At 38.6% G+C, this 285,257-nt stretch overlaps 22 protein-coding genes, 1 long non-coding RNA gene and 1 other non-coding gene across 45 annotated transcripts; 15 read left to right on the forward strand and 9 right to left on the reverse strand.

Annotated features, from left to right (window-relative positions):
* Positions 1–16,438: 16,438 nt before the first annotated feature.
* LOC116258167 (GDP-mannose 3,5-epimerase 2-like) lies at positions 16,439–19,677 on the reverse strand. Its single transcript, XM_031635318.2, has 7 exons — positions 19,249–19,677; positions 18,312–18,728; positions 18,071–18,164; positions 17,865–17,994; positions 17,628–17,760; positions 17,060–17,267; positions 16,439–16,917 (listed from the first exon to the last, which is right to left on the reverse strand). The coding sequence occupies exons 2-7, from the start codon at positions 18,725–18,727 to the stop codon at positions 16,762–16,764; spliced, it is 1,137 nt and encodes a 378-aa protein (XP_031491178.1). The 5' UTR covers position 18,728; positions 19,249–19,677; the 3' UTR covers positions 16,439–16,761.
* A 13,074-nt stretch (positions 19,678–32,751) lies between these two features.
* Positions 32,752–43,883, forward strand: LOC116257420 (xylose isomerase). 3 transcript variants are annotated; one of them, XM_031634147.2, is made up of 22 exons: positions 32,753–33,037; positions 35,349–35,450; positions 37,272–37,357; positions 37,449–37,562; positions 37,822–37,896; positions 37,982–38,111; positions 38,195–38,286; positions 38,958–39,008; positions 39,181–39,260; positions 39,341–39,395; positions 39,492–39,593; positions 39,918–39,969; positions 40,349–40,394; positions 40,473–40,528; positions 41,533–41,584; positions 41,710–41,789; positions 41,877–41,947; positions 42,064–42,104; positions 42,346–42,445; positions 42,738–42,809; positions 42,889–42,966; positions 43,289–43,883. In XM_031634147.2, the coding sequence occupies exons 3-22, from the start codon at positions 37,283–37,285 to the stop codon at positions 43,322–43,324; spliced, it is 1,458 nt and encodes a 485-aa protein (XP_031490007.1). In that variant the 5' UTR covers positions 32,753–33,037; positions 35,349–35,450; positions 37,272–37,282; the 3' UTR covers positions 43,325–43,883. The 3 variants fall into 3 exon arrangements, with proteins under 3 accessions (XP_031490009.1, XP_031490007.1, XP_031490008.1); XM_031634148.1 differs by lacking the exon at positions 32,753–33,037 and adding an exon at positions 33,047–33,159; XM_031634149.2 differs by lacking the exon at positions 35,349–35,450 and having other exon boundaries at positions 32,752–33,037.
* Positions 43,884–45,261: 1,378 nt separating this feature from the next.
* On the forward strand, positions 45,262–48,711 carry LOC116257422 (probable carboxylesterase 18). The gene is made up of 2 exons (XM_031634150.2): positions 45,262–46,420; positions 48,482–48,711. Exon 1 carries the CDS (start codon positions 45,369–45,371, stop codon positions 46,386–46,388), a length of 1,020 nt encoding a protein of 339 aa, XP_031490010.1. The 5' UTR covers positions 45,262–45,368; the 3' UTR covers positions 46,389–46,420; positions 48,482–48,711.
* Positions 48,712–50,155: 1,444 nt separating this feature from the next.
* On the forward strand, positions 50,156–53,814 carry LOC116257975 (immune-associated nucleotide-binding protein 9-like). Of its 3 annotated transcripts, XM_031635018.1 has the most exons (6): positions 50,307–50,377; positions 51,033–51,262; positions 51,640–51,914; positions 52,011–52,175; positions 52,487–52,612; positions 53,234–53,814. In XM_031635018.1, exons 2-6 carry the CDS (start codon positions 51,061–51,063, stop codon positions 53,735–53,737), a joined length of 1,272 nt encoding a protein of 423 aa, XP_031490878.1. In that variant the 5' UTR covers positions 50,307–50,377; positions 51,033–51,060; the 3' UTR covers positions 53,738–53,814. The 3 variants fall into 3 exon arrangements, with proteins under 3 accessions (XP_031490876.1, XP_031490878.1, XP_031490875.1); XM_031635016.2 differs by lacking the exon at positions 50,307–50,377 and adding an exon at positions 50,156–50,247 and having other exon boundaries at positions 51,640–52,175; XM_031635015.1 differs by having other exon boundaries at positions 51,640–52,175.
* Positions 53,815–55,039: 1,225 nt separating this feature from the next.
* Positions 55,040–55,887, forward strand: LOC116257622 (17.8 kDa class I heat shock protein-like). The gene has a single exon (XM_031634567.2). It carries the CDS (start codon positions 55,081–55,083, stop codon positions 55,603–55,605), a length of 525 nt encoding a protein of 174 aa, XP_031490427.1. The 5' UTR covers positions 55,040–55,080; the 3' UTR covers positions 55,606–55,887.
* Positions 55,888–58,212: 2,325 nt separating this feature from the next.
* On the forward strand, positions 58,213–63,692 carry LOC116257621 (immune-associated nucleotide-binding protein 9-like). 2 transcript variants are annotated; one of them, XM_031634566.2, is made up of 6 exons: positions 58,213–58,356; positions 59,997–60,263; positions 61,087–61,364; positions 62,207–62,371; positions 62,470–62,604; positions 63,320–63,692. In XM_031634566.2, exons 2-6 carry the CDS (start codon positions 60,017–60,019, stop codon positions 63,527–63,529), a joined length of 1,035 nt encoding a protein of 344 aa, XP_031490426.1. In that variant the 5' UTR covers positions 58,213–58,356; positions 59,997–60,016; the 3' UTR covers positions 63,530–63,692. The 2 variants fall into 2 exon arrangements, with proteins under 2 accessions (XP_031490426.1, XP_031490425.1); XM_031634565.2 differs by having other exon boundaries at positions 58,319–58,457.
* Positions 63,693–65,215: 1,523 nt separating this feature from the next.
* LOC116257012 (pentatricopeptide repeat-containing protein At1g08070, chloroplastic-like) lies at positions 65,216–68,166 on the forward strand. The gene has a single exon (XM_031633598.2). The coding sequence runs from the start codon at positions 65,469–65,471 to the stop codon at positions 67,509–67,511; it is 2,043 nt and encodes a 680-aa protein (XP_031489458.1). The 5' UTR covers positions 65,216–65,468; the 3' UTR covers positions 67,512–68,166.
* Positions 68,167–76,609: 8,443 nt separating this feature from the next.
* LOC116257740 (KH domain-containing protein At1g09660/At1g09670-like) lies at positions 76,610–84,734 on the forward strand. 3 transcript variants are annotated; one of them, XR_004173459.2, is made up of 8 exons: positions 76,610–77,165; positions 77,816–77,907; positions 78,766–78,908; positions 81,224–81,358; positions 81,483–81,599; positions 82,072–82,215; positions 83,059–83,446; positions 84,327–84,734. XR_004173459.2 is itself a non-coding variant. In XM_031634709.2 (7 exons), the coding sequence occupies exons 1-7, from the start codon at positions 77,050–77,052 to the stop codon at positions 83,203–83,205; spliced, it is 894 nt and encodes a 297-aa protein (XP_031490569.1). In that variant the 5' UTR covers positions 76,610–77,049; the 3' UTR covers positions 83,206–83,714. The 3 variants fall into 3 exon arrangements, 1 of the variants encoding a protein (XP_031490569.1); XR_004173458.2 differs by lacking the exon at positions 84,327–84,734 and adding an exon at positions 83,781–84,083; XM_031634709.2 differs by lacking the exon at positions 84,327–84,734 and having other exon boundaries at positions 83,059–83,714.
* A 2,880-nt stretch (positions 84,735–87,614) lies between these two features.
* Positions 87,615–103,815, reverse strand: LOC116258051 (agamous-like MADS-box protein AGL11). The gene is made up of 8 exons (XM_031635129.2): positions 103,427–103,815; positions 92,677–92,758; positions 91,970–92,031; positions 91,652–91,751; positions 90,714–90,755; positions 90,161–90,202; positions 89,476–89,625; positions 87,615–88,002 (listed from the first exon to the last, which is right to left on the reverse strand). The coding sequence occupies exons 1-7, from the start codon at positions 103,606–103,608 to the stop codon at positions 89,479–89,481; spliced, it is 657 nt and encodes a 218-aa protein (XP_031490989.1). The 5' UTR covers positions 103,609–103,815; the 3' UTR covers positions 87,615–88,002; positions 89,476–89,478.
* A 5,708-nt stretch (positions 103,816–109,523) lies between these two features.
* Positions 109,524–132,780, forward strand: LOC116257455 (prolycopene isomerase, chloroplastic). 2 transcript variants are annotated; one of them, XR_004173401.2, is made up of 11 exons: positions 109,524–109,916; positions 112,707–112,930; positions 113,270–113,380; positions 116,176–116,229; positions 118,351–118,638; positions 127,174–127,365; positions 127,449–127,607; positions 127,957–128,193; positions 131,352–131,719; positions 131,834–131,985; positions 132,627–132,780. XR_004173401.2 is itself a non-coding variant. In XM_031634226.2 (9 exons), the coding sequence occupies exons 1-9, from the start codon at positions 109,778–109,780 to the stop codon at positions 131,664–131,666; spliced, it is 1,719 nt and encodes a 572-aa protein (XP_031490086.1). In that variant the 5' UTR covers positions 109,525–109,777; the 3' UTR covers positions 131,667–131,818. The 2 variants fall into 2 exon arrangements, 1 of the variants encoding a protein (XP_031490086.1); XM_031634226.2 differs by lacking the exons at positions 131,834–131,985; positions 132,627–132,780 and having other exon boundaries at positions 109,525–109,916; positions 131,352–131,818.
* An 18,467-nt stretch (positions 132,781–151,247) lies between these two features.
* LOC116258048 (shaggy-related protein kinase kappa-like) lies at positions 151,248–159,043 on the forward strand. The gene is made up of 13 exons (XM_031635119.2): positions 151,248–151,495; positions 153,422–153,659; positions 153,743–153,835; positions 153,964–154,023; positions 154,105–154,377; positions 155,246–155,320; positions 155,890–155,946; positions 156,029–156,169; positions 156,285–156,335; positions 156,436–156,531; positions 157,860–157,943; positions 158,024–158,126; positions 158,611–159,043. The coding sequence occupies exons 2-13, from the start codon at positions 153,510–153,512 to the stop codon at positions 158,697–158,699; spliced, it is 1,272 nt and encodes a 423-aa protein (XP_031490979.1). The 5' UTR covers positions 151,248–151,495; positions 153,422–153,509; the 3' UTR covers positions 158,700–159,043.
* Positions 159,044–159,384: 341 nt separating this feature from the next.
* On the reverse strand, positions 159,385–162,927 carry LOC116258049 (uncharacterized). The gene is made up of 4 exons (XM_031635120.2): positions 162,180–162,927; positions 161,521–161,573; positions 160,599–160,775; positions 159,385–160,502 (listed from the first exon to the last, which is right to left on the reverse strand). The coding sequence occupies exons 1-4, from the start codon at positions 162,432–162,434 to the stop codon at positions 160,265–160,267; spliced, it is 723 nt and encodes a 240-aa protein (XP_031490980.1). The 5' UTR covers positions 162,435–162,927; the 3' UTR covers positions 159,385–160,264.
* Positions 162,928–167,016: 4,089 nt separating this feature from the next.
* LOC116257538 (stromal 70 kDa heat shock-related protein, chloroplastic-like) lies at positions 167,017–172,319 on the forward strand. Its single transcript, XM_031634387.2, has 9 exons — positions 167,017–167,351; positions 167,440–168,011; positions 168,513–168,765; positions 169,164–169,243; positions 169,368–169,510; positions 169,597–169,695; positions 169,934–170,123; positions 171,045–171,443; positions 171,750–172,319. Exons 2-9 carry the CDS (start codon positions 167,463–167,465, stop codon positions 172,149–172,151), a joined length of 2,115 nt encoding a protein of 704 aa, XP_031490247.1. The 5' UTR covers positions 167,017–167,351; positions 167,440–167,462; the 3' UTR covers positions 172,152–172,319.
* A 996-nt stretch (positions 172,320–173,315) lies between these two features.
* On the reverse strand, positions 173,316–176,325 carry LOC116257812 (uncharacterized). The gene is made up of 3 exons (XM_031634803.2): positions 176,088–176,325; positions 174,711–175,207; positions 173,316–174,360 (listed from the first exon to the last, which is right to left on the reverse strand). Exons 2-3 carry the CDS (start codon positions 174,898–174,900, stop codon positions 173,588–173,590), a joined length of 963 nt encoding a protein of 320 aa, XP_031490663.1. The 5' UTR covers positions 174,901–175,207; positions 176,088–176,325; the 3' UTR covers positions 173,316–173,587.
* Positions 176,326–181,530: 5,205 nt separating this feature from the next.
* LOC116258129 (GDP-fucose transporter 1-like) lies at positions 181,531–183,776 on the forward strand. 2 transcript variants are annotated; one of them, XM_031635256.2, is made up of 2 exons: positions 181,531–181,939; positions 182,420–183,776. In XM_031635256.2, exon 2 carries the CDS (start codon positions 182,481–182,483, stop codon positions 183,549–183,551), a length of 1,071 nt encoding a protein of 356 aa, XP_031491116.1. In that variant the 5' UTR covers positions 181,531–181,939; positions 182,420–182,480; the 3' UTR covers positions 183,552–183,776. The 2 variants fall into 2 exon arrangements, with proteins under 2 accessions (XP_031491116.1, XP_031491117.1); XM_031635257.2 differs by having other exon boundaries at positions 181,531–181,839.
* A 1,911-nt stretch (positions 183,777–185,687) lies between these two features.
* On the forward strand, positions 185,688–185,759 carry TRNAD-GUC (transfer RNA aspartic acid (anticodon GUC)). Its single transcript has one exon. It is a non-coding gene; the product is annotated as a tRNA-Asp (tRNA).
* Positions 185,760–199,033: 13,274 nt separating this feature from the next.
* Positions 199,034–206,924, forward strand: LOC116257047 (uncharacterized). 10 transcript variants are annotated; one of them, XM_031633656.2, is made up of 5 exons: positions 199,034–199,168; positions 200,713–200,876; positions 202,415–203,012; positions 203,585–203,702; positions 206,413–206,924. In XM_031633656.2, the coding sequence occupies exons 3-5, from the start codon at positions 202,719–202,721 to the stop codon at positions 206,532–206,534; spliced, it is 534 nt and encodes a 177-aa protein (XP_031489516.1). In that variant the 5' UTR covers positions 199,034–199,168; positions 200,713–200,876; positions 202,415–202,718; the 3' UTR covers positions 206,535–206,924. The 10 variants fall into 10 exon arrangements, with proteins under 10 accessions (XP_031489516.1, XP_049934881.1, XP_031489515.1 ...); XM_050078924.1 differs by lacking the exon at positions 199,034–199,168 and adding an exon at positions 199,248–199,264; XM_031633655.2 differs by lacking the exon at positions 199,034–199,168 and adding an exon at positions 199,422–199,546.
* A 512-nt stretch (positions 206,925–207,436) lies between these two features.
* Positions 207,437–210,773, reverse strand: LOC126410198 (uncharacterized). Its single transcript, XR_007573773.1, has 2 exons — positions 210,438–210,773; positions 207,437–207,913 (listed from the first exon to the last, which is right to left on the reverse strand). It is a non-coding gene; the product is annotated as an uncharacterized LOC126410198 (long non-coding RNA).
* A 2,066-nt stretch (positions 210,774–212,839) lies between these two features.
* LOC116257743 (uncharacterized) lies at positions 212,840–218,744 on the forward strand. Of its 2 annotated transcripts, none has more exons than XM_031634712.2 (10): positions 212,840–212,979; positions 213,962–214,085; positions 215,052–215,196; positions 215,443–215,570; positions 216,270–216,341; positions 216,433–216,559; positions 216,707–216,795; positions 216,907–216,948; positions 217,997–218,209; positions 218,375–218,744. In XM_031634712.2, the coding sequence occupies exons 2-10, from the start codon at positions 213,975–213,977 to the stop codon at positions 218,441–218,443; spliced, it is 996 nt and encodes a 331-aa protein (XP_031490572.1). In that variant the 5' UTR covers positions 212,840–212,979; positions 213,962–213,974; the 3' UTR covers positions 218,444–218,744. The 2 variants fall into 2 exon arrangements, with proteins under 2 accessions (XP_031490572.1, XP_049934783.1); XM_050078826.1 differs by lacking the exon at positions 212,840–212,979 and adding an exon at positions 213,600–213,877.
* A 268-nt stretch (positions 218,745–219,012) lies between these two features.
* On the reverse strand, positions 219,013–227,696 carry LOC116257679 (uncharacterized). The gene is made up of 15 exons (XM_050078834.1): positions 227,392–227,696; positions 226,657–226,719; positions 225,732–225,848; positions 224,271–224,514; positions 223,661–223,819; positions 223,272–223,423; positions 222,718–222,934; positions 222,023–222,121; positions 221,023–221,279; positions 220,657–220,719; positions 220,398–220,514; positions 220,038–220,200; positions 219,760–219,918; positions 219,524–219,675; positions 219,013–219,381 (listed from the first exon to the last, which is right to left on the reverse strand). Exons 1-15 carry the CDS (start codon positions 227,595–227,597, stop codon positions 219,246–219,248), a joined length of 2,304 nt encoding a protein of 767 aa, XP_049934791.1. The 5' UTR covers positions 227,598–227,696; the 3' UTR covers positions 219,013–219,245.
* A 2,884-nt stretch (positions 227,697–230,580) lies between these two features.
* On the reverse strand, positions 230,581–232,983 carry LOC116257680 (WAT1-related protein At1g68170-like). The gene is made up of 5 exons (XM_031634634.1): positions 232,907–232,983; positions 232,128–232,344; positions 231,861–232,019; positions 231,022–231,173; positions 230,581–230,806 (listed from the first exon to the last, which is right to left on the reverse strand). Exons 1-5 carry the CDS (start codon positions 232,981–232,983, stop codon positions 230,581–230,583), a joined length of 831 nt encoding a protein of 276 aa, XP_031490494.1.
* A 644-nt stretch (positions 232,984–233,627) lies between these two features.
* LOC126410243 (WAT1-related protein At1g09380-like) lies at positions 233,628–234,802 on the reverse strand. The gene is made up of 2 exons (XM_050078835.1): positions 234,374–234,802; positions 233,628–233,694 (listed from the first exon to the last, which is right to left on the reverse strand). The coding sequence occupies exons 1-2, from the start codon at positions 234,571–234,573 to the stop codon at positions 233,628–233,630; spliced, it is 267 nt and encodes an 88-aa protein (XP_049934792.1). The 5' UTR covers positions 234,574–234,802.
* A 24,548-nt stretch (positions 234,803–259,350) lies between these two features.
* On the reverse strand, positions 259,351–264,166 carry LOC116257831 (WAT1-related protein At1g09380-like). 3 transcript variants are annotated; one of them, XM_031634825.2, is made up of 7 exons: positions 263,979–264,166; positions 263,221–263,283; positions 262,743–262,859; positions 261,915–262,152; positions 261,651–261,809; positions 259,936–260,087; positions 259,351–259,720 (listed from the first exon to the last, which is right to left on the reverse strand). In XM_031634825.2, exons 1-7 carry the CDS (start codon positions 264,143–264,145, stop codon positions 259,495–259,497), a joined length of 1,122 nt encoding a protein of 373 aa, XP_031490685.2. In that variant the 5' UTR covers positions 264,146–264,166; the 3' UTR covers positions 259,351–259,494. The 3 variants fall into 3 exon arrangements, with proteins under 3 accessions (XP_031490685.2, XP_031490686.2, XP_031490687.2); XM_031634827.2 differs by having other exon boundaries at positions 259,597–259,771; XM_031634826.2 differs by lacking the exon at positions 263,221–263,283.
* Positions 264,167–273,390: 9,224 nt separating this feature from the next.
* LOC116257681 (uncharacterized) lies at positions 273,391–276,282 on the forward strand. Its single transcript, XM_031634635.1, has 2 exons — positions 273,391–274,457; positions 274,734–276,282. Exons 1-2 carry the CDS (start codon positions 273,391–273,393, stop codon positions 276,280–276,282), a joined length of 2,616 nt encoding a protein of 871 aa, XP_031490495.1.
* Positions 276,283–285,257: the final 8,975 nt, after the last annotated feature.

Consider the following 285,257-nt stretch of genomic DNA (forward strand, 5'->3'; position numbering starts at 1 on the left):
GCACCAATAGTGTAATGTCTTTTTCTTGAAGGCATTACTGCTGTCTTGGAAATGGTTGAATAAAGACCTAAGAGTGAAGAACAAAATTCATGTCCTTGAGGGAATATTTATGAGGCCGTTAGTGAGTCTTCCTTTTTAAGTCAGGACGATTCAAAAAGCACCTTCCAGAAAAAGAAAAAGTGAACAGAAACATTAAAAAAATTAAAAAGTTTATTTGTAGAACATCACAAATTTTCGGACAGGGAGAGTTTGTTGGCCTGAAGAACTTATTCAGGGCACCCTTATCCTGGATAACGACTTCAAGTTTAAAAGGTTAGAACCCTTTAAGTTTGACTTTTCCCCCTTATTTTTCAGCCAAAACCCCCTTATCACAAAGAAGTTATCCTGGATAAGTCCATCCACGCTTAATGGCCTGATGCAAATTTGGAACATTCTTCTTCTGAAGTGAAGAATATTGCACGATGAACACACTTTCAGTAGAATCCATGCATGAATGATGCTCCTAATGATGTCAATTTAAATAAACACATGTAATCTATCACCAGGTACCGATGGCGGGATAACGGTTCAGGATTTGGGACTATTCACAATCAAACTGCTATATTGATTGGCTATTTATTTGTAAGAACTGACAATGACATAGAGGGGAAACTTGCAATCTGAGGACAATGTACAAACTACCTTCCTCACCTAAACAACCAATTAAAATAATAATACTCCTTAAGCAAAGAATGTCCTGTGATTAAACATACCCTTAAGTTGAAATAATCACACCCTTTAAGCGACCAGTTGGGATAACGATGTTAAATAGATATAAAATCTGTACAGGACCTGGTAGCTGGATAAGGGTTTAGATTTTGGAAGTATTCATAGACAAACAATACATTAATTGGCTATTTGTGAGAACTCAAAATGATATTGAGGGGGAGTTTGCAACTTAAGGACAATGAATATACTATTTTTCTTGCCTACAAAAAAATTAAAATAATATACTAGTTACAGATAATCAAATGTAGTAGGCCCTCGTGGGGATTGGTAGCTCGGAGAGGAGGCTTGTGGGTTTATATAGGGTAAAAGTACTATCATGGTGGCAACTCATAGCCTGCATTCCATGTCTTCCACTTTTGTCCTGTTAGGTCTTTAAATGGTCATTCATTTAGCGGTTATCGATTCTTTTTCACATCTTTCAAGATGCTCATGCTAGTTCTGCACAAGTTCTGCCCCCACCCACATATTTTGGATAGTTCCAATTATTACATTTGACAAGCACAAGCAGTAGATGCTTCCATGACACACTGACCAGGATTTTTTCATTACTCCAACATCCTGATGTGCATTCACAAGCATTCCCAGCCTATTCATATGCTGGTAGATTAAATCGGCCTTGGCCTTTTGAGCATGCATGCCAAATGTACATACTTGCCCAAGTAGGGATGCAGTACAAGCACCAGTGTGAACAAGAGGGCCTTCTTTTCCCAAAGCAAGGGCACCTCCTGTAGAACCAAACTCCCAAAGATCTGTAGATTCCAAAGCAGCAAAAGAAGGAAAAGGTCATTAAAAACATACTGAGAGAGTGAACACTTCAAGTTCAGAAAAAAGAACTGAAGAAACAAACAAATAAACTTGAGCATACTTTTCCAATCAAAGTCCTGAAAAGGAGGATGCCAGGTGCATCAACCCCTGCACAAGTATGGACGTAAAAAAAAAACCATCAGAATAGTTATGTCTGATTCATACTCACTCAAACTATAAATAAGCCCAAACTCAAGAACAAAAATAGCTGACCATTCAAGTAACCCTTGATTTCTGGAATACCAGATCCCGTAGCTGCAGGTGCAAATCTTGTGACAATATAAACAAAGGAGCCAAATTAAATAACATGTAGACTAAAAAACCAGCAAGTTGTATTATGGAAAAAGTAGCAACAAACATCCAGAGAAATTCTGGACAACAAGATTGATGAAAAATGCAGCCAACCCTCTGCCTGAAATTATAAAAAGATTGAAACAACACAAAATAAGACGCATCAGTAGATGAAAAGGAGAAATTTGAAATAGAATTCAAGTGATGGAACATGAAAAAGCAAAAAAGTAACAAAGCCAAATTTGCTAGTCCAAGCAAAAGAAACACAAGTTTTCTCTTTGAAGAAAGTCCATAACTACCCATAGTGCCCCTTCCCTTTGTAAATCTCAGCATATCAAGGTACCATACTATAATAGTCACAAAAGATGCATATAATAATAAAAAGGCACTAAGGTTAAGTGGAGAAGAATAATACTCATTCAATAAAATATATGAACGCTGTAAAACACAGCTTACATTGTACAAGGGGGAGCTCAACTATTTATACAAGAAGGGAGAGTGAAGAGAAGGACTTACGGAAGGCTGTTCTAGCCGTTGGAGGTTCCAACGGCTCATAAAAGAGCCGTTGGAACTCCCAACAGCTAGAGCATTAGGTTACAAGAAAATAATAAAAAATAGAAAATAAATGAATAAATAAATAAAATACAATAAAACAGAAAAATAAAACCTAACCTAAATATAATATCCTAACATATCTTATTTTCTAACACCCCCCCTTAAACTTACGGTGCTATCACCGAAAGTTTATCTAAAAGAAAGTTGAATCTGGGAGAGCATAGGGGCTTCGTGAAGAAATCAGCCAGCTGGAACTCGGAGGAAACATATGGAAGCTTGATAGTCTTCTTCAAAAATTCTTCACGAACATAGTGACAATCCATCTCTATATGCTTTGTTCGTTCATGGAAGGTTTGATTCTTGGCAATGTAGATAGAACTCTTGTTGTCGCAACATAGATCAGTGGGTTCTTCTATTCTTGTTCCTATATCAAGAATCATTTGACGGAGCCAGACAATTTCCATAGTTGTAAAAGCCATGACGCGATATTCAGCTTCAGTAGAGGATAAAGAGACTTTCTATTGCTTCTTGCACTTCCATGAGACGAGTGATTCCCCTAGAAAAACACAAAATCTAGTAGTTGAGTGTCTATCATTTGGATCTCCTCCCCAATTAGCATCAGTATAAGCAATCAAGTTCAAGGAGAAAGAGGAAAATATAAATACTCCCTTATTTATTGTTCCTTTAATGTATATGATACGAAGAACAGCTCCCATATGAACAGTTGATGGAGCATGTTGAAATTGACTCACGGTATGAACTGCATGAGTAATGTCAGGCCGAGTGATACTGAGATATATTAAGGATCCCACAAGTTGTCGGTAAGGAGTAGGATTGGCAAGTGGAACTTCATCATCAATCTTCATTTTGGTTCCTACTGCTTCAGGAGTTTCAGTGACCTTATCATCTGTTATGTCTGATTTAGCAATGATCTTTGCAGCAAACTTAGTCTGTGACAAAAAATATCCTTTAGTAAAATATGCAACCTCAAAGCCTAAATATTTCATTTCAAAGATTTTTTGAAGAAATTTCTTACATTCTCTAATACCTTCCTTATCACTACCTGTAATGATCATGTCATCAACATACAATAGAAGAATTATGATACCTGCAGCAGTATTATTAACAAACAAGGCAGTGTCAGTTAAACATGAATGAAACCCATAATCAGAAATAACATAGTTAAAGCGGTCAAACCAAGCTTTGGGAGCTTGTTTGAGCCTATAAAGAGCCTTCTTAAGTCTAAGAATTTTTTCTTGAGGAACAGACAACCATGATGGTACTTCCATATAAACCTCTTCCATAAGATCTCCATTCAAAAAGGTATTTTTAACATCCATTTGATAAATATTCTAGCTTTTAACAAAAACCAAAGCAATAAGGGTCCTAACAGTAGTCATTCTAGCTATAGGGGCAAAGGTTTCCTCATAGTCAATACCATATTGTTGAGTGTAACCTTTGGCAACAAGTCTTGCTTTATATCTTTCTAGGGATCCATCACTTTTAGTTTTCACCTTGTATACTCACTTGCATCCAATAGTCTTTTTTCCTATAGGTAAATCTTGTATTTCCCAAGTTTGAGATTTTCTCAAGGCATCCAATTCTTCTAACATGACATTCTTCCACTCAATATATTTGGATGCTTCATTAAAAGTAGAACGTTCAAAGTGAGAATGAATGACATTAATTCTAGCTCTATGTGATGGAGTAAAAGTTTCGTAAGACACAAACCTATTGGGTTGTCTTATATTTCTAGAGGATCTCCTATGGTTTTCTTCACTTCGAGTTGGTTGAAGATCAATAGCCTCATGATGTTCTTCTTCACCAACTTCTTGTTGCTGGTTTCTTCTATGATAAGTGATTATATCCTTGGTTACTCCACTATCATTAACATTAATGTTACTATCATCAACATTATGCATTTCATCATCATATTGAGAAATGAACTTAAATAAAAAGAAATAATCATTATTATGTTGTGACTCACCACAATTTTTAAATCCACTTTCATTTTCACAAAACCTTACATTCTTTGAGACGATAATCTTGTCTTTAATTGAGTCATAACATTTGTAGCCTTTTTGAGTTTCAGAATAACCAATAAAAGCACATTCAACAACTTTTGAACTTAGCTTGTCAGCCTTGTCATTAAGAACAAAACATTTGCATCCAAAAATACGAAGTCTATTGAAATTGGGTTCATACTTAAACAATTTTTCAAACGGAGTAGTATTATTTAAAACTTTTGAAGGCATTTTGTTTATAAGATAAACAGAGGCAAGGGCTGTTTCAGCCCAAAAGTTTTTAGGCACATTTTTGGAAATAAGAAGAGTTCTTGTTGTTTCAATTATGTGCCTATGTTTTCTTTCGGAAAGTCCATTTTGTTGAGGCGTTCTAGGACATGATTTTTGATGGACTATCCCATAATTTTCCAAATATCTTTTGAACTCATTTGAAATATATTCACCCTCGGAATCAGTCCTTAAAATTTTTAATTTAGCATTGAACTGTGTTTGTACCAACATGTGAAAATTTTTGAATATCTCAAAAACTTCGGATTTATATTTTAGGAAATATATCCAACAATACCTAGTGAAGTCATCAACAAAGATCACATAATATGATAACCCTCCTTTTAATATGATAGGAGAGGGTCCCCATACATCGGAATGAACAAACTCAAAAGACAAAGAAGAGAAAAAGTTTCTTTCTCCAAAAGATAAAGATTTCATTTTTCTATGTATACAATCATTACATTTAAAGTTTTCAATACAAATATTCTTGCTCATTATAGACAATTTTCTAATGTTTGGATGCTCTAGTCTTTGGTGCCAAACATTGATGTCCACTTTTTCAACATAGTGACAAAACTTTTCTTTGGGGATGCATAAATTATCCATGTAATAAAGGTCCCCTTTTCTAAAACCTTCCCCAATCAATCTCCTGGTTTGGTGATCCTGCACCAAACATTTATTTGATGAGAAAACATCAAATCCAAGATCTGAGATTTGTGACACAGAAAGTAAGTTAAGATTAAGTTTAGGGACATAATTAACTTTTGGAACGAAAAATTTTTGTTTTCCAAATTCTTTTTCAAAATTCTCAATCCCTTTAACACTTAAAAAAGTTCCATCGATGGTAACAACATTTTATTCTTTTCTTGTTTATTCAAAATTGGTCAAAGATGATATGTTTGGTGTCATATGAAAAGATGCACCAGAATTTAAAAGCCAAGAAAACATACCAGGAGTGTTGGAGATGTATGTCGTTGTTGCTAGTGCTCCTAAATTTGACTTCTTAATCATGGGTTGAAGGGCCGTCATGATTTGATTCAACGTTGTGGATATAGATGAGAGATCACATCCTTCATTTGCGACGTTTGCGCCTTTCTTTGATCAAATTGTCTAATGTTATAATGTCCACCTTGAGGATATGAAATTCCCCGGTTGTGTTGTCCTCCTTGAGGATATGAAGTTCCTCATTTGATAAAATCTCCTCCAAGATTCCGTGATTGTCCTTCATTATTGTTCAACTTTGGACAACTAGGTCTTATGTGACCCGGTTCGTGACAAAAGTGACAAATAACTTTATATTCTCCTCTAATTTGATTCTTAAAATGAGGAGGTTTAAAAGATTTGATGTTGTTTCCAGGTCTAGAGGCGGCTAAGGCTCTTTCTTCTTCTTGTTTTGAGATAAAAACACTATCCTTATCCATTTCTTTGGATAGTTTCATTCTAGTTTCTTCTCCACTTAGTTTTGTTAGAAGTTCATGAATGGGTGGAGGAGAGTCAAGTGAAAGAAGGGCTGACCTTATTTGTTCAAATTCGGGTCGTAGCCCTTGAAGGAATTGAAAAAACCGAAATTCATCCACTTCAATTCTCCTAATCTCATGGCATTTGCAATCCTTCCCTAGTTCGGGATTTAGTTGATCTAACTCATTCCATACACTAGACATTTCCACGAAAAATTATCTAACATTTTTCTCTCCTTGCTTGATACTTTGGGCCTTTTTTGATTACTTTCACGCCATATCTTTTTGGGTGAACATTCCCTTGAGATATTCCCAAACTTCACTAGCCTTTTCATAACACATAAGGTTTTGGGCAATTCTAGGTTCAATGTTTCCATAAATCCATTCTTTAATCCTAGAATTCTTAGCTTCCCAATCATCTAATTTTTTGTAATATTCATTCATGGCATTTTGTCTTTCCACTTCATCAATTTGTTTCTCAATCCCATTTTCTATTTTGGTCAACTTAAGAGTGGGAGGGATAGACATACCTCTTATGAAGCCCCATAAATATTTTCCTTTGATATGCATTTCCAAACATTTTGCCCGTAGTGTATAATTGGTTCCGTCGAGCTTGTATGGGGCATAATAACTTCCTCCTTCGATTGAAACTTTGGAGTCCTCCATGAGAGCAATTTTTGAAACAATAATCTCCAAGGAAGTCAAGAAAAAACTCTTCTATAAATTTCACCAAACAGTTGGTGAGCGGCCACAGCAAAGAGCCTTCAAGAAATGATATCCACCAGCAAAAAATCTCTTCAATCGAACCAGCAACATAAAATCGCAGCAGCAGCCTTTAATAAGCTTCAAAAATCAGCCCAATGGCTCTGATACCATGTGAAAAGTGGCTATAATAGTCACAAAAGATGCATATAATTTTAAAAAGGCACTAAGGCCAAGTGGAGAAGAATAATACTCATTCAATAAAATATAAGAAGGCTGTAAAACACAGCTTACATTGTACAAGGGGGAGCTCAACTATTTATACAAGAAGGGAGAGTAATGAGAAGGACTTAGGGAAGGCTGTTCTAGCCGTTGGAGGTTTGAGTCGTTGGAACTCCCAACAGCTAGAGCATTAGGTTACAAGAAAATAATAAAAAATAGAAAATAAATGAATAAATGAATAAAATACAATAAAACAGAAAAATAAAACCTAACCTAAATATGATATCCTAACATATCTTATTTTCTAACACTGTCAAACAGCTAAAATGAAATGCCACTCAGGAACACGTCAAAATGAGTAAAAACCTGCTAACAAATGGGCAAAATGTCAAAGTTTGCATATAGGTGCTGCCTTGGAACACGGTGTTATAGGGGTTTGGAAGAACTAGTGTTAGAAGCACATTACATTAGAGATGGAGTTGACAACACAACTCCATCCTCAGACCATAAATCAACACCATCCCAAATGAGTCATTGTTGATACTATTTTCAGAGGTGGCTTGAACATCTATACATGTTTCATCACCAATTCTCGGAAATAACAGAACTGCGTGAAACTAAAACATGCTTCCAAATAACTTGTAGAATTTGCAATTCCATAAATTTAAAAGTCATGCTTTGTCAGTAAACTGAAATCACGTTTCCAACTGACTCCCAACGACAGTCACACATGTACGCCATGAAATAATACCAAATATTCCCTTAACTTGAGACCAAAGGAACAACCACGTCTAATTTTAGCTGCCAGTAATCGGAACATTATTCAGTTCTTCAAATGATGACAACCAATTTCAGGGGCAGCACGTATTTCTCATTCTTCGGCTCATCCTCCTCACTTTCCTGAATTGAAAGTAAACCAAATCACTGTAAATAAATCACTTTGTCTAGTTCCTCGAAAGACAATAACTAGTTCTGGGAGCAGCTTATATTTGTCAGATTTACACTCAACCTCCCTTTATCTCTAGCCGTCCAGCAAACGCCTAAATTGCACAGTGCTATTCATAAAAAAATGCCACCAAATCATGCTGCATCCATTGACAGAAGCAGTTTCAATCTGATCTGTCTGCTTCAAATATCTTCCTATTAAAGTCATTTGTCTCATCATGAACTAACCACTTGATAGCAACAACGCAAATTACCCCGTGAAACACAAGCACACTTCCACGAAGCAATCTACATCTCAAAACATGGACCGAAAACCCAAATAAATGAACTGAAAGAAGAAAATAATACAATTATTCGATAAAACCTTCAAATTCTGCTTAACATATTGACTTACCAATTCCAATAAGAAAAGAGAAGAACCACTTCACCACCATTATGTGGTAACATCGATATAACTTCCCCCTTTGTGCCTAAAAAAACATATATAATAAATAAATAAATAATAAACGATATCATTTTTCCACAGCTCCATTCTTTTGAGTAATATGGGGACACAAAATTCTGGACCAAATGCCATTAGTAAGAAGAATTATTGGAATATTGAGTTAGCCTTTTATGAATCTTAATTGGGTTGAAATCCTTGAAATAGACAAAATAGAGCTAATATGTATGCAGTGGATTAAGGTAGTTAAAAACAAAGGAAAGTTGTAGTATAGATTTGTGGACTTGTGAGGGAGGTCCATACATAAATCTGGTATCTACTTGCATGTTTTTTTTTACATAACGTGGCTGCACACAACAAAGGTGTGCCCAGACGCACTACTGAGTAGAGCAGTTCTTTCTTTCTTTTTGTGGTGACCGACTTTTATAGAGCTATGCATACTCGTTTATGCTTGACCTTAACTTCTCTAAGAATGCCAAATGACTGATATTGATTTCTAATTTTGTTTTAATATTACATACGTGTGAGTTCAATGCATGTTGTTCACATAATCTTATATAAGGAGTTAATAATGGTTTATGATATGGAATAAAATCTAAAATGGAGAGCTAAAGAGTTATGCAACAACGGAAATTTAAAGGGAACTACCTATATAACACTTCAGCACATTTTATTGTGACTAACTAAGGTGATTGTCTATCATTGTGACTATTAAGTATATTTGTGCCTCTTAACACTCGTTCAAAGTCTAGAAATCAGAGGTAAACAAATAAAACACTTTCTAACATTCTTTTGAAGTTTAGAAAGTGGGGTTGAATTCATCGTAAACCTCCTAACACTCTTTCAGAGTCCAGAAATTGAATGTGAATATATATTAAACTTTCCTAATGCTCCTCTCGAGTTTAGAAACTAGAGGTAAAGTTGCCACTAGCCACAAGATTACCAAATAAATGAACATTTCAAGAATAAAACTTTCATGGCTGTGAGTAAAATAACCCTTCAGCTTTGAAAGAATGAAAGACAACTAAGTCCCAATTGGAAAATGTTGATAGATTGTGGGTTTCGGGTCCGGATCCATACCCGACCCGCCTTGTAGCCCGTTTTGGGCTCTACTTAAGTCATGTAACCCTAATCCTTAAGTGTTAATGATAATCTTAAGAGAGAGAGAGTCTGGCTGCTAGTGGGCACCAACTCCTCCTCATTCGTGGTTTTTTCTCCCTCGTGTTGAGGGTTTTCCACGTTACATCGTGATCATTGCTTCTCTTCCTCTTCTTCTTGTTCGTATCTCTACATGGTATCAGAGCCGTGAAGTTCCGGCGTTTTTCGTTGTCTTTTGCCCGTGTTAGAGGAGAATCGCCCGACACTGTTCATCGTCTCGCCCGTGCCCGACGCTCGTGCCCGAGCGTCGTCTGTCGTCCCGCCGCCGTCTCCGCCCAGCGCCGCCCTGATCAACGCCGATCAGGATTCCGCCGTCTCCGCCTAGCGACAACCGGCCCAGCGACGCCCTGATTAGCGCAGCCGCTTCCGCCCAGCGTCGGCCTGCCCAGCGGCGTTCCCGTTCTGCCGCTTCCGCCCAGCGTCGGCCTGCCCAAACGACGACCTGTCCAGCGGCGGTCTTTTTCCGCCCAACGCCGTGTCCTTTTCCGGCGCCGTGCCGCTCTGCCTGGTCTGTTTCCGCCCAGCGCCGCGCCGACTGCCTGGTCTGTTCCCGCCCAGCGCCGCGCCGCTTTGCCTGGTTCTGTTTCCTGCTCTCTGTCCGTTTTTTGGTGTTGTATCGTGTGATTGCTTCTTGCTGCCCTTGCTGCCTACTGGTCTGTGATTATGGCAGCCTCTTCCTCGTCAACCGTCAACACCAATCCCACTGAAATAGGGGCTTTTAGAACGGAGAATGTTCCCATGCAGGTCATCACTCTTCGCCTCACCAAGGATAATTATTTCTCGTGGTCGCCTGCTATGACCATGGGGATTGCTGGCCGTGGTCGCATGGCCTATATTGATGGGAGCAACCCCGAACCAGCAAGAACAAGTGATGTGTGGCATACTTGGTTTCTTGAGGATAATCAAGTGAAAACTTGGATTGTCAATTCCGTTTCCGCCGATATTCAGCCCCTTATCCTTCGGAAGAAGACTGCTAGAGACATGTGGGTGGTCCTCGAGCAAATGTATGGCCAAAAGAAGACCGCAATTCGTACTTACCAAGTAATGAAGACAGTCTATGGCATTCGACAAGGGACCTCGTCTGTTGCAGAGTACTATGGGGCTTTGAAAGCCAAGTGGGAAGAGCTTGACTATCATTCTGATATTCCTTGGCATTGTCCCCATGATCAGGCGCTCTATGTTGCTCATGAATGGGAAAACAGGGTGTTCCTATTTTTAGCAGGTTTAAATGATGAGTTTGAAGGTGTTCGAAGTCAGATTTTGAATTCAGGGGAGGTGTCCAGTATTGAAGATGTGTACTCCTGTGTTGAAGCGGAAGAACAGCGAAGGCTTGTTACAAAAGAAGGGAAGAGGGAACTTGTGCCCTATAACGAGAGATCTGCTCTCGTGAGTCGTGGTCCTGGCGGCCCATCTAGGTCTCTTCGCCGGTGCACTCACTGCAAGAAGACAGGTCACACTGTGGATTATTGCTGGGATCTTCATCCAGAAAAGAAGGGGAACAGAGGGAGATCTTTGACTGGGAGAACGCCCGTGTCTGAGGTGCAAGCCTCTAGTGGAGAAAAAGTCTCCATTTCTGCTGACCAGCTTCGTGAACTAAGGGCTTATTTGGGCAGGCTCGATGTCAACAAGACTGAGACCTCAGAGGGAACTACAGCTAATCATGCTCTTGCAGCTATTGGCAATCAAGGTAACTCTTCTGTGGGGGAATGGATTGTCGATAGTGGTGCTACTCATCACATGACAGGTAATCCAAAATTGTTTCATGAGTATAAGTTGTCCTCGGGAAGGGAACGTGTTTCTCTTGCAGATGGTTCCTCTACCTGTGTGGCAGGCGAAGGCACTCTGTCCTTGTTGGACAAATTTCATGTGCAGGGCGCTTTACATGTTCCCCAGTTTCCTTTAAATCTCTTATCAGTCAGTAGACTTACTAAAGAATTGAATTGTGAACTTATATTCTCTGCCGATCGTTGTGTTTTGCAGGACTTGGTGACAGGGAAGAGGATTGGGATTGGTTTAGCTTCTGATGGATTATATCGTCTTCCCATACGTGTGGCTACTGCTCTGTTGACAGCGATCCGCAAGACAGATAAGAGAAGAGAAGATTGTCTTCAGTCTTTTATGTACTGGCATGAACGTTTTGGGCATTTACCTTTTGGGATTTTGAAACATTTGTTTCCAGACTTGTGTTCCTCCTTTGATGTGTCTTCCATTTCTTGTGATGTTTGTCAGTTTGCCAAACATGTGAGGGCTTCGTACCCTCTTTCTTCTAGTTGTGCTAATGAAGCTTTTTCTCTGATTCACTCTGATGTATGGGGACCTTCGGGCATTCATACCCGTCAAGGTTTCCAGTATTTTATCACTTTCATTGATGATTTCTCTCGTGCTACATTTATATACTTGTTAAAAGACCGCAGCGAGGTTCCTCGAATCATCGAGACATTTATTCTTCTTGTGCATACCCAGTATGGTGCGAATGTTAAAACTTTCAGGTCCGATAATGCCCGTGAGTACATGTGTCGGCCTGTTGAGGAGTTTCTTAGACAACGGGGGATTGTTCACGAGACATCCTGTAGTTACACCCCCCCTCAAAATGGGATAGCTGAAAGGAAAAATCGTCAACTTCTTAATGTCACCAGGGCTCTTTTGTTTCAGAGAAATCTTCCTAAACACTATTGGGGTGATGCAGTTCTTACTAGTGCCTATCTTATTAACCGCATGCCCAGTCGTGTTTTGAATGGTAGGACTCCCCACTCGTTGCTTCCTGGCAGTCGTCCACCATTTCCTCTTCCTCCTCGTGTTTTTGGTTGTGTATGTTTTATCCATGATCACAGTCCAAATGTCAAGAAACTTGATCCTAGGTCTATCAAAGGTGTCTTTGTTGGATACTCCCCTACGCAAAAAGGATACAAATGTATTGATCCTATTACTGGTCGAGCTTATGTTACGAGGGATGTTACCTTCTTGGAACATGTCTCTTACTTTGGTGCGAATCCTCTTCAGGGGGAGCAGTCTGTGGGCAGGGAAGAGTATTCTCAGAGACAGGAACTTCAGTTTATAGATTTTTTGGACTACAAGAAAACAGAATCACTTAATATTGTTGATGTGCCTGAGAAGGAGGAAAGGGGTGACAATAGCATTGAGAAGGAAGGCCCTCAGTTGTTTGGACAGTTCTACTCTAGACGAGGTACTCGGACAGAGGTGATGACTTGTGATGCTAGATCTACTTCCAATCCCAATGCCACTCCTTCCCTGGATGAACCAAGTCCTACCGAGGAGACCGTGGAGACCCATGATAGGTTGAAAAGAAGAATGACGATCTTCCCATTGCCCTGAGAAAGGGTGTCAGGTCATGTACTCAACACCCCATTGGTAATTTTGTTTCTTATTCCAGACTTGGGAAAGATTATAAGTGTTTTGTTTCTACTCTTTCTTTGGCTGTGATTCCCAGGACTGTCGCTGAAGCTCAAAGTGACTCCAAGTGGGCCGATGCAATGAAAGAAGAAATAGATGCCCTAAGAAGAAACTTGACATGGGAAGTGGTGAAGATTCCTGAAGCCGCTCACCTAGTTGGATCCAAATGGGTGTATACCATCAAGTACAAACCAGATGGGAGTGTTGAAAGATATAAAGCTCGACTTGTGGCCAAGGGGTTTAGCCAGAAATATGGAATTGATTACTTGGAAACCTTTGCTCCTGTTGCGAAAATGAAGACTGTGAGGGTGGTTATATCCCTAGCTGTGATGAAGGAGTGGAAGATGTATCAACTGGATGTTAAGAATGCATTCCTCAATGGTGACCTCGAAGAAGAAGTATATATGCATATGCCTCCAGGATATGAAGAACCAGAAATGTGTTGTAAGCTGAAAAAGGCATTGTATGGCCTTAAGCAATCGCCCAGAGCGTGGTTTGAACGACTGAGAAGAGTGATGATACGTCATGGATACAAACAAGGAAATGGAGATCACACTCTGTTTGTGAAGAAGAAGGAGAGCAAGGTTACTCTCCTGCTCGTCTACGTAGATGACATGATTGTTACTGGAGATGATGAGGAGGAGATTATCAAGCTAAAAGGGTTACTGGCTACAGAATTCGACCTCAAAGATCTTGGAAAACTAAGGTATTTTCTTGGTATGAAGGTTGCTAGGTCTAGTACTGGTCTTGTACTAAACCAAAGGAAATATACATTAGACCTGCTGGAAGAAACTGGTAAATTGGGATGTAGACCTACTCCTACCCCTTTTGACACTGGGCACAAGTTGAGTCTCAGAGATGGAGAGCCTCTCTGTGAAGAAGACAAGGGAAGATATCAACGTTTGGTTGGGAAGCTAATTTATCTTACCCTCACGAGACCTGATATCACCTTTGCGGTGAATGTTTTGAGCCAATTCATGCATGCGCCAACCGATGCACATCTGAAGGCTGTGGACAGAGTGCTATGCTACCTGAAGAAAAATCCTGGTAAGGGACTCCTGTATGTGAAACAAGAGACTGTGGAAATCGAGGGCTATTCTGATGCGGATTGGGCAGGTTGTGGTGATACCAGACGATCCACTACAGGGTACTGTGTCTACTTGGGAGGAAACCTTGTTGTATGGAGGAGCAAGAGACAGGATGTTTGCTCTAGATCCAGTGCAGAGGCAGAATATAGGGCAGTTGCTATGGGAGTGTCAGAGTTATTATGGTTGAAGATATTGTTGACTGACATTGGAATAGAGATTGAAGGACATATGAAGATGTATTGTGATAACAAGTCTGCAATCAACTTAGCCAACAATCCTGTACTTCACGACAGAACAAAACATGTTGAAATTGATCGTCACTTCATTCGGGAAAGGATTGATGCGAAAGAGTTGATCTTACCTTACATGAAGTCTGAAGACCAAACTGCTGATGTTCTGACGAAAGCTCTTCCTTCAGCTTCATTTGAGAGGAATGTATCCAAGTTGGGCATGTTTGATATGTACGCCCAACTTGAGGGGGAGTGTTGATAGATTGTGGGTTTCGGGTCCGGATCCATACCCGACCCGCCTTGTAGCCCGTTTTGGGCTCTACTTAAGTCATGTAACCCTAATCCTTAAGTGTTAATGATAATCTTAAGAGAGAGAGAGTCTGGCTGCTAGTGGGCACCAACTCCTCCTCATTCGTGGTTTTTTCTCCCTCGTGTTGAGGGTTTTCCACGTTACATCGTGATCATTGCTTCTCTTCCTCTTCTTCTTGTTCGTATCTCTACAGAAAATAAATGCAAGCAATCATCTCACAGCGGGTTTGCATCAGAACAAGAACATATTAGTCAAAGCTGTTGAGTATCAGCTTGCCTTCAACATAAAAGTCAGGCATGGATGTTCTAACTTCTTTTAGAGTCGTCAATTTATTGTTTGTTTTCTTTTTCAAGTAAGTATGCATGGGTTAGACAATGAAAAGCATTTGAAACTAAAATAAACAAGCTATTTCGTGTTTCCCGAATAACAAAACTGCGAATAAAATGAGAAAATGAGATATAGCAAAACATCACATCTCCTTTGTTCATGTGACACCATAGACAAAAATCATAAAATGAATAACTGTGTGCTCATTCTCTGTGGTATTCATGCCTAGACATTGCAAAGTGGGTCCCCAAGTTAGTTACTTTATGGAATGATTGCAAGAAAAGAATTTACCCATGGAATAGGCTACTTGATGCCACTGCAAGCCGACAACTACTCAACTGGATAATTTTGTGAGCAACAAAAAATTACTAGATGCTGACAAGGACTGTACATTCATTACTTAAGGGTGTCTCTTGCCACAAGGCTGAAGCAACGCGTACAGAAACTCTTGTAAAGAACAAGAATGAGGTAACCCAAGTTTTTAAACCGAAGGACAAATATGTACCTCCACAGTAACTAAATAGTTTTTCTCTAGTAATAAGGAAAAATTAACTTTCCTAGGCATCAAGGCTATAGTGAAAATATGTTCTCGGCTAAAATCTCTTGGTATTTTGTCTTCCCAAAAACCTTGAAAGAAAATAACAAATAAATATAGAGTCAATTTTCAAGATCCCAGGACCAAGGTGGCCATCACCCACATCGCTTTTACTGCATTCAACTTTGTTGGGCCTGCAGAAGTCTGCGACAGATGAGGAATTATGGACATCCTATCCCTATCTTATCAAGTAGGGTAATGGTTCTGCACCACAGCAAAAGTCTACCACATTTCTCGCGCTGCAGGAAAAGCATCCTGCATTTTCAAACTCATTAATGAAGAGGAACAAAAAGACAAGGGCCTGCAAAAAATAGAAGAAGATATCCCCGATCAGCCGTCCATCTCACAAGGTTATCATATCTACACAGTCAACTTGCAAGGTCCCACGATGATATCTGCAACACCATCCAACCACATTGCCATGGTCTAAAGATTCAGAAGCCAATCGCACATCTAAGAAATTAATGGAGAGCGGGCTAGGGAAAATACGGATAAACTGGTGAATATGAGGAAGACATGAGAAGGAGGCTCTTTGGTATCCTCACTCACCCAAACGTCACTACCCATGAAATATATGTTGTAATGCATCAATATTTTAAATCATCTTTGGGTGTTTACGTTCTCTAGCTGCTGACAAGCACAAGTCACTCAAGTGAAGCCCGAGGAAGGAAAAGAATATCATGTGAATCTGTAAATAATCCAACAGCCTCAACCTGCCGTACTAGATGCAAGATTCAGAGGTTCACCCACTTCTCTTTGTTACTGTTAAAACGATTCCAGGATCGTGCTAATATTATTGAAAACCTGAGAAACATGCAGAAGATGAAGCGCTCAAAGGATAGATAGAAATAAGATATCTGCTTGCTAATATTCAATATAAATATAACATGATATCTCAAGGGCATCAGAGAAAACATAGGGTGCCAGCACAGAACAATACATGGTAATAGTGGCATAAGCACCGCCACTTCTACAATGAAAAAAATACCATGCACCTCCTAAGAAAAACTAGAAATACATTGCGGCCAGGAGAATGCTCACTGCGCAATAACATGATCAAGAAAGCACACAGCAACCTGGAAGTTCAACAGTGGCTTTTAAATTCAAGTTCCTCCACCGAGACCGAATAATATTAAAGATTGGTTAAACTTGATCTACAGCTTCACTCTTTTCCATCAGCAGCACGAAGTGAACCAAGTTGAACTGGGGCTTGGGTGCCAACCACTTTAGATGTTCCATAAATTGATAAATCGACCCCTTGTGCCTTTTCTTTCTCAATCTGGTCTTTTATCCAAAAGTACGTGATCCTCAAACCATCCTGGTGCATTCAAACAGAACAGAACAGAAAGAATTAGTTCTGAAACTAGTAAACCGTAAAGGATAAAGATAGATGACCAACATTGAATTGCAATTGATTTTGTTAATAAAAAGGGGAAGAAGAGAAACCATTGGTTTCCAACCTTCAGTTTCATTGTTGGTGCCCAACCCAGCTTCTCCTTTATCAGTGTGTTGTCCGAGTTGCGACCACGGACGCCCTCTGGACCAGGGATATGATGGATGGGGAGATTCTTGTCCTCAAAACTGAGCACAATTTCTGCCATCTCGTTCATGCTGACCATTTCATCGCTACCAATGTTCAAGGGCTCCCGGAAATCTGACTTCGTCAATCTAAGCCAAAGACAAATATGCTGATGAGAATTCAACAGTAGAACCAAGTTTACTAAAGTACAAACAAAATGAATATCTAACAAGTTAACAAGCACATCGTTAACAGCTTATACGGCAAAATTTTGTGTCATAGAAATTGCAGTTTAGTACAAAAGGACTAGCTGCGAGCTTTCAAGCAAAAATTAGCTTTCCATTCTAGACTTATAAGAATTTTCCATTTTGAACTGTTTGTATCTTTCGTTATGTAAGAGTTCAAAAAGTAGACTAATAACTAAATTTTGATCAAATCCAAGCAAAAATCAGATGGTGGACAGAGTAGGACATAAACAAATTAAAACCAGCACAGCAGCAAGTTATTACCTCAAGACACCTTCAACACATTCATCAATGAAAGTGAAAGATCGTGTTTGCAGGCCATCACCCCACATCTCAAACCTGTCAGTTGAAGTAATTGCCTTCCTACAGAAAGCAGCAGGAGCCTTCTCCCTTCCACCTAGACAACAAGGACGTAGCATAAATTGTTAACAAAGTGAGGAAACTTTAACATGAAACAAGACTTCGCACTTATGCTGTGAGGATTACCAAACAGTGACCTACCTTTCCATGTTCCAAAGGGTCCATAGATATTATGGAAACGACCAACTCTGCATTCAATCCCAAAGTCCTTATTGTAGTGCTTGCATAGCTCCTCTGTTGCAAGTTTCTCTAAGCCGTATGCATCTTGAGGCTGACAAAAGGACAACAAAGAGAAGTCAGAATCCAAAGGGCAAAATTGAGGAAACTAACAGTTTTCTAGCCCATACTTCTGCAGGCCAGGCGTCAGACTCCTTGAGGCTAACATTAGTATCCAACTGTTTAAATTCTGGGTATATGCAAGCACTAGATGCATAAAAAAGCCTGCGGATCAAAACAATAAATAGTTAAGGCCAACCTGAAGTATGTAAAGCTTGAGAATGAAAGATTATAAACTAGCCAAGAGAATACATTAACTCATTAAAGAAGAGATTTGAACTTGTGTAAGGAAACAACTTGAAGCTTCCCTACCTCTTAACGCCATTAATCCTGGAAGCCTCGAGCATGTTGAAGCTGATCATCGTGTTATTGTACATAATCACTGAATGGTTAGACTGGATAAAGCCCATCCCTCCCATATCTGCAGCCAGATTAAAAACATGGTCGACGCCAGTGGTAACCTTGAGGCAGTTATCCATCACCCTTAGGTCCACAAGATGAAACTCATGGCAGAACATGTCCTCTGTCATGTGCTCATTTTTCTTCCAATCGGAGGCAATGATGTAATGACCCTCGCTCTTCAAGCGCCTAGCGATATGGGAAGCAATGAACCCGCCGGCACCAGTGATGGAAATCCTCAGTTTCTCAGAAGGCCAGTAAGGTTCCCTTTCCAAATTATCGTATGTGTATTCACCATAGATGGTTCCAGTATTACCAGCACTCCCCATTCTGTAAAACCCATATCGCCAAAAAATTTAATTAATGTACCATCAGCTTAATACTGAATTACATCAGTAAAGAAAAAGAAGCTACTGAAAGAAAAACAAAAGGCTCTTTGTCAACACATAAATGATAAAACCAAGACACGACTCTCAGGTTTTTCACTTTTTATATCTAATGGAAGGGCCGCAAAAGATCTTGAACTTAAATCAATTGCATAGGATAACCGAAGAGAAAAAGGCAAATCAGGCATCAAACTCACAAGAATGAACGGCAAATGAAATATAATAACTAGAAAGTGGCGGTTTCATTAACACATTTTAAGAGCTAACGAACAGTACTCTTGCTTGAAGAATTAAACAGAAGCTAGATGTTCACATAAGCCAAGTATATATACATAGCTATGCTGCCTGCGGCAGAGAAAGGCGAGACAGAACAGAGAGAAATCACAACCGGAGATCGATATCAGAATCAAACAACAAAAAGAAACAAACACACTGCTGCAAAGAGTGAGAGAGAGAGAGTTCACCTTCCTAAAATGCAGTTTCGTTCGTGAGTGAAGAAGAAGTGGAAAGGTGTGAAAGAAGAATAGAGCAGGGGAGCAGTCAGCAATCCGATCGTTCTTCTGAGGACAACCACCGGCGATTAAACTATTTCACGACGGAGATGATGCAGCCGGTGGAGGTAGAAATCGGAGAGAGAGCAGCGGACGCCGGACGGAGAGGATGCCGCCGGTGGGGGACACGATCGATCAGAAGATGGAGAGAGAGCAGCTGACGCCGGACGGAGATGATGCCGCGGGTGGAGTTAGAAATCGGAGAGAGAGCAGAGCAGTGGACGTCGGGCGAAGAGGATGCCCCCGGTGGAGGACACGATCGATTAGAGAGAGCAGCGGACGGGCAGAAAGCAGAACAGAACAGCGACGGGTTCTCTGGCCCTGCTGTTGGGATGGAGCAACAGAATTATTAAAGATAAGGTCACGGGCGGAGGAGACGTTTATGATCATCGATTTTCTTTAAAAATAAAAATTTAAAAAAAGGCTCAAAAAATGGATCAAAAATGTCCATGGTAAATGCCTCCATTAAGTCGTCATTAGAAGGAATCAAGTATAATATATAGTACATATTGGTATAATATACATGTTACATACTACATTATATAATATATGTCTTCATTGTTATACCATATATATGCTATATTATACTATATATAAAATTACATAATATATACAATATTATATATTACCATTATATACATATACTATATTGTATATATGGTATATGTATAATATAGTTATGTAATAGTAAATAATTTATATAATAACACATACTATATTTTAAAATTATAGTATGGTTATATGGTGGATGGTTCATGTATATGCGAGTGACGATTTAGCATTTATCCAGATGGTATTGCTTATTACTGGATGTAAAAAGACAAGGAATGAGCTGGAGCTCTTGCAGGCTTGCAGCAACATAACTCCTGCTAGATCATGTAATGAGTTGCACAAAATCCATTATAATGCTGCCTTATTCGACCTAGATCAAAATCATTGACATGCTAATATGTGACATGAAAGATATTACAAAAACACTAGAAAAAGAGTTTCATAATTAGCAATATCTAGTTTATAGTACAATTATATTGTTAGCAACTATTCTTTGTTATCATCAGACTCAAGAATGTGGACTTCATATGGCATTCAATAATAATAGAGAAAGTTGAAAATTGTTGATTAGGAGATCATGGTTTCAGAAAAATAAGAAAGAAACAAAAGGAAAGATGTCATGAGACTACTCCTTGTACATATATAGAACTGCCATAAATATCTGTTTGTCATATTTAGCTGTAATGTTCAACAAGAGAGAGAGAGAGGCTGAAATTTCATCGAGAGGCTGAAATTTCATCGATAACGTAAAAGGACGGAAGTTTCCTAATGTTATACCTTCAGAGGTCAATTTGAAAGCTTTTCTGGAAAAAACTAGTTAAATAAATGGACTTCAACATCATAGACCAACACCTAGAAACCAAAGATTCTTGAGTCACTTTATTCGGGTTTGTAAAAAATTTATAACCCAGTTTTTCAAAAATTTCAACATGTTTAGTCCACTGAATTTCCAATTCCAGTAAATCTTATGTACACCATGACCATGACTGCATAAACTGATCCAGATTAAAAGTTCCAGGCCGTGAAGATTACGTCCATACAGTTAGATTTTCAAAAAAAATCTTCAAAACTGCAATTTCTGAAGTGCAATTGCATGAAATTCGAGTGAGCAACTGCAGAATTAAATCCCCAGCAATTGGACGGAACGCGACGTGTGCTCTTAGAGCTGGCTGTTCATGAGCGAGTTTGAGCCGTTTGTTTTGAAGGGAACTCAAACTCGGCTCGACTCGAGTTCGATTTCATTTGCTTGAGCTCGACTCGAGCTTGAGTTCTTAAAACTCGATCTCGGCTCGATTTAGCTCGAGTCGAAGAATGGCTTGGCTTGAGCTGAGCCAAACATTTCATTAGAAAATTTTATTTTTTTAAAGGAGGCAGCATATAGAATCACATGTATATCCATGTAAGCAATCTACTTCTTTTGATAATTTAATGAGACGTATTTTTATTTCTCGAGCTTAAGCGAGTTTATTTGCTTCCTCTCTCTACTTTTATTTGCTTCCTCTCTATTCTAGTCCTTTCTTGTTACATCTGCCATGTTTGGGCCTAATGATGATGCCTTCCTAGTTAGTAATCAGGTCATCTCCTTGGGTTTGCCTTGCGTACACATGAGCTACATGTTAGGCGCCTCGTGTACACACGAGCTACATGTTAGGCACCAAGAGATTTACGCTCTGTACTATTATTGTACACGTACTATTATATTACACATATACTATTATTGTATTATATATGTAATATTATATGTATTCATAGTAATACTACGCGTTAGTATATGTATACTATATACAATACATGTAATACTATTATATATATACGTGCTATATATTACACTAATTTATATGTATACATTAATAGATATACTAATAGATATAATATGGTATAGTATACATACTATATATAGTACTATGTATATTATATATGTATATTACATTAGATATGCTATATATGTATACTACGTTATAATGTACTAGATATTACTATAATATACTATATTGATAATATCATATACATATAATTGTAGTAGTGTATATAGTATAGTATATACTATATGGTATACAATATATAGTATAATGTATACTATATTGTATAGATATATACAATATACGCATACTATATATAGGTACTATATTATATACATATAATATTGTATGTATACGTTTATGCTATGTATATACAATATATGCATACTATATATAGGTACTATATTATATACATATAATATGGTATGTATACGTTTATGCTATGCATTACAATAATACATAGCATATATGCTATTATATACAACATACGTATAATGCATAGTATTATACGTATATTGGTATATATTATAATAGTACTAGTATTATAATATTTTACAATATATAGTGTGCTATATATAATATTATACTACTATATATTATACATAATATATACTAGTATTATACGTATAATACTATAATATCATGCTATTACATATTATTGTATTACTATATAGGCTACATGATAAAAAGACTGATCAGCCTTTTGAGCGACTAGGACCAGAATCAACGGGCTCCTCTGTCCCTTTTATATCATTTGTGATGTCTGTCTTTTGCTGCATCAATCATTTGACGAGGTGATGGTCAGGACATGCAGGGCCCAGAAAAGTTAGAGGTAGGCACGGGCACTGACGAAGAACGCCGCTGAACAGGATCTGCAAAGCATAACACATGTAACTGTACACCGTCTCCATATCACAAAACCTTGAGCGCCGCTTCCTATAACAAAAAATCAACAAGGCAGAAGCCAGAGGAACAAAAGTAGGGTGTGGGCAAGCACAAACAGCAGCATAGGCCATCCCTGCGGACATTTCTCTTAAGCAGCTAGCAAGAGCCGGTTGAAAAAATATAAAAGAAGCAGAACAAGCAATATGAAAAACTTATTTTCATTAAATTCTTTACTATTTAAAGTCATCATGAGCCTTCATTACACAATGTAGTAAAGAAAGTGTTTAAATAGGTGACGTTGTCATAATCTTGAAAGCGATAAACATGAAAAACTAAATCTAATTTTTTGGAAAGATTTTATTCTTCTTTCTTATTAATTTTGATGGGATTTTTTCCTTAAATCTCTTTAAAAACGTTTGCATTTCAACCTTACCATTAACAGAGCCAGCACAAGCAAAAGGGGCAACTATAAAGACCTAGTTGTTTTGCTCCTCTCAAACCCGCCACCAGTAAGCGGCGCGGCTATATGAGAATTACTTGTCTAGAAATTGAATGCTTGTTTATCCAATTTTAAAAGTTTAGCCGTAATTTTTATTTGCCCAAGCTTTAACCACTCCTTTATATATATATATATATATATAAAGTAAAAAATAGGAAACTATTCCGGTGGCAATCGTGGTTGCCCATGTCAGGCAACCTTGGCCACTCCTTTTTCAGCTGGTATATATAAAATGAAAAGAACTAAAAGAAAACTTCAATCGGTGCAGAGATTTTGAATGGCGGGCGCAGGCTGGATTTGGATCATGACAAAAATTTGGTAATTTTTCAGTTAGCGCGTTAAAGATGTCAATGTTTCAATGGATCATATGTATTCTTAACTATATCCATTTTTCAGATATTTATAATGTTTTGGATTCAAATTCATATTCAAATATGAATGAAGAAAAGTCACATCTAGATCTGAATCTGAATCTAAAATTCATTTTAAGACAATTCAAAAATGATCCCTATTCAATTTTTATATTGACATCCCAACCCAAGTTTTGAAGCAAATTTAACTAATTTCAATTTTTATATTGTGGCCTTGGAATATAGGACATCTCTTTAAACCTGAACTTCAATTCAAAACCCAATATGATCGGATGTTTATGTATATTCTAATCCAAATTCAATTAGTTGTCATTTCTTAAAACTGCATTTGATCCAATTTCTTGATAAAGTATCAAAGTTTTTTTTCATATCTTTTTTCTCAGAAAAGTAATTCATACAACAACTGAGAAGAGTGTACTTTTAGCGGAGTCAAGAATTTTTTATGAGGGGCCGAATTAAAGTTTCTAAATTTTAACCAACGCCACGTTTTTTAAAGTTTTTATATAAACAATTGAGTTGGCGACGAGATTTATTTGGTTGGCACTTTTATTTATTTGGCTGACGATGGGGCCGGGATATATTGTGTATGCTCTTACCTGACCAACTTATAGATATTCCTTTTTCGGTTCTTTTTTTTTTCAAGTTTTCGCTTTAATAAATTAGCCAAACAATTTCACCCATTATTTACAAACTAAGAGAACAACCTTTTCCTAGTAAATTTATACTTCCAGTTCATCATTCAATGTATCTTTTTTTCTCAAATAAGATGAGAGAAAGTTTTTACTTAATTAAGAGTTTTATAAATGCAAGATGGGACGAAAAAATTTGATCGGATTGCCATTCGATCTGGGGTTTTCATTAACGCTGGGTATTAGGCCAAGCCGGTTAGGCTGGTCGGCCCAGTAAGGGGTCGGGCTTAAACTGGGCCAAGGGTATAACTTAAAATTTTAAAATATATATTTAATATAAAATAATATATAAACATAATTATTAATAATAATATATATAAATTAATAAAATAATATTAAAAATAAGTTATTGGATCAGTCTGGGCCTGAGTTGGGCGAGATAGGTCGGACACCCAACCCAAGACCGGGTCTTGGTTTTTATTAATACGAAACCCTTCAAAAGCTCTTCTTATTACCTTTAAGGAACACTCATATGTAAAAAACTGAAAATTAATTAAATTTTTGTATATAAATAAAATAAATTTTATGGGCTGAAGTAGGCAATTGCCACACCAGCTACAAGTGATAGCCCAAATCTACAAAGCATCAGTGTTCAAACACAAGTCCACAATTAGTAAGAAAATGATAATAGGTATATAAACAGCTGATGTATAAATGTGCAAAGAGAACCAGCAGATAAGACAATCTGAAATTTTTGAAAGAATGTTTTAACAACAAACCAAAGAAATAAATAGACTTCAGATACATAAGATACATATCAATAAGATGTAAGAAGAAAGAAAATAAGAAAGGGTAATTGAGGGTGAATCAGCTTGATCTTTTACAAGCTATTTGAAGACTAGCATTCCTAAAATAAATACACAGTTTTTGAAATCAAATATGCCCTTACTGAAGTATGTTCAAGATTATACACCATAAAATCAGATACAACAATCAAAATTTAGTGATTCATAGACTTTAAAAAATTATATCACCAATTTTACATAGAAAACAATAAGCCAACTTTAGTAGTTCCTCATGTGAATGAAGGCAGGTTGGCAACACTAAAATCAATCCACATTCCATAGATATGGTCTTAACTTTTAAGACTGATAGGCAAGCATTGGAATATGCATTGTGGCTTCCAGTGAAGGTGCATTGCAGTGCTCTAATGCAAGGACATTTAGAAGAAAAACATAGAATTCTCCATCCTGCAACAAAATGGCATGATATAGCAACTATTCAAAGAACAATTACTCTAAAATGGCAGGAATAAGAGATATGATTGTTTTGATATCAAAATGGAAACAGCCATTAACTTATCAAAATGGAAACAACCATTAACTCACCTTGCATTTTGCAGAAGTTGAGACTGATCTAAAGCTAAGGAGACATTTTGACCTAAATAATCCTAACAAACTAAGGAGATACTCAAGGCATACAAGGAGGCAAGAGGAAGCCATTCAAGGCACTCATGTGCATACAACTGCTGAGATCCTTAACATAGACAAAGATTCAAGGTTTTTGTTTAGTTAGGCATGACAGTATGTGCGATTAGAGTACAAGAATCTGTGGCAAAACACAGATTTGAGACAACTTAAATGCATCTAGGAATGCTTTATCACTTTTATAATGACTGTTTTCTTTTCTTTTCTTTTTTTATTTTAGAGGCATTTCAAATAAAAACATTAGTCCTACTAAAAAAGACTCGAACTAGTTCTATTCGGGCTAATTGTTTGAATATATTTTGAAGAAATGATTTGCTTCAAAAATAAAACTTCATGATATCAGTCCCAATAAGGCTGGTTTTCCAAATGCCAAAAATCCCATGAGGAATGAGAATTTTATTGCTATATGTGATTGTCGTCATCAAGCAGTTATGTGACTTTCAATAGAATTTTCTTCCTGCTCATCTTTCTATCTTATATATATAAAAAAAAAGTTAACCTTTTCGTACAAGATGATAAGGGAAATCAATGCTCTTACCAGTTCAAAAATATAAAATAGCAGCAAGAATGCAAAAACGAAACATGCATTAACGACAATTGTATAATATCTTCAACTCTTAGCATATGTGCTTCTTGTTGTTGATGATATGGCTTCAGGTGATCTCGAATGGCAATTGTGAGCGAAAGTTAGATAATTGGTTGAAAGTTGAAACTAGCTTATAACTTTTGTAAAAGGAAGATTATTGGAGGAATCTCTCAGCTAAAACACCATTTAGCCTGCACATCGGTCTGCCAACGGCTATGAAATATTAATATACTCAATCGATACTTTAAAAGCCAAAAAAATTAGAAAAGGAAATCAGACATGTTGAAGTAAGGCCTGAGAAGTGGAGAATGATGATAATATTGAGCTTTCTATATCCGACCCTACTGATGCTAGTAACATATCAAAAGTAGCTAGTTCAAGGAGAAATGAGAAGGGGTTCAAGAAAGCAGTTATAGCAGAAATAAAAGCGGAGAAAATGGTAGGTGTTACAGCAGAGCATCCGGTGGTTGGTTGAATGCTTCTTGCATATACAAACAGAGAAAGAGAAAGAGAGAAGAAAGTAAGTGAGAGAGAGATAGAGCATCGTCAGTCACAATGTTATACGACTGATTTCTTTACAGGCAAGCCTTGCTGCCTGAGTGGCAGCCCCTCATCCACAATCTGCACAACAGCTTGTGATGGTCGCTGAATGGAGTACCATTCTGCAAAAACTAGTTGAAAACCCTGAAAGTTAATTTTTATTGACATAGTGGGGAAACATCAGTGAAAAATATTAACCATATTACCTTTATTGTCATTCATAAGAAAACATTAGTACAAAATTTATTAACATTTTGCTTATTGTTATTGATGTTTTTCTCAAGTTGATAAAAACCTCCACTTTTTTTTTTTAGTGCTACCATCTACTTGTGCTGCCTTGCCTTGATGAAGACTTTCATGGAAAGCCAGCCCCAACTTTCATGAGTTTTAAATAAATCATCAAACCACATGTGCTATCATCTTCATATTTGACCAACACAATGACAGAAAGCTGAAATGAAGTAGAAGAGAATAGGATTGCAAAAAGTTGTTAGAAGAAACCAATAGAGAAACAAAGCTAGAAAGCTTTTAATGGATTGCTTTGCCGAGGGTTGCTTTGCTGCTTGTACTTCGGCCATCGTATTCATAGATCATGGATTGGTCGGGATGATATTTGTCCTCACGGAAGCCCAACCCTTGAATATGAGATCAGAGCAAATATTTAAGCCGCTTCTTTCGTTGATCTATATATGTGGCATAGTCATCTTATTAATTTGGACAATGATATCGAGTCTTCGTGATAATATCCTTATTTTGAAAGATCATTTTCTATGAAAGTGATCGATTGGACTTTGGAGGCATGAATTCAATCTTCTTCTCTAAGACATTCTTCTAAAGAGATGATTTCCTATATAACATGGATCTTCATTTGAAGAGTCATCTATGACTCACCACCTTGCAAAGGAAAGGTCTTTGGAATTATGGTGAGATTTCTAGAAGAACTTCCTATCTGTTATGCATAATACCAATAAAATATAAAGTTTGGTTACCATGACTTGGTGTGAGCCATCTTCATCACAAGGTTAGATATGCTCTTTCAGGAGATACATGAACGGAGTGACTACTATGATTTTGGCCTTTTCATGAATACAAATGAAATTTTAAGGACTTCCAAGAATGTTGTTATTATCAATCTTGAGATTTTTGTTGATGAATTCTTTAATGATATTCTTGAAGACAAATCGATCCTCAGTGTCATAATTGGGGTGCGATGAAACTTGCATAGTTTATCTTTCTTCCATCATTTTTTGTGGTTTTGAAACTTTTGATAGGACAATAGTTCTTTTGGCGAAGAGATACTTCAAAATCTTCTCACGAGGTTGACTAAGGGGAGTGAACTTCCAATCATAACTTCAACATGAATGCTTATTCTTTCCTTCACCATTTTCCTTGAGTGGTTGCATGTTCTTCTTATGATTTACTTCTTCTCCATGCTTATAATTGTTGTTGTTGTCTTATTGAGCACCTGTATTTGCTATGAAGTGGACAGAGAGCTGAATTTTACCTCATCCTTAACGTGTTCACGTATTTGGGTGCAATGATTCAATCAAAATCACCACCACATTCAATTCTTTCTTCTATTAAATCTGCTTGTTCGATCAAATCAACAAAAGTCTTAATTAAAGCATTGTGGATGAGACTTTTCAATGGTTGAACACAATTTTTTCTGATGAGTGACAGAATATGTGTTTCTGAGATAGGCTTTTTCATCTTGTTGCATTGAATTCTCCACCTAAATTCTTGAGCACTTTCTCTTTTTTTTTTCTACTTAAGGCTACAAAGGGTATCGAGAGTTGAAGCAATTGTGACATTTTGCTCAAACCTCTCAATGAACATGTTGACCAATGTATTAAATTTTTTGAATTTGATTAGATTTATGTTTTCTTTATACCATTGTGCAGTGATGCCTTCAAGAATTTTTTGTCAGTAATGAAACAATGTTTTATTTTTTGTCCAGATCTTGTAGCAATTGAAAAATGTTAAGGGATGAATATGCGGCCAGGTATTTCCATCATACTTGATAAAGTCTTAAGGCAAACCCTTCACGTTCTCGTCTCCTTCAATGCCTACGTAGTAGTTTCCACATGAGTACGAGAATTTTTCCTTTCTTTTAAGTTAAATGTTGTTCATTCTTTTCTCCATTTGATAAAACTTGCATTCGAGTGGACTTTAGTCATTACTTAATTCACCTGAATCTGATTTTATCTTTTTCTTTTTGCCTTTAATTTCTTTTCCTTTTTCTCAAAACTTTTGTTATCCGAAGTGTTACTTGAGGTATATTTCCTTACCTTTGCCCTCATCTTTGAATGTTTTCTTTCCTTTTTCCGCTTTTCCTCCAAACTTTCACTTTAGATAGGGCTAGGTGAACTGCTATCTTCTAGGAATTCTTTCCTTTCTTGCTCTTTTCTACATTTTTTTTTTGTAGGAGAAATTCAGGTTTTTCTTTCCTATTAGTTGTTGAGTCACAATCTAGATTATCTTTATCCTAGTTTGTAGGAGAAGGTTTGTTGTTCTTTTTACTTATTTATTTATTTGCTTGGTAGGCTTTTCATTAGTTGGTTTTGGAGTAACTATTAGACCCTTTTGTGCTTCTTGCTCCCTCATAAAACGTTCCATAAATAATCGAAAATTTAATAACCTTCTGGTTCAATTGCTAGGAAGCCACTTGTTTCTCGCACAATACTAGAAGAAGAGGCTTCATTATGAGGGGCTTGCTTAGCTTGTGCTCGTATTTTAACATCTTATTGGTTTCAAATATTCACCTTATGAGACAAGAAACTGAAGGATTTACATTGTATTAAGAATTTAAAGATTGCATCTAAAGAAAAATATTAACTAATTAAATATGTGAACGACTAATGACAGTAGGAAAGAGGGGTATAGGGTTGACAACAGAAACTACTAAGGGGCACTGAGTGGTGGTCGGTTGACATCTTACCATTCAGCATATTCATTCTTTATTATCGGGCCTGTGAACAAATGTAGGCTATCTATGTCTCCCATTCTCGTGAAGCTACTGCAAATAATGATGCTCATTGAGAAGTGCTGAGGTCGAATTTTGGAATAGGTCCGATTGGTATATGCATGGAAACCTCTTTACACCTTTGAGAGAATTGTCGCATGCATTCATCGACACAGTAATCAACTATGAAATAGGGCCTCAAAGTATAGTACAACAATTATAGTGGTGAGTGTTCTAACTAGAGATGATCATAATAATTCCAAATGATCACTTTTTCATCTAGTTGTTCAATCAAGTGGTGGTATTGCTTCAAGTGTTAGAGCTCCATTAGCATTTTTGAACAAATTGACTCGGACCCCGTATGCTTGAAACCACAACTACAAGACATATTGCAACCTTCTACATAATATATATTTCCAATGGTAAAACAAGTGAGCCCATGGTAAAGGTTGGTCGAAGCCATCATTCACACTAGGTGTACATGTTATATACTTATATATATGATCATTTATAGAAGATGATTTCAAGTCAAAAGAGTGGGAGAAAGGAAGAGATTTTTAGAAAGAAAAAGAGAACAAGATAGAGATTCTACAACGAGTGACACACATACATGAAAGTTTATGAAATAAGATTTTAAATAAAAAAAGAGAGATGTCAGTCGGACAGGAACTTGTGTTCAAGCAAGATCCAATCCAATACGTTCATCATCTCCGACCGTTCATGAATATTCCCTATTCTGTTAAATTTCAATTGCCAGCCTTTTAGAAATAGAGTGCCATTGATTATCGAGAAGTTTTTTGTTTTTGTTTAAATAGCATTTTTATCTTTTTCAAAAAATGCCTTTTCACCTTTTTTTTTATTTTTTTTGTCAAGTGCCTTCTTATTTTTTTATCTTTTTTTTTTTTTTACCTGAAAGGTATTTTAATCGTTTAGAGCACATGCATTAATTAACATGTACAGGCACTCTTAGTTCTCTATGGTGCATTAATCAGCAGATAGTTGTGAGAAAACCATAAAAAATTGACATAACTTTTGAACAAATAATAAATTATTGCTCCAGGTTTTGGTATCAACGTAGAGAGCCTCGCTACTATAAACAAATGGTTCGAAAAGCGATTTCGAAAGAAAGAAACCTTATGGCAGCGTTTGATCTATCTGACTAAATCTCATATACGACATTGAATAGCTTTTTTTGTTAAACAAGGCATAGTAGATCCACCAGCTGAGTCAGAAATTTTGGTTTGGTTGGTGGGGTCACTAGTTCAATAATCTTAATGTTTAAGGAGCACCTATATATACAAACAACTGAAATATGAAATTATTAACATAAGTGAAGTTTGTGAAGCTGGTGTGGGCAACTGCCCACACTAGCCACCATGTGGCTCCGCCGCTGAGTAGATCTTAGCAGCAAGCCATGGTGAGAATCAGCTGGCATTTACCGATGAGTTTCGTTATTTTGAGCCAAAACCAGAGAAATAGATAGGAAGTGACACTACTCCACCAGCCAGAAGAGAGAGAGATAAGTGGCTGAGACTTGGAGGGACATCAGAGGGAGAAGATAGGGGAAAGTCCACTTAGAGATGTCAATTACATCCTATTTACATTGAATATCAAACAAGGATCAATTCAGATATAAAAAATGACATCTGTTCGTATTTGGATAAACATAAATATGTGATCGGATTAGATTTTGGATTCAAATCGATTTAGTTTTAAATAAAATATCCAATAATTAATGCTCTTACGTTTGAATTTTGTGTGTCCCTCTAGGTTGCACAACAAGTTAAGCCAGCTCGAGCTCGACTGGAACTCGCTTAATTATACAGCAACTAAACAAGTTAAAAGAAACGGGACATGCTTAACATAAACGAGTTAAACAAGTCGAGTTCGAGCTCAGCAGCTCAGCAGAAGGCAACATTCATGTCTATCCCTCCTTCTTATGAGATGCATATAACCTTCTCTCTGCACAACAAATCTCCGCCAATTGGACGTCCATCTGGTTTTAAGGACACCAGAAAGAAGTATTTGAAGTAACAAACATGAATATTATGGAGTAATGCCAATCAATTGTGTATCAAATTGTTTTACTCATTATCAATATCCCAAAAATAATCATCCTAATTGACGGCATAATTCTAAAAATTACCGGTGATCGAATTCAGAAAAGTGGTTTTTAAAAAGGAAATATTAATTGACAAAAGAGGCATAAAAGTTCAGCGGTGATTCATGCTCAAAAGATAAACGGTTTCTGTAATAAAAAAAAAAAAATCCTTCTACCTTTTCTTGCGTATGATAAAAAAAAATGCTAGACGCATAAACTGATAGCGTTAGTTAAATATTACGAGATTCTGGCTAAACGGACTAATTTAAATAAAAAACGATAACATGTCTATTTGATATTTTGGTCCATTGTTACATACACGGTGCAAAAACCATATGTTGTTTATTCATATAATTTTAAAATAACTATTATTTAATTGGTCATGTTAAATTTATTTCGATAAATAAGATATATATTTTTTACCAAGTAATCTGATGAGCCAATTCAGAAGTAGAGATACTTTGAAGAGGCCGAAACGGCTTCGTCTTTTCTCTCTAACTTGAATGGAGAGTGGTACTCGGTCTCATTAAGTTCTAATAATGATCACCCACTTAGAAGCAAAGAAGAGATATTTAAAAGTTTTTAAATGTAAAGGATTACCTGCATGAGAAATGAGTGAGAGCAGTAAATTTGATCAGACGTCACATATTTTTACGATCTTTTCGTAAAGCTGAATTGTGCGCACAATTAGAAATATAAAACCTAAAAATATAATTTTATGTATTGGAATAAATCTATTAACAAAAAATTAAAGTCATGAACTTTTACCTTAGTAAAATTTCGGCAACTTTTTAACTTCCGACCTATCTTTTTTGCCTACAATAACAAAACATTGCATCGTTAACTGATAATAACGTAGTTTAGTTGTACAACATAATACGGAAAAAAATCCGGTAACGTTTCGCGTTTCTTACGGCGACCATGATTCGTTTTGGATGTTTATTTGACAGTTTTCATGGAGAACCTGTTCTCCTAAAACAATCATAAAAAGGTCGTTCACTTTACGCTTTCCTGTAAACCTTCCGAAGTTTCAACATTCAAATATTAATTAAAGAGCCCAATTTAGACGGACGACTTTGTCTCCATCTTAAATCCTCCGACGCGCCTTTCTGTCATCTTGATCCTTATCTTTCCCTCTCTATATCTATTTGTTTTCGTTTCTCTTTCTTGTGGGTAACTTTCTCCATCTCTGTATATATTTGTTTCCCTCGCTCTTTCTTGTGGGTAACTTTCTCCAGGCGGGAGGAGGAACTAGAAACTCTCTGCAGTGTCCTGTTCTGGAGGCTCTAAGGTTGGTTCTGTTTCCTTTTCCTTCTTCCCCATTACTTTCACTTGGTGGTACTCAGAGGCGGAAGTCGGAAGAGAAGAGGAGAGAGAAAAATGTGAGAAAAAATAAGGACACAGCAGCAGTGGGTAAAATCGTTTGAGATTTTCAATTTTCACTTTTGATTTTTTTTTTTTTTTGGATTAATGGTTTCGACGATTAGAGCATGGCTCATCGTGCTAGGGTTTCACTTTCTGCTGGGGTTCTCCTGATTAATTCCTTTTTAGGGAGAATTAGTTTCTTGTCATTGTAGAGATGTATGTGTGCTGTTTTTTTTTTTTGGTTCTGTTGTTTGTACGATGTTCTCTCCTGATTAATTCCTTTTTAGGGCGAATTAGTTTCTTGTCATTGTAGAGATGTACGTGTGCTGTTTTTTTTTTTTTTTTTGGTTCTGTTGTTTGTACGATGTTCAATTTTTTGTAAAGACATCGATTCTTTGTACTTCGTACGATGTTCAATTGTTTGTACTTTGTATTTTTTTTTGTTGGAATTTCCTTTTAATCTCTTAGGAGCGTTATGCCATTTTGGCTTTATGTGTCTTCTCTTGTAAGAACCTGTGATATTCTCTGCATTACTGCATATATGCAAAGTTCGTTGCACAGCGTCTGAATCTTCCATCTTGTCGTGGCCGTGAGATGGCAGAAACTTTTCTTTCTCGTTCTCTTACCAATTTCTGGTCGTCGAATAGGCAATTGTTCCTAGAAAAGCTTCTGGAGTCCTTCACGTGGAGGAAGACCCAAAACCAGAATGTAACCTCAGCACGCCAGGTTCACATGTTATCTCTCTCACCCTCTGATCCATAAGAAGCAGTTGGTACCTATGGAGGAAAATGTGAAGTTGATCCAGACACTAAGAGGAGGTTTTGCCATAGAAAAATTGTTGTGCAACGCTTATTCCAGCTTAACAAACTTTGGTCTTTGATCATTTTGTTAACTTGACATTCTTAACTAACGCTCAATGACGATGTCATTTGCTAAACGAACTGAAGCCAGTCTTTTTGAGCACATGAAATGAACTGAATTTAAAGAAATAGTGCCTTACAGGCTGGACATGAAATGTGCTGACTTTCGCTTGTCAGGTTTCTGACGGTGGGGCTTTAGCTTTATAAGGGGAGTGAACCTTCACTTCACCTACTCTTATCTAACTCTCTTCTTATCTGTTACACAATTACCCATCAGTTCCATAGTAGCCAGATATCAGATTTTTGTTTCTGTAACTGTACACATCCATTTATAGCGAGTAGATTGTCTTTCACATAGATAATTGCTCCAGATTTTGGTTCCAGCAGTCACTTAGAGATATGTAATGTTTTATCTACTGCCTTTTTCTTTATTGGGTGATCTGTGGTGCCTGTAATTAGGATTTGGGCTTATACCCAGAAAATGATATGTGTAAGTGCTATTCAGCCACTAAATTCTTGAAATATAATTCAGGAAAACAAGGAAACCTTTTTCATCTTTCATTTGATGAACAAGTTCTGTGCCACTGATGCAGGTACTACTAAACTTAGGTACAACAACAGCGAGAACAATTAAAATTTTCACTTATGTGACCAATAAGAGCAGCTTCACGTATGCCAGTACTGCATAATTTCTAAGATCTTATTGACATGTTGACATGTCATTCAGTTTATAATTTCCATACTTCCAATGAGTTTGATTTGCGGTATAAAGTTGGACAAGTCAACATATGAAAGCTGTAATTCATTTCAAGTTCTGAACTGCAATGACCATTTGCAACTTTGCTAGGGTTCTGTCACAGTTAAGGCATGGTGTTGGACAAGTCAACATATGAAAAGGCTTGGTTCACTAGTTCATTAAAGTCAATGCAGTACTTGGGATGTGATCCTGGTCGCCCATATATTGTTTCTGAAACACTTGCATAACAAGCAAGAAAATGGATGGTATTACAGTGCATGCTTTCACTAAAAAATATCAAGTGAACATACACTGAAAGCATCAAATCCAGTTCTTAAAGTATGCTAGACAGACAAATTTTCTTCATAATAAATAAATAATGCATGTCTATAATGAGTTGCTTGAGGGTCACCTCTTGGTATGGGGAACTCATTAGCTGCATAACTGAAACCACTGCATAACAAGCACATTGATTTTAGGAGGGGCATTTTCTTAGACTCACAAAACTGTTAGGCATTCTCTTTGTTTTCCAGTCTATAGCCTGCCCCTGCATCCTCACATCCTTTTCCTAGCTTTATTCTGACTATTTGAATGTCTTGTGATTAGATGTTGACTTTGAGAGTCTGAACCCGTATTTGCAGGGCCTATCCACTGGTGGTAATTTGAAAAGCAAGACAGCATCATCCACAAGGAGGAGAGAAAACAACTTTTCACTGTTCTACAGAGTGCAAGAGGTTCAACAGGTGAATGTTGTCTTCTTTATCTGTTGTTTACAAGGTGGTTGGTTCTATATTCCTGTTTCATAAATTAAAATTTTAGTATCTTTCTCCAATATGTTTAAATCTTATTGTCTATTTTAAAATTTAGATTTTTCGTGTTAACTTATTGTGTTACATAGAAAGAATACAAAACTGCTTGTTTTAGGTAAGTAACATTTATTTTTTTTTTGTTTCGAAGTTTATAGATGTATATGTTTGCTACATTTTGGGTTGTGATATTTGTCTGTCCACCTAATGCTCACACCTACGTCCAATGTTGTAATAGGTGTAGAGTAACTCGTATCCGTCGGGCCGACCTATACGCCGTATCGTGACGTACCGCATACATAACATAGCGCATTGTAAAATTAAAATTTTAATTTAAAAAAATTTGAAAAGTCAGAAAAAATAAATAAAATCATAAAAAATCCGAAAAAATAAACCAAAAAATCAGAAATCAAGAAAAATGTATTCAATATAAAAAAGATCATCTTACATAAGGAACATTCATGTGTATCAACAACATATTCAAAAATAAGAAATCAGAGATTCAAAACAATATAATATGCATCCATCACAATTTTAAACTTGAAAATTTTGTAGAATCTTAGGACTTAGAGTCTTAGGAATTGGAGTCTTAGGCATCACAATTTCATAAGTTCAAAACATATAGTTATCATCTTTTCAACATTCAATGATAAATATCTCCCAAATCAATGAATCGTCAATGATTTGTGATGAAAATAGGCAAAATCTCTCCCTCTCACGTCTCTTGGAGTCTTTAGACACAAGAAGAGAGAGAGGGAGGAGTGTTTAAACTTTAAAACATAACACAAAAAGGGGTTGTCGGCCCCTTTTTTGTGTTTTTCCCCATATCGTATGATACAGAGGTGTATCACCCGTATCGTACAATACAACGCCCGTACGGATGATACGCTTACGATGCACGAGCGTATCGTGTATCGTAAGAATACCGTATAGGTTTTCTAAACCTGTACGGTAGTAACGGTACGTATTGTACGATACGCATGTATATTGTATGATACAGATAACATTGCCTACGTCACTCTAATAGAAATAGAACACCTTATCTGTTTTGGACAGATTGCGATTTGCGCTAATGACAAGCAATTATTAAAATGTGCCGTAGGACAGCTTGCAGGTCGCGCTTCACGTTCATGAAGTGGGCTGTATAGTGTATACGACATATGTTCACTTCTACTATACTGTGGTTTGCAAATACTATCTAAAGTGTATGTGTGTGTGTGTGTGTGTATATATATATATATATATATATTATAATATATATATATATATATATATATTATAATATATTACAATTCATTGGACTGTTTGGCCTGCCCCCGAAAAATCCTGGCTTCGCCCTAGTGGTACTATTGTTTGACATTGATAGGCAAGAACATGCTTGAATGGGTGATCCTAGCTATTTGTTGGCTCTTGGGTTCATTTCATTCATCTTCAATATAATGAACGGCCACAAAAAATAACCAAAAAGCATCTTTCCTTTTAAGCATTCAGTCTATCTTCTTCGTGGAACTGATGGTTGTAGTTTTCTTTTTTCAATAGTGTAGCTTTTCCATGATTGCTCCTGTTGTTCCAATTAGTTCATCGACTCTTTTCAAAATTTTTGTTTTTGGTTATTGTTTGATCTTTCAAATTAGATAATGGGGTTTCAGGTAACCATACCGTAGAGATAAGTTTGCTCTTGAGTCATTAAGTTCAGTCTGCTTATGATGATGATCTGCTAGTTTCATTTGGTCCTCTTTTTCTGGTATTCTCTTTCAGTGCCTACTCACATGATCGCGTTTGGGGTCGTCAATATGAAGCATATTTTGAACATCCTTTGTTTTTCTTCCGTTCTTCTCGCAGTTGTAAGTGGTCTACACTTGCTGGTCGTAGTTGTTGGAGTATTAGCGAGTGCATGTTTGTAAGTCACATGTATATGTGTTATTTGTGAATCAGATTGCTGTCGGCCCACCAACTTGTCCGGTAGACGTTGAAGCCGAATGCACCGTTGGCGGCTCAGACAACTGGAAAGGGGAGTTTTTCCCTGGTGTTCCGCAAATTCAATATGAGGTAAAAGGTTTCGACGTACTTATTTTCTTCTATCAAATGTAATGTAACCCTCATGGTGTCTGGTGCAAGGGACTAGGCTAGGCGTCTTCAATTGGTATCTTACGTGGTGGTGTTAGATTTAGACTTTTAGTTGTTAAGGCTAAAGAATGGTGGTTCTGTTTGACTCTTCGTTCCACAGGCAACTAGATGTTTTATGTTTCCACATTGGTGCTTTGATCACTTGCTCATTTGGGTTTTTGCATGTGATTTTTTTGGTTAGGGCCCGTCAAGCAAAAATCCTTTAGCATTCAAGTGGTACAATGCAGATGAAGAGATTCTTGGAAAGAAGATGAAGGTTGGTCTGTTCTTTATGGGGGCTTTAGATCTTAAGTCTCTCATCATTGGTTCACTGTATATGAGAGTATGTTCCATCGTTTTAGGACTGGCTGAGATTTAGTGTTGCCTTTTGGCATACATTTCGTGGTACTGGTGGAGATCCTTTTGGAATGCCTACAAAGAATTGGCCTTGGGAGGACGGTACTAATTCGCTGGCAATGGCCAAAAGAAGGAGTATGATCAACTGCACTGCATGCCTTTTAATACTGGCATGTTTGCAGATTGGCACTAAAAAATTTGGTTTCCTTTTGCTGCAGTGAGGGCAAATTTTGAGTTCATCAAGAAACTTGGTGTTGAGAGGTGGTGCTTTCATGACCGGGACATTGCCCCAGATGGGAAGACACTTGCAGTAAGCTCATCACAGGGAGATTAGTTCATTTTATCTGCAGTTTGCATAAATGCATATTTTGCAACTAGGCCTGCTGATAATTTCAAGTCTTGAACAATCATTATGTTCCCACATACACTGTATTTTGTGGTATATATTGATGATAGAATTTACTATGCAACTTTTGTGCTTCTAATCAGGATTTTGATCCAAGTCAAAGGACAAAGATGACATGAGAATTACACCATTTAGTTTCAGTACCTTGTGTAAAAGGAGCATGAATTTAATCAAGGTTCATCAAATCTTAAAAATGTTAATATAGTTGCTTAAGTTAGAAAGTGAGAAGCACTTAGTCAGGTGATATGAATTTGCTGGTACTTATGGTCATTCTTTTCCAGAATTTCCCCTTCCATCTGTCTGAGCACACTAATAGCATTGCCTAAAACAATTAGTCATACGTATCATACTGAACTATGATATCAATTGTTCCTTAACTCATTGAGCTACTTTTTGTTCCTATTTTTTTCATTTCTATATGTTCATTGGGATTTCTTAAGTTGTATGGTGTTGGTAAAACTTTTTTGTTTTTTATTCAAATTGATGTCCATTGGTAATTACTACTAAATTTTGTATTTGGAACAAGTTGTCTATTTTATTTTTATCACTGCAATCTAACTTAATTTTTTCGTTAGGAGTCAAATGCTAACTTGGAGGAGGTGATAGCTGTTGCAAAGCAACTGCAGGTTTGTTGTGTATCTAGTGTATATGCGGGAGCACTTAGCTTCATGACTCACCTTTGTAGGAATTGTCCCATTTTTTTTTGCGTGTTTGTCAAAGGCATATGAACTCTACATCCTCCATTGATTGGATTTGACAATAATGAACTTTTCTTGTCCTTTTTTGTCTGGCCCTCAGGAAGGAACTAGCATTCGCCCTTTGTGGGGCACTGCTCAGTTGTTCATGCATCCCCGATATATGCATGGAGCAGCTACAAGGTTGCGGTTTGCTTCTTTTCCTTTGTTTCTTTTTTTTGGGATTAAATATGATCATTTGTTAAACCAAATGCAACGTACAGCCCTGAGATTGGTGTTTATGCCTATGCTGCAGCTCAAGTCAAGAAAGCCATGGAGGTTAGTGTGCTTCAAGATTGCAAAAACTATGTTTTTAACAATATACTATATTGTTGTATAATTGAAAATAATAACAGTAGCATACTAATTTTGAAGGTGACACATTATCTTGGAGGTGAAAACTTTGTATTTTGGGGTGGGCGAGAGGGCTACCAGTCTCTTTTAAACACTGACATGAAAAAGGAGCTTGATCACATGGTAAGTCAGTTTGATTGCTTCAGTCAATTCGTTTCTTGATGAAGTTCAAGGTGCACATATACATGCTCATTCTATTATAACAAAAGAAAAAATATTGAAATGTCATTTTGATTCCAATTTCATTCTTTTATTATTGAGCTTTTTTTAAAGTCCTTTTCTTTTCTCAACTGTTACTTGTTGATGTGAAATTTGTCGAGACTTTCTTCACAGTTTAGTCAAGCCTTGGCAGTATTACTGTAAGAATTTTTCTGTCTCGTGTGTCTGTGTACCTGTTGGTGCAGGGATGTCCATATATTTTACATATTGATTGTTGAATTACTGCAGGCAAGCTTTCTCCAAGCAGCATCAGATTGGAAGAAAAAGATTGGTTTCAATGGTATGTAAATTATGTGCAATTCCTTTACATTGTTCTGGCTTTGGTTCATAGACCTGACCAGTCTGAGTCCAAGATTATTACCCTGGAAGGCATGGTCTGGTTTGAAAGTAAACCTGATCTCAGCCTGCTCTTGAATTGAGCGTGCAATAGCAAATTATGAGCTATTTAGGTAATGGTTGCATTTTGCGCCTTTGGTTTGGCAAAAATTATCTGAATTATGTATTAGTACCTTGGACTGCACAAATGGACTTCTATATCAAGCTCAGTTGCTTCCTTACTTATCTCATCCCACCTCATCCTATTTGTCACTATTACCAATCATCAACAGTTTTCCTTATTTAAACTATGCTTTTGAAGAAAAAGTTCTGGCTTTTTGCAGGAACCTTGCTTATAGAGCCAAAGCCTCAAGAGCCTACAAAGCACCAGTATGTATCTTGTTTGATTATCTAGATAGAATGAATTCTTCAATTGGCTTGAGCATTTATAGTTGCCTTACATTTCAGGTATGATTGGGATGCTGCGACAACAATAGGCTTTCTTCAAAAGTATGGTCTTACAGGTAGTACATCAACTCTATCAAATAGACTTATTCAATGGTAAATTTTATGTGTATTAAACAGCTCTTTGTTTGAATCTTGATCATTTAATTAACTAGTTTGAATCTCTTTGGCTGTGCTACCATGACTTGCACACAGAGTCATAAGCTACTGAATTTGTAGCTTCAGCTAGCTCAAGAAACCTATTGAGACTTCTGCACTATTTTTGGTTTAGTGATTTTTTTTTTTTGCCTTTCGTATTATTACTGTTTTTTTGAACTTGGGTATCTGTTGTTTTCAATGAACCTTTTTGAATCAAATCTTTATGTTTATCTCTTAGCTATGTAGAGATACCCTGATTAGTGAACTATTGTTGAATGTTTATAAATTAGTCAGTTGAAAGTACAACCATAAGATTTTTGTAAAATCAGTGATTGCTCTAACTGCTGGTGAAGTGCAAATTGGAAAGTTCATGTTATATTTTGGTTGTTCTGTTGTAACTTGTTGATTACCACATTTATGAGAAGTGAAACTTCATGAAAGCAAATGCGGAATTCAGTTGCATATGGGGTTGACAGAGAATCTGACTTATATCAGGAGATTGGTAGTATAAATAGAAGCATTATTTTCTCTGGGTTTTGTTTTTTTAGTTGTTGAGCTTAGCGTATTTGTAGCATCAAAATGGTGAATCAGTGTGCGAACCTAGAAATTTGTTTTTCATATTTATGCCACATAAATGGCATCTGTACTTTTTTAGTTTCAACCTACCCTAGCAAGTGAGGAGTTTTAACCAGTTAGGATTTTCATGTATCTTTGACATATCTGCTTGTAATCTGATTCTACTGTATTGTCTTAATTCTTCATAACTTGAATGTGATACCTATTAATTTTTGCAGAAGAATCATATGTTGTGGTTTTGATCTTCATGTGATGTCCGTGATTTTTTTTCACGAGTCCATGATAATCTTTATTGTCCAGGTCTTTAACTTAATTGCATGTCTGATGTCTTTTGAATGTTTCCGTACAGGAGAGTTCAAATTAAACATCGAATGCAACCATGCAACACTCTCTGGTCACAGGTCTCTCTCTCTCTCTCTCTAGATATATATATATATATATATATATATATATAATATATATATATATATTATATATATATATATATGTGTTGTGTGTTTTGCTTGCTGATAATTATTTCTTCCAGCTGCCACCATGAGCTTGAGACAGCAAGAATAAATGACATGCTTGGAAACATTGATGCGAACACTGGGGATCCTCAAATAGGCATGAATGCTTTCCTTTTCAATTTGTGATAATGTTGCTGGAAAATTGATTCGTAGATGAAATTTGAATGACTGTTTTCCTTTATAGGGTGGGACACTGACCAATTTCTTACTGATATTGGAGAGGCTACCTTGGTCATGTTGAGTGTAGTTCGAAATGTATGTATCGCCTTGTCTTATCTATCCCATTTTTCTTAACAAATGAAGCAGAAAAAAGAATGTAAAAAAGATATACCATTCCAGCAGCCTTTCTTTTACATTCCAAATATTTGCAGGGAGGACTTGCTCCTGGTGGCTTCAATTTTGATGCGAAACTGTAAGTTTTTCTTTTCTGTCCTCAGATTCAGTCACATGTGCCTTTTAAGAATTCCAAGTAGGAACTTGGTTTTTAACTCATCAATTCTCTATAGGTATATTGACTTTGAGTTAAACGACTATGGGTGTTGTTTGGCATGAAGGACTTCCGAACTTCAGTGTTCGACATGCCTGTCATTGTTTGTCACGGAAGTTTCACATTTATGTCAAGTATGGACTGAAATTTCTTCTTTTATGTAAAGGCGCCGAGAAAGCATAGATGTTGAGGACCTGTTTATTGCCCATATCTCTGGCATGGATACTCTAGCTCGTGGCCTCCGCAATGTTGCTAAACTGCTAGAGGTAAAGGCTGGAAATGTGATGGATCAAACCTTTCACTTTTATGTGCTTGTAACTATGTAATCCAAAACATAAATATGTAAAAATAGCATATGAGATCTTAGCAGTTCTTTGTGCCAGATTGACTTGCATGGCCTAACAAAGACCCATAATTCAACTAATCCAACTTGTGTATTCATTCTGCATCATAAATTTGTAAAAGTTAGCATCTGAGATCTTATCCAACTTGTGTATTCATTCTGCATCCTAAAATTTTGCATCTCACCCCTGTTTTATATATTTTCCATTTCTGAAGGATGGTGCGTTGGCTGAGCTAGTGGAGAAGCGATATTCAAGTTTTAATTCAGAACTTGGAGATCTGATTGAGGTTTACATTTGCAAATGACTTTCTATATACAAAGGATTCAGTTCATGAATTTGCTTTTAAAACCCTGCAATTGCAACAGGGAGGAAAAGGTGATTTTGAGATGCTTGAGAAGGTGGCCCTGGAATCGGGTGAACCATCAGTCCCTTCTGCAAAGCAGGTAAGTGAAAAATGCCCAACGTGTTGTGATCCAATGTCCAGTTCCCATGTCTTCATGAGCTGACAGCTTGAGCAGAAAGTAATGATCTTACTGTATTGTTGGCACAAAGGAAAGACTACTATTGGGCTTCCTCCTAAGGCTGTCGCACTTTGGACAGCCTTTTGGTACTTGCCCATCCTAGGTTGAAGATGCACAAATCCTTGCTGTTACTGATGTTCACTTCTTTCCTTCTTTCCTCTTCTATGACAGGCATGTCGTTTCTTATTATGCTCTCCTATTATATATAAAACTTACTGGAAATCTTCTGTTGCTGTCTTTGCAGGAGCTTGCTGAGATGATCTTTCAGTCGGCATTATAATTGAAGTGGTGTGGGCTTGTCCTGTGGCTGACAGGAAAATGTGCATAAAGTTTTACTTTTGTTCTCATTTGGGCAAGATATAGAGAATAGAACCAGTTAGTATTAGTTTAGCACCTTTATGTTCATCCCAACCTTTTGAATTGTTATCCAGAATAAAGCATGACCACAACACAGAGTGTGAAGTCTTGTTTGAGTGAGTCCGAGTTATTTCTCTGTTTATCTTCTCTTTTTCTCTGTTTGCCTTCTCTGTCCTGAGTTTGTAGGCACATTTGATAGGGTCCACCGCTCTGTCCAACACTGGCATAAAGGGAGAGTACTCAGGAGTGGTGAATGCAGATTATGTCACTTGGTGTGGTAGCTTTGTAATGCCGTCAAGACTACTCATTTCCTGGTTAATGTATTACTTTCAGCAGTGCACTTGAATGATTGCTGGGGGCACGTGGGTCCTTAGTGGATTTTGTATGCGGTTCCCTTTAGTTGTTAAACTGCTGCTTCCTGGTTTCACCAGCCATGGCTTACTGTCTGAGAGTGAATGGCCTAGTTGGGCACAGATTGCTTATATTGTTATGTGCTCCTTGAAAGTCCCATGCTTATCTTTCTTCACTGGAAAGAGAAAAAAGACAACAGATCTTCTGCAAATGTCAATTGGAAATGGTTGGGGTTGCAGTTTGATTTGTTAACATAATACATGGTAGGTGTGGATCTGTCAAAGGCTAATGCTGGCACCTAAACCAAGTAACCCGTTTACTTGAATCGGTTCATCTCATGCAAGCTTGTTCGACTCAGCCCAATAAGTTCATAAGCTAAGCATCATGTCACTCTGTAGAACTAGTAACCCAAAACGAACAAAGTTGTATTTGTTCAACCTCGACTCATTGGCGCTCGCCATTTTGAAGATGCTCGTAAGGAATATGCTTCCCTGATTTAGGAGTGGAAGTTTTGTTTATCAAATATACAGCCCTTGGAATGCTTTCTCCCCAAAAAAAATATTGGACTGGTTGGCGTGAAGTTGAACAAAAAAAATTTAGGAATATGGATTTGAAAGTTGCCGATCTCAAAACTGCGGTTTCTTTAAACAGTAGACTTGTCTCGACTCAAGTCTCACATCGACTTGAAGTCTGAAATCCTAACGATCCGGGTGAGCAGGATGAACCCCGTTGCTCTGGTAAGAAGCCAAACCTCATTTGCTTCTCCTTGTTTATGGGGTCCAAGACTTCTTTGGATCCTAAATGAACTTACAATATGTACGTTTATCAAGGGGATCGGAACTGATGCGTATAGGACTTATTGCTATGACCGCTTGACTAGTTATGGTTATGGTAAGTCCTTTAGGAGGTTGTTTGGCAGTTCAAATACCGTGAATGTTTAATGAATCTACTTTAGAGCAGGTTCATGAAACATTAAAAGTAGGTATCCATAAATCTTTGAGCAGATTTATTTAATTCATTTGCTTTAACTTTTTTTTTTAGCAGATTCTCCCTCCAAGCTATCTCTTGGGGTGCATTTGTTTCACCCTATATCTGAGATATATCTGCTAATTCATGAATTTAAGATCGACCCATCTCCCGAATCCATTCTTAAATCCATGATTTTTAACAAAATTCATGCTACTGAAAGTTCTTCAGCTGATGGTTTTTCAATTTCAAAACACAACTTTGTTTTTTTTATGCAGTTTCGGATGAAGAGTATCAATCAAAAGCGGCACCAATGTTGGATGACAAGTGGCAACGTCTTTAAATACTATTCAACGAAATTTGGTGGAGAGCCACCGCGCATATTCAAATCGCAAGCTGGCCATCATATTAATACGTCCTTCCTTTGAGTCAGGAGTTTTAATGGCGTCACCTGTCAAGGTGTTTACTCAACATAGGAAAAAGACTTATCTACCCACCCTGCATGGGAGCATACCCTTTTCCAGATCTCTCAATTCGGCAGCCTGGATCCGACTGTATATCTTAGACCTCAGCCTCTTGATCGACTCGGGGGCCTGGGTGCCAGTGGCACGAGATTCTCAGCAAAGAACGAGAGAGACGGAGTGAGAGTTATGGGAACGTCTGAAGCAGCTTACAGGAGCCTCCCATGGCAAACCAAGCTCTTCTGTTCAATCATGGGCGTTTTCACGGACATGTCCCTTAGGAAGGACGGCACGATCAACCGCAGGCTTTTTGGAACCATCGACTTCACGTCACCGGCTTGCGGTCGGCCGACAAATGGTGTCTCCACTGCCGATTTCACAGTGGACTCTTCCACCGGCCTCTGGTTTCGACTCTTTACCCCTACCGGAACCCCCGCCGGGAAGAAACTCCCGATTATCGTCTTCTTCCACGGCGGAGGGTTCGCTTTTTTGGCGGCCAACTCGAAAGCATACGACGCTGTCTGCCGGCGGTTCGCTCGGCGTCTCCAAGCCTTGGTCATCTCGGTGAACTACCGCCTTGCGCCGGAGCACAAGTTCCCGACGCCCTACGACGATGCGGAGGCTACTCTCCGCTGGATCTCTAAGCCCGGGCGTCTGCCTGAATCAGCCAACCTCGGTAGGTGCTTCCTAGCCGGCGACAGCGCGGGCGCGAACATCGTCCACCACGTCGGCTCTCGCGTAGCAGCTGCCAGGTCGTTGAAGGAGGATGACTTCTGGCCCCTGAGGATCGTAGGGCACGTGATCATCCAGCCGTTCTTCGGCGGCGAGGAGAGAGTCCTGTCGGAGCTCCGCCTGAGAAACGTCCCCATAGTGTCCATCGAGCGCACGGACTTCCTATGGCGCGCTTTCCTGCCGGAAGGAGCGAACCGCGACCATCCGGCGGCGAACGTCACGGGGCCTCACGCGCCGCCCCTGGCGGAGATTGGGCTCCCGCGGACCCTCGTGGTCGTCGGGGGTTATGATCCTCTCCAAGACCGGCAGAGGCTGTACTACGACGACCTGAAGGAAGCTGGCATTCAGGCGAGGCTGCTCGAGTACCCGGACGCCATCCACGCCTTTTACGCGTTCCCGGAGCTTCGCGAATCCGGCGAGCTCATAGCTGAGATCAAGTCCTTCATCGAGGAGCAGGCTCCGTCCGGCGAACTCTGATCCGCCACGTTCCTCCCGGGCGTTGCCGCACGGTAAGAATGAGCTCCACAAGTCCTTCAAAATTCTCTCATTGCCAAGGAACTGCAACTTTCTGGTTCATTTTCCAAATCCGTTCTTCGATTTTCATTTAACTCAAGCCACTTGCGAAAGGAGTCAACTGTTGAAACTGAAAGTCACGCTTAATTCGTGCTCTTTCATTGGTAGTTTACCAAAAATAGCACTATAGAAGCACGATTTTGGGAAATAAAGAAAAGTTGAGCTTGGGTATGGCAATATACTAAAAGAACAGGCCTACCAATAAATTACTTTGTTTTCGCTCCTCTTGCCTAGTCTTTAAATTGTAGAAACCGCCGATGATGGGTAGGAATGAACCGAACAGAACAGTTTTTGGACTTAGTAAGGATGGAACTCCACTGCTGGTTATCGTTGCTGTTGTATTCTTGTCCATCATCTTCAAGCTCATTATAAGCCTTATCTTTTATACTTCTTTTTCTGTGTATATTTAATGTACATTTTTGTTAAAACTTGTTTAGCTTGCATCATTACCGGCCCTCACCACCATCATCAAGTCCGATAGCATCATCGTCAACATGATGTTGGTCATTAGTAATGGTCTTAATTTAAACTCAACTGAACCCATAGTTGGGCATCTAGACCTGGTCACCGTTAAGCTGATTCTATAGGGCCTACCTAAATAGTTATTTAGACTGATTCTATATGTCCATCCTAAATAATTATTGAGACTTCTTCCAATCATACACAGACCATTATGGGCTAATTGTAAGTATCTTATCAACATGATTCATAGTTTACAACGAATAAAATCTACGTGAAATTAATTTTTTGGGAAGGTAAATATCTACTAATGCTACTTTCTAAAAACCAGTTTTTCAAACTGGCATCTTAAACCATCCATCAAGTAAGTCAAACAATTAATAATTAATACTCATTGTTTTATGCTTAATAGTTACATAGCTCCGATATTCTACATATATATATGTGTGTGTGTGTGTGCGTGTGTGTAAAGGTTATTAAGTACGGACAATGAGTAAACGTGAAGACTGTAGGAATCGATTTATCAACCACCATATCAGTTGATTATGATTAATAAGGTGAGACATGTTACCCTTTTAAAGTCAAATATGAGTTGTCATTTATCTTTTTAGAAAAATAATTTGCATGCGAAATTTTATGGACAATCAAAACAAGTTCGATTCAGTAGTGTTTCTATATATATATATATATATATATATATATATATACACACACACACAACAAGAACAACAACCACCACACATTCATTTCGTAAATATCAAGTTTCCATTCGTAGATTGGAGCTTTGACACATTTGTCGCAGATCCTGGCTTATTGACGCCTGTGATAAGCGAACTAAAATGAATTCATTTAGTAAGAAAAGCAAAGAGTATAATTAAGGGGTATTGTGGCTTTCCACCTATAAGTTCAATTAGTAAATGCTTCGAGCCTCAAGAACGTCGTTTTATAAAATATCTTTTTCGGTGAGTGGTGGAGCCACGGATAAGCCAGCGTGCCATGTATTAGTTCAACAACCTTGGTCGGTGCCCCTTCAACTACAAATTTGCATATTTGAGTTGAGCCTCTTACCGGATCTTCTTGCCATGCCAAAATCAGCAGTCACTTGAGCACCAAGTGTTGTGCAACTAACATCTTAGAGAATGATCAAACAAGGTTGGCATATGATGTTTGAATCAGCATACTTAGGATGCAGTTCCAGAATTGAAGCGAGAAGCATTCAGGTGAAAGTCTAGTGTAGAATCAGCATATCATTTAAACTTGGGAAGCTCGTCGCTTTTCTTGCCTCAGTTTTGGAAGCGGCTGCAGCAAAGATGCATATTAAAAAGAGTGGATGCATTATGCTATTCTCTATTATGATTAGTTTCATATATATGTACATTGAAGTACTCCATGGATACATGTATATTCGTAGTTAGTACAAATTTTGCATTGTGATATCATGGATTTCATGTATGCCTTGTTTGTGTGTGCATTATGGCTACCTGCATAAGTTTTTGTGTTCTAACCTTGTTAGCGTTTCTTTTTGTTTTTAATTTTAGGTGATATCTTTTAAGTTTGTCGGGCATTTGGACAGTTTGGAGGTGATGAATGGCTAATTATGTGAAACCGTATAATTTGGAAATGTTGGGATTTGGAGAATAAGGCATACATGTGATCATGACTTAAAAGTTTACAATTTTTTTTTTGTCCCTGTAACACTTCAAGATTATTACTATGTGTTAAAAAAGTGTATGCTTCTCCTAAGTATTCGAAGGTGAATATTATGTCATGATTTGCATTGCTTGAGCACTTCATAACAATTACCTTTCGTTTTTTTAGAAAAAATCGTTTTTGGTTATAGAAGGTCCGAAACCTTTACTAATGTTGGATGGCATTAAAAAAATATTAATATCCATCAATAACGTAAATGCGCGTACTATATATAAGTTGAAGATATTATCGTATAATTTAAAACAATCTCCTTGTCAATGTATTTAACTTTTCCTACGGATATATTGAAATTGAACATGTACCTATCATTTGTCATGGTTGTGCTGACGCTTTCAATGCAGTGTCAGATTTAAGATGACATACAATAAATGATAACCAATTGATAACTAAGACCATGAAAGAGTTCAAACTTTGAAATGGAAAACATGGACGAGATATCTTAGTAAAGTAAAATTTATCAGAGACAAAGCGTCTAATCTTTTAACATACATTGGACTATCTAACACAGTAATCTTTGGTCCGCTGAGAGAAAAGTTGCACGGCCAGAATTTTTTCTTTTCCGAGGATATTGTGGGGAGCAGTCCATATCTCCCACAAATTTGAAGGAGACGAGTATTTTACACGAAAAAATCATAAATTTTTTAAAAATGCGGGGTAGCTTGTGCCCTCTCCCTGTTCCAAATCGCCCTGCCCCGAGAAGAATATGCATTCATCAATGACACTATGGTCAAAATATTGAAGTCACGTTGCCTCTCAAGACTAGTATTAGTCTAACTCCTACTCATGTATGAGTAAGGACATTTCTCTTTTAAGGGTGTTTGAGTACGCCAGTTTTAAGATCCATAAATATGATGTGGATCTAATGTGGCATGTTTTTGTTGATGCATCAAAAGATCTACGGAAAAATTTATGGTTTATTAAACTAAGGTTTTTATGTTACACCTAAAATCCATACTTGAAATCATTATAAAAAAAAAGTGTCTTGTTCAAATAATCAAAAGGGAAAGGGTCCGATAGTAAATATATGGATTTCAAATCTCGAACATTTTAGATAAGGGGCAGTCAAACACCCTCGTATGCTAGAAGGCCTTTTAGAGTTTGGGCCTTCTAGCATACGAGGGAACTTTTGGTTCGCCGAAAATCCGGAACTTCTGCGCAGGGAACTGAACAGGCCTTAGAGAACGCCGGAAATAAAGACATAAGATATGAAATTGCGATCAATATCTAATTCATCAAACAGCTTAAAGTATAGAAATCTAAACACCTAAAATATGATTTTGAGATTTTATTTTTGGTTGTTACCATGTTGAAGCAAACCAATTTTTTTTTTTTTTGTTATAGATTATCCAAATCCTAACCGTTTACATCTTTAAGCATGGAGCTGAAAACCGTCAGTATTGTTGAACGGATTCAACAAAATATCCACTCACTTGCGGGTGGAACCAGTTCAAAGTGTTATCGAAAAATCCCCAAAATTGAGAGATTGTAAACCGATTATATGGGGAAGACGAAAAATCTCTTGGGTTGTTAAGGAAAGAGGAGAGAAATGATAAAGGTAGCTTTATGGTTGATCATCGGTTCCTACTGAAGGGAGGTAGCCTTTCTCATTGTCTGCTTTCATTTTTTCTTTTTTTCGTTTTTCTCTCTCCAGAGTTTGAAATATTTTAGCCCTAACAACACTTTGGTCATCATTTAGACGGCCAATTTTCTTTCTGTTCATAAGTGTAAGCGTAATTTGGAACCATTTACGTCTTAGGTTTAGTTGGTTCTTTCCATTTTTGTCATCTTGCTTGCAGTTAAATCTTGTTCTTTATTTGTTCATAAAGGTAAGCATGTTGTTGAACCTTTTTTGCTTTTTCGCTTTCAGCATTTTATGCTTTCGCATTGCTGTTTAAACATCGTTTCGTTTGTATGGTTTTGTCGAGAGATAGGGTGAATGTCAATGATCAGTTTCATCTGTCTATCTCATTAAATGCTTATCCTCGAACATGAAACGACTTGAGAGAGAGAAGAAACAGTTTAAGCTGTTTTAACAAATTGTCAAGATTGTGTAGAGTTTGATTTAGTTCTTCTGTTTACTGGAAGTTGTTTTCAGTGATGTCAACCATATGCATGTGTTCAAAATGTGCAAAAACTACAAGATTAGGGGAAAAACCGCAAAAAGAGAAGAGTTTAAGGAACAGTTGGCTCATCAAATCTAATTTACAGATCAGATTTCTTTTCGATTCCATAACTTTGAACATCTAGAGCACCTTGGTGCGATTGAAGCCAGTATAGACCAGCTCAAGTAGCAAGAAAAATGGAGAGAACTTAAGGACAAAGACATTCACTTTTCTTTCGTGTGTCTCTTAATTGGCTTTGGCTTTTCGTACATGCCAGGATTTGGAGAAAAATTGGAGAGGAAGACATGGGTGGTGGCATGATCGAGGGGGAAAGGACATTGGTTCTGGTGGGAAGGACCGGAAATGGGAAAAGTGCCATCGGCAACAGCATCCTTGGAAGAAACAAGTTCCTCTCAAAGAGCAGCTTCTCCTCTGTCACCACCAGCTGCCAATTGGGGAGCACCGTTTTAGAGGACGGCCTTCTTATTAATATAATTGATACACCAGGTCTCCCTCCCTCTTTCTCTCTCTCTCTAAACAAGGCTATGCTCTAGCGGAGCTGATTTGAAACTGGTTGCCTTGGTTTCCAATAATCTTTAGCTAAGGCCCATGGCATTGCTTTCTCTCTCTCTCTCTCTCTCTCACACACACACACACACACATCTGTTTCATTCATGTCACAAATATCGATGTTCAGTTTTCTTGGGTATTAACTGAGCAACTTGTCCCTTTGAACGAAGATATTTGTGATAATGGAGACTTTGGAGTCTGGAGATAACCAGTTTATATGGCATACCATTCTCAAGTTTCATGTATTTGGTGACTCCACAGCCTTAAGGCTAAAACTTAAAGGTTCAACTAATCAGTGTTGTGGTAATTGGCAGGGCTGTTCAATTCCTCTGCGTCGCTTGAGTTTGTTGCAGACAATGTTGCCAACTCCACCGCGTTGTTCAAAGATGGTATTCATGCCATCGTTCTTGTGGTGTCTCTGAGAAGTCGATTCACAGCAGAGGAGCTTGGTGCTTATCAGAACTTGACCAACTTGTTTGGGCAGAATTTCGCCGAATACACGATCATTGCATTTACTGGAGGCGATGAACTAGAGGATGATGAGACTCTAGAAGACTACTTGGAAGAGGGATGCCCCCAATCTTTGAAGGTTAAGCTACTTCACGTTCACTCTCTAATGTCGAGTTCTTCTTCTGTACGTTCCATGCAAAAAGTTTCTGTGGCCTTCGTTATTACATTCTTACAGGACTTGATCGATTCCTGCAATAAAAGAGTGGTGCTCTTCGACAACACAACTGAGGATGAAATGAAGAGAGATTCCCAAGTGAAAGAGTTGATGTTTCTGGTAAACGAAGTTCTAATTGAAAATGGGGACCTAACATACACCAATCAAATGTGCCACACGGTGAAGGTATGCGAGATTGACAGATATAGAATAAGGTGTTTAACTGCAAAATATTCTCCACTGGTGAATCTATATTTGCCTAGTTTAGATCATTTTATGATGCCACCTTTTTGTTTTTCAAGTTTGAAACTACAGAAAATGGAGCTAATGGAAATAAAAACACGACGTTTTGATACATAAAAATGAAACTACGCCACTCTTTTCTGCATTCTTTTCATGGTTTTTCAATTTTTCAAAAAATTGTTTTTAATATATTTGAAATTTGGGACCATGGTTTAAATGGACATGCACATCTGGTGCTCCTTTGACAAATGCAGAAAAACATGTTGCCTGCGTCAAAGGAACGTCAGAATGAAGAGCTGAGCAGAGAAGGACCGACCCAGCTGAATCGAAACCTTGAAACACCACGCAAGACTGAAACAGAGAAAGCCATATTGGAAAGAGTAAGCCATTTTTCCCGAACGATGCATACTGTCTGTCTCTGGTAAAAACAGATCATTGAGAGTGTGCTTGATGGAAAAAAGTAAGTTTTTGAGGTGTACTTTGTTGGAGAAATTTGTCTCTTCCATAAACCCATACATCAATTTTTTTCCCCTTCTTAAACGTGAGATATGTACGTTTTTTCTAATTTCTGTCCTACTAAATTATGAGATATGTACATCATAAATATATATAATTGACCGCATTATGTTTGCCAGATGCCACTTATAGACTGAGAACACAACGTATTGCCATCAAAATCTTAATCGGCAATTTGATGTTGTTCTGACGCTTCTCAAAGGTCACATGGATTTAATTTATTGCTCAGCCTGAAATTTTTTCAAGACGAAATCATTTGATTTCTATTTTCTTGTATACTCCTTAATGTACTTACGGTACACTTTTCTCTATAATGTAATAATCCTTTTCCAGATTTGCAGAGAGAAAAAGTTATTTTTTAGATGTCGGACTTCTCTTCTTAGTGCATGTTACAGAATCATGTTTTCATTTCCTTGCTTCCCATTATTCTTTCTATATATATATATACTGATCAATCTGCTCAAGTACCATTGTTGCTTGGCTAGCCTCTCCCCATCCTTCCGGAGAAGAAGGGAAGAGAAAGAGATAACACATCTATTCTCCAAGCAAAACTTCAACCAGAGAAGCTGGCTGGAAGGAAGAGCGTCGAAGAGATCCTAGCAGAAGCAAAATCAAAAGGGAAAGAAGTGGCCCGGAAGCTCCTAGCGAGTGAAGCAGCAGCGCAGCTTCGGGCAGCGAGGAAGCGCGTCGTAGAGGCGGGACCACGGCAAAATCCATTGGCAGCGAACATGGCTAGAACCATGGTGGAAAAGAAAGGCAGGGAGAAGTTTGAAGAAATCCAGAGACTGGGAGAGATGTTTCTGGCGACATTTGCGCAAGCGGCTCCGGTGGTGAGGAGAGCTTCAGTGGAGTCTGCACCGATGGGAGAGCGGAAGAAGGCGGAAGAGCTTTCGAGAAAGGCAAAAGCCAAGGCCAACGGCAAGCTTCGAAAGGCACAGAGGGTGCTCAGCGGTCGGACGGCGACTTTCACGCCCGAGTTCTCGGTCTGATCAGATCATCTTTGATGGAGGGTTGAAATATGAAGTGAAGTGAACGAACCTAATTGGCTCGTTAGTCATGAACTCAATTTCTGTCGGCAATTTGTTTAGTTGGACAGGTTCGATTCTATAAATGATTTCTCGAAAAACCAATTTCTCTCTCTCTCTCTCTCTCTCTCTCTCTATATATATATATATATATATATATATATAAGCTGAATTCTTCAAACTGCCGCTTAAGTGGTATAGAGGTCAAGATTTTTCCATTCAATTTACATGAAAACATCACAGAAACCATTATTATAGTAATAAATAATCACTTGTGCACTTATAGTAACTTTTTTTAGTAATAAATTTTTAAGTCTTACTTACACGGCAGATTTTATATAAATAAATAAATGAATAAATTGATATTTGTATAGTTAATTAGTTGGTAACATAACTGAATTAACAGCAAATATCATTAGACTTCTACTTACATAAGTCGAGCTCGGTGGGATCCGACTAAACACAAAACATAGAATTTCATGAATATTCCTTAATTTTTGGACAAACTCCTTCAATAATGTGTTAATGTTCTCATTGTCAAATGCCGAGTGAATTTGCAAGATTTGAGATCCACATATTCAAAGCCCAACATTTCTTTTTCGGATTTGTAAACTGAATGCATGCCATATTATACTCAAGAAATGAAATGACTAAAATGCCCTTCAATTTTGTAGAGGAGGAGGACAACAAACGAAAAAAAGTTTAACAAAAAAGTTCCGTTTTACTTTGAAATGATCAAAATACCCTTCTCATTATGTATGTTGAAGATCCAAATGGCTAAAATACCCTTCACATTATGTACGTTGAAGATTCGAAATGGCCTCATCACCAGTTTGGAAGCAAACTTGGAGAGAGAAAGGCTTCCCTCTTGCAAAACAATGGAAATATTCATTATCTTATAGGACGAAAACAGTTTCTTTTTTAATAAACAATAAAAAAGATTCACAACAAAAGAATTGATTTTTGTATTACTTTTTTAAAAATGACAAAAAATACCCCTAACTTTGTGGAGGGTGGAGACAAAAAGTCTTTCGGAGTTTGGTGATACACAACAACAGACAGTTTGAGAAGCGACTGGAAAGGTGGGAGGACTCCAGCGTCTTCCATTCCATTATTATATTATGGCCTTGCTTCTAGAGCATATAGCATGCAGTCGCAGCCGCTACCTCAATGCAAAGGACGACGAGAAGGATGTAGAGAAAGCGAGAAATCGACAAGAGTAAGATGCCAAGAGATCTAGAGCCGACGAGTCATCACCGCAACCTCCACGGCTTCTCTTCCTCCTATAAATACGCCTCCCACCATCGATGAAGAGCCGAGCAATTCCAGAGAAAGAAAGCGTCAAGCAACTTCTTCAAAGATTACCAACAACGCCAATGTCGATCATTCCCAATTTCTTTGGCCGAAGAAGCAACATCTTCGACCCGTTCTCCCTCGACGTATGGGACCCTTTTGATCTTGGCGCTCCCTCAGGAGCCGGCCGCGAGGTCAGCGCCTTTGCCAATGCTCAGGTCGACTGGAAGGAGACGCCTCAGGCCCACGTGTTCAAGGCCGACCTCCCGGGCCTCAAGAGGGAGGAGGTGAAGGTGGAGCTGGAGGAAGGGAGGGTGCTGAAGATAAGCGGGGAGAGGAGCAGGGAGACTGAGGAGAAGGGCGAGAAGTGGCACCGCGTCGAGAGGAGCAGCGGCAAGTTTCTCCGGCGGTTCCGCCTGCCGGAGAATGCCAAAGTGGAGGAGGTGAAGGCTTCCATGGAGAACGGCGTGCTCACGGTGACGGTGCCCAAGATGGAGGAAAAGAAGCCGGAGGTTAGGTCCATCGAGATCTCAGGCTGATCTGAAGCCGGAAGGACGGGGGACATTCCTACTGGATATGGAAAGCCCCCTCTGCTTGCTTATGTTAAAGGGTCCGAATGTTGTGGTTTACATGTATCGATCCGTATCGTTGTGGACTGCCTGTAGTCAGTTTGTTTCTCATGGATCGCCATGAACGACGTACTCTGTCTTCTCCTGTTTTGAGGAAATAAAAGTGTGTTGTGAGGGAAGGTCACCGTGCCTCCCTCTACTGTACGTGTACTGGTTCTACTTTAAAAGTTTAAAAAGAAAAAAAAAAAATTGTTACCGAAAATGTTTTCTGAGTTGTGTTAGCCATGGCAGGTTATGTATGGATCAAGTAGCCAGGTGCTATTGATCTCGAAAAGTTTATTGCAGAATCGAGTGCATTCAAGGAGTTTTCTTCATCGGTCGTTCATAAATCTCAATAAGAAATGCTTCGCTTAGATAACATGTCATTGGAAACAGATCAGAACTGAAATTTTGGCGTGGCACGGAGATAAACTCACCGGTTCAGGGATGACAAGTTGAGAATACTTATTAAAAAAAACAAGTTCATACAATTATGTTATAGCATTATGAGCATTCTCAAATATAAATTTCATCAAAAGTCTTAAATAATTGGACAACCTTACATATGTCATCTTATCTTATCAAAACTGAGTTTTGGATGAAAAATCTAAGGGGTCCAAGTTGTTTATCACCATATCAAAATTCAGTTTTGTGAAAGCTAGGTTTGCAAGAATCTCAGTTTTTATGTCATCTAAACACCACCAAAACTTGGTTTTGCTTTCAAAACCAGGTTTTAGAGGGAACAGCCCCCACGAATTTTCTACTAAATCTTCCACAAATGATACAAACACAAGTGATTGGTTCCCTAAGGCTGATGCTTAGCAAATATGGCAATGATAATTTTGGAAACGATGGTTTCCAACCCAAGTCCTATAAGTCGTTCGCATGTATGAGACTAAACTGTATCATTTTTTGTAAATCTGGGCAGACTGATTTTAGATCGAACGGCTCAAATTTGATGTCTCTAGCTGTATAAGTAAAGTAGAGTAATGAAATCTGTCTCATTAATTTATTCAGAAAACTTTACTACATGTGTTTGGTTCTAATTGACGGCCGCCCACCGATCCTTGTCCTGTCCTGTCTGTTATGCCAACCTCCTAGAAGATCCTTTTAAGTTTCATAAATGTTTTTTTAAAATATACTTACCAGCTCGTATCTGAATACAATCTAGGGTCACGTATGTGTTAATATGTTTTACCTTGGTTCCCCACTACAAAAGGGGGGTACCTCGTAGCGGTTGCATTTATTTCATCGTAGATCCCAATTCTGCTGACTGACATCACTAAGATCTGATAGATTTAAAGTCACACCCCCTCCCCCAATCCCAACTTAAATCCATGGTTTTTAAAATGTAAAATCCAATCTGGAGTTAGGTTCTCCTAACACACTTTTTAATACAACATGAGATCTAAGGTCCAAAGCTTATCAAACACAACCTAGATTATTTTCTTAAACTTAGCAAAACATCATAATACAACTGATCTTTTATCATTTTTTTAGTAAACGAATGAACAAATTCTTTACACATACGATATAACTTTGTTTTTTTTTTTGTTAGTTATGAGTTTTCTATTTTTTTTTTATTTTAAAGCCATGTCCAATAATTTCTAACTTCAAATATGAAGCTATTTGGGTTTTGCTCTGCTGTGAAATTCATTGTTTAAACAAACAATAGATTTCATATGGTGGATTTTAGATTTTACACTTAGATGCCAAACTCCTAAATCTGCAGTCCGACGGCAAAAAATCCACACAATGCACTAATCTTAAATCACCTTGAGTCTTACTTTTTAGATGATGAACCTGACGTGAAAGAATTTAACCTCTCATTTCGCTCATCTTTCCATACTCATTAGGTTTTTGAACTGAACTCGGAGTGTGACATACCTGTGCTTAAAAGTTCTGTCGTTAGCTTGATTCTGATTACTATTACTTTTTTGAACTGTGCACAACACTCTAGTTAACGGGAACTCCAGTTGACATTAGAGAGTCTTAAGGGGTGGGGGTGTAACATACCTGATCAAATCAATGGCTTAGTAAAAATTTTGCCGTTAGTTTGATTCTTGTTACTACTACTTTTTTTCAATTGTAAATTGTAGATGCACAACACACTCTAGTTAACACGAACTCCATTTGACACTCGAAAGTCTTGAAGTGTGTAACATACATGATCAAATTGATGGCTTAGTAAAAGTTCTGCCGTTAGTTAGTTTGATTTCGATTACTGTTACTTTTTTGATTTGCAAATGATAGATGCATAACACTCTAGTTAACGGCACACGGATTCAGCCCTGAATCTCGGAAACATGGGTAAAGGTAATGGAGCTTTGGGAACTTGACAGGTCGGTCCAGACACACTATGAGACCCGAGTCCGGCCCTTGAACTACTAGTCAAGCCCTTTTGCACGTTTGGTTCCAAGCTTTGAAATCTGGATTTGGATCGTCGACTGGATTCGAATTTTAGTAATAACTTGGGCTAAATCCGAGCGGCTCAAGACTGGAAAATGACAAAAACACCCATCACATTTCTTCGGAGACGATTATCGCGAGCACAGAGTATTACCCTTCGCGTAAAAAGCCAACCGTACGGGTTCGCGGAAGATTTGCTCTTGGGTGTTTCCATGACTCGCATCTAGTCTTCGCTCCAAAGCCAACTCCCCTCTCTGGTTCCTTCAGCTCTAGGTAAGCGTTCCTTTTGTACCTTTATTTGCTGGATTCTCACGTCGGATTGCTTATTGCGATTGTTTTATGGCGATTTGATCTGAAGATTGTAACCTTTTCAAGTATGTGCTTTTTCTTATTGTTGATCCTTTCTTATTGCTCTTTCTTTATGTCTTATAGATGACCCATCTTCTTCCGTTTTGGGGTTTGTTTGAAGGTTTTGCTGTTTAGTTTGTTTTGTTTTTTTAACTGAGTTTTTGCCTTTCGATGGGTTAGCAGCATGTGTGAATTGCAATTAGTGTTAGGGTTTGCTGGATTGGATGGAATTGAAAATCGATTTCTTCACTGTCCTTTTCCCTTTTGTGAACGGGTTCTGATGTCTTTCCGTCCTTTTTTCACACATCCTGTTGCGAATTTAAGCGCTTCCCTTGCCTTTTTTGCTTTTCTTTTTCTCCCATGGGCTTCTTGTATTAATCTCTGGTTTTTGTATGAATTAGCATATGGGAGCAAGTTTTTTGGTGTATTTAGTGTTCTGTTCATTTCATTGCACTTGAATTTTTTCCAACATAAAATATAGAAGTATCTTTGGCACTAAATAGGACATTAAATCGAGTATTTTGGTTGTGTGCAGTCGTCAACATGGCACTTCTTGGTACGTCCTTTTGTTTTAGGAAATCTTTTTTTGTTTCCTTTTCTCCTTTTGTTGTTCAAGAATGAAGAACATGGTGTGTGTGTGTATAGCGAGAGAGAGAGAGATGCGTATGACCGGTCGACTGTTCTGTCCAGTTACATGTTCTTATCTTCTTTTTGAAAAACTTGTTAGGTAAATACGTTATTTATGTCTAAAATTAGGATGACTGGTCGACCGCTCTGTCCAGTTACGTATTCTTATATTCCTTTTGGAAAACTAATCACGTAAATGCATTCTTTATGTCTAAAATTATGAAAATCAACATAAAAATCATATATTCTTTTTTAGACATACAAGATGGCCTTATAAGGTCAAAAATTGGGAACGTTGATTATTAAATTTGATAAAAAGCTTTGTTACACACTTAAGAAATGTCGTTTTATATGGATTTATAATGCATTATGAGTTGATTTAGTGAAAGTTATATGTAAAAACTAGTTGTGACTTGTTTGTACAGTAAAAAATGGCGACTTGTTCATAACTTCACACACACACACACACACACACACACACACACGCAGACACACACATATATATGTATTCACTGGCACACACCAACTCACAGGTATGCACATACAAAAGATGTATATACATGTGCTAGTACTACAATTATAATAAATATATTCTCAAATTTTTTTATTGTATATCTATATATACATTATTATAAGTATTTTATATAATAAATGCCAGTGGTATAATGCATCAAAAACAACATTTCTATTTTATACATATGTTAACATATTTTATGTGAAAAATGAAGTCAAAAACCAGGCTGAGTCACCTAGTTTCACAATGCCTAGTCAATTTCTAAGTTACTGGGTTTTGAAACCTTGTTTTTATGGGCATTCTAGTTCTCTTTGTTGTCTTTAATGAAGCCATTCTTTCATAAAATATTTTTTCACATTTACCGTAAAAGTATTTCCATTAAACAGTTTGACAAGAACTGGATGCCTTGTTTTCCGTCTGACAGTGTCACGATTCAGTTGCAACATGGGTGGAAGCACAATTGAAGAGGATTGGGAATTTACAAGTTCGGAATTTGAAAGCTCATCAGTTTCAGCTAGTACTTTGGTTCTAGTTGGACGAACTGGAAATGGAAAGAGTGCCACTGGAAACAGCATTCTTGGAGAAAAGAAATTTATATCCAGAAAGAGTTTGTCTTCAGTGACAACAACTTGTCAATTGGAGAGAACTGTTCTAGAGAATGGACAGATTGTAAATGTAATTGATACACCTGGTGAGCTCTCTCTCTCTCTCTCTCTCTCTCTCTCTCTCTCTCCCTCCCCTTCCCTCCCTCTCTCTCTCTCTCTCTCACACACACACATCTATATATACATGCTCTATGTCTCTCACACACACCCTGTCACCCACACGTTTGGTGATATTGTAACTACACAGGGTAAAGTGAAGAAATAAGATGGTAAAATGGACTTTGGATAAGCATGTGTTATATTGAAAACAAAACACTGAGGCCCTGTACCTAATTTTATATGTAAATCTTATTTATTTTCGGTCATGGACATGCAAACATGGCGTCGTGAAAATCCCATAAAATATTCAAGGTCTGTCAGATGAAAGGATTCATTTTTTTGGATTTGTGCTTTTCGTTTGTATGTTTTCAATGTTCAAATGCAACAGTTCCTTTGTACAGTTAATTGTGTTATTTATAATATCAGTAGTAGTTGTTGCTCTCCTATAGTTATTAACTTTCCATGCATTTTTAATGTTGAAGTGTTACTTAAGTACTGCAGCATTTTCTTGAACGTGCTATCATTTAGGTGTTTGCATTCTATCTCCCAGCTTGCCTTAGAAAAGTTAAAAAGGTATAGAAAAAGGATATATTTTTCACTATATTTGTGTGACTATGCTGTTCTTATAGAGTATTCCTTCTTAAGTAACTTTTTCTTGTGCAAGTAAAGCTATCATATAAGAGAAAAAGAATTTGACGGACTTCTAGTATAGTCAGCATTTATGTTGTTTGTTTGCTATTTGAATAGGGATATTCTTCTGACCATTTACTATGTGAAAGCTTAGCATGTAATTTTGGCGATCATCAACAGGGTTATTTGATTCATCGGTGGCACCTGAATTTGTTGTAAAAGAGATCGTGAGGTGCATTACATTGTCCAAAGATGGCATTCATGCAGTCCTCGTTGTGGTTTCACTGAGGAACCGGTTCACAATAGAAGAAATGGTTGCATATCAAAGTTTGAGAAATTTGTTTGGAGAGAGAATTGTCAATTACATGATTGTTGTGCTTACTGGAGGAGATGAACTCGAGGAAGATGGTGAGACTTTAGAGGAATACTTGGGACAGGGGTGTCCCCAATGCTTAAAGGTTAGACTTCTTATCAGTTACTCCTATTATTCCATCCTTTAGCGATTCTTTTTATGCTTATCAAGAATGGAATTACCTGATCGTTGAACTCAGCTTTGTCCCTGTGTTCATGATGAAATTACTTTGTCAGATTGGAGTCTGCAGTTTACCATTTGTGTGTATGCATGTAACATGCACATTTGCACTGCAGTTGTGTGTCTTTACCTCTCAGTGACGAGGTTGAATGCACAATAGTTTTGCAATTTACTTGTTTTTCACAAATTTTCCATTTTACTATCAAGGTAACATCTCATGCATTGGCCCAAGGGATTAGACCTACCTTCATACATTGTGGATGTCCAGGTGGATTTTGCGTATATGTGCTTAAAGCCTTAAAGGTTACTTTTACTACCATGATTTTTATTAAAAATTTAGAACTCTGCAACGACAGGTCCAGGCCTCTCATTAAATCTAATAGTCTAAACTCTGAAGTAACTTGTAATTCTTGTGGAGAACAGAAGGACTTGTTTTTCGAGAATTTTTTGAAGGAAAAAATAGAGTTTCTTTACATAGATGAATAAGGTTTATGTGGCCTTTTGTTATTGCCTCCTAATCAATATTCATCTGTGTAGTCTTTAAGGAATTATTGCCTTTTGTAACATAAAGATAGTGCATACACAGGTTTATGGATTTAGGCATTAAATATTTCTTCATTCATAGATCAAAGAAAGTTCCACAATTGGAATTTGGAACACTTTCATTTTTTATGGAAAAAAATATCACTTCATTTTGTTTAATGAATTTGAGATTCTGAAACCATGTTCCCATTTTTGTTCTTTTGGTTGCGTTTGCTTGTGTTACAGGATCTTATTCATTTATGCAATAATAGAATGGTAGTTTTCGATAACAAAACGAAGGATGAGAAGAAAAAAGCTTATCAAGTGAAGAAGTTGCTTTCTTTGGTGGATGGTGTTGTGGTTGAAAATGGTGGTCAACCCTACACTGATGAGATGTTCCACAGGCTTAAGGTAAACATGGTTGCAGTTCTTATGAATTATGTCTATGGATATCATATTCTTATAGTTGGATAACACATGATTCACTAAGAACATAGCTTGCTTCATAGGAAAGGGAAGCTGTATTGCAAACTCACATGGAGACATTCAAGTCATCGTCGGACTCTCGGAAGGAAGAACTGCTCCAGCTGAAGCAAGATATTGAAAGATCATATAAAGAACAACTAGAGAGGATGATTGAGATAGTATGTTTTCTCCTCTTTTTTTTTTTTGATTTACTTTTTCCTCTTCCTTTTTTGCTTTTATATTTTTTGGATACGAAGGCTAGGGTTTTGCATATCCCTGCTAGATTATGCCAACAAAGATGCAAATGTGCTTGTTGAATTCTTGCTCAATTGATGGAGCTTGTATGATTAAGTTTTCTTGATTCTCTGATTGGCTGTCTGTGTCCATGTTATCTCTGTAATGTGTATTATCATCATGGGCGTTACATTTTTGAAGGATATGGTATCTATGCAAATTTGCAAGTTCTCGGGATCCAAGTTGAAGTAGGTTACTGATAGTGTAATCTATGAATTTATTAGGAACTTAATTTTGTAGAAGTCCGCTGAAAATGAAGGGCAGAAATCATTTCTGCGTCGTCTCATCCTAATGGTAAATTGATGACAGTAAACGACAACAATCGGTGAAGATGGTTGTCTTGGTATAAATGTTTCTTTCCACACTTTGCATTTGGCTCAATTGAAATTGATTTTTATCAATGATTTTCGTTGCATTATTTTAAGAAAATTGGCATATTATCCTGAGTGGTTTCCATTCCGGTCCACAGATTGCTTGTGGGGCTCAACTGTGTTTTAATTTGTAGTGACGATTGCCATGGCATTAGTTTTAGGAAATTGTCATGGAAATGTTCTAAGTAGTTACTTTTGTGCGGTAATCTCCAAAACGTTTTTCGAGCAGATGGAAGGGAAGCTGAGAGATACTACTTCAAGACTTGAAGCAAGACTTGCACTGGAGGAGTCGGCAAGAAAGCAGGCTGAACAGTTTGCACGAGAAGCACAGAAGCACTCAGATGAGGAAATTCGCAGGCTTAGAGAAAGTCTAGAAGCTGCAAGGAACGAGACAGAAAGCCTTCGCAGGCAGGCTGAAAGGGTGTGCTCAATTTTATGAGATTATTTGACTTCATCGACTCAAATATATCTTGGTGTTAATAGTTATTTTCACGAGAGCTACATATTACATAAATATGCACAGGCCTATTTAACTTTGGCAAGACCAATCTGGTTTTATTTGTAAATATTTATAGATGGATATCTATATCATTCTGTGTCCATTTTTCTGCGTTCTGTTAACTAGTCCGACAACAACCTGTGGTAATCGGACTAATGGACCGTACATGCCATGGAATTGATGGGCCAGTGGGCTGGGCTGGTCAATGGCCAAATTCATGAACTTAGTGCCCATTAGCTTAAGGGTCTAAGCTAGGCTTTGTTTGTTCTGACTTGTTACTGCAATGGGCTTAGTTGGGTCCGGTTGGGGAAAAAGTTGCCAATATGGATGTTGGGTGATTGGGAAACCTAATGGACTATTCATATGTTGTTGGATTGAACAGGCAACCTGGATCCTGCATATTTGGTCAGGGACTATCCATCCATTGGATCCATCCAGCCCGACGTTCTGTGATGGTCTGTGAGGAGCCCAGACGGATGGATGGATGGATGGATGGATGGAGGAATCAGACACCAGACCGCTAGGTCAGGGGCTAAAACCAGACCCCTTGAAAGCGATTGTCAAAACACTTGTTTTCTACGATCTTACGGTAAGATCTTAAAAGTGTTTTCACAGGAAATATATATTAACTATAACTTTTTTTTTTTAGTTTAATACTTTTTTTTTAGTTTAATAATGTTTGTACAGTAATAGGTAAAAATTAATGGCTTTTATGACATCCAAATTTTACTAGTAACAGAAATGTATATTAAAAAAAAAACAATTTGAATTAAAACTTTTATTTTATGACAAAGTATTTCTAAACAATCTAGAATGTTTATATTTTGTTTAAAATATATGGTAGTTTAAAATACATTGTAGCAAAAAATTAAGAGGTCTGGTTTTCCTTTCGGACTTGAATGATCTGGACATGCCAATTGCTATCTTATAGGCATGGGACTGCTATAGTTGGATAAAAAGTAGTAGTTAGGGCGTAGGGTTTCAAATAGTGTGGGTTTTACATCTACTTAGGTTTGGAGGCAGATAAGGATCGGTAGATCATACCTGAAATTGGTTGCCTTATGAATTTATAAGGATAATCTCGTCTGGAGTCAAAACCAAAACAAAAATCAAGTTGGGCGAACTAAATGTCACATTTGAAGTCGGATTTAACTTGAAACCCTAGCAATGTTAGTACACTCATGAAAAAAGGCTAACGCTTTGATACGAATTATGAATTTGAAAAGCAGCAAACTTTTGTTTCCTTGCTATAAAAAAATGTCAAACGTATTCCAAAACAACAAAAATTTGGCAAATGAATTATAGAAAATTGATGTAGTGATTTTTTTTAGATCATTTTTGATACTTTATTCTGAGAAAGATTTTATAGAATGATAATGTACAAAAGTTCAACAAGTATCCAACATTCAAATGATCAGATTCTTTTAGAGTGAATTTCTGATTTCAAAGCGTGTTTTTTGGATTTCAAAGATTTCTCATCTCCATACGTCAAATTGGTTTCAGAATTGAGATTTCAGGTTATTTTTATTTTGAATTTTCGGATCGTCAACTTTATGTCATGTACAAATTAAAATATGCAAGAGCGTCAAAGCAAGCTGTGGGGATGGACGGAATTCGGCCCTCTGGTTTGATTGTAGGATAAATACCCCTTCTCACCCAAGAAGAGACGAAAATCCATTAAAATTAACCAGACAAGGTTTGAAGTTAAATGCGAAGCAGAGTTGAATCAGAACCCGATCCCGACACCATGGTTGGGGGAAATGGGAACTGCATGGAAGTAGGCCAGACCACGCAAGGGCCGCCATGTCTGCGCCTGCGAGAAAGAAAGCATGACCATGTCCTTCGTCTGTGAATCATAAAGATTGATGCTATCTACTCTATGCATAGCCAGCTCTCTAGGTGCTCCCTTCTTGATCTCTTGCTTCGCCATCCACCCAACCGCCGCTACCGCCCTCTGACGCTCAAGCAGTTGCAGCAAACCCACTCCCAGATCCTCACAAACGGACTCCAGACCGACCACTCGGTGATCAGGAGCTTCTTAGCTCTCTGCGTTCATTCAGGACGCGTTGATTACTGCGCTTCATTCCTGAGAGAGAACGGACCACCATGTTCCGATCTTTGGAACTCGACCATAAAGGCTACTGCAGAGGCGGGTTGGGAGCAGGAGGCCCTCTCTTGCTACGTGAAGATGCTGCAACAGGGTGCGTGCCCGCAAAAATCAACCTTTTTGCTGGTTCTTCGTCTCTGCGTGGCGTCTCTCGCCGTTGGCTTCGGGGAGGGAGTCCATTGCCGGATTCTGAAGATGGGTTTTGGATTTGATGCGTACCTTCTAACTGGGTTGCTCGATTTTTACGCAAAGAATGGTGAGCTGCGGTCGGCGGAGACAGTGTTCGAAGAAATGCCTCAGAGAGATGTCGTTGCGTGGAACTCCATGCTTGCCGCGTATTCGCGGCACGGTCGTGTCGAAGATGCGAGAAAAATGTTTGATCAAATGCCTGAGAGGAACACCGTGTCCTGGAATACCATAATCTATTGCTACTGGAGGTGCGAGGATGATGTTGAAGCCCGCCGCTTGTTCGAACAGGCTACCCTTAAGGATGTCGCCACTTGGAACTCAATGATCTCGGGGTACTGTAAATCCGGCGACTTGGGTTCTGCTTGGGAGCTGTTTGAACGGATGGACACGAAGAACTCCATTTCGTGGAACACCATGATTTCAGGCTGCGTGCAGAGTAGGGAGTTCCGCAAGGCACTTTCAGTTTTCAACAGGATGCAGGCAGAGAATGTGAGAGCTACTGAAGTCACCATGATTAGTTTGTTGTCAGCGTGTGCTCATTTGGGCGCTTTGGATGTTGGCAGATGGATCCATGCTTATATTGAAAAGGAAAGGTTGAAGGTTGATGTAGTTTTGGGAACTGCACTCATAGACATGTACATGAAGTGCGGCAGTATTGGCGCTGCTATGCAAATTTTCCATTCCATCCGTAGAAGGAACATTTTTTGTTGGAATGCAGTTATATCAGGGTTGGCCATGAATGGTCTGGGGGAAGAAGCCATTGATGTGTTCTTGAGGATGGAGAAGGAGAACATGAGGCCTGACCATGTTACCTTTGTTGGGTTGTTGAGTGGGTGTAGTCATTTGGGCTTAGTTGAGGAAGGTCTGCATTTTTTTTATCAAATGCCAAAAAAATATGGGATTGAACCTAGGATAGAGCACTATGGATGTGTAGTTGATCTTCTCGGCCGCGCTGGACTGTTAGACAGAGCACAAGAGTTTGTGGAGACAATGCCAATGACTCCAAATGGTGTAACTTTAGGCAGCTTGCTTCGTGCTTGCCGCGGCAGCAGAAACAACCTGTTGAAGGAGAAAATTATCAAGCAGATGATGGATTTAGATCCTAGCGATGGAGCAAACTATGTCCTATTGTCAAATCTTTATGCATCGGCAAATCGATGGGCGGATGTTGAAGTGATCCGTGAAATGATGAGAGAAAGAGGTGTCCAGAAAACTCCAGGATGTAGCTCTATAGAGTTGAACAATATGGTTCATGAATTTGTTGTTGGTGATTCTTCTCATCCACAGTTCGAGAGGATCAGCAAGTTCCTGGATGAGGTTTCTAAAAAATTGAGGTTGCTTGGGCATGAATCAGATACAGGCCCTGTTTTGCATGATATTGATGAGGAGGAGAAGGAGAGTTCTGTTAGATATCACAGTGAGAAAGTGGCAATTGCTTTTGGGATCATGAACACCAGCCCTGGTTCTGTGGTGAGGGTGGTGAAGAATCTGAGGATGTGCAGTGATTGCCATGCTGCTACCAAACTAATCGCCAAGTTGTTTGGCAGGAAAATCATTGTAAGAGACAGGAGCCGATTTCACCATTTTAGTGAAGATGGATCGTGCTCTTGCAAGGATTATTGGTAAGAGTGCGTGGGGACAAACAAATGCTCTTTCTTTTGATTCATCAATTTGTTCATTTGAAGTACAGTTTGAACTTGTTTGGGAGATTCTTAAAATCATTTCATCGGGTTGGCTACGGGAGTCATTTGTTAGCACAGCGTCTACAGACATTGAATTATTCAGTTATTTGGAGTATAGACCGTTGGTTCAAGATTTGCTTCAAAATGTGTGGCGTCCAAAGTGTGATAATGATGGAAAGTTTTAACATATTATTTGAAGGTTCATAGTAGACGTGCTTTTGATCACTCGAAAGTGTAAATAAGTTACAGATTTTGAGAAAATCTGATGGCCATATATACCCCAGCGACCCAGCCTCATACTAACTTGTATTTTGGTGTCTAGTCCTTTAAGATGTGAACTGAAACTGGCCGTGAGGCGAGTTGAGGGAAGGAAGACTGCGCATGAGGTTCACTGTTGGGTTGGATCAGTCTAAAAAATGATTCACTTGTTGGCTGTTTAAGTGAGTCTATTGATTTCCTGAATTGTTTTAGAAATGTTGGCAATCATTGTATGTTTTTATTAGTATTACTCTTGAATATGAAGCAGGTCTGAGTGGACTTGGCTGGTGCTGGCTACTCTTGCTAGTCCTTGGCTGGCGTAGCCGCTGATTTCTTCTGCATGGCCTGTTCCATGGCTTGAGTTGACTTGGGTGGCAGAATCCAAATACCTGACTAGGTTCTGATAAACATTGTACCTGATCGCGGATGAACATCAGATCTTATTTTAGTTGGATCCGAATTCAGTTTTCAAAATGGGTCTAAATCTTAATGCAGAATAGAATATGATTGAAGAGAATCCGATTCAAGTCAAATTCGAAAGCGACCCAAATCTGAACCGTTCATATCAGTAACGATTTAAAAACTTTCCTTCTGAAAATTTTGCTAGAAAGCAGCTGCAAACTTGAGGAATCTGCGTCCATGATGAAGAAAAATAAGCAGCACATAATTTTACGTAGTTAGACTCCTTTGGAAGAGTCTACGTCCATGATGAAGAGCACTCTCCAACTCGTTCTGTTTTTCACGCAGAGATAAGAACCATCGGATCTGTTATTTTACTGATGGGTCATTGTACATTGGATCCTTGATTTCAGATTTACAGTTATCATTTACAATCACAATCTTTGGCAGGTTGAGTATTGATCAGTTTTTCTTCTTCATCTTGACATATTTAATTGAGATCCTCAACAGCTGCTTGATTGTGTGCAGTTTTGTTGTGATCTTCACAGTTGGGAAGATTGCCGAGACTTTCCTTAACAGGCAGAATTCGATTCTGAAGGGCACAGAGATGAAACTGGTTTTTTACTGCAACTATGAAACAAAAGGTAGAAGCGATAAATGCCACTTTCATCGTTATCAAACTCTATCATCATTGTCATCGTCATCATTATCTTTGACATCATTTTGACTGAAATCGTCGTCACCAACTTCAAGAAGTTCGTTTCAGGTCCATTACAAAGGGGCGCCCACATTAACAGGTCAAACACAGACAAGTTTTATTGAACAAAATATCAGATGAACAGTGCAATTTTGGTTCTAGAAGTATAGTCGACTGTAATAAATAGTAAACGCCTAGACTGTAAAACTTCATGAAAATTTACTTATTTCATTGTAAAACCTGTCATCTCTCTGAACTCAAGTGCTTTGTCTGTTAGCTGAAGACTGACCATCCAGATCTGGAAAGAATCCGCTTATCTTAAATGCAATTCAGACGCCATTCCTTGTTGCAGCTCACCATGGCCCAAGAGGAAAATGGCAGCTTGGTGTGTATTATCTGAGATCAGGTTACGACCTATTTCAGTCAACCAGTAACCTGGACCACTCAAACAGGGAGGCGAAGATTGTCAGAATACTGATGAAAGCACGCTACCAATTGCGGCCGCTCAGGCCTATCACTTGACTACAGCTGTTGTATAGGCTGGTGGTCGGGCAGGCTGCGTCTGAGGCTGCCATGAAAGCAGCTGCATGTCGGACTTCTAGTCATGTCACTGTTTTCGCAAGCTGAAGCTATAGGTGTCTGTTTTGATGACGAAGAGTGTGCATATGAGGGGGCTTATAAGCATATAAAATGTATTGTCATATTTAATATCACACCAGTGACTAATTATACAGAAAAGTACGTAAGCACCTCGGAAGCTTTACACCGGCCGACATGGGTACCGGAAAAAACAACAAGAAATTCTCCTGCCAGATTGAGGACTGCCTAATAATAAGGTAGTTAAGTAGTCCCATCAACTTGTTTGTTTCAGAACCAAAAAAGACTTGCCGAATCCAAGCATATTCTGCGTTGGTGGAGAATTTCACTTTTTTTTGGTGAAGGGCCACAGAAAAGGAATGAAAGCTTTTTTAAAAGAAGAAAAAAACAGAAGATAGGTAAGGCTGCACAACCGACGAGCTCAACTCATTTCGAGTTTAACTGAAAACTTGAGCTTATAAACAAGTCGAATTTGAGTTACTTTGTGATTAAACTCGGATAAGACCAAAAAAAGAGATCAAGTGAAATGAGTAGTTGGTAAACAAGCTTAAACAAAGCGAACATTCATGCTACTTGAACTAAGGACCAGCCGCCTACTAATTAACTGACCCAAGCCGATTTTCCGATACATCCTTTGGGGCAAAATGCTGCTATTCTTCAAAATAGCAATTCTGAAGGGGGCTGAGAATTGAATTGGCTGAATCGGTTATGAATAAACAACAAATATCAAAAAAATATTTTACAAAGAATAAATGAGAAAATAAAAATCAATAAAAACAAAGCTCTTTAAACTACTAAAAAATAACTAAAAAGACGACATACGATGTTTTTGAATCGGCTAACAAATCGACTCGTTTCGCGACACAATTGGCTTTGTTCTGGTAACAATGTGCTGCAGGTTTTACTCACACACTCAAGAAAACAAAAATGAAAGTATTGCATGAGGAGGTGATGAATTTATTTATGTTGTTCATAAGAAACAATTTTCTTTTTCATGAAAAATGATTGGACATCACCAAAGAAATTAGGAAAAAAAAAAGTTCATACGCATTCATATTCGTCAATGTGCTCGAAATCTTGCCTGCTTGCCTCATCATTGATGCAATCCGAAAATATTCTATATATCCCCATGGCGTAGGCTAAATTTAATAAAACGTTAGTCATGGACATAAAAATAGCAAAAGAAGAATGACTTAAGTAGGATGGTATTAGTAATATACTTCAAAAAGTAGCATAACACAAAGAATGATCTGAAATAGCACTTTTTAAATGAAACTACATATAATAAAAGTATCATGGCATTGTTTATCTAGCGTGGAGTTGGCCAATCACAATCACCAAAAAATTGACTGAGCAGTTTCCTTATAAAATCAGAGACGAGTTAGGAAGAAGCCCAAAAAATCATTCGTTAAATCCAACAGCATCAAGGGCCAAATCCATGACCAAGCGGGATGTAATTAGAATTTAGAAGTAATGACAAAAATTAGCGAGACCGTCATTAGTTGAAACATCAATCCTTCTATTAATTTTTGTTATCTCAGCGCCCCTCTTTAGATAAGAAGTAGAATAGACGTGTCATCACCTACAGCCCTCGCCAAAGTGATGGCAACCGCGAATCGCATCCACGCAGGGGTAGAGCTAGAAAAGGGGTTGAATTAAAGTTTCTAAATTTTGAACTGAATAGAAATATCATTTTTCAAAATTTTTATATAGAACAAGTAAAAGTTTCTAAAATTTACATATAATTTTTTTTTTTTTAAAGTGGGGCTAAGGCTCAAGCAGGCCTTACCTTGGCTTCGCTCCTGCCTTCATGGCATAGGTAGTCGCCGCATAAGTGGAGTAACACCCCCAAACCCCTGGAATTCGATGTATCACTCTAAAAGAGTCTTGCATGCAGACTTGGACCTGGGTTTAAGTACGTGGGTTAAATAGGAAAAGTGGTACTTTGAAGCGGAAGCGCTATTGGACTTCACAGTTGGCGAAGCAGAAGTCCCATAAGCACTCTCGAGATTGAGTGGCGTGTACACCTTTATGCACGCAACAAATATACACCAACAAAGAAAAAGAAAAGAAGAGGCAGTGACATTTAAAAAAAAAAATTAAAAGTTATGTACATTTTAAACTTTTTAATATTTTCATAATTCTCATTTTATCCTTTCAAAAGACTTCCTTTTTCACTTTAACAAAGACATTTTAATGATTATGAGCGGGGGTGTGTATGTAACCAGCTTGACATCCATGGCTGTCGTGATGATGAAGTTGAGTGTTCATTCGATCCACTTTCTTATGGATCAAAAAAAAAAAAAATCATTTTTCCCTCCACGGAGGCTTCTGAGAGCACTGAATAAGAATGAGAGGTTGCTAACTGCCACAATGAGAGCTCGCTGGATTCGCAAATTGGTCCGACTCATGCATTACTCTCATTGAATGATGAACAAATCAAAAGTGAAGATACAACAATAGCACTAGAGAGCTCTCAACAGTTTCATTCTATGTCCTCTGGTAAACCGGATCAAATCATACATAGTACAAGCATGAGTGACCATCTTCATCAATTTTGAATCACCATATTGCTTGTGACGTGACATGCAATTCAAAGTTGCAAGTTCCTTAACACAATGAAATGCCTTAGACTCCACACTAAGAAGGAGGCAGCATGAAGAAAGGGACAAAGGCGGCTGCCTGCAAGTAGGGTTGTCCCCTTTTGGCCTATCATTTCCATAAGCACCTTGCTTTTCAAAGAATTTGTTAATAATAATCAATTTGAATTGAATGCCATTAGTGATTACCAAAAGAAAAGTAATTGTCGTTTTTCTCTAGGAATACTACGCAAAGGGTGAGTCAGATGAGGTTGAAAGGCATAGTCGATGGAGAACAGGTGAATATTCTTATACCACCCCTTGTTGTACTAGCACAAGGACGAGCAGAAAATGGAACCCCTCGAGCTTGCATGGAGGATGGATTTAGAATGTTGTCGCTCAGGCCCCCGGTTATAGTACTAACTACTAACCTACTCGAGCAGAAGATGGAATCCCTCGAGCTTGCCTGTTCGCCAAGCAGACATGTACTCGCAAGTATCGGGGTTTTGATGTGAAGGGATTCCGTTTTTTTTTTTTTTTCTTTTTCAACATTTGCAGGTTGATTAAAAAAACAAGTAATATTACACATGGCACCCCTTTAGTAGCCAACGAATCGGATGGATTTTTACCAATTCAATTCCAATTGGCTCGGTCCAACTCTTATGACCGGTCTACAGAGCTAAATCCGAGACATTTGCTTATCAGTACAAAATAAACGAACCGGAATTTAATCCAATTACGGACAGCAAAAAAAAAAAAACAAAAAAGGCCAAAACCTCACCTACCAACTGGTTGATGGGATGACAGGGCTGATCCCCTGTTGCTAGTTGCAGAAGAAGACATGGACACATTGAAGTGCCGAGAATGAAGCTGGTGCTCGTCCTTTCCTTCTTTATGCAGCCCCCAACCAAGTCAGAGGATGTAATTTGGCACCTGTGAGCATGTTGGCCATGCTAAGGCGGTGCCCGCATGCACATACGTGCACATATATATTAGTTTTCATATGATTATTATACATGTCAATTTGTTTCATGTGGGTTATTTTACAATCTCAATCGTGATACATGTAGTTTTGCTCTTAAAGAGTTAGCTTTATGAAAGCTAAAAACGAATCCTTTATTTTAGCTTTATCTAGCAGCATAGTTTATAACAGAATAGTTTATTTGATGTAAATGCGTCTATATGATCTCTAGATACGAAGCTAATCTCGTTCTAATTGACGTAGAGAACAACAAACATAATCGTGTGTCAATATTAATACTACATGAACCCATGAACCTGAGGTTACCAACATGAGTTTCACATCAGTTGGGAAGAGAATCTTCCTTATCTGTGCTTCATCTGCAGCGAAGATCGCCTACATAGGATTGAAGATAAAGGCACAAAAAATTGGTCGACCTTCGCGCTTTTGTCATTTGCTTATATACACGTCGAGGAGGGAATAGCCACCTTCTGCTCTCTTTCGTTTCGAGGTTGGTGGTAAGTGGTAACAACTGGCTTGGCTAAACTGAGAACTTCCACGACCGCCGCGGCGCCGCCCACGAGCTGCAGCCCGCTCCTGCTTTCTCCGTTCAGGGCCCTGGCTGCATAATATTTTGACCCTTCCCTGCTGCTGCCTCGATGATGTGAGGAACTTTGTGTTACCCCCTCTACGACTCTGCATACCTGAGCGAAGGAAGGCCTGCATCCCCTGCCAGCCCCGTCCTCCAAAGAACGCCACCATCGAGATTCATTACGGCCTCTCCCGTGATTGCATGTTCGGTGCAACAGAGAGAGTTATGCATGAGGAACTAGATGATGCCATGGTCACTTGAGATGGAAGGCAGCTATACTTTGTTGTTTGACCAACTAGCTGCTTGAAGAATAGTACTCTCACCTACTCGCCAGCCCAGCTAGCTATGCTACACTTCTCACAACATTGTTTCACTAACTGACATTTGCATTATTATCAAGCATTAGTACCACCGCGGATAAAGAGCATAAAACTTACTAACTAGATGTCAAAATCATATATATTTTTTCATGGTATTACGAAACAAAATGTTGGGTAAGTCAATTAAACAAAATGTTGAGGGGTTTACACCTAAGGTTACTTCCCCAAAGTAAACATTAAAGAGAAAAGGAATCTATGGTCTCAATTAAGTAATGAATGACATGAACCTCTCTTTCTCTTTCTTAATTCATTGATATCAGCAACTGCTCCATTACTCCCTTGTCAAGAAATCTAATTAGCATGTCCTTCACCCCTTCTTTTTTTTAATGGGCTAGTGACGTATACCATTCTTGATGCAGGAGCTTTATGTTAGTTGATGTATATTGAGCCCACACTAAGCACAGGAGCAGTCGCCAATAGATTTTAGCCTTCTCTTTTCTTAATCTTGAAGAGCTTACACCAAGAACTTTGTAAATTGATTGGTAATATAAAACCCTCATATTAGTACTAGTACCTCATTCCTAAAGCTGATACATGCTTAACTAGGGCTTAAGCAATGGTTGATGCCAATGGAAATCAAACCAACAACTGAGCTAAGCCCCTCTAGCTACGGCAGACTCGTTGAGGCTACGAGAGATTTCCTCTTAACACAAAGCCATTATTGAAAGGCCAAAAACTTTTGAAGCAAGATATGTATGCCCTACTGGTGCACCAGTATAGTTAACGATAAAAATGCTCTTAATTAATAGAAAAAGAAAACTTTTTGTAAGGACAAAAAAATATAAAAAAAAAAAGTGAAAAGACTAAAAAAAATTCTTCTTTTTAAATCATTTCCAAAATATCCCACCTCCCTACCCTTTTTCTTTTGGCGTACATGTGTGCACGGAACGGCACACACAACTCATTGTCAAAAAATTTGATATGTTTCTCCACACAATGCACATCTGTTTTTCATGTTACTAATTGATTTGTGAATCGATGTGTAATCGCTTTGACCAGAAAAAGGTGGTTGCACTTAGTCTTGATCAGCGTAAAGTCATATTAAACATGAGAACTTCATGTCCACACGAAATTAGGTTGTGGACTTCCATCAGATCCACCCTTATCTGATTTGATTTACTTGGATACAAATTAATTAAGGCTCTAATGTGAGCTAAGTGAGTTTTGGATTCTCTAATATCCCTCGTTTTGGGTTAGGACTATTGGGGTATCTAGTCTCGTTTGCTTCCTAGCATTTTCCAAAACCAATATGAATGTTTTGGCATTGCTCGAGCTAAAAGGATGAGTAGGGATGCACAATGAGTTGAACCAGCTCGAGCTTGACTTAAAACTGAGTTACAAATGAGTAGAGTTCAAGTTATACGAACTCGACTTGGCTCGTGTCTTTCCTATTTTTAAACTTCAAAAGCATGTCAATAAATTTTAATACCCTTTTTGTGGTTTTTATTTTCACTTTAAAAAATGTATATATATATGAATCAAGTGATAAAGCTTAAATGAGTCGAGCTCCAACTGAGTTTACCGAGTAGAACTTGCCTCATAAATCTTGCTCAACCTTCAGCCAAGCGAGCAATATGTGGGTCGAATCAAGTTCGAGCGAGGTGCCGAGGGGACCTCGGTTGACCTGATTCCATCAATTTCTCATCGAACGAAAAGATACAATATCAATTAGATTGATTTTATTATTATTATTAATTTCTTTTTTTTATGTAACGAAGTTGGATCTTTATGGCATTTCAGTCGAATATCGGATTTGAATTTGGATTCGGATTCAAATTCGTATCCAACTGATAAAAAGCCAATGTTTTTCTTTTTCATTTATTTGTTTTTATTTATTTTACATCCATAACTAAGGAAGAAGTGGACCCGTATGGGAACCGAGGGGCCGAGCTAAGCTTAAGTGGGCGCCGAAGTGGATGGATGCTGTATGCCGAGTGACCACATCCTACGCCTTGAGATAGACATCCATTACATGACATCATCACCATTGATTATGGCATGCATGATGGTATGTTTCTTGCATAATGACATCATCACTATTTGTTACGGCTGTATGGAGTATGTTGGCGCATGGCATGCATGATTTGCTTCAACACCATGTACCAATGAAAGGCTGCATGTTGGCGCATGGCGTGCATGGTGGCATGCTTCAACACCATGTGCCAATGAAAGGCTGCATGTTGGCGCACGGCATGCATGATTTCATGCTTCAACACCATGTACCAATGAAAGGCTGCATGTCGGCGCATGGCATGCATGATGGCATGCTTCAACACCATGTGCCAATGAAAGGCTGCATGTCGGCGCATGGCATGCATGGTGGCATGCTTCAACACCATGTACCAATGAAAGGCTGCATGTCGGCGCATGGCATGCATGATGGCATGCTTCAACACCATGTGCCAATGAAAGATAGGCTCTTGAACCGTTGGGTATCATCGTCACCAATGATTGTGGTGGGCATGGGCATGGAGTATGGTGGCGCATGGCATGCATGATGGCAAGCTTCTGCGCCATGCAGAAGGGCCTTCTTTTCCGGGTACCGCCAATATCTTTGCTCCATAATTAAGTGCGGAAACGTATCCAAGGGGCCTCTTTTGGAGGGCAGTGTACCTGTCCAGGCAGGCGGAGGAGAGGCACAGAGAGAGAGAGAGAGAAAGAGTGGGGAGTCAAGTGCCCTATATGTGCTTAGCTCTCTCTGTCTCTCTCTCTTTCTCTCTCACGGCGCTGTGGAGTCTGTCCTTCCTCTCTCTCTAAGATGTGGAAAAGGAAGGGAAAGGAAAGTAATTTGTAAAAGACGGCCATAGGATAGAAGCGGAGAGAGTTTGGTGGTGCCTGAGAAAGTCTAGGGTTGGTCTGGATACTGTGCTGGTTATTTCCATCGTTGTGGTCGGCGAATTTTTCTTCCTCTCTCGACGGCCCACTGGTGTAGAGAGAGAGAGAGAGAGAGAGAGTGGGAAAGGGAGACGAGGGAATTACAGTGACTGTGAGAGTGGGCAGGCATCAGAGGCGGAAAGGCATGGCTATGAATGACAGAATCCAGCCGGGCACTTACTTCCAGTACTCCCCTTCCGGGATTCAATCATCGCCGTACAACACAATGAGGCCGTCGACGGCGTCGATGGATCGAGATGGGTCAGTGTATTCTCGAGTCGCTCTCTCTTTGGAATTGAGTTTCTGGGTGTTAGCTTTTTCTAATTAATTTGGGCTTTTCTGGTTGGTGTTTGTTATTTAAACAATTGTTTGGGCACACGTTTGGGGTTTTGTCGACAATTTTGTGTAATCTGATCATGGAGGCTTGTTTTGCATCGTTAATTAATTCTTTTGTTTTGGGCGGTTCTAATGATCTTGTTCTCTGGGTGTTTCGGATTTGTTTCATGGTTTTTTGTTTTTTGTTTTTTTTTCTTTTGTCTACCATGTTCTTGTATTCGAGCTGATACTCTTGTTTTTTCTATCTTTCTGGTTGCGCTGATCGTTTCCATCAATTTACATGGTTTCTAGTGTCGGTTTTCGAACTGTTTTTGTTTCAGTTATTAAGGTCATTCATGTTATCTTCTTTTGCGACTGGGAAGTTATTCATTGACTGATTTTGGTTAGTTTCTTTGGTTCTGTTGTTCAAGCGGATTGGTGCCTGCATCTTCTTTACTTTTTAGTTCAAAATTGAACGATTTGGAATTATTTATTATTGGTCATCCTTCTCTACCCTTGTGAATATCTTCTGCTTACAGTCGTCTAATTATATTTAGTTCACGTTGGTTTTTGTGTCTTCTCATTGGGTGAAGCAGCAACAGATATTTGACCGAATTGTTGGCTGAGAGACAGAAACTGGGGCCATTTGTGCAAGTTCTCCCTCTTTGCAGTCGCTTGCTGAATCAAGGTATGTTCTCACAGTCATCTGCTTTATGTTCCCCCTTAAATTATCTTATCATCACATCTTGTTTGTACTAGTCAGTTGCATAGCTAACTTCTATTTATATAATGCTTCTAGCGGCAGTGGTGGATGTAGAGGTTAGCCAAATGGTAAGGCATTCATATGTTGCATCAATAGCATCGTATTGGTATCAATTAGATTAAATTGTTAATCTTTTCCTTTTGATGAACTTAGGCTCTCTGACCTTTTCAGGTGCACATTTGTGTTTTATTTATGACATTTTGGGACCTTTCTTTGGACGTGGGAGTTACATATGGGTCTTTTTTATTTACTTTCAGGATCCTTTTAGCTTAGGGAGTTTTTCTTCCAACTTAGGTGTCATTTTATCATCTCTAGTAATATGTATGCTAACAGTTAGTTCAGATAGCATTAAGTGCTTGTAAAAAAAAAGTGTCAAGTATTTCCATTGTTGACAGTCTATACCCATCTTGCTGTGTCAGCATACCCACATACCAACACGTGCACTTGGGCCTTTCACATGTAACCGTGTGACATAGCTATTGTCTTATTTTGTTCTCTTATTAGTGACTTTAGAAATTAGAACTCATCTATCACGGTCTTGTTTATTCCATGCACTGAATATTCTTAATCATATGAGAACAATATTTAGTCTTTTAGTTTCGTTATCTTGGACTATTTGATTTTCATAATATGCTTGGATTGATATATTTTATTTTTATTTTTAAATAGTTTTGTTTTATTCCTTCTAGACTATCATTACTTAGGTTACCATCTCCAGAGATTGATGAATCGTGGTTGCTCTTTATGCAAAGGGATTATCAGTAACCTGTTTCATTACTGCAGAAATTGTTCGTGCATCTGGACTGGCATCAAATCAGGGCTTTGGTGATGAAAGGTTTGAACATGGAAGTCCCTTGCGATCAGGAGGCTTGCTCTCAAATGGGGCCCCAATGGACTTAGAGGGATGGTCAGGCATGCAGACAGAGGTATTGATAATAGACAATATCCTTTCGTGTTGTAATTGTTTTTTTAAGAGAAGGAATATGGCATTACAATGATTAACAAGAAGTTGTCGGAAGGATATAATCTTGTAAGGAGGTTGATCATCAAGAAGTTGTTGTGGTTGTGGCTGGTTGTTAGCTGGTGAAAACGCAGGAAGGGCTTACTGTTAAGAAATTAAGATATCCACATTTCTCATACCCACAAGATGGGGCATTAACTGTGTCACATAAAGACAGCATTTAGGGTGCCATACCCATGTGGATGCGGCACAGGTGTTGATGCAGCAAGCAAGAAGAAGAAGAAGAAGAGGAAGAAGCAGGAGGAGGAAAACTTACATGGGAAGGGGGAAAGCAGAAGCAGCCATAGTGGGATGGAGATCCTCTCCAGCAGAGAGAGAGGGAGGGAGGGGAGAGAGAGAGAGATATCCTTTGTTTACTTAAACCTTCTCCTTTATTGTAAATTACAAAGATGACCTTTTACAATTTACAAAAAACTTCTCTTGACTCACACAAACACATATTATATGTACTGTAAATTACAAAGAAGTCCTTTAACAATTTACAAAAACTTCTTTCCACGCACAAGAATATGTATTACGTGTATACCCTTGGCCACAACTGCACCCCACACCCTTGTTCCATGGGGCATCAAGTAGCTGGATTTGGGCAGCAGAGATGGGTGATAGGTGGAAATTGGCATGGTGAATCATGGCTTGTGGGTTTAGAGGGTGTGCAAAAGAATGAAGGGAGGATCTTGGTGTTCATTTGTGTTAATATGTGTTAGTGTGTTTGTGACTGTGTGTGCATCCCTTGTTCTCAAGCGACACCCATGTGACATTGGGTATCAAGTAGCTGGATTACAGCAGTAGGACTAAGAGATAGGTGGAAATTGGCATGGTGGAGCTGGCCTATTGGTCAATTACAAATATCTCTCTTTATTTTCAGAATGTAGAAACAAGGGAAAATGAGGAAACGTGAAAAATGATTCGAAAATATTGTCAAATGAAAATGTCACGTTTTTATTGTGAATGATTTGAAATTTTGAGTTTATTTTAACATTTTAATGGGTATTTTGAATTTGTATGAGTGTTTCTTTGTAAGAAAATTATTAGAAAACGAAAAATTTTTATAAATATTTTTATTTTATAATTCTTTGAATTCGTGAGACTTTTTTGAGAAAAACAAACCTTTGAAATAGTATCCAACAAAAGCCTTGTCGATAAGAAGCCGAAAATGTTCGTGAAAATGGTAAGAGGTTGGGTAAACCATAAAAGAATGAAGAGAGGATTTTGGTGATGGTTGTGAAGGAGCTAGGATGTGACGCTAGTGCTTAGTTTGAGGGAGCAGAAAATCCAGAGCCTGCATACTGTGGAATTTTGTCTGATTTTTTCATTTTTGAATTTGAAAAAATGCCTTTTTATAGGTTGGATTTTGTAGATATTTGAATTTTACTTACATAGGAGCAAAAGAATCCACTAATAGATAATTTAGAAACAATGTTGTCTATATATCTGCATACTGTGATCTTTTGTATGATTTTGTCCTTTTGAGTTTGAAAAAATGTCTTTCTATAGGTTGGATTTTACTTGGATAGGAGCAAAAGAATCCACTAATTAGAAAAATTTAGAAACACAATATAGTGTGTGTGTGTATATTTGCACTGGTGGACACTATATCTGATCTTTTTCAATTGGAGGTAATGAAGGCTGCAGCCTCAAGAAAGAGAGTTAGGTTGCCTTCTGCTCAAACAAGTGCTGTGATTTACCTTTCAGAAGCTACTTAGGTGTTCATTTGTGAGCCATTTGCTCATGTTGATCAGATAGCCCATGGTGGTACACTCTAGTGCTCATATCTCGAAAACTCATATGCGTGTGTGTGTGTGCAGAATAAGTTCATTGACTCCAAATAATATCGTTAGTCATCTAGCTTGTTGTAGCAAGGGGGAAAAAATCAGATTTCCCTCAATGTATGTACTGCTGAGCAATATCTTATTTAAGAGGTATTTGCTTGAATCTTTCTTCGTGCAGTATAGCTATTAAACTGGATGCTGCCCCTTACATGTATGAGTCAATGATGTAGCCTCTAGTATTTTTTGCAATACCTAATGCCGCCATCCTCATTGTTTGGATTCTTTATTGCGGTCTGATCTCTCGAACCTGCCATAGCTATAAATGTGGAATCTTCTCATAGTACCAAGATGTTTTTTCCCTTTTCCTGTTGTGCATAATCCTTCTTTTTTTATTATGTTTATGATAATATAAAATTATTTTATTGAATATATTTACACCTATACTTTATAGGAAAATGGATCCCTTCAGAGGATGAACATGTTGCAAGCTTCACCCATGGGCTGGCATGGAGCGCCTGGGGTCCCTACCACCCCTGTTGTAACAAAGGTTATACGATTGGACGTTCCTGTTGATAAGTTCCCCAGTGTATGTATAAGAAACAAAAAATTAATGTAGAAGTACTTAATCTATTCTTTTTCTCCTTGTTTGGCTGATGTTTTTCTTTCTTCCTTTTCCCCTTGTGTCTGCTGCTGATCTCTTCTCCTGCCAGTATAATTTTGTGGGTCGACTACTAGGACCAAGGGGGAACTCCTTGAAAAGGGTTGAAGCTACAACACAGTGTAGAGTGTACATAAGGGGAAGAGGTTCAGTCAAGGATTCTGTAAAGGTACTATTGTTTGAAATTTTCTGAGTTGTATTTTTGGGGAAATAGATCAGACATTTGACACAGCATTGCTTCGTATCCTCGAGTCATGAATCATCTTTTCTTACCTGCTTTCCATTTCCATATTCATCTTACATGCAAAATCAGATGCAAATGCTGGTTTTATGGTGGCTGAAACGTACTAATTAACCAATCATTCGAGTTGGACTCTCATGTATGATGGGAATTGAGCCTAACGTCTGTTGACTGTCTGTTGCTTTGGTTCCTATAACTAGTCCAGCATTTGCCATTGCTATATCCAATGTCTAACCATTCTACTGCAATTTTAGGTTCATCTACTTCTAGTCAATTCTAATTTTTATTTTTTCCATCAGCATAGAACAAAACATTTACTTAGTTTTGGCTATATCTCTGTAAATCCATACTCTTAGATGTTTATATTTTCACTTTCTAACAGATCTATTTGTATACGCAGGAAGAAAAACTGAGAGATAAACCTGGCTACGAACACCTTAATGAGCCATTACATGTTCTCGTGGAGGCTAAGTTGCCCGCTAATGTGATTGATTCACGACTAAATCAAGCTGTTGCAATATTGGAAGATCTCTTAAAGCCAGTGGTACTAAAGATCAATAGTTTTCTGTTTTTTAACTGTGCTAAATTATCTTTTCCTGCTTTTTTAACTAATTTAAATTAACTCAAGGCACGTAGCAGTTCAGGAGGTTCTATTTCATTAAATTGGCTGGACACCTGAAAGCGGTCCTCGTTACAGTCCATTGGCAATGTCATGTGACACAGGTGTGGGGTTCCCCATTTTCAAAAAAGCATGGGTGCAGGTGCAGCGAGTATTTAATATATATATATATTATATCAATTAACAAGCTATGGTTCTTTCAATGATCTAATGTAAAAGAAAGGAAAATGTTTTTTGCCACACCCACACTTGAATGACTTTGCTGTGGCAACTTTTTTTGAAGAACCTGTTTTACTTTGGCAATATAACTGGGTAACTTGTTTGTTGCCTGATTTTTCTGCCTTGAGTTGAAACCAAGGTTGGGTGAGCTCAACAAACTTAGGATGAGTTCCTCACACTCTGGTGCTGGTTTCCAGGTGCCTGGGTAACTCTTAGTGAATTCTACAACTGTGATGAGTCTATACAAGCTAGGAATTTTGACAATGATCTGGTTTAGATTAAGATGGGCTGTGTTGATTTTGGTTGTCTCTCATTCACACGTTTCAACTACGAAACACTTTCTTCATGCTCATGGGAATTAGAAGCATAGCATTTCTCTGCTTTATGCATGTCAAGGCATCTAAGCAAGTTGCAAGTCTAGAAGCTTAGTTTCAGACTATTCATATGGGGCTCTGTTGATTTCTCATTGTCTATGCTCTCTTGCTGTCTCTCCACAAACACCAGCTTTTTTTATGTACGTATTTGATTATTTTACCTGATTGTTCACAGGATGAGTCCTTGGATTATTACAAGAAGCAGCAATTGAGAGAACTTGCTTTGCTGAATGGGACCCTAAGAGAGGAGAGCCCGCACATGAGTCCCAGCGCCTCCCCCTTTAACAGCTCTGGCATGAAACGTGCTAAAACTGGACGTTGACTTTACAATGTTCTTTCAGTAACAACTGCACATTGTCTGTGGTGTTTGCTGTTCAATGGCTGGAATTATTTGGCATAGGAATAGGATAGTGCTTTCTGCGCTGACATGCATGAACTGAAAGGCCGCATCAGGATATCTCTCACCAGAAAATGTGCTGAACACAAGTGGTTTGGCATGGCTTGCTATGTCAGTGGAAGAAGTTGCTGGACATGGTGGGAGCCAAGAAGTATGAAAGATTCTGGTACGTGCTTCCGAGTTTGTTGCAGCTTTTCCTCTGTTACACATGGAACCTCCCTGTGTTTGGCTTTCTCCTCAGTTCATCCATTGTTATTCTTTCTGTATCCTCAGGTCTCGATTGCATTATTATCTGATATTGGGAGACTTTCACACTGCACTCCCTTTAGCACACTAGTCTTGGTTGAATGGGATGATCTCTGATATTATTTAATATTTATTATTAGTTAACTTATATGTTTTGGAGATCATAATCAAAGTTCTAATTCTGTTTATTATTATGAGTAAAATGAACGCTTGTTTATGCTTTATGTTTTCAAGCCTGTTCTTTTATATGCCAGATGATCAGCCTGGGAACGGCATTGCAATTGGTTGAGTTAGGTGGCTTCAGGAACATCTTTGGTTTGTACTGTGCAACTCCACGTTTATTTTCACGTGTATTTTGCATCAAAACGATCACTTTTTAAGAAAAACTCCAAGTTGTTGCTCTACTCTCTGTGCTAGTTTTGTTGGTTTATTTATTAATTATTTTTTGCGAAGCAGCAGATTTGTGGACTGTATTTTAAACAGGGTTTCTAGGGATCAAACCTGGTCCTTTTTCATGTTGGGTGGCATCTAAGTAATAAATAGGATTTGTTCCTGGCTGCCTTATGTCTGGAATCTGGATGAAACTATTTGGTCTGCTTTGAATTAGTAACAAATTTGGGAACTTTGTTCTGATTTTGGGATGGGATATGTCAGGTAATGTTAATTTCATTATTCACACTACAATATATAATAACATGGTTCCTTTGGCTTCTTATGGGTTTAGTCATTGTTTGCTTCTGGCATATGATTACCTGGACAAGATAGGGCCTCACTTCTGGAATTTGGATTTGGTTGTTTAGATGGGAAGACCCTATGTGAGGAATCCGTGAAGGCAGATAAGTTCCAACTGATGTTAGTTTTGTTTAGGAGCCTTAAATGGCGTGCTAGGGGCTTGTTCAACTTATTGAATGCAGTCTCTTGCCAAAGCAGTCGATGAAAATAAAGCTGGCAACTTCAGAGGTGCATTTCTTGGCAAATTTACTGGATAGAAATGGGGAGGTGCTAGACTTGTAAGGAACGATCTTACCTTTTGATTTAGTTCACATGGACGGTTTGAAGAAAAAGAAGGAAAAAAGGAAAAAAAATAGATAGGACATATTTGTCATTTAGTATTAATTTGCCAATCTTTTTCTTTTTTCTTTTTCCTTTGTGTGTGGAAACTATGAAAGGCCAAATTTATTTCTTATATATATATATAAGTGAGTGAATGATGACTGGCTATCTAGAGGTATCAAGCTATCTAACCAAGATCGCTCATCTAAAGTATACAAAAAAAAATGTGAACTAATACTGGATGACAAAAATGTCTTATCATATTTTTTTCATTGTTTTTTGAACTGTTTGTCATGTTTGGATAAGATGGTGCTGGTTAGATGGCTGGGTGACTATGAAAATTTAGGGTCACCATTCAATTATATATATATATATATATATATATATATATATATATATATATATATATATATATTATTGACATATCATGATACCTCCAAATTGATCACGGAAGCACCTCAAAAGTGGGTGTCGCCTACCATGAAATAGAGAGCGAGCTTCCACTAAATGGGATGCAAGGTTCCTATCCTTTGGGAGATTCATAAATTGGAAATTCTGGGTAAGTAGACCTTTTGTGCTTCACAATTTCTATTGCACTTGCCTGTCAGCGTTGCGACTTGCTTATTTCGTTTTGGCTTTTGGTTTTGATTTTGTTCTTCGTTCACTTGTAGTTTGCTTCTCTTACCTCTCCCCGTATAATCTTTAACAGTCTCTCTCCCTGCTTCACATTTTTCATACTGCGGTTGTGCTCCTGATTCTGAAGTCGGTAATTCTGGTTAAAATTAAGATGCCTGCATTTGTTTAATTTTGGTAAGCTAATTATTTGGTCATGGGGATCACATTTCGTGGGTTTTACGCTATCAAGATGGTGACTAAGTCTCACATTTAATGTGAGATTTCCTTGTGTTGGAAACCAAAAAAAAAAAATGAATATACAGTGTCTTACATCAAAATTCGATGACTGACTAAAAAATGTGGATGGATTGACAATGGTTTTTGTGCATTGAATAATACATTTGCTTTTAAAAGAAAATTTACTAGGATGTGTGGACTAACCGTCGAAGTTGCAATTTTCTTGTTTAAGGCATGGACGAATACTTCGACGTGATTTTTTTATGTTGTATCGTACCAAGTAATGAAATATCTTTATGTTTTTCATAGTAATGAGATGTCTTTATGTTTTTCACTTTGCATGTAAAACCACTTCTTTACAATAAAGGATGCAAGTAAAACATACCTTCTTCACAGTAAAGGAGAATAGCCTTATGCAGATTCGGACTGGAGAAAGTTTAACCATGAGTTATGGCCCTTGGGACTTGACATGTGAACTTTTACGAAGAAAGTTGGAACTAAAAATTGTTCTGTAATGAGCTTGTTTTATGTGAACTGCGTCACAAATAGCGAGATCTTTATGTTCTTCAAGTTGAATGTAAGACCCATATTTCTTACGATAAAAAAGCATCCCCCGTCTACCCATCTGAGTTATATACCCCTGGGACGTGGACTTGACATGTGAACTTTTACCAAGAGAATTGGAACTAAAATTTGTTCGGTAATGAGCTTGTTTCATATGAACTGCGATCAAGTCACTGGCCACACTAATGGTCGTACAACCCTTGGTAGGTTCCTGGCGATGGTCCACTAGTGGTGCTTCACTTTTTTTTTTAAATACAAACAGGGTGCGACTTCATCCATTATACAAAGAGAATATTTCTATGCAATCATGCAACCCATTTGGCACTTCATCATAGACATCTTCTATCATCAGTTTTTTATTTGTCCTTTTCATTCTTTTGTCGCCAGGTTAGGGTTAGTTAGTGTGGTATTTCATGTATACAAACAACTCAGTAGTGCTACATTAAAAATTTTGAGATGAAATGCATCGGTGTTTGGTGTCCCGGTTTAGTAGTCCTATTTCCAAGCTGAGCCAATTTGTTTGAAGTTTGAGTTCTTGTAGCCAACCTTAGACTTGGTTGCTTAGATTCGGGAATGGGTAGATAGATCAATCACTGGAGTAACTCCTGCACCGCGCTTCTTCTCCTTTGCTGCGCTACTCTTTCATCAGCAAACTGGAGTTACACCAAGCGCATGGCCTAAGTACTAATTCTTTTTCAGCATCAAGGCATTTCATTAGCTCCTCAGTGGATGGCTTAAACTGGTTGGAATTTCACAACCTCCCTGTCTCAAATTTCTTGGGGAATTTCATGTGGGAAGATATAATTTGAGGTTCAGGTGTTGGAATTCACCTAGTTCAGATCTATCGATTTGTATGCTTGGATTATATGGTCTTGATTCACCAATTGCTAAATGTGAATCAAATGGAAGATAAGGGATTCAGGCATTCATCGCGTCTACTATTTGTTTTCACTCTATGTCAAACATAACATGTCAGTTCCTGTGAACAAAATCAGAAAATTTTTGCACAAAAAGAGGACAAATACGCAAAAGAACACCTAATGAAACATGCCAAAGTTTGAAATATGTTTATTAACCATCAACTTTATGTAATACAGACCTTACGTCAGGTGGACAAATATGGAACATTTAAAGTTAAACATGCGATTATTTTTTTCATTATTCCCTAAAGCACATTTTCTTGTGACATATTTATAGAGGAAGGGTGCAACTTTTTCTTGGAAGGAAAACCGATGCCAAACAACCATGCACGTCTACATAAGTTGTACTGCGATTAATAGTATTTGAAACTCTTTACAATCTTCTAAATTTGACATGTACTTGAAGAAAGTACCGTTCTTTCAAGCGCGACCAGTATTTCTAAAAAAAGAAAAAAACTTCTATGAAAATTTAAAACTTACAATCGCTAACTTTTTCTTTGACGATGATCCAAGAGCCTGCTCTCTTGAATTATAGACCATAGATGGAATCAGGACGCTTTACTTAAAAAAAAAAAAAAAAACAGACGAAGAGAGAACCACCAACTCCCGCCCCCTGTGTCTCCTACCAACATCGCCAAAAGTAGGCGAGAAAATCTCACCTGTCCAAAGGACATTGATGATTCATAAAAAAGTCGAATAAGAAAATCATGGAATGACCTCATAAGATAACAAAGTCTGCCAGCTTTATTGTTACAAGTGGATACTAAAAGCCAACAACATTAAATAGCATCAACAGAGCGTTAAAGTTAAGACGCCAAGATATGTTGAAATATGCACCCTTACTTGGTAAGGTATACAACGCACTCGGATGTGCCCCTATCATCCCAACCCCTTTTTTTTTTTTTATCTTTTTTTGCCTCTTCTTGTTCACATTCTTTTCACACTGATGGAGCATATAATTCAGACAACACCATATCATATTGTGCATTATTAATACAATATGAGACATTATATGGCAATACACTTACATAAACACACCATCACCGTCGTTGCAGCCAACCGTCAATGACTCCTTGGAATATATTATCTGCATATTAAAAAGCAAATAAGTTCATGCTTTGAAGAAGTAAAAGACAAAGTGCTTAAAAGGACCGCCAGGTAGAGCAGAGTAACATGGGTTGTTGATGAGAACATTCTTTTATCTCACATAATGACGATATAAACATCAATGTTTTGATATCTTGACAAAACAGCCTTCAATTTGCGTCGAGCTGAGGTGCTCAATGCACGTTATTGAAAGAACTTTGGTTCTCGCTCTAGCTGGGCAAGGGTGGGTGTTTGAGGCACTCGCCTATATCTTCATTAGCCGCCCACTTGGGTGGGTATAAGGTAAAAGGACGGCGCTAGACCGAACCCAGACTCCATGTACATTGTCTCCACGGGCTGCATGCCATGTTAAGGGGAGGCTCTGCAAACTTGATATCAGATTGGATGGGTGCGGACACAGTAATTTTAAAAATTATGGATACACGGGTACATAACTTATATTTTTAAAAAAGATAAAATGAAAAAGAAAGCATTAATAGTCTTATAATCTACAATAAAATTTCAAAATTAAAGAAAAATGAGAGGAAAATATAGAATCTTACTAGAAGGAAATAATAAAAGAAGAGGAAATAAAAAGTTAAAGAAAAAATTAAGTTTGAAAATATAATTTAAAATTTTTTTAAATGCAGTCGTATACCAGCCATACCCATACACATGTCGCTGTACCCACATACCAACGCAGGTACTTGGGTAAAACTGGCATACCCGTCAGATAGATATAATCTGCTCTACAGCCTCGTTTCAACCACAATCACAAAAAATGTGCAGCCTCGTTTCAACCACAATCACAAAAAATGTTTTTGCATTTTAAATGGTCAGGTTTTTCTTAGGTATAATTTAACAAAAAAAATACAGTGAATTTTTAAAAATTTACAAAAATCCAGAAAAATTATGAAAGAATAAAATAAATTAGAAACTAACCATTTAAACATCAAAATAAATAAGCAACGAATAAAAATTAAAAAAAAATAAAAACAAGTGGTTTGACATTAAAAACGTGAAAAAAATGCATTAAAAACATGTTTTTTTTTCGCTTCGGCATTTTCTCTGAAAAACATTTTTTAGAAGTTTTATATGACTGACTTATTACTAACGTTTTCTACATGTTTTTTCTTTTCTTTTTTTTGAAAAAAGAAAAGGTATTTTTTGTGACTATGACTTTCAACACATACATGGTCAAGGATTCAAGGTTTGAGATGCAGAACCACATGTAATGAGGACGCCTGTGCTCCTTTTGGACCCAGAAAAAAAATGGTAAGCTTGTTCGACCAACTTTTATGCACCAGACTCCCCAGGCATTTACTTGGTTCTGAACAAAATTGACTGGTTCGACAGCACCCAAATGAAGGAAGCAGGGTCAAACAAAACAATCCCCTACTCGGAAACTAAAAGTTTGGATCCTTCTCTCACAAGCTCTACCCTGTAACGTAAAGTGTCATTGAGCAAAGCGTACTTGCTACCCGAGGTGCAGAGCAGTTTGGTCCTGGCTGGAGTACTGGAGCATGTTCACCGGAAAGAAGTTGCGGGAATCAAACGTCTGCATCGTTTCGTAGTCAGGTCCCTGCAACATGTTGGAATGCTGTGCTCGCTCGCTCTCAGCAACCTGAGATCAGTATCATGGAACTCATCAGGCCACCACTGTAGCAGAAAGAGTGAAATTGAGACAACGCGTGCATATCAGTTGATCTGGGATGCTAATTAATAACCGACCAAATCATCTCTCTCTAAATCTACCAGTTTCAGAAATGCTGCAGCAGGCTTTATGAGCTCTAAGACCATCTGTCTTGGCTCTAGGCTTCACAAGCCCAGGCCGTAACAGTCACACGTACCTACTCCCCTTTCAAGTTGGTATGAAGTAAATGGAAGTTTGGCACCACGGCGACTAGTAGGGCATCCCATGCAACTTGCAGCAAGAGCCCTGTTATGCGACTACAACCGGTCTGCACTGTTCATAACCCTAATCACGATTCTTCTAGCTTATTTGTGACTAATTATAACCGACCAAATCATCTCTCTAAATCCACCAGTTTCAGATCTTAATACAGAGCTTACGTAACAAAATTTGATTGCTCTGAGGTACTTATGTGACATATAATGTTCCCGCTGAAAGAAACGAAGAAAGTTAAGGTCATGCACACCTTAGCTCGAAGATACATATTATCACTTTGTAGTTCCAGTTCCTGCAGAAGAATTACATGAAGTAGTGAACAATGGCATGGCTTAACTAAAATTAGTGAAAGAAACACAGGCACATAGTTTTACGCTTGAAAAGTGTTCGTTTTCTTAATAGAAAAAGATGTATTGCCATCTTTCGTTTGACAAGCCAGGTAGTCACACATTTGACAGTCTAACAAAATTAATGCTCGTATCACTAAATTTTTATGACAAAGAAAGTGTATGATGACGCATAATAAAAAGAACCGAACGTATAATCTCTCTTCAGTAGCACGTAACAAACGCCGCAAAATACACGTGAAGGGTTACAAGTTGAAGGCCTGACTCCGCCACTCGCCGAATCAAGTGTCAATCCCTGTGATTCGGTTGCTAGAGGAAGAAAAACGATACTGACTTCGGCTGGGTGGCTTCTTCCGTTAAGATCACATCGGAAGGAAAACCTTTCTAAAATGACGAAGCTTGACATTCTTGGAAAGAGAGCTGACGAAATTGGAGCAAAAGAAAGAAAAAATTTACCCGTTTCTGCATGTACTCGATTTCCGCAAACAGCAGTTCGTTCTGCACAGAGCCGAGTAGAAAACTAAGCATCCGCGTAGGCATTGTTGTAACAAGTGCTAAATAATTACCAAGAGATCGCCGAATTATGTAGCATGAATGCAGTTTCATTCCTAGGTATCTTCCAAGCCTATTGTGTTCAAGAAGCGCTACATCAAATTTTACTGTTGCAATTGCGTGATTATCAGCTCTCTAGATTGTTTTACTTTTCAAGTAAAACAGTTTTCGTAGACAGATTAATCATGGCTTGGTAAGTTATAAGCTTACATGGTAAGCATATGGTTTTAATAAAGGTTTGGGTTTTAATCTTCAATTTCATGTACCAACTTTAGATATTGTGATGTGATTGAAATTTCAATTATTTTGCACCCACAAGCAGAAGCATTTGAGGTAGGCCTCACGTTAGAACCTTGCAAAAGACGTTTATCTTCTCTGGGTACTCTTTTTATTGACGTAAAATGTTGGATGTGTTTATCATGGATTCCTTCATGGGAAACATGGGTTCAACATCGATTCTTGTTCTTGTGGGAGGCAAAATAAATAGTTTGTATTTAGCTAGAATTCTGGTGCTCAAAGTTTGAAGATTTTCCACAGAATTAATTCAATTCAACACCTGCTCTTGATCAGCTAGATGATAAAAACGCATCTAACCGTATAGATAAAGGATACAATATCTGGTATGCATCATCTAAGGGCTTAAATGTGTGCGTGTGAGCGTGTCTGTGCGTGTTTATCATGAAGATTCGACTGTTCAGGCTTCCTTCTTTTAAACTTTTATCACTATCCGTGTGTCCATGTTAGAGCTTTTGGTAGCTTCCCCCTATTTTCTTTTAAGGAGGCCTATGGACCAGTTTGCATATCCATCTCGATCAGGATCACTTTTCGGAAAGGAAGCATACCTTCTTCGATCTGATCCTGGTTATGCCCCGCTCTATTTTATTCTCCAACTGCTTTAGCTCCTTCACACTGAGGTTACTCAAAGATTCACCCATCAAATGCCTGCAGGCAACGAGAGGAAAGAACAAGAAGTTGGGAACATGCAACCAAAGGCACTTTAGCAATTTTCAACCAAGAAGGGATCCCAAATATTGTTTGTCGTCCTTTTTTTTTTCTTTTTGTTTCTATTTCTTCCCAACTGCACATGCCCCATGATTCTTCTTTTTATTTTTCTTTCTAAAGCAACATGTAATAAGCCAGTACTGCATCCTGCACCATACCTGTTTGCATTCTGTAGAATTTGTATCTGCTGCCTCAACTTGGTGGACTCTTGTTGATAATACTGCAGATGAGGACACAAGAACACAAAGAAATTAAATATCATATGGGTCGAACGCCAATTATGCTTTTCAAACGTAAACTGGGCCTGTAGTTTTGCTTGTTAAACACTAATTATTCTAGGGGTTCTCGAGACCAGTACTATCAAAGTCAATTTGCATATACTTGGCACCTGTTCGACAGGAGCCAGAAAAGGAATCGAAGCAAACATTAAGCTTATTTTGTTATTTTTACTATTTGAACTCACGGTTATTATTCAATATCTTTATCAATTCTTTAATTTCTTAATTAAAAATCTTATAATTTGTTATCATTTTCGTGCTTTTTTTTACATTCCTTGAATTATTCAATAAATTCAACCATTTAACTGTTTTGATCCGAACACAATTCTGATTCGATTTAGTTCTGCAGATTTCTGAGCTGTTTTTTGCAAAACAATAAATGAATTTAAAACCAATTTGAACATCACCTGAAACCCGCCACCTCTAGGACACATTGAGGTGGAGTACTCGGTTACTCGATCAGAGTAGTTGAGTTGGCCTCAGATAACTACTGGGTTCCGAAGCGGCTGAATTACAAAGCATGGAAATACGTAGGTTCCTTACATATATTGATGCAACTCTTGAGATGCTGTAATTAAAGTACTTACCTGGGCGTTGGCCTCGGTTACCGAGTTTGCGTTTGAGCTTTCAGCGCACGCCTTCTTGTACCTATCAATGGTGGCCTTGATGCTGCATGCCAATCATTCGCAACACGAAAAGATCAGCTAGCTAGCATTCTCAATTACAGACGAAACCTTACATAATTATTCTCCAGGCTGTAGTAGGATGCAAACAAAATCTCCGATTCAGACTATCACGATTATATATATATATATATATATATATATATATATATAGAGAGAGAGAGAGAGAGAGAGAGAGAGAGAGAGCTGTGATCGATTTGATGAGAAACATAAACAGGACCGATGAAAATTAAATATTGAAGTGTTGTTTTTGCAATCTAACATTATAGATGTGATCGATTTGATGAAAATATACATTAACTTAGTCCTTTTTTGCTTCAATAATATTGTTTTAATAATTCAAACATGAACGGCTCATATAGCAACAAAATTTTGATAGTCAAAAAATCAAATTAACTTTTTACAAAAGTAACTTGAACCAAAACATAAAGGCTGCTTTTAAGTGCGTGGGTAAATGTTTGACTTCAACAACATGCGTCCAGTTGCTTTTAACCGATGTCCTACAAAAAAACATCGGTAAAAATTCATACTTACACACATTTGGCTCGGTAAAAGTCAACTTTCACCGACATTACATTTTGCACGCATTGGTGAAACATCCTTTTTTGGAGTGAAACTTTAAAAAAAAAAAAACTTGAACCAAAACATGATTTTTATTAAGTTTGTTTATGAACATATTAAGATATTCACATTTTGTTTAAAATATTTTTTATTATAAATTGCCTATTTTTCACCCCTTACCTAAGCGATCTGCTATTTACCAATCTCTCTCTCTCTCTCTCTCTCTCTATATATATATATATATATATATATATATATGTGTGTGTGTGTGTGTGTGTGTGTGTGTGTGTGTGTGTTTTATAGAAGCCCACCCTTTGGCTGTATTTGAAGGCACAAGCCTTACCTGATTTCGTAGTATGGTTTTTCCTTTTGCTGGCATCTGCTAAAATAAAGGCTATGGTTGAATAATGTAATGATGCCAAAACCTTCAAGTTTTTTGGTATTTTCCTCTTGTTTTGTAAGATTTTTCTACTTCTGTACAAACAAAAGGCTTTCATGCACATGCCATTTTCTTGTGTAACAGTTGAAATAAAGTAAAGATCCTAGTCAATGTAGGTCATTGTTTGGCAGTGTTTGTCTAAGTTAAAGCGTTATATTAGTAGAATTATGAAATTTGGGACTCCTATTCTAGATTACGGTACAAAGGTGCTTCTCCAAATAGAAATTTCCTTTGTTAATTTTGGAGACTGTAGTTTCTCAAACGTCCTTCAACCTATACTAAAAAAAAGAACCATACATTTATTTCATAAGAGCGGCTGGGACGACATTGTAAAACAGAAGTGGTCCATCGGCAGCTCATGATCACTTTAATAAGACTACAACAAGACTATATGTTATAACGTTTCTCTTAAAAAATTCAACAATGTGAGATCTTTTGTGAGATAACAGCAGGCTTCTCTAACCGTATGTCTAGAAATGCACGTTTCTCTTGAATGAACAATATTAAATTATCCTTATCAAACAATCACAGAAATGCGAAAGAAAAAAATGCATAACAAGTATAACAAACCTACAGAAACATTAGAAATTAAACATTACAAGAGATATTCAGGTTAATTATTTCCATGCATCTGTTATGAAAAGAATCATATGTCAACGAATCTAAATATGATCTTTTTTTAAGGGAAGCAAATTGCAGGACCTGCTGTGAATACCCTACAGAAACATTAGAAATTAAACATTACAAGAGATATTCAGGTTAATTATTTCCATGCATCTGTTACGAAAAGAATCGTATGTCAACGAACCTAAATGTGATCTTTTTTTTTCAAGGAAGCACACTGCAGGGTCTGCTGTGAATACCTAACATTTGTTTGAGTCTTTTAAGCAAAAAGTTAGTTGCAGAGATCTTCACTACCCTCCTCCGTAAGAAGGTCAACTACATGTACTTTCAGAACAGAGAGTTGATCATCTAAACCCTATCTCCTTACGTTCTGCACCATCAATCAGACTTGACCATTTTGTCAGTCCTACCATCAATTTTAAGGACCCCACATCAGCTTCTTCTCACGTAGTCTAGGGATAGTGGAGGAGAACGTCAGGTGTAGATGCTTCATCCATACTCTCCCGTGCAAACACGGTGAAGGACGTCGGTGATATCCTCCAACAAACCATATTAAAATTGTCTCTTTTCCACAAACTTCCATGGTGGGATAGGAACAGTGAAAATGCTTCTGCTCGAATCATTCTCCTCCATGCTCTCAAACACGCCTTTAGGATGCTAGAGAAACATTTCTGTACTTGCATGGGTGTTTGTGAGAGAGGGGAGAATATGAAGCAAATTAGTCTATATGTGAATCTTATTTCTGTATGTGTGTGCATACGTGTGTGTGTGTGTGTGTGTGTGAGAGAGAGAGAGAGAGAGAGAGAGAGAGAGAAGGGTATTCTATATAAGCGCAAATACTAATGCAGCCGAAAATTTGTGTGTGTGTGTGTGTGTGTGTGTGTGTGTGTGTGTGAGAGAGAGAGAGAGAGAGAGAGAGAGAGAGAGAAGGGTATTCTATATAAGCGCAAATACTAATGCAGCCGAAAATTAGCATCAGGTCCATCAAGGCACTTACCAAAACGATATCTGTCACATTCAATGCAAAACAAAATTAAAATATTTGAACCTCAAGTAAGTACACTGACAACGCAATCAAAAGGGAAAATCCTGAACACTAAAGTTGGCTATCCTAATTTCATAGTTGTGAGAACAATAAAACGGAGTGCCATATATCATTGTAAAAGATACAATTTTGAGTTTCTCCGGAATCTCCACCATGGTCTCATATTTAAAGTTCAGCTGAAGTTTTGATCATCAACTCTTAAGTGCTTTGAGGTTCCAGTAACTTAATTGGAGCACTACCATCATCATGAAAACTATGTTCAAGAATCTTTGAGAGACATGCGCATCCAGGAGCGGCATAAAAGAGAAGGGATAACGTACAAGCAGAAAAGGACTCCTACCATATCTGCTGCTTTCCCAGACTTTATGGTTGATCATGCAAGATTCTCTGGAATTGCTCTAAATTTATATTAAGATCAGAATCAAGTCTTCGATCCCATGCAGAATTTATGCATAAATATAGATGGTCACAGCCCAGATTGTATTGGGAGTACAAGAATTGAACGAAAATGAGTTAGAATGTGGCAGAATTTCCACGTGAAGATGGTTAAATGGTAGACACGCGAGACTCAAAATCTGTGTAGCCTACCAAGGCCAACCAACTCTTAAGGCCGTCCATCTTATTTTAAGGGCCAACCAATGGGAGGATCTCTATCCATTTAAGCACATAGTGACCTAGTATCTCATTGCTATTAAGTTGCATTTGCTTTCATAGCTACTTGGTCTCAAGGCCTTTCACCTTATTTTTAGGGCCAATCAACGGGAGAGTGCATTTTTTTTCGTCTCTCTCTTTCACTATATATATATACATATATATATATATATATATATATATATATATATATATATATATATATATATGACTATCTTGAGTCATCCAACCATCTAGGGCTATATGAACTAAATAAATAGTTGAAAAAAACAATAAAAAAAATATGAACTAATGCTATACAATAAAAATGTCTATCACAATTTTCTTATTATTTTTTAACAACTTGAGTGAGGTTGTTGATTGAGGTTGTGTAATTTTGAAAAGTCAAGTTATCATTTAATTTTATATATATATATATATATATATATATATAACTTCTGTAACTGAACAGGTCGTTTTCCGAAGTATCAGGCGACAATATGTGTTGATATTTCCAAAAGATTTTCTGAAACCGGAACATTCAATTTTTGTCTGCCCCGCTCACTGCATCGTTGTTCACCACTGATTGGTCACATCCAGCAGTATCCGGAAAGGAACTTCTTCACTGTTGGCGGGGCGTGCAGCTGCTCGCCCAAACGGTGAAGTCCCAGTCGTAAACTTACGGCGCGTCCCATAGCCACGGTCCGCTAACCCCTCCACATGACATGGGCGGCACGAATGATCCCTTGGACTGCACTGCAGCAGTTAAGCGTACACTGCAATCGTATGGCTAGCAAAGAGCCTATAGTAGCGGGCCTCTCAGTCTGACTCCTGCCGCCAGGTGCCAGCTTCTGTGTTCCACCACCTGAGGAGCCACCAGAAGATACCATTATTCGCCGGATCTCCACCATCCGAGAACGGCCGCATGACAGATAGACACGTAACAGTCATCTTTTCACTGCACGAGGGACGGTACAAAGAGGAGGAGGTTGATGCGAATGCCAAGTTGCCAACGGCGAAGGTAGGAGTCTCAGAAGTGTCGTCAGTAACGAAAATTCTCTGTTCCCTACTATGGAAAACCGAGATGACAACGGTTCCACGACTGAAAGAGGTAAATCAACAGTGAGCTACCGATCAGTCTGACTCTCGAGGATCATTCAAAGTGGCAGGACTGACTGAATTTAAGATCGAAATCTCATCACCACTTACAACTTTTCTCTTCACAGTTCAGCTCACTCCGTCCTCTCCACGACCAAACCTGATGGGTGAAGGGGCGAGAATGGACGTTAGACCAGGCCAAGCTGGGATGGATGGTCCGAGCCACGTAGAGAATAAGCTCGAGAAGGAGGGGCCTTGGTGGATAGACCAGGTTCAGGGGCATTGTTCGGTCATGGCTGCTGAGTGAAAGTATAGAAGGGTACCAACTTCTATTCATTCTGCCCTCCATCAAAACATCTGGGGCATGTTCTGGATGTACTGCATCCCAGGGCCTACTTTCACCTTAAAATTGAGCGACGAACTTGCCTTCCTCCGACTTTCTTCCCTTGATTTCAAGCCTTCAAGGCTAATTAAAACACAGTAGCAGAATGAAGAAACCTAAAAACCTGTGTGCCCTGTGTTTGACTTCCCTTGGATGGCAACAACAAACTTGCGCTTAGTTCTGAGATGAGAATGTATAGATGAAAGATGGAATTGGGAAGAAAAATAAATAAAAGATAATTTGTTCAATAATATTGCTGATGAAGAAATGGGGATGAGATCATGAGAGTAGACATGGCTAATTTGAGTGTTTACTAAACCAGCCTAGTGTTCTGCGTGTATCAGTGTGTGTGCGTGCACGGACACCCGCATGCTTATGCTTTAGGATAAGAGAAGTGAAGACTTGCACATTCCCCTAGAAACTGGAATTTTCAGTATCATTCTTTGAAAACTTCCCACTTCAGATTGTAGGCCTACCGGAGAAACTGAATAGGCAAGACAAGGGCAACGATGAAGGAAATGATCAAATCCATGTATTCTGTTCTATTCAAGAAGGGCGGCATGAAGATAAAGGACAACGGCAAGGTCAAAGACAATCAAAACCCATTATGGCAGCGGCAATATGGAGCAGGTTGAGGCAAGTAATAAACGCATGGATAAAAAAATGTAAATGAGGTTTTCAGTGACGAGCAAATCTAACAATGGCGCAGGCTGGATCTAGTTATATTGATATGTAGCAGGCATTGTCTCATTCATTGAGCGTAACTGTTCTACTGTCCCAAAAGGAATCTCCCGGCGTCTCAAGGAAATATGGAAGATTGAGAGGGAGAGGTCGTAGGTCTGTCTGCACCGAACCTCTCTAAAAGTGTTCCAGTTTTTCCTTCTTTTTTTTTTCTGCTATAGTTATTTCCTTTCCCAGATATAGATGTGCTCCCATCGCACGCTCTTAGGTCGAAACAGAATCTTTGACCATTCAATTCCACTGCTAAGGCAACTCATCCTAGTTCATTCTCATAATTCCCCAATATGCAGTTCTTGGAAAATCAAATGCATCAGGAAAAAAAAGGATTGGAGTCTCATCAGTGTTAATGAAATATAAACACACAACACTCACATATGTGAAGTTTCTGCATGTTTTGTGCAAATCTAACTCCAATGAACAATGCATTTTTATCAATTTGACTTTGGAACATGTTGTTATATATATATATATATATATATATATATATATATATATATATATATATATATATATATATATATATATATATATATATATCTTAAATGAGAGTAGTTGTGAAAATGGATAGGCCATTGAGGTAAATTTTATGAATGAGATTCATTTCTTGCAAAATGATTGATAAAGTAGCCTCAAGAATTGGTTATATTTCAACGCATGCTTCAAGTGTCGAGAGAGGCAATTATGATTACAGAAATATGTCAGTTGAATGAGACAGTTGACATGTTTTGCAGTTCCATCTCTATTACCCGGAAGCAACAGCTATGGTGTGATAAACATGTCTAGATTTGTGACATTCAGTTACTTTATGTTCTCAAGTTTTTTCTAATTTTTTAAAGTCAACAGCATATAACAAGATGATTTTGTAATAAAAGTCGATTTTATACGAAAATTATTTTTTCGTTACTTTGACAGATGGACCATGATGAGTGCATCGAACGTCCTAACATGATTCTTTAAGTATTCTATATTCATGAAATGTGATAACTGAAATTAGATATCATCGAATGCACCATATGGTACATTCAAGTGCACTATACATGGTGATTTGTCGGATAAATAGGCAAACGTCCACATGGCTGAAGAAAATCATTGTAGCTATGCCATGAGACATGTTCTGCTGCAATAAAGCACTTTTTATTTGAATTTTTACTGTTAAATCATTTTAAGATATTTGACACTATTTTTAAAATAAAAAATAAGAAACAGAGCAATATTGATACGAAACGATACTTATCAGCTGATGCGAAGCAAACCAATATAAGTGTGTGTGTGCAGAGAGACTGAGTTTCGTAACTAAATGATATATATATATATATATATATATATATATAAACAACGAAAGTACCTTAAGATTTTGTTCTCCTAGACACATCGACTCTGTGGTTTTAAGAATACATATAACCATGAAAGTGCATCAGTAACCTAAGTACCAAACCGTCCTATATGGTAAGTTATATAGAAGAGAGAGAGAAAAACAGATACATACAGAGAGAGAGAGAGAGTTATAAAGGAGCACAAACCATCACCAAGAAAATGTTGTGCACAGAACCAAAGCAAAGACCAGATGCTTTAAGTATGCATGAACAGAGTACTGCTAATACGCCACGAGTTGCCCCAACGAGAAGTGACAATATTGTAGTTACTGTGAAGTAGTATGTTCAGAGCCAATTGGCAGAAGGAAATAGATTGTTCCCTACACACGAGATCATTCCTAGCACACGCACGCGCGTGCGCGCGCGCGCATATATATATGCAGAGAGAGAGTGTGTGTGTGTGTGTGTGAAGATTCCGGGCAGTCGATCTCTTCGTCCTTTCACACAAGTTCTCGAATAACTCTGAAATTTCCGGACAGCCGATCTCTTCGTCCTTTCACGCAAGATCTAATATAACTCAATGAAAAGAAGTTTCCTTTCTGAGAATTTAATCTTTGCGTGTCGAGTCCTCGACAATCAGAACAGTTAGAGTTTAGAAGCATCCACTACCCTGACATTCAGATTTCCTTTTTTTCTCTTTCCTTTCTGAAGTCTTTAACCACCTAGAGTTGAAAGTTATCCAGCAGAACGATCACAAACTTTATGGGAGCTTACGTGAACTAAAGATTAAATGCGGAGATGCAGGGACAAAATTAGTTCAAGAGAAAATCACAAGCTGCGGCTCTAAGGGTACCCATCGAAGAAGATGTACGTTACTTCTGCATGCAGGATCCTCGATGTCCGTTACTTCTGCATGCAGGAAAATTTATTGTGGGCTAATGTACATAAAGACAAGTCTCCTTCCTATCTTTCATTACTGTACACAAAGAGAAGTTCTCAAATCCTAGCCATGCGATGTACAAAAGGTTTGAAAAGATTATCATTCTGTTATCTATCAATCGAGAAACAGTTGCTTGTAGACGACGGATAGAAAGGAAATAGAAGATCCATAAGCCCATGAGCATGAAGAAGAGGAAAGAAGAAAAAGCTGGGTGCTGGGGTTCTTGGTCCTGCAATTTTTTTGAAAAGCGGGGGATTCCTTTGAGGAAGGGGTTTATAGGCATGAAGGAGTGGAACATTTGGGCTCTGATCACCATTCGCCATCACGTACGGCCGAAACTGTCTGATTTCGCGCTTGGAATTACGAGGGCGTACCACATCTCCCTACCTTCTGCATGCTTGAGAACGGAGGAAAGAGGAGCAAAAGAAAAGAACGGAGCGAACACTGGGATGAAAAAGGTGGACGCCCCATAACATCATTTTCATCATTCAGGTGATCAAGTGCTTAACACCAGAAAAGAACAAAGGACAGACCTGGCTGCTGCAGACCATTGAGAAAAGGGGAAAACTTTTTCTGAGAAGGGAGAGGAAGGCAGACGAGTTTTGCGCAAAAAGCATGTGATAGGGTACTACTAATGAGATCTTGTTCCCCATCCTATCATTATGCATCAGGAGAAAATGGTTCGGCTTAAAGGTTTCACAGGAGCTGCATTGAATGCAGAACCTTGGAAATCATGAATACTGTTTTACTTGGGCTAGGACATCAGAGAAATGGTCTAAGTACTCTTCAAGAGCCCTATCTCGACGTAAAAGTATGCCATGATGGCTGATAAAAACAGGGAAAAGGGACTGATGCAAAAGAGTTTTTTTTTTTACTCTCACCCGGTGAAAAGAACAACAGATGATGTGTAAGGTACATAGACTACGTTTGGAGTGTCAAACTTCATCGTCTTCCGGAAAATGAGGCTTTCCTTAGATCATGAGCGAGAGGGAAAGGAAGGTACTATGGAGAACGGGAATGGATAGACCAATGCAGAGCGATAGGAAATTAGGATGACCATGACTCGAATGTGAACCATTGAAGAACAGAAAAGAAACGCCGACTCCTTTTCCCTCTATATAAATAAGAAATCAGAAGGATAAACTCCAGAAAATGAAACGATGTGATTCTCGTCGGGAGATGTTCGTGGAAGGATAAAAAAAAAAGTTCAAACGCGAAAGCAGCTCACTCCTTCCGCAGGTCAATCCAACTACCAAGGCTTTGGGGCTGGAAACTAGCGCCAGAAAAATGGTAACTTCAGCTCCTCTTTCTACAATCCAAAGGTAGCGAATAATGCATAAGAGAAATTTTGAAAATATGGCGCATTTAAAGTTGTGTTAGTTCAAGACATCTCAGTTAACAAGGAGAAAGAAGCAGCGAAATTCAAATGATTAAAAGCAGAAGTATAAAAATCCATGAACTCCTTCATATACTTGGGAAACTATGAATTTTGAAGAAGCTGAAAGAAATGTGCATGCGTGTAACGTATTTAACAATGACAAACAAAAACGTGATAACATGAAGAGTCCACCGAGGATGAAGTGACTTCCAATGGCGAAAACAAGTAAATAAAAAATAAAAGATAAGAAACTACAAGTAAAAATTAAAAAATGTACTACTGACGAAAAGATCAGAAGAGGGTTGCAGGATCCGGTAGTGACCAAAAGACGAAAGGAAAATTTAACGTTTCTCGGCATTTTTCAGCTTGTTAAAAATCAAACTAAAAAAAGCGCCTGAAGACAGCAGTAATAAATGCATCAAATTGTTACTGCGCAATAATTAATCCTTATTCGAACAATCTGCCTTCAAATATTAATTCCTGAAAAGCGAAAAATAAAGGTGGAACAAAAACATTCTCGAGAGAGTAAAGAAAGGACACACCAATGAATTCACACACACGCACACGCACACACACACACAGAGAGAGAGAGAGAGAGAGAGTGAAGATTTGGCTTTGTAGACCACCTCGCAGTGATGCCTTATTTTCTAGCTATTATTTTACGAAAGTGTTTTAGTAATCAATTATCGCATAGAACAGAGAAACTTCTTTTCTCTGTCAATAGGGTATATCTCAAATAGCAGTCAATTTCGTCTCAAGAAACCGGAAAAAAGAAAGACCACAAAAACCCTTTGAAACGTATTTGAGGATCATAATCAAACATAATGCTACGAAGTAGGAAAAGCACCAATAACAAGAAAATCTTCAATATAACACTTCCATATCTTCTAGTATTTCTATTCTTCTTAATTTAGTCTAATTACTAACGTTAATAATGTTGTTAGATCGACATTTCTTTTTCATTTAACACAACTTCTCAGTCTGATATCAATTTTATTTCTAAGACCCTAACAATGAGGAAGCTACAAACTTTCCTTCCTCTCATCGGTTCATTCGTCCGAAGGTTACATGTAATTTTACGCTCGAAGAAAAATACTGTAAAGTTTCCTCAAGCAAATTTTTTGTTGATGACTTCAATATGTCTAATCAAAATGGATAAGATCACAAAATATATTTCACGCAAATCCACACATATCCAAGGTAGCAAACTACGTTACTAACTTTAGATTTAAGATTTTCTACTGTGCAACATCTCGCTCTCTCGCTCTCTCTCTCTGTCAGAATCACCGGAATCTTGAGCTACACATCGTTTAGGATGGACAAAAAAAAAGGATCGGGAGGACACCGTTGCATGCAAAACTTATCATTTGCGCGAGAGTTGCAGCAATGACCAAATATTCTCTCCAAGGAAGGACCAGGTAAAGAGAATAAGCACAAAGTTTTCCAGTAAAGAAGGGATAGACTAGACGGATCTGCATCGACCCGTCTGGAAGATTTACTCACTTGTTGTTCGCGTACTCGAAGAGTCGGCCTCGGCTCGAGAAGACGATGAGCGCGACCTCGGCATCGCACAGCACAGACAGCTCGTACGCCTTCTTCAGCAGTCCATTCCTCCGCTTGCAGAAGGTCACCTGACGATTCGTCGTGTTCTCGATTCGCTTGATCTCGATCTTTCCTCTTCCCATGACGATCGGCTCGGAAACTGCCGACTGAGACTTTTCTCTTCTTTCCGGAGGAGGAGTCGAAACAGACAATGTCGCCGAAGAGTCTCTCAAGACGAAAGACGATGTACTGCTCAAAGGGTTTCCCGGCGTTAAGTTCCGGCCGTTTCCGGTGGCTTCTCGGCGTCGCGCTGGATGTTGAAGTGCAGATTAGTGGACGTAGAAAGAGAGAGGAGGTAGAAGAGGAAACGACGGAAAAGAACATTTATATGAAATCATTTCGGGAATATTAAATTTTTGGAGAACATAAAAAGAGGGAATTTTACTTTTTTGGCGGGGTTTGGGTTTGGGGAGAGGGAAAAAGGGAGGTGAACGCAAAAATCAAGTCCCTTCTTCGCCACGTGAACAGGGGGGCTGTAGTTTGCCTAATTAACGCAAGGGTACTCACTAGTAAACGAGTGGCGAATTCGGATCTGGAGTCGAATTTGGATATGGACGTGAAATATGAATCCAGGTCCCACTAATTCAAGATCCGATATGTAGACGCGCGTCCAGTTCCACCCTAACATTTGAAATTGGTCACAAAATTGCACTTCACATCTATTTCATCGATTAAAGAAACGCAAAAACTTTGATTCGAGTTGATAATAGAACTAATACATGATGACATCCGCATCCACCTTGTAATGAATGGATTTAAGTATAGAAAACTTGAATTTTAGGTAGCACTTTTTTTGAGTCACATATTTCAATCACATCATGTGCTTTTTGTTTAATATTATGCCGTATAGCACGTAGAAAACATAGTGTGATCATTAATATTTTTATAAGTCTTAACAATGAAGGATAGAGCTAATTAATTACATCGTGTTCTATGAAATAATAACATGGTCCTTTTATGGTATGTAGTAAACATGTATTCTAACGATATAAAGTTTATGCACACTCGGTCACAAGGAAGCCAGCCGTATGATGACGATGATGATAAGTTGGACACGGAGTGAGAAAACTTGCGAGAATTGTTGTCCTTCATTTATGGGTAAAAAAAGGAAAGGAGAGTGTGAGCAGTGGAGAAGTTAAAAGAACGTGAAGAATTTGAATTGCAGAGAGTTCAGAAAAAAGTTTGGTGCGGTGGAACTCAGAAGTCAGAGCTCTCTCTCTCTCTCTCTCTCTCTCTCTCTAAGGAGGCCATGGCCCCATGTGATGGTCTCTGCAACACCCTCGCCCACTTGAATATTGCACCATTTTCTTGGAAACCTTTGAGAACGACCCAACGTCCCTTTCCATTTGCCATATGCGAGAGAGAGAGAGCGATTTTGCTTGGCATTAAAGAAATCAAATTAAGCTCAATATGCTCTCTCTCTCTCTCTCTCTCTCTCTCTCTCTCTCTCATATATATATATATATATATATATATATATATATATATATATATATATATATATATATATATATATATATATATTCACATTGTCTTTGATTTTTCTCTCTCTTTACTGGTCGGCATTCGAAATCAAAGTGGGACCGCGGACGGATTGTTGGTGAACCATTTGGTTGCCATCATTTATGCAGATTGAATACCACCAGCTTTCTCTTTTCCCAGATTTAGCAAAGTTTCTTCTTCGGGGAGTTCATAAACAAATAGCAGAGAACCAAAGAGGGCAACGGAAGATTTTTCACATCTTCCTCATCGTGTTGCAGGAGAGGAAGGTAAACTCTAGGAAAAAAGTTGCTCTCTCGAATAATTAGTCTATGCAGAACTTGTGCGTATGCTTTTCTTCTTCCCAAGATCAACCATGGCTGCTGGCTTCTTCCTCCTGTCCAATGTATCAAGCAATTTTTTTTTATATGTTAACTGCTACTCCATTTACCAACATTGTTTTTGAAACAAAATAAAAAGGATATCAGAAGTAGGAATTTAGTTTATTTTTTTGGGTAAGTTAGAGGTCAACAACCTATTGCATGGGAAAGTTCGAGGCATTTGGTAATAAGAATACTAACATAATATTTATGAATATATTCCAAAAAATTAGGGAAGATTAATGGTCCGACTGGAAAACCAATACTTTTTCTTCTAGACTAAGCAATTAGAAACAAATATCCAGACAATCAAATCTGCTTTTACTTCCTAACGTGCTTTTGGTAAACACTATGTTAATGCTCCAGGAATCTGTTTGCCAAATGCGCCGTAAAGTATCAAGCAATCACGTATGTGTGCGTCGATATATTCTTTACTTATAATTGTGAAGAACTCGCACTTCATTTGCGGCTTTAATTTTTTAACTAGGTTTTTTTTATAAATATGAATAGTATTTTTTCCAATACCACTACTTGTTATTTTAGTAAGTAGATTATCAGTATCACATTTGCAATTCTTCGGAAAACATAGAAAAGCATGAAAAGTTGTATTTATCGCAACGCTTTTGTAAGGCTGATTATATATCTCATGTGTCCAACTGAAGTGGTCATATTAACATTTACTCTATACTTTTTATCCACCCAATTTTATTTAGTAAGGAGAGAGAGAAGCCAAATCTTAGCTTTTCTCTATCCTTCTTATTTTTAGCATTATTAAATGAAAAAGAGATAAACTCGAAAGTGGTACTCAAGATTGTCATGTATATAACTTAATAGTATTCAATGGCTTTTGCTGGGCTCTTGTGTGTATAATAGTGCAAATCGAATTAATATTAGAGTTGTGCTTTCACAAATCATGCTTAATTTAAAATAGTATAAATCCATTGGCTTAATTGAACTACACTCATTTCGAGGGAGATGAGAAAAGCTACAAAAAATGGTCTTATTTATATATTTATTGATATCTCCATAACTTATTTATATACAAGTATGCACCCTTAAAATTTAAACTAACAGTGCTCCTTAGAAATTTTATATATATATATATATATATATATATATATATATATATATATATATATATATATATATATATATATAAAGAGAGAGAGAGAGAGAGAAGTGGTTGAATGTAATTTGTCAATTTTCCTTATTTAGTCTTATGCCACCCATGTCATTGAAGAAAAAAGACATCAGTCTGGGAAAAACTTTACCCCACATTCACAAGAGTCAATGTCTTCTTTCGTTGAAAATAGCTCCCCTCCCCTCCTGTCGTGTTCCGTGTTCTGTGGCCAACTAAAAATTAACTCTCACGATAAATGCACAAGACCAGTGAAGCTTGTATGTTTGGTCTGTGGAGAGAGAGAGAGAGAGATTATCAGTGGTCTGTTGATCGTTCTGGATGAACGAAATTCAATAAGGAAGTTAGTTATGCTGCTTCCTTCTAGACATGAGAAAGATCTTGCTGAAAGTTGGTCCTTCTCTTCCGCCATTAATATTCAAAATTAGAAGCTTTGGAGCCACAATCTATTTACCATTCCATTACGAAGGGCTGGAAAGTAGCGTTTTCTGTTTAGAGAGGGAGAGTTGGTCAAGTTGAAGAAAGGTGGCGAAGATGCTTTTTTGCAAATTTAGTTACAACATTTAATTCTTGCCAGGTGTTAAAGTATACCACTGAAAATCTTCTTCTCAAATTGGCCCTTGCGTTGAAGAGGGGGAGAGAGAGGGAGAGAATGTGTTCCAAAGAGCATATTGTGGGTGAATTGAAGGAATAATCTTCTTCTCGAAATTGGATTTGCACTTGATATCCAGTTCTATGGTTGAATCTGAATCCAAGTTATGCTAATAATCACATCCAAAACTGATTTTAACAAACGGATCTGAATCTCAATCCTATTTACATAAGTCTGATTACCAGAGGGTGGATCCAACCCAAGTCCGTAGTGGACTATGGACGCAAAGATAAACGAAAAAGAATGCATGTTTAGTATCAACAAAAACTGATATATATATATATATATATCAATGTGGGGATCAATACGCAGAGAGAGAGAGAGAGAGAGAGTCTGTCTCTATCACCTGGCCTTCTCCAAATGCGCAAAGAAGGAAAGACTTTGGCAGAGGAACGGCCATGCTGCTTTTGCTTTTTTCCCTTGCATTTCGCTTTCAGTCTTTGCTGTGTAAACCTTGCGGCCACAGACACTGGCACAGCCATAATGCAGCTCCTTCCCTCTCCTTTTCCCAGTTCATCCTGTCAGCAAGCTGCTTTCAGTGATGAATGGCCTGCAACTATGTCCAAGCATGGCACGAAGAGATAGAGAGAGAGATGACAACTATCTTTTCGCTGCAATATTGAAGGAAATAGTTAAGAATGAACAAGTATTGGGATATAGATGGACAGAAGGATTATTTCCACTGATATATGCCTTTTGGTTATACATGAAAAGATGGATTGCTAACTCATTTTTGTTGGTACCAGTTATGGAGTTTAAGCAGGTCTAGGAAATGTACTTATATATATATATATATATGTATCCAGAATTTTCCCAGCATATGAGCAAATCATTGCACACGAGTGGTCTGCCCCATTTCAAAGGTAGGACGCCGATCTGCGACCTATAGAAAGGGAAGGTACTAGCGGAATCGCAGATTATTTCCCTGTATAAGATCTACAACTCATAAGGTGAGAGGACGATTGCGTGAGAAAATATATATATATATATTCTCACTCTCACTCTCTCTTTTCTTTTTTTATTTTGAACTAACCGTAGATGTGTTCTTCAAATAAAATAATAGACCTTGATAATCAGGCACAATTTGCTTTTACCAAGCCAAGTATGGTTTGAGTGAGAATGTTTCGTGTTCGTTGGGCCATGAAATGGTTAGGAAGATTTTGTAGGTCAAGTCGCTTGACTCGAGCTTCAGTGGCCCTTGGAGCAGTGACCAGAGTCTACTGAAACTGCCCCATATAACTGGAACCAAGTCAAAATTTAACATATAAATTCAAAGTTGCTCCGTGGAACTTACGCGCCCTTGTTTTGGCCACACGACCATGCACAGGGTCGAGCATATGATCAGCATGGAAGCTCTAGCTATCTTGTTAAGAAAACACTTCCAGCAAAGTAAAAAGTTAAGATATTGACATAGACTTAGCCCGACTAGCCAGGGAGAGTCGTCGAGGTCTCGTTATTGGTCTGCCCTGTTTGAGAAAAGACATATTGACCTAGTTGGTGGAGTACAAGTTCTTACCGCCTGCTTCCACCGGTTAGGACACCATATCTTGAATGTGATATTTTTTCTTGGAAATGTGAAGAGATGGTTACTATCCTTGTAGATCAGAAGCATCAACCCGCGTGATCAGGGAAAATGTGGACCCAAATTCATTCTTTTCAATTGTAAATATCTTGGAATTTTATGGTATGACGCCGTTTTGATTGGAGTGAGAAGGAAGTCAGGTGGAACATTTTCCACCTTTGCGGGGCTTCAAGCAACAATGTAACTCAAATGACGTAAAAAAAAAAAAAAACTCCTTCGTGATGTTCGCCTGAATCTTGTGCATGATCAAATTTTTTTCACAATGGGAAAAGATGCTACAACAAGTAGACCATGGGGATTAGTGGCCCATAGTTTCAGAAAACACGTTTTTTTAAAAAAAAATGTGATAAATTAAATAGATGTTTAAAACTAAAAAAAACACGTTTAAAAAAAAACGTTAAAAGTGAATAAAAACGCATTTTTAACTTGTTTTTAAAAGTAAAAAAAATATTAGATTGCTTTGATTAATCTAATATTAGTTTGTACCTTTTTCTTTATGTTTTTACATCCATTTGCTTTAGATAGATTACTTTGGTTAGATTGTTGAGTACCTCTAATTATTTCAATAATTATATTTATTTTTTTACTTATTAGATATATATTATTATTTTGTAAAAAAAAAAAAAAAGGCTGAGAAGAACAAGCGTTCGAAGCTTCTGACGACACTTATTCAAGTTGCGATGTTTTGGTGCGTCATATATTTCCGCCACCATCATCTGGCCACGTCGTACCAGCGACATAACGTCCAAAGGCCAAGGATAACGTCTCCCTGGGAGGAAGAACTAAAGCTCGTCAGCGAGCAGGTGCCCGCTGAGTAAACAGAGGGGAGGCACGTCTACACCTTACATATAATTGGCCGAGCAGATGCTCGCGTGATCCTCTCGAGCACGCTTTCTGCGTTTTATACGAAAGTGGCCCCCCAAGTGCCACGTTCAGCCGATCCTCCCTCCTCTTCTTGGCGGGAAGAACATATTATGCTTCAGACAGGGAGAGAGAGGAACAGAGAGAGTTTGATTTGCCGATGGCGTCCGGAGTCCTCGGCCGTCCGCTGCATCTCCGGGAATTGGGTTTTCAGCGTCGAGAGAGGAAAGGAGGAGTCAGGGCGAGCAGGGCGGCCCAAGGAGTTGCTTCCCCAGATTCCCACGTCAAACGCATCCCAGGTGATTTCTTTGATTACTTCTCTTCCTTTTCAGGAAGCTTGCAATTTTTCCGCTGTTTCTTTCCTTTTTTTTTTTTTTTCTTTTGTAGCCGAACGAAATTATTGTTTACACCCAGAATTGTCTGATGGAGATTTTTTTATTCCTTTTAACACTCTTTTGTCAATCTGTGGATCTAGAAGTGTCGATTTTCTTCGAGATTTCCACGAGAAAAATCCCTAATAAGAAGCAATGCTTGCAGCAAAATTTTCCTCAATAATGAGTTTCTGTAGCGTTGAGATTTGATTTCGCATCCCCGTTTTCCTTTCTCTTTCCCACTCTTCTGTGCGGCTTTTACAGAAATGTAAGGAGCCATGTGGGAAAACAGTCTCTGTCTTGCACAAATTTTGTGAAAATGGTTCTCACAGTATCTCTAACTTTGCAGAACACAACACAGAGTCTAAAAGCGGCAAAGCTCATAAAAGCTGTCCAGGATAATAGAAACCGGTCACATGGACAGAGGTGTTCGAAATCCAACCATATGACTAGATACAACATATCCAAACCTATTTGCGTTAAAAGAATCATCTAAAGGAGATGCGCAGACAAGATATCAAAATCAATGGTTCATATTTTTCCAAAGTAAAGGGTAATAAAATCCCATCTGCACTTCCAATTAGCAAATTCTTTTCACGTTTATAGATTTGGACATTCTCAGTCTCGGACGCCAGTTCTGAGGTCGGATTTGCGAAAAACAGCCTGCAACTGAATGGCCCATGGAGGGCCAAATCCATTTGTATGTTACCGTGTACAGCCATTGTCATATATACACACACATTACGCGTGTGTGTATGCTATTGTTATTATGTTTTTTTTGATAAATTACAAATTTCATGCATAGTGAAGTTTAAAATTGCAGTTTCTTATAATTTTTAGAAAATAGGGTCAAGTGAAAGTTAATTAGCTACGATTGTTTAAACTTAAAGATTAGTAAGCTAGGTCTTATCCTGCCATTAGCTAAAATGGCAAACATTAGAAAAATTAAAATTAGCTACAGATTCCTGATAAAAGCTTTTAAACAGGTACGATTAATTGTGCCTAACTATTATGCCAAAATCTTTATATGCAGAAGGTATTAACGAGAAAGGGAGAGTATTAAATCTGAAAATATAGCATAAATTTGAGAGAAAAAATCTGGCTTATATTCCTTTACCTTTCCTATAAGGAATTTTCAAACACCAACAAAATTTTCAGTAATTTTCAATTTTAACATTTTTAATGAACAAATTGCCCCTATAAAAATACTAAGAATCATTAAGTCTTCACAGAAAGTTGATGTGATTCTGGAAAGACTGGAAAGCAGTCCTGAAAGGTACCAAAGTGCCCCTCATCCAGTTTTAACAAGAAGTGTCAAGTGTGACATCTCACAATCACATGGTAAAAGGAGCTTGAGGGGTTTCAAGGCCCTGTATTAAGTTGCAATCTTGCCAATGTGTTGTCTGGGCTTGGTGGTCCAAGCTTGCCTTAAAAAGGAAAAATGTATCACAGACATAAGTGACAATTTTCCCCCTAGAAGGCGGGGATATGATTTGCAATATGTCGAGAAATTTAACAATTACCATAATTTTTTATTGAACAAATCAAACCAGTGTCTGTCTGTAGGACATGATTATTTTTTAAAAGTAAAACAATTCACTTGGTTCATTTTAAACCTTAAATATCTGACTTGCGCATTGTGTGCATATCTTTTTATGCCAACTCTTGGACATTGAAGTGGAGGGCACTGTCATAGGATCAGTGTCATTATACAGAACTTTAGTATGTCAGTTCCAATGAGGGAGTTAAGATGATAAGGCAGCTAATAGTCTTTCTAAACAAACTAGGGACTATTTTGTCAAAGTACTCAAAATTTGGGAAATTGCAATTATGCTTCAAAAAAGTAAAACAATACTTTGAATGTGCTTAGGAGAAAATGAGACTTTTTCCTTTTTATTTTAAGTTATGCAAAGTTCAGGAATTGGAATTCATAACTCGTATTTGGAAAACAAGGATATGAGTCAACAGTCCTTTTTGCAGTTATCTATACACAACCAAACATTAAGTATGGTTACTTTTAACACGCCTCTAACAGAAAAACCAATGTCCAATAACAATGTGCAGGGAATCATTTGTAAAACCACATAAAGCAAGTTGCCATATAGTCCATAAAGAAGGGATTTTATTATGAAACAGAGCTAATACCGATGTTAATATTACTTACTGTACTGCATTTTCAAAAATTTGGTCTCAGTTATTTGTTATAATGTAATGGGGGTTGTGCTTGTAGACAAAGCTTATGTATGGCTACCACCTGGGAGATTGTATGTTTATTGCATTTGCAGTCTTGAGTTCTGTCGTTTTAAGAATTTCTGGCTGCTTATCGATTGCATAAAATGTGTAGTATATAGATGGATAAACTTGAGGGAAATCTATTGCCAGTTAATTGGATAAAATGCCGTCCACAGTTTATTGTGCAGATTTCCACATTCCCAAATGAAGTTTCACAAAATAAGATGGCCCCAGTTACTGGCTTGTTTTAATTTCCATGTTTTTATTTGCATTTTTCTCAATCATGGTAATTTCCAGAAGTTGTAGATTTATTATGCTGTTCCAAATTCTTTTCACGCGTTGAAATTGATCTTGCCACTTTGATGGTGGCATCAGATCTTCAAATGGTAGTCTGGCCTTCCCTTTGTTTTTCAAGCAACTAATACATGAACATTCAGTACAATGGATATCTGCTTTACACATGTTCTGACCAGCATCAACTAGCAGGAAAATTGGAGGCAGATGTTGTTGTCATAGGAAGTGGTGTTGGTGGACTTTGTTGTGCCGGACTTTTGGCTAAATACGGGCAAGATGTTCTTGTGCTAGAAAGCCATGACCTTCCAGGAGGTGCAGCTCATTCATTTGAGGTTAAAGGTTTCAAATTTGACTCTGGGCCTTCATTATTTTCTGGATTTCAGTCAAGAGGTCTTCAGGCGAATCCTCTTGCACAGGTGACTATGCATTGCATTTTACAAATACCAAAATGTTTGTTGAAATCCTTGTTAAGAAACATATGCCAAACCAGTTTCTACATGAACAAAATAGTAGCAAATTCTTCTCCCTTCTTTAATCTACTTTTTATCTAATTGTACTTTCTTTCCATGCCAAGCCAGTTTCTACAAGAACAAAATAGTAGCAAATTCTTCTCCCTTTTTTAATCTCCCTTTTATCTAATTGTACTTTCTTTCCGCTATTATTCTTTTTTAGTTATAAGCTAAAGCTGTTGAATTATACATTTAAAGCAAGAACTTCTTGTTCTTCAAATGAGTAAATGCTTTGCCTTCATGTAGGTTTTGGATGCATTGGACGAATCTGTCCAATGTGCTTCTTACAACTCGTGGATGGTGTATGTACCTGAAGGTGACTTCCTTTCCCGCATAGGGCCCACAGAATTTATCAGTGTGAGTGTTTCAGTGGCATTTGACTTTTGAATCAAATGAGGATTGGTTCATCCATTAGCAGTATACAATATTTAATATCTGGTGGTGTTAACTACAATGTAGTGAGAAATATACTGTTATTTTGACACTTCTAGAATTTCAAGATGTTAGTGTTCACCCTTTTGGACACTAGCAACAATGCAGACACTTGTTGACACCTCATTGCACTTCACTTTCAACATAGAACTTCCAAAAGGCGCTCAATGTTGCACATGCAGCAGTTGAGTTTCATACATAAATGGTTCAATATCATACATTTTGTGTCTACCATATGTTGTAACAACCTAGCCGCTCTTACGGTAGGCTGGGGCTCTTAGTTTGGCAGATCACGATCCACCCCCTTATAACTTTGGTGTCAGTCTCAAAAGGCTACGAACTGGGATAAAAAGGCCGGGAACTGGGATAACAAATCATTTAGCCAACTCCTTTATAAGCCGTTGAAGATTTCCAACAATCTTCAATATGAGAGTAAACTTTCTACAATGGAATGTTACAATCCCCCATGTCGAGTATTGGACTGTGGTCTGACACTAACTATAATGACCCGCTTACTGCTACACCGAGCTGGGGCTTCTAAATTGGCAGATATCAACCCACCCTCTAGTAGCTTTGGTTCGAGTCCAAAAAGCTAGAAATTAGGACAACATTTCACTTAATCAACTCCCTTGTAAGCCTTTGAAGATTTCCAACAATCTTCAATAAGTGGCTAAACTTTTTACAATGGAGTATTGCATATATAATTCCAATTTTCTTCAATTTTTCTCTTGGGATTTAGTCATAGAACCTGGCCTCTGTTAAAACTGTCGCAGGGACCAAGCATACATAGATTTCTTCTTCTACGCTCTTTTCATAATATCTCTCTGTCTATATATATATGTGTGTGTGTGTGTGTTTGTGTGCATCATGTGTATGTCATGTGTTTATGAATAAAATGCTAAAACATTTTCTTAATGCTACTTAATCATTCTTGTCAGACATTTTATTTTTCTAGAGACAACCTTACAGGTTGACCTGCATGGTTGTTTTAGCAGAGATCAGTTTCTGAATTGCCATGATAAACATGTGCCTTTGATGTTACAAAATTCATTTCTTGAAAATAAATCAAGTATGTAGGCACAGAAGAACATATATGTTTTTTCTGGTTAATAAACACAAACAAAGAGCTGACTCAAGGTGCTAGAGCATGCTGCAAACATCTCAGCCATGGGATAGAATAAGCAGTTCAGGTTATAAAATTCAAACTAGATTGTGTGAACAAATTATACATGCAATCATGCATAAATACACAGACACACACACACACACACATATACACACACACCCTTTCTCTTTTTGTTCCGGTTTAGACTCTACAAAGTCCTTAGATAGAATACTGTCTCTCTCACGCACAGAAACACACATTTTCACAAAGATGCACATGCTCACACAAAGAGGGATACAGGCTTCAAACTATCATTTGAGAGCCGGAAATCAGAATGGGGAATACTGGAACCTTCATTCTTAACAATCTGTATTCCAAGTCAAACATGGAAGGCTTTATGTAGGTCTTGTTTCTTGTTCATTTCACATTGTTGAAAACCTTAGGAGCCAGATTGATGTTGCTTTCACTGTTTCACATTATTGCTTGTACCGGTGTACTGACATAAGATTGTTATAGATACTGATTTACCTCTATAAGAGAAAAGCTGTTATCTACTTCAATAATGTCATGTTATCAGTTAACAAAATTGGTGTCGTATATCATTGAGTTCTACAGTTCTACTATGCAATACTATGTGCAAGCAAATGACTAAACTTTGTTCAATGAATTCTGCACCTTTACAGAGATGTGCATGAGATCCTTAATCATATGTTAAAGTCATAGTCACAAATATCGCAAATATTCTTAAAATATGGCATTCTTGTTGTCATTTCAAGGACAGTTGATATACGAGCAAAATATTGCAATATTTTCAAATATATCTTCATATGATCCCTAGATCTTGTTGATATGTTGCTGAGATTTTTAAAGAAGCCTAATGATGTAATTTCATTCTTTTTTTTCCTACTTATCTTTAAATGATCTTTTACTTGTTTTCTTTATACTTATTCAGAAGTTTTTAAAGCTTCTCATGGTTTTCCAAGTTTTTCTTGAGAAAAGCCATATGTTGAGAAATCCTGCAGAAAACCTTGCTGATAATAATATTTGTGGCTATGCTTGAGCACCTGAGGTAGATTTTTGATGATGTCATTCAAAGTTCTCAAACCATGATATGGATATTAATGTAGATTCTTTTTTTTTTTTTTGGTAGTGGACACTGCCTTATGACATATATATGTTTGTCTTCGTCAATTGTACTTTGGATATGATTTGGATTTCCTAAAATTTGGTTTGTAGTCCTTATTCTGCATTGGACAAGATCCATGCTGTTAATGAGCTATTGGCTTCAACAACCACAGTGTACCATATTGGCTTCAACAACCACAGTGTACCAAACGGCCTCATTGGCTCACTTGTGAAACATTTTATTTCTTCTCTGTGGCATAATTAGCTGCCATTAGTCTGTTTTCAGTTCCCATCTGGGCTTTGCCTTTTTCAGCATTTTACGTAGTTTGAAATCTTGTAAGCCAATTTGCTGTCTTAAAATTTTCTGCAGAAGTTGTTTCAGTGTTCACTGTGCTCTTTAGTTGAAGGCTGTTTTTTATTTACTAGGTGGTGACTAATTGCAGTTTGGCCTTTTGATATTTTTTCCACATGCCTTTTAATCTCAATTCAGGACCTCGCAAAGTACGCTGGTGCAGATGCTGTTCGTGAATGGAAACAACTTCTTGTAAGTATGACTTAGCTTGTCTAACCTAACGTTTTTATGAACTTACTTGTTAAGATTGTAATTTATAATTTTTTTGTGTGGTTAACTTATTTTCTGTACATGTGCGTTTGTCTCTATGTCACATTAATTCTGCACATAGGTTGGAACACCTGAATTGGTTGCACTTGTAAATCAGGCCCGATCTTGAGAATGCAAATGCTTCAAGAGATACACTCTTGAAGATCCCAACAACTTCAATAGATAATACAAAGCCAAACCTCAAACTTGAGGAGAAGATACCAAATATATTAATCTCAAGAGAAGAATACACAAGAGAGGCCTAAAAGCCTTAACAAAAACAAGGGACAGCAGTCCCTTATTTATAGAGCAAAGAAAGGAGGAAAGAAGGGAGGAGTTGGCTGTTGGGCCAGCTCCAACGGCTAGAAATCTAGTCGTTGGAAGCTGGTCCAACAGCTAGTTCCCCTTTTACAATAAAAAAAGGTAAAAACAGAAAAAGGGAAAAAGAAATAAAAAAGGGTACAGAAAATAAACTACATAAACACCTATGCGTACATACATACATATATATATATTTATATATACAAATCATACATGAAATTAAATGTATGATAGTACATATGAAAAATATATATATGTATACTTACATGATGTCTAGGCCTTAATTTCTAACAGCACTGTGGTCGTGGCTATTAATGTTTGATACAATAATGCCTATTATACTTTCTGCAATTATGCTCAAATTGATATACATATATTTCTTTTTTTTTTTTTTGTGTATGTGTGTCTATACATATTATCTCTAGATTGTTTCAACTATTTATTAGTGTCATCTGCGTCAAACCACCCTCCATTTTTACATGAGAGGTGTAGTTGGAATATTCTCAACAGAAAAGGGATCTGCTTTCCTTTTTCAGGGTATTTTTGTCCTTTCATGCTATTTGAAGTTTTCTCAGTATAAATTATGTCTCTGTGTGCTTATTGTGCTCCTTAGGACGCTTCCTTTTTTGCTCCTGTTGCACATTGAACATTTTAACAGGTCTACAAGTCCAGAAATATCTTTATCGGTCTCTTCTTTTATTCCACATCCTGTGACAATGGCCAGACTAGGTTGATCAGGCATCCATCAGATACTAAATGTCCCATATTAGAGCACCTCCTTCAACAATGTATTATGTTGTATTCAGTACTGTTTTCAACTAACATGGACTTCTACCTTGACATTGTCACTCTTCAAGGCCTAGACCTCTCAAATGTGCAGGAAACTAGAGTTGTTAATGGTAGATGAATCATTTTGAAAAATAAGAAGTGTCTTGGCTGGATTATTTGAGCTTACACAATTTTTCACATATGAAATTTGTCAATGACAATCAGACCACCTTGCCTTGAATAGTGGTACTATAATTTTGGTGAATACAAAATTAATTATTAATTTGGAGGTTGATAAGATTATAAGATCCTTCTTACAGGTACAATTGCATCTGCCATAAATTTGTTTGTGTACTTGCTTGCATGACAACCAGAAAAAATAATTTCCATGATGTGGCCAGGTTGGTTAGCTTACTAACATCAGTTATCAGATAAGATCATAAGAATGCTAAGGAATAAGGACATTACAACATAGAGTAAGAATAGTTGGCTAAATTGCCCCAATTCTTCTATTACTTTTATGTGGCAATAACTTGACAAGTTGACATGCTTATCAAACCGCTAATTTCACAAGGTAGTCCATAGGCTACCAATGCCTGTATCTCCTAAATTAATAACATAGCTTATTCCATGTGAATTTGTATACTTGCATCTGGAAGATCATGCTGAGTTTTTCACTTTGGAAGTCTTTTTACTTATGAAACTGCCAGCTGGGAAGAAATATGTTTGATTAAAAATAGAGAATATACTACTTTGGTACAAGGAAAAATTATCCTTGAACTTTCACTTCAGAGTTTTTCTGTACCGTGATTTCAAGTTTTGATGTGTTTGTTCATCAATGTAAATTGGTAGTACAGCAGACAATTATCTGGAGATCATCGAGGAAGTAGATATTTCTGAAAATATTTGATCAATCTGAAGAATCACAAATGATTAAGTGTTATTTTCCTTTCCTATCTTTCTAAATTATTGTAGGATGCAGTGATTCCTATGTCAGCTGCTGCAATGGCTTTACCCCCTCTGGCAATTCGAGGTGACTGGGGCGTTCTTTCTACAGCAGCTGCACGCTATGCACCTTCTCTACTGAAGTCATTTATCCAAATGGGACCTCAAGGTGCCATTGGTGCCACAAAGCTCCTTAGACCATTCTCAGATATCGTTGAATCTTTGAAGCTAAAAGACCCGTTCATCCTTAATTGGTTGGACCTTCTGTCTTTCCTTCTTGCTGGGGTAAAATCTGATGGTGTACTTTCTGCTGAGATGGTAACTTATCTCATAATCCACTTTGATTTTATAGTTCAATTAGTTTTCTTTTTGTCCTCTTTCAGTTGATTTTTCTCCCCAAATGTGTGTTTTGAACTGAATGGTTGACCAGGGCAAATTGCTGTCCTTGGCAGAAATTGCAATTTTCTCAGTACCATTTTTCTTGCTGAAGTCGATTGTAATACTTTTTGTTTGTTTTTTCTAATATACACATTGTCAGGTCATCTTCACTGGATCTGTTGGCTATTTTTTGAATTCCCTTACGTTGTTAGCTATGAGTGACTTTGAACTCTGCACCTTCACATTGATAACCTAGTCAGGTTCTTCCATTTTGTATCCTTTCTGATACTTCCGTAAGATATTTATTATAGTATGCATGTACATGATATTTGTAATTGCGTGGTTAATATTTAACACATAGGTCTATTCATGTAGAATAGGAATTCTTGAATGAGTTGCTTCCATACGTTTGAAATTATAAAATCTACATCAGGCAAATTAATATTAGAGAACATTAGAGAATCCACAAGTTATGTAGAAGAAAAATGAATGCCAGTTTGTTAGATGGCATATGCAAATGTGCTTTTGCATATAGCCGTGCAATGCACTGTTAGAATATATATATATATATATATATATATATATATATATATATCTATATATATATATATATATATATATACACACACACACACATATATATGATTGTATGTATTCAATCACATGATATTGTTTTGAATACATAAGCATATGGGTATGTAGATCTTTCGCATCTGCATTTTTATTTTTATTTGTCTATATTTTTTCTGCACTTTTCTATTTTTCTTGTACTTTTTTTTCTGCTTTGTGCTGCGTTAGATGCAGCTGAACTAGCCGTTGAAACTAGCTGCTCTTATCTCTTTCTTATTTAACTCTATAAAGAATGTGAAGGGTATGGGAGTTCTATGGCCTGAGTGCTTGAAGTTTGTAATTTTCTCTACTTCAATGCAAATCTGTTTTTCAGAATTTGAGAGATTTATTCTGGCTGACTGCTTGAGTCATATGCTGTAACAAAATTCAGACTGTGCGTTTAAGATATTTGTGCAAGTTTGCAGTCAAGTTTACATGGTACCAGAGCCATGGTTGGGCTTGTAAATCTGGTTGCTGTTCACTCTCCAAGTTGGTGTCATCTTGGATTTTTGTTTTCGTGCTGAATCAAGACTACTAACCATCTCTTCAACGAATTTTCTGTAACTGCATATTGCAGTTTTTGGAACTGGAAGAGCTGTCGTTTCTTTCGTAGATCAACACGTGTGGTAGTGACTGGTATTTAAGCAGTTCCAAAAGAGTGTTGCTGAGACTGACCACTGATAGCTCACGCCAAGTGTTCGATGATATTACTGTGACTATGCTGGACTTATTGCTTCATTGCTGGGTCATGAATCATGATCAAAAGCAATATCAGCATTCTTGGGGACAACATATCAAACTATAGTAGCTTTTTTTTTTTCTTTTCAGGTGCTTTGAAAGACTAATTTCATTTAAAAGATAAATCCGTTTTTTAGATATGGAGGAAATGATATCCCATATTCCCTTCCCTAAATTAACTTCTATCAACTATGTTCAATGGTCTAGAACCATAGAGCATTTTATTACACGTCAGGGATCATGAGTCCTGTAAACAAGACAAAAGTTGGGTCCCATCTCATACTAACTAGAGAAATTGATGGTAAAGCTTGTGAATCAGAAGGCTCTGAGAAAGACAAGGCTATTGCTGATTAATGATTATGAGAAAAAATGGGGAAAATGGAAAATAGGGAATCACAAAATTATTACTTGCTATGTCACATAGGTATGGGTATGGGTATATGCACAGGTACAAGTCCGAACCATTTTTAAAATTTGGGTACAGTGGTATGACTGTATACAGTTATAATTATATATATATATATATATATATATATATATATATATATATATATATATAAAATATAATTATATATATATATATATGTATATAACAAAAAATATGAATTCAAACAAACAAAACAATTTTCATGATTTAAAATTTATAGATTATGAAGAAGAAACTAATGAACAAAGTGTCAAAGTAAGAAACATACTAAAATCCCCCAAAAAAATAAAGAAAACCCTGACAAAAGACTGATCAACATTGTCCAAAAAAGATGGATACAGTACCAGGTAGGTTGACCGTACCCGCAGGATGTACCCACAGGCATACTAGTACCGTGCCCATATGGTACAAGTACTACTGCCCCATAAAAACAGTATTTGTGTGACATAGATTATTTGGATCCTTACATGCATCGGTGTTGCCACTATTGGGCAAATTTCCACTTAACTATGCTCGTGAAGCTTGGGATCTCTTGAAAAAGGCTCATACTATTAAAGATGTTGCATATATGTGCAACTTACAAGTCAAGATGGTCAATTTACAACAAGGAGACAAGATCATCAAAGAATATGTGGCTGAAATAGACCAACTTTGGGATGAACTAGCTATGTTAGAACCAAATTGGCATGCTAGAGACATTTCTTTGAGAGAACTCAAAAATGCAAATACAAAGAGAAAATATTTATAAGTTTATTATTAGTTTAAAGCCGAAATTTGGGCAGGGTCAAAACTCAAAACATTGCTTCTTCATAGGCCTAATGTCCCCTTTATGAATGAAGCCATTGCGAAACTTCAAATGGAGAAGAATAAATTGCAATTCACTAAAGAAAGAAGTGATGGTGTCCCCATAGCTCACGTAAGGCCATATAGGCCTCTTTATTTTGACAGGTCCAAAGTTGAAATGAACAAATAAGATCATTTGTTACCATTGTAGAGAAGGACACATTAAACCCAAATGTCCCAAGTTAAAAAGTTCTTTGTTACAAGAGAGAGAGAGAGCCGAAAAGTATTCTTCATTACGTGACCCTAATCTCTATTAAAAGATATTAGGGTTAGAGAATTTACAAAAGTAGTCCAATAAAAATAAGAAAGCATTTAAAGAACTCTTCCCTAACTTCCTAATATTTCAGAAAAACTCTTTTGCATCTTTAACACTCCCCCTCAAGATGGAGCATATATATCAATCATGCTCATCTTGTTACAACATCTCAGGAAATCGCCTATGGGAAGAGCTTTAGTGAGGATATCTACTGCCTGATCTTCTGAGGAGACATGAATAGTGCTAACAATTCCTTCTTGAACTAAGTTTCGAATATAGTGGCAATTCACCTCAATGTGTTTAGTCCTCTCATGGAAGACAGGATTGGTAGCAATATAGGTCGCTGTCTTGTTGTCACAATACATCTTTATTGGGAGATTCACTGAAACACCCAACTCTAGAAGCAATGATCTGACCCATGACATTTCAGCTGCAGTTTGAGCTATAGCCCTATATTCCGATTCAGCACTAGATCAAGCTACCACATTCTGTTTCTTACTCTTCCAAGAAATAAAGTTACCTCCCACAAAGACACAAAAACCTATAGTAGACTTCCTGTCATCTACAGATCCTGCATAATCAGCATCACTATACGCTTCGATGTCAACACCTTCTCCCTTTTTGAACTATAACCCCTTTCCCGGGGCTGATTTCAAGTATCTGACAATCATTAGAGCAGCGTCCCAATGAACCTTTCGGGGTTTTTCCATGAACTGACTTAGCTTATGGAACCATGCACGAGGACTCTGTTTAAGTCCATAAATAACATTCTTTAATTTGCATAATACCTTGGAACACTCCCCCTGTCGCTCAAAACTAGGTGGTTGCTGCATATAGACGGTTTCAGACAGGTCTCCATACAGAAAAACATTTTTCACATCCAGCTGAAATAGAGGCCACTCTCGCTGGACAGCAAGATATATAATCAATCGAATAGTGCCCAACCGAGCCACGGGCGAAAAGGTCTCAAAGAAGTCAACACCATAAGTCTGTGTATATCCTTTAGCAACAAGACGTGCCTTAAACCGTTCAACTGAACCATCAGAATGATACTTGATGGTGAACACCCATTTGGAGCCAACCACATCACAGTGCATCGGTGGATCCACCAAATCCCAAGTCTTCCGAAAGATAAGAGCATCCATTTCCTCCTGCATGGCTTGCCGCCACCTTGAATCTAACAAGGCTTGATGGTGAGAAAACGGGATGATGTGGCTAGACAAAGCTCGATCAAACTGCACCAAACTTGTACTCAAATGGTCAGTAGAGACAGAATTAGAAATCGGATGTAGTGTGCACTGTCGCTTGCCCTTGCGAATGGCAATGGGGAGATCATCTGCAGTGTGATCATCATTTAAACCCGAGTCAGTCTTATCAGTGGAGCTTACCTCTTGAGAAGGCGCTGGTGGGCGGTTGAGAGAGGGACCCAGACAACGAGTGTAAACTAATGGAGGATCAAGGAAACATTCACATGACATAGATTGAGATGGAGGGATCGACTCAAGTGACACTGGTGGAATAGGAAGAGGAATTGGTATAGGCAGCTTAGACGAAGAAGGACTCGAAGAAGAAAAATAAGGACGAGATTCAAAGAATGTAACATCCGCACTGATAATCTCTTTCTTGGTCTGGGGATCAAAGCACTTATATCCTTTTTGATTGGCAGAGTATCCAATGAATACACATTTGATGGCTTGGGCAGCAAGTTTGTTTTTGTCTGGGCTTAGCAGGTGCATCCAAACACTTTGGGAGGTATATGAAATAATGGTCGATCTGGATAAAAAAGTTGAATGGGAATACGTTCTTGGATGGCTGACGAGGGTAATCTATTAATGAGATAGCATGTGGTAAGAATCGCATCGCCCCAAAAATAGGCAGGCATGTGTGAATGCAACATGAGGGTACGGGCCACATTTAGGAGTTGTCGATGTTTTCGTTCGGCAACACCATTTTGTTGGGACGTGTGAGGACAAGTATATTGAGGTCGAATTCCATGATTGGCATAAAATTGAAGTAGCACGGAGGATTTGAATTCAAGAGCATTATCAGTGCGAATATTTTTTGACAATGAAACCAAACTGAGTTTTTATTTCTTTGACAAATTTCGGAAGAATACATGACTTCCGATCTTTTCCGTAACAAGAATACCCAACTGACTCTAGTAAAATCATCAACCAAAACAAGATAATACCGAAAACGTGAGTGAAAAGGAACTCGACTAGGACCCCACACATCCACATGAATGAGATCAAATGGACTTTGACTAGATGGACTCTGACTTGATGGAAAGCTGCTCCGTGTATGTTTGTCTAACTGGCAAGCATCACATAAGAAGGACTCTGATGTAGTAATACCTGGAGACATGCGATGAAGTTTGGACACTGATGGATGACCTAGTCTGAGATGCCACTAGAAAGGAGAAGTCTTCGAGGAGAATGATGATGCAACAACATTTACTGGGACAAACAAGAAATAGAGACCCTCACATTCATGGCCGCCACCAATCACCTTCCCAGTTAGTAAGTCCTGAAAAGAACATGAACCAGAGTAAAAAATGACTCTACACTGTAAGTCAATAGCCAGCTGCTTAACAGATAACAAATTAATAGGAAACTGAGGAGCATAGAGCACGTGAGTAATAGTGCCTAAATGTGGGAGATAAATATCACCGCTGCCCAACACAGGAGATAGCTTGCCATCAGCCAGTCTGACATGCTGTGGTGTAGAGAATCTGACTAAAGATGAAAAAATGTGTGATTGATTACAACAATGCCTGGAGGCGCCAGAATCTATCATCCACATCATATCTGGGCCATCGGTAGGAGCACCAACAGAGAAGGCTGAGTCTATTCCAGTAGTATTGGTATATGAGAAGGAATTTTCAGTCATCTTGTAGTCACTGGAACCCTCGAACACATTACCATCAGCCATAGTAAAATTCCAATCAAAATTTTGGGCACAATATGTATGTATCAGATGCAGCAGTCAACTTCAATCAAGAAATGTATCTTTACGGATCACAGAACTCCAAAAAAAATAATAATAATAATAAGCAGTCCCAACAGTCCCAATGCCAGTTGACCCACATGTGACTGCACACACCCCCAACAGTCCACAATTCTTCTCCACCTGAATATTAGATGGCTGCTACAACACCAGACTTAGTAACTCTGCACACGACTGCACATATGTCTAGCAGTCTACCATTCTGCTCCACATGAACTATGTGATAATCAGATCATGTCTTAATACCACCCACGTATGGCACACAATATATAGGAAGCATCAGTCAGACACCACAGAAAAAAAAATCTCTACTATCCTCAAAGATTATACGAATATCACACGCAATGCAATAAGGGAGAATCTGTAATCACAGAAACTAACCAAATCTGAACCGTATAAAAGGGAGTAGATAACAGATAACAGAGATTTGAATCAATTGCTGCGGATGATAGCAGGCCCACAAACAAAACTCCAAAAGACAGCTGCTAATCTCTGCTACTTACGGCTGACTGTTGTTGTTGCTAAAATAGCCTCCACGATCAGCAGATCATTTCTGCTCCACATGCCAAACTACACCCACAAACAGCAGCTAAAGCCTCCACAATCAGCAGGTCATTTCTGCTCCACATGCCAATCAGCAACCTTCAAAGAGCATGACTCCACACACAACAACAAAAGGGCAAATCTGATATATAACTTCAAAGGGCAGATCTGATACAAGACTTCATAGATTTGCTTCCAACCAATCAGCAGAAAATCAGATCTGATCTTCCACAGCAGCAACGTCATCAAGGTTTCTCCATGTCTTCCACGGCAACAGCAACGCAAGGGTGCTAATCACGTTTAGGTCTGTTTCAGCCGATGACTGAAAAATTGAATCCCCAATTGACTGAAGACGGCTGCGACTTATAACAACAGCTGGTTATCATAAAACTAGCTATCCACGTGTCAAAGGAATCCACGATATCAATAAATCTTGTACTAAGAATCAGCAGCAGTCCTCACGCAACCTTACTTTACTGATTTTGTATCCACGATCTATAGAAAAATTTTGGCTGTTCGCTGGAAAGATTGTCGTCGGAGAAGGTGGTCGCCGAAGAAGAAGGTCACCGGAAAACTCACCCTCCAGTCGACGCCAACCCCTGCTCTGATACCATGTTACAAGAGAGAGAGAGAGTCGAAAAGTATTCTTCATTACGTGACCTTAATCTCTATTAAAAGAGATTAGGGTTAGAGAATTTACAAAAGTAGTCCAATAAAAATAAGAAAGCATTTAAAGAACTCCTCCCTAACTTCCTAATATTTCAGAAAAACTCTTTTTCATCTTTAACATTCTTGAGAATAAAGGAGAAATCATCGGAACACTACAGGAAGAAAGCAACAATGGAGCATCAGTTGATATTGATAAATCAATTGGTGCTCTTCAACCAAGACCTTTATATGGCCTTCAACCTCTTTTCAAGGGAAGAGTCATTCCAACATCCGGCACAACAGTAGCTTCAACTTCCTCAAGTAAGTTTTCATGGATTCTAGACTTGGGTGCATATATATGACTCCTTATGGATCTATACTCACCGAATGCACCAAAAATAGCTCATACCTTTGTCAAAACGGCTGATGGGATCTCTCTTTCGATAGATTTTGTTAGAAACATTAATCAAAGTTTTGATGTATTAATCACCTTCGAAAACAGAAACCTTTTTCATGTAACCCATGTAGAAGTTGGCTTGACAGCTAATTTTTTACCAGATAAAGTAACTTGTTAATTTCACTCATCTGTTAATTGAGAGCTTTGTCAGACTTCCATTTAATGTTCCTATGTTTTGAATGTGCCTAATCTTTGAAGAAGTCATGTGTTGAATGAGAAATATTCAAAGGCCTGTTCAGTTGACATTGCTTGCTATATCAAACAGATGGAACTTATTGAAGCAATGAAGTTGGATCAGTTGAGCTGTAGCAAGCCGACTTATACCTATAATATCGCCATTTGACATAAATCTTGCTTCAGACAGTTTTGAGCAAAATTTTCTTAAAAGGGAAAATAAAGACTAAATCGTGGTTCTTCTGAGACAATAGCAATACTAGTATTTTATTCCCTTCAGTTAAGTCAGAAATGACATTTCTCCATTTGAGTGAAACTTGTAAATGTTAGATTATGACCTTTGTGAGGTGATGCTTTGGTGTTATTATTTCTCTTGCATAAGGCAGTTTTTTTTTTTCATTCTTTTTCTTTCTATTGCACTTTGACTGTCAGAATTAGCAAGGAAGTTCATTAATCTTATGTCCTGTATTTCTGGCTGCAAGGCTACTCCTCTGTATCAGTTCATCTACCCTGAACAAGATATCTAGAAGATATGTTTTAAACATAAGGTTTTCTTCAGAAGTGTAAGTTTAGGTCATTGTTGCATTTTTGACTCCAATAGGCAGGCTTGGGCATTGATTGGGAAGCAAGTGGCACTCAACGGCCTATAACTTCATCTCATGAGAAATTTGTACATTATGTATCTTTAACAAAAATTCATGTATAGTGCATTTGTCCTTTGAGATTGTAAGTTGCTTAAAAATACGCCTACATCTCTTTTCTACAATATTGCAGGTATATATGTTTGCAGAATGGTATAAGCCCGGGAGCTCACTTGAATACCCTCTTCATGGGTCTGGTGCAATAGTTGATGCTCTTGTCCGTGGAATACGAAAATTTGGTGGAAGGCTAGCATTGGGAACCCATGTTGATAGTATTATTGTTGAAAATGGTCGTGCTGTTGGAGTCCAACTCTCAAGTGGCTTGGTCAGTAACTTCCCTTAGTGAAACCTTTACATTAGGAAGATGATATGTGAATTTCTTCAGCAGTTCACATATGTCGGCTGCAGTCTGTTCGTGCTAGGAAGGCTGTTGTCAGCAATGCATCTATGTGGGACACTTTGAACTTGCTACCTGCTGAAAGTGTTCCAAGTTCATACAGAGACAAAGTCAATAAGACCCAACAGTGTGAATCTTTTTTGCATCTTCATCTAGGTTTTGATGCTAAGGTGAGTTTCTGATATTATATGGCTTTTATCCTTGTTTTAAGGGACCAATTTATTGGTGCTTCTATTTTGGAGAAGTAGCAAGGAACAGAGTCCTAAGATGGAAGTGAATTTTGGCGTCACACTTGCACTCATGAATTTGGCTTTTATATCTGCACATGGCCTTCAGATGTATATTCTTGAGCCTGATTTTATATTTGAGAATTGATCTGCATGAGTCCATTTTTAACTATTTTATTTTTATTAGTTTTTGTGCCTCTGAGGTGTATTGTTCCTGGAGTCATGCTTGATGGTATTGTTTGGATATTTAAGCTTTCATTAGTATTTCTTATTGCTGAACTTAATTGTATAGGACATACCAGAAGACTTGGAGATACATCACATTGTTGTAAATGATTGGAAGAGAGGAGTAGATGCAGATCAAAATGTTGTTTTGATATCTATACCAAGTGTCCTTGGTAAGGAACTGGCCCCCACAGGGAAGCATGTATTACATGCATACACTCCTGGAACAGAACCTTATGACATATGGGAAGGACTAGATCGTCGAAGTTCAGAGTATAAAAAGCTGAAGGCTGAAAGATCTGAGGTATCTATACTTTTATTCTCTGTTTTCAGTTTCAGTTGTTCTTGGTGTATGCTTGCCAACATGGGTAGTTCATGATTTTACGCTTTTATCACTTTATTGAGTAATTTTAAGTTCGAAATACAGTGAGAAGTACTGGATATTCATATCAAATTTCATATACTACCTGAAATCTGGCCCACGTCCATGGCTTATTACATGTTTTTTCCAGATCTTGTCCAGCACTAGGAATCACAAAATTGAGATTTGTATTCAGGACCATAGAAACATTTTGCATCCAACTTCAAGTAAATAGGAAGATTTTGTCTGTTTTTATATATCTTCCACCTTGTTTTTTCATCTTTTGCCATCCTGTATTCAATATTCTTTATATGTAAGTGCATTGACCTGTGGGTTCGCCTATTGTCATTCAATAATTTTGCATCAGCTTCCGAAGTTTCATGATTTGGTGCCACAAAATCTCAGGCACTATATTAGAAAGAAATTTATGAGCCTATGGAAAGAAATTGTGATGACAATGTCATTACCTGCTTTCCTATTATCTGTTTAACAAGTCTAGTCTAAGGTAAGGACTGTGATGAAAAACAAGTTTGAACTCAATCTTAAAGCGCCTTTGAGAGAAGGACATCACCTAAGTAGAGGTATCTTCAGTCTTCAGAAGCACATTACTTTGTTTATCCCGCAGGAATCATCTTAGATGCATCAAGCACAATAATGCTGCAGCCCCTTAGTTAAAGTGTTACACAAGCAACGGAAAGATGAGGGACTTCTTGTTAGACTACTCAAGCTCTGCAGAAGTAGGATGTCCTAATCATTTATTTCACACGATCTCTACTAGCATTTCTGTAAAAAGTTTTATGAAGTTATGAAAAATCCATGTGGTCATAATCTCCTTCTTTATGGCCTTCCCCTATGAGCTTCCCTAACTGGCGATCCTGCATAAGAAAACACTCAGATGAGCAGGTGATATTGCAACCATGATGAAAGTTTTTGGTAATAGAAAGAAGTTCAAATTTAATTTTGGAGTGTGTATAACACGAGGAACATCAAATATTGAAGATATAATTATTTTCAATGATTTAATTTAAAGTGGAATCCCTCCTGTCGTGGAAATAGATATAGTATGTGAGCTAGGCTTGCATTCAACTAATATAGATTCATTTGGCATCACATAAAAAGAAGTTTTAAATTCAAGAATCCAAGAAAACTAAACCTGGATATATAGGAGTTCTAGAAACTGTGGCCCTTGGAGTAGATGAAGACGACTTCTTGTACTGTTGAAGTGCCTCCACCAGCTGGAAAATGGATAAGTCCTTGTCCTTCTTTGGTGCTGCTACTTCCAATGGGGCATCAACCGAAACCTGCTTCCTTTTCAACTCTGGGCAATCGGCCAACTTGATATGTCGAGGTACACTGCAACAGTGACATATGGTTCTTCTGTTGTAACATCTCCCACAGTGTCTGTATGGCCTCATATTGTTTGCTTATCTTCATACAAACATCATTGGTGGCCTTTGAATCTCCTTCAATCTTGGGAACTGCGGCTACACTTTCGTTCTTTTTCTCAAATTTAGGCTCATTTCTTCCCCTTTTAATTTATTGACGATTTCATGGAAAGGAAGGGAAGTTGATAGGGCAGGTAAAAAGGCCCTTCTCTGTTCAAATTCTGGTCATAGACCGAGAAGAAACTGAAAAAAGTGGTTCTTTTCTCACTGTTTTTGTCTCATTTGAGTAGCACTGCTTCCCACTGAGACTCGTAGAGATCTTACTCACTCAAAATTGATGAAAGAGCAACATGGTAATCTCTTATGGATTTGCCTCCTTCCTTCAAATTCCGTAGTTTCTCATAAATATAGTATTCATGAGCACAATGTTTGGGGTATACATATCTCTCAGAAATTCCCAAGCTTCACTAGCTTTAATAAAAGATAAAACATTTTCCCGTATCCAATTGTATGGTATTAAGCATCCAATATTTGACTTGAGCATTTTTAATTTCCCATTCCTCTAATTTCTTATGGTAATCTTGGATAGCATTTTTCTTTTTCTCTCCTTGAAGATATTTAATAACGCCATCTAACTTACTTGGTTTAGGCACGGGTTCAGGATTGTACATTTTATAATGCCCCAGAGACCATGGCTTGTAATATGTACCTCTAGCGCTCTAGCCCCGACTCTATACTTGGTACCCTTGAGTTTGAAGGCTAGATGAAAAAGGCCTCCCTGTTCCCCACCTTGTTCTGCATAATTTTCTTGACAAAGCTTTGTCAACTTGATGATCAAGATCTGAAACCCAAACAAGTCCACCAAAAATAACAATCTACGATCTTCCAGTTGGAGTTCCATAGGTAGACATATAAGGCAGAAAAGAACTTTCCATGAAATTACAACCGTAACTGTGATAGCATGTAATGAAAAGCAAGTTAAAGCTCAAAGACACCTTCAGAGGAAGGAAATCACCTTACAAGAGCTATCTTCACGGATGACGACTCAGATGCACAAAATAAACTGGGGTTCCAGCCCCCTATTTATAGTGTTAGACAAGCAGGAGAGATAAGAGGGACCAGCCATTGGAATAGTCCCAACGGCTAGTCCGACTTGGTAAAAGCTAGTTTGACCCAAAAAAATAAAAAAGGAGAAGCGGAAGAAATTATACGAGTATTATATATAAACCACAGGTAGAGCTGTAAACAACATTAATGGACCAAATGATCGTTCTTATCTCTTACTGGTGGAAAACCTCATATTCTCTTACTGCTATGGACCAGAAACATCTTTATCCTTGATACTTATAGCCACTTTTTCCTACCCATCTGATCCCCTCCCTTTTTTTTCAGTAGACTTCCTATCTCTGCATAAGTTTAAACCTCACTTGAAAACGAACCTCAAGATCTACGTATTTCCTGATCTTCATTTTGTCTATAATTATCCTCCATTCTCAAAACTCAGAATGATGTGATCGTGCATTGTCAGTTCCTCCTCTTTTGCTCTCAAGCTGTTTAGCTCTATTACTACTCAAGTTAAAGATCATTTCTGTGAGAGTTTGAGCTAGCACATGTACCCTTAACATGTGCATACATGCTCAATGCACAGTTTAATATTCATCCCATACACGCTACATGGTACGAATCCAAGTTTCTGTGTTTTTCTTTTTCTGTTAGGTCATGTGGCAAGCTGTTGAACGCGTACTTGGACCTGGATTTGACCGCAACAAATGTGAAGTAAAATTAGTCGGTACTCCTTTGACACACCAGAGGTTTTTGAGAAGGAAGAGAGGAACATACGGCCCTGCTATACGCGCAGGTGAGGACGCATTTCCAGGGCATTCAACACCACTTCCACAACTTTTCTGTTGCGGTGATTCCACATTTCCAGGCATTGGGATTCCCGCAGTTGCTGCTAGTGGTGCAATAGTTGCCAATTCTCTGGTCTCGGTTTCTCAACACCAAGAACTTTTGGATGCTATTGGAATTTAATTTCTTGTTCGGCCCAATGTCCGCCATGGAAAACATTCCTCATCTTATATATGGTATGTAAATTGATTCTGTGGTGTCAGTTTGGCGGTTGTCTTCCTGGAGACGCAACTTCCGCTTCATCGTTTGGTGGGATATCTTATTTCAATTCTATATGACCACTCTTGCAGTTTTAAGCTGAACGGTGGCGCACTGTTTTTAGAAATACAAAGCACACGCATCTCGCTGTCTTTTTTCTTCCGAAAAACCATCCTTGGCATCTGGACTTGGCTGGGCTGACATCGTATTGCGCGTACTTTCTCGTCAGAAGAGAGTTCTGCAGGTTTTTGCTTTGATCTTGTGTACCTATATTCACATCTCTCTCTCTCTCTCTCTCAAGATTGAGAAATTTGAATCTACTAGCTGCCGTATGTTGATGAATTTTTTTCTAAAGTCTTCCACTAAAACTGTCGCAGTAAGTGTATTAAACAATAAAACAACCATGAAGAAAAAGCGATTGCTAATGCCTTCATAGTGATCGATTTTTGCTCATGCAGTTGTTGCCATGGTTTTGAACAACAGATTTTTGAAAAAAATCCATCTGGCCACATACGGCTGCCAGCCGGTTTCAATTTTTCTCTCTATTTATATAGGTTCTTGACTCGTGAATAAATCATCTTAGCAATTGATTTTTTCACATGAATGATTGGGAGAAGAAAGAAAAGGAGGCATGGCATTTTAGTCACATAGTTTATATGAATTCACAACTTTTTTCATTCTTTTGCTAGAATTCACAACTTTTTTCATTCTTTTTCTACCAACCATCCATGTGAAAAAAGTTATTCGTCGTGATAATTCTTTATCGATCTAACACCCAAGGGTCAGTCACCTACACATCTGCGCTTTCGTTTTTTAATATCTGTTCTGTAAACTTGGTGACAGCTTGCCCCCCAATTTGTTTAATTGCATTTTCATTTCTTGTAGCCTGGAAACGGCAGACAACTCGTCTTCAGAGACAAATTGCAGTCAGCGTGCCGTAAAGATTAGAAACTCTCTAGTCGATGAGCTTGGGCAGTTGTCGCACTGCATACGTCTCACACATTTAATTAATGTGTCATGCCGCAATAAGCATATTCTTTTTGTTATATATGCAATAAATGCATATAAATAGGGTGCGTACATGTAAAAATTATTAGAATGTACTAACAGCCATATAAACATGAACTGAACTGGGATCGGTCAACAGTGAAGTGAACGCTTGTTAAGAGTTCCAAGTGCTCCTGTTCTCGGCACAACACGATGGGTGAGAACTCTCTGCTCTAGATCATGCCTTCTGTTCGACCAGTCAAAGCAATCTCCTATAATATGCCAAACACGAAGAATGCTTTTTAAGTGTTCAAGTGCTTCTGCTTTACCCATATGAGTGGTCGGAGTGGAACACCCTGTTCTGGGACGACAGGTGCTTCGTTTCGACAGCTGAGTGGTGGGATCTACAAGGGCGGGTCCGATCTACCTTCCAAATGCACAGATGAATCGGCTAGGTGTGATATGTTTCAACCAAGCAAGTGTATATATATATATATATATATAGAGAGAGAGAGAGAGAGAGAGAAAGAGAGAGAGAGAGGAATTTAGCTCAAACCCACCTTCTTTATATTAAGCCTATTTTTAGATCAAGAAGACCAAACCCAACTTGAACACCTTTGTTAATTTGATGTGTTTAACAGCCTTAACCAACAGAATTCCTAACTCATCACTGTAAGAAATTAAGTTTCATCCCTGATGGTATATAGGGTTGCAGGTCCGGACCTGGTTTGAAGACTTTGTCGATTTTTAGTGTATCAAGTCTAGGGATGTCTCGGATATCTGACCAAAACAGTTCTAGAAAAATCGGATATGGAAAAAAATTAATGTCCAAGTAAAAAAAAAAATCAGATCGGATTTGGATTTAAGAAATGGCGTCTAAGTGGATTCAGATTCAGATATACATAAATATACAATCACACTTGGATTCCGATCAGATTTAGTTTTCAATAAGTTTTATATATTCAATGCTCTTACATTTTGAAAACGGCGATTTGGTCCAAAAGTCGGATTCAGAGTTGGATATTAACGTAACTCAAGTCGGATTCGCATGGTGAAATCAAATTTCAGATCCATTCAGATATGATTTTTCTTTGTTTAAATTTGAATTCAAAAAAAAAAAAAGAAACAGTTAAAGGTATATCCAATTTAAATCTAATCCATTGACATCGTTAAGCGAACCTCACTCCGATCTGACCTCAAATGCATTTAGTTGTATTAGATCCAACTGGTTTGTGATCCTAGCCATGAAGCATAATCTTATTCCTTCTTTAAGTGGGTCGGGTCCACCTAGGCTCCTGAAACTTAAGTTGGTCCGATCAAAGCCTGGTCAAACCCATTTTGCACGTCAGCCGAATGAAAGTTTTAAGAACCCAAAATAAGAATTGGAACAGTGGCATGATCTGCTGGTCATTAAAGATATCCCAAATTTAAAGATCATCTTTCCACCATGTAGAAAGCTGAATTATGTGACGGACTGTCGAATTCAATCTATTTTAGTATTCTTCTGTTGCCAAATCTTTGCATGCAACGCCATTGATATTTGAATAATTGACTGATTACCTACCAACCATTGACCAACTTATCACAGTAAAGATTACTTTGGATATTTAAGCCATCACCATGAATACAAAGCTCTTTCTTTGCCATTGCCAAAAAAAAAAGGATTTTGGAGTTTTGCAGAATTGATAAGGACCATAGACATTATTTCCCCGTGAAACTTCACAAGAACATCCATTGAGGAAGCCTTTTTACCAAAATCATGAGAGCCTAAAAATATTCTTCATTCTTCTTCTTTTTCCCCTCTGTAGAAGAGTCAACTGCTGTCCTCCACCATCCCCATGCTGAATTTTCTCATCTTTCCGTTGTCTTCTCTTGCTGGGACCTTTTTCTCTTAGTTTATTCATCGTATTCAACCAAATCCAGAAAAATCACAGAGCAAAATGAAGATCAAAGCTACTGAGTTCTTGAAACAGGTTTGGACCATAACGGGTGAAGTCCTGAAGTCCAAAATTGGTGCAGTGAAGAGCCAAGCAAGTGCTCTTCACACTCTTTGTTACAATGAATTGAAGAATCAAAACAAATCGTTAGGTTATCGACTCTGGAGCTTTTGGCTCTCAAATTACTGATGACCAGCTGATATCAAGTGAATGTATACAAGTGCAGAAAAAGAATTGAGATTACTAATAATAGGTGGTGCAATAAGACTTAATTACACAATAATAAGTTGGATTCTGGAGATTAAGAGAGTTGAGAGGTTTCCAATGAAAAGCTTGTTCATTAGAAAATATTATTTAATTGTTGTCTACATAATTGCAATTAATGTATCATTCCTGCTGACGAAAAGTAATTATTTCTCTTCATCGTTATTCTACCCTTCTTCTTCATCGGCTTGTTCTATTTTTTTGAATTCCTAAGCTTTTAGAACTTGCATCTGCCTTTGACGTTGCATTGCAGCATTTGGGATCTGCTCTTTTCAACATTTTGGTATCAGCACATGATAATCTTCTCGCTGGTCATTTTTTTCTCATGTCATGGTTATCTTTGGGCGCTCGACAAGACAGTGCATCATCAAGATCAGGTTCAGGTGCTTCATCTGGGATCAAAGTTCGTGAATCAATATCATCTACATCACAGCAGTAACTCAGATGCGATTCTTGTTTCAAAACCACTTACTGAAGAAAATGATGCGACTTGGAGCAGATCAAAGATGATGGCCTTAATTACTAATAATAAATAATAACTCTTGAAGGAGAAAACTCAAGTTTCAACGTCTTCTAATTAGATAATGGGGCCTCAAATCATATTTGTTCTTCGTTAAGCCTGCTGACTAATGCTACTAAACTGAAATCAAAATTCTCAATAGGCTCTCTTGCAAAATCCTCTCATGTAGATGACGTTGTTCTTTCACCGCTCATCATCATGAAGAATGTATGCTTTGCTCATAATTTCAGGTACAACGTCATATCTATTACCGAGTTAACTAAGTTGAATAGGTGTATTATGTCATTCATGCATCGCAGGACCCCATCTCCACAACGACAATCAGAGTGGATGATGAGAGATGCGGATTCAACATCTTCTGACTCTTATTAATGATTTGCCTGTCAAATGTGACTCAAATGTTGGAGTGTTGAACCATGTTCGTGAAGTCTGTCAAATAGCTAAACAGACTTGATTGGGTGCAAGTAAGTAGCCAAGAACACAAAAGACTGCAAAAAACAAAGGAAAAGAAGTAGAAACCATAAAACATGGAAAACGCGAAAGAAGAGCAAGAGCTAGTCTGCGGCTGTGTGCGTGTGTTGTGGCCCTTGTTTAAGCATCTCTCTCTAGTTTCTATCTTTGTCACGTTGAAGACGTCAGTCTTAGGCTGAACTTTTAGTTGGAGACATTGATCAGTAAAGATTAATGAAAGTTTCATGTGTTCGTTTTAAATTAAGCTTCAAAAGCAGCAGTTTTTGTAACTAAAAATCTGTTTGGTGCTGAAGCATGCACAAACCTCTCGGAAGGGGAAAAGAACTAAGGAAAGAATATTGGACTGTAAATTACATTTTTCCTATTTTTGCTGGGATTTTGTTTATGACATTGTACAGGAAAAGGTGTATGTACTCACGAAAATGTCATTAGTAACTAAAATAGTGGAAGTTCATTTGCCATTTCAAGTCTGTTGAACGGTTAAAGTGTAAATAGAGAGGTGTGGGGAGGTTCCTAAGGGAGTTGGCACAATGATCGGTGTAACGGTAGACAGGCGGCCAGTCTTTTTCGATCCGGAGGAGCTTCCCCATTCTCTTCTCCTTCTCTAACTCTCTTCTCGAAATGTGAATGCCCAGAGCAAGCGGCCAGTCTTCATTTCAAATCCTCATAGCATTAAAAAGGGGACTACCTGACATGCAAGCTGAACCATGACTGAAGACATTACCTTGAAGCACTAAAAGCAAGGCCATGTACCTTAGAGGGGTTGAATATTTTAAACCCTGCTCACCAAAAATAAAGATAAAAAGAGTAGTGTGGGGTGGGGGAGACCTGAAGAGGCCGAAGCCCCTCCCCCTTTCCTCTACCCTTATGTTTAGGGCTGCTTTGGAATATGACTGAATTTACAGTTACTCTATTCAACTCAGTAATAGTGTCTACCATCGTTTATAGTCCATAAAAATAGCGCCCATAGAAATTGGTTTTGCAACTTAATCTAAATAACGTTCAACCTGTTTAATGCTGGAGCTTGGCCTCTAGATCGAGTCAAGTTGAGCTCGAATTTGCTAACTCGAACTCCAATTGAGTTCAAATAGAGTCTTTTGAGGCTCAAGCCGAGCTCACGCATGCTGGCGAAACTCGGCTCATGAACACACATACTTCTAAAGACCGTGCTTAAAATAGCAAAATCTTAAAGTGGAAATGTTAGGCTTGGATCTGTCAGCCACAATTATGTAAGAACAAATCCTATCTGTGGGTTAATTTGGCTTGCAAATAATGGGTTTGCAGGCAAAGTCTTGTTTCCCCCTGCTTTGATGCGATACATTTCTCGTTAACAAGAGAAGGCTTAATTCTACAGCTTCAAATTAACCTTGTTGGTTTGAGCATCAAGCTAAAAGATTATTCCAAAAGAGAATTTAGCTCAAGCACACCTGTCTTATATTAATCCTGTTTTTAGATCAAGAAGACCAAACCCAACTTGAACACTTTCGTTAATTTGATGTGTTTACCAGCCCTAACCAAAATGATTCCTGACTCACCACTGCAAGTTTTAAGAAATGATGATCAACCAAATTCGGATTCAGATGTACATAAATATTAGATCGGATTTGGATTCAGATCAGATTTAATTTTAAATAAATGTTATACATTCAATGCTCTTGCATTTTGAAGTTGGCCAGATTCGATCAAAAATTCGGGTTCAGATTTGGATGTGAATGTAAAAGTTGGACTCTGACGGATTGTCAAATCAGATTTTGGATTCACATTTGTATGTGGCTCTTCTTTGTTTATATTTGAATATATAATTATCTGAAAAAAACAGATACAATTAAGAGCATATCTGATCGATTTGAATCGGATCCACTAACAACCCTAATCGAACCCCACTCTGATCCGACCTTTAATGCATTTAGCTGTGCTAGATCCAATTGGCTTGCAATCCTAGCCAGTATAAAAGTATTCCTGCTTTCAGCGGCAGGCCCGGTCCAACCCATTTTCCATGTGCCAGTTGAATGAAAGTTTTAAGAAGCCAAAATAAGAATTGGGACAGTGGCATGACCTGTTGGTCATTAAAGATGTCCCAAATTTGAAGGTCATCTTTCCACAGCATACTTTTCTGAATGCCTTTAGGGCGCCATTTGCAGCAGCCACTAAGCATGCCCAAGACAGACAGCATCCTGAGGAGTTCACACTGTCCCATGTGTCTTCTTCTTTGGGTGCATTTCAAAAGAGTCCAGTGTCCTTCATTATACATTGTTTTTTGATTATATATATACATATGATCATATGTATCTGTTTTTTTTTTTTTTTTAATAGTTCTGGTAAAGTTTCTTGAAGGACAATTGCCTCATAGTTAAAGGAGTCTTCAAGCGTCTACTCTTCCCTTAGTTCATGTAATACATGGATTCACAAAAGCATAGTTGGCAAACTCATGGCTCGGACTTGAACTCGGGTATAGTGATGATCAAGTCACCAGGTCAGCGAGTTGACTTGTCGACTCAGTGAGTTGATTTGTCAACTCGATCAAGTCTTAAAATAACCTGAATCGAGAGAGTCAGGATGAGTCTGGGCCAAGTCAGGGGTGAGTATGGTCGATTAAGGGGCGAGTCAGGTCAACCTTGACTCATCGCCAGGTTTTGTAGAGATCCGAGTTGACTCGGGCGATTCCTGAGCCAACTCGTTGAGTCAGCCAACCATGCACAAAAGGATAGTGTATGGTTCGATCTGTCCTAACATAGCAGAAATATAAAAAATATTGCTTGTATAATTGTCAAAGATGGTTAGATGTTCGGGCCTGACAGAAAATTACTTTGGTGCCCTTGAAATCCCCTTCCTATGAAGACAAAATGGGATTCTCAGTTTGTCCTCTTAAAGGGTTAATGTGGTGCGCTGAACATATGGATGTCAATGTATCCGATTTGGATCAGATATTTGACCAATCCATTCTGAAAAATCGGGTGTAGAAAAAAAGAAGTTAATATCCTCATAAGAAATCAGATGGCATTCGGATTTTGGAAATGACATCCAATCGTATTCGGATTTGGATATACATAACTATCGGATCACATTCAGATCAGATTTAATTTTGAATACTGAGACTTTGGAAACAGATCCAGTTCAGTCATCTGCCGATCCGAGTCTGAATCAGGACTGTTGATGAACACTGCAATGTAGGGCACAGTTTCTCCCATTGTTTTTTCAAAACAAAAAGCATCAGGGCTGCTCCGGCAGCCTCTTTTTTTTCCAGTATCAAAAAACAAACAAGGAAAAAAAAAAAAGAACATGCTGTTTCCTATACCCGCCCATTAAAAGTTTTTTATTGGCTTTTGAAAAAATTTATTCTTTTTTTTACATATATGGGTGAACCCCCATATATGAGAATTTCTACGTGAGTGTTCCTCCAACCAATTTTTTTTTTTTGCTCCACCACTGGTCCGAAACCTTCTCTGGTAGGCACAAAGTTAAAGATATACAGAGAGAGAGAGGCAGAGAGAGAGAAAAAATTTGCCATAGATTTTCAAAATAAATCTTCATCCTTTTACAAAATTATGTCAACGCCCTAAACTCTTAGAAATTTTAGGAATAATTAACCATTCTCTTTTATAAAATATTTCAAGATTGCGCCCCTTAGTTGAAAATTTCAAAAAGAAGCTTAAATTCTAATGGTTGGAATACTTGTCCAAGGATGCCCATCAAACACTAGAATGTACTTCCAGGATATCCATTTGCCAAAAACAAACATAATACCATTTTGAGAAATAATTTTGTGTTTCTTATTTCAATGAATCCAAAATTAAGATTATAGAATCCACACTTTAGAATCTTAATTCTAGGGCCTTAAGCACTATCTTAGGGCCTATTTGATGCTTCATTATTAAGATACTGAAATTCTTTTAGATTTTCTTTTGTGGATTTCTCTAGAACCATATTTCTGTGTTTGATGGAACCTAGAAAGGGATATCTGACATTTAGGCGAATGGAAACTTGCAGCTCACAAGCACTAGTAAGAATTGTGCTCAATTCAATAGAGAAAGACGAAAGAAAAAAAAAAAAAAAAAACTGCATAGTGAACAATTTTTTATGCATTACATTTTAAAGAACAAAAGCATGGCAATGTTTTACTGAGAAGTGACATCAATATAAGGAGAAGAAACTTGTTCAAAGCTTCAAACCACATGGCCAATCAAATTATTTGAATTATATGCCCAAATTTTGAGAAGTAATAGGCTCTATACATAAGAAATTCATGTTGCAGTCCACTATTTTCTAGTATGTTTTATGCAGACTTAAAGTTCAATGACAAACATTAGGGGCTACTTGACAATAATAACACTTTGTTATTGCCTTGTGAACCTGTGCTAAAAAATGAGACTGATTCACATAACACACAGGTATTTCATGAATGTGCACAACTTTTTTTAGGCAGATTCATGAGATAATAACAATATATTGTTATTGTTAAACAGCTTTTAGTGACACAAGCCAATGCCCCAAAACCCAAAGAATCAAAAGATGGAAAGAATAAGGAGGAAAGTTTCCAATTAGGCAAACAATAAATACAATTCAATGAAAAAGGAAAAGAAATCTCAAAAATCTCTCACCAAGTCCAGCTTAGGCTGCCCACCAATAATCAACCGACCTACCCAAGTTGATTGCTCTCCACAAAGAAATATAGAGTTTCAAGATACAAAAATCAACTTACAACTAACGCCCTGTTTGGTTGGAGGGAATGGGAGAGATTGAACAATCCCTCCTTTCTTTGGTTGAGTAATTAGAAAGGAGGAAAAATAAGGAAAAGAGAAAAAGTTTGTTTGGCTGTGATGGGAGGGATTGGGAAGGAAAGGAAAGGAAGGGGAGAGCAAGAGTCTTTTTCTGCTCACAATACCCCTTCCTTTCACCCACTTCTTTTTAAACATTTTGATTGTTAGGGGTATTATTGTAAAGTATTATAAATTCTATTCTTTCATTTTCTTTATGTAGTCCAAACAAACATGATTTTAGTGTTTCTTTTCCTTTCTATCCAAACAATCACCTTTTTCATTTTCTTTCAATTTCATTCTTTTTCCTTCCCTTTCTCTTCATTTTCCTTTCCTTTCCCTCCAACCAAACAAGGTGTAAGGGAAAAAAATAAACAACAACGAAGGGGGAAGCCCCCAAATCCCAAATAAACATGAAAAACCTTCCCAATCCACCAATAAGCACAATTCAACAGAAAAGAAAAATGAATCTCAAAAAATCTCTCACCAAGGCTATATTAAGGGAGGTCCAGATGAGACCACCAAGATCAGCAAACCCATCCAACTTAAAACTGTTCACGCCTCAAAGAAATTAGGGTTTCCAGCTGCAAGATCAACCTGGAACTCCATGGTAGGCTGCGCTTGAGGTCCTCATATTGAGATGCCCTAGTTTCTTGGAGAAAGTGGCCCTCTTTTTATCACTTAGTCATTTCTTGTGAGTACTAAAAGGAGAGCATAGGTAAGAATAAAAAAATTCTCTGTCTTCCTTCTCCCAAATAACATTTCAGAGTTTTAAACGGCTAGGTTTTTCTTGAGTATAATACTTTTAAGCTTAAAGAAAACGAGAAAATTTTAAAAAGAGTAAAAATGAGGGGAAAATAAAATAAGTGAGAAACTAATAAGTAATAACACAAATATAAAAAAATAAGTAGATTTGCAACAAATAAAAAATAAAATATAAAAAAAACAAATTGTTTGGCATTAAAAAAGCATGAAAAAATTTTTGGAATTCTTATCCTACATCCAATTCCAAATAGTTGACAAAAGAAACATGTATTTACTAAAAGATCAGGAATGGATGAAAATTTGAATATGAATTCTGATTCAACCAAGTATTTCTAGATTAGTTGTAGCAGCTCTCCATTCCCTGGCTCTCAAGTATGTTTGCCGCTACCATGTTATAGCTCGTAGGTATGATTTCTTATAGTTACCCCGAGAGAGTGGTTTCCTTTTTCTTCATGTCCTTTCCTTTTTGTTCTCATAAGACCCAAGCAGAATGCCCACGTGATCAAAAGAAGACCACCTTTCCGAAGAAGCTATGGCATCTCAATCTAAGGATCTAAAGCACAGTCTACCATGGAGTCTAGGTTGATTTTTCAGCTTGAAACACTAAGTTCTTTTGATGAAATGCTTCTCCTGCTCACCCAAAAAAGTATCATGTTCCAATATCCATAAGCACTTGAAATTGTTAGGTTCATTGCCTCTCTCCATTGGGGAAACCCAGCAGCTTGAGAATAGGTACTATTGGTGAAAGCATTAGGTTTTAGAGATCTTACCATAAAATGGGTATGTCTGACAGGTTGAGTAATGTGTTCAGTGGTGGGTGAGAGAAGAAGAAGACAGTAGTTCATCTGTTATCTGTCTTCTTTTTGTGAAGCCTGTGAGCTTTTTGAGTTCAAGGACATCTGATAAATCCCAGGCATCACAAGTTCAGAAGAGATTTATGGTCTCTTCCCAAGAAAGCTTTTGGACTTCCAATATGGACATTTATGACACCACCTAAATTACTGTTCATCAATTCTTGATCTGTATCAAAAGTTTGGAAAACATTGAGTATTGTTTTCCACAAATTCAATCTTATAATCCCACTCAAAATGTTGAAATTTAAAAGACCTAAGAGATATGAAAAAAGAACCAGATCTACATGTCAGTCAATGTACGAAGGTTTTAAAACGTAGTAGTCGTGTCTTGGTGTAAACCAAGTCTGCACATCATATATTCATTTTCCTTATTCTTATATTTTCATACATTCATATGGTTTGGCTTATGAAAAATGACTTAAAATATTGAGAGATACTCATAAAAGCATATTCAGCCAGAGAGAGAGAGAGAAATCAAAGTCGAGATGAGATTGATAGTTACTTGGGTTCAATTTCCAACAAACTGAAGCTCTGGTATTCAGTGTCAGGTCACATATCCAACATCAATCTGATCAGTGGCAGCTTCAGTACCCTTCAGCAAGTCCTGTACCTCTTGGGAAATACTATCAAAGTGGCACCATTCATCTCTTTAGTGAACAGTTGACATATCTAAATTAATGAACCAAAATAATGCTACACCAGGATTCTCTGTAGCAGTTACATTTTTCTAGAAAAATGGGGCGAAAATCTTTTCAGTTGTCTACAACTTTTGGTGCCCGTCTCAGTAACCTGGGAAAGCCAAAAGCTATATATATATATATATACAGACCACTTGATCAGGGATAAAAATCAAACTTTTTAAAGTAATGTTAAAAAGTGTTTTAAACAAAATATGAACCTTCTAATGTATTTATAAATACTAATGAAATATAAATCATGTTTTAGTACAAGTCATTTTTTTTAAAAAATTGATCTTTATACTACCAAAGTAAAGTTTTGATGTTACAAGAGCCGTTCATTGTTTTACTATTAACAAACATTATTTAAGTAAGAAAACAACTAACATATGTTTCTCATCAATTCACTCTAATATATGTTTCTCATCAATTCACTCTTAAGATTATGTATATATAAGGTTAAATTTTTTTAAAAATATTTTAATAATTAATTTCAATAGGTCTTGTTTTCAAGCCATTGGGTGTGCATCTAAAGTATATGGATGGATGGTTAAGAGAAAAACAAAAAAAATAAGGTGTAAACTAATATTAAATGACTAAAATGTCTGTCTTCTTTTCCATTTTATTTTTATCTTAACCGTCCATAAGATACAGATCTGGGTGACTTTAAAAAGCTAGTCACCATTATATATATATATATAGAGAGAGAGAGAAAATATTGATTTATGTTTTATCCATATATGGGCCTCTACGACTTGTATCGACTGAGAAAGAAGCCTTGTGTTCCTATAATGCATTTGGTGACATATTATGGTGCTTTTCTTTTTCGTTTTATGGGGAAACTGTTGTTAGCGGTGACTTTTTGTTGCGCTCTGAAACCCCCAATGCCTTTTTCTAGCTCCCATATGCATTAGACATGTGTAGACTTGAACAAATTATGTGTGTCCATGAGCAATTAGCTGCCTACTTGGTGCCTCATGTCTCTTAGAGCATACACTTCTCCAATAGTGTTAGTTTGAAATCTTTGTGCTCTCATCATGATGATGACTAAATCGCTGCTGCACGATAGTGCCACATCAGTCTCTTAAAATTAAAATATATGTGATATATATATATATATATATATATATATATATATATATATATATATACCACTAGATATGAGTATTTTTAAACGAGTTCCTTTGTAGCTAATTTTTCTTGCTCACAAGTATTTTTAAACGAGTGCCCTTCCACCAGCCAATTTTTCTTTCTCACAATTAGCATGGACCGAATGGAAGCAAAATGGTTGCTTAAGAGAAATATTTAAATGTAAGTTTAAAAGATATCATCGTTAATGTAATCAGATTTGGTCTTTGCTTACCAACTGCTAAAAAACCAGTGGCTAAAGGTTGGCTCAAGGTTCGACAAACCTGAGCACGAGCTAGCCCGAAGGTCTTGCAGGCACTGCAAGCTTGACTCATTTAGTTATCAACGACACACAAATAATTCTTGAGAGAGCCATTGGTGTCACATGGCCACGAACCAAAAGTTTGTGTGCTCAATATATATATGAAGAGAGAGAGATAAGAAATGTGGAGAAAAGAGTTTCAACTATATATATCGAGCTGAGTTCAGCTTTTAAGTACCGGTCTCGAGTCAGTCTCGCTTGATAAGTTTTTTTTTTTTTATTGGACCAACCTAATTGTCAAATAGCCAGCCCAAGTCCGACTCAAAGCCAGGTAGCCAACTACTTGGTCAGTTGCCCACCAGTGGCTAGACCTGGCTATCGGGCCATCCCGGCCCGATAAGAGTCGTGTCTGAGCCGGCTAAAACCTGAGCTTGAGCCTGACCCGGTTATAATAAAAAAATGATCTTTTAAATATAAAATATAATTTTAATAAAATAAAAATAATTTTTTGTTATCAATCCAAATCGAGCCTCCTCCATGGGGCCAACCCAGGCCGGTTTTTCTAAGCTTGGGCCGGGTATTGGGTATGGGGCCCTGTGCCCAGGTGGCTCATGATATGATATGGTGAAAGTAGTAGAATTGAGGCCGTTTTGAGGATTGAAAGCAAAAGTTATAGATGAACCCATTTGACCAAATAAGCTCCATCGGTATTCAACATATTCTGTCTATTTAATTTGGAAAGGCTGTTGAGTACGTTATTTATTTGCCCTTTCGTAGTCATGATGGAATTGGCAGGCCCCTACCAATAATCATGCCCAGTTTGACCAAAAAGTCTTTACATATACTCTTTCTCACTTAGCCCCACTAAAATTTTTTATACTTTTCATTTCATGTGTAAGTTTTTCCAATAATCAATCTTGCAACTGTAAAATTTTCAAAAAATAATAATTATATCTGTTTTTTTGGGGGTGAAGTTTCAAATCTGTCTGATGGGTAAAATTAAAAGTATATCACTAAAAAAACAGTCCATATAGAGGCATTAATGACAGTTTATGGTACCTTTAGCACAAGTTTATAATGCTTTAAGACATGTTTTAAATTTTTAATATATCTTTTCTTTTTCGGTCTATGCTTGACTTAACTTATAAGAAACTATTTCAACTGATGTTGGCAGACAAAGAGAGAAAAAGAAAATGGAGTATATTCATCATTTATTATTAATTCACAAATGTTCTCCTTTTTCAACTACCAATATGAAAAAAAATAAGCAATCATGCCTAATTGTCCAGCACCTCTCTCTCTCTCTCTCTCTCCTATATATATATATATATGTGTCCATGTTTTTAGGGCAAAAATGAAAACACGAAGAGCCTATTTTTGTAAAATAGCTGAAATATTCCTTTTTTTTTTAAATAGCCAAAATACTCCCTCACAGAAAGACGGTGCGAGAGTTGGAACATATATGTCAGCTTTGCCATTACAGAAAAGTGCAAAGAAAATAAGGTGTGTTTCATCAACCCAAAAAAAAAAAAAAGGATAAATCATTAGTTTTTAGCAAATTAGTAAATTTCAAAGGCCTTAATATCGATGAAAGAACATTGATGCCTCCATATTCTTATCTTTTTCCTTATCCTCTCATCAACTAGTTGCATATAACTCCATACCATAAGGGCCACCATCAATTTCATTCATAGGCCCCAGATAATGTTCTTCCACTCAATTGGTAGAACCAAAGACAAGTGAAGTATCTCCCAAGGGGTTGGTGCAATGACTTGGAATCTTAGTGATTGGTGTCAGCAACTGCCTACACCAGCCTCACAAAATTAGTTTAATATATATGTTCATGTTTTGATATTTGTGATTGTTATACATATAAGTGCCCCAAAGAAATTAAATGTATTGAATGAATGCCCCCACGAGAAATTTTTTTTGGCTCCGTTAGTGGGAGAATGGGGCTTAATCCAATTGGATCCAATATAATTAGATTTGGATTTCAGCATAGAAGATACCTTGAAGAGGATGAAACACATCTCCCTTTCCCTTGGACTCTACGGTCCAGGTCTACTTCAAGACTTGGGTATGGAGAAATACACGCGTCAACTAGAGTGTCGGACATCCACCGTTTGCATTGTAGAGGAGCCCACAACAATCAAATTGGCGACTAAACCCATCATGAGCTCAAGCGTCTGACTAAGTTGTATTGGGATCCATATCCAATTCCAAGGGGACCCTCTCCCATTGTAGCTGCAAATGAAAGAAAAACTTGCATGTGTCGTGATAATGTTTTATGCGTGCCAAATTACTAAGATAACCTTTTCTTTTCCCGGAGTTCCACCTCACGTATGATATCTCTTGCTCGAAACTAAATGGCAGTAACGTAATTGATGATCGTAATGTTGCAATTATTTAGGGTACTGGGGGTGCCAAATGGGTGGATACAAATTTACTGGGCCCGGTCCTAGTAGATACGGATCTTATCAATAATAAGTACCGACCCGGTTCAGGAAAACTTAATTAATGTTTGAGTCATCTGAAGTAGAAGTTTTAGAGAAATGCTCGAAGTTCAACTTATGTAGCCAAATATGACTCCGTCCATATCTTTTTGGATCATGACTCATCCTTTTTTGGGTTCTAACCTGTTCAAACTTCAAAGTTAGGAAAACAAATCCGAATTTGAATCTCCTGGATCCAAATCCGATTTCCAACATTTTCAATTGCATATATGTTTCATTCTAAATAATGAGCTCCAAGTTAAAATGCATGTGAAATCTTGGATGTTGATGATTATCAACTGGGGAACGATCAGCAAGTGAAGGACGATCCATTGACAAGGCCTTCCGCAAATTGAAGCTTCCTATCAAAGCTTCAAACAAAGAGGTTGGGTTGTTCATTGACTTGACTTCACTTTACTTGAGATTTAAGATACAGGCTGGGGCCCGCTGCCGCCGCCTACCGCCGCTTGTTAGCGGAATTAGCCAATGTCTCGACGTCCCGAAGACTAATTCGGACTGGAAGAAGGAGTGGATCTTTGCCCAGATGATAGAGGAATCGTAAATAGGAGGTAAAGTTCATCCTCTTAGCCACCCTAAAAAAAACAAAAAAGAACATTGTGTTCTTGGAATGCATACCTGGGGCAGAGGGTAGGCTCTGCAAGGGCCCTGACCCTACCTCAAAAATAAACAATTTACATGTAAATTTTTAAAAATTTGATTTGTCCTATAAAAAAATTTTGAAAATTGATATTCCGGCCGATGTCAAAATTTAGAAACTTTAACTCCGCCCTAAAATTTTCAAAAAGTTTGAAAAAACATAACATGGTTATGTCTTGCATTTGGTTCTTGGATTTACGAACAATATGCATAGATGCACCATATTTTATAAAATAAGAACAGGATATTCTTGGAACATGGTGTTTAAAGAACATATATATAAAAAAAAAATAATCCATTCTTATCAGACACACCAGCAGAACAAAATTTAGATCCAATTCATTTTTTTTGGTGCTTCTCTAAGGCTAGCAGTACAAAATGTCTAGTCTTTAGTTTGCAATCCTAGACAATGATGTCGAGCACGAGACAAACACGACCTACCTGTTTTTATTCCTTTTTTTTGTATTCTAGCTACCGAGCTTCTAGCTAGATGTTTAACTACATTTGACCAAATCATTGAGTCTATACATAGATAGGAAGTCCTTATGTGAACTAGGTGCCCATCTAGACTGCTGATTATTTATATTTTCATAGCTTTCTTTCCTACATATTCTTACTTTGCATAGACTAGTGATAGGTCTAGAGCAATCAAAGTAACAGTTCAGAAATATGAAATCCAAATTCTTCAAAATTGAGTGCAATTAGAATACTTTTTTTGCACAATCCAACCACTCAAATATGATCTTAAGAATGTCCTCATGAGAAACATGTATCAAGTTAATGCTTGTACAGTAATATAAAACTGAATGGCTGTTATTACATCAAAATTTAACTGAGTAAAAAAATATATATGTTTCTTCAGCTGTACATGGCTCTATCAGCACATTTACCAGCCATGGATTTTACTGATCAAACAATGTGATGCCTTTCTTGTAGGGGTGAACATGAACTGAGTTGAGCCCGAGTTCAGTCAGCTCGAACTCGGCTTGACTAATGAAATCTCGAGCTCAACTCGGCTCGAGCTCGAGAATATCTCGACAAAAGCAACTCGAGTTCGATTCAGCAGTTACGGTATTGAGCTCAAGCTTGACTCGATGAAGGCTCGACAAACTCGTAAACTAGTTTGAATATATCGACTTGATTAAGGCTCGACAAACTCGTAAATTCGTTTGAATATATGAACTTGAATAAGGCTCGACAAACTCGATTAAGGCTCAAGCTCGATTCGGCAGTTATGTGTTGAGCTCAAACTCAACTAGATTATTTAAACGAGACGACTCATGAACTCAAGCTTGACTCGTTAAGCAAATGACTCACTTCGAACTAGGAACACAAGCCAAGCTTTAACGAGTAGAGCTCGAGTAGCTCAACTCATTGTTCACCCCCCACACACACAAATACAAGAAAGGCATCACATTGTACCACCCTGAATTCAAATTTGAATCCCAAAAAAGAAAGGTCCAATAGTGTGGACCGGATAAAACCCAAAAGTACATTCAACATTATTTTGGGACCTGTATTCAACGACAATGTGATGATCCTGAACAAGAGTTCCTATTCTAAAGCAATATCTGATCAAGTAGCCAGGCTCCTAATGCAATCATCTGCATGTCATTCTTACCCAGCTGAGTTCCCAAGAGAGTGGTGATCATGGGTCATAAATGTTTTAGAAAAGAGAAACATCCCATAGTTCAAAAAGTTGAGAAAAAACTCAGCTGGTCAAGCTTTTATCTTTCTCAATAACAAGAGAAAGCACTAGCTTTACTGCACAAATGCTCGACATGCCACCTCAAGAAGTTTCTTGTTTAGCATTCTCTATTTCGGTTGTCTCTCAATGTACAATCTTTGGGCAACACTCTCATTGCCATTGCCAATCTAGTTTGTTAATAAGCACATGCCAACCATAGTACTTTTGCTTTTATCATCTAAAAAAAAAGATGTACTTTGGTTGGCATGTGCATTGTATCTATATCACATCACATTAAGTATTCACATTATTGACTAGACCTCACTGTGGCCTCTTATAGTTAGAGTCCCCCTTGCTTCTTTGGACAATCAACTGTAAAAACATTCAATAAGAAATATTTTATTTGTATATTCTGAAATCCTCCAGACATGTCAAGATTCGTTTAATAAGGCCGAATCCGAATGCATAGAGTGGATGTGATGAAACACATCGCCTCTTATCCATATTGAAACACAAAAAGAGAAACCCACAAATATATAGAAAAGTTGGTTTATACATGCAGCCATGAATTGATTTCTTTGGGTTGGTCCAAAATTTACATAAAATCACCTACACATTGCATTGTTTTCAAGAACACCCCTGCTTCATTAAGAAACTTCCAAAAATATATAAACTTTTTTACAATAATGGAAATTAACCTACACCTAACGTTTTCAAAAAGCTTAGGAGAAAAAACCACATAAGTAGTTCAGATACATTAATGATCATCAATGAGGGGAGGATATGGTGAATTTGATTTAGTATGATCATCTCTTACCAAGACTCATATTTTGATTCTATCCTTTTAAAAACTGAATCCAGATCCGACCAGCTCTCTAATCAAAACTATTTATTTATTGGATTTGAGCCGAGTATCATACTTGAATTCAGATTCAGTTATGAAACTTCATACCGAATCCGAATCCATTAGTGATAATCGGTCTAAATCTTTTCACAGAATCCAACTAAACCCATTTTAACTTGGATCAGTACATGGGCATGTACTGATCCGTGCAAATCTCTATGAAAGATTAAGATATAGCTTGAAGGGATTATAGTAACTCTAATTTATTGATCGATCCCATTGGGTTTTAGACAACAAGTTAGGTTGACATAAACATGAACTTGGTTAATCGTACATATTATTAAATTGGCATAAATAATGACTTCATTGATCCTGCAAACTAAACTTTAGTTTTCATGCCTTAAAATAAAGGAGACAAGATTGAGCCTTTGGGGACAGTTTTTTTTAGAACAATAATTTTTATTTTACATTTATTATGAATAATTTATTTATTTTTGAAAAAAAGGGAAAATAAAGCATGTAATGTTTGGGCATATAACAAATCCCAGCTTAAGTTGTAGGAGTTAATAAACAGGCACTCAACTTTCAAGAGAAATTCTTATAATTTTTATATAACGAAAATATTCCTCTTAAAAACGAAAATATATTTTGTTCTTTATAAGATGTATTATTGTCATCTTATATCAAAGCACTAATGTTTTATATTGATAAGCAGTTTTGAGAGAATATTTCTCAAAAGTTAAGCATTGATTATTTGCTAAATGCTGGATGGATTTTTGTTTTTTGTTTTTTTTGTAAAAAGAAAAACCAATTACAGCAGGCACGAGCTACCTCTGAATATTGTAGAAATTTATTAATTTTTAAAAAATATTTATGATTTTTTGAAAATATAATTGAGCCTCTTTTGGAATTTGTAAAAAGCAAAAGTGGCCCTTGGAATTCTTTCCAAGGCACCGCCGCTGTTTACATTACAACGCCTTGTAGGGATTATCGTCGGCTTAAATGATCGAATGATGGATTTGACCGCTTGCGGTTTCCGTAAATGCGTCGATCGGTCGGTGACATTCTAGTAATTAGACAGTCAGAATATAACAAATCTTGGACGCGACGTGACGGAGGGCGTCGACGTCGCGAGATGCCATTCCGTCGCGGGGGCGTCAAACGCCCTTCTTCCCCCGCGCGTCAATCGTTGACAAGAAGTCTCACAGAAAGGGAAAAAAGAATTGAAAAGGAACAGCGGAGACTCTGGAGAGAGAGAGAGAGAGTGAGTGAGAGAAGGAGAAAGTTTTCCCAAGGCAGAAACCGAAATCAGAAGGCAGAGTGACCAGTGAAGCGTCTCTCGTCACAGTCCACCAGAGGAGAGGAACTCTCTCTTGCTATCTCTCGCTCGCTCTTGCTTCGTCTTTTTGCTGGAGAAGAAACGGTGATGGGCGTCGCCGGCTTGCTCTTCTTGAGGTCAGTGGAAATCTCCCCGATCGCAAGCACGATTTCGGGTTTTCTGGTGCCGATCTGGTGTTTGACGGAGTTTACGGGGGTTAGCGTCGACAAATGGAGGGGAAATCGAGGGGGGTCTTGAGGTGCTCGAGCGGCTTTTAGACTGTAAATGGATGGTTGGAGTTTATAAGTCGAGACCCGAGCTTCTCGGTTGTGCTCTTCTAGCAATCGCGTGTCCGTACTCGAAATTGGAGGAAATGGAAGGTTTTTGGTGCCTTTTCTTCTGTCTTTAGGCGATCGGAGGCACGGGTAGGGGTAGGAATGAGCGGGAGCGGTAGGCTTTCTTTCTTTCGTTTTACCAAACCCCGAGTTTTTGTACTAGTTGTGTCGAAAATTCGAGCGAACTGAAGCCTATGGTCCTTCTTTCTTGGGGGGATCGGAGGAGGTCTGCGAGAAGGAACAAAAGAGAGATAGGTTGCTGTGCTCCCTTTGTCGATCGGAACTTTTAGGTGATTTCTATGAGGAAATGAAAAACTTCTACCTAATCGGGAAAGTATTTTTTTTCTCGTTTTTCTCTTCTGGCTTTTTGTTTGTCAATGATGAATGGCGTTTGGACTTTTCCTGTAAAATATTCTGAAAATATTACAAGGCTTTGTTAAAATACACATTTTCCTAGAACAACTTCTTTCTCTGAATTCCACTTCATTGGACGTTCTCTATGGCCCTGGTTTTCTTCGTTCTCCGGTGTAGAGTTCCGTTCCTTTCCCTTGTAGGCGTCCTTCAGTATCGCTGTGCTGCAGATGGATGCTGATTTTACTTCCTTTGCAGTCCACCTTTTTGTTCATCTTATTTGTTTTCTCTGTTCTTCAAAACTTCATTTGGTTTCTTTCTCTTTTGCATTTTTTTTATTTCTTTGCATTAGAAAATCTCTGTTTTTTAACATTTAAGAAATCAACGAAAACTGGATCGTTATGGGGAAATAAAGAAGAAAAGTATGTCTTTTTTTTTTCAGTGCTACGAATGCTGCAGGAACCCATTTACACCGGTTATTTTTTATTTCGTTTCGGTGCCGTACTAATTGATGGGTCGCTATCTGTCTACTCCTTTTATTGAAGTTAGTTCTTTTCGGCGGTGATTGCGAGAACGCCCTTTAATATAGTGATGAAGTTGTTGCACTGGCCATCATGCCAGAAGCAACTTTTTTATTTTCTCTTCTCCAGTTTGATAATTCTTCGGTGCTGTTGTTGTTCCTTTTGCTTTCTTCTTTCGGGTTTGGATCCTCTTGGATAGGTCTTACCACAATCTGCAACTCGTGGCGTTTAATTTCGTCCTGAGTTCTCGAATAGGTTTCATCAATTTTTTCAAATCGATGGTGTAGAATTCCTTGATCCGGTCTCCTCTTCATGCTTCCTGCCAATCACTGAGATTAATAAGCTCTGTTCGTGCCTGTTTTACTTATTACTGCACGAACTCCTGTTAAGTAATTGGTTACCTGAACTCGAAACCTGTTTTTATTTGAAACGCCATAAGATTTTATTTCTTCATATTAGCCTATACATTTATGCCTAAAGGAGCTTATCTGGTATTTTTGCTGGAGGCGTAGGCGTTCATTTTGAAAAGAACTTTCCTTTGTTGAATATATCCGTCTGATGTTAGTCTTCTAGTGGTCATGTATCATCAGCTGAGATCAAAATACTTTTAGATGAGCTAATTAAGGGAATTTTCATACTTTTACTTTTCTTTTCTCCTCTTTATTAAGATCACTTACCATCAAATTTTTGTCCCTAAATATGTACCAAGTCTCTGTTTTTCCTTAACTGCTTTCTCTGCTCATGGAAGTGTGATCACATTGTTATTTGCGCAATATATTTTAAAATTTTTAATTTCTTTACTTTTCGTATTCTAGTGGTCATTTAATAAATCAGAGATATGTGGCTATTGTTTCAGTGAGAGGTCGACTTCCTGGATGAGATGAAGGCAGGACCACCAACACGATAGCTTTCATCCTTGTTTGGGCTGCTGACTGGATACATTTATGGCATCTGCCAGCTTGGGACATGGGGGTGTAGGGAGCTCCAAGACAGTTAACAATTTGAGGGGATCGTCCCATTCGATTGATAGACTTGGAAGAGATATGCTTGAGATGAGGATTAGGGATCAAAGGTCTGACCAAGATGATGACAGGGTATGCTGTTTTTAAATGCTGAATGATATGCTGGTACATGCCTATGGTGAATTACTCTAATGCTTTTAATTCTGGTACGACAGGATATTGAGCCTGATATAATTGATGGCATGGGTGCTGAGGCAGGACACATAATAACTACAACTATTGGGGGCCGAAATGGCCAACCAAAGCAGGTTCTTGAAAAATCTATCTCTTGATATTTTTTTTATTTCTAATCTCTTTCATAAGTAATAGAATGGCCTCAAATAGATACATATAATGATTGATGTTTTCTATCTTTTTTCTGTGGACGAACCATCAGAAAATCAGCTACATTGCAGAACATGTGGTTGGAACGGGTTCTTTTGGTGTTGTTTATCAGGTGAAGTATTTAATTAAGCTTTTTATCCTTGACAGAGTTGCTATTCTGTCACTTTTTGTAATTCCTGCATTATCTTTTCAGGCAAAATGCCGGGAAACTGGAGAAATTGTGGCCATAAAAAAGGTTCTTCAAGATAAACGTTATAAGAACAGGGAGTTACAGATAATGCACATGCTGGATCATCCAAACATTGTCGCTCTCAAGCACTGTTTCTTCTCTATAACAGACAAAGAAGAGCTATATCTAAATCTTGTTCTTGAATTTGTTCCTGAAACTGTTAATCGCATAGCAAGACAATATACCAAAAATAACCAGAGAATGCCACTCATATATGTCAAGCTGTACACATATCAGGTTCGTGTACCTTTGTTCTTGTGATTTTATGAAGTCAGATGAGGTCTTCCTAATGGAGGAAACACTAACTGTCTGTTTCTTTTGCATCTGCTGCTTATAGTGAAATTATCCATTATTGAATGTGTCAATTCGCAAATGCATTGCAAATGTTTTATGGTAAATTTTTTATTGCTTTGTGATGATAGGATTGCCAATGGACCAGCAGTTTGTCAGAGGTGCTTGCATGTCTAGTTCATATAGAACTTTACATGATCTAGTGCTAGATGCAAATGAAGTTACAATTATTGAAGGATTTTTTTTTTTTTTTTTGCTTCAGTTTGATTAGATTGCTGAATTATGAGTACATATTAGTTTCAACTTCCTGCTTTAAGAAATCTGTGCCAATGTTGTAAATATCGGTTTTCATCTCATATCAGAAACCTTGAAAAGTGAAAACAACATGTAATGCCGATGTACACCAGCATGTACTAGGCTATTTTCTGTATTTTATATTTGAAAATTAATTAATAAATGTTTTAGATTATTTAGTTAAATAAGAAAAGTCTTATTTTTCACCCATTATTTTGGCTAGAATCTTATGAATTTATGACATTTTTTAAAATATTTAATAGAATAAGAAAAGTGTTATTTTTCTACCTGTTGTATTGGCTAGAACATGATCAGTTTACAGCATCATATAGGCCAATAATGCTGACATCCAACTAAATTCTGTTTTTCTTGAGCATTATCACTGTTTTTGAGATAAAGAAAAATATCAAACTAACATAAGCTAATGGCTTTTTCATTGCAACCATTTGGATGAGGTGCTTGCTTGACTTTCCTGAACTGTTCTATTGCTTACAGTTCTAATTTATATTTGTTTTTGCAGATTTGCAGGGCGCTAGCTTATATACATAATTGTGTTGGTATATGTCATCGTGATATCAAGCCCCAGAACTTGCTGGTAATCATTAGGGAAAATAATAATCATTATTTTATTATCTAGTTTCAACCGATAGTGTATCGAACACTCCTCTGACATCAAGGAACAAAATGTGTCCTGTGTGAGCTTTTGGACATTAAATGCATGGAGGACCAGGTCACCCATCCAAAGACCAGATCAAAGGCCTCATTAAGATTAATTTTGTGCACATTGTGATAGAATGAAAGGCTGTTTTCCCGTTCCCTTCTGTACATTTTTGAAACAATCTTTATAGGGTTTGTTGTGTTTGTGTGCGTTACTTCAGTCCACAATTGAGGTTTCATATAGCTCAACCAATCCTCGTGAAAATTGTCCTCAAAAAATATAAGATTGTCCCATGAAAATTGAACGTTGCTAACTTTTTAATGTAAAACATCTTGTTTGAGAATAATTTGATTGCTAATTGCTTTACCAGGAAAGCAATATAATAATGCTTATACTTTCTATTATACTTGCCCCAGCTGGTAATTGTTTCTTAAATAATAGCAGTGCCAATGCTTGATGATTTGAATTGTCTATTTCTATCCTTTGATTTGATCGGTTAATTGCAGGTGAACCCCCACACTCACCAGTTAAAATTATGTGACTTTGGTAGTGCCAAAGTTTTGGTAAGTATTAACATGCATGTTGTGTTGATAGGATCTAAGTTTTTAATTGTGTTCGTGACTTGGGTTTTTATTATCAATTCAGGTCAAGGGAGAACCTAATATCTCTTACATCTGTTCAAGATACTATCGTGCGCCTGAGCTAATATTTGGTGCAACCGAGTATACTACTGCAATTGATATGTGGTCCACAGGCTGTGTGATGGCTGAACTACTCCTTGGGCAGGTTAGCTATATCTTCACAGCAAACCTAAGTCGATCTTCTGTTGTTGTGTTTGAACATTTGAGATGTATGTCTGCTGTCCACTGTTTATTTCTGAATTATTCATTATTCTATGCAGCCCTTATTTCCAGGAGAAAGTGGAGTCGATCAATTGGTTGAAATCATCAAGGTTGTACAGGGAATACACATTATAAATCCGACCAGTTTATGGTTGTCTGTTTTGAAACAGAAGGATGAGGACGTTGTTTAATGGTGAAAACTTGTCGCAGGTTCTAGGAACACCCACGAGGGAGGAAATCAAGTGTATGAATCCAAATTATACAGAGTTTAAATTCCCACAGATAAAAGCTCATCCGTGGCACAAGGTGGGTGGGTAAATTATAAAAGTGATCTCCATTGTTTGTTTGTTTGTTTTTTTCTTTTTTTTTTGTTCAATGGAAATTTGGTGCACATGATTGATGCAGTTACTTTTTGGAGGTCTTGTTCTCTCTCAAAGGTTGTGCTCCACTAACATGGCCTGTGCTCGCGGAGTCAAATTAAGGACACTGTAATTAGCAGTTGTCTGGTACATGACCAATACAACACAGTGCCCTAGGGTGACCTTGGTTCATAAGTTAAAACCCTACACCTCTAGGATTCTGGCATTCTGCCATGCCGCATGACTGACACTCTTGTTGGCTATGTAATAAGGGTGCAAGTACGGTGTCAATGTGGATAAATTTCAGAAAGCTTCGGGTGCGTGGACATGGATGTACACACACACATATAACAGAGAGAGGGAACCATTTTATTCCAAAGAACAAAAAATCTGAACCCGTCCTTTCCCAATGGATGAATGGCCTTCCTCCTTCTTTTCTCTTTTCTTTTACTAATTCCTCCTCTTTTTAGTTTTTATGCCTCTCTGTCTCTCTCTATTAGCCCACCTTTTTTTTCTCTGTTCCTCATTATCTAACCCTTCTTTTTAAAGAACCAATGGGGTGTGTGTGTGTATATTTGATTGATAAAGTTTATAGAATGTAAACATTCACACTCCAAAGGTTTTGAGAGAAGAAAAGAACAATCCGGCCAAATTGAAAGGATGCTAAGAAGTTTTAAAAATTTTTTGAATCGGACTTGATTAAAGTTGGCTAAGTCCAAAGTTGAATTGGTGGCATAGGATGTGTTGTTTGCATTGGCTTTGACGTGTCATAGGCATGTCCTGTGTCGTGAAGTGTTAACATGGCAGGGCTTCATTTTAGCCATGTCCATGTGACCTCTTTCTGGCCCACTGAAAGATGTCTCTTATTCTCTCCTCATTTAGAGGCACTTAAACAACACCTTTAGTTATGCTTTTTAACATTTTATTTCTTAGTGGCTCTCATATTTTCCAGGCGACCTTGTTCACAGGTCATCTCTGAAACTTGAACTCGAGTATTGAGGTTTTTTATGGAACATGTTAACTATCTAAGCAATGATAAAATCCTTAGGGTGATTTTATCGTTAAATAAGGCCATAAACCAGGAGAAAATCCTAACAGCGGAGTTTGCCCATGCTTGTCAGCTGTGGCTACAGAAAATCAGTGTGTAGAAAATTTGTGAAATCAATATCATCAATGTAGTGTAACATCAACTCTGGTGAATTCGATGCTATTCAATTTTACCTTTTTCTGTTTTCAATTTGACGTGTAACTAATGTCAGTTTCATATTGGAATAGGTATTCCAAAAAAGGCTTCCTCCAGAAGCAGTTGACTTGGTCTCAAGATTTTTGCAGTATTCACCAAATCTTAGATGCACAGCCGTAAGTACAGACACTTTTGTGCATTTTTTGTAGTCATGTTGTTTTCTTGATATCTTTCTGACTCTTTTGACTCCCTGCAGTTGGATGCCTGCATTCATCCTTTCTTCGATGAGTTGCGGGACCCAAACACTCGCCTTCCTAATGGTCGACCTCTTCCACCGCTTTTCAATTTCAAACCTCAAGGTAAAGGACCTAATTTTGAGAGTTGAACACAGAAGATTATAATCGTCTTTGCCTTTGGTAACTCAAGCATGTCTAGTAAGGACGTGTTTTTCGCCAAAAAAAATAGTATCCTCATGGTCAATTTTCCAGTGTAAGCATATGAGAATTTTGTGGTCACATCTTCTACACCTTTGTGTTGTACTACTATCTAAAGAGGTGGGGACGCTAATTCTACGCATGAAACTGCCTGTCAATTCTTGTCTATGAAATATGCAAGTGCCAACCCAAAACTCTGGCCAGAGCAAGCTCAGGCTGGAGTTGGAACTGAGGTACTTGGTTACGTCCTAAGCATTAGAAAGTTTAGAAAAGAGAATCCAAGAAGCGGTCCCCAAAACACTGTTAGATCAGAATCACAAACCCATCGGAACTGTCTTTTCGGGCTGATGAGTAACCGACTGAGTCTTACTAACAGTTTCTTCTTACGCTTCTTTTCTTCCATGGACAGAACTAACCGGCATCCCTTCGGAAGTCCTTGAAAGGCTTATCCCTGAACACGCGAGGAAACAGAATCTGTTTATGGCGTTGCACTCCTAGAAAGAAGTGCAACTTTGGTATGTGAGATCTGTAAAGTTTCCTTTTTTCTTTGTTTCTCCCCCTCCATTAACGAGGTCCAGAAACACTGGTACTGGTTGCACGTGGAAGATGAGTTTGTGATCCTTGCTGCTTGAGGCTTGTTGTATTCTCCCTATGCTATTGTAGTGTTTGCCCTGGTTTTGTTACCGGAAGAACCTTTTAATAGTTTCAATGCAAATGAAGAGTAAAGCTGCAAAAACAAATCTTTCCATACATAAGAAATCGTACCTTCACGTGGTATATTTGCCTGCTGTTGAAGTTGCCACCTGGATTCTAATGTCTTAAGCCGGAAGGTGTTCCTTTGAGTGAGCGTTCTTCATAGACATGCACGTTCTTATCATATTCACAAGTAGGGGATGGAACAGCTGTCAAGATTGATAGTCAGAATCTTGTATCGTCCTGATGAAGGCTGTGTGGCACTCAACAGTGCTAGTGGTCACAGTGTCTCTGTGGTGCCTTGGATGCCTTTGAGATGCAGGAGGTGGCTTGGATTTAGTGCCTGCTTGGTTTTTTTCCTTCTACAAAGGCTGTATTTCAAATGGCTTGGGATAGATCTCTATTCATTGTTGGGAGTGAAGGGATATGAATCACAAGTCAAAAAGTGCTACTAGCTTTTACCTTTTTTGTGTTCTAAATGACTATTCTTCCTCTTTTTTTTTTTTTTGTTTCAAATGGATCACACCCTTTAGTTTACCATGCTTGCTCATGCAATGCAACCATTTAGAACTCTGAGATGTTGCTCCCTTTGATAATTCATCTTGCATTACAATGTAATTGGACGGGAAAACACTGAAGATTGTAAGAACAGCATCATCGTCCAATGTGATCGCATTTCCAATTCCCCTCTTTTCTGTTCTGAGATGAAAATGATCGATGCCATCAGAAGCACTTTTTGGCATATGATGTTCGAACAGATTGAAGAGACGGAGCATTCCTGTTGGTCTTCTAAATCTTGTGGGCTCCTAGCTGAAACTTATTGAATAAAATGATCAGAGATGTCATCAATTTAGACAGTTGCAATTTTGGTACCGAATATGTTAAAGTGATGGTGTAGTGAGGGACGGTTTGGCTGGCGTTCTGAGTGGTATGGTGCTCATCTAAAATTTACATTTGATTAAGTAATCGAAGCATTATGAATTAAGATGCTCCAAACTTGTTTCTTTAAGAAACGCCGAGTACAACAACATTAATGTAATGTTTATGCAATTGAACGTTCACTGTACATGTAAGACTAAGTGCAGAATATGATTAGGGTTCATAAACTGTGGCAGACTTTTTTGTTTTTTGGAGATCGGTTTATCATGAAGCACATGTTGGTATCTTTCTCCTGTTATTCGGATAATTTGGAAAAGCTGGCGATAAGGTTTGGAGATGAGAACTTGGCGTTCAATGTGATGAAATAATATAGTCCAAGGGATTCTTGAACTAAACATTATCTGAAATTTCCACCTGAAATGGTTGGAATGCTGAGCATCCAACTTGTTCTGAATTCTATTTGAAGGATGTCATGAAATGCATGATGCGTGTCATGGATTAAGTTCTTGATCTGGAGGCGTTTTCTTGATCATCAAAACTCGCCGCCTTCGGCCGATCCAAGAAGTCATCCATAGAGGGTCCTTCGCCACTACCCTGTAACCTGCTGTGGAGTATAGTTTTCGTGCACCCACATCGTCCTCGTATGCCCGGAGTACCAGGTAGTCGAACTTCCACAGCATGGCAACCAAGTCACAGGCTTTGAGCAGCACTGTCGCGACTTTTCTTCGTCTGTTCAGATAGCAGTTTCCATGGTGTTGAATGCATTGATGAAGCTTCAAGGTGAACCAAAACTAATGGCTGGTAACCTTGGAAATGTGCAGTTACCTGAACGCTGTGAGCACTGCTATGCCTGAAACATAGAGATACTCATCTGCGTCGTCAAGGAACTGAAGTACAGAATCATCCCGCAAAACCGTAACATCCACCACGCCGATGATCCTGGGATATGTTACTGCTTGAGATTCAGGTTTGTTGTCCGTTTCAGCAACCAAACATGCATACCTGCAGCTATGGAATATCAGATAATTGTGCCTATAGAGACTCAGGCCATTAAGAATCTACCTCTAAGTCAAGGTAAGGGTAATGACTGATATCAATAAGAGTTGCTCAGGTGGTTCGGGGAGATGAGGTCCCTCTCCTTTCCTCTTTGCCCTGGGGTGTAGGACTGCTTCAGAACCAAGGTGGATTATGGTACATATCCTTCAACTCGAGTGTTGCACAGCCACAGTTTGTTCAGATAAACAGCATCTCATAGAAATCAATAACTTGTCGTTAGTGCGACCTCAAGCCGACCAGCTATGCTACCCTTGAGGCACTAATTGCTCAGTCTATGTTGCTATTTCATATGAAAACCATCTTCCTTGATTGTTTAGGTTTATTGGGTGAATAAGAGGAGTATCTGCAAAACCCCAGCAACCCAGTGCTGAGTCTAGCAGGAGGAGCTCGATGCTCATGCCTCTTGAACAAATGATGCCCAAGCCGGTGGGCCAAACTCTTGAAGGCCTTACTTGTGGCTTAACTTTCATTGATTTCTAGTTATATATTTTTCCAAGGTTCGAGCAGGTTAACCAAAATATTATGCTTGTTATTGTAATTTTATGACAATGATCTGATTTTCTTTGTCTAAGACACGTTTGTACGTGCTTGTAGACTATAATGTCATAATTCTGTGAAAAAACATGAAGCAGGCGAGGATGAAAGAACGAGGTGACATTTTTTTGTGGCTATCAGAGCTTACCATTCTTACCTGTTTGGTGCCGAATTCCTTATCCTGTAGAGGAGGCCCGCGAGCACTTCAGCCTGTGAGGCCAAATTTCAAAATGCATTTATAATTTTAGACACACAGAGAGAGAGAGAGAGAGATTCTCTGTGGCATCTCAACCATGTTCCCAAGGCACCTCTATTCTGTAAATATTATCTCTCCTAAACCATTTTTAACTGGAACCGGCCTAATAGAAGACCATACTTTATCCTAAGATGGCAGTGAAGAATCAAGAAAAAGACCCGACAAGGTGAAGTCGTCACTGGTCTGCATCCCATTTTTCTCATTACATCGTCAGTCATGAAAGTCCAACCCTCGTTTAAATCCTGTTTTTTCCCCAATCACAAGGACTCGTTCGAGAATCAGACCACTTTAGATCTGCTCTTTTAAACAGAATTTTTTGGGTAAACCCTGATTCTTAACAAAGTAAAATAATGGGAAGATTGCAGAACCATTTCAGAAAGAATGTGGGATTAGTTGTGATACTCCCATGCTTTTCACCTCCAGTATAATTTCCCCCTTTTTCTCTCTTCTTAGAAAGCTAAGAAGAGAGAAAAAGAATCCAACCAATGCAGCTGAATTTTTTGCAGAGTTCTCTTGATTAAAAAGATAAAGAGGAATAATCGCAAAAGAGAGATACCGACCTTGAAAATCTCAAAGAAGAACCCATTGAAGAACGCCATTGGAGAATAGAAAGCCTCAGCCTGAACATCAGCCACGCTCCTCATCTCTTCCTCCCTCTGCACTAAACTCCTCACTCTCCACCCATTCTCAATCACCAGAGGAGCTTCACAGTCTTCACTCTCGACCCTCAGATCCTCATCTGAAACCACAAACTCTCCCCTCCTGCCTTGATTCTCCACTTCTGTGAACCACCAATATCGCGTAATGAAACCCATTTCTGTGCTACCCCTTTGTTCCTCCTCTCCAGGCAAGCAACACCATTGTGCAGAATTCCACTCCTCCTGCCTGTTACCATCACAAAATCAACAGCTGTGACAGGAATTCTCCCAATCATCTGGACTCCATTGCAGCTAACGAGCTTCACTCCTAACCGAGACATCACAAGCGAAGGAACTCTGCTTCCTGACAAGGACTATTCCTCCATTTTCGAGGTATCGGTCTTCATTGGTGGAGGAAAAAGAAAAGGTGCCAAACTTGTCATCCGTTCTGATTCTCTCGGTCTGCCGAAGAAGTTTCACTATTGGAGATGGTTAGTAGAACCAGCCAAGATTTAGGCATTAAAAAATGACCAGACATTCATGGTGTCCCGGAAGCTGGGGCATTGCAATTTGCAAAGCTGAGGCCAAGCAATAGATGGCGGACTTGGAAATTTTGCAGCATGTTGTGGGCGTTTGTCTTGGTTGTTGTGAGAGAGGGCCAGGAGGAAGATATGGCCTGAGTGGCCATTAAAAAACCTCCACTTGACGTATTGGAATGCGTGCTAAGTCTCATGCGTTAGTGCCACAAGAATTGGAAACAAAAACTTGGACGCATCAAGATTCGTAAGGAATCACTTTTACCAAGATAGTTAAAAAAAAAAACAGGAAGCAAAAGTTGCGAATAGTGTTAAATGTTTAAAATAACTTATCTACTTCATCTATTTTTTCTTTTTGGTTTTTTCTCATTCTTCTATCTTATAAAATCAACGACGACGATGATTTCTGAAGGTGAGAAAGATGCTACTCAAATCCTATTGATAAATGAATTTGAGTTTTTTTTTTAACTTTGACGGAATGTCCAGGTTTGGTTCTTAATTGGGTAAACCCGACCTGCGTTGGCATCCCAATACGTTGGGTTCGTGACAGCGACATTAAAAATTTTAATGGGACTTGGTTCAATCTGACTTCGCCTTGAATTTAGGATTCGAATATATGCACAAAATACAATATAAAAAGTAAACTTTTAGTTGCAATAAATTCAGATGTTCGGTCTCCACTTTCTTCTCTTCTTTTAAAAGCTAACAACGTTAAATATGCAAAAAGATTAAAAGCTCTAAACATTAATTATATTTCTAAGTATCGGTTTCTAAAAAAGACATACTAATTTGGTCAAAGTCCGCAAACTTCAGTTTCCTTTCTTTTACTGCAGTCTGCTCCCTCTCTTCTTCTCTTATTCATGGGCACTATATATATGTGCTCTCTACAGTAAATAAGCGCAGGCATCTGAAAGATCAGGCTAAAGTTCAATAAAAATTTTATCTGGTAACCAGTAAAGATGAAGATGAGCATGATCAAGGGGTCGCTGTTGGTCGTGCTCGTGTTGGCCCCATTGGCCACGCAGCTTGCCTGGGCTGCAGCAGATGAGGGGAAGAAACCAGAATGGCTGATTCCAGAACTCCCCTCCTTCCTCCTGCCCGTCCCCTTCTTGGAGATCATCCAGTGCATCTCCTCACTCAGCGCCTACGTCAGCGAGATTTTTGGCTTCATCCACCACCACACTCCTCTCAGCGAGCTCGCCTGCGCCGCCATCCGGGGTCTGCCAGCGTCCTGCGCCGACGGCCTCCACCGCTTGCTCAACATCTCATTCGACCAGAGCCAGTTGCTCGCCACCATCTGTGGAGCTGCTCCTCCGCCACCTCTCTAGTCGGCCATGGTTGATCTGCCCGGAACCCGGACATGGAAGCGATAAATTAATTAGCTAGACAGTGGAGTCCTCTTTTGGTTGTAGGCTTAGTGTTTGGTCCCTCCAATCCCATGGTCTTAGTAAAGTTGTAATCCGTTTGACAAACATATGTAACTGTTTCATAGTAGATTTATTAGACACTTTTTTTATAAAAAGTGTTTTATGAATTTGCCATAGAGCATATTTACAACTAGTTTCATTTGTGAAATGGGCCACATTAGTGTGACTAGAAATTGTAATGGTGCATGATTTCTCCAATAAAATATCCAATATTTTATCTCAATTTTCTATTGGCGGCTTAATTTTTTCCAAATGTTGATCAGTTCATGGGAAGAAAATACCTTATAAAACCATTTAACATTTTAAAATGTTGATCGGTTCTCTTGTTTTGAAAGTATGTTGTGTCCCTTTAACAGGCAAGAACTTGGTCCTAAGAGGACGTCTGAATGGTGGTGAAAAATATCCGAGACAAACATTCTATCTCACTCATACAGCATACTCCCCCTACTCAAAATACAGTATCTCACACTTTCAATTTGTTGTTGCAACTTCATTTTGAGATGTTCTCCTCCTCTATCAAACACGTCCTCAAACTGGATGCCTCTAACCGTGTGTAGTAGTCTCGTCAATTGAGAAGTTGAGATTCTAGTTATGAATTAAACTTCAATCGTACAATTCTACATGAAAACTTGGTCAATGTATATATGTCCGTCGCAATTCCTTCATATGTTCAGCCTTGCAACATTGGTTGCACTTGCAATGCCAAAGTTAGGTACATACCTGCTTCCAATAAATTTGGATCTTGAGATCCAACGTTAATATGGATCCAATTTATACACTTGGGTTTATGAACTCAATGTAAATCTAATCTGAATCGATCCACAAGGAGTCATATAGGTGCGTATTTGGCTTTAATTAAAATATCCAATTGGAATCGGATTTGTTCTCCGATCCAGATTTAAGTAAATATTATAATCCAATATCCATACATTTTAACGACAGTTCTTAACATATATTATAACGTAGTTCAGATCGGCTTGTGCATTTAAAAGTCACATTTGAACTTACATGTAAATGAAAAAGTGATCTTTGGATTAGATTTGTATTACGAATCTAAGAATCAAATTTGGATATGATATATACTTTTCTTCATTCGTATTTCGTATTTGAGCCTGAAATATGTGAACATCCGATATATGAGATATAATAAAAAGCACATTTTATTTCTATTGATTGATGTCCCTACTTTTGTTAGAAAAAAAAAATATATCCCTACTTTTGTTAGAAAAAAATAAATGTTTCTTTTCCCGGCAAGATCAAAATGGTGCTCCAAATAAAAATTTCCCTGTGAATAAATGCCTCAAATTAAATGGGAAACGGCTCACCTTCATTTCCTCATCAATTTCACGTAACTTGCCATGGATCATATTAAATGCCTTGCTTTGACTCTTCGTCCACGCACTGTAAATAAAAATGGCGGAAGATTATATTAATTTCAAGCGCTTGCGGGGATGAAGAAAACTGCAGTCGATCAGAAACCCAAGAATTTGGCGACGATGAAGAGCACCAAGGCGCTGGTGTTGATCGTTCTGGTGCTGGCCCCATTGGCCACGTCCGTGGATGCAGCAGCAGAGGCGGGGAAGAAGCCAGAATGGCTGCTACCAATCATCCCGAGATTGGTGCTGCCAGAACCATTCTGGGAGATCGTCCAGTGCATGACCTCGCTGGCCGTCTACGCGACGGAGCTGTTCGGCTTCGTAGAGCGGGGTGACGGCCTCAGCGACTTGGCCTGCGACGCCATCAGGGCGCTGCCGGCGGCCTGCAAAGATGGGCTTCATCACCTCCTCAACATGCCTGCCGGCCACTGCAAGGTCCTCAAGCGTCTCTGTGGCGTCCCTCATGCCCACCCACATCCTTGACTCATCTTCTTCTTCTTCTTCTTCTTTCTCTCTCTCTCTCTCGGCCGGTCGTTAGGTGTGGCTGTTTGTTTGATGCCTTTTGATCTTTACGGCAGCCGGTGCTCCGGTTCTGATCCTGTTTGCTGTGTGTCCGAAATCGTGATCGGTTTCATGGTTTTAGCTAATAATGTACTGACAAGGGTTCGAATCCTCCCCCTTTATAAAAGATAATTTTTCATCTTTTATTCATAAAACAGTATACTATACTATAATATTTATGTTATAATCTTAAAAATGGAAAAGGAACAAGCACAATCTCAAATCCCCATTTAAAAAGGAGCATGAAGGGTAATATTGTCGTTTTGAACTGTTTTTAGATAGCCAGATATGAAAAAGGAAAACAACGTTCAATTAAGATTCAGGTTTAAGAAATGACATTTGATCTTATTAAAATTCTGCTTTAAGTTAACACGTCTACAAATTTAGATTCGAATTGGAAAAGAGATTCAGTTTCAAATAAATATCTTATATCAAATGTTCACACAATTTAGAAGCCCAATCATAGTAAAAGCTGGATTTGGACTTAGACGTTGAAAATAAAAGTAAGATTGGAATTGAGTTCTGACCATGAATCAGAAAAAGAACAGATTCGAATATGGTGTGGGCTTTTATGGTACTGAGATATCCAGAAAAGTGACATTCCATTTCCATTGAGATCTCATCCGTTGAAGGGTCGGTAGCCGGATATCCTCGATGGATATCGGATCCAAAGTCCGCGACCCATTTCACGGCAGTGGGAAACTAAACTACTGGAAGAAACAGAGAAGCTACTGGAAGCCCCAAAGTGGGACGGGGCAGCTCGCCATCCAACCACCACGATTGCGACACGTGTCCACACCTATCCCTCACGAACCCTGTCGTAAACCCTCGCCTCCCTCCCGTTCCCCTTTATCTTCTCGTCTTCTTCACTTCGAGAAAAATTGAACCCCAAAACCAAAAATAAAGCGAAGAAATAGCCGGGGAAGTCACTGGTGCCCTAATTTCCTCTCTGTTTCCCCCATTTTTCTTTTCATAACTTCATCTTCCAAGCTCCCCATTTCCTTTTTTCGGTGGATTTTTGCCCAGTGTCCTTGATAGGGTTTATCTGGTCCAGATTGGGGTTTCTTCTCTAGGGTATTCTGGTCCAGATTAGTGTGTCATCGTTTTTGGTTGGTGTAGGGTTTCGGTGGTGGTTGTGAATTTGCGATTTCTGTTCTCGTATTGAGTTCATTCTGTAGAAATTTTATCGCTGAGGTAAGATTTTCCCCCTTTTTTGCCGATTATTTTTGCCATTTCCGCAACCACTGTTTGTAGATATAACTTGGTTGGGCTTGGTGGGCAGAATCTCGTTGTCTCGTTGAAAGAATGGCTTCTGCTGCACAAATTCACGTCCTTGGCGGCTCTGTCTTCCCGACTCGGGCCAAGAAGTCTTCGCCTTCAAACACCGTCTTCTTCGGACAGAGGCTGTCGACGAAGCCGTTCTTGAATTCGTCGAGGACGGCGTTCCTGAAGCTCAAGCGCAACGGGAGGAATGACCGCGTCGGTCCACTCAGGGTGGTGAGCGAGAAGGTGGTGGGCATAGACCTCGGGACGACGAACTCTGCTGTTGCTGCGATGGAGGGAGGGAAGCCCACCATCGTAACGAACGCGGAGGGGCAGAGGACGACGCCCTCGGTGGTCGCTTACACCAAGAATGGGGACAGGCTTGTTGGCCAGATTGCGAAGAGGCAGGCGGTCGTGAACCCTGAGAATACGTTCTTCTCGGTGAAGAGGTTCATAGGGAGGAAGATGGCAGAGGTGGACGAGGAGTCGAAGCAAGTATCATACCGGGTCGTTAGGGACGAGAATGGTAACGTCAAGCTTGAGTGTCCCGCGATAGGAAAGCAGTTTGCTGCCGAAGAAATTTCTGCGCAGGTTTGTCTCTCTGAAACTTTTAAAGATGTGTTCCTTACTCTTACCCTTTATGTTCTTCCGAGTTGGGGCGGGGTCGGTGGGGAGATGAAGGTTTTGCTTTTGCCTTTCCTATTCTTCTCCTTTAAGGTTGACATGTGTAGGATTTAGCGTGTTTGATTCTTTTGCACGGTGAACCATGCTGGATTATTGGAATATCTGCTTGGGGCGCCTCATGCAAGGTGTTAGTGATTATGAAATAGCAAATGCCATGGAAAACAGGGAAATGCTATAATGGCAGTCGAGATTTAAGCCAGTTTGCACATTCTGTCGGTAGTTACCTATCTTCTTTCAGGGAACTGTCAGCAGCATATCTGGATAAGGTGTTAATAACATTTTGCTATATAAGGAAGACGGATTTTTTCCTTTTATGATTGATCTTACCAGTCATTTCTACACGGCATAGTGTTTGTCATGTTTCTACAATCTGTTTACTTATATTGTTGTAATGGTCATTTTGTATAGGTTTTGAGAAAGCTTGTTGATGATGCATCAAAGTTCTTAAACGATAAAGTCCAGAAAGCAGTTGTTACAGTGCCTGCATACTTCAACGACTCACAAAGAACTGCAACCAAGGATGCTGGGCGAATTGCTGGTTTGGAAGTTCTTCGTATCATTAATGAACCCACCGCTGCTTCCTTGGCTTATGGGTTTGAGAAGAAAAACAATGAGACCATTCTAGTATTTGATCTTGGTGGAGGGACTTTTGATGTGTCAGGTAATTCAACTTCCAGCCTTTCGGTGCTTCTTTAAGTTTCCATCTTGTTTGCTGCGAAGTTTTGTTATCATAACTAGGTTCGTCATGTTGTAGAGACACAGAAACAATTGTGTTTCTTGATTTATTATTTAAACGAGGAATTTCTCCCTTTTGCTTGGCTGTAGCTGTATTAATGATCAACCATCTTTCTTTATTGGATACATGTGGCGCTTTTCTAGAATCAGTTGGTCAAATCCTGGGAGAGTTTTGTCGTTATTATGTGTTTCCTTTTTTTTTTTTGTGGTGAACGCCATATCATCTTTTTAGCTTCATATTAATGATAAATGTGTAAGTGCTTCTGAATTTATTTCCTGCACCTGAGCTTGGCACTGAGCATTCTCATCTCAACGAATATGCAGTTCTTGAGGTTGGAGATGGTGTCTTTGAGGTGCTTTCGACATCTGGAGATACCCACTTGGGTGGTGATGACTTTGATAAGGTTCTCTTAGTCTTCTGCACCTGTTAAGCTGATTTTTGATTTGTTTGTTTGTCTAAAGCAACTTTAGGGCACCTATAATATTTTGCTTATTGCTGATTTCCATTTCTAAAACTTAATGAAACAGAGAATTGTCGATTGGCTTGCTGGAAACTTTAAGAGGGATGAAGGTATAGACCTGTTGAAGGATAAACAAGCTCTACAGCGTCTTACCGAAACAGCAGAGAAAGCAAAGATGGAGCTCTCGTCATTGACACAGACAAACATAAGGTTCTGTTGGGTGTCATGTTTCTTGATTTTGGTTCTTTCTTTCTTTTCTCCCTTGGGAATTAACAGGCAGTTGGTTTCTTTCACAGCTTGCCTTTTATTACTGCCACTGCTGAAGGTCCTAAACATATTGAGACAACCCTCAGCAGGGCCAAGTTCGAAGAGTTGTGTTCAGATTTGATTGATCGGTAAGTCTTTTCATTGTGAAAAGCAGAATTTGCTGAGTTGAGTTTGAAACAGCAAATTTGGCTTTCTGGATAAAATGACCTAAAAACAATTTTTGTTTATAGCACTAAAATTTTCATATTTAAATAGATATGAATTTAGATATGTTTTACAATTGTTCGATCAATTATAAAATGTGAAAATATATCCCTTTCAAATTAAAAGTTGTCAGAGAATGTAACTTGGGGGTGTACTTTGTAGGTTGAGGACACCTGTGGACAATGCATTAAGAGATGCGAAGCTTTCATTCAAGGATTTGGATGAGGTTATTCTTGTTGGTGGATCGACAAGAATGCCTGCTGTCCAGGAACTTGTGAGGAAGATGACCGGCAAAGAGCCTAATGTAACTGTCAATCCAGATGAAGTTGTTGCTCTTGGAGCTGCTGTACAGGTCAGTTTTTCTTTGCATTTCCCGTCATATATTTCATGCTTTAAGCTTCTTATTGCTCATCCATTGGTGTTACGTTTGGTGTTTTGGAAATGAAGATCTCACCCTAGAATTTGGACCACTTAATGCCGACTGGCAAAATAATTAGTTTGAAATCAACTATATTGTTAAGGTAATTAACTTGCAATCAGTTATGCAGCAGGGCAGATTGATGTGAATGCACTTGAGCATATATGCTTACTAGGACACTTCAGCTTTGTAGTGATTAGTATGTCAAAGGCATCGCTGCTTTTGATATGCACACCTTGCTCATTGGGGCTGTCAGATTCTATCCTGGTCGGCAATATTTTACGTCACCTAGAATTTCAATTTGTTTTCTTTATTGCTGAATACATGATCGTTTCATTCTTGCCTTTTGCAGCGTACCAATAGTAGTCCAATACCATGTGGTTCTACGTTAAATAAACATATGTGCGTTAAATAATTTAAACCACACGTGGGTCTTAATGTGGTCATTTATTTTTAGCAAAAGAATGTTAAAGAGTCCGTTTTCTTTTTCTGACCGTCATATTTCTTGAATAATTTTTATTTTTGTGATGACGAAAACTCCAAGGCGGCCGTGATTCCCTTGTTTCGCAAGTACTAACTAGGTCTCTGCGAGTTGCGCCTTCTATGCATGTTTAATTTGCTGAATTTAAATAACATGGCGTTGGTTGGCTGAGAACCGCTGGGCGCTGGCTGAATGAATTGCTAAGACAATTGAGATAGGTGTGAGTTTAAAAGGGGTGATTCCGCTGCTTAGTCGTCGAGTTAGAGCTTCAACCTTACATTGATATTTAATATGGTGCCTTCTGTAGCTTTCATGATATCTTGACATGGATTGAGAAACTTAATCCCAATTGCAAATGCTGGCTGTTTTTTCAGGCTGGAGTTTTGGCTGGTGATGTCAGTGACATCGTTCTCTTGGATGTGACGCCCTTGTCTCTTGGTCTGGAAACGTTGGGTGGTGTGATGACAAAGATCATTCCTCGGAACACCACTCTTCCAACCTCAAAGTCTGAAGTTTTCTCCACGGCAGCTGATTCACAGACTAGCGTTGAGATCAACGTGTTGCAGGGTGAAAGAGAGTTTGTGAAGGATAACAAATCCCTCGGTAGCTTCCGGCTCGACGGAATACCACCGGCACCACGTGGAGTTCCACAAATTGAAGTGAAGTTCGACATTGATGCTAATGGTATTCTGTCGGTCACTGCTGTTGATAAAGGTACAGGGAAGAAGCAGGATATTACCATCACCGGTGCTAGTACCCTGCCTGGCGATGAGGTATGTTTTGTAATATTGTTCAAAATCTTCAGACTGCCGTACCCTTCTTTGTTCTCTGTTATTTCGCTGATGAGCATCTCACTTTTGTTTTGTTGGTCTCTACTGACAAGCGATGGATTTCCAACTCTTCTTACCATTTTGCGAGTCCTCATGCTTCTTGGGATTCAGTTTTAGTGATTTTATTGAAGGGTTTGTGGACAGTTTTGACTTTTGATGAGAATCTAGAAAACCTGTGCTGTGGTTTAATGCTCTTGGTTTCCAGTTACAGAGGATGGGCTCCATGACTTGCAAATGTTCACTGTACAGGTTGATAGAATGGTGAAGGAAGCCGAGAAGTTTGCAAAGGAAGACAAGGAGAAGAGGGATGCTATTGACACTAAGAACCAGGCCGAGTCCGTGGTGTACCAGACAGAAAAGCAGCTCAAGGAGCTAGGGGACAAGGTGCCTGCGGAGGTTAAGTCAAAGGTGGAAGCCAAGCTCGAGGAGCTGAAGAGTGCAATCTCTGGCGGTTCAACGCAGGCCATGAAGGACAGCATGGCTGCACTGAACCAGGAGGTGATGCAGCTTGGTCAGTCCCTTTACAACCAACCAGGCGCAGCTGCTGGTGGCCCTGCCCCGGGTGCTGATGCTGGGCCTGCCGGCAAGGGCCCAGCTCCTGGCGGCGATGGCGGGGATGTCATTGATGCGGACTTCACAGACAGCAAGTGATTGAGTTAAAAAACAATTTTGGGTGACGAAGCTTTTCCCCCCCTTCTTCATTGATGTTCGTTTTTTTTTTTTTTTGGTTTTTTTTATAGTGTATCTTGTTTTTGCTACTGTAAAAATATAATTCTGCCTTGGAATCCCAAATCCAGTTTTTGGTTGGCGGATCGACAATAGCGGAGGCTGAAAGGATTCGAGTCTAATTGCGCGCGCGTGAAATTTACCTTCTTAAGAGGTTCATGCTTCTGCATATTTTGTGTTCAAATTTGTGTTACACGACATTGACCATCAAACAGTCTTTACGGGTTCACAAGGGGTCTTATTCTCGATGGTCATGTCTTTCACTAATGTTAAATGTTGCTTAAAAGTTTCTTATGCAACAATACCAACCAATACATATTTGCCATCGAGTTTTGTCCATTTGCCTGAAATGTGAATGGTCGAGAATTTGCGGCTTCTTATGCACGCGTTAATCACGGGCCCAGAAGGTGATGGTGGGGGGTGGGTGTCTGACGGATATTCCATTCCCATCCTACGTAAATGGTTTTCTATAAGCTGGTGCTCGTAATTGGATTCGACCGTATACCAAATGTAAAAGCTAGTCTCCCAGAAAAGTGGGCGCGCACAAATAGATTTCACTGTGAACCAAATGGAGAGTTTAACCTGGATCGTTCTATAAAGGGGATGCTTGATTGTCCGTTCGATTGCCAGGAAAGCAAGTCTGGGAAGAGTAAGAATGTAGGTTACCAATGAATAACAAATTACAAAGTCCTTGGTAACTCTTGAAATTTAACAGAGTCAAACATGATCGTTACTCTTCGATTAATGAAGCAATTTAGATGGCAATCGAGCCTAAACTTTGATTCAGCTCGACAGATTTCAATTCACCTTATCTTGTAGCTCGTTCCAATAGTACCAAAAGCTACTAAGACCGTATCACTAAGATTTATAAATCTCATGAATTTCATTCCAATCGTACCAAAGGCTACTAGTTCCAATAGTGCCAACAGCTACCGAGGCCGTATCACTAGGATTTATAAATCTCATGAATTTCATCTGCCTTCTTCCAAGATGTCCGTACAAGAAAACCAACCACCTCCCTCCAATCTAGTTGTCACACCTTGTCCCTTCAGAGGCTTTAGAACTCATCTAGTGATTGACTTTCAGGTGAAGAATTAGCATAACCAAGACATCAAACAACCAAACAAAATAGCGAGTGAATCTTTGATAGCGTGGTTTGGGCTGTATGCATTTCCTTTGTAGTCATGTTAAGACCAAGTAGACTTTTGCCGGGTTAATGCCAATTCTGACTGGGTGTTCAGATAAGTCTTCCAAGGGTTCGAACCCTTCGGCAATGAAGTTTCGGTATTATAAATATACATTATAGAGATTCCATTGTGTACATAAAATACAAAACAAACCCTGTTCGCAAACCTGAGCTTTCATGATCTCCAATCCATCTCCCACATCCCACCGCTGCCTTCTCTGCGATGGTGGTAGCTCTCCTCTAGGTGGCCACCACCTCCTCTCTTGTGCACCGGAGAGTAGAACCGACCGGACCCACCGCCTCCGTTCCTCTGCAACGCCTGATGACCACCCACTTGACTGCTCACGGGGCCAGGCCGGCAGACGGGGCCCAGCAACCTCCCTCCCTTGTAGCCACAGAATCTCTGTTGGACTGCGGTGGCAGCGGCGCTATTGTTGCCCAGTAAATTCGGCGAGCTATACACCCTCTGGAGCGGTGTGAACTCAATGGCGGGAGAGTCGTTACTAGGTCCGGCCGCGACGGCAAGAGTCGACTGCTCCATTACACCTGATCTGGGGGAGGACTCATTGGAGGAAGGTGCGCGATGGTGGGGGTAGTTGAGGTGATGGAGATGGTGCTGATTATAGCGGGTGGAAGGAGAGACGTTGACGGTGCGGATGCCATTGACGGCGTCGATGTAGCGCTGCTCGAGGGTGTCCCCGGTTGGGGTGGTTGATTCAAAAAGGAGGGGAGACGGGTTGGCGGGGAAGAGGAAGGCGCGGAGCCGGGCGGCACTGCCACCGGGAGTTGTTGCCGCTAAGAAGGACTGCTGGCGGTCGTACTCGTCGATCATGTTTTGTAGGTCTTCATCGCAGGTCACTGAGACCAGAGAGTCCAGGTCCTCGGAGAAGAGTTGGTACTTGAGCACCACGTCCGATTCGAAGAGCATGGTCAGTTTCCTCATCAAACCTGATAGTCAATCTCAGATGATTTAGCAGAAATAAAGAGAGAGATTTATACATGAACGCAAGGAAAAGAACTTAAAAATGTGTTTCAAAACTAAGTGATGTTTCGTTGCCAGAATAACTTACTCTCGTAATGTTTCAAAGATTAGTTGAAACTCCAAAAAATCTTTCCGTATTGAAGCTTGGAGAATGCGTTATAGCTATATAGCACGAATAAAAAATTAACATAACGATATTATCATTAGCCATGTAAGGTGACATTCATGAGAACAACTCCTGTTAAGAATGCCTTGGTGTCGATGGTTAATATTCACGTAGACTGTAGACATAAGCACAATGAGCCAGAAAACTTGCCTGAGAAGGTGGTGTTCCGGGGAACGACGACGACGCGCGTCTCTCCTCCGACGTACTTGAGATTCCCATCGGACGGCCTCGGGAGGATCCGCCCGCCGTAGCTACAGAGGAACTTCAAGCGATTCTTAGGGGAGCCCGTAGACGATGTCGGTGATCCCAGCATGACCGCCTCCTCGCTGGCCGTCGTCATTGCGGCGTACAAGCGAGAAGCAAGGCGAGAAAGAGAGCTGGAACAAAGGAGCAGCCGAGCTTCCGCCGAATGTGGAGAGTTTCAGAAAGGAAAGAGAGAAGAGAAGGGCCTCTCTTTCAGTCAGATCTCCTCCTCAGCCCAGAAGACCCCTCCATGATCGGACTCCGAGAAGCTATGAAAGAGGATCCAGGTTTCGGAAGCGACGTTATTCTTTGAGTACTTTTTTGTAAGGAGACCGGCCGTTGATTTCGGAATCTTCGATTCTTCCGGTCACGGAGCAATTAAAGAAGCTTTTTCTGTCTCATTCCTTCACCAGAAAAATAAAAAAACAAAGAAACGGATATTTTAAACGTATTGCGTTAAAGTTGTCAAGGGAAAAAAATTGTTTAAACGCATCAGCGTTTCTTGCTTTGTCAAATTCATTTCTATTTGTTCTTTTATTGCTTTCCTTCTTTCTCGCGACCTCGGATTTACAGAAAAACAATTCACGAAAATTGAATTCAGCAAAGAATCGAAGCTTTTCAGAAATGTCAGACCGCGAAAGAAGAGGAAAATTGAAAAGAAGAACAATTTTTTTCTACTTTTCTTTCTTGTTCATCCTTTGGGTTAAAAACAGGTCCAAAACTATGTACTGAGCTTCGTTCTCAGCTTCACTGATATCCAAACCCTAGAATGCGCTAAGAAACGAAGGTAAAAAAGGGAACAATTTTTTTTATCAACAAAGAGAAAGCCAACTAAATCTCAAAGATCACGGCAAAACCGGAAGAATCAACAAAAAACAAGTTTAATTCAACATCGGGAAAAGCCCGATCCTTTTCAAACGACACAAAGAAAGAACATAACATTAAAAATGTTTCAAAAATCAAATTGAAACCCTAGCAGCACCGGAAACAGGCACGAAAGATCAACATGAAATTAATGACTGAATTTCCCCCCTTCCTACGGAGAACGATGACCCTGGATTCATCAAATGCAATGCTAAAGAGAGCTCCAAGATCGCTCGTTTCCCCGTCTTCTGCGACGACATATGCAGTCGAGCTATCGAAGAAGAACAAGGCGAAGAACACAGAGACGACGCAGCAATAGAACTCTAGCGCTCAAAGCGCAACGCACAAAAAGAGGCCATATCAGACGTATCAGACGAAAGAAGAAGATTATGATAATACAGAGAGAGAGAGAGAGAGTACTGTGGGAGAAACTCCTAAGGTGAAAGGGCTGGCGGGCGAGATCTCCGCCAAACTTCCGTAAACGGCCTGACGGCAGGGACTGCACCAAATGGCCAGGACGGGAAAAAGGGTGAGCCGAAGACCAGAGGGAGACGGACGGTAGCCTTCCTCTTCCCTTCGTTCTCCTAATTCTGCTCTCCTCCTCTAGAGCTCGCACCCTTCCTCCTCCATCGCCCCCACTCTCCCGTGGCCACCCATCCTTCGCCCTCTCTTTCCTTCCCCTCGCCCCCTCTCCCGCCCTCTCCTTCATATCTTAAATACCCGCCACCGCCTTCCTTTCGCACCTCAAAATGTTCTCATTTGAGACACAATTTTTATCGATATTACTGATTTAGCTACGGTTTTATACTGTTCACTAGTAGCTTCAGTTTCTCTTTTTATTTATAACCTCAAACTTAAAACTTGCGTTTAACTGAATAAATCAAGAATGCCATGCTTTATTTTGTCTGGTGGCAGTAAATGTCATTTCTTAATTTAAAAAACTAGGATTCGAATTTCAGCAGTCCAAACTTTAAAGTGGGGCTCCTCCCTCTTTGACTGTTGCCAAATGTGGTCGTATAAATAAGACAGGTTTCCATGAGATCATTTTGAGAATATACTTCAAAAATGAGTCCCTCAAATGGAAAAGATTCGTTTTTTCGTTTAAGACAATAAAGTACAAAAAACTTCTTCCTTTCTCTTTTCAAGTCCTCTTCTTTCGATCTTCTTAGTGTTTTTTAAACTTGTCGAAATCTTTAAAACAAATTCATAAAATACTCACACAAACAAAGTGTATATGCTGCTAAACCACCTTCAATGTTCTTAAAATGCGCATTATAAGAGCACCATATTCTTATTCAAAAAAATATAATTGTAAATCTAAGAAACAAAGGACAAAGAAAATCATGCCATGTTTTCTAAGACAATTATAACATGATGTTCTTCTTACTAAATGCTCGGGCACGGAAGAAAACATCTCAAACAACAGAGCATTAGAGACATTCTCTTCCACTATTTGTCATACTCATGTGTAACAGAAATTTTGGAAAGAAAAAGCCCGAGATAGAATGTTAACCCTTTCCTCCACCGGTCCAACATAAGAGTGTTCAGCTCATTAAAACTTCTTCAACAGCCTGTTTAAACATCAAATTTAATTGCTCTTACAACCAGTCTTTAGCTAATTAATGTACATAAAGTCATTTCTGACGAAATTAATGGCACTTTATGTGATTTATTACAATTAATTATATTCTTACATTCATTTCACAAAATCATAACATTTTGCTTTAGTAAGCAACTCTTTGCTCTTGCTGTTTTGGGGTTATTTTTTATTTTTTTTAATTTACGATCAAAATTTAGCTTCAGCTTCTAATTTTAAGTGGTTAATTAAGTAATACATAGGAGTAAATTTCTTATAAAATGGAAGCTCTTTTCTCATCATCTTTACCGAACATGTGAACGCAGGGCATATGAAATCAATAATTAGGTAAGGACTGCGGAAGATATTTCTCTAATAACAGGAAATGGGGAGGGCAATTTCGTAATCGGCTTTCGGTTATTAACTTATTATCCCCTGGTAAGAACGAGGCGTTGGTGGATCAGGACTAGGAGGCTTCTTCCCTCAATCGCCACCGTCCATCGCCCACGCCGGCCGCACCTAGTCCACGTGGCAAGATCACCTCCGTCCTTCCCCTTCTTCCTTCATTTGCCACGTCAGCCTTCATCGGCGTGGTTTTCAAATTGGATCGGTAAGAATTTTACTTTCCCTGGGAAAAAAAATAACCGAAAAATGTACAAAAACTCACTAAAATTAAAAAAAAAATCCGTGAAAGTACATTTTAACATAGCTGATATGTGGTTCTTTGGGTGAGGAAGGAGCATCCTACCCCAATCAATTATGCTAAGAGTTTTTAAATTTAATAAGGAACGAAATATCATTTTTCAAATTTTCAAAATTTTTATACAGGAGAAAATTTTTAAAATTTCCATGTAATTTTTTTTTTTTTAAAGAAAAGCTAGGGCCCCTCCGGGCTCCCCCTTGGCTCCTACTCTGACTACCATGTGCTAAATAGATAAAACAATGTCATCATCATTCACATTTTATCCTTTTCGAAAAGCAACAAGATTGCAACACATTATCCTTTTCGACCAGACCCTTTGAGCAAACAACACTTGTTAGCACCACCATAATATACTAATATATTAAATAGATGAAACTCCATCATTCACATTATTCTTTTTCTAAAGCAAGTAAGCTGCAATCTAATACGAGAAACGGTATGATATGATAGAATGATGAATTTCATCAGGGCAAAGACTTCCATCTAGCTCTAAGGGCCATAGCCTTGTTGTTTAGCTCACGAAGCGAGCTTAGTCAAACTGGCACTATTTTTCTGGACTACAAATGGTGGTAGTTTGACACTCCTTACCATGGATTCTGAAGTAGTCCTGAACCCTAAGAACACAAAAAAGAAATGTGGGTTTTGGCCCTTCTTTGAGTGGCTTCCTTTTACCTGAATATAGTAAATCTGTTTTGAATCCGGGCGTATATATTGACATCCTTGTTGATAAAATTCATTCAAAACGGAAACAAAACAACATTAAATTGTTAAAAGAAAATCTCTTTCCCCTCCAACTTCTAAATTTCGATCTGGTTAATTTCATGAGGAAGCTGGCTATCTAAACTACCTTTAGTCGTCGACCTGCGCTTGGTTTTGAATTTGATTTTAAATAAATGTAGAACATAGCATATATTCATATGCTTTGAAAGTCAATTGTAAACATATGATAGTGCAGATAGGATTGAAGTGCATATTTAAAGGTAGGATTGACATTAGGAAGTAAATGTAAAAGTTGGGTCTGGATTATGAATATAAAAATAGGATTCATATATGGTGTAGTCATTTTTATGTGTGTTTGAATCCATATTCAAATTCCGAATATGTCCATTCTATAACTACCCATTTTGTCGATTGGATCTAAGGCGGCAAAGGGGTCAAACATGTCCAGATATCATATTTAGGTTCTCATTCTATCGCAGATTTGGACCATCAAAGAAAGATCTGAATATGTCTTTGAAATGGATCTACGTTTTATCAAATTGGACTTTGTTCAAGCACCTTGAAGAGGTTTGATTTAGTCATGTTTCGCATTTAAATCCAATGTAACTAGGTGGAATTAGCATTTTCTTGTTAATTTAATTCTCTGTTGGAAAATCGATCGGTTTCGAGCTTACTCACTCAAATTTTGCTGCGATCCATCCAAAACAGATTGATATTTGGATTCAGATATGGACATAGAGAAAACCCATCTCTAAAATCCAGAAACATCTTTAACTAACCCTGGTTAGATCTAAGAAGGCCCCTGAAAAATCAGGCCTAGTGGCAGTAAATTTTATGTATCAAGTACATCACTCTACCGGTGTCCCACTCTAGACAGGTCCAATGCTGGCGAATCCAGCCTGAATCTGAATCAGGCATGCTGGTGGAGCCACATGTAGGCAGGCACGGCTATCAGGGGCGGAGCTAGGATTTTTTTCAGAAGCGGGTCAAACGGTCCAACGAACTTATTTGGATAGGAACAAACTAAACCCGAATCCAAAAAATATATTACACAACTAAAATTTTCAAATTTTTTAATATAAATTTTCTTTTTTCAATTAGCTGGGGCCCCTGGTGGCCGTGCGGGCAGTTGCCCACTCCAGTCCCTTGAGTTTCTTATAATCAAATTGGTGCTGTCATATATTTGCTCTTTTCTATAAATTGCTACCTTTAAAAGAACGAGAGTCGTTGAATTAGTGCTTTTCAACAAAAAAATTTCTATCTCCACCGCTGATTCCGATGAATGGCTCTTCCTTAAGTCTACAGACAAAGTGAAGATGAGTTTGGTCTCTGATTCACGAGTTAGGTAGCGAGACACATTAAACTTGGCTTCTCTAATTCAAAACCTTGTGTATTATATTTGGTGGCGTGTGATAACGACAGCTTCCGAACCCATTTGCGATTGTTGGTGAGAGAAACACATAGGAAAATATCACAATTTATTACATGAAGCTTGTTCACCGATAGCACAGAGTGCGACAAAAGACCACAATGCAAGATGTGGGATCCTTGTATACGGATTAGCTAAAGTCTCACTATCGCATATATATATATATATATATATATATATATATATATATATATATATATATATATATATATATATATATATATATATATATATATATATATGAGATGAAAACAAGCCTACTTTGTGTTCAAAATTATTTTAAACAAAATGTGGACATCTTATGGTGTTGATAGATAAATACTACACTAGTTTAATATAAATCATGCTTCAAATCAAGTTGTTTTTGTATAAGTTTGATTTTTCTACTATCCCAATTTTAATGTTATAAAAGGCTTAACATTTTTTATTATTAAAAAACATTATTGAAGTAAAAAAACATGTAAATACTTGTTCCTCATCAGATCACTCTCAAGATCATGTCCATAAGGTTAGATTACATAAAAAACTTTAGCAATTAATTTTTGTGGGTCTAGTCTTTATCTCTTATCAAAGCGGTCTGATATTTAATAAACTCTTTCTCTCTCTCTTTCACTCTCTTCTTATATATATATATATATATATATATAATCTCAAATCTGTTGTCCATTGAGCCGTTGTTTCTTGCTTTTGAAAAACGTATTTTCATAAAATATCGTGATTTCAAGGTAAAAGTGGGACTTTATAAAGGTTTACAAGTCAACGGCTAGATCTTTCAGCTTTTCCATAACTTGATCTGCACGTCGAAATGTAATAGGACTATTTTTTTATTTATGTATTTTCGAGCATATAGCATTTATATCTATACAAAAATATTAGATCACAGAAAATACTTAAAAATACCAGCCGTGGAAGATGAGGACTATAAATTACATAAAATTGTAAAGTACAGTAAGCCCCTTTCCAATGTGAGTTACATTAATTACTTTAAGAGATCCTACACTTGATTTCTAAGCTTGAAAACTTATTAGCTCATTAAATTTGTGGAAGCTATGGTTCATAATTTAAAAAGATTTTCAACAACTGGCATATAGCACTGGAGTGCGTAAAGTTATTATCCCTTTTCTTTTAAGAACGTAATTAATAAAATTATATTTCGATTTTGATGAAATAATTTTACACATGACATTTTTAGAAAACTTCAAAAGTTTATTGGGTGGCTTATAAAGAGTTGCATAATTTTTAATGTTTACTTAATTCACGTCTACACGATTTAGTTAAAGTTTGCATCATACCTATGTTGGAAATCTAATCATTGAGATCTGAAAATAGGTTGGAAGAACATGTGAACTACTACTTAGATCATGCCTCTTACTAATCTATAAATGAGAATTGATATGAATGGCAGATCTTAAAATCAATAGTTTCCAGATATTCATGAGATTTTAAGTCTTTAGCAACCACAGACCACATTTACCTAAGCCATTTAATGAAAAAAAATTGCCTAAAAATTATGAATTTCAGTGGAAGCGAATGTTGCGAAGCTGGTCAATGCAGCGGGAACTCCCAAACAGAATAGGAGATTGATGGCTATAACCAGACATCTGTGCACTTTTTCGTAATTGAGTTTGACCTTACGCCACCTGAGATTCTGAGGAAGATGCAACAAAGGGCAGAAGTGGACCAGGTCGAGTCGTTTTGCCTTCGGAACGCCGCGGAGATAAGTAGCAGAGAAACGGCGATGGAGGTATGCACTCGGGCATCTGAATTCCCATTAGATTCGTGGGCTCTTTGATGCCTTTTCTCTGAAAAAGCCAGCAGATCGAGAAGATCAATTTCTGTTTAAGGTTCAGTTTCTTCATATTTCTTATCCTGACATACTCTAGAATCTTGGTTCAGTTTCTTCATATTTCTTATCCTGACATACTCTAGAATCTTGGTTCAGTTTCCAGTTTTGATCTGGTAAGAGTTTTTCTTCTTTCTTCGCTTGAGAAAATTTTCTGGTAGATTTTCCGTTGGGATCTTCCGTTTCCGTGAACATCGGCCGAATCCATTGAGAGTCATCTGTTGCATGCCCTGAAGTTGGGTGCTTTTCATGGTTTTGGGCCTCAGGGTTAGGGTGTAGCTTTTGTGATATTCAATTGGGGATCTTTGTGATCTTTCAAGTTCCTGGCTACCATTCTGTTCACTTGGCTTGAATTTTAAGGCGGCATACGAGTTTTGGCCATTGGTGGCTTAACTTTGAGCTTTGTGCTTGTTTTAGGAGGGAGTCAATTCTCCACCACATTGTTAATTTTTTTGGTGCTTCATTGATATTCGAATTCTAGGTCTGTTTGGGGATTAGTGATTGTTTAATACAAGTTTGAAGGTGGGAATTTTCTGTCAATAATGGCATCAAGATTTGAGAGTTCCAAGCAGTACTATGCCACAAGCAGCCTTGTTGTTGGTTATGCTCTTTGCTCTAGCCTCCTTGCTGTGATCAACAAGTATGCCATCACAAAATTCAATTTCCCTGGCCTGTTGACTGCTCTTCAGTACCTTACATCTGTATTGGGTGTCTGGATTCTGGGGAAGTTGGGGTTTCTTCACCATGACCCTTTCTCCTGTGAGACAGCCAAGAAGTTCCTCCCTGCAGCTCTTGTATTCTATCTTGCAATTTTCACAAACACAAACCTTCTTCGCCACGCAAATGTGGACACCTTCATCGTCTTCCGATCGTTGACACCCCTCTTGGTCGCCATTGCTGATACTGTGTTCAGGAGACAGCCATTGCCGTCTAAGTTTACTTTTGCGGCGTTGGTGACCATCTTGGCAGGTGCAATAGGGTACGTGGCCACTGATTCAGCTTTCTCCCTCACCGCGTATTCTTGGGCATTTGCTTATCTTGTTACCATCACCACAGAGATGGTTTATATCAAGCACATGGTCACAAATCTGGGGCTGAACACTTGGGGCTTTGTCTTCTACAACAATTTGTTGTCATTGATGATGGCACCTTTGTTTTGGATCATAACTGGAGAGTACAGTGATGTGTTTTTGGCCATCTATGGGATTGAGACGGGCCACTGGATCAAACCTGGTGCATTTTTAGCAGTCGGTTTGTCCTGTATATTTGGCTTGGCGATCAGTTTCTTTGGTTTTGCAGCAAGGAAGGCTATATCAGCCACTGCTTTCACTGTAACTGGTGTTATCAATAAGTTTCTAACGGTGGCAATTAATGTTATGATCTGGGACAAACATGCTAGCCCGTTGGGGTTGGTATACTTGCTTTTCACCCTTCTAGGGGGAGTTCTCTACCAGCAGTCTGTAAGCGGATCTCCTCCTCCTCCTCCTCCTCCTCCCCAGCAGCAGCATGACAAAGTGGTGGCAATGAAGCAGGCAGATGAGACCGACAGCTATGCTGAAGGTGAAACAGATGACGAAGAAAAGAGGTTACTGAGTAAATACTCAGGAGAATGATTTCTTGGAACTGTTGTCCCTTTTCTCTCACTGTTGATTGGCACTCTTTGTAGTCCAAGTGGTACAGATCTTCCCCAACAGGCTTCTAAGCACGTATCTGATATGAAATTCCAAGTTCTCGTCCAGATTACAATCTATTTTTTAAATTTCTGATGTGTAGAAGGATGTACAACCTCTAATGTTGTATGTTTTTTTTTTATAAATCATTCCATTTCTTTGATAGCATATTGCTTTTGTCCGCAATAATGATAATAACTGTGCCACAAGAACAGAAATAAACAATTGAAAACCTTTCTGTCAACTGAAAAAGCATATGCAAGACAGAATGGAAGTGTGAAATAGTCTTGTAAACCTTTCCGAGATTAAGCTGGGAAAGAAATTTCATGGTGCAGAGTAAATTCCTGTTCGACCCAATGTAGTGTTGAAGCAAGCTTTCTTGGTATTTGCTGACTTTACATTATAAACAGAATGGCCCCGGCCCCCAGGCTTTACAATGACTCTTAAGAAAATCCAAGCACTTGATAATTGTGCTTCGAGTGGCTTAGAAGGCTAATGGTTATGGCATTCTACAGGGAAATCCACAATCTTCTTGCCAAACCCATGAATGCTTCATCTTGATGTCACCTTCATTGCTTCAATTGCAAGAAACATGATACTTTTCATTTTGATATATGAAAAACTCGATTTTTGTTAATGACTTAAAAGGACCATTGCGTGGTGGATGTAACAGTTCCGGTTCATCTTGCAGGTGAAACTGATTCAAAGTCTTGGAGTATAAGTGAAACAATTTTCCTGCAATTCCATTGCGCCATCTGTTCTCTTGAAAAGCTATAGCAGCTTCTCAATTGCATGATATTGGCGGAAACGCTTAAGAATCTGGGCATCTGCATCGTATATGACTCTATAGGTTTCCCCATCTCAGCTAATCTAATCGCTTGCGAATTCTGAATTTTCCATCAGATTGCAGGATGACAAAACCAACTGAGTGACTTCCATGTCAGAATGTTTACAGTTGGTGCCCCCTTTGAAAAATAAAGAACCACCGTCTAAATAAGATCCACGTACCTGTGCTGCTGTATCCGTACTCAAAATGGGTATTTGAGCATACTTTGGTATTTTTTAGACTAAATCCCAATTCAAATTGCTTAAGTTTATATGATTTAATTTCTTCTAACTCAATTTTCATTCTATTTTTAGAGTTACTGTTCATTAACATGTAATGTTTTTATTTGAAATCACTTGTTTACTTAAATGTTGCTTTTCTTTTGATTTTTTCTGTGTGTTATTTTGCATATATATATATATATATCATGTCGTACTCCTATACCAATATTTTGTAAAGTAGTTGTGTGCGTGTGTGCCCGTATCTCCATACCCATACCATGTGACTTGAACCACAGTCAATAGCAAGAATATATTTAAGAAATCATCCCATCTTTTATTTATTAGTGGGGGACGTGCTACCATTGATGGAGATGCCTTAACCAGGAGGCGTGAGATTCTGCAGTGTCGGTTGGTTCATTCAGGCAATGTTGTTAAAATCAGTTTCTGAATCAAAGCAGTCGGCAGAAAGATTGAAAAAGAAAACTAGGTGAATGAAACCCCCAAAGAATCAAATTGAAATTTATATTTTTAACTAACACGGAAAGGAGAAGCAAATAGAAAATTAGAACAATGAAAAAATATCTCTCTCTTGTGTGTGCTCTTGTTCTGCAACATCAGCATTCTGGTATCCAAAGTTAGGACCTGAAATGAAGATCTGGATTTAACATTTGATGCGATGTTGCCAACGAATCAGGGTCTGCGCCTATTCCACCTGCCATGAATCCCAGGTTTGTTTTCATAACTTTAGGGTCTGACCCTGTATTGAATTTCACTTCCAAATCAGAGGCTGTAAGCAAACTGGGTTGATATCCAACCAAATCCAAATACCAATCAGACCTAGATTGGTTGTTTACTTCTAGTATAAACCCAGTTCAAGCACAAATATGACTTTAGTTTGATTATGCGAAATCTCATAAAATCAAGCCTTTAACACATACATTTTGAACCTAAGCCCAGCCCATTTACATTCCATATGTGGTGTTAAACTCCTGAAATTGGTGAAACCTTGTGTTAGATAATAGAGACAACAAAGTCGTTGTAGTATAGTGGTGAGTATTCCCGCCTGTCACGCGGGTGACCCGGGTTCGATCCCCGGCAACGGCGACCTCTTTCTTTCTCTTTGCACAATTCATTTTTTGCAATTATTAAAATGCGCGAGCTCTTTGAAACCGTCTTATTCAATTTAACTAACCATTTATCGACAAAGAGTTACCAAGTTAAAATGATGGGTTCTTTGGCAAATTCTCGCTAGAATTATTGACAACTGAAAAATTGAAAATCCCCTCCTTCCCTGGTCCTTTTAAGTTCTAATAGCAAATATTTTCATATTTCTTACTCAAGCCCTACAAATAGTTTTGGCGTTAACTTGTCCATCGAAGTTGTGATTTTTTTTAGAAAGAATTAGTTAATAGAATCATATGTATGTATTTTTATAGGAAATTTTCTTGTTTTTGTCTGATTGTCACGGCGATGAAAGTAAATTGTCCTTGACAAATTGATCGAGTCGTTACAAACAAGAAGCTCAAAGACAATATAGGGAAAAGTGTGCCGTTTCTTAAGTTAGCTAAAGTTTGTTGCTTAGCTTTGACACGATTTTAGGGGCTTTTCTTTTTTGTCTCTTGCAGGCAAGCAGGACCCTTGCTTTGCTAGTTTAGTTTATACATGTCAAAGGGAAATTTAGGCTTCCAACTCCTAAGCTGAAAAGTTATGCGAACCCCCAAAATTGAACTCTTGATTTTCTTTTAACTTAAATGTCTTTCCCCAACCAAGTGAGCATTTGAAATATTGTGTAAGTGTTACATGAATCTACCATAAATATAAAGATAGATTCATGATGCACTTGCATTAGTGTTTCATCTATCAAACAACTCTTAAAGGACTGTTTGCGACAGTAACGATGTATTACTGTTGTGAATTTAGCAACAAGCAAGGCCGTAACAGATTATGAATTAAGCCGTCTTAAACTAGTAAAATTGAGGGACAAGCACACACACACGCAGCAAAGGCGGAGCCACATGTGGGCATGTATAGGCAGCTGCCTACACGGTCCAATGAATGAATTTCATTTATTTTCATGTTGGTGGTCTCCAACAATTTGTTTCTTCATATTAGCGCCCCTTAAATACTTACCTATCTAACACACTTAATCGTCCATATTATGTCTGAGGTTTTTTTTTGACGAATGCTTCTTAGCCAAAAATCTTTAGCTCTACCTCTGAAACAAGTGCTCCTTAGCACAAAAATTTATGGTTTTGCCCGTGACACATACATACATGGTTCCACCCGTTTGTACGAGTGCTCCTTAGCAAAAAATTTTTGGCTCTCCCTCACCTCACCCGCCCACACACAAACAGAAAGAGAGAGAATCCTTGACAGAGTCTGATTAGTAAGTTAAAAATCCTAAATAATTAAGCTATCAATGACCCAAAAAAATGGTCGAAGATGCAAAAGACCTTCCGTCGCTAAAGATGAATTGCCAAGCAGTTCCCAAATCGAAACAACATATAATTGGAACCTTTTGATGCCTCCCATCTGCTGCCACATTAGTTCATCTAGCACTAGATCTTTGTGGATTTTGGGCACTCAACTTTGGCATATATATATATATATATATATATAGAGAGAGAGAGAGAAAGAGAGAGAGAGAGATCCTAGTTCTTAAACATCCACTGATTTGGTCCCAAAAAACAGAAGAAAAAAAAAAAGAAGAAGAACAGAAGGCACAGGGAAATTAAGGAATCATGAAAAGAGAAATTAAAGAAGACAAGGATAGCAGCAAATGGGGTCTATTTGGCATTCACTCACTTGAGGCCCAAGAGGCGCTTGCAGAGCATGAGAAGCTTACCCTTCTTCTTGGGCTTGGAGAAAGCGTCTGCAGGGGAAGAAGAAGGGTCTGCCTCGATCTGGTCATGGATGCGGCTGTAGCTCCCCCACTTGCCTGCCCTTGTTGAAAGCGAGGCAGAAGAGAGGCTTCTCATGGAGAACGCCCTTGTTACAGCACAAGGCCTAAGAAGAGCGATGGGCTCCAGCTCCCCCTTCACTTTCACTTTCTCTGAGGAAGAACATGATTTCCTGCAAAGAACGACCCCAAGATTCTGCTCCTCTCCCTCGCCTCCTCCTCCTTCTGCTTCTTCTTCTTCTTCTTCATTAAAAGCCGCAAATCGCGTTGCAGTGACCTCCTTGGCTTTTGGTGCTGCAGGTGTGGAGAAATGAGGCTGTGGAGATTGGTGGTGGGTGAAGGAAGAGAGGACTGACAAGTCCACCGATCTCGACCTTCTGGTCCTGAACTGCCCGTAACCATGCATCTCTCTCAGTCTTCTCTGTGCCCAACAGATATGAAAATGCGGGAACCAAGATACATATAGGTATATATGTATATATATATATATATGTAGAGAGAGAGAGAGAGAGAGAGAGAGTTTAGGTGTTGTTCCCAGATCTGCAATTGGAGGTTCCATCCAGTATTTTTGTAGCATGTTTTTATTTATGTTTCTAAATAAATGTAAATTTGAAATATAAGAATTAAAATGTTTTCACACTATAACCTTAAAATCTGTTTTTATCTCTCTTATCATTCAAGGTGCGTTTGATTACTCTGTATTTAAAATCCATGGATCTGAATTATTATGTGATTTCTGATATATTAGAAGTTTCATTAATAAAATCCATATTTCATCAAACTAAAGCTCTTAGATGATTCATATTTAAGATCCTTATTTTATCTTTTTTGCATTGAGCAAATGTGGGGTTTAAGATTGAAGAGAAGGTGGGTCTGATCTTAATCTCAACTCCTGAAGAGGATGTCAAATTGAAGACTGTCAGATGATTTAAAAAGATGATCAGCTTCTTGTTTTCCAAATAAGAGAGAGACGGGCCCAACATTCAATCTCCTCTTGGAGAAACGTACTATTCTGGAGGTGGGAGACCTAACAGGCCCACTGGCGTCCTATATACATATTTGTTCCCTGTTTCCAATAAGAACACTTCAAGTTTCTCCTTCGATGTCAAGAAATTTTACCTAGAATGGGTGATGATCAACTGTCATGCAGTATGCAAATGCTGGTAGATAGATGCAACCACACCTGCGTTTTTGTGGGGGAATCGACAGGTAGAGTTTAGCAATCAGTATGCCGCAACTCATACTTGGATTTACCTGCACCATAAAAAGAGTTTCTTCTGAACTTGTGAAAAATTGTCTTAGTTATCCAAACACATGATAACTGTTTAGCCCGGATCGACTAAGCTTGTATGCTCGTTCGAAGATAACATGTACTCCCTTGAATCTATATATATATATATATATATATATATATATATATATATACATATAGAGCGAGAGAGAGAGAGAGAGAGAGAGAGTGGTAGATGTTAAAAGGATACAAAACAATCTCAACCATTGATATTTTTCAAATCTGTGATTGAGTGAAAAACAAGCGAAAAAGGTGACGGAGCATTTCCATCATTTAATATTAGTTTGATATATATATATATATATATATATATATATATATATATATATATATATATATATATATATATATATATATATGAAAAGCTTGAGCTCTGGGGCTAACAGTCACAGCTTGATTCATCCATGTGATAGCGATGCGGATAACTCAACCGACGTGAACCATGGCTGCAGCTATCGTTTTGTCCATTTCTTTAACAACCTAGATCCCCAACGGCATTTTTTTTTTCTAAAATCTTGGATCTGTCTTCCCTAAGTTCTATGGTGGGAACTCAATTACTCTTTTTATTTCTTCTTCTTCTTTCTTTAGCTACACTTCTTCTTCATCTTGTTTGTTTAGGTTGGCTAAGAGAAAGCCTGCATCATCACTGACTGCTATCGACTGCCATTTATCTGATCTTTCTTACCCAGAATGGCTCCCCAGGATCTAACTAGATAGGGAAACCAGTAAATCTGGATCTGATTTCTTCTTCTGAAATGAACCTAAACTGGATCAATGTAAAAGTAAGTAGACATATTTTTCTAACCGGCTGATCTTGTTCGAATTTCAAATTCTTTATGTTTAATCAGATTGGATCCGGATCAGAGGCAGGTGTAGGCAAGGCAACGTGCGGGCAATTACCCATGCGGACCCACAAAAAATTACTTGCTTTTATATTGACATCTTACAACAACTTTTCTCATTTACAAGTTGATGCATCTTAAAAATTCAAAATTTATTACTAGTGCCCCGTAGCCAAAAATTTCTCTTTCCGCCCTCGATGGATCCAATCATTCTAAGATCAAACCTTATTCTAACGTGTTCATGCCTTAATTAAAAAGACGGCCGACTAGTTGTTAATGACGAAAATTCCGATAAAGTTTTGCTGCATATTGAATTTTAAGTTGTAGGAAAAGAGAATGAAGGTTGTTGTGGTGTCATTGATATAATTTCACTTGAATCTGGTGAAACACTTGCATGTTAGACTGTCTTCCCCCTTTTGTGAGACCCACTACTGCCAATCAGAGTACCAGTCAAGACATGTGGCCTGTCTTGTTTCTTGGCAAATCTTTGATCAATTTACATTGATTCGTTATGCTCAAATCATGTGTCTCAACATTATTGTGAATCAAACGGGCTTTCTTCTTTAAGAAAATAGCAGGTTTAAGTGGTTTCAAAAATCTTTATACATTGATCTCAAATATTAAGATCAATGGAGTTTAGAGTATAGATTATGGATATGTAAGTTCTTGGTAGGTTTCTGAGGATTATTCGTTATAATGAATTAAATGATGGCATCCTAATGCAGTAACTCAACTTGGTTTATCCAACACCAATTCAATTTCATGGTAGAAATTTAACATTGCAAAGATTTTAGGTTTCTCTTTTGCAACACTGAGAATCAAATTCTTTCTATTTTCATAAAGTTTTAAATGTAATATTTTAGAAAGAGAGAGAAAGAGAGGGAAAGAAACAAAATGGTTTCATTATTTTTGTCATATTCATCAGATAGAATCCAGGACGTGACAAAAAATTTAAAGGCATGCCCATTGACTACAGTCTGGGATCTCTCTGTGCTTCCCCTTGGTTGAAGTGAAACTTTGTTCCTTACATAAGTTCATCAGAATTAAAAAAAAAAACGAAAGCTCATTTTATTGGTGAAAAAATTTCAATTACTACTCACTTTAGTGACGGAAACAAGACTCAGGTGGATTCAGTTTGGTGAGATCTCAACGCTTGATCATGTTGAAACTTTGCTTGTGTTTATTGTGCTCATAGCATTTGAGATGATATACATCTGTTTCTCGTGTGCATGTGGATTTGGGATCTGTTGTAAAAGATACAACAAAACTGAGTATAAAAGTCGACTCCTTGGATGATTTGATATAGATTCTATGTTAATTTGGTTTTGTTAGTTCTGTAAGTAAAGAAAAGTTACTCAAGAAGCGACATGGTCCTTGTAAAAATGTCCTACAAAGATTGGATGTTTGTGGAGAACGGAGTGATTCTTTCCATTACTTTGTGTCACATCCTATTTCACTTCTCATGAATATGACAAGGGCAATGAAGTCCCTTTGTTTCTTTAGCAGAACTCTTACTCAGGACACAGAGCTTTGAAATCTCTCTCTCTCTCTTGCCTGCTCTTGTTCTGCAACATCAGCATTAGGGAATCCAAAGTTGGGACCTGAAATTCAGATCTGGATTTAACATTTGATACGAAATTCACGTCTGGATTTAACGTTTGATATGACATTGCCATCGAATCAGGGTAAATAATTTTTTTAAAAAAAAAAATTGACTGGGCCACAATCCAAATCTAGCCAAATCCGACCTTTCAGAGACAAAGTGAATCTGGATTTGCAAACGTCCTCTAGCTAGGGGTGAACAACGATTCGACTTGTTAAAGCTCGTCTCATGAATGAGTTCAAGCCAAGTCATTTGCTTAACAAGTCGAACTCAAATTTAAATAATTGAGTTAAGTTCGAGCTCAACATGTAACTGCCAAGTCGAGCTCGAGCCTTAACGGAGTTTGTCGAGCCTTAATTCAAGTTGATATATTCAAACGAGTTTACGAGTTTGTCGAGCGTTAATCGAGTTGACCTCGAGCTCAACATATAACGACGAATACTAATTCTATTCATACAAGTTTGTCAAGCCTTAATCGAGTCAAACTCGAGCTCAACACATCACGATGAATATCAGTTCTATTCAAACAAGTTTGTAGAGTCTTAATTAAGTCGAGGTCGAGCTCAACACATAATTGCTGAGTCAAGCTTGAGCTGCTTCCATCTAGTTATTATTCTCAAGGTCAAGCCGTGTCGAGCTCGAAGATTCATGAGTCGAGCTGATTGAACTTGGGCTCGACTCGGCTCATGTTCACCCCTACCTCTAAGTTGGCACCTGTGTGTTTGTTTGTTTGTTTGTTTGTTAGAGAGCGAAAGAAAGAGAGAGAGAGAACCACCAGGCTTATGAAATCCTAATTATATAGAACCACAAATCCAATAAGTTACAGCTTCATTTTGGACATCGGGGCGATATTTCCAAGGGCGGAGCTTGAAAACTCTGGCTAAGGGGCATTACGTTTAAAATTTTAAAAGAGCACAGTGAATAAAAAAAATTGCTCAGAAATATTAATACAAAAACTAAGAAATTTTTTAGGATCCGTATGGGTAGTTGCCTACACGTGCCTCCGCTCCTACCCATTTTCTTCCTTGAAGGCGTTTATTCATACAATTCATGGTGGCAGAAGCAAAGCAGATGAGAAGTTGCAGTGATCTCTGGTTACTGCAGACCGTAGTCACAAACACAAGATTGTTTTCCAGTATAATACAGTAAATTAATTTTTTTTTAAAGAAAATCTCAGCAAATTAAAAAAAATAAAAATGTAAAATCTTAAAAATAGATTGCAGTAATAGAAAATGTGAAAGAAAAACAAACAAAACATGTTTTTTTGATTTTTTTTGTTGTTTTTATTGTCTTTTTGGCAGTTTTATACCGCTGACCTATTATTGAAGTATAAAACCAATATCCTCCTTCCTATAAATCAAAGATGGCAACAGAAATAAAGAAGTTGCCCACTTTTAATGGCATTTCAAATCCATTTGGAGGATCACCTTTATTGTTTTTCTTTCTCTCTCAGGCATGTACATGTCTGTGTGTTTGTTTTGCAATCAACCCAAATTTTCCAACAGCTATGTTCAACATTTTTCAAACATTTTAAGGCAAACTTACGGTAAATTTTGAAGATGCTTTCCATCAAATGTTTCAATTTCTCCCAATTTCGATCCATTTTTCCTTTGATTTGATCATCGGCAAACGCTTTTTGGATCTGATTAAACTGTATACCGTACCCAAAATACAGAATTATTTCAAAATTCAGATATGGATGTAGCCCGAAAAGTATCCCTATATCCATATCTGTATCATAATCCCAGCTCTAGATCCAAAACTGAGCTTTAGATACACATCTTAATCTAAATCACAGCTTTGGATTCAAAACTCAGCCTTCGGTCCAGATCCAAGTCTCAACTCAGCCCTATTCCAGATAACCCCAGCTCTGAATCTAAAACTGAGTCCCATATCAGATTTGGATCCAAATCTCAGCTCTAAATCCAAAACCAAGCCCCAAATCCGGATCCAGATCCTAGCACTAATCCAATACCGAGCCTTATTTCCAAATCTGAACCCAAATCTGTACTTTAGATAAATAAAAAAAAACGAGCCTGGATCTGAACTTGAATTTCAATGGAGCCACGAGCCCCACATCTAAAGCCTAGCCTTCGGATCCAAATCCAAATTTCAGATCTAAACACCCAAAATCGAGTTTGAAACACAATGTCTAGCCTCGTATCTCCATTCAGACCCACGCGCGTGCGTGCGAGCTCCACCACATCATCTGATCTAATTTGGCTTTGAAAGTCCGGAAATCAGATCCAAAACCTGTAATTTGGGCCTAAACCCATATCCATATCCGTGATATGAGTCCCTGACATGGATTGGACCTCTTTCCGACCATGAAAATCCAATTGACCAAAAACATGGAGCTGGATTCATCTTTTAAAAAGACAACTTTTTCTATATATATATAGGTTGAAATTGGTAAAAACCAGGTCAGGGTTAAAAATCAGACCCTTTAATTTTTTGCTAAAAACTTATTTTAAGTAAACTGTAAACAACTTAGTATATTTGTAAAAACTATTTTGATATGAAACATGCCTTAAAAGTTGTTTTTATGGAAATGTTTGATTTTTCTGTCATCAAAATGTTTCTTTTTTACATATTATAAACAACACTATTTAAACCAAAAAAGTGATCAACTTAATAAATATTTTGCACCAACATATCCTTAAGAACATATTGGTAAGGTTAGATTTCAAAAAAAAAAAAAAACTTTAAATATCATATTTAAAAGGTCTGGGTTTTGTCATTGATCTTGAACTTGTGCCTAGCGCAGCTGTGGAATGCAGCGCCCCCTATGCCTAATTCTTGATTGCATGATGAATGATCATATGTTTGAATACTGAAGAAGATGATAGAGGAAATATGTTCTATGCACAATTGTTATTTTAACATTTTTGTTGTTTTTGTGAACTAACATTATGATATTAGACTAAACCGGCCATTCAGTTCAAAAAAAAAAAAATCTTGCTACTATGGTCAAAAAAATGTTTTTTTAATTTCAACTACGAAATTTATTATTTTGGTATCGACAATTATCAAGGGAATAAAAAATATAAGATAATTCAAGACATGTCGTAGCATGTTACAGGGTGTTTGGACATGTCTGGTCCTGTTCCCTAGATCCGGATTATGTTCATTGAAAACCGAGCCATCGATTTTGTCAGAAAGCAAATCTAAATCTGATAACCAGATTTAAATCCAGTTAGCTCTATATATGGCCCGATTTGTAACTAAATTGAGATCCGAGTCCCAATATTAAACGGGTCAATATATGGATTTCTCTTTCAACTATCTCTTATTCTCCTCGAGATTTATGAATACAACGCCAATTAAACTAAACATCATCCTTTGATGCTTATATGGAACTCTATTTATGAATCTTTGCATATAAAATTGATAGATGTTCATAATTTAATAATTAGCTTTGAGGAGCATAGCATAACTAGTTAGATCTATGACATGTACCATTGGTTCGATTCTTATTATAGATGTTATGTGTGATAAAAAGTTATATTAGACCCGCACTAGGAATCAATGCGGCCGCACCCTGAAAGGGATATGAAAGAGGAGAGCTCCGACTAAATGATTTGACAATACTTGCAAGAGTTCATTTTTTTAAGTAATCATTTGAGTCCAATCTTGTAACCCAAGTGGTGTATTCAATGACCTTGCTTAATTGTTGATCACAAATTCTTTCATGGTATTTGCACTTTTAAGATAAATTCTTTGTTTTTTCATGATATTTTAAAAATGAAATTGTGTGAAATTCTATTCTTTCGTCGCTATATGTCTTTCTTTAACGATACTTATATTGTTTTATTAAATTCGACCACAGAGCTAACATAAAACGCTTAAAATGAAGGATGATTCGGCAACTGGACTATAATGAAATTTATCATTGTGTCACAAGCGCATCAATGAGTTTCTTAAATATAAAGCTAAAAATATAACTTGCAACCGTTGTGTCCAAATTTAGTGCTTTTGTTGCTAGTGTTATTAAAATAGGCCTGAATGAGTGGCAAACTAATTTGATTCTAGGGTTTGACCCAAAGGTGCCATATTTTTATGTTTCAACTATTTTTTAATGTGTTTTAAATTTTTATTTTTTTTAATAATTTAACATTTTAAATTCTTATCAGAAATCGAAAGTTTATACCTTAGTTTTTTTTTTTATCTTCAAAAATTCAAAATAAATATCCTAGGTAAGTTAAAGCAATGCAGCTAGATCTCTCTTTTTTTTTAAAAAAAAAAAAAAAAAGGTGAACAAGATTACATATGAGCTGCCCATTGAAAAGAAGAATGCATATTAATTTATGATACCAAGGCTGCCAATTGATGGGGCTTTGCATGTGGGGGAGCACAAAAAGCAGCTCAGAGAGAGAAGGAAAAGGGGTCATTTCTTTACCTTGAATCTGATAACCAAGGTGATATGAGATCATTCAAGGTTTCGAGGTCAAACCCCCCTTCCATCATTTCACTTCAAATTTAGTTAATTAACCTCGAACCTAATAAGCTCGAGCCAATTTTGCATCTAGCATCGGGCCTCATGCTCAGTCTCACCTCCGGCCCAATGACTCCTTTTGAAATATCCATTAGTTGGAAGCTTGAATCGGCTAAATCAAGCCCTATCAGTCAGTTTTAGCTTTAGGGGTGAATTCGAGCCCGAGTTCAGTCAACTCGAGCTCGAGTTCGATTCGACAATTACGTGTTGGGTTCGAGCTCGACTCGATTAAGGCTTGACAAACTTGAAGGTGCTTTTGGAAAAACTTACATAATTAATTAACATCGGATTTAAATGAGTTGAATATTTAAAAAATCGCTACACATCACTTTGAAGCCAAATTGGGTTTTAATTGAACTCAACTCGATTATTTAAACAAATCGACTCGTTAAGCAAATGACTCGACTCACACTCCTTCACAACCTAAGCTTGAGCCGGAGTAACTTGGTCACCCCTATGCCTTGCCTTGAAGCCCATATAAATGTCTGTATCATTTGGGTATCGGAAATGACAACGAAAACCCACTTTTATTTTTTACTTTTTACGGTCCAAACAGGGCTTTTACAAGGTTTTTACTTTTTTACCGTCCAACTTTTTCTTTTTGTCTCTTGGATTGGGAGTCGGGAGACACCAATCAAATTGGCTTTGAAAAAGTTTCCCTTCACTTTTACGACCCTAATAATTTGGCTCTATCACGGGGTTGCCTGGTCCATAATTGGGAGCAATATTTCTTCTATATACTTTGCCAGATAGAAATTAAAACAAAATTTGTTTAAACACACTCTCACTCGATTTTTTTCTTTTTTAATTTTCCGAAAATCATCCAAGTGTTTGATACGTTGCAATTTGCATCGAGCTGATGAGATTAAACACAATTTTAATTGTAATGCATCATACAATATATTATAAGAAAGCCAAAGGATTTCTCCTTCCAAACCTAAATATGAAGATTTTTTCTACAAATCTTATATATATATATATATATATACATATATTAAGGAACACGCAAATCACACAATAAATTGACATATCTATGGTCGCGTTTTAAAGAAAACATCACGTTCACAGAGTGTTGAAAAAAACTTGATGCTTCGTTCCATGTGGGCAGACAAAGAGATGGACTACTTCTTTTTCTAAAAAATTCTTTAGATCAACATCTCATGATGTCATATGAGGTTTATATGAATAAAATAATGAATAGATTAATAGACAATTGATTAAAATAATTCATTTTTTTGCTGATTTTCGTTTTTGGTAGTTTTCATAATCTTTGTTTACATTTGAAGTTAGTGAATCTTATGGAAAAAAAGCGACCTGATAAAAAGTAGGCTGGTGTTACTCAGTTTCCCAAATACACTAAAATGTGAGATTTGAATTGAAACAATTCAAACTATTCACTGAAATGAGTTTTCGTTCTCTCAATGCCCGGCATAAGTTGATATTCTTCCTTTTTTAAAAATGTTTTGAAGAACATTCTACGTTATTAATCTAATTATTTCAGTAACATATTGGGCTCAGATTTATGCCTTGTCCAACTTAGATTTTCGCTGATGGGGACTATATAACCCACCACCTAGGGCTGGAAAATGAGTCGAGCCAACTCGAGCTCGACTCAACTCACTTTGTTACGTTGAATCGAGCTTGACTCCTTTATACAAGAGTGGAGCTTGAGCGAAATTTCAAGCTTATAAATGATTCGAACTTGACTCCATTAAACTGGAGGAACCTTGTTTAATAGTTTTTTTTTTTTTTTGGTAATTTTCAAACTTAAAACCAAGGAAAGAGATCAAGTCAAATAAGAAGTTAGTAGACCAGCTTAAACAAATCGAACTTGAGTCGAGACTTGGTCTATTGAACCAAGCTCGAGCTGACCTTGTACAGCTCGTGTCTAGCTCAAGTTGAGCAAGATACAATTCGAGTTAGGTCGAGTTGAGCTGACTGACTCAACTCGTATACAGCCTTACGATCACCATTATGTAGGTGTCTTGGAGAGAAAGACAAGTTTCAGAAGACGCAGAAAAGAATGAGAACCATGTAGGAGTAAGCCTCGGCATCAGGCCTGCTCGGCCCGATAAGGAATAGGGCTGAGGCCAGCCCGATACCTGAAACTTGGGCCCAAGCCCGGCCTGATTAAATTCAAAAAATAATATATAATATCATTAATTGTAATAAAATATTATAATTATATATATATATATTAAAAATATTATCGGACCGAACAGAGCTTAATCGGGCCGATCTGATAAGTTATGGGGTTGGCTTGATGGCCTTTTTTTTTTTGGGTCCGAGTCGGGCTGGGTACCGGGTACTTGTCAGTACTTGACCCCATGCCCATCCTTACCCCATGCCCATCCATATGTAGGAGCTCGAAGGGGCTTGAGGTAACTAGTTGGGCCAAAGCGCTTGGTGTAGTTGATTGGGCCAGCTCCTATGGGAGGACGAGTCATTGGTTCGATCCTTGTGAGTGTGCAGTTCTCTATACAAGCCTAAGCAGACATAATCTAAAGTGGACAAAAATATTAGCTTCAGAGTTTTACGCTTCTGTACAAGCGACAAAGTCTCTTAACCTAACTACTGTTCATTAGAGTCAGCAATTAGAAAAAGGGATGCAAAGAAGCACAAGAGAGTGGATGTTGGTAGGGTTGCACAATGAGCCGAGGCAGCTCGAGCTCGACTCTAACTCACTCATCTAAACTTGACTCATTTAGTTTGAGTTCAAGTGAATGTTTGAAATGTTAAACGAGTCGAGTTTGAGTTGTAGGAACTCGATTCAGCTCCACTACATAATAAATGTTGAATTATAATAATGAATAGCAACTAAACAAGTTAAACGAGTTAAAAAAAACGAGACTTATTTAACATAAATGAGTTAAACGAGTCAGAGCTCGAGCTTGTTCTCTTGAGTTCGACTGCTCGAGATTTTTGAGTTGAGTTGAGTTGGAGCTGACCCAACTTGAGCCAGACTCTTGCTTGTGTTCAGCCGTAGGTGTTGGTTGCCTGGTGAATGTAAGTCAGTTTACAGTCACAGGGAAATGGGAGCCTTCGTATTGAAAAATTTGTGGGGCCTGGGAAGTGGTGAGATCTGTCCGCATGTGACCCATCTTTGCAGGGGCAGTAGGAAGCAGAATAAACAAACATGTCTGGATTCTCTTCGTTCTAGACTCTAGTGAGGGAAAAAGTGGGGTATTGAGTAAAAAGAAAACTTTGTTTAATAAGAAAGAGAGAGGCAGCCATCATTTCAGTCTACTGTTGGAAGAAAACTACACTAGTTACAGAGGAGTGGGAGCTCCAAGTACGTTTACTGTTCTGCCCTTGTAAAGACATCCAAGCACATGCCCATTCCTCGTGTCTCTTTCGTCTCTGTCCTTGACGCCATGATGCTGGTAACCTTGTTCTTCTAAATATGAGTTGTTTTATGATTTGTTCAATTTTTTACTGAGATATGTTTGGTTTTTGTGAAATTTTGGACGCTTGATGATGTACGCATTCTTCGTTTCTTTGTTTGCTCTTTTCCAGTTTCAGCTTGTTTCTGTAAAATTAGAGACCCCCCCCCCCCCTTTTCTCTCATAATAAATTCATCATCTCTTAATAGCTGCTTCCACCGTTATGTTATAGAGAGAGAGAGAGAGAGAGAGAGAGAGAGAGAGAGACTTATGGTATTTCAACTTTGTTTCTTTCTTTTAGATGAGCTGAACACATTTTCAGAAAGTTGCAGGATAAAACCCCCCCTCTGTCTACAGCTTAACTTTTCATAGGAAAATGTAATTTTTGGTTCTTTTGATACAATACATGCTTGCTTTTGTGAATTGGACTCTCTGTGAGGAAAGGAAGAGTCACAAATTTGCTTTATTTTTTTCTCTTTTTCTTTTTTTTGGTTTGCACGCCTTCCTTTCTTTTTCGTTAGTCTTTGTTCATCACTGGGGCCCTTGAGTTTCAATTGAAAGAACAGATACCATCATGTTTGCCTCTTTTACATCTTTTTTCTTTCTTTCTTTTCCCTCATCTTATGGACGTTTGCTAGAGAAGCAACACATATTCCTTCCATTAAAATAATAACTGATAAGCCTCCTTCTATAGCAAATAGAGCACATTATGATGCCTAAAAAGCTAGTGTTTATACGTACATTTGTTCCTTTGGCAGAGTTTATTTATGGCTAAAGGAATCTATCTGCCTGTTAAGCAATGTAAAGTGCGGCTTTGCTTTTTCTCTTGGCTATATTATATGAGGTAAACAGTTACTATGATACCCATATTGGAGTTCCATCAAAAAAAGACGGAAGATCTATTTTTTAGAATATAATATTTGGGATGCGCTTCAAAAGATGGGAATTTTTTGAGGTCGCCAACCACCAGAAAGAAGATCAGAGGTCTCATAACATAGAAGATGCAGCAGCAAAGAGCTGGTTCTAGGTGGAGCTTAATGGCTGATGGTTTGCATGAAGGCTCTTTTTCTTTTTTTATGTCAAGGCAGAGCTATTGTGTTGTTGATAACGAATTTTCTAAGTGGTGCTTCTGGGCATTTTAAAGCAACATAAAATTCTTTCCTCAGCATTCATATATGTATATATATAGAAAATTTCTTGAAGTAATACATTACAATTATTGATATGGTTCTTACTTTGTGAAACATGGGCTGAGGTCTGGTTTTATTTTTATTGTAGAAAATTGGTGCACTGTACCTCAAAATAGTATCCGAGTGAATCAATAGCTTAGGTTTCTCATCCTTTTTTATCATAAATAAATTTCGTGCACCAACAAATCTTGATGCTATAGAAACATGTTCAAGGCACTGGATGTGTTTTGAAGTTTGTGTTTTACTAAGAAACAGAATGAAATATTGTCGAATATCCCTGTGATCATTGTGACCGTTTCTCCTTCACCTAATGCGATATGCTTCTGCCAAAAGCTGATTGGCTGCTTTTTGCAGGTTATTCTAATGATTAAAAATGAGAAAGTGAGGAATCAATGAGATTGATCTTCTTCAGCGGGCCTGCAGGTTTTCCTTGTGCTCCTCTCGTGCGCCATGGCCTGTTGCTTTTTAGATAAACAACTTTCAACTCATGCCATTGATGGTCTCTGCATTGTGGATCTGTAAGATCTCAAATTCTGGTGTCCACCTTTATTTTATGCGAACTGAGATCCTTAAAATTGTTATTTATGGGATTTTCCTACATCTTCCTTCAACTTTAGAGGCCATATTTTATGCTGTAGATTTGCAGCCTTTTATGATTTCTATGCGCCTAAGCAGCTTTTTTCATTGCGAGACAGAGAATAATCCCACACTTTTGACTCGTATTATTATCCAAATGGCCCTTCTTTTTGTGAATTGTGGTACACCCATTAAGCCTTGAGCTTTTCAAGTTGGCCAATCTGTTCTTCTTGAAAAAGGATGGGACACTGATGCTTTTTTTTCACATATTCACTTTGTACGTGATTTGGCAACGAAGCATGCCAATAATGGTGACAGTGTCTCTGTCTAGTGAGTTCTGAGTTCTGACAAGATCTTGTGCATTTGACGGAAATTTTGAGGAGTGTCCGAAGTATATGACTTTTCTCTATCTAAATTCAGAGAAAGCATACACGATGAGAAGCAACTTTGACAGTTTGTTCTCTTATAACTTCAGTCATCTATTTGTTAGCTGTTGTTTTCTCGTCTCTGGGTTGCTTGACTTCCATTTTTTTCCTTCATTATGATTCCAAGTACTACTTCTGTATTTCTGTGGCCTTGCCATGTATTCTGGCTTCGTATGTTCTACTGCAGCTTTCTTAAGCTATCCAAGTTTTCCTGTTCGCTAGTTCTGTGAAGAATAATTTCTGAGTCTGAGCTAAACGAGCATGATCATTTACCTTTTTGAAAATTTAAATCAACCACAGATGCATTTGAAGTTTGTGAATTTTGTACTGGTTATCATCTATTGGCAGTTCACTTTTGGACCTTTGGTAGATTTCTATATGCTTAAGATCACAATATTTGCTTTGTATATATTCCTTTTCTCCAATTTCTTGGGTTGCTTGCTGCTAGTTTTATATCTTCACTGTTCATCTTTAGTAAATTATAGCAGTATCACTTCATTGCTTAAATTCTGGTCAATGTATATGCAATTGAAATTTGTGCTGATTTCTGTATACCTTTACTCTGACTAAGTTGGATGGTCTTCTTCATCAGCCTTTCATTTACCCTCCCTTTTGCCATGAACCTTTGTTTGCTGATCAGTTTGGGGTGCTTTCACAGGATAACTGGTGAGACGTTGAACAGCCAAACCTAATGGGTTGGTATTCATTATATCGATCGCCAGGAAACCAGAATGTCTGTTCTTTTTCAGTTATTGGGTGCAAAATAGGTGGTAGTTGGAAAATGGTTCCCAATAACATCTCAGTGACTTCAAACTCAATTAAGAAAAATGGTGTGGCTTGCATGTCATATGAAATTTAGGTGTTGATAACTGATCTACATATACTCTATGGGCTTGGTTTTCATAGTTAAGATGGCCATGCATGCTTACTTGTTCCATCAAGTTCTGAATTTCCCATATCCATTGAGGCTCATCAGCCTTCCAGATGAGGTGTTTAATATATGACTTTATATTTGTCACCCAGCATATTGCTGAATATTTTATGTATTTGTTCAGGTGAAGGAAAGAACAGATCCTTGGCTTAGTTCACAAGGTCAGAAAAGGGTGAATGAAAGGTGAGGAGAAGATGGACCCAGAATACAACTCCTGCTTTGTGACTGACTCCTATGTCATTTTGCTGAAATGAGAAATGCATCTGAATGTGAAAGAATCTAATGGGGATTCTGTTCATGAGAACCTATACCTTCCACTGCAAATCTGTGCATCATTGTTTCCTGAAATACGCTGGTAAGGCAGGGTTCTTTTCTTGAGCCAGGTCTTAACTTCTCTTCACAAGAAAGACAGCTTTTCAGTGAGCAGCATGGATGGGTTCAGATCTCAAAGTCCGAAACCATGGAGCAACACTACGGATGCAGGCGCACTGGAGAGCACTGATCAGGATGCTCCATGGAAGAACTTTGGCAGCTCTCTAAATGCTCTTTCATTTGGTTTTGTTGCAACAGCCATATTAATATCCATGTTTCTCATCATGGCAATCTTTGAACATCTGCTTCGGCCAAGAATGGCACTTTCTAGAAATGCTGCCAATAGATCCCTAGGCTCTGCTCCAAGGACTCAAATGCATTTGCTGGAGAAGCTTGGTCACTCTTCCACTGTAAGCCACTTCTTTTATTCCCTTCATTTCATTTGTGTTTATTGTTCAAAGAGCCAGATCAAAGGTGTAACTTCACTTGCTTTAAGAAGCCAAAGATTACATGCATAATGACCCAACAGTGCTTGTATGATGCTTCGATATTGTAGGCTGTTTCGAAGTTTGACTGTTTGCAAAATGGCCAGATTGCATGACCATAATAATGTATATTTATAACATATGTTTAAGAAACCATTTCCTGCAAAAAGGGTCTACATTAATGCAATGGAATAACATGTATATGTCATCCATACCAAAGAAAAATAATTATAAACAAATGAAACACTGTAGGCTGCTTCTTGTAGATATGATAGTTTTTTCTGTTCTACCAAGCTGTTTTCTTCTTTAACTGGAGAATTTTTCCACCCGTTGTCTCTAGGCTTGATTTTTTGGAAATTTGTGCTCTTTGCATCAGATCAATGCTGAATACGGGTTCAGGTTAAGAACAACCATTAAAAGAGTTTTCATCAAAACTGCAGTCCTATATACTTAATTTGTTCTCATATGTTAAATATTCCTGTGGGTCTTGTTTCCAGTATGAAATGACAACCAAAGGTGGTGAGCAGGTGGTAAGAGGAGCATGTGTAGGGTGTCAAGATGGGCACCCTGAATCAAGTCCCACCCGTGCCATTCTGTTGCCTGATATTTATCATGGTATTCTGCTTGTTAGATTTCACAGTTTGGGCTCTCACTAATCATTATCAAGACAGTCTATGAAATGGAACCTGCATAACTTTTCCTGTTAGTTGACTAATCTCTTTTTAATGGTGATTTAGTAGTGATCATTATGTATGTTTGTGTGTGTGTGTGTGTGTGTGTGTGTGTGTGTGTGTATATGAGAGAGAGAGAGAGAAATCTACAATTCTGTCTTTCATTTAGGTAACCTGATTCCTTCTTTTCAGTGCTTCCTGTAGCTTTATTCAGAAAACGATGCCTCTAGAAGTATGTTGCTTTTTCATTCAACTAAATCAAGCAGAATTCCTATTGCCACTAACAAATTACAATACTAAGAGAGAGATAATGCATGTCCACTGTCTATCATGACGTCTTAGTTGAACATGTCCATGTACAATTCCATAGAAAGCAAAGGAAGAAATAATGTGGTCATTGTGAAATCTATTCTCTTGGCCAAGAGCAGCAATAGCCATATAGAAACAATCAATTGTTTGTTGCTATTGGTGGTTAGTGGTTACACTTATTGAACATGAAATTTATGGTTTCCACATGCGCATGGATTAACAGCACAACATTTCCCATGGTTCCATCTGTTGCTTTGGTGAATGAGAAGATAGATTACTTGGAAGGGATATACAAAGTTACTAGGCAACCTTCTTTAGAAGGTGTTTCCCTGAATAGAGAACATGATCAAAGAGTTCACAGTTTTGGATGATTTTTCACCTAGAAAGTGTTAAAATTAATTTGTGACAGAAAATGTTTTCTATATGGGTAATCTAAATAAACAGATTTGTCCCAAATCAAAAGACTCCATAATCCAACCTTTCTCTACCATCTCTCTTTTTGTCAGTTTCACATTTGTAGCCTTGTTTCTTGCCATGTCGTGTGGGTGTGGTGGTGGCAGGAAGGTTGAGATGTGGCATCCTCCATTAACTTCTCTTTTATCTTTCTAATTGTTAGGCAACTTCTGAAGTTCAGGTTATTTCTCTCTTTTTTGTGTCCAATTTATGATGCTTACTGCATCTACATCATATATAGTGCAGGTGATCACCAACTGGGAGCTAACATTAGTTTTTCTCCCAAGGAATTACGGGGGTTATCTGTCTGCTGCTTTCTTCTTGTAGTTTGGTCTAGCTTAACCATTGAACAATGGCCTGACCAACATCTTTGTTGTGATAGGAGAAGAAAAAAATATACACAACTTCAAAAAGTAACTTGTCTAAAAATTAAAAACTGTTGCATGTACCTTCTCAATCTCTGCATAAAATGGTCTACTGTTGGTTACTTAACATTGCTTGTGTGCATTATGGCGTTATATCTCTGTCAAGACTTTCAATTACATGGAGTGGTCCATGTAACCAACCGTTATGCTTGATGAGAACCATCTGAAGTATGGTACTAAGTTATGGTAAGCATGATGTCAGACCATTTGTATTGATGTATCTTTTTTCATGTTTCCCTCCTCCTTAACCATGTGAATAATTCTAAGGATGAGCGATTTAAAAGAATGCAGTAAAAGTATGTCACGTTTAGCAATATTTTAACCATGTTACAACTCATTACTTGATCTGGTTATTAGGACCGTACTGCTGAAGCCTCCTATTGTATTATTCTTGATCTGCTGAATAAGAACTAGACACCTGAGCTGACTAACAGTCTTACTAGTAGAATTGACCATGTTAACTTCTATATGGAAGCTAACGTTTTATATGGCAGTCAAAATAATAGTTACCTTTACTTGAACAACAGATGTCATCTTCAAATATCCAAGTGCCTGCCTATAGTTGCAAAAAATGCCATCAAAGGAACCAAATCCTTCTAATATCCCTCTTCAGCTTTTTAGTTGGTTAATTGAAGTGCTATTTCCAAGCTTTTGATTTGTAAGAAAAACTAGATATTTTAATGGGGTTGTCCCCATAGGACACCCGATGTTTGGTCTGTTCAACAGTTCATTCTACTGCCTTCAGGTTCATGTCTGGCTATGTGAAAGGACTGTTTGTCATCTAACTTTGCTGGTTCCATTTGAAATGTCTTAGGCCATGTTTTAAGCCAGAGTCCAAAAGATGTGAGAATGGAAACGGAGTAAGACTGGAACGGAGATAGAAGGTGAAGATGAGAGTAGCTTTGTCAACGGCATCCTTTCCAGGTAGTTGAACATGGTCTCACTCTATCTCTCATCTCCGTTCCCGTCTATGTTCTTAACTCCTAAAATCCATTCTTCCAAATGGCTAGAGAAATAAGTGTGGTAGCTCGAAGACATTAAATATTTCATCAAAATCGTCATTTTCCAGTCCCTGACAGACCCTTAATGGGTTGTGTCCAATGTGCTCTTTCTAGAGTTTAATTTAAATGCATTGGATATGCTGAAATAGACAATATCAACCATCTTGGCTTTTGGGTATATCAACCAAGAATATTTATATCTGAAAATAAAACCAGAATTATTTAATGTTCTGAAGTGACCTATGTTGATTTAACAATGATGAATCATGATTCTGGATATATTCAGGAGCATTATCATAAACCTCAATTAAGTTAATTATTTGTTATTTTGCTTCAGAAATATATGTGAGATTTTCTGTGATTATTAGAGCTATTTTTCCTGATACACAGCAGAGCCTCTGTCATTTACTCCTCAAATGATTTAGCACAATTGCCTTGCCCTTGTCTAATCAGCTGTTTACAGCAGGTGCCAGCAGCTTGCCCGGTGGATTTTTCAGTTTTGATGCCAGGGCAGCGGACTCCAACTTTCATAGCTCAGCCAGCTCCTCTTCCTTGTCCAAGAGAAGGTGTTTCTTGGCCCTCTCATGATCATGGACTTCATCCTGTGTAGCTTGTAAACATGTTTTCATGTGTTTTGCACATTTGTCCAGAGAGAGAGAGAGAGAGATTCTATGCAAAACAGTGGAAATTCAGTTTTTTTTCAGGCTTCAGGTAGCTTTGATGCTGCTTAGTGATGACCATGGAAACCACACTCGTTCAAAAGAAATATTTCTTTATTGATGTTAATACCAATTGAAAAGAAGCATGCTCGCTCATGTCGTCCTTGCATGCACTTCAGAAAGTGAAGATTGTCAGGTCTCTGAAAGAAAGGGAAGCTCAATGTGGGTACTCCTGATCTGTCACAAGCTTGAGAAAAATCCCCTTGGTTGGGAACTGATCCTCAATTTCTTAAATAAGTAGGTTGTGCATCCGGTCTCATGTCTGACTTTCAGAGAGTGGGTTATTCGCACTTTCTCTCAATCATAACCTCCACGTTGGTAGTCTAGCCAAGGCTGGTTTGCTATCTGGGATTCTGGGGACCTTGTCTGGGAGGATATGCCTTCAGACTGGTTCACTTATTCTTTCCTTTTAGGTATACATGCAATGCAGAGCAGATCATATAATTTGAGAAATCACCTTTCCAAAGGGTTTTACACTTTCGGTCATCTATTTTTTGTGATGGGCATTTGCCACTATAAGCATTAACAATGTACTTCCAAATACTATCTGCACTATAAATAATACCTTGTCGAATGAGATAAGCTGAGGATTGAAGATCACTTTGAAGAGTGATTTGTTGGATGACAAGGATTTCCTCTCCTTGTCTGATTCCATATTTCCGCTAAAATAAAAGAAAATTTGAGCTTGCACTTGATCTTGTTTGCTCTGACTGTGTCCCTTCTTTCGCTACTGTGCATGACGCTGTTATGTAAATCTGACACATCTAAAAAGAAATAAAAGCACACTTAAATCTCTCATTTTGCTTCAATGAAATATCTGCATGGGTATGGACTCCCATCCCATTGTATTCCAAATGGAATTTGATATTTACAGAGAACAAAACAAATAATGGGGATGTTATGCATCTAGCGACGAAACCCCAAAGCAACTAAAACCAATTGCTCTGTGCAAAAAAAGAAACCCAATGGGGATCTGTACAATATTTCAACCAAAAAGTAGAAAGCAAGAAAACATAGACCAAATCATCCGCCTTCATATCTGCTGTCACATATTGCTCGCTCAACAAGAGCTTTACCAACTGAATGCAGAGTATCTTCTCTGATGACCGTCAAACATTCTACTCTGCTGCGGAAGCTCCGCCATTTGCAAGGCCAGTTCCTACTTCCTTCCTGCTCTACTACCGAAGCTTCGGCATCTGGAAGGCGAGTTCCTCCTTCCCTCTAGCTCTGCTGCTGAATCTCTGCCTTCTGCATTGTCAATTCTCTCGTTTTACTTGCCTTCTGGCTAAATTAAAAAATTCAAACTTAAACATGCTTTTGTCATACCATTGAAAGTTAGCCACCACACTTTTTCTGCAAAACTTTTCACCTAAAGAACTTGATGGTTTTCATAATCATTTAAAGAAAAGCCCGTTAAAAATTGCTAAGAACACTCATACAGAAGGTTGTCAAAAGATTGGCCTCAATTGTTGAGTAGTTAAGACTATGTGCACAATGTGAGGCCATGAGAAACTATTGAACTTTTTTGGCTTAAACAATGCCTCATAGTGCAACGTCCACTTCAGGCAAAAAAAGAAAAACGGGAGGCATGCTACACCATGTAGAGAACTAAATGTCTATGAGGTACCAATATACAAATATGAAATTATATGGGTCTGGGTGGGCAATTGCCCACACAATCTCACATGTGACTCTGCCTTGGACTCTGGTAGAGTATAAAAGTACTTTCTTCACATATAAGCACACAATTATGTGCTATGCACATTATGAAATGTCAATGAAAGAAAAATCAACTGAGATAAGTTATACTACTGAACAACGTAGACTACTTGAAGCAAGTTATTCAAGTACCTTCCCCTCTAATAGCAACAAGAAAATGTGCGTGTAAATCAAACCAAATATTGTACAGCACCTTATGCATAATGATTTTACAACTGCCAAGTCAACCAGCACTATATTCTCGCTCAAAGGATACTCTTCCACCTAAAGTATAACTATATTTTCTTTAAATATAAGTGGTTATCTTTGAAACAGACAAAAGAAATAACATTTCTCAAGTAATAATATTGAATGCAACTTCATATGCCATATTCCCCTCTATTCTTACAGAGTGTGCATACTATTGTCACCATTTCTCATTTGATATAATGCTCATATGATTTACATAAAACATTACATTGAGACAAAGACAAAGAAGATGAAAGAAGGAATGATATTTATTGTGCTTAATTGCTTGCATCAATTGGTTAGATATTAAATTCATTTTCTACTAGAGGGCATTTAATAAGGGAACATTGAGTTGTTGGAACGCATGTTCCTATAATATACATTCCAAGAACTTTTAATAAGGGCATTTATCTGCTTTGCAAATGCAAGCAATCCATCTTTACATGAATTTGTTTATAGCTGCAGCACATGATATTAATATAGTTGAAACGGCGAAATTTTTCTTATGTATAATATGGTAAAGTTTTTGTTTCCTTTAGCAAATTTCTATAAATTTTAAAAATATTAAAAAAAAATCCTAAAAATAAATGCCGTATGTGAGAATGTTTTTTTTCGTTTTTTTAAGGCAAATCTTTTTGCAGTCTTATACTGCTAACCTATTATTGAAGTATAAAACGAGAGTTTTTTTTTTTTTTTTTGCAGAAAACATGTTTACTGACTATGCTGCAGCCGCAGTCTTACTGTCAGTGCAGATGGAATCTATTAAACAAAGATTTGACGGGGAAGAGAGAATTTTCCCTAAGAATTGAATCTCAAAGCAAGTTCATGACAGGACGTGGAAAAAACCAGAATCTTCTCATAAATGCATGATATGAATTGATAAAAATTTGTTTGCATTTTCTTTTTGGTAGTCGAGTTACAGGACAGCTAGGAACGTGGCTCACAGATGACAATAGTCTCCGTTTAATTGTCATGAGTCGGAAAGGATGACTGACACTTCAGTGGTATAAGAAGGCCAATAAATAGATAATCATCAAACAAGTATCCTCCTTCCTAGAAATCAAAGATAGTAACAAAAAAAAAAAGAAAATCTAACATGCCATTACCCACTTTTAATGGCATTTCATTCCAAATAACTACATTTGGAGAACACACACACACACAAATAAAAGGCCAATAAATTTTCTTGTGAGAATTAAAATTTGACAATATGGTTTTAATAGGAAATGTAATGACACTCTAAAGCTAATTCAGGAATCCAATTTGATGGATTTCTCAACTAAGTTTGTGGTATGTCTTGCTACAACTAGACTAAGGTTTAAGATAAACTTGTGTATAGCAAAATGAGTAATTAAGACTAGGCCTCAATCCCCCGCTCGCTCCCCTCCCTCTTTGCAGCTCTGCTCCCTCTCCCTTCTTGTCTCCCTTTCCCTCTCTGGTCCCTCTCCCTCTCCCCGCTCACTCCCCTCCCTCTCCACTCCCCTTCTCCCTCTCTGCTCCCCCTCTCCCTTCTCGTCTCCCCATCCCTCTCCTTCTCTGCTCCCTCTCCCTCTCTCTCTCTGCTCCCGCTCCCCTAGGGTTCCCTCTCCCTCCTCTCCCTTCCCGTCTCTCTCTCTCTCTCCCTCTCCGCTCCCCCTCTCCCTTCCCGTCTCCCTCTCCCTTCCCGTCTCTCTCTCCCTCTCCCTCCTCCTCCCCCTCTCCCTTCCCGCGGCGCCTTCTCCCATTTGTCTACCATCCCCCTGATAGTCACGTCTCCGTGCGCCACCACCCCGCGGTGGACCATTCCTGCCGCCCACCCAATCTCCCGCTTGAGGAGATCACCCACCTCGACGGCCGTCGCGATGCTCTGGATGGCGTTCCCGAAATACTCAGGGTGAAGTGCCTACAGTTCGCTGTCATCTGGAATGTCGTCGTTTTCGTCGAGGCAAGCTTCCTCGCGTGCGTCACCGACTTCCAGATCTGCGCGCATAATGATTGAAACGCTATTAGGCCAGCTCGCTACGGTTGTCGGTTGTTGCCCTTTGGCCATTACAAGACTTGGCCTTTTTTCAAAGATCATTGCTTTTTTTTCAAAGATCATTGCTTTCCTGCCCATCAGCTCGACCTCCATCATCTCCCTGTTGGCGAGCTTCCCCTTGTTAGGAGCTCCTTCAGGTCTAGCATTGCCTGCCGGCTGAAGCGGAATATTTGTTCTCGTGTCCTTTTTCTCAAGCACCCGGCCCGGCCAGCCAAACGGGCTGGGCCTGACTTTCCCGGTACCAGGCCCGGCCCGACAATGTTATCGGGCCGGGCCCGGGCCGATCTTCAGGCTCGACGGGCCGGGTCTTAGCGGGCTGGGCCGGTTCGGCGGGATGCCCACCCCTAAATAAGATGGATGGATTACCTTGAAAAGCTTTAGAGGTTTAAAATTCAATGCTCAAAGTGCAAATACCTAATCTCCAAAGGGGTTTGGTGCAATAGTTGGGGCGAGGGCTCGTAGGTGACTGGTTTCCCATTTCAAATCTTAGTAGCATCAACTAAAAACGAGAAGAGCCGTATCACGAGTATGTAACTACACAAATTCATACTCCCACCAAAGACCCGGATCACCTACCACAACAAGGTACAATGAATAAAAAAGGAACTACCCAATTTAGTTGACTTATTAGTATTAAGTTTCTCAGACCTCAAAATTTACTAAGGCATCAGAAGAAAAGGAAAAGCTCAACTGTTCTGAACATATTGGTCCTTGGATAGCCTGCAAAGTAATAAATTTTTACTTTAATCACTTTGTTGTCTTTGGGAGTAGTTGATCGGCTTTGAGCATAGCTTCATGATGCATCAAGTTATATTGTTGGGTACAAATTTTCAGTAAAGCCCAGAACGGTCTACGTAATTTGGAAGTGGCTCGCATGCTTAAAAAAAAAAAACAAACAGATTATGTGAGCGCCTCACCACTGTTTATGAAATTCCAAATGAAGGTCTACAATTGATTTCAATTTTTTAATCCATTTATGCGCACCTCATAACTGTTTATGAAATTCCAAATGAAGGTTTACATTTCAACGATCTGAATTTCAATCCGTTTATGCCCATAAAACATAGAATCTTTTTTTCAGGAAACTAATTTCATGATTTGCAAACACAATCGAGTTTTGGAAAGGTTGATTTTTCGTTTCCATTTTGCCAATTCAAGAATCAAAAATCTAGAATTAGCATTCCAGAACTCTGATTCCAGGGGAGCAAACGACACCCCAATGTTCCATACTCTTTGTCTCTTCCCTTCATCTTAATAAAATTTTGGATTTTTTCTGTTTTTCATTCTCAGTTTTTTTTTTTTAAAATGCCACTTTCAAGTTTTCCAGTTTGTAGTTAAATTTATAAAAAAAAATATTTCTCAATCACAAAATCTGATAATATAGTTTTGAGTATTTTTTGTCCAACCAAACACCCGATTAAAGTTTAGTAACTCGGTTCACTTTTCATAACATGAGAGAGTGCTACATGTGTCATGCATGACTACATGTTCCATAAGTGGTTATCTTTGAAATAGACACAAGAAATAACATTTCTCAAGTAATAAGATTGAATGCAACATTGATATGTCATATTCCCTTCTATTCTCTAGTGCACATGGTTGTCAACATTTCTCATCTAATGTAATGCTCATATTGTTTACATAAAACTTTGAGTTTGAGACAGACAAAAAGAAGAAGAAAGAAGGAAAAATATTTTATTGTCAACATTTCTCATCTGATGTAATGCTCATATTCTTTACATAAAACTTTGAGTTTGAGACAGACAAAAAAAAAGAAGAAAGAAGGAAAAATATTTTATGTAGTTAATTACGTGCATCAACTGGTCAATATTGAGTTGTTGGAACACATGTTCGTAGAATGCATAGTCCAAGAACACTATGTTCTTATTTCAATAGACCACTGTGTAGTAATGTTTGGATTTGTTGTTGAATGTAAGAAAAACACTTATATAATCATCCCATATGTTTTTTGGCAGCAGAATATGATGATCTTAGAACATTTTTTTTAAGAACATAACGTTGTCCCTATCAAACGCCTTTAAATCATGCCTAAATCAAACAATATAGGTGAGATGGCATAACACTTAAAGAAAGAGTAAAACTGTTGTCAAGCTTTATTCAGAAATTTTAAAATACAAAAAAGCGCCTTTTTGAATTAAATGAAGAACATTGGACCCTGAAGATTCACTTGTCACCGTTTATCATCCCGGCGAGCACGATAGTCGATGTAGGAGGGCGTCCAGCTTCCGATTCCTCTTCGGCGATCGGTATCCCTGCGTGGCTCCCCCGAATTACTCCTCCTTCTCCGCCGGACGTCGGCGCTCCGTCGTCTTCCTCGCTGTTGCCGGAGGTAAGCACTAATCGGGACCACCTTGGGAAGGCCCACATTCTTGATGCCTTTGTGAATTACGTTGGCCGGAAAATCATTATGCCAGAAGTCCACCCCTGAAAACCGCGTCCTGGGAGGACGACCAGCTCCCAGATTGTTGGCATGAAACCGTACCTCTCACAATTAACCCACGAGGTATACACTTTCTCCTGCTTGCTGCAGGACATAGAAAGTAATATGCCCACGGGAGACACCATTTCTGGCCGCATTCCTGGTCCTTTTATCTGAGTTCATTAATCTCCCTGATACTCCAGCACTTTTGGAAGCTTGGATATGGTTGTCCCCAGTTCCCAGCATAATGGTAGGGCTTTTGATGGCGATGTGTTGTCTTCACCTACGAGTTATACATTATTGAAAACCTCAGCAATGGCTTCTCTGCTCTCGAAAAAGCAACCATTGTTCTCTTTGACTAGGCTAAGGAAGCTACCCCTCCACTAACCCTGTGTCTCGGGCTCGTAGAACATTTGTTCTCTTCTGTAGATATCTGGAAGAATATTTACCTTCCAAGTTACATTGGGGCCTCCCTTTCTAATCTGCATTTCGAACTCCTTGTAGGTGGCTTTCTAGTGGATAGTACCAACTCATTTTCCATGGACAATGACTAACGATCAAATGATGGAGAATGTTCGCAAACACCAAAATGTTTCCAAATCCTGGAACTGAGATATCTACAGTTAGCATTTTAATGTGAATGCTTGCTTCAGGACAGGGCCTTAATAGAAATGATCTACCCGTTACGGTGTCAAAACATATTTCCAGGATGTGATTAATCTAAGGAAATGATGCAGCTCGACTTTGTGAAATGGCCTATAATAAGTCGAATACTCAGATGATATGAGATTAACTTAGTTTTGTAATGGTTAGTTTCTTATCATTAAACTGTCGTGATTCTTGTGTATCTCATGTCTGTGACTTGCTTGTGTTCATTTTTTTATGCTAACAGCACATTCTGCTGCATGGCGCATGATGATGGAGGCCATGTCACTCGCGTGCTGTTTTGTGGGCCTCACTTTCCTGCCTCACATAATTACACCATAGAGTATTTGAAGGGGTATCCGTATGTGCAGGTAATTCCTCCATCTAGCTTCAATCCCAAGCTCTTTTCCTGTCAATCGACTTTGCTTGAACAAAGGTTCCAAGGAGGAAAACAGAATGGTGAAGCAATGCTAGTCCCTGGATTCAACAGTGGGATGTACAAATATATATACGAGTAAAAGTGGAACTTCGAAAGTAATAAATTACAACCGATTACAAAGTGGACTAAGAACCTTTTTTAGAATTGCCTTACATTTTAAAACATGACAATGCCATTTAGTGTTTGATCTTTCCTTTAACAAAAATTAGTAAACTATATTCTCTCCCTTTCGTAGGAACCATAATTTATTGAAAATATAAATGCATGATCCCACTACCTGTATAGTGGAAATTTATTTGTCATGTTGAAAATCCGATGGTCTCCTGTGCTGCCACGATAGAGCGCCTGAGATTCAGAATCATTCAACTCTAGTTTTTTGAAGTGGCTTCTGCGAATCAAGCTCTTCCACGACATTTACAACCTTTTGGTGCCATGATTGAACTGCATATTTGATGCTCATTGAAGTTAGTTATCTTCTAAATATACAGCTTTTTAACCTAGACTAACAAGTATAGCAAGTTGCTAGGCATACTTCTTTCACAATATAATATAGAGAAAATTGTTGGCAGAGCGTAGAATATTTGTCAAGACTCAAAGTGCGTGATGCTTCCATATGTTATATGGAACACTTGTGCGTGGAAACACTTGTGCTGAGGATTTAGAAGCACATTTTTATTTTTTGGAATTTACTTATGAAGAAATTGATTATCAGTTGAAGAGATTCAAAAGGTGAAAAAATGATGAACATGAATGGTACTTCAACTTGTAGCTTTAGAGGAAGGCTATGCCTTGTTTCACTGTTCATAAGTCTTGTTGGGGAAATGCCTTTCTTCTTTGAAGTTTGAAGTGTCAACAAACCAATCTTTTATATGTGATTTTTCTTTTCCAATATTCATAGGTTGATGTTGTACCTCTTGACGAAGTAGCTGATGTGATTGAGAATTACCACCTTTGCATAGTTAAAAACAAGCGCTTGGATTCTGGTCTCATTGCCCATGCAAAGCAGATGAAGCTGATTATGCAGTATGGTGTTGGACTGGAAGGTGAACCCTGTTTTATCATTGTTCTTTTTTTTTTTCTGAGGCATATACTATGTCACCACTGTCATTGTTAATTGTTACTGGCTAGTTTTCTATTACTCAGGTAGTTTTGATGTCTACCGTTACTCTAAGTTTTACAAGTGTTCTGATGAGTGAGAGAATAAGTGAACTTTTCTTTTTCTCTGCTAGAGGCCACACTTTGTGAAGAACGTAACACTCTTTTGGACACTTGTTTTCCTATGTCTGCAGGTGTTGATGTTGAGGCTGCTACCAGGCATGGAATTAAAGTTGCAAGAATTCCAGGAAATGTGACTGGGAACTCTGTATCATGTGCTGAACATGCAATATATCTGATGTTAGGCCTTTTAAGGAGACAAGTATGTTTCTCTTATGGTAGCTGTTTATCAAGCTATCACCTGTTTGTAACATTCTGTTTCACTGTTGACATAATCTTGTTATCTTGCAATAGTTTTTGACCATACGGTCATCCATAGTATGCTTCCCCCCCTCTCTCTCTAGATATATATACACATAAATATAAATAAATAAATTAAAGTATATATAAAAGTTGAGATAGACAGGCAAATGTGGATTGCCTTTTTCATTGATTAACATGTCAGCTAAAGTTTCTTAAGCCTAACCAGTTTCAATTGTTTTGGAAAACCTTAACAAGGTTCCCAATATAAAGTGGCACAGTCATTATTTTTACTTTGTAAATTAAAGAAATCTTTAGTGCTTGATTGTCACAAATTACGTGAAGCATCATATCCAGGTACTTCAAAGCCTGTTAGGATCTGGCCAGTTTGGTGCATTTACTAATATTTGTGGAGAATGTGGTCATCATTGATGACAGTTGTACGTGCTTGAGCATATCTTGCCCTAAAGCTCATTGTGTATATGTGCAATCAATATGGATTTGAATATTTCTTTTGACTAATTAGGTATTCAGGTATGACATGCACATTGAACAGTCAAGGGTTGCTTTATTGAGAACTGTTTGTTTTGGACATCCTTCTTTATGTATTTATTTTTTTCATTCTCCTAACTGTGAAGTTAATTATTATCTATTATTGCAGAAAGAAATGGAATCCGCAGTCCAACAAATGCTATTGGGACTGCCAGTCGGGGAGACACTTTTTGGTAAAACGGTCTGAGCTCCTTTTTAGAAGTATTTCTTAATCTTGCCCTTTATGGTTCATTTTCTGTTTATATTAATTTTGTTAATCTTCCTTTCAACAGGTCCTCATTCTTGGGTATGGTAATATTGGTGTTGATCTTGCATCACGTTTACGAGCATTTGGTGTCAAAATTCTGGCAACAAAACGAGACTGGAGCTGTAATTCACTCAGTTCCACCAGCAGCTATGGTATTTGGAGAACATACAATTGTTCAATATCCCCTTGCATCAAAATGGAATTTTTTTTGGTATTAGTTGCTTGAGAAAATGTTGTCACATGGTCTCAAGTAGTAACTTATATGCCAAGTTTGACCATTGATGCTGCTGATGGTTCAGTGGATAAGAAGGGGGTGCTGGAGAACCTTTATCAATTTGCTGGCGATGCTGACATAGTCGCTGTTTGCATGGCACTAAACGATAAAACGGTTTGCCTGTCACGTTTCTTTTGGGTTCCTTAGTTGATGTTCTGTTTAAAGCGAATAATAGTCTACCATGCACTTAGTTTTGAAAAAGCTAACTTGGATTTGGAATAGCAGGTTGGTATTGTGGACAAGGAATTCCTCTCTTCAATGAAAAAGGTTTGTGTTCTCAAGTCATCATATTGTTTGACATCATTGATTCGGTCAACATGCTTTATCTTTTCTTGTTACCTCTAATGAATATGCCTTGAATTTGAGGTAGATTATAGGCCTTAGTGAATATCTTGTAATGCAAATTTGCCTTCAATCTCAGAAGCACAATAATTTCTTCTTTCTTCCAATATGTAGTGATCATATACTAAGCAGTATTTTTAGTTAGAAGGTGCACGGCCTGCAAGATATAATAGTTGACTGACCATTTATGTAGGGGAACATGAACATGCCATGGTATATATAAGTATGTTCTGTCGTTGTCCAGTCCTCCTGGAAATGTCTCATTCAGGATCTTGCATCTTCCATGTACATTATGTCCTTTTTTCTGGAAGGGACTTCAGATTTGAGTGCAAATCTGCAATTCAATACGTTGTCTGAAGTTAATAGTTGCATTCTTCCTAATTTCAGATTAAATTGCACGTAGAAACTCCATTAGTGGGTCTCGAAGATTTCTTTTTCTGTGTACTTTTTTGTCCACAAGATAATAATGTCATTTAACAAAATTGAGACACAATAGGTGCTGGATCCCTTTGGACTTAAACTACTTTTAGTTAAGGTTAAAATTTGATCTGATTGAAAATGCTTTTGACAATTCTTTTGTTAAAAAGAGGGACTCGAAAAACTTAAATAGTTTCTGCTGACAATAAAGTATTCTTAACCAAGCTAATGTTGTCATGTTCTTTGTTTGTTGCATTTGGCCAGGGCATGTAACGATATATCAATTTGCAATCAAGCTTGTAATCCAAGGTGTACTTACCAAGAAATAAGAACATCTGTTAAGAATATAATTTTAGTGACTTCAATCAACCTTGTAATCTGAGGTGCACTTATTAAGAAATAAGAACATCTGTTAAGGATATAATTTTACCTAACATATTTCTCGTTAAAGATATTCCAGACTCATTAATTTGAAGTAAAAAAAATGTGCTAATTAGCACCTTTGAGTGATTATAATTAATTTCATATCATTCACAAACTGTTGTTTTATCTCAAGGGTGCTATTCTGGTCAATGTTGCTCGTGGTGGCCTCCTAGACTATGAAGCTGTTAAATTCTCTCTTGAATCTGGACATTTGGGTGGTCTGGGAATTGACGTTGCATGGACTGAGCCATTTGATCCAGATGATCCAATTCTTAAGCATCCTAATGTGCTGATCACACCTCATATTGCTGGAGTTACTGAATATTCCTACAGATCTATGGCAAAGGTTTGATTATTGGCAAGTCAATTTGGAACGTTATCAAGTATTATTTCATGCCTGAACAACCACCCCCCCTTCTTTTCTCTCTCTCTCTCTCTCTCTCTCTCTTTTTCTCTTGCATGGAAATAATTGTAGTTCTTGTTTTACTAATTAATGGTGATCGTGGTGTAGGTTGTTGGAGATTGTGCTCTTCAATTGCATGCTGGAACACCATTGACAGGAATAGAGTTTGTCAACTGAATGCCAGAAATTTTAATGGTCTACTAGACATTTGTGTTTAGGTGCAATTTGGTAGATGATTGGAGTTGTGCTTTCTCTATCGATAGGCGTAGCCGCGTAGAAATAATAAGAAATTGTGGAACGTGTGGGAATGTAACCCATTTTTTCTTTTGAAAAATGATGGAAGTTTGGGAAGAAAAACTTAAAATAATTCAATCTCTTGGATCAATGCAGATGCTGTTGGTCCTAAGAGCCAATTGGTATGGCCATCGACAGATTAGACAAAAGATGGTGGTGAAATGTGATCTGATTTTCATCTACATTTGTTGGATATCGAACCAAAGAGCCAGAACTGATGTAGAAAACTCTTAAATTTGCCTATATGTTTTTGTCATTCGAATGTTGTCAGACTTAGGCGATAACATTTACATTGGACCACAGTAACCAAGAAACAAAATGGATACATAGAACAGTGTAATGGAAACACAAGCGAGGAAACAGACAGACAAAATTGCTACGAAGCGGAGCTAGATGGTGGTGATAATTGTATAGGCAAAAATTTGAACATTAAAGTGGTGGTAATAATTAAAAAACGTGAAAGTAAATGGTAACATGAAAGTTGATGGAAAATTAATTGTACACCTATAACAAGATAATGTCATTTATGATACTGTAAAAAATAGCAAGGTACCTTTAGAAAAACCCTTTAGAAAAACGGATAAAACAAAGAAAGAAATGAAACGACAGAGGAAGTGAAAATAGAAGAGGAAGTGAAAATGAACAATGTCAGAAGAAAGTTCTCCGTTCTAAATTTAGTGAAGCTTCACACAACCGAATGCAGGATAGTTGCTTCTCCAGCAGACCTGTGTGCCTGAAGCTGGACAAGTTCCTTCACCTCTTTCCCTTTGCCCCACAGCACAGTGTACAACCCCAAGATGATGAATCCGGCACCAAGCACACTGAAACCACAATCACGTTTTAAAAGCATGTTATTTATTGGGATCATTCCCTAAGATCGATTTAGAAGCAATGCAAGCCAAACTAAAACCCAAGAAATTTTCTATTGATAGCGATTTTCTCACGTAACGATTCACAGTTTACCTTCCCAAATAAAGAGGCTCCTCAAGCATTACGGATCCAAACACGGCGACGATGATGAGAGACAAGGGGTTAAAAACAGAGACAAACAAAGGTCCTCTCTTTTGGATGCCCCACAGCGTGAGTAACATCACCATCCCTGATATCACAACCCCCTGCGAGCCCATCCACAAAATTAAGCAGAAAATATATGTAAATGGCCTAATTATAAATGACACAAAGGAGGAAAGAAGACATACCACGTAGAGGGCAGTGAAGAGATTAACATCCCAACGGAGCTTCCATGCAGATGCATCTCCCTCAGTAATGGCTGCAATGCATGTGCACTGGACGGCTGCAATCAGATTGACTAACGCAGTGCTCGTATACGGGTGGGGGTACCTCTCGCTCATCTTCGCCTGTCATTGGAGATCAATTTAATTAAACAATTAATTTAATTAATTCTATTCTTGTTAGAAGAAAAAGTGGAAGATAATTTGATTTGGTGGATATGCTTAAGGGAATAGTAATTCATTGCCTGTATAATGAACCATATGGCCTGGCTGTAGCCAAGAGCGAGCCCAGCGCTAGGTTGCCCAGCTCCGCTGACCTTGCATGTCGGCGCAGCAGGTGGGCATGAATGGACCAGAGCTGGAGTCTTGCGCCCTTGCAGAAGGTGAGTAGCACAGCTCCACCTATCCCTACCAAGGTCCCAATCACCTTCGTAACTATATATATATATATATATATATATATATATATATATATATATATATATATATATATATATATATATATATATATATATATATATATAATTGGCAGAGCTAGAATATGTATAATTAAACAACTGATAATGATTGTTCCGAATTCTCATGTGGGAAATTAAGGTGTTCACCGGACTAGGACGGCCAAAATGAAGGTGAAGACAGGGAGCAAATTGGAAATTGAGACTGCAAGCGTCGCCGAACCCATCTTGACTGAGGCGATGTACAGATTCTGGTTCAGTGTTGAACTGCACAATTCCATCACATTATGACAAATTCGTGTGGTCAGATGATATTTTAAAAAAAAAAGAGCGATGTACAGATTCTTTCCCCCCTCTCTTTTCCCCTCTTCTTTCTCTCTCAACCTATATAAAGTATGTATTTGCTCACCCAAAAAGGGAACAGCAGAAAGCCTGGCCAAGAGCAACCCAGCTCATCGTCGTCCTGCTCTTCCTGCATTAAACAATCACACCGACCATTAAAGAAATTGTAGGGGCATAATTCCAACGATTGCATTGATTTAGAGCAGAAATCAAGCTTTTTTGATATATTCTAGGAGCTATTAATATTTTGATGATTGAAAGAGAACATTTAAATCCTAAATAGGAATATGCCACATGTTTAATATATATCAATCAAAATAACACAAGTTTAATATATATCAAATTATTCTTAAGAGTTAATTAGATCAGATAAAAAAAAGCTACACTAAAGTAATATGTTTTAAATGGTGATCAGGTTAATTCGTATGCGTACCTCTCCAAGAAAAAGGCAAGAGGGCAGAGGAGGGCGGTCCCGAAAATGTAGCGGTAAGCAACGAGGACTCGGAGGCTCATCCCTCGGTCTGTGGAGATCTTGTAGAGGACCGTCATCCCTGCTACCACCACCTGCACCACCACCATGCACAACACCACCTTCGTCCCTCCCACTCTTCTCCTACTATTTGATCCCTCCTCCATAATATATATTTGATAACTCTCTCTCCCTCTCTTCTTGAATTGGCTCTTCGGCTTCTGCCTTCTTTAAACCAAAGATATTGAGGAGAAAAGAAGATGCCAACAGGCTGAAGCTGCCAATCTGAACTAAATGAGATGAAAATAGGTCATACGGGGTTACATTTATAGATCAAAAAGAGAGAGAGAGAGAGAGAGAGAGTAAACAAAATGGAAGGTGTCATTACTATTGACACTATGCAGTAGTTAAGTGTAAATGGTCTAATTATATATTGCCAAAAAAACGGCCTGCTTCCTTTTAATTGTATCTAGTATTTGCCATATTTCAAGCTCAGAAGCTTCCACATCTGGGTGGAGTTGTCTTGAAGGCCACGACACTTAAAAGATTTGATTCTGTCTTAGATTTTTTCTTGATTTTTCGTTATTAAAAAGTGATTTTTCAAGAGAATGAATGAAGAAGCAGTCCAAGTTGTTATCGAAGCTGCAAACTTGGCATCAATGTGTATCGGTTTCGTTAGCCGGTACGAAAGTCCGAGCCAGCCAATAGGTGTTGGGGCTACATCAGCCAATTTTGTGACATGTTTATTATGATGATCTTATACAATTTGATCTATGGAGTCAGCTAATTGTGAAAAATGTCTGAGACTTACGGAATCAAACAGCTAAAACAGCAAATATTAATTTTTTTTTTCTGTATCCCATTTTTTGGAAACAGTTTCGTCGATCAAATATCTGATTCTAAAGCAATGTCTCCACCTTGAATATTACTTCAAAGTTCGAACAGTAAAACAGGAACTACTCACTTCAGGTTCGTCAATCGTGATTGGATGATCATCATTGAAATTGATTTCTTCAACGATGCCCTGTTCTCTGACCAGCTTAATCAGGGGATTAATATTTTCCTTGTGAAGCATAAAATAATTCATAATAATAAGAACAAAGGGCTGAAACAAAAAAAAATATATGTATGAATCCGAAGGATTTTTACCAAACATCGACTGCACGCACAGACGAGAAAAGAAGTTACGGAGATCCAAAAAAAAAAAAAAAGTCAAAATAAGCCCTTTTGCAAAAATGGTATGTTCCTCAATTCTTTGCGAAGAAAGCTAATTTCCTTTTAGGGTGTGTGAATGAGACGACGCAACCCGATATTTTTACAAAATTTTCAAAGATGGTTGTGATATATTTGTCAATTCACTTCTTAATATTGATTAGCATCCCTTTAACGTGTTTCCATTTATTGTTCTAAGAGTGGTAAAGCCATGTCTGTACATTTGGAGATTAGTCACGAATGAGTAGGCGTTAAAAACTTTCTAATTGACGTACATTTTCTAATTGACGTACATGTTGCAATCAAATTTTAGAATTAAGTGCCACGGGAATGACTCAGCCTACGGCAGTGTTGCTTCATGAACGTGTGCTGATTTTATTTGCTAATACATATCAACAGCTATTTTTTGGTTGCAGCCGAGATTCATGCTCTCTCGACTCAACCAACTTGAACACCAACTGAATTTTCCTTTTTTCTTTTGTACTTCGTCTCTCCTTCATCATGTGAAGCCGGAGACTCCAGAAGCATGCCTCCAAAAGAAGCTTTAGCGGGATCTCCAGATGACAATTGAGTAGGAAGCTCAGCAATAAGTTGCTCCATCTCTTTTCCTTTCCCCCACAACACGATGTACAGTCCCAAGATGATAAATCCAGCAGCAAGCACACTGAAACCACAATTAGATAGTACATTAAAAAGTTTGGTGGGTCATATCAGATGTTGTCAGGTATGAATATCTTAAGACTTTGAGATCCATGGATTTAATGTCAGACATCAGGCATTTCGATGTTGATCATAGGTCTGGCCTCTGATTTGAGATCCTCAGTTTGGAGAACCATGCATCCTCTGAGACCAAAACTTAAAACAACAATACGAAAGACAGAAAAAATTGCAGAACCGCTCGAGTTCGACAAAGAGACAGACTATTGCAATATGGTTCGTAAGGAAAAGAACCATTTTTGTATAAATAGGATCTGAAAAATGTAGTAGTTCCAAATTTTTACCTTCCTAAGTGGAGAGTCTCATCAAGAAATATGGATCCCAAGATGGCAGTGATAACAAGTGAGAGAGGACTGAACACAGAGACGAACACTGGCCCTCTTTTCTTTACGGCCCATGACATGAGAGACAACACCATCGCTGAGACAAACACGGCCTGCGTCCAAGAGAGAAAATTGAGATGAAAGAACTGACTCCTTCAAACTTATGTGATCCTAATTCCAGAAACAAAATACCCAATTTGTTTAATAATTCTAACTTCTTGAAAAATAAGCATTTTGATGGTAAAATCCCATGATTCTGGGGTATATAAACGCCTCCTTAATTACTTGTTAGACCCACAGGGAACAATTTGATCTTTTCAACATTGACAATTAAGAGAGAGAACAAATACCCCGTAAATGGTAGTCAAGAGCTTGACGTCCCAGCTGAGCTTCCATGCAGATAGAGTCCTATCGACAACGCCTGCAATGCATGTGGACTGAGCGGCTGAAAACAGGCACATGAGGGCTGTGCTGGAGTAAGGATGTGGATACCTCTCGTTCATCTTGGCCTGCAAATATTAGAGATCAAACTTCATTACCATGTCCTCATTCTAGACAATGCTCAATGGGGGCATTTGTTCTAGTGTTCGGGAACGTGTCCATAAAATGTTTCACCCTCGTCCAGTAGAATGTCTGATAAAAATGTTTACCGATGTTAATGTGAGTGTCGATAAATTTTTTTTTTTTTTTTTTTACCAACGTTCACAGGATTGTCGGTAAAAAGTTTATTATTACCAAAATCCTCTGGACGTTGTTAATCGTTTGTTTAACTACGTTTATGAAGTTCGATGAAAATGTTTACACCGACGGGCACAACAACGCGTGCAACAAAAGTGTGAGTGATGGTTTTCACTGACAACCAAAAGTTTTATCGACATTACTTCCTATTTCACCGACATTTTCGGCCTTTGTTGAATTTACTTTTTTTTTTTTCCGGTAGCGTATTAAGATTTAAGGCACCTGGATTATCAGCCATATTGCATAGGTCAAAGCATAGGCAATAGCAAAAATTGCGCCCAGTGCCTGCTGGTTGCCTGACTTGTGCTGCTGGTCGGCCTGACGGTGAAGCAACTGGCTGTGAACCGGCCATAGCTGGAACTTGGCGCCCTTGTAGAAGGTAAGCAGCATGGCCCCGCCGATGCCTATGAGCGTCCCCAGGACCTTGGCCTGCCCTATTCGTGTCTTCATTCTCAGCCTCTCCATTCTGCACAGCACACCATGCATAAACCAAAACACAAACAAACTTCATACGAAGCTTCAAATGTTTTACATTTGGATGCTTTTAGTAGCCTAAAACAAATTGTTTTATTTACCAAACGAGCCCTTATAGTTCCACAATCTTATATTATGACTTTCTTTTTCAAATTTTTATCAATTTAAAATATTTCTCAATTGTTCTAAAAAATAGGAAATAATAAAAAACTTGTATCTTGGGGCAGAACATATGTAACCTAAGAATTTTTTTTCCAATTTTACTGTTGTTGTTGTTGTGTGTTTTTTTTTTGGGGAGGTTGCATGAAGGTGCTTAGCTTCGGACCAGGAAAGCTAATCTGGGATCCTAATTTTTATATGAGAACCATGACAGCATTTGTTTACTTCGGATTTCAGATAAGATCACTAAGAGCTTTTGGCTACACCATGAAGGATCTCAATTTCTTATATTTCTGTAGATCTGAAATCTAGTGCTCGTACTTTATGAGCCCTACATATAAGGGATTTTAGGTCAGTCTTGGATCTGAGATCCGAGATGATCAAACACATAAATATTAGAGTAGATAAAAACAGGAGTTCAAAATCATTGGTATGTGGCCAAAAGCATAGATAAGAAATTGGGTTGAGAGAAAGGGAGGTCGGACCTCAAATCCATGGAATTGTGATCCTAAGGTTGAGTATGGTTCCCCAAGGATCTTTCAAATCCGTGGGGATCTGAAATCCACGATAGCCGAATTCATAGTCTTATCAAACCATAGCATCCACCCCCAATGTCGATCTCAAATCCATGCTGTAGTGTAAAAAAATTTTCTTTGATTGGGGGGTGGGAAGGTGGGGTCGGACCACAAAACCGTGGATTTGAGATCCACTGTAATCAAAAGGGACCTAAGTGACCTTAGATATGTGGTAAACTAACAAACGCTCTCTTTTTGTGTTTGGGGCCCAAACATTTAATCCAGGGCATTAACTTGATGTTCTAAGTACATGGCTTAACCCTTGTTTTAGTTACCCTTAAGATAAATAAATCCTTGAAGCATTAGTCTCTGCTTAAAGGATGAAAACAGGCTAAGGAACCATGATCCAGGATGATCTGCAGTTATCCAATTAACTGATTAAATTCAAGAGAGAATCTTATTCGCATGAATGAATGAATGAAAGAAAGAAAGAAGAACAAGATGGTAAAGATAAGGGAATTTAGTGAAAAGCTACCGAAACGTGACTGCGAGCATGAAGGTGAAGGCAGGTAGCAGGTTGGCCATTGCACAAACGAACGTCGCTGAAGTCATTTTCATTGAGATTATGTAGAAAATTTGATTCAGTGTTGCCCTGCAGAAAATGATAATGCATGATAATGATCAAAGAAATCTTTCATAAAATTCAAACTCTCAGAACAATATGGTTGCAGTCAGGAGCAGAACCAGATTTTTTTTTTTTTTGGGGGGGGGGGGGGGGGGGGGGAGGGCAAATTAAAGTTCTAAAATTTTGACAAGGACCGAATATCATTTTTAAAATTTTTTATATAGGACAAGTAAAATCTTTTAAAATTTACACGTAAATTGAAAAAAAAAATTGAGGTAGGACCAAGGTACATACGCCCCCCTCTTGGCTCCACCCTTGGTTGGAGTATTTATATGCTGTAAATTAAAAACATAAATACCTATAGTATATTATTTAAACTAAAGTTGGAATTTCAGAATGTCTGTTATAATGACAAAGCCACAGAGCAAGTTGAGGACACGAAGGTTGTATTTGATAGATCTGAAATCTAAGGCTGTATAAAAAGGTGTGTTTTGAAAGTTTCCTTAGTTTAAACAAACTCAAGATCATGGTAGCTGAATTTTAAATTCATATGCATGTTAAAAACCATAGATTTGAAATATGGGGGACCTTAAATTCATAAATCTTAAATCTCCGCATATCTCAGATCAACAGTGATAAGTGGCTGGGCATGTGTACATGACATATGCAACTCTCTCTCTTTTTGCTTAGAAAAATCTGAAAATTCAGTGCCTCAATCTTAGTTGGTCGGACCCACATCCTTTGAGCAGGTTCTCTCACACACATACACACATACAAAGAGAGGCCTAAACATGCACACACACACACATATTTTTTATCTCTCTCTCTCTCTTACCCAAAAAGTCCACTGCAGAAGGCCTGGCCAAGTACAATCCAAGTCAACTTCGTCCTGCCCTTCCTGCGTGCATCAATGATGGTGTATATATAGAGAGAAATATTCAGCATTTTTTAATTAGAATTGCCAGTAATCTATAATCTATATAGATCAACTGGGCGAAACGAAAAGGGCCCCTTTCTCTTTCTCACCGAAAGCGCCTCCATCGTTTTTTGAGTGTGTAACTGATTATGTCTAAAGTTTATAGAGAATCACCAGTAAGGACCTTTTTAGCATATAAAACTCATTTTATATGTCTAAAGAATATGATTTTCTAGAAATATGTGACTGGTCCATGGACTAGCTGCTAGTAGCTACTCACAAACTCTTAAAAGATATTATTAAACATTTTTTGTACAATATAAGCTTATAAATATAATTTTATGATCGATTTCATAAGAATCAAATATTAACTCATGAATCATTTTTCAAGGTCAAGTTTATTCTTTTAACCATAAACAATGTACTGGCTAGAGCAACGTCAAAACTTTTGCAGTAAAACAAATTCAACAATTTTCATGAAAACAATTTGAATGATAACATGATTAATTCATATATGTATACCAAAACATGTCTATATTTTACTTAAACACTACGGTTGCATTTGATAGATTAAATCGTAGCCTGAATAGAAAGGTGTGTTGTGGGAGATCGGCAGTTTGAACACTAGCATGGATTTTACATGTATGGGCTTACCTCTCTAAGAAGAAGGCAATAGGGCAAATAAAGGCAGAGCCAAAAATATAGCGATAAGTGATGAGCACGAGGACACTCATCCCTCGGTCTACCGCCAGCTTATAGAGGACGTTCATTCCGGCCAGCGCCACCTGCACCACCACCATGGCCACCGCCGGCATGGCCCCTTCCACTCCATTACTATAGCTTGTCAGCTTTTCCTCCATTTACTAGTACTATTACAACTGACTCTTCTTCTTCTTCAAGGATGGAAGGACTGCTTCAGCCTAAGTACAGTATATATAGGCTTATAAGTGTTCTTCTAACTCCTAATTGGTTGATGCACGTCCCTTTAATAGGCGGCTCCATGGGGAACCAGATCTGCCCTCCCAATTGCATTCTATATGCAACGACACATTCAGTGAACAATCCATCGAGTAGTGTTGTTAAAGTTTATTCCTGTAATTGCTACATATTCTCTCATAAATTGATGGAAGGCTACCATCCAGTAGAGTTGCTTTTGAGTGCTGAAATCTAACTTGTATAAGTAGGGGTGGAGTTAAGAATTTTTCTTTGCAGGAGGTAAACTATAGTTTCAAAATTTTAACAAGGGTTGAAATATAAATTTTCAATTTTTTTTTATATACATTGAACTGAATTGAAATTTACATATAAATTTTTGAATGTTTTAAAATTTGAATGGGCCAAGGCCCCTGCCTCCGCTCCTGTGCATATGCAACTTATAGTATGTAGAGACGTAAAAGTAAAAAAGCATAGCATTTACGTTGTTGTAAAAATAAAAACTGTGATTGTTATTAACTTATAAAGAGTATGATTTTTTGAGGGTTAGTAGGAAAAGTATTTCATCCTATCTTCAGGATTGACAACCGATCCACACTTCTTTGATCTCTATAGAAAATCATCTACTTGCTTTAGTACTACCTTGGGTGATGTGCTCGCTATGTTAACTTGTATATTGGTGATACTTTTTTTGTAACAAAAGCAGTTGATTCTATAGGAAGTCGAAATGAAAACTAGCGGCCTACATAGCCCATTCTCTGTGTGTCGCAGTAAACCCTTCAGGGATAGTGTGACTTTTTTAAAAACCCATTTGAACTATGACAAATTTATTTGTAGAAATTAGTGAAGCAACAGTTAAAATATGAGACTGCTTCCAATTACACTCATATATGTATCATATACGTACATATGTATTTCAATACTTAAAGACACCTGTTTCTTTTGAGAAATATTTCAATCTTTTGAAAAAAATACTGTATTTTCATATTTTCAACTTAATCTCCACCATTTGATCTACTTAGAATCAACGAGTCGTATCATTCCCATTAAATATGGCATATAAACGCATAGTAACTACTTATTTTCAGTAATAAACACATTTTTTATGTTAAGTTTTAGTTTTCAAAACACATGGATCACATCTTCATCATGGTTTATTCATAAGGAATGATGTGAAAATTTGAGTTTGAAGTAGAGGGTTCCAAATCTAACTTTTTTCTTGTAAAACTGTTTTTATGTTTTTCAAAGAGCCAAATTGTCATTTTATCATTTTTTTTAAAGTTTTTACCAGAAGGTCTATTTTATCCATTTTTTTTAAGTTTTTACCAAAAAGGCTAATAGCTGTTGGGGACTGTTTGACAAATACAAACAAAAACATATGGAAGAACAGCAGTAACAAAAATTGCTGTAAAGAAGGAATCATTTTTTAAAAAACATATAAAAAACTTTAAATGAAGATAGAATGGAAGCACAATTAATTAGAACTTGATTGACTTTCCTCAACTTATTTAGAACTTTTAGGGCATAGTTAAGTAAATTGGTCCCCCCTCACTGTTATTTAGGGTTACAACCATCAAATGGCAGACAGCGATTCCTGCATAATTAGAGGGCCATCATATATGCTGAACAGAAGAACATAATCTGATTTTATGCTTTGTTACAACCGTGCATTCAATCTACGCTCTTTTATTTGTTCCAAATTTTATGGAGGTGGGACTAACGAACCGGCCATTCCAGAGGCTCAGCTGAACATGTTGTCGGCAAAAAAAAAAAAAGAGTATATATCCTTACACTTAAAAGAAAAATTAAACGATAACAATGAAAAAACCAAAATATTTTACATCGTGACATCCGGTAAATTGAACTAGTCGTCAATTTGATTCGAATCGGCCGATTCAAGCAGATTTTAGACACTTAGATCGCCAAGCTCTGTGGAAGATTATCATTCCTTTTTCATGGTGATTAGTTGGTTCCTGATCCTACCCTCCACTGATAGCTAAGTGAACCATCCTTTTCTCTTTAATTTAAACGCATAGGTACTCTTAACAGGAATAAACCCCTGGAAAGATGCCCCTAATAAATAAAGAATATGATGCTTGAAGAACCCAACTATAAAGTAGGGATCAAACAATAAGCTCACATTAATCTAATGCCTTCTGTCACATCCATATAATCAAAATTGAAAAAAAATAAACAAATGCTAAAATTAAAATAATCCATACAATGCAAAGCATCATATATGTAGGTCCGTGTATGTTTATATATATATATACACACACACACACACACCAGACCACTTGGGTACGCGACAAAACCAGACCCATTAAAACTAATTATTAAAGTTTTTTTTTTTTCAATCTAATCTTATGGATATGATCTTAGTGATTTTGAGAACACAATATATTAAGTTAGTTAATCACTTTTTTACTTTAATAATGATTTTTTAATAATCTAAAAATGAATTTTGATATTAGAAAGTTCAATATTTTGACAAAAAGTAACTTGAATTGAAGCATAATTTACATTAAATTAGTGTTTACAAACACATTATTTGGTTCACAATTTGTTTTTAACACAAATGTAAGAACTCTACTTGTTGTTCTTACCCATTTTGTCGGGTATATATATATATATATATATATATATATATATATATATATATATATATATTATATATATATATATATATATATATAAAATCGAAGGATCAGTTTCAACAGTAAAACCTCAGAAACGGAAAATCCAAACCAGGGTATATGCTCATTTGCTCTTCCAATTGTGGTCAATCAATTCAGATTCAATATCCAGTGACATCCTTGATCATGAACAGACTAGATTTCTCTGTGTGCATATATGTGATTGCAAACAAGATATTGGCTCATTTATAACCCTTGCTCCTGACTCAATTAGCTACAACTGAACACTGTCTATCTGATCTTCTTTTATGCTGTGCTCTGGCACTTGATCTGCACCAATGCCTGCACCTGCCGGGTTCGAGTGCAACCCATCTGAATCCAGTTTAGTTGCTTCTCCAGCAGATCTGTGTGCCTGAAGCTGGACAAGTTCCTTCACCTCTTTCCCTTTGCCCCACAGCACAGTATACAGTCCCAAGATGATCAATCCAACACCAACCACACTGAAACCACAAGGTGTTTCTGCTTACTGTATATCGTTTCAAATTTCCATTCTGCATCTTGGTAACTTTATGTTATTGGAATGATCCATATATTATATATAACTGGAACCAAATAATATAATATATAAACGTACATTATATATACTGTCTTGGTAATGACTAAGAAAGTTTCATTTTCTGTCCAACCTTTAAGGGTGTTTTGAGTGCTATTTTACCTTCCTAGATGAAGTGCCTTATCAAGAAATATGGACCCAAAAAAGGCAACAATGACAAGGGACAAGGGGTTGAAAGCTGAGACAAACAGTGGTCCTCTCATCTGAATAGCCCATGCAATGAGAGCCACAACCAAGCCTGATACCAGTATGCCCTTTGAACCATCTTAATAATCATAAAGTTCCAGAACATGTGTGTGTGTATATATATATATATATATATATATAACCGTACTCAATCAAATCAACTGGTATCATGGAATGCACCATTTGTGACTTTTTTTATCATCTCAAAATATAAAAAACCATCCAACATAAAGGTTGGTCATTTGTGTATGTGTCAGTGTGTGTGTGTATATAAAGAGAGAGAGAGAGAGAGAGAGAGAGAGAGTCATATATAAGATTTGATGGGAATTATCAGCAGTTGCAGAGCTGATGGGCGATGGTCGATGGAGGAGAACGAATGCTCTGTTCATTCAAAGTTGTCGAATCCTAACCTAATGTTATTTGATAAAAAAGAAAAACATTAATGACCGTCGGGGTTGTTGGGACCTTGATAGTTAGAGTTCCAAGTCGAGCCCGATCCGTTAGAGTACCGGGCTGGGCCAGTACTGATAAAACCAGCCTGATAAATGGTTTTATGGTACCTGGGCACGGGTCTAAGTTGGGCTGGGTATCGGGTACCTACCGGTGGCCCGGCCTGTGCCTAGGCATAGTTGTGATGACACCGATAACATCAATGAATACTCCAATCCACTAATCACAGCATGATCCACCCAATCAATCTTTTATTTATATATATATATATATATATATATATATAGATAATTGGAACCATGTACCGTGTAGATGATCGTCAAAAGGTTAACATCCCAACGAAGTTCCCATGCAGATGGATCCCGATCTGTGATAGCGGCAACACATGTAGATTGAATGGCTGCAAACAGGTTCAAGAGGGCTGAGCTCGAGTAAGGGTGCGGATATCTCTTGCTCATCTTAGCCTTTGTACAAAACCTATCACATAAATTGAACACAAGAATTGGAAATTAGTCATAGTTTTAGGATGCAACAGTGATAAAGCTAATCACCTGGATTATAAGCTATGTAGCATAGCTCAATGTGTTTGCCATGGCCAGCATTGAGCCCAGTACTTGGTTGCCGGACTGATGTTGGTTGGGGTGATGCTGCGGTAGGTGGGTGTGGAATGACCAAAGCTGGAGCTTTGCACCATGATAGAAGGTCAGTAGCATGGCTCCACACACGCCTACTGCTGTCCCCAATACCTTAGCCTGGCTTCTTGAAGACCTAATCTCCAGCCTCTCTAATCTGCCCGACAGACCAATTTTCACTAATTAATCTTAATAATTAATTTTTTTTCTCTTTCTCTCTCTCTCTCTCTCATCAAATGATCGGAACAAATAATTTAATAATTTGTGACTTGCTTTCTAAATTACAATGGAAAGAAGAGGAATACGGCAAAGAGGCCAAAACCCCTCTCCTTTTCCCGTGCCTTTGAGATAGACCTTGTTTGGGACTTAAGTGGCGAGTAATATACATCATTTGTGAATCCATCATTCACAATGAGATGAATAGTACCCATGAAAATTGAGACAATTTGATAACTTTTGGTGGAAGCTTGTCATTTACTTCGGCAATTGTATTTTCATTGTTATCGATTAACCTCTCTCTCTCTCTCTCTCTTGTCTGACAAAGAGGTCAAACTTCGTCAATAAGTTCAAAATATCCTAAAATCTCTTTCTCCTTCACACACATCTGTCAACAAGTTAAGTTTCACTAGTCTTCAATTTAAAATACATGAACAATATCCCTCTCTCTCTCTCTCTCTATCACTAGCTCTCTGTATCATGCGCAGGAAAAGCGAAGTTACCGAAACATGACGGCCAAAATGAATGTGAATGCCGGGAGGAGGTTGGTCATTGCAACGGCCAACGTCGCTGAAGTCATTTTGTAACACCCCATAAGTTTAGTTCCGTATCGAAGATTGTGAGAGATCTTCAAGGACTTATAAATGAGGCTTTAATGAGATGATTGTCCTGGTTCCTAGCCTTTTTAGGATTGAAACCAAAACTGCTAGGGGGTGGGTTGGGATCCGTCGAACTAGGGGCCTGGGAGTGGGTCAGGTTGTTACACATTTTCAAAGCGGCGATGTAGAGATTTTGGTTAAGTGATGCCCTGAGGAGCAATTGCAAGCGTCAGCCGTTTTCATGGATTCTAAACAGGAACTGTGTTATATATATATATATATATATATATATATATATATATATATATATATATAAAATTAATAAGTCCACAACAATTACCCATTTTCTCTCAAGCTTAGGTTGCGTTTGATAACTTGGATTTTAGATCTGAGGCTGTATGAATAGATGTGTTTTGAAAGATTCCCAGTTTGAACAAACTGAGGATCTCAATAACATGGATTTTAGCTTTTGACTCCATACTACATATTAAAACCATTGATTTATGGTCGGATTGTTGAGGGGAAGAGTCCGCCGTTAAGTACATGAATTTGAGATATGAGATCCGTGGTTTAACAAACACAACTTTAATAAAAATAATAAACACATTACCCTACACACACATACTCACCCGAAAATTGGACAACAGAAGGCCTGGCCAAGTATAAAACATATAAGCCTTGTCCGGGTCTTCCTGAATGCATCAATCATATACCAACAATTACAATTCCATGTCAATGTTCATGTGGTTAATAGAAAAAAGAGAGCCTTCAATCAAAATGATCTAACATCTCCACACCCAGATAACATTCCAAATAAAGATCATAAAACATTCATGTGTTTGTTATACCTAGTGTGGTCTAAGCGGTAGTGGAGCCAAAAATTTGTGCCGAGGGCCACTAAGCAATGTACCTTGAGGGGTAGCTTCAAATATTTGAAGTCCTTTATATGAAAATAAAGAAATTTTGTGATGCTGGTGTGAGCAGTTGCCCACACCTGCCAACACTTAGCTCCGCACTACTTGAGCTGAGCGGACTTGGAGTGGTGCTTCTTCAATGCTAACGAAGATGAGGCGTATTGGTGTTGAATTCCTGACCTTCTTCAACTCAAGAGTCTGATTGGAGTCCCCATCTGAAATGGGCAGAATTCTCCTTGGCACAATAATAACTGTACCGACTCCCAAAATTGTATGTAAATCTACAAAGTTGCTCTTTGAAACGCTAACATTTGCATGCACATCAGCTTATAATTGGTGCGCCAGATAAAGGGTTTAAATTCCAAAGTATATAGACATACATAATGTACCAGATCCAGATCCTCCTCCTCTAGACTTGCAGATCTGTGCATTACTCTAGAATAGATAGCAAGCATACCTCTCCAAGAAGAAGGCAAGAGGGCAGAGGAAGGCAGCCCCGAACATGTACCGGAAAGCGACGAGGACGCGGAGGCTCATTCGACCTCCATCTGCCGAAAGCTTGTAGAGGATGTTCATTCCTGCAACCATTACATGCACCACCACCATGTACAGCACTGCCTTCATCCCCTCCCTCCTATTCCTTCCACTTACCTCCATTAATGGCTACGACCGTACTGATCTCCCTCTCTAAATCTACCAAGATTTTGGCCCTTGTTTGCCCAAGTCCATGAGAGAACTTCACATTGGCGTGAGGAATGGCTCTTTTTCTATTATTAAAGTGGCCACCGGCCCACCAGTACTACTCCTAGCCTGACACTTTTCCATTAGACATTCTGCAGATTGAAAAGGGAATCCCATTAAACATTCTGCAGATTGAAAAGGGAAACCCAACAAGCTGAATTTTTCTTTTGTTACATACACTCTGCTGCATGTGGGCCGTAGCCAAACAAGATTTCGCCAAATGTGGAGTCTGTCTGTTTGTGGGCTTCAGTCTGTTCAGCACCTAATTCGATTAGTGTATACCGTCTCTGCCATTGACTTTGTTTTGCTCGATTTCACAGAGGGCTGGAAAACTTTGGTACAAAGAGAGTAAACTCGGTGAAGAAAAATGGCATGCGTCGGCGTGCGTGTTGATGTAGAAATCTTCACCGATGCATCTTAAACGTAGTTAAATAGATGATTACCAACGGCCGGGTAAAACATTCAGCATCTTAAAACATTCACCTAAGATTGATGGGACATTTACCTAAGATTGAATTTAAATATGAAGTCAATTAGACGTCATTTCTTAAATTCAAATTATTACTGAGTTCGGCTGAATAAGTGTCACTAAAAAAGGGTGGAAGAGATCAGAATTTTTTCTGGACGACATGATGGGGGATTATATGATGTGCCAACGTTTGGAGTCGATCACAAACTATAACACTTGATGAGGGAAATGACTCCAATCAAGAACGCTATAGGTATTGGTGTTTTTCACACATAATTTAGTTTATTACATATTAATGCTTTTCATCCATAGGAATTCAAATTTGGTTTTTATTTATATTCAAGATAAAGTCAGAATTTTTTTCATGGAGCATTCAGTGTATAGTGAACAAATTTTTGATTGGCTATGGGGTCACTAGTAACCCTGGGTCTCGTACAACTGTCCTATTTAATGGGACCCGATTCACCTAAATTCAACCTCTAATTTTAACTAATAGAGAATGAGCTCTGTGGGGTATATGCTAGCCAACCATCCCTTTTTTGTGGGCTTCACTAACTTCGGGGGCTTCTGCGCACTGCATAACCACGAACGGGTAACTTCTTTTCTCGTTTGTGCGTGCAGTTGATGTTTAGTAAAAATCCATTCGATTCATCCATACATATATATATATATATATATATATATATATATATATATATATATATATATATATATATATATATATTTGTTTCAAACCCTTGTTCTTATTACTATGATTTTTTTTATGTTTCCTAAGGAAAATACTACCCCTGATTCAGCTGCTCAAAGAACAGGGCATCGATGAAGAAATCAAATTCAATGATTTTAAACTGATCATAAAATCACGATTGCGTACTTGAAGTGAGTAGTTCTTGTTTTACTGTTCGAACTTTTAAGAAATATTCAAGGTGGAGACGTTGATTTGATTGATGAAGCTGTTTCAAAAAGATCAGATACAAAAAATTCAAGAAGAGAGAGAGAGAGAAAGTCATCGAATATATATTATGGAGGAGGGATCAAATAATAATGAAAATTATTACAGTAGGAGGAGGAGAAGGGTGGAAGGGACGAAGGTGGTGGTGTGCATGGTGGTGGCGCAAGTGGCGGTAGCAGGGATGACCATCCTCTACAAGATCTCCACAGACCGAAGGATGAACCTCCGAGTCCTCATCGCTTACAGCTACATTTTCGAGGCCACCTCACCATTTAAAGGACTTAGGGCTGAGATCTTGTAGAGGATGAACATCCCTTCTAACACCACCTGTGCCACCACCATGCACTCCACCACCTTCGTCCCTTCCACCATTCTCCTCCTCCTACAAATAGTAATTTTCATTACTATTTGATCTTTCCTCCATAATATATATTTGACAACTCTCTCTCTCTCTATCCTTCTTGAATTAGCTCTTCTGCTTCTGCCTTCGCTTCTGCCTTCTTTTCACCGAAGGATATTGCAGACGGCAAAATCAGCACTGAAATGAGAAAAAAGATAGGTCATAAGGGGTTACATTTATAGATCATATAGAGAGAGAGAGAGAGAGAGAGAGAGAGGGAGAGGGAGAGAGAGAGAGAAGGTGAGGCATGCCGGGCATGCCTCACCTACTCTCAGCATTAAGCAGCCTTCTTTCCTCCTTTCTCTCATTTAAGTCTTTAGTTGGCCTCATAATTTGTCTCATTAAATGGAGATTTTCTTTATAATATATGCGCTGAAATCCTCCCTCCATCTTAAACTTGCAGGTTTGTGAGACCTCGACTGCAGGTCAAAATAGGACCTTTTGGAAAACAGATTCCATGGTAAGTTCCTCAATTCTTTGCGAAGAAAGCTAATGTCCTTTTAGGGTGTGTGAATGAGACGACGCAACCCGATATTTTTACAAAATTTTCAAAGATGGTTGTGATATATTTGCCGATTCACTTCTTTTAATACTAACTAGCATCCCTTAAACGCGTTTGCATTTATTGTTCTAAGAGTGGTAAAGCCATGATAAGTAGGTTCTGTACATTTAGAGATTAATCATGAAAGAGTAGGCGTTAAAAACTTTCTAATTGATGTACATGTTGCAATCAAATTATATATATATATATATATATATGTGTGTAGGTACATGTGAAAAGAATATCAGGTTACTTATTTTATCTAAAGAATAAATTCGCTCTCCGCATTAAGAAAGAATTCTAATTGGACAGTAATACCTTCTTTACATTCACAGTCTAACTTCACCTGGTTTTTCACTTTCTATTCTTGCCTTTCTTGATAAAAGGAAATGAGAAACTTGACATTGACATTGGAGAATTTAATTCTTTTCTCCTGTCCTCGTATCCATAATAACAAATTGGAAAAGAAGAAGAAATAGGCTCTGATTCTTTTACACGAAAAATAATAATTGTTCTGTTCTAACAATTAGATGGACAATCTGCAATGGGTTTTTTGTGGTTGTAGGAATAGAAATTTAGGATACTTTTGCTCCAATAAAAAGGGTTGTTTTGGAGTAAAAGAGCAAGTAGAATTCGACAAGGGAAAGTGCACAATCAATAGTTCGTGCAGTAGAAATTCATAAAGCAATTAAAACGAACTGAGCTAAACTGGATTTTCAGTAGATTGTTTCATTTGATCCAATTCAAGGGTCCAGGTGACAAGAAGATAGGTTTAATCATGCATCATATAAAACAACCAAAACAAATGTAAATTTCAAATAGGGGTAACGACGTTTGCCAAGACACCGAGCACAGTGATGGTGTTCTCGCAGAGGAAAAGATTGACATTTCGAACCATTTCAAGTCATAAGATCATCGCACACTTTTCCACCATAACGGGAAGGGGTTTCTCCGGCGTCGATGCTGCTAGGCGGAAGAGAGAGACACAGAGAGAGGGCTAGGGGGAAAAGAGACAGAAGCAAACCGACAGAGAGAGAGAGATTCCTGATTTCCGCCATCCGTTCATGGAGGTTCACAAACCCCCTTCCTGGCGACATCGACCGCTGCTCGCCGTTGGCCGGAAGACAACCCCCTTCCTGGCGACATCGACCGCTGCTCGCCGTTGGCCGGAATTGCGGCTTACATAAAAAAAACCCCATTTCTGAGGACATAAACGGGAGAAGGGACTAATCGTGGGGGCGAGGGACGATCCGGGTCCGGCCACCGTAGCTGCAAAAGGAGGAGCATACCGCCAGCCGCGGGAGGAGACGCGAGGCTACAGAGCCTTCACGCATCCCAAATCATCACCTCTTTTCTTTGAGCGAAAGCGAGAAACGCAATACGCATTTGTCTCGGCTTTCAGAAAGTTAGAGGTTTTAACTACATTGAACTGATCCCACCGAAACCCCTAAACGTTACTACTGCATCTGGATTAACCCAACAACCTCCCCTGTAAGTACCAAGGCAGCGAAAGGGAGACCAAATCGATTTCCAGTATCAGAAAAAAGAAATCCCCATGAATTCCGGTAGGACGATTGCCCCGGAAAAAGAATAAGAGAAATGCAGATGGATGGATCAATGGTGGTTTGCATAGCAACCGGAGCTCAAAAGAGAACTAGCCAAAAGAACAAAGGGAGGAAAAGAGAAAATTGAAGCTTTGAAGCTCTTGTACTGTTTGGTATCTATGAACGGGAAACCCCCAATGCCACCCGCTGGCGCTAAATAAGCAGCGGCTTATCTAAGCAGAATATCAGGACATGCAGAAAGAACGAACAATGAGTCGCTTCTAATCTCTCATAGCGCCAACGACATAACAATAAAAGCATCGTTCATTTATTCCGCAAAGAAAAAAGAAAAATGAAAATAACAAGAAGAGCAGTAGATTTTACCAGTTGCTATCATCATCCTCGTCGTCATCGTTGGCAATGTGATCGAAGAATTGCACTGTGTTTCCGAGAACCTCGAAAAGACGTGAGGACTGCCTCTTGCCGGAAGAAGACTTTCCGGCAATCTCCTTGCCCTTCACTTTTGAGTCCACCATCTCGGCTTCCTCTCCCTCTCGGAGAGAATCGGAAATGCAGGAACGAGGAGGCTGACGATTTATACTCATCCGCAGGTGAGGTGATAGTCGTCGGTATTTAAAGTTTTCACTGAGAAGTGAGAATGATCTTTTAACCGCTTTAGTGGGGAAGGAATTTGAGTATTGAGGGTAAAAATGTCCCAAATGAATGGTGGAACTGGCTCTGCATGTCCACCGCCCATCTTCATGACTTGGACGGTCCTGATTTTCCCGTGAAAACTGCAAATCCCTTTTCTCTTTATGTCATCACTCCTCACTCCCAACTTCGGAACCGCCCTTCCATTAACGGAAGTATTTTTTAATTTTTAACGTTAAATTGCTACGCCTAATTTAACTTCACCATATTTTTTTGAAGGAAAAATAATCATATCGCCCTAAGTTTAATTTTCTTTTCCACTATAAGAAGAATATTTCTGTCCCATCTTCTGCCACCAAATGAAAATTAACTTTTTTCTTTAACTGCTTTTTCCAGACTTGAGATGTTCAATGTCGTCTTTCCTTAAAATCTTGTGTTTTATCATTCTAGATTTTATTTCAGGGTTTATTGCTACAAAAGTATAAAAGTTATTACCCTTAGCATGAAAGTTTTAAAAAAACTAGAATTCATTTTAAGGCATGTGTGGGCAACTGCCCACACCTGTCTCCGTTCCTTCCTTTAATCACCGGGCGTTTCTCTTGCCCATCAGCATTTAGTTCAGAATTTCATTTACCACTTCTGAAAATCAGTAGGCGGTTTTCCTTTCTTACAAGTTGCCTTCTCTCCAACCTGATTGATACTTTTGCTTATTAACATATGATCTTATTGTTGAGACACTAGTCTAAGATGAGCAACACTTTAGTTTGATAGTTGTGAGATGGACTCCTTCTTGGTTAATTTTTTTTTTTCCTAGACATCCATATTTCACTTAGAAGTTGCAAAGTCATTCTAGAATTTCTCCAGCCTCTAACTCACTACTTATATGACACATTAGGAAAAGAGGTCTGTGTGCGCAAATAAAAACAAAATGATTTCTACACCTTGTAGCACAAAAAAGAATATCAGTTACTAGTTACACCATATGACCAGAAAAATGTTATTTGTTACTAGGTACACCACATAAATGAGGCGAGTCCATACGATTGTTCATGTTCAGCCTGTAATTTGTTAATCACATTTAATGCGATTTTGATCCCTGGAGTCAAGGTTGGTGCAGCCGCTGTAGGTTTGATCTGTACAATTTCATGGGCCAAAATATCATTTTTCAAAATTTTTGTATATTACAAGTGAAAATTTTTAAAATTTACATGTAAATTTAAAAAAAAAATTGAAATACTTATTCTTAACAAACGGAAACCTGCACAACTATTATTTTAAGCGTATGGTAAAAAATTTTGGTAAAAAAGAGGGGATTTAGGGTATATCATCATTTTAAAACATTGAAATGGTAGTCTTATTGGGCGCAAATACCATATTCAGAATGTTCTGGCTGCATTCTTTGAAACTTTTTTGAGTGTATCAAACCCATAAACCTGACCTGACCAGGTCGTTAGAGTAAAGAAAACAGATGAAAAGTTTTCTAATGACCTGCCAGCACCATCCTTAAAAATGTTATTCACTGGCAGCTCGTGAACTTCGTTGGTGAAACTTTCCGGGTCATTGTCATACCGTCAGTAAACCTCTTGTTCTTGTATTGGTATATTTGTCATTTTGCCTGGTAGGAGTAACATGCATTGGGAAATAGGAGGTGGGATAGAACTGGTTAGAGAAAGGAATTGAAGAAACAGGAGAGTGCAGCCAGGGATGAATGTATATAGGCCTGCAGCACCATTGTGGTTGATGAGCTTCGAATTTCTGTAAGCGATGATTGTGGATATTTTACTTCACTTAAGTGACCGGAGCAAGGACATTCTTAGTTATCCAAATGAAAACATTTTTCCCATATATTTTATCAACAGTACTATAATTTTTATTTTCTTTTATATTTGAAGATAATCACAAGATCAGAGACACTTAGGGTATGATCCCAAGATGTTTGCTGCTATTACTGGTTGGTTTATTAATAGAAATCCCAAGATGAAAGAAGCAAAAGAGTAACTAAAAGCTCTACCAAAAAGGGGAAGTTGTTTAGCTGCTCGATTTCATCTTGAAGCTGCTCACATGACGAAGCTAATGGTCAATTTCGTAGAAATAGCAATCCCTGGCGAATGCTGCCTGCCAACTCTGACCGTGAATAAATTCATATGAACCAATTCTTTACATGATCGTCCAGCTTGAGCAGCAAGCAAACTGCAACCGCAGTTCATTAAGCGGTTGAGAGTCAGGCACGCAATGAACTTTTTCTATTTTTACTGACGGGTCATTTTCATGCCGTCAGTGAATAACATTTTAGCGATGGTGCTGGCAGGTCATTAGAAAACTTTTATGTCATTGATTTTCCGAAATTTTTTTCACGAGTAAAGACCTCATGAGTAAAACGCCTAGTTTTATCCCTGACCTAGCATTCTGTTTTTATATATATATATATATATGAAAGCTTGATTTCTGTGTTGCCATAGTTGTTCTTCCCATTCTTCAGTTGCAGAGCAAAGACTACCTCCACAATGACTTTTAAAAAGTGAAGTGACATGAATGCCTGGAGGAGGATTTCACAGTGAATGCCAAACATAGAACTGCTGAAAGTAAATTTGATGAGAAAAGATGCATACAGTGTTTATGCAATATAACAAATGATTTGGAATGAAAGGTGAAAATGGGGGGAAGGTGTAAATGACATAAAGAAAAATTTACTGCTAGTGTATCTATTTGATGATAAAATAAACACAACAAGTTGCTAGCTGCGGTTAAACTCGCATCGCTTGATGGAAGAATCAATATATCATATCTATATAGTTGTTGGATATTTATTTAAACATAAACATATTGATTAGTTTCTTAAGGGTTAATTAGAGAATGGTGAGAACAAAGACCGTATTTATGCTGCCGCTATTTTTTTTACCTTACCTGCATCATGATAAGATGGCTAATATGTTATGCTGCTGCATTTAACATAGTCATTATTATAATGGCTCTTATTTTAACCTTTAGATAAAAAGTGGCAATAGAAAGCTCTATAAATTCAACGCCGCTAATTTTTCAGCTTGATCTTGTTTTTTACCAAGTACTCAAGTCCAAGATAGACATTTGTCCGTTATCTTCTTATTGTTTTTGCACACTTGGACGATTATTCACATTGATGAATTAATCGCGGGCAATTTCACGTAAACCAGTCTTTCAATTACCGTTATTTCAAAAGGGGGTTCATTTTCTTTATGATATTTTACAGATACCCACTCAATATTTAAACTATTTTAAATAACCACCTCATGATTAAAAAAAACCGTCCCATATTATAAAATAATTCACGTACACACATTCCAGATAACACTTTCCATCTTCTGGCGTAACAACCGGTAGGTGAAATCGGTCCATGCAAGTGTTTAAAGATTCCACCCCCTCTTCAGCTCTTATGTCAGAAGACATAACCAATCCCCAGCTCTTATCCCTGGTCTAAGCATCTAGTTTCTACTAATCACTCTCACTCTCTCCCTCTCTCTCTTTATATATATATATATATATATATATATATATATATATATATATATTAAGAAAGAGAGAGATATATGACGAGTAAATTTTTATTAAAATGTATTTAAACAAAATAGGACATCCTAACATTTCTGTAAATACCAATTAGTCATAAAAGAAGTCTAAATATAAGTTGTTTTTTAAAAAAATATTAGTTTTTCTACTAGTAAAATTTTGATGTAATAAAAGTAATTGATGCTATAAAACCCACATTCAGGGCGATCTCCAATGGACCGCTGGAAACAAAATACCTATTTTTAACAAACTGAAACCTGCACAACTATTACTATAAGCGTATGGTAAAATATTTTGGTAAAAAAGAGGGGATTTAGGGCATATCATCATTTTAAAACGTTGAAACGGTAGTCTTATTGGGGGCAAATACTATATTCAGAATGTTCTGGCTGCATTCTCTGAAACTTTTTGCGTGTATCAAACGCTTCGAGAGAAAGGAGGCTCTGTTCGCAGTTACAAGTCACAATCAAGCCTTTCCATTAATTGGAATGTTTATTTTTACTGAAGAGCTATACATTTTTATGAACCCCAAAGAATTGATGTGCAACAAACTGCTATTTTGAGTCCTAAGAGCTTGAACGTCTCCCCCTTCTCTTTGTTCTTTTTCGCTTCTGATCCCTCCCCTTCATTTCTGTGCTCCTTCCTTTTATCTAAAAGAAGAAACAAAAAACCAAAGAAGAATGGAAGGAACAACTAAGGCAACGCAGAAATCAAGCTTCCATATATATATATATATATATATATATATATATATAAACCAGAATGATGGGTCAGGGATAAAAACTAGGCGTTTTAATCTTGATGTTTATGTTTTCTTTGCTCAGGAGGTCTTTACTCATGAATTTTTTTCGAAAGTTCAATGATATAAAAGTTTTCTAATGACCTGCCTGCGCCATCGTTAAAAATGTTATTCACTGACAGCTCTTGAACTTCGTTGGTGAAACTTTCTTTTTATTGACGGGTCATTTTCATACCGTCAGTGAATAACATTTTTAGCGATGGTGCTGGCAGGTCGCTAGAAACCTTTGATCTGTTTTCTTTACTCTAAATATGTGGTCAGGTTTATGCGTTCTATTTCTGTGTTTGTTCATCTCTACAATTAAAAAAAAATGAAACCGAAGGTGCCCAATAAATGAGTAAAATGGCAATCTGGAAACCATCCATCTGGTAACCGCAGTGGACCTTTCTTTGTGCCCTCTCCAAGTGTTGGAGACCTCCAGGTGCCATGCACAAGCCTGAATTTGAGACCTGTAATGCCGGTGCCATCCCAGCTATCGGCTGCAAATCCTGCTGCTCTTGTATACTTGTTTGACGATGATTAATTTTTCATTAACTAATTTGTCCAAATGAAGGGTGAAGGCTGGAGATACCTAGCGTTTTGGTCTTTGCATGGTTGGTCTCGGTTTTTCATGGTTGGTCTCGTGCCATTGAAAGATTAGTGCGCTCTGTCAGGTGGAAGGCTGCTGCACTGAGAGGATGAAGGCTCTGTATATAGTGTACAATATTCAAATGTAATTTGTTAATGATATATAGTGCAATTTTGATCCCTAGAATCGAGGTTGGTGCAGCCGCTGTAGGTTTCATCTGTAGAATTCAAGCAATCCCATTGCTCTGTATATAGTGCACTATGCCCTTTCAGGATAATAATATGTTCATGTTTATTCCATAGTTTCAAAACGATAAGTTAAAACCCAACAAGAAATAACACACACACATAAAAGAACTAAGGTTGCGAATAGCAAGGGCTTTATTGCTTTATATGGAACCAGATGTGATTTCAGCTTGACTTCGTACTCTATTCAGTAGCCAAGCTGTTGGCATTATGAATATAGCAACACTTCCCACTGTTCAACTTGGAAAATCCTACTAGTCTGTTCATTACAGGATGAACATGAACAATCGTATGAACATGCAGGAGGTTAAGTGTATCACATTCAAGATGATATTCATAATCCAGCTACATGAAAGCAAATCCGAGTCCAAATCCAAATCCGTTTTAGTTTGCTATTCAGATCTGAAAACTTTTCCCATATCACTAATTTAATGTGTTTTATTGGATAACCAATCTAGATCCTGTCTGTGGACATCCCTATAGTGGACAAGCCCGGGCAAACACATGTGAGTTCATGCACACATGCAGAGGCGTATACGTGTATATACATATACAGCAAGTCCAGTTTTGTATATGTACTTGTATGTGAAATTTACATCTTAAAAATTGAACCATATAAATATGATATCTGTCAATATTTATGATTTTCTCACCCACTAGAGATTGGACAGTGCCACTACGTAAATGAAGAAACCAAAACACCGAAGAAGAATGAGAGGAACAACTATGGCAACACAGTAACTTCGTGTTTGGCCCTTCCTCATAACTATCCACAGCCACTGAGGCAAGAGATTGTTAGTGCCATTAACTCACATGACTGAAAGAGATTCCACATTCCATAAGCTGTACCTATTACTGGTGATTGATGTGAAAAAATGGTTTAAGTGAAACACGCATGTTCTATTCGTTCCACGTGTCAAAAAACTTCAAGCAAAAAATCGGCAACTTGGAGTTCAAATTAAGGTTGATAGTAAATACGAAGCATTGTGGACCTGCCTATTTATAGACACCTTCAATGCTTCCAAACCGAAGAAACCACCTCTTCATAAATACAGAAGAAAGAGAGAGAGATAAAGAGAAACTAGTTCTTATGAATTTGAGGAATTGAGTAGGAAAGGGGAGGAGGAGCACCATGGGCAAGATCATGAATAAGGCTGCCATGAAGATACCAGTGACTCTTGATGTCCTTCAAGGAGAAGTCGATCCAGAGATCGTAGCACGCGTTGTTTTGTCGTCACCGACCATGTTGTCGGTTCTTGATCTAGCCAGAATGAAGATCACGCAAATTTTCTGTCATCTCCAACAGATTCAACTTTCAAGCACTCTGCATGGATTCTCTAAAGGGTTTGATTCAAATGGGGTGTGTAGGTGCAAGATGCTGTGTGAAGCTACAAGGGATAGATGGATGCTCAGACGAGCCACCATTGTGGACGAATATCGAAGGCTATGCTGGTGGCTGTATCGACAGGGCTCATGGCCATTGACATTAGATTGTGCAGAGGTGGGAAATCAACTAGCATCATGTGTTCTAGGCATGGTATGAATTTGTGGTTCTTTTTTTCATATCACAAGTTTAAATCTTTTTATGCTATTGGTTGCAACACACGCCAAATTTGAAACAATGTTTTATAAGCTATCAACAAGTACTGCATTGCGTCCTTGAATTAAGGAAAAGAATAATTACTTTACTAAATTTTAGCAATATATGAAACTCTCCACGCCTTTTATTCTTGTGTCAAAGATGAGAAACTCTTTAAAACCATATCAAATCAATTTTGCATCTCTATCTCCTTTTTCATAAATGTGCGGTGTATGTATAATATGTTTTTGCATTCTAATTTATGTAATGATAAGTTGACATTAATATGCTTTCTGTGTTGGTGGAGCTATAGGTTGAATGCTATAATAAGAAGAGAAAGGAAAAGGGTAAGTTACACCTAGCGACAGCTACAGAGGAAGGCTGCATGGAAGCCATGTATGCTCTTGGAATTTTTCTCATACCAAAAAAAGGGCCATCAACAGCTGCAGGCATGGAATGGCTGGAGAGAGCCACTAAAGCCAGCGATGGCGGAGCTGCTGGCCTGGTCAAGAGCAGGAAGATGGCTTTGCAAATGATAAGGGACTTGTGGATTGCAGATGGACTCCTGCAGCCTCAATCATGGCACTGTGTGGATGATGAGTGTGGCATGTCGGCAAGAGGTAAAGCCTTGAAAGGTTGGTGGCACTTAAAAATTTTAGTGATGCAAACTGGGATACAATGAAATATATCAAAGATTGACCAGAAAATGATCAATTATTTTTGCATTAATACTGTTGATAATGAAAACCTGCCAACTGAACCGTCGTGCATGGTCCACCTGGGTAGATGACTTCTAATCCAGCTATATAACACTCCCGAGAAGATGCTTGCACCATCACTGACACTAGTGACTAAGAAATTTTTGGTAGAAAGGCACTATTAATAAATCCATGAATTGTGGGGCCAGTGTGGGCATCCGCTGTACCGACACTCATAGAGCTTTAACCTAAGTCACTAAATGCCTACAGATCGCTAGCCCACCCAAAAAAAAAAGGGATGTCAACGGATCAGGTTTAAATTGAATACATATCATGTATGCTTTCAATGCGAGTATTCACATTATTAGGATTTGGATTGAAATTCCAATATGAATAAAGAAAAATTTTAGAGTACCATATCCAGATCTGAGTTTACGATGTATGAATCTGGTGTTGAAATTCACAAGACTAAACCTGAATCTGATTTTTAAACAGAATCCAAAACCCAACCATATGTTTAAAGGACAAACGCGAGAGGTTATTGCGAGGTACGAAAGTACGAGTGTCACTAGGAACAGATTTCCATTACGGAAAAAATACTGCCAAATATTTCAGTAGAAAGATTATGGTTAAAAGCCAGAAAAACAACCGTGATAAACTATCATGGACAAATTGATACGGGTTCTTATTGAAATTTCACTTGAAAAATGGCTGAAGATTTCCGGCCAATGTTGACTAAAGTACAGGGGTAAGAACCGAAGAGCCCAAAATGAAAAATAACAGTAATTTTAGAAAGTTTTGCTAGCCGTCCATCGGCCTCATGCAGAGTGTCGGCACCGTCGGATCCGGTTTGGGACAAAACGGGTGAAAGCCAGAAAACTAGGGCAGGGATAAAACTAAAACTAAACCGCTGAGAACAGATGGTTTACAACTTTTGCACCAACCATATTGATATGATCTAAAGAAGGCTTTAATGAAATATGCATATTAAGTTAATTATTCTTTTGAGTCAAATAGTGTTTTCATAGCAATTGAAAAAACAATTACTTTTATAACATCAAAATTTTACTAGTACAAAAACTAATATTTTTTGGAAAAACAACTTCTATTAAGACTTCTTTTATGACTAATTAGTATTTACAGAAATGGTAGGATGTCCATATTTTGTTTAAATACATTTTAATAAAAAATTCAGCCGCCATATCACTTTCTCTCTCTTAATATATATATATATATATATATATATATATATATATATATATATAGAGAGAGAGAGAGAGAGAGAGAGAGGGAGAGAGAGAGAGAGAGAGAAACAAAGAGACAAAGAGAGAGATTAGTAGAAACTAGATGCTTAGGTCAGGGATAACCAGACCTTTTATTTTTTTGTTAAAAATGATTTTTATATAAAATATAAACATATTAATATATTTATAAAAACATGCTTTGATTTAAGTTGTTTTAGGAAAAATGTAGATTCTATTTGTCGTCAAAATGTTGATGTTATGAGGGCCATTCATTTTTTTCTTATTATAAGAACATACTTACAGCCTAACAAATGATCAACTTAACATATGTTTTGCATTAACCTATTTTTGAGATCATATCAGTGCAATTAAATTGCAAAAAAAAGACATAAACATCAAGATTAAAACACCTATTGTCTACAAATCTCTCTCTCTCTCTCTCAATTATCTTCAACAGGGATGTTCTCGTGCTAAGCAAAAAGACTGTTAAAAACTATTTTTACCAACTTCTTTCTGGTTCGCCAACTCGTAGCAGGATTCCCTCACAAGGTAACCTCTAGGCTCCCTACTGGGCTGATGGAGACTCGTCGCCATTGCTAAATTGCTAAAAAGGCTTGCAACACTCACATGGCAGTTGTAGAAATAACAATCCCTCTAGGCACCACATTGTTTAGACGGTTGCTTAGAAAGGAAAGGCTGTAGGTTTTCTTTTTTGTAAACTAACTCTAATTTGGTTTCGCCTACTGTCTTTCTATTTGGGGCATTAATTTTACTATATCCGTGTCACTCATCGGTTCCACCTTTCACTTTTAATCTTTTCTACGAGAACAATAAAAAAGTAACAACATACAGCATGGGTAATAACTATAGCACTGACAGTTTCAACACTTAGATGTTAAACTATGACATTTGTAAGTGACTGAGTTTGTAATGGAAAAGCTATTGCGATATAAAATGTTTCAGTTATACAATGGTAAAGTTTGTCTCAATAATTTACTTGTCACAGTAAATCTGAATTGAGGTATCTATGAATGTTTAAGACAAAGAAGATGGCTTCCCTGAATTTTTTGAAGTTCCTCATGTTCTACATTCATGTGGCAAATGCCAACACCTCCAAGAGAAAAACATTTAGGGGCCATTTCTATACCTGTAATGGGGTTTGTGTTTCAAACCCACTTTGAGGGCATTTAGACGACAGTTATGGCATGTTTCTTCACAATGGTTGGCGTGCATTTGTTGAGCATCATTCTTTACATTTCGGGGACTTTCTTGTTTTCTGATATGATGGTGATATGGAATTTGATGTTAAAATATTTGATAGAAGTGGATGTGAGAAAATTTGTTTCAAACCAATTCAAATGAATGACAAGAAATTCATCCCGTGTAATCCAAAGAAGAGTGTCTCTCAATCGGATGGTTATATGTGCGACCCTGAACTATCAAGAAGTGAATGTGCTGAGGAGGTTGCCCAGGACAGTTGTCGAAGGTCGAGGGAAAAATGTAATTCTTTCACGAATTTTGTAGTTAAGTTATAAGTTTAAAGTAATTAAAAGCTGTTAAACTTCTGCTTCATCTATATCTGTAATTTGAAACCATATGTTATTATATGTCATTTATGATACTGTAAAAAATCGCAAGGTACATTAAGAAAAAAGGATAAAACAAAGAAAGAAATGAAACGACAGAAGGGGAAGTGAAAGTGAACCATGTCAGAAGAAAGTTCCCCGTTCTAAGTAAGTGAAGCTTCATACCAGATTCGCCAAATTTCTACCAAATGGGAATCTGATTGGGATTTGGACTCATCCTGTCAGGTTCTCATACGTAGATTGAATGCTGATTAAACATTTATACCTATCCTATACACTTGTTGGATTTGATCTTGAACTAAACATTAAGGATGCCAGCATTTCCACCTCATTGTCAGTCGTATGGATAATTAAGATTTTACATGTTTGTAGTTCCAAATTATCTAATTGGATACTAACAAGAATGAACATTCTATTGCTGATTAGAGACTAACAAGAAACTATGTGACCGTAGCAACTGGTGGTTCACATGCACTTGCCAGATTGCTGATTGGAGACTAACAAGAATGAGCATTTTACTGCTGATTGGAGACTAACAAGAAACTATGTGACCGTAGCAACTGGTGGTTCCACATTAAAAAAGTCGGATGTTCAGAGAACAGAATTGTACTCCTGCCAACTTGAAAAAGGAGATGATTCCGCTCTTACACAAACTTGAAAGATTAACATCCCAACTTGTTTTTCTGTGCTGGATTATCTAGGAAAATGCAAGAATGTCTAATAAGCCAACGGATAATGAAGAAAACTAGAAATCAAGAAGATTCAAGTAGTACTTCTCATCCAGCTGCTAAGCACTGACAATTCTCATCTAATCTCCAAGGATTTAGCGCACATTCATATATGCAAATCCCAACAAAGCTGCTGAGTTTTTGTGATTACTCATGTCCTCTGTGCTAGAAGTAAATAAGTGCAGAAGTTCAGAGAACTTGTGGCAGCTACTTGGAGATTTTTAATGTCTATTTTGGATGGCCGCATTTCACAACCATCCATTTTTGAATCACCTGAAAATCCTATAAGCAAGTAAAGTTCCAGCATATTGCATGTAAGAATTAATCCTAATGAAATCAATCTGCATGTATATCTGAACTGAACTACATGATTAATTAATTTTAGTTAATAGAACATGTATCTATGAGAATTTATAGCTTACACATTGGCTTGCATATATGAGCTTTTCTTGATCCTGATTAGGATTTAGGCGTCAATCATTCATGCATAAGATCTGTTGCCATTATCATAATCATAATCACATAGACAATAATTTACTGTATAATGAAAATCATTCACTCCCAACTATCCTCCTCATCGATCGACAAGAACTTGTTTGATTATTAGTATTACACACAACTCGAATGAACCCAAGCAAATTGGCTCATCCATTCACCGGCAACGTTTACACTTCTAAACGTTTCTACGATGAAGTGTTTCACCATGGACAAGCTCATGTTAGTTCCATCTCTTAGAATTAAGTGCCACGGGAATGAGTCAGCCTACAGCAGTGTTGCTTCATGAACGTGTACTGATTTTATTTGCTAATACATATCAAGAGCTATTTTTTGGTTGAACAGAGTTGCAGCAGAGAGCCATGCTCTCTCGACTCAACCAACTTGAACACCAACTGAATTTTCCTTTTTTCCTTTGCACTTTGTCTCTCCTTCATCATGTGAAGCCAGAGACTCCTGAAGCATGCGTCCAAAAGAAGCTTTAGCAGGATCTCCAGATGACAATTGAGTAGGAAGCTCAGCAATAAGTTGCTCCATCTCTTTTCCTTTCCCTCACAACACGATGTACAGTCCCAAGATGATAAATCCAGCAGCAAGCACACTGAAACCACAATTAGATCGTACATTAAAAAGTTTGGTGGGTCATATCAGATGTTATCAGGTATGAATTGTTGCTCTAACTCCTGTTGTGGAGGAGCTCGTGGAAACGTGTGTAAGTGTGAGTGCGTGAAGGAGCTCATGGGTACGTGAGTTCCATCGGTTCCAAATCATGGGTAGGTAAAAAAAATGGAGAAATTGGTGAGAGTGAAAAGTGGAGACGTGAGGAGAACTTGTGAATGTGTGTGCGGTTCCCAAGATCATGGGTGATGGAGAAAATGGTGCGAGACTTGAGGGCTGAAATGAAGGAGATCATGAGAGTGACCAGCGGTTACTAAGTTGAGGGCTGAAATGGAGGAGATAATGGAATGACCAGCAGTTATTAGCGTGAGGATCAAGTTTTTGTTTTTCTATATATAGTTGTTAGAGAAAGTTGAATGAAGTACACCCAAAAGAAGAAAGAAATTTTTTTCCCTTAAACCACTTCCCTCTACTCGTGAAGTCCCCTCTCGTTCTTTACTCTCTCTCTCCTGTCGTTTCCTTACTCTCTCTCTCCCTTGCCATGTACTCTTTGCCTTGTCGCACTCTGCATCCCTCTCCTTGGTGTGTTGCAGCCTACAGTCACCTCTCCTCATTTTGCCGTTACCAAAAGGGAGGTGAATGAGTATGAATCAAGGGAGTGCGCCAACATTTGGTATCAGAGCTTCCAGGTTGTATGCCAAAGCTCCCTCGATTCAAGCCTATGTCGATCATCACAAACGAGGCAGTGCGGGAGACGAGGCAGCGCGGGAGATTGTCAGTGAGACGTTCCAGTATCCGCTGCTCATGACGACCAACTACACCAGCTGGGTGATTAGGGTCCAAGCCATGATAGAAGATCAAGGCGTCTGGAAGGCAATCGAGCCGACGGCCAGTGTGGCTGTCGACACAAGGAAGGACAAGAAGGCGAGGTCGCATCTTCTCCAAGCCCTCCCAGAGGATCTCCTAATGCAAGTGGCAAAGAAGGCGACGATGAAGGAGGTTTGGGATTGCCTCAAGACGAGATTCGTCGGGGCAGATCGCGTGAGGAATGCGCGCTTGCAAACCTTGAAGAGTGACTTTGATGCCATGAGAATGTAGGAAGGAGAGACGTTAGATCAGTATGCGGGCAGACTCACCAGCATGTCCGTCAAGTATGCCAACTTGGGGGGAACCCTGAGCGACGCCGCCTTGGTGAAGAAGCTGTTTGATACTATTCCAAATCGGTTTCTCAGCGTAATCGCCGGCATAGAGTAGTTTTGCGACCTCGACACTATGTTGTTTGAAGAGGCTGTGGGACGACTCAAGACCTACGAAGAACGCTCGCATCCCCGAGCATTTGGTACCGGTGGCAACGGTGATGCTCAACTACTTCTCACTCAGGCTGAGTGGGAGGCACGACAGAAGAGAAGCGGCGGCGACCCATCATTGACCCAAAAGGAGAGGACTCACGGGGAAGGAGCGTGTTTGCATCCCAAAATTTTATTGGTTTTGGAGTGATTCAAAAAAATTGAGTTTTGTTTGGAAATAAGAAAGAAAAGGGACTCGCCCGTCGGTATGAGGATCGACCGTTCCCGGCGCCTTTACCCGGGAAAATCAACCCAAGGGCTATGTTTATCATTGATGCATTTCGTTTTAACTTAAACATCTTTTTGATTCTATATGCGGTGTAGAAAATATTGAAAGTTTGATGTTTCAAACTTTTGAAAAGATTCTTGAAGAGTTGCTTGACAATGTGAAATGTTTTGAAGAAAAAGTGTAACTAGTAAATATCATTTGAAAAACTTGTGAAATCATTTTGAAATCACTTTAGTGTTACCACTTATCTAGAGCTCCATCCCATCTTGCTTAAGTTCTTTTGGAGAGGTGCTTGTGATCATAAGTGAATAAAGTGGGTGAGAATGCATGGATGCATTTATCCTATATGATTGAAAGAATATAAAACATTCCTACCACAACATTCATCTAAAGTCATTCCTACCACAACATACATCTAAGATTTCGTTGTTATAATTATTATATATAAGAAGGAAAAGTTTTTTTTTTTTGAAAAGGGATAGGGATTGTAGACCATCAAGCATGATTCCAATATTGGGTCATTACTTGGTTTGTGGTCTTAATGAAGTTGGTAAATGGAAAGTTCGTGAGAGGAGAATATTAAAAAGAATACAAGAGATAAAACACTCTTATGAAAAGATAGAGAGAGAAATAGAGAAAGACATGCATACATGTGTACATACCATCACATATACACATATATGAAAGCTTAAGAGAAAAAGATGTATTGATTTGAAGAGAAAGAGAGATTTTAAAGGAAAAGAAAATATCATATGTATATATGAGTATGAGAAACTTTATAAGAGAAGATATTTGTCTTGTAAAGATGAATAAATATTTGAAAGAAAAGAAACGGAACACATGTACATACGTATTCATGCACATATGAAAATTTATAAAATGGAAAGTGAAAGCAAGTAGAGAGTTAAATGAGAAAGGGAGGAAAAAAGGCATACAACGTAGAGGCAGTGATAGATTAACATCCCAACGGATCTTCCATGCAGATGCATCTCTCTCAGTAATGGCTGCAATGCATGTGCACTAGACGGCTGCAATCAGATTGAGTAATGCAGTGCTCGTATACGGGTGTGGGTAACTCTCTCTCATTTTCGCATGTCATTAGAGATCAATTTAATTAAACAATTATGTTAATTAATTCTATTCTTGTTAGAAGAAAAAGTGGAAGATAATTGATTTGGTGGATATGCTTAAGGGAGTAGTAATTTAGTACCTGGATGATGAACCATATGGCTATGCACAAAGTGCTGGCTGAGCCAAGAGCGAGCCCAGCGCTAGGTTGCCCAGCTCCGGTGACCCTGCATGCAGGCGCAGCAGGTGGGCATGAATGGACCAGAGCTGGAGTCCTGCGCCCTTGCAGAAGGTTAGTAGCGCAGCTCCAGCCATCCCTATGAAGGTCCCAATCACCTTCGCCTGGCATGCTCGGCTCCTCATTTGTAGATTCTCCAATGTGTTTCAAATCATGGCCCCATTCTGCTCAGAACACCATGCATAAACCAAAACTAAAACAAACTTCATATAAAGCATATGAAGGTTCAAATGTTTTACATTTGGATGCTTTTAGTATGTAACTGTTTCGTGAATCTGCCTAAAACAAATTGTTTTATTTACCAAACGAGCCCTGATAGTTCTACAATGTTATATTATAATCTCATATCACTTTATTTTTCAAAATTTTATCAATTTAAAACATTTCTCAATTGTTCTAAAAAATAGGAAATAATAAAAAACTTGTATCTTGGGGCAGAACATATGTAACCTAAGAATTTTTTTTCCAATTTTTCTGTTGTTGTTTTTTTTTTTTTTTATTTTGGGAGGTTGGATGAATGTGCTTAGCTTCGGACCAAGAAGCTGATCTGGGATCCTAGTTTTTATATGAGAACCATGATGGCATTTGTTTACTTCGAATTTCAGATAAGATCACTAAGAGGTTTTGGCCACACACCAAGGATCAGAGCTGGTAGGCAACCAGTCTTTGTACAAAGACAACCATAAGCCTAACAAGACATTGGGTTTGGAATAGTGCAACCAAACTCGGTGTTCGACACGTTACCAACTAAGGGGGGTTTGGCCTCGTTTATGGGCTCCCTTGTACCTATGCAACCCTGTCCACAGGGGAGTCTACCTCTCTGCTTCAGCCCAGAACTGGTTATGCAGCTCTGAGATTTATGGCTTTTACGGTCGCTTTACTTTTGATCATGATCACAGCAAGGCTTAGAACTCGTCGAATACAAGAATAAAATAAGACGTTAAAACTTGTTTACCCTCCTTAACTTTATTTGCATTTTCTTTTCATGCTTTCTGAATCATGCAGTCTCTGTATCAGCCACCACCATCTCTCTCTCTCTCTCTCTATCTATTTTCAGCCACTGCTACCTCTATCTGTCCTCCTCTACACCATGTGCTGCATCATCAAATGCTCTCTTCTACCTGTTTCAGAAAACCCACCAGCCAAGTTGGTTTTTTCTTCTTATTTAACTTTTAAAGAAAAGATTTAAAAAAAGTGGCTGTTCTCCAGCCAACTCGGAGAAAACCCGATCCCACAGTACAACAAGCCACTAGTACAAACCCAATCCCTATAATTTCCTTGTCGTTACTCCGAGAAATATTTATTAATAAAAAACCTAAATAACCCACAAAGGAATCGAATTATTTGGATTTTAGTGCCGTGTCAAGAAGCCTTAACAAGGGGGTGGGGGTGGAAAAGAAAATTTGAAAGGAAATTACTATATTGGTGAGACGAAAAAAAAATCAAGACAAAAAGAAAGAAAAAAAAAAAACGAAAGGAAAAACTTAGCTAGGTGTAGCAAAGTTGATGACTGAATAGAAAGGTGTGTTTTGGGAGATCGGCAGTGAACACTAGCATGGATTTTACATGTATCGGCTTACCTTTCTAAGAAGAAGGCAATAGGGCAAATAAAGGCAGAGCAAAAAATGTAGCGGTAAGTGATGAGCATGAGGAGGCTCATCCCTCGGTCTACTGCTAGCTTGTAGAGGACTTTCATTCCGGCCAACGCCACTTGCACCACCACCATGGCCACCGCCGGCATCGCCGCTTTCACTCCATTACTACAGCTTGTCAACTTTTCTTCCATTTACTAGTACTACTACAACTGGCTCTTCTTCTTCTTCTTCTTCTTCAAGGAAGAATTGGAAGATGGAAGGATTGCTTCAGCCTAAGTACAATACATATAGGCTTATAAGTGTTCTTCTAACTCCTAATTGGTTGATGCAGGTCCCTTTAATAGATGGCTCCATGGAACCAGATCTCCACTCCCAATTGCATTCTATATGCAACGACAGATTCAGTAAAGAATCGATCAAGTAGTGTTGTTAAAGTTTATTCATGTAATTGCTACATATTCTCTCATAAATTGATGGAAGACTGCAATCCAGTAGAATTGCTTTCGAGTGCTGAAATCTAACTTGTATAGGTAGGGGCGGAGTTAAGATTTTTTCATTACAGGAGCTAAACTATAGTTTCAAAATTTTAACAAGGGTTGAAATATATTTTTTCAATTTTTTTTTTTATATACATTGAACTGAATTGAAATTTACATATAAATTTTTGAATGCTTTAAAATTTGAATGGGCCAAGGCCCCTGCCTCTGCTCCTGTGAATATGCAACTAATAGTACGTAGAGACGGAAAAGTAAAAAAACATAGCATTTACGTTGTTGTAAAAATAAAAGCCGTGCGTGTTATTAACTTGTAAAGAGCATGATTTTTTGAGGGTTAGTAGGAAAAATATTTCATCCTATCTCCAGGCTTGACAACCGATCCACACTTCTTTGATCTCTGTAGGAAATCATTTACTTGCTTTCAGTACTACCTTAGATGATGCGCTCGCTATGTTTTAACTTGTATATTGGTGATCCTCTTTTTGTAGAAAAAGCAGTTGATTCCGTAGGAACTCGAAATGAAGACTAGCAGCCTACATAGCCCCTTCTCTGTCTGTCGCACTAACCCCTTCATGGATAGTGTGACTTTTTTAAAAACCCATTTGAACTATGACGAATTTATCAGTAGAAATTAATGAAGCAATGGTTAAAATATGAGACTGCTTCCAATTATACTCATATATGTATTATATACGTACATATGTATTTCTATAATTAAAGGCACTTGTTTCATTTGAGAAGTATTTCAGTCTTTTGAAAAAAAAACTTTATTTCCATATTTTCAACTTTATCTCCACCATTTCATCTACTTAGAATCAACGGGTTGTATCATTCTCATTAAATATGGTATATAAAGGCATAGTAACTACTTATTTTCAATAATAAACACATTTTTTATGTTAAGTTTTAGTTTTCAAAACACATCGATCACATCTTGATCATGCTTTATTGTTAAAGAATGACCTGAAAATTTGAGTTTGAAGTAGAGGGTTCCAAATCTAACTTTCCTCTTGTAAATCTGTTTTTTGTTTTTCAAAGAGCCAAATTGTCATTTTGTCACTTTTTTTAAGTTTTTACCAGAAGGTCTATTTTATCCTTTTTTTTTAAGTTTTTACCAGAAGGGCTAATAGCTGTTGGGTACTGTTTGACAAATACAAACAAAAACATATGGAAGAACAGCAGTAACAACAATCCTGTAAAGCAGGAATCTTTTTTTTAAAAACATATAAAAACTTTAAAATGAAGATAGAATGGAAGCACAATTAATTAGAACTTGACTGACTTTCCTCAACTTACTTAGAACTTTTAGGGCATAGTTAAGTAAATTGGTTCTCCCTTACTGTTATTTAGGGTTACAACCATGTAGGATCAATGACAACAAAATAAAAGATAAACAATACTATGTGACACATACATGACATCTCTGTATTGGCCAATGTACCGAATCAGTTTGGACTACAATTAATTTGATACAAATCGATCAATTCAAGCCACTTTTTACAACACTGCTAGAGATCAGCATCATTTTCAAGGCGGCCTCTCATTAATATTTGTCTAAGAAGGTATACATTATAAGCTGCCTCAGGGGTGTAACATAGCTGGTCGAACATGCAAGCAAACATATATAAGGTATGTTGCATTTCAATTCCTGTGGGTACTATTCTCCTAAACTGTTAAAAGGTAGAATCATGACACTCAAATTGAAGGGTGTACCATACACACCTAGGTCGTAACACAGAACAAAACCCCAGAGGCAAGGAAAATGAGAAAGGGAAGGAAGGGGGGGGGGGGGGTGGTGGTGGTGGTGGATTTGGTTCTTCTTTAAGCAGTGGGTTGTTAACCTCATGCTCATTTGAAGAAAGTATGGTATGTGTTACAAACTTAAAACGAATCTGAAGAGCTTAATTTGACACTTTTTCACAAAGTATCAAAGAACCACTTTGCAATGGATAGCTAATTTACAGTCACAACCATCAAATGGGAGACAGCGATTCCTGCATAATTAAAGGGCCATCATAATGCTGAACATAAGAACATAATCTAATTTTATGCTTTGTCATGACCCTGCATTCAATTTATGCTATTTTATTTGTTCCAAATAATTAAACAATAACAATGGAAAATATTTTACATCATGACATGTGGCGACCGGTAAATTGAACTTGTCATCAATTTGATTCGAATCGGCCTATTCAAGCAGATTTTCGAGCCCTGTGGAAGATTATCATTCCTTTTTCGTGGTGATTGGTTGGTTCCTGATCCTATCCTCCACTGATAGCTACGTGAACCATTCTTTTCTATTTAATTTAAACGCACAGGTACTCTTGACAGGAATAAACCCCTGGAAACACGTCCCTAATAAAGAATATGATGCTTGAAGAACCCAACTATAAAGTAAGCATCAAACAATAAACTCCCATTATTCAAATGCCTTAGGTCACATCCATATAGCCAAAATTGAAAAAAAAATGCTAAAATTAAAATAACCCATACTATGCAAAGCATCTAGTGTGGGTGTGTGTATGTTTACACACACAGACACACACACACACACACGAGACCACTTGGGTAAGCGACAAAAACCAGACCCATTAAAACTAATTATTAAAGTTTTTTTTTCAATCTAACCTTATGGATATGATCTTAGTGATTTTGAGAAAACAGTATATTAAATTTTTTAGTCACTTTTTTACTTTAATAATGGTTTTTCAATAATCTAAAAATGAATTTTGATATTAGAAAGTTCAATATTTTGACAAAAGTAACTTGAATTGAAGCATAATTTACATTAAATTAGTGTTTACAAACACATTATTTGGTTCACATTTTGTTTAAAACACTTTTTAACACAAATTTAAGAAGTCTGCTTGTTGTCCTTACCCATTTTGTCGGATATTATATATATATATTCGAAGGATCAGTTTCAACAGTAAAACCTCAGAAACGGAAAATCCAAACCAGTGTATATGCTCATTTGCTCTTCGAAATGTGGTCAATCGATTCAGATTCAATATCCAGTGACATCCTTGGACATGGACAGACTAGATTTCTCTGTGTGCATATATGTGATTGCAAACAAGATATTGGCTCATTTATAACCCTTGTTTAGCATCACTTTCCTTACATGCTAGTGCTTAATGCAGGACTCTTCTTAAGTGCATGGAAAAACTGGCTGTGAGAGCTGCATGCTCCTGACTCAATTAGCTACAACTGAACACTGTCTATCTGATCTTCTTTTATGCTGTGCTCTGGCACTTGATTTGCACCAATGCCTGCACCTGCCGGGTTCGAGTGCAACCCATCTGAATCCAGTTTAGTTGCTTCTCCAGCAGATCTGTGTGCCTGAAGCTGGACAAGTTCCTTCACCTCTTTCCCTTTGCCCCACAGCACAGTGTACAGTCCCAAGATGATCAATCCAGCACCAACCACACTGAAACCACAAGGTGTTTCTGCTTACTGTATATCGTTTCAAATTTCCATTCTGCATCTTTGTAACTTTATGTTATTGGAATGTTCCATATATTATATATAACTGGAAACAAATAATATAATATATAAATGTACATTATATATACTGTCTTGGTAATGAATAAGAAAGTTTCATTTTATTTCCAACCTTTAAGGGTGTTTTGAGTGCTATTTTACCTTCCTAGATGAAGAGCCTCATCAAGAAATATGGACCCAAAAAAGGCAACAATGACAAGGGACAAGGGGTTGAAAGCTGAGACAAACAGTGGTCCTCTCATCTGAATAGCCCATGACATGAGAGCCACAACCAAACCTGATACCAGTATGCCCTGCAAGCTCATAGAAAAAAGAAAAAGAAAATGTCACCAATCCTTACACATGCAACATCTAGTGACCACTTTGGACAATCTTAATAATCATAAAGTTCCAGAACATGTGTATATATATATATATATATAACCGTACTCAATCAACTGGTATCATGGAACGCACCATTTGAGACTGTTTTTAGCACCATAAAATATAAAAAAATCACCCAACATAGCGGTTGGTCGGTTATGTGTGTGTGTGTGTGTGTATATATATATATATATATATATATATATATATATATATATATATATATATATATATATATATATATATACAGAGAGAGAGAGAGAGAAAGACTCGTATATAAGATTTGATGGTTGATTTTATAAAAATAGTTAGGTAGCGATTAAGATACAAAAATTGAAATACATTTGTATTTTCAAGGGACTGAAATACCCCTCAAAGGAGGAAACAAATGAGTTTCCTTAATAAAGACCCATTGCTTCATACGAGGGGTATTTCAGTTCCTTGAAAATAAAATAAAATTTCAATATTTTTCATATATATCTTCAAGAAAATAACATCAGTAAAGCTAGAATTTTATTTCTTTATGTGAAGTTTGAATATAAGAAAATGGAATATTAATTCCCAATTCTGAAAAACTTAAAATATATATTCTCATATTATCAGATATGGGAACTGAAAAATATGAGAAGTCATGTTAACTGCAATGAATCAAGCACTGAAATTTGTTCAAGTGGTTCACATGTTGTGATTAGGAGTGGGCATTCAGCCGGGCCAGCCAGAAAAAAATTGCAAAATCCTAGCCTGTTCCGGGCCAATGAAATATCGAGCCACGGGCTTGAGTTTATGCCCGAGGCCCAGCCAGCCTGCTGAGCTGCACTTTTTTGGGCCTGGCTGGTTCATAGTTGGACAATTCACTTCAAATTTGAAAATTTCATAAGAAACTATGAACATAACTAATAAATGGATGTGACTACTGTTTAGGATCTTTCTTACCACATTTGAATCCAATAACATGAAATGCAGATATAATTTTGTATTGTATTTTTTTTTATATTCAAATCTGAGTCCGATTTAGAGTCGAATTAATTGCGTTGGGATTTCAAATCTGCTGCAAATCAATCAAAGAAAATGCATTTCAAGGAAACTAGTTGTTAAAATCAATTTCAGAATATTTTGGCGATTTCTATGAGCAAAGTCTTGGAGGGCATACGTGAGGCCAAATCATCTGAGTATCCAATATGATTTCTTGTTAATTTAGAAGACTCAAAAATTTGAGGTCGTTGAACTTCGAGCCCTTCCTCATCCAGCTTCTGGTTTTCTGAAAATTTGAACAACAAGTACTTTAAAAATAGCTCCCAGCAAATTTTTATATCTTTGGGCTGTGGGTCAGATGAATAGATTCGAAGTTTCTGTGAGTAGCGGATTTATTCCAACTTCATGGTTCAAAAAACTAAGCAAATATATCAACATTATCACTCCAATCCACTAATCAGAACATGTGATCCACCTAATCAATCTTATATATATATATAGACGCAATTGAAACCATGTACCGTGTAGATGATCGTCAAAAGGTTAACATCCCAACGAAGCTCCCATGCAGATGGATCCCAATCTGTGATAGCAGCAACACATGTAGATTGAATGGCTGCAAACAGGTTCAAGAGGGCTGAGCTCGAGTAAGGGTGCGGATATCTCTTGCTCATCTTAGCCTGCGTACAAAACCTATCACATAAATTGAGAAAGGAAAACACAAGAAATGGAAATTGGTAAAAGGACACATAGTTTTAGGATGCAATAGTGATAAAGCTAATCACCTGGATTATAAGCCATGTAGCATAGCTCAATGTGTTTGCCATGGCCAGCATTGAGCCCAGTACTTGGTTGCCGGACTGATGTTGGTTGGGGTGATGGTGCGGTAGGTGGGTGTGGAATGACCACAGCTGGAGCTTTGCACCATGATAGAAGGTCAGTAGCATGGCTCCACACACGCCTACTGCTGTCCCCAATACCTTAGACTGGCTTCTTGAAGACCTAATCTCCAGCCTCTCTAATCTGCCCGACAGATCAATTTTCACTAATTAATCTTAATAATTTAAAATCTTCTATTTTTCTCTTTCTCTCTCTCTCTCCCTCTCATCAAATGATCGGAACAAATAATTTAATAATTTGTGACTTGTTTTCTAACTTTCAATGGAAAGAAGAGGAGTACCCAAAGAGTCCAACACCCCTCTCCTTTTCCCGTGCCTTTGGGATACCTAGTTTGGGACTTAGGTGGGGAGTAATATACCTATTCAATAAGGTGTGGTGAATCCATCATTTACAATGAGATGAATAGTACCCATGGAAATTGAACTGACGACAACTTGGTAACTTTTGGTGGAAGCTTGTCATCTACTTCGGCAATTGTATTTTCATTGTTATTGATTAACCTCTCTCTCCCTCTTGTCTGACAAACAGGTCAAACTTCATCAATAAGTTCAAAATATTCGAAAATCTCTTTCTCCTTCACACACATCTCTCACACACATCTATCAACAAGTTAAGTTTCACTAGTCTTCAATTTAAAATACATGAACAATATCTCTCTCTCTCTCTCTCTCGATCTCTAGCTCTCTTATCATGCACAGGAAAAGTGAAGTTACCGGAACATGATGGCCAAAATGAATGTGAAAGCAGGGAGGAGGTTGGTCATTGCAACGGCCAATGTAGCTGAAGTCATTTTCAAAGCGGCAATGTAGAGATTTTGGTTGAGCGATGCCCTGAGGAGCAATTGCAAGCGTCAGCTATATATATGTATATATATATATATATCAACAATTTCCTTTTTTCTCTCAAACTTAGGTTGGGTTTCATGACTCCGATCTTAAATTGAGGCTGCATAAGAAAATGTGTTTTCGCAAATTTTCAGTTTAAACAAATTGAGGATCTCAATAACATGGATTTTGGTTTTTAAATCTATGCTATATGTTAAAAACTATGGATTTAAGGTCGGATTGTTGATGGGAAGAGTCTGACCTTAAGTCCATGGATTTGAGATCCATGGTGAAACAAACACAACCTTAGTAAAAAATATTGGTTAGACATAATAGGCACATTACCCCCACACACACACATACCCACCCAAAAGTTGCACAACAGAAGGCCTGGCCAAGTATAAAACATGTAAGCCTTGTCCGGGTCTTCCTGAATGCATCAATCATATACCAACAATTACAATTCCATGTCAATATTCATGCGCATAATAGAAAAAAGAGGGCCTTCAATCAAAATGCTCCTACATCTCCACACCCAGATAACATTCCAAATAAAGATCATAAAACATTCATGTGTTTGTTATACCTAGTGTGGTCTAAGGAGTAGTGGAGCAAAAAAAAAATTGTGCTGAGGGCCACTAACCAAAAGCTTTCCTACCTTGAGGATAACCTTCAAATATTTGAAGGCCTTTCTATGAAAATAAAGAAATTTTGTGATGTTGGTGTGGGTAGTTGCCCACACCTGCGAATACTTAGCTCCGCCACGGTAGTCTAACTAGTACTTGAGCGGACTTGGAGTGGTGCTTCTTAAATGCTAACGAAGATCAGGCATATTGGTGTTCAATTCCAGAACTATTTCAACTCAAGAGTCTGATTGGAGTCCCCATCTGAAATGGGCAGAATTCTCCTTGGCACAATAATAACTGACCGATTCCCAAAATTGTATGAAAATCTACAAAGTCGCTCTTTGAAACGCTAACAATTGCATGCACATCAGCTTACAAGTGGTGCACCAGATAAACGGTTTAAATTCCAAAGTATATATACATATATAATGTACCAGATGATCCTCCTCCTCTAGACTTGCAGATCTGTGCATTACTCTAGAATAGATAGCAAGCATACCTCTCCAAGAAGAAGGCAAGAGGGCAGAGGAAGGCAGCTCCGAACATGTACCGGTAAGCTACAAGGACGCGAAGGCTCATTCGACCTCCATCTGCGGAAAGCTTGTAGAGGATGTTCATTCCTGCAACTATTACATGCACTACCACCATGTACAGCACTGCCTTCATCCCCTCCCTCCTATCCCTTCCACTTACCTCCATTAATGCCTACCACCGTCACTGCTGATCTCCCTCTCTAAATCTACCAAGATTTTGCCCCTTGTTTGCCTAAGTCCATGAGAGAACTTCACATTGACGTGAGGAATGGCCCTTTTTCTATTATTCAAGGGGCCACCGGCCCACCAGTACTACTCCTAGCCTGACACTTCTCCATTAGACATTCTGCAGATTGAAAAGGGAATTCCATTAGACATTCTGCAGATTGAAAAGGGAAACCCAACAAGCTGAATTTTTCTTTTGTTACATATACTCTGCTGCATGTGGGCCGTAGCCAGATAAGATTTCGCCAAATGTAGAGTCTGTCTGTTTGTGGGCTTTCAGTCCGTTCAGCACCTAATTCGATTCTTTCCAAAGTGCTCTCTGAGTGTATACCCGTCTCTGCCGTTGACTTTGTTTTGCTCGATTTCACAGACGGCTGGAAAACTTTGGTAAAAAGAGAAGTAAACTCGGTGAAGAAAAATGGCATGCGTCGATGTGCGTGTTGATGTAGAAATCTTCACCGATGCATCTTAAATGTTGTTAAATAGATGATTACCAATGGCCGGGTAAAACATTCAGCATCTTAATTTTTTTTTTTCACACTGCCTAGATGTCGGAAAAATATTTGATCAACACTTATACAGATGTCGGTAAAGATTTTTATCGACAGGTGGCTGGACGTTGATAAAAATTTTCGTCATCGTATCCTTGGACGTCAATAATACATTAAGCGACTTTTATTGAAACGTCAGTAAAGAGTTGTTAATTTTTTTCTATTAATCTACGACTGACATTAGTTCCAAAAATCGAAGATAGAAATGCAAATATAAAATAAAGCTAGCTGCTCATAACTAAACAAAGATATATGACAAAAGTTAGAATTTATATTACATTACAACTACTTAAATAAAGTTCAAAGTTACAGAGTTAAAGCATATATATGTCCACAGTGCTATAACATAAAAATAAGAACAAAAGTTGCTTTTCTAGTAATGTCATCGCTGTAGTGGAAATTGTGTAAATGAAGTTTAGCATGTCCGTGAAAAATGTACTTTTATTGACATCCACTTTGACCATCGGTAAAAATAGCTTTTCAACGACATGTACCCTCCACAGGTCCATCTTCACCGCAATCACGTTAATGACCGCCATGGGCGGTTGGTAAAAGAACCCCCAACTACTATAGTTGTGGGTGATGTTCTTTTTACTTTGCCAACCTATGTAGGAATTCTTTGAAATGTCCAACGTCCAAAGCCGTTGGGAAACCTTATGTATATCAACAACCAAAGCCCTCCAAAAAGCTTATGAATTTCAACAGTTAAAGTGAACGCCAAAGCCATTGGAATTCACATGAGCTACCAATGTACATACTGGATGGATTTTCACAAGAATCTCACATACACACACACACACACAGACACACACACACACACACACACACCAAAGCCATTGGAATTCACATGAGCTACCAATGTACATACTGGATGGATTTTCACAAGAATCTCACATACACACACACACACACACACACACACACACACACACACATATATATATATATATATATATATATATAGAGAGAGAGAGAGAGAGAGAGAGAGGAAAGAAAGACATTATATACTAACATTGATGGGACATTTACATAAAATTGAATCTAAACACAAAGTCAATTAGACGTGATTTCTTAAATTCAAATTATTACTGAGTTCGGCCAGATAAGTATCACCAAAAAGGGTGGAAGAGATCAGAATTTTTTCTGGACGACATGACAGCGGATTACATGATGTGCTAACATTTGGAATCAATCACAAACTATAACACTTGATGAGGGAATTGACTCCAATCAAGAACGCTATAGGTATTGGTGTTTTCACACATAATTTAGTTTATTACATATTAAAGCTCTTCATCCTTAAGAATTCAAATTTGGTTTTTTCATATTCAAGATAAAGTCAGAATTTTTTTTCATGGAGCATTGAGTGTATAGTTAACAAAGGATTTTCTCGTTTGTGCGTGCAGTTGATGTTTGGTAAAAATCCTTTGGATTCATACATTTTTTTTTGCTTCAGCACTTTGTTCTTATTATTATGATTTTTCTTATGCTTCACAAGGAAAATACTAATCCCCCCATTCAGCTGGTCAAAGAACAGCGCATCGATGAAGAAATCAATTTCAATGATTTCAAACTGATCATAAAATCACGGTTGACGAACTGGAAGTGAGTAGTTCCTGTTTCACTGTTCGAACTTTGAAGTAATATTCAAGGTGGAGATGTTGATTTAGAATCGCATATTTGATCAATGATAGTGTTTCAAAAAAATCAGATACAGAAAAAATTTAATATTAGCTGTTCTTAGCTGTTTTGTTCCATATGTCTCATTTTTCACAATTGCTGACAACACAGATCAAATTGTATAAGATCATCGTAATAAACATGTCACAAAATCGGCTAATGTAGCCCGAACACCTATTGGCCGGCTCAGACTTATGTATCGGTTAGCGAAACCGATACACCTTGATGCCAAATGCTTATAGGACTGCTGACCTTTTGCAGCTTCGATTGCTTACTCTCTTAAGAAAGATAACAAAAACATTAGTCTCTCTCTCTCTCTGTGATCTATAAATGTAACCCCGTATTACCTATCTTTCATTTCATTTCAGTGCTGATTTTGAAGTTGGCAGCTTCAGCCTGTTCGCATCTTCTTTTCTCTGCATATTAATTCAAGAAGAGAGGGAGAGAGAGAGTTATCAAATATATATTATGGAGGAGGGATCAAATAGTAATGAAAATTATTACAGTAGGAGGAGGAGAAGTGTAGAAGGGACGAAGGTGGTGGTGTGCATGGTGGTGGCGCAAGTGGTGGTAGCTGCGATGACCGTCCTCTACAAGATCTCCATAGACCGAGGGATGTGCCTTCAAGTCCTCATTGCTTACCGCTACATTTTCGGGGCCACCCTCCTTTGCCCTCTTGCTTTTCCAAAAACTACTCAAATCAAAGCATGTTCTTATAAATATATTAATATTTTATTTAATAATCATTTTTAGCAAAAAATTAAACTGTTTGGTTATCCCTGACCTAAGCATCTAGTTTCTACTAATCAATTAAAAGTAATTGATTTTTTCAATTACTATGGAAGCACCATTTGACTCAAAAGAATAATTAACTTAATATGTGTATTTCATTAAAGCCTTCTTTAGATCATACCAATATGGTTGGTTTGTGCAAAGGTTCTAAACAATTTAATTTGAGGGGTTTAGTTTCTGTTTTATCCCTGCCCTAGTTTAAATATACTATTGGTGATTTAATGCACATAGCTAGTTTTTTTTTTTTTTTCAGTTGTGAATAGCAAAGGGTCGGTTCCAAGTCAGATAAACACCTCATTCCAACATAAGGTCCACGTTTGTGCGAAGTTTTGGAATGGTAGCAAACTGTTCAATGTATTACATGAAACACTGTAATATTGTGATTTATGAGTCTGAAAATGGGTACTACAGGCACGGCTCTCTCTCTCTGTCTCTTCCGCCTATCCCTCTCTCTTTGTCTCTCTTCCGCCTAGCAGCATCGACGCCGGAGAAACCCCTTCCTGTTATGGTGGAAAAGTGTACGATGATCTTATGACTTGAAATGGTTCGAAATGTCAATCTTTTCCACTAAGAGAACACCATCGCTGGGCTCGGTGTCTTGGCAAATGGTGTTACCCCTTATGTTTGTTCTGTTCTATTTGATGTTTGAAGTTTTGTTTTTTGGGTTGTTAAGTTCATAATTCACCTATTTGAAATTTACATTTGTTTTGGTTGTTTTAAATGATACATGATTAAACCTATCTTCTTGTCACCTGGACCCTTGAATTGAATCAAATGAAAATTGTAATATGCGTAAAGCTTGTAGACAAGAGGGTTTTGAGAAAAAAAGATGGTTTCTCCTAAGTGAACATTAAAAAAAAATATTTTTATTAATTTTTTTAATATAAATATATTTTTAATTGTAAAATATATATTATTAATAATTTTTTTTATGGGTCCGGATGAAGCCCCATCGGGCCGACCTGGGGCACCGGATCAGGCTGGGAATGGGTACCGGGTACCCACCAGCAGCCTGGCCCGCACACACCCTTAGATTAGATGAAGTTCATGATGGAGGGAGGATTTCAGCTCGTGTATACATAAATATAATATGTATAATTTTTCTAAAGAAAATTTCTGAGACAAATATGAGGCCTAAGTGGAGAGTTAAATGATAAAAGGAGGAAAGAAGGCATACGACGTAGAGGGCACTGAAGAGATTAACATTCCAATGGAGCTTACATGCAGATGCATCTCTCTCAGTAATGGCTGCAATTGATGTGCACTGGACCGCTGCAATCAGATTGAGTAACGCAATGCTCGTTTACAATGTAAATTAAACAATTCATTTTAGGTCATTATAAACTTGTAATTTGTAGATGGAAGCAGCATTTGCTGGTGCCCTTAATTAAAAATTTACTTATGAGTGTGTGTGTGTGTATATATATATACATATGTGTATACATATATATATATATATACATACGCATATATATATATACATATACATATACATATATATATACATATACATATACATATACATATGTATACATATACATATACATATGTATATATATACATATACATATGTATATATATACATATACATATATATATATATACATATACATATATATATATATATATATATATATATATAGAGAGAGAGAGAGAGAGAGAGAGAGAGAGAGAGGGAGAGAGAGAGAGAGGGTGCTGATTCAAATGGACTCTCACTTTTTTTGCATTTAAGAAGCATCTCCATCAAGGAACACCCAGTAATGCAACAAGCAGACTCAAATAAAATAAATTAACCAATGGGTAGGCACCAAATCAAGTGTTCATGTCTCTCGTGGTCGGGAACTGCATTATGTGCACACATAGCTGCACTTTTCTTCATCCACCTTTTTCATAACTTGTTGCATGTTTATTCATAACCAATGCTCTTGATTAAGAGAAAAACAAGTTTTAGATCACATCATTCTTCGTAAATATGACTAAATAAAATAATCAATACCCCCCAATATACAAAATTTTCAAAATTATTGAGATTCTGCTTTTCAGTAATGGTTGGAAATGGACAACATTTGCCAATAACTCATATTGGTTCTACTAATCTTGATCTTGGTCCTACATCGATTCCTCTCGATCATGTGATGGTAGTTCTTGAGATTAGTGAGTAGCGCAGCTCCACCCATCCCTATGAAGGTCCCAATCACCTTCATCTGGTTTGCTCGGCTCCTAATTTGTAGCTTCTCCAATCTGTTTTAAATCATGGCCCCTTAACAATGAGGCGAGATCATTGTGCTTCTAAAACCAATTTAAGCGTCGCTGAAACGATGTTGACTGAGGTGATGTACAGATTCTGTTTCAGTGTTGCCTTGCACAATTCCATGACATTTTAACAAATTCTTGTGGTCAAACGATATTTTAAAAAACTAAGGCAATGTACAGATTCTTGCCCCCCTCTCCTCTCTCTTTACATAAGGTATGTGTGTGGCTCAGCCAAAAAGTGAACAGCAGAAGGCCTGGCCAAGAACAACCCAGCTCATCGTCGTCCTGCTATTTCTGCATTAAATAATCACATCAACCGTTAAAGAAATTGTAGGGGTATAATTCATGAAGAGGATACTGTTAATTGAAATTAATACTGCTCAAAATTTGAATATATTCTAGAAGCTATTAATATTTTGATGATTGAAAGAGAACATTTAAATCCTAAAAGGTGATCGGGTTAATTTATATACATACCTCTCCAAGAGAAACGCAAGAGGGCAGAGGAGGGTGGCCCCGAAAATGTAACAGTAGGGGATGAGGACTTGGATGCTCATCCCTCGGTCTGCAGAGATCTTGTAGAGGACGGTCATCTATGCTACTGCCACCTGTGCGACCACCATGCACACCACCACCTTCATCCCTTCCACCTTTCTCCTCCTCTTACTGTAATAATTTTCATCTGCCTTCTTTTTGCCAATGAAATTGCAGGAAAAGAAGATGCAAACAGGCTGAAGCTACCAATATCAAAATCAGCACTGAAATGAGATGAAAGATCGGACATATAGGGTAAATCAAGAAAGACTTGACCTGGTGGGCAAAGGAAGGTGCGGCTCTTACAGCCATCACTTTGGCAACCAGTGTTTCTTATATAGTGAGTAGGGGAAGTGCTTTTAATTTGGTGGATTCATATTCATATCACCTATTCGTCTATTTTGAGTAAGGCATTTCTTAATTAGTGAGTACATGTCACGGGCTGACAACTTCGGCCCGTGTGGCATGGCAAGAACCTAATTGCCGCAAGCATTCAAACCGCTGAACGGGGCGCAAAAGTAGTTTGAGAAAACAAGTGTATAAAGAATGCTTGTGAATAAAGAAATCTCGCAATGTATTCGCTTGAAAAATTAGTACATCACGAGAAAGATAAGTAAGAAAAATGATCTCGACTTTACTTATATAGGATGGCCGAGGCCTTTTACAGGATTCCCATACCGACCACCCAAAACAAGAAATCCCAATACTTGACACTTAGACCAGTGGGAGGGTACTCCCTTACAAGTAAACATGCATATGTAAATGACTCAACATAAGCAAAGGAAGCACAATGCAAAACAAAGCAAAGGACTGTACAGACTCCCAGACATAGGGGAACAGACTCCCCCCTTCAAGTTATGCGCCGTCCTCGAGGCCAGCAGTTTCATGATAGGCCTTGACTTTCAGCGGGTCGCGCTGCTTCATACGGAATGCATACTCCCATGTGGGGTTGTGTTCGCCTATCCACGTCACTTTGTACTTCTTCGGCTCCCCCAAATAGTTTGTCTTGTGCCGAAGAATCTCTTCCATCTGACGGTCCGCCGCTCGCTTGGTTGATGGGGCTCGCTGCAGGATCGGGTCTCGTTCTGGAACACTGAATGCACCTTAAAAGTCTGGCGGCAAGTCTAGCTTGTAGGCTAGCTTTCCAATTCTCTTCAGCACTGTGAAGGGTCCCTCATACTTGCGGATCAATGACCTGTGTCGACCACGGAAAATGCCCGTGCGATCAGGATAGAGCTTCACGAGGACTTGATCACCCACTCGGAATTCCATTGGCCTTCGATTCCGATCTGCAAACTTTTTCATCTTTTTGGCGGCCTTGTGTAAGAACGCCTTAGCCATTTCCGTCTGTTCCTGCCAATCGCGGACGAACTGGTAGGCAAAAGTGGGTCTTCCCTTTTCTTGAGCTGCAAGGGTATGCGGCATCAACGGTTGTTGTCCAGTGGCTATTTCGAATGGATTATGTCCAGAAGACTCACTCTTCTGCAAATTGTAGCAAAATTGAGCTACATCCAACAATTTCACCCAATCCTTTTGATTCGCGTTGACATAGTGTCGAAGGTATTGTTCCAACAATCCGTTGATTCGTTCAGTTTGGCCGTCCGTTTGAGGGTGGAAACTTGTTGAGAATAATAAATCTGAACCCAACAAACGGAATACTTCGCGCCAAAATTTTCCTGCGAAGCGAGCGTCCCGATCACTGACAATGCTTTTCGGCACGCCCCAATGCTTGATTATATGCTTCACGAACAACTCTGCGTCTTTTTCGCGGGACATTCTTTAGAGGCTGAGATGAAGGTGGCATACTTTGAAAATCTATCCACAACCACAAGGATGGAGCTGAAGCCGTCAACTTTGGGCAAGCTGACGATGAAGTCCTCGGAGAGGCATTCCCATGGATGTTCTGGAATAGGAAGAGGCTCCAGGAGACCGGCAGGCTTCTGGTTTGTTCCCTTTTCCTGCTGATAGATCAAGCATGTTTTCACATAGGCTTCAACGTCGTCACGCATCTGTGGCCAGTAGTAGCCACGTTCGAGCAGTGCCAGTGTCCGCTCCTGGCCATGATGGCCAGCCCACAATGAGTCATGACTCTCCTTCAGCAACTCTCGTTGGAGATTGCCCCATCTAGGCACGAACACTCGTCCGTCCTTTGCCATCAAAAGTCCATCTTGTAGCCAGAATCGTCGCGTCTTTCCCACCTCTGTTGGTTCGACCAAGTGCTTGGCCACTGGGTCCTGCTTCATGCCTTCTCGAATCAGCCCGAGAAGAGCGCCCTCGAGTTGTGCTTCGGATGATGCTGTCCGGGTAGCTGCCAATCCGCCTTCCGACTCAGTGCATCGGCTACGACGTTTGTCTTCCCTGCCTTGTACTCTAAGGCAAAATCGAATTCTGCAAGTTATTCCTGCCATCGAGCCTGCTTCGGACTCAACTTCTTTTGAGTCTGGAAGTAGCTTGTGGCTACATTATCAGTCTTTACCACAAACTGGGACCCCAATAAGTAATGCCTCCATTTGCAAAGACAATGAATAATAACTGTCATTTCCCTTTCGTGCACGGAGTACCGTCGCTCCGAGTCTTTCAGCTTCCGACTCTCATAGACGACTGGATGACCTTCCTGCATCAAAACTCCGCCAATGGCAAAATCTGATGCATCCGTGTGGACTTCAAATTTCCTTGTGTGGTCGGGCAACCTGAGCACAGGCTCCTGTGTCAGGGCCCTCTTCAACTTCTCGAAGGCATCTTCTTCCAATTGGTATCAGAGCGCCTCTCACAATTGGTATCAGAGCGCCTCTTGAGGAATATCCGTCAGTTTGAGCACTTGGACCTTCGCATCGTCGTCATCAACGGGCAGTGCCAGTGGATTTCTCTTGGTTTTCTGGTTATTTCAGTGGTCTTAGGAGATTGGGATTTCTATAGTCAGTTTAGTCGTCAGAGTCCAGCCACGGTTTCCTTCAGTTGCGTAGACTAGGGCTTCGCTTGTCCACTCTTGGCAAGTGTAGGGCTGTACACACCGTACACCCGAGGGCAGCCAAGCTCGAGGTGCGTCACCGAAGCACGAGGAGAGTGCGGTGATTTAGGCTCTTTCAGCCCGGCCGAGAGCGAAGTGTGATTGCCGAGGCACTTAGGCGAAGTGCGGCATTAGGCAGGCCAACCCGTCTCCCTCGCCTTAGATCTCGCGTGCGACAGCTAGAGCAGCGGCAGCGTGGTCAGAAATTGAGAGTGGCAGCCGTCTTCTATTTGGATTTCAGCTTGAGAGTGGCAGTTTAGGCAGTCTTTGGATTTTCATAGTTAGGACAGCCTTAGCATAATGCATCCTTGGCGCTGGTCAAACCAGATTTTATACATGGCCAAGTCAAAGAAAAATTTGAACCCAGACGAGCCCGTGCTTGAGGAAACCACCTCGGATCCTCAAGAAGTCGCTCACAGGGCATCAACCATGGAGATACCCGAGCCCACCATCAGCCGTATTGGACACTTAGAGCGAGAATTCGGTCAGCTCCGTCGAGATATGAACAAGGCCGAGAATCATAGACGGCGAGATATGGAGAGACAATTCGGTGATCTTCAAAAAGACTTAGACGAAATGAGGAAGAACCAACAAAAAGAAATGGATGAAGTGCGTGCAATGTTTAGGGTTCTTGCTTCAAACCAGCAACAGGGTACAGAAAGGGCTACTCATGGCCCGAATACACGCCCAGATAAAGGAAAAGGTTTGTTAGTAGCACCGAACTACCAAACCGACACTGAGGTCGATCCCAACAACATATCTCACATTGGGACGAGTACAGAGGGAGGCAGACGCAATACTATGGCGCCTCCTCAAGATCGGCATCAACAGGATGCCTACGGTGATAGAACTCCCCGTGCCCCACGCTTTGGCCAATATAGCCAAAACCGAGTGGAATTAACGTCAGAAGGGGAGCAAGACGAGTCTCCAGCTCGTCAACGAAGAGGATCTCGATTCCACCACAGACAAGAAGAGCGACGGACACCCTCAGTCCGATATCAGTTCCCTAAGTTCAATGGGGAACACTTGCGTGAATGGCTCTTCATGGCAGAGCGATACTTCCTATGCCACCACGTCCCCGAAGAAGAATGGATAGAAATAGCTACGGCAAACATGATTGGGGAAGCCACAACGCATTATTTGTGGTTTAACCACAATACAGATGTCCAGACGTGGGTGAAATATAAGGCCAGTCTCCAACTTCAATTTGGAGACTCAACATTTATAGATTACGATGAGGACTTGAAGAATCTAGTCCAGACCACTACCGTGCCCGCCTACAAGAGGCAGTTTGAACGCCTCGCCAGCATGGTTAGATGGCCTGAGAAGGCCCTCATCGGCGCTTTCAAGGGAGGCCTTAGAAATGACATCAAGCGAGAGATGAAAATTCATCGCTTTAAAAAGTTGGAAGAATGCATTGCCATGGCCCGTCTCTACGAAGAGAGAATCGAGGAAAGAAGAGCCGAGAAGAAGGCTCATAAATTTGATAAATAGAGGAAAAGAAGCTCCTACACCTCTGGTTCTCGCAACAATACAAGAAAGGAGCTAGTTCCCTACAAAAGGGGGAACGAACCACGGCCCTACCAAAGTGCCAATCAAGGGTAGGGCAAGAAACCACCCCTACGCTACCTCACGCCTCAACAGATTGAGGAATACAGACGCAAGGGTCTGTGCTACAGGTGTGAGGGAAAATGGGACAAATATCACAAGTGCCCCGCGTACTTCAGGGTACAAGTGATAAGTGACGTGGAGTCAAGCTCGTGTACAGACAGTGACTCATCCTCCAGCGCTTCTTATGAATCCAGCTCGTCCTCGTCTGAGGAAGAAGTAATTCAAAAGCGCCGAGTTAGAAAAACCGAGAAAAAGAAAGAGGTTACCAAGGAAGAGACTCCCGTTGAAGAGGAGAAACCCACAGAGGCCGAGTCTCTTCACTCGATGCAAGACCCGAATAAGCCCAACTCATTCCGTGTGTTTGGGAGGATCAACGGCAAGAAGATCCTCATCTTGTTGGACAACGGGGCCACACGAAACTTCCTAACCGAGGAAGCCGCCAGAAAGTGTAAAGTGCCCTTAGAATCCAGCCAGCCACAAACAATAGTCGTGGGAGGGGGTCTAAGGCTGAAATGCCTTAACGAAGGGAAGAACATGGAAGTTGTAATCAAGAAGAAACCCTTCAAAATCGATTTCTTGGTAATTCCGTTGGATGGAGTCGATTTAATTCTCGGAATACCCTGGTTTTTCACATTGGGCATCATATCATGGGACGTGAAGAATTTCAACATGACCTTCACGCCCGATGGTGAGGATGAGCCGATGACCTTACAAGGCATCACGAGTACAATGCGTCCCAAGGCTGCCTTACGAGCTATAGAGGCAGACCAACCAGCGTGTTGGGTGATGGCACTAGCGACAGATGTGCCATCAAAAGAAGAGCAAGAAGAGATTGTGCCACCAAGGATTCAGTCGGTGCTAGACCGTTTTGAAGATTTGTTCGAGGAGCCAAAAGGATTACCTCCTCCTCGCTCCTACTACCATCGAATCGTTATGACCCAAGGGGCCGAACCGGTCAATGTACGGCCCTACAGATATGGGTATAACCAGAAGGCTGAGATAGAGCGTCTGGTTAAGGAGATGCTAGAGAGTGGCATAGTTCAGCCAAGCAGCAGTCCTTTTTCTTCCCCTGTCTTTCTAGTGAAGAAGAAGGACAACACATGGCGCTTTTGTGTTGATTATCGCGCCCTGAACGAAGCCACGGTGAAGGACAGGCACCCCATACCTGTCATCGATGAGTTGTTGGATGAACTAGCCGGCGCGACCATATTCTCCAAGATAGACTTGAGAGCCGGCTATCATCAAATCAAAATGTGCAAGGATGACGTCCCCAAAACGGCATTCAGGACACATGATGGGCACTACGAATTCCTCGTTATGCCCTTCGGTCTCACTAACGCACCGGCTACATTTCAAAGGTGTATGAACGACGTCTTTCGCCAATACCTGCGAGACTTTATATTGGTTTTCTTCGACGATATCTTGATATACAGTCAGACGGAGGAATTGCATGAGCAGCACCTTGCAGTAGCTCTTCAGGTCTTGCGTGATAACCAATTATATGCCAAGCGGTCCAAATGCAGCTTTGGACAACCAAGCATTGGTTATCTTGGGCACATCGTGTGCCAACAAGGGGTTCGGGCAGACCCCGAAAAATTGGACGCCATGCAGAGATGACCACTGCCTAAGGATCTGAAAGGTCTCAGAGGTTTTCTAGGCCTCACGGGCTACTACAGACGCTTCATCCAGGGTTATGGATTAATAGCTCAGCCCTTAACCCAGATGTTGAAGAAAGGGGCCTTTCAATGGTCAGACAAGGCTAGGGCAGCCTTTGAGAAGCTCAAAAACGCCCTTATGACTGCGCCAGTACTTACCTTGCCAGACTTCAACAAGCAGTTTACCATAGAGACAGACGCATGTGATGTTGGAGTCGGGGCCGTTTTTAGCCAAGAAGGACACCCAATCGCCTACATGTCAAAGGCCCTAACCAGCAGGGCAAAACCTCTTTCTACGTACGAGAAAGAGCTCTTAGCGATCATCCTGGCAGTTGAGAAGTGGCGGCCTTATCTGATAGGGCGCAGGTTCATAGTTAAGACGGACCAAAACTCATTAAAGTATATGCTCAAACAAAGAGTATCCACGCCTACCCAACAGCGTTGGCTGGCCAAGCTGCTAGGATACGACTTTGAGATTGAGTACAAGAAGGGTTCAGATAATACAGCGGCAGACTCTCTTTCCCGTTTGACCGAACAATTCATGACGCTATCTGTGGTAGAAACGGACATATGGGAACGGTTAACCCAAGAGCAGCAAGAAGATCAATCTTTAAAGTTAATCCGTGCATCTATAACGCAAAACCCCGGATCTATCCCTTTGTATACGGTCAGAGGGAACCTTTTGTATAGGAAGAACCGTGCAGTGGTTCCTCCTGAATCAGGGCTTAAGCAGGAACTCTTGCAACATTTCCATGACACACCAGCCGCAGGTCATGAGGGGGTTTCAAAAACCCTTGGTAGGATTAAAGCCCAGTTTTGGTGGCGCGGCATGAAGGCAGACGTACAGCGTTACATCAAGAAGTGCGTGGTATGTCAAAGGGAGAAATATGAGGCAATCAAGCCTCCAGGTCACTTGAACCCCCTCCCCATACCAACTAAACCATGGACCGATGTAACCATGGATTTCATCGATGCCATGCCCCGCTCTGAAGGCAAGGAAGCTGTGCTTGTGGTAGTGGATCGACTCACCAAGTATAGCCACTTCGCTCCCTTGCCTCGTTCGTATCAAGGGCCAATGGTGGCCAGCGTGTACCAAGAGTTTATTGGCAAGCTCCACGGAATGCCACAGTCGGTCGTATGTGACTGTGACTCCATTTTTCTCAGCGCATTCTGGCAGGAGTATATGAAGCTAATGGGTACAACGCTCAACTTCAGCACAGCCCACCATCCACAGACAGATGGTCAGAGCGAAATTGTAAATCGGTCTTTAAAGACCTACCTGAGGTGCTTCGCGGGAGAACGACCAAATACATGGGTAAAATTTTTACCATGGGCAGAGTGGTCGTATAACACTAGTCTGCGTTCGTCCACGGGCATGACCCCCTACGAGGGTGTATACGGATTCCCTCCTCCTACTATACCAAGGTATGAAGGAGGCACAGCTGAGGACGACCAGATCAACTGTGAACTGCGCACACGTGAGGAAGTCTTAGATGCCTTCAAACAGAATATCACCAAGGCGCAGAACCGCATGAGACAAGTGTACAACAAGGGTAGGAAGGACCGAGAATTTGAAGTGGGCGAGTATGTGTGGCTGAAGAGGTTACCTCTGAAGCATAGGTCATTGATGGGCCAACCCTATTCAAAACTGTTACCGCGTTATTATGGTCCATTCCCGGTACTGCAGAAAGTGGGGAAGAGAGCTTATAGGTTAGGCCTTCCAAGAGCCGCCTTAGTGCATCCTGTGTTTCACGTTACGAGGCTTAAGCCTCATCATGGGGATGTACCAACTCTTATAGAGCAGGTGCCGGAGCAATTGCCAACACCCTACCGCATCCTAAAGCACAGATACATTCAACGTCAGGGTAGGACAAGGCACGAGGTATTAGTGGAATGGGAGGGCCCGGATAGAGGAACTTCTTGGGAAGAGTTTGGGTCAGTAGTCCATTGTTTTCCATCTTCTAGCGCTCGAGGACAAGCGCAATTTAGGGAGGGGGAATCTGTTATGGACCAATCACTTGGTCCCGACCCAAGGCCGACAGAGCAGGCCGGACCCAGCCGGCTGAAGCGCAAGGCGTCTGAGTTGTGGGCTCAGACCATGGAGCACATCGACAACTCTACCAAGGAGGTTGAAGCAGCACCAAAACCTGTTGCAGCGGGAGGAGTGGGAGGAGCAACCAGGTCCGAAGAGGTGCTCAAACTGGATAGGCTTCAAGACGTTTCTGAACTAAGTGTTGGGCTCACCGAGTTAGTCAAGATAGACCCCAATGCGAGTCCGATCAACCTAGACACTTGAGCCTACGCTAAAGACCTAGAATTCTAGGCAATTGGCTATGTCAAACTGACTTAGCCCATGCACTCGAACTGAAGTGTGGGCGGCAACCCACACGAGGTCCCCGCCCTGGGCTCACAAGGCTCAGGGACGACTCATTAGGTTTTCGAGCTTAGGCGTTAGGTCGCTCGCTCCTTTCAGCACTTAGTCAAATTTTATTCTACATAACAATTCTTTTGTTTACTCTATGATTTGAACTCGAGACCTAGGCCGAGCGGGGTGTGCTCGGCGTGTTAAGTTATGGATTAGATCTAGCGCGGGTTAGGTAGTGTAAACCCGCTTCATTTCATTCATGTATATAAACTTTTGGATCTTGTACATTGTAAGCAATTTTGGAATCAAGGAATCATTTGTTCGAGTTCTTTCTCTCTCCTCTCTCGAGGTCTCTCTTCTCCCTCTCGTCTCCCACCTTGCTCCTGAGAGCTTGGCGTCTTCTCCCCCCTCGCGTCCTCTACCTCCACGACGCTTCCTTCATCCGAAATCTGTCCTTGAAGAGCCAACGTCCCTGGACACCGGCATAAGGCAGCTAAGGCTTAGGCGGATCTCCCCACCGGCGGCGGTCCCTCCTTCGTCCACGTGAACAGCCCCTACGAAGATCGAAAGTGTGCTTTGGTGTCTTCTCCTTGATCACGAAGGAGTTGAAAGACCAAGGTTCCTACCGGGAAGGTTGAAGACAAGGCGCGTCCTTCGGCTTCAACAAATCGACAAGGGTTAGTTCGTGTGATTTCAAGTTATTTCGCCCGAAGATGTGTTGAGTTTACCTACGGGAGGACTTCATCTTACTCTCGGATTTACCCCGGCATACCCGTGGGTTGATTTGAAGAGGATAGGTGAAACAGCCCTTAGGATTCCCTTACACGTTCGGGAGGAGATCGTGAATCCCTCGAGCTAATCACCTAAGAGGAAACGAACCGAGCGTAAGGAAAATACAGTGATTCAAACGAAGGCTCGGCTCCCTCGCTGCTACACCCGCGATCCAGCAAGAGAAAAGATAAGAAATTCCTGTCTCTGGTCGTGGAAATCCAACAAGGGATTGCTAGCTCGAATCGCCCTGGTCTACAGTTCAAGATAATTGAAATTGGAGTGATTCCGTGCGGTGAAGACATAAGCCTTGTTCTTCACCGGATTCCGAAGTAGTTCGGTCGATTCCTACAACTTCTGGCTATTTCCCTTAATTCCGACACTGAAGACCAGAATACCCTTATTCTGGAAAAATTACTCACTTCCGGTAAGGGCCTTTTGGACAAAAGGAGGAAGATCGCAACCCTAGCCGCCGCTCGAGTGAGATCCACCTCCTCCTTGCTGCTGGCTCGTCTACAAGGTTAGTTCACTCGACTGCATCTCGTCCGTTTGTTGCTCCACGTGTCCACATCGTAGCCTCCCGTCTTACCTCGTACCACCCCAGGCCTCCACGTGTCCCAGCTCGAGATCACCCTATCCTCCAATCATTTTGGTAAGACCCGCAGCCGCCGCACGTCCCCTTCTCCTCGCATTCTCCACTCGAGTCAACCCTAACCCTGGCGCCGCCTCGTCCCTCCATCCTGCCAGGTGTCAGCAATCCGAGCGTTCACCTCTCGCCACCTCAGCCAGCTCCTCCTCGCGTGATCTAGCTGGGTCCCACGCGCTTTAACGCGCTACCCTCGTCGCTCCACGCGGCCACCCGATCGCACCTTGCCTTAGCTGTTTTAGGAAACCTCTTGCGCGTCCTCATCTCCCTTCCGCAATCATCTCCTTCTCCTTACCGCGTCAAATCCTAACCCCTCATCTCCCCACGTGGCGTCATCCTAGCCCTTGTGAGAATCCTCGAGAGATCACAAGAATAAATCCGGAATTCCGCCCGGATTCATCTTGAATCCTTCGATCTCCCCCCATCATTTTGGTAACTCCCTCTCGCATTTCCTTAACGCGTGAATCATTTTCCGCGTGATTTCTATCGTCCGTCCATCTTGCCACGTGGCAAGATCGTGGTGCCCCCCCTTGGCAAGACCAGCCAAGTCAAACCGAACCCCTTAGGCGCCCTCTCGCACCACCCTCGCACCTAGGTCAACCCTCCTAACCGAGCCTACCTAACCCGACCTCACTCTCTAGCCTTAGTCAACATTAGGTCAACTTCCCCTACCAAGCTCTTTGTGTTCAGCTACCCTAGTCGGCTCGAGCTTACATCGAGTGTCCCTTGACCTAATCCACCCGGACCCATTAAGCTAGGTCCCTTAGTCAACCTCCCTCATAGTCAACCTTAACCTCATTCAGTCAACGTTGACCATACCCGTGAGCTTAGGCTCGACCCAAGCCAACCCCATTGAGCCTCTCGTAGCTAGGTTACCTACTTCGCACCTACAACCTCAATCTGCCTAGCCTACCCCTACCCGAGCCCATCTTGACTGGACCAACCCACCTACTAGAGCCCAGCCAAACCGAGCCAGCCCCAGCCTTAGCTAGGATTAGGTCTCGCCGGTCTTCACCGGCCTTTGCCTTGGCCGCGTTTCCTTCCGTCGGATCGCACCGACTAGCGTGGCCGAGCCACACCAGGCGGCAGGCAGGTAGACGCTGTCTCCCCCGACAGCAGCCCCCCTCGACACTCAGGCGGCCCTTCCCCTCACGGCAGCGACTATCCACATCAGGCGGCCACAACAGACGACGCTTCTCGTCAGCGACAGCGCGCCCGCATCCGCAGTCTCGCTCGGCAGCGACCATCAGCGCATGCGTCGGCCTCCGAACTGCGACCCCTTCAGCGCCGAGCGCTACAGCAGCGGTCGTCGCCCGCACAGCCAGCGTCTCCCCAGCCGGCAACCGTAGGCAGTCTCGACGCTCGGCTCCCTCCAGACGGCCGTCGTCCAGCTCCAGCCCGGCAGACGGGCTTCCAGCGACAGCGCTAGTTCTCGGCCAGCAGCAAGCGGCCATCTCCTCAGGCGTGACGGCCAGGATTCCAGCGGCGAGCTCATCGTCCAGCGTCCTTCGGCCAGTGGTCTGACGAGTGCAGTAGGCATCCGAGGAGGCTCTCCACAACCGGCTTTCTCGAACAGTGAGCTGCAATACTCGGGGGTTGGTTCTCACCCCGGGTGCTTATTCGGCTACGCCAAGGTCCTCCTTGGCCGGTATTCCCTTGCTCCCCCTTGTAGCCATGGGCGGGTTTTGCTTTCGTTTGTTTTAGGATATCATTTAGTTTGCTTTTGTTTTTGCTTTAGCCCCGGCTTCGGCCAAGCTCCTCACTGTGGTACCTCGAGGGCACTGTGCCCAAGACACGACTACAAGGAGCCGACCACCTATTTGCTTTCGTTGGGTGTGGTTTGGCCGTTAGAAGTGGTTTGCGTGGTTTGTGAGTGAGTTGTGAGTGAAATATTATTGTATCGCTCACGTTTTGTAAGGCCTCGTCAACCTTGTAGTTTCTTGTAGTAGGCTATCCGTAGTTAGTTTTTTTGGGAAAGGGTAAACCAGCCGTGTACTCCTTACCTACTGGGGTTTGCGCCGGGGTCCTGTCTGGCCGGGTAGTCATTTGTATTTAATTGTTTAGGATTTTTGGTTTTTAGAATAGGCCTCAAGAAGGTCCTGGGAAGGTAGGAACGCATTTGGTTTGGGCTTTTCTAGGCCACTTCTTCATCCACCTTTTTCATAACTTGTTGCATGTTTATTCATAACCAATGCTCTTGATTAAGAGAAAAACAAGTTTTAGATCACATCATTCTTCGTAAATATGACTAAATAAAATAATCAATACCCCCAATATACAAAATTTTCAAAATTATTGAGATTCTGCTTTTCAGTAATGGTTGGAAATGGACAACATTTGCCAATAACTAATCTTGATCTTGGTCCTACATCGATTACTCTCGATCATGTGATGGTAGTTCTTGAGATTAGTGAGTAGCGCAGCTCCACCCATCCCTATGAAGGTCCCAATCACCTTCATCTGGTTTGGTCGGCTCCTAATTTGTAGCTTCTCCAATCTGTTTCAAATCATGGCCCCTTAACAATGAGGCGAGATCATTGTGCTTCTAAAACCAATTTAAGCGTCGCTGAAACGATGTTGACTGAGGTGATGTACAGATTCTGTTTTAGTGTTGCCTTGCACAATTCCATGACATTTTAACAAATTCGTGTGGTCAAACAATACTTTAAAAAACTAAGGCAATGTACAGATTCTTGCCCCCCTCTCCTCTCTCTTTACATAAGGTATGTGTGTGGCTCAGCCAAAAAGTGAACAGCAGAAGGCCTGGCCAAGAACAACCGTTAAAGAAATTGTAGGGGTATAATTCATGAAGAGGATACTGTTAATTGAAATTAATACTGCTCAAAATTTGAATATATTCTAGAAGCTATTAATATTTTGATGATTGAAAGAGAACATTTAAATCCTAAAAGGTGATCGGGTTAATTTATATACATACCTCTCCAAGAGAAACGCAAGAGGGCAGTATTGGCATGTTTGGATTGTTGATGGCGATGAGCCAATCGAAAATCAGTTTTCTCGGTCACATTATGGGAAAAGGTCAGCTGCGAATGGACACAGAAAAGGTGAGGGAAATTCAAGACTGGAAACCGCCAACTAATGTACCAGAACTACGTTCTTTTCTCGGTTTGGCAAATTACTATCGACGATTCATTGAAGGGTATTCTTTGATAACTGCGCCTCTCACTGATTTGTTAAAAAAAAACCGAACAGCCTCTTGAGGAATATCCGTCTTGAACACTGTTCGCAAGTGTTCCACATGGTTCCTCATGGAGCTGCTGTACACTACAATGTCATCAAGATAGACTACCACGAACTTATCTAAGTACAGATAGAATATCTTGTTCATTAGAGTCGAAAAAGTGGCTGGGGCATTCGTCAACCCGAACGGCATTACCAAAAATTCAAAGGCACCGTAACGAGTGACGCAAGTTGTCTTTGGCTCATCGCCATCAACAATCCAAACATGCTAATATCCTTATTTGAGGTCTAACTTGGAAAACACTTGAGCTTTGCCCAGTTGATCAAACAGATCTGCAATCAAAGGTAAATGGTACTTGTTCTTCACCGTTACCTTGTTCAACGCCCGATAATCCACACATAGCCTTTTGGAGCTGTCATGCTTCGCTTGGAATAACACTGGTGCACCAAAAGGAGCTTTGGAGGGTCTGATTATACCTCCAGCTAGTATCTCGTCTAATTGTCACCGAAGTTCTCTTAATTCTGCAGGGGCCATTCGATATGGTGTCATTGCTGGGGGTTTGGCACCAGGAAAGAGTTCAATGGCATGATCCACCTCACGTCGAGGTGGCAGCCGTCTAAGGAGCTCCGCAGGCATTGTTCCTACGAATTCCGCTAAGAAAGGCACAAGTGCATCTGGGACCAAACCAGGGGAGTCATTAGTCACTTCCCTGATTGCCACCAAGTACGTCTCTTCGCCGTGCTTGAGGCTTTTCTTCAACTGAAGGGTAGATATCATTGCGGCTTTGCCCTTATCCCTTTTTATCGATGTTACTGGAACCATACAAGGAGACTTCTCGTCCATGATACTAATACTGCGTAGGTGCGGCATTGGGACCATTTTCGTTGTACTGAGGAGCTCCATGCCTAAGATCATCCGGAAATCATCCATCGGGACCACCGAGAAGTTGGCCCTTCCTGACCAACTCTCAATCTTCACAACCGCATCCCGGGCCACTCCGTGGATGGGGTTGGCCTCTGAGTTCACCGCCTTCATGCGTAACTCTTCCCTCTCAAGGGTTAGGCCTAGTCTCCTTGCCTCCTCAACTGAGACAAAGTTATGTGTGGCTCCCGTGTCTACCATAGCCAGGGTAGATCTTTCATTTACCAGGATTTCCAAGTACATGAGGTCGTTAGAAGGTGTCGCTGTCACCTTCACTTTTTCCTCCATTTTTATGGTGTTCAGAAGTTGAAGTGCACCCATCTTTGGACCTTCCCCTTCTTCACCTTGTGCCACATTAGCAGATTGTCTTAAAGAGCTTGCTTGATTGTCCCTGTTTACACGCTTTGGACATTGCCTCCCTAAGTGATTGTGATCGCAAAACCAACATTTCAACACTCTATTCTGAGTGTTGTCGTTTTTGCGAAAGAAAGTTCTTCTTTTTTCACTTGGCACTGAGTTGATGGTTCATCTTTCTGTTTCCTTCGATCCTCTTTCTTTCCTCCATGGTCAGGCTTCTTCGACGGTTTGAAGGCGTTAGTGTAGCTCTTGCGCTGAGTAACAACCAAACATTCTGCTACCACATAAGCATCCTCCAAGGTCTCTGGATTACTCATTTCCACTTCGGATTGTGCCCACGACTGAAGTCCCAAAATAAACCTGCTTAATTTATCTTGTTCTTGCATATCTGGGACATCTAACATCAGCCTTTGATAGGCCCTCACGTAATCTCGCAAGGATCTGGTATGTTTCAGTTCACCAACCATCCGATAGGCATGGCGTGTCGCATTCAGGGGCATGAAGTAAGTTCTTAACTCTCGCTGAAAATCATCGAAAGTGTCTATTGTGCAGATCCCCTTCTGAATGTCGAGTATTTTCCTTCTCCATCATGCCACAGCATCACCCTCTAGCAACATAGCCGCAATCTTGACTTGAACGTCGTCCCCCATAATGCCTTGCAAGTCCAGGTAATAGTCC

The sequence above is a fragment of the Nymphaea colorata genome, chromosome 7 (assembly GCF_008831285.2).
Source record: "Nymphaea colorata isolate Beijing-Zhang1983 chromosome 7, ASM883128v2, whole genome shotgun sequence".
NCBI lineage: Eukaryota > Viridiplantae > Streptophyta > Magnoliopsida > Nymphaeales > Nymphaeaceae > Nymphaea > Nymphaea colorata.

Coding starts and splice junctions, on each gene's coding strand:
- LOC116257975 (XM_031635016.2), top strand. CDS start 51,061: ATGGGTGGTGGCATGATCGAGGGGGAAAGGACATTGGTTCTGGTGGGA. Junction 51,263..51,639: donor TAATATAATTGATACACCAG/GTCTCCCTCCCT, acceptor GGTAATTGGCAG/GGCTGTTCAATTCCTCTGCG. Junction 52,176..52,486: donor AAATGTGCCACACGGTGAAG/GTATGCGAGATT, acceptor TGACAAATGCAG/AAAAACATGTTGCCTGCGTC.
- LOC116258048 (XM_031635119.2), top strand. CDS start 153,510: ATGGCATCTGCCAGCTTGGGACATGGGGGTGTAGGGAGCTCCAAGACA. Junction 156,170..156,284: donor CTGAACTACTCCTTGGGCAG/GTTAGCTATATC, acceptor TATTCTATGCAG/CCCTTATTTCCAGGAGAAAG. Junction 158,127..158,610: donor TTTCAATTTCAAACCTCAAG/GTAAAGGACCTA, acceptor TTCCATGGACAG/AACTAACCGGCATCCCTTCG.
- LOC116257622 (XM_031634567.2), top strand. CDS start 55,081: ATGAAGAGCCGAGCAATTCCAGAGAAAGAAAGCGTCAAGCAACTTCTT.
- LOC116257680 (XM_031634634.1), bottom strand. CDS start 232,983: ATGACTTCAGCGACGTTGGCCGTTGCAATGACCAACCTCCTCCCGGCA. Junction 232,020..232,127: donor TGGCAAACACATTGAGCTAT/GCTACATAGCTT, acceptor TTTTGTACAAAG/GCTAAGATGAGCAAGAGATA. Junction 230,807..231,021: donor AAGGCACTTCATCTAGGAAG/GTAAAATAGCAC, acceptor TTGTGGTTTCAG/TGTGGTTGGTGTTGGATTGA.
- LOC116257455 (XM_031634226.2), top strand. CDS start 109,778: ATGGCGTCCGGAGTCCTCGGCCGTCCGCTGCATCTCCGGGAATTGGGT. Junction 109,917..112,706: donor CCACGTCAAACGCATCCCAG/GTGATTTCTTTG, acceptor ATCAACTAGCAG/GAAAATTGGAGGCAGATGTT. Junction 127,366..127,448: donor TCCAACTCTCAAGTGGCTTG/GTCAGTAACTTC, acceptor TGTCGGCTGCAG/TCTGTTCGTGCTAGGAAGGC.
- LOC126410243 (XM_050078835.1), bottom strand. CDS start 234,573: ATGGAGGTAAGTGGAAGGAATAGGAGGGAGGGGATGAAGGCAGTGCTG. Junction 233,695..234,373: donor CTTGCCTTCTTCTTGGAGAG/GTATGCTTGCTA, acceptor TGATGCATTCAG/GAAGACCCGGACAAGGCTTA.
- LOC116258049 (XM_031635120.2), bottom strand. CDS start 162,434: ATGGGTTTCATTACGCGATATTGGTGGTTCACAGAAGTGGAGAATCAA. Junction 161,574..162,179: donor TCTTCTTTGAGATTTTCAAG/GTCGGTATCTCT, acceptor TTGGCCTCACAG/GCTGAAGTGCTCGCGGGCCT. Junction 160,776..161,520: donor AGGAATTCGGCACCAAACAG/GTAAGAATGGTA, acceptor CCATAGCTGCAG/GTATGCATGTTTGGTTGCTG.
- LOC116257743 (XM_031634712.2), top strand. CDS start 213,975: ATGGCGCATGATGATGGAGGCCATGTCACTCGCGTGCTGTTTTGTGGG. Junction 214,086..215,051: donor AGGGGTATCCGTATGTGCAG/GTAATTCCTCCA, acceptor CAATATTCATAG/GTTGATGTTGTACCTCTTGA. Junction 216,342..216,432: donor AGACACTTTTTGGTAAAACG/GTCTGAGCTCCT, acceptor TCCTTTCAACAG/GTCCTCATTCTTGGGTATGG.
- LOC116257681 (XM_031634635.1), top strand. CDS start 273,391: ATGGCCAAGTCAAAGAAAAATTTGAACCCAGACGAGCCCGTGCTTGAG. Junction 274,458..274,733: donor AAAATTCATCGCTTTAAAAA/GTTGGAAGAATG, acceptor TCTGTGCTACAG/GTGTGAGGGAAAATGGGACA.
- LOC116257740 (XM_031634709.2), top strand. CDS start 77,050: ATGGCTATGAATGACAGAATCCAGCCGGGCACTTACTTCCAGTACTCC. Junction 77,166..77,815: donor GCGTCGATGGATCGAGATGG/GTCAGTGTATTC, acceptor TGGGTGAAGCAG/CAACAGATATTTGACCGAAT. Junction 81,600..82,071: donor CAGTCAAGGATTCTGTAAAG/GTACTATTGTTT, acceptor TTGTATACGCAG/GAAGAAAAACTGAGAGATAA.
- LOC116257812 (XM_031634803.2), bottom strand. CDS start 174,900: ATGACGACGGCCAGCGAGGAGGCGGTCATGCTGGGATCACCGACATCG. Junction 174,361..174,710: donor CCGGAACACCACCTTCTCAG/GCAAGTTTTCTG, acceptor ATTGACTATCAG/GTTTGATGAGGAAACTGACC.
- LOC116257047 (XM_031633656.2), top strand. CDS start 202,719: ATGGATGGGTTCAGATCTCAAAGTCCGAAACCATGGAGCAACACTACG. Junction 203,013..203,584: donor AGCTTGGTCACTCTTCCACT/GTAAGCCACTTC, acceptor TCTTGTTTCCAG/TATGAAATGACAACCAAAGG. Junction 203,703..206,412: donor GTTGCCTGATATTTATCATG/GTATTCTGCTTG, acceptor TGTTTACAGCAG/GTGCCAGCAGCTTGCCCGGT.
- LOC116258167 (XM_031635318.2), bottom strand. CDS start 18,727: ATGGGGAGTGCTGGTAATACTGGAACCATCTATGGTGAATACACATAC. Junction 17,761..17,864: donor ACCCTTTGGAACATGGAAAG/GTAGGTCACTGT, acceptor CTTGTTGTCTAG/GTGGAAGGGAGAAGGCTCCT. Junction 17,268..17,627: donor TGTGTTGAAGGTGTCTTGAG/GTAATAACTTGC, acceptor TCTTTGGCTTAG/ATTGACGAAGTCAGATTTCC.
- LOC116257621 (XM_031634565.2), top strand. Junction 60,264..61,086: donor AAATGTAATTGATACACCTG/GTGAGCTCTCTC, acceptor GATCATCAACAG/GGTTATTTGATTCATCGGTG. Junction 62,605..63,319: donor TAGAGAGGATGATTGAGATA/GTATGTTTTCTC, acceptor TTTTTCGAGCAG/ATGGAAGGGAAGCTGAGAGA.
- LOC116258051 (XM_031635129.2), bottom strand. CDS start 103,608: ATGGGAAGAGGAAAGATCGAGATCAAGCGAATCGAGAACACGACGAAT. Junction 90,756..91,651: donor CCAGGATCAGATCGAAGAAG/GTATGCTTCCTT, acceptor GGCTCTGTGCAG/AACGAACTGCTGTTTGCGGA. Junction 89,626..90,160: donor ATATGTATCTTCGAGCTAAG/GTGTGCATGACC, acceptor TACTGATCTCAG/GTTGCTGAGAGCGAGCGAGC.
- LOC116258129 (XM_031635256.2), top strand. CDS start 182,481: ATGGCATCAAGATTTGAGAGTTCCAAGCAGTACTATGCCACAAGCAGC.
- LOC116257679 (XM_050078834.1), bottom strand. CDS start 227,597: ATGGAGGAAAAGCTGACAAGCTATAGTAATGGAGTGGAAGGGGCCATG. Junction 222,122..222,717: donor AAAATTCAGTTGGTGTTCAA/GTTGGTTGAGTC, acceptor ATGCTTCACAAG/GAAAATATTAATCCCCTGAT. Junction 219,919..220,037: donor CCATATGGTTCATTATACAG/GCAATGAATTAC, acceptor CTCCAATGACAG/GCGAAGATGAGCGAGAGGTA.
- LOC116257012 (XM_031633598.2), top strand. CDS start 65,469: ATGCATAGCCAGCTCTCTAGGTGCTCCCTTCTTGATCTCTTGCTTCGC.
- LOC116257538 (XM_031634387.2), top strand. CDS start 167,463: ATGGCTTCTGCTGCACAAATTCACGTCCTTGGCGGCTCTGTCTTCCCG. Junction 169,696..169,933: donor TGTTCAGATTTGATTGATCG/GTAAGTCTTTTC, acceptor TGTACTTTGTAG/GTTGAGGACACCTGTGGACA. Junction 171,444..171,749: donor GTACCCTGCCTGGCGATGAG/GTATGTTTTGTA, acceptor TTCACTGTACAG/GTTGATAGAATGGTGAAGGA.
- LOC116257831 (XM_031634825.2), bottom strand. CDS start 264,145: ATGAAGGCAGTGCTGTACATGGTGGTAGTGCATGTAATAGTTGCAGGA. Junction 263,284..263,978: donor CTTGCCTTCTTCTTGGAGAG/GTATGCTTGCTA, acceptor TGATGCATTCAG/GAAGACCCGGACAAGGCTTA. Junction 262,153..262,742: donor ATTTTGGCCATCATGTTCCG/GTAACTTCACTT, acceptor TCTGTCGGGCAG/ATTAGAGAGGCTGGAGATTA.
- LOC116257422 (XM_031634150.2), top strand. CDS start 45,369: ATGGGAACGTCTGAAGCAGCTTACAGGAGCCTCCCATGGCAAACCAAG.
- LOC116257420 (XM_031634149.2), top strand. CDS start 37,283: ATGATCGCGTTTGGGGTCGTCAATATGAAGCATATTTTGAACATCCTT. Junction 39,396..39,491: donor AAGTCAAGAAAGCCATGGAG/GTTAGTGTGCTT, acceptor CTAATTTTGAAG/GTGACACATTATCTTGGAGG. Junction 40,395..40,472: donor CAAGAGCCTACAAAGCACCA/GTATGTATCTTG, acceptor CTTACATTTCAG/GTATGATTGGGATGCTGCGA.